Source organism: Phalacrocorax carbo, chromosome 3, assembly GCF_963921805.1.
Source record: "Phalacrocorax carbo chromosome 3, bPhaCar2.1, whole genome shotgun sequence".
Classification (NCBI taxonomy): domain Eukaryota; kingdom Metazoa; phylum Chordata; class Aves; order Suliformes; family Phalacrocoracidae; genus Phalacrocorax; species Phalacrocorax carbo.
In genome coordinates, this window is record NC_087515.1 from 39,203,347 (window position 1) to 39,441,288 (window position 237,942).

General features: G+C 42.1%; 4 protein-coding genes across 19 annotated transcripts; 1 reads left to right on the forward strand and 3 right to left on the reverse strand.

Moving 5' to 3' along the window:
• Nucleotides 1-1,494: 1,494 nt before the first annotated feature.
• Nucleotides 1,495-23,176, reverse strand: DHX57 (DExH-box helicase 57). 3 transcript variants are annotated; one of them, XM_064446607.1, is made up of 24 exons: nucleotides 23,150-23,176; nucleotides 21,653-21,860; nucleotides 20,826-20,978; nucleotides 20,382-20,552; nucleotides 18,806-19,617; nucleotides 17,155-17,348; nucleotides 16,895-17,016; nucleotides 16,442-16,637; nucleotides 15,564-15,688; nucleotides 14,306-14,439; nucleotides 13,576-13,630; nucleotides 12,696-12,898; nucleotides 11,540-11,656; nucleotides 11,086-11,182; nucleotides 9,638-9,811; nucleotides 9,166-9,366; nucleotides 8,053-8,329; nucleotides 6,818-6,913; nucleotides 6,638-6,721; nucleotides 6,366-6,503; nucleotides 5,482-5,556; nucleotides 4,917-5,051; nucleotides 3,462-3,662; nucleotides 1,495-3,358 (listed from the first exon to the last, which is right to left on the reverse strand). In XM_064446607.1, exons 2-24 carry the CDS (start codon nucleotides 21,850-21,852, stop codon nucleotides 3,215-3,217), a joined length of 4,104 nt encoding a protein of 1,367 aa, XP_064302677.1. In that variant the 5' UTR covers nucleotides 21,853-21,860; nucleotides 23,150-23,176; the 3' UTR covers nucleotides 1,495-3,214. The 3 variants fall into 3 exon arrangements, with proteins under 3 accessions (XP_064302677.1, XP_064302676.1, XP_064302678.1); XM_064446606.1 differs by having other exon boundaries at nucleotides 23,135-23,168; XM_064446608.1 differs by lacking the exon at nucleotides 23,150-23,176 and having other exon boundaries at nucleotides 21,665-22,917.
• Nucleotides 23,177-36,141: 12,965 nt separating this feature from the next.
• ARHGEF33 (Rho guanine nucleotide exchange factor 33) lies at nucleotides 36,142-61,763 on the forward strand. The gene is made up of 16 exons (XM_064446611.1): nucleotides 36,142-36,163; nucleotides 39,536-39,585; nucleotides 40,602-40,649; nucleotides 45,523-45,687; nucleotides 47,325-47,446; nucleotides 48,337-48,479; nucleotides 49,651-49,710; nucleotides 50,935-51,150; nucleotides 51,775-51,904; nucleotides 53,279-53,411; nucleotides 54,212-54,295; nucleotides 55,199-55,282; nucleotides 56,128-56,276; nucleotides 57,145-57,330; nucleotides 59,034-59,784; nucleotides 61,485-61,763. The coding sequence occupies exons 1-16, from the start codon at nucleotides 36,142-36,144 to the stop codon at nucleotides 61,620-61,622; spliced, it is 2,481 nt and encodes an 826-aa protein (XP_064302681.1). The 3' UTR covers nucleotides 61,623-61,763.
• An 8,798-nt stretch (nucleotides 61,764-70,561) lies between these two features.
• Nucleotides 70,562-124,576, reverse strand: SOS1 (SOS Ras/Rac guanine nucleotide exchange factor 1). 6 transcript variants are annotated; one of them, XM_064446614.1, is made up of 24 exons: nucleotides 124,152-124,576; nucleotides 122,710-123,098; nucleotides 121,103-121,252; nucleotides 114,995-115,120; nucleotides 112,545-112,676; nucleotides 111,813-111,977; nucleotides 108,170-108,379; nucleotides 107,523-107,666; nucleotides 103,548-103,658; nucleotides 103,340-103,438; nucleotides 90,656-90,783; nucleotides 89,029-89,684; nucleotides 83,924-84,005; nucleotides 83,385-83,507; nucleotides 82,743-82,846; nucleotides 81,431-81,653; nucleotides 80,637-80,756; nucleotides 77,994-78,156; nucleotides 77,517-77,634; nucleotides 76,244-76,416; nucleotides 75,199-75,315; nucleotides 74,768-75,032; nucleotides 73,564-73,682; nucleotides 70,562-72,184 (listed from the first exon to the last, which is right to left on the reverse strand). In XM_064446614.1, exons 2-24 carry the CDS (start codon nucleotides 122,728-122,730, stop codon nucleotides 71,690-71,692), a joined length of 4,044 nt encoding a protein of 1,347 aa, XP_064302684.1. In that variant the 5' UTR covers nucleotides 122,731-123,098; nucleotides 124,152-124,576; the 3' UTR covers nucleotides 70,562-71,689. The 6 variants fall into 6 exon arrangements, with proteins under 6 accessions (XP_064302684.1, XP_064302683.1, XP_064302682.1 ...); XM_064446613.1 differs by having other exon boundaries at nucleotides 122,710-123,272; XM_064446612.1 differs by lacking the exon at nucleotides 124,152-124,576 and having other exon boundaries at nucleotides 122,710-124,005.
• Nucleotides 124,577-129,758: 5,182 nt separating this feature from the next.
• Nucleotides 129,759-227,456, reverse strand: MAP4K3 (mitogen-activated protein kinase kinase kinase kinase 3). 9 transcript variants are annotated; one of them, XM_064446621.1, is made up of 34 exons: nucleotides 227,438-227,456; nucleotides 215,716-215,773; nucleotides 211,309-211,399; nucleotides 205,677-205,741; nucleotides 203,354-203,409; nucleotides 195,325-195,372; nucleotides 193,098-193,140; nucleotides 192,386-192,458; nucleotides 189,900-190,031; nucleotides 189,549-189,611; nucleotides 189,384-189,465; nucleotides 189,174-189,284; nucleotides 185,513-185,588; nucleotides 184,441-184,499; nucleotides 181,737-181,799; nucleotides 167,465-167,523; nucleotides 166,233-166,271; nucleotides 165,879-165,932; nucleotides 161,054-161,096; nucleotides 159,873-160,035; nucleotides 158,764-158,873; nucleotides 156,970-157,011; nucleotides 152,883-152,967; nucleotides 151,724-151,803; nucleotides 148,979-149,039; nucleotides 148,775-148,892; nucleotides 145,424-145,482; nucleotides 142,720-142,823; nucleotides 141,769-141,940; nucleotides 139,078-139,146; nucleotides 138,867-138,959; nucleotides 136,291-136,361; nucleotides 133,548-133,603; nucleotides 129,759-131,149 (listed from the first exon to the last, which is right to left on the reverse strand). In XM_064446621.1, exons 3-34 carry the CDS (start codon nucleotides 211,362-211,364, stop codon nucleotides 131,062-131,064), a joined length of 2,493 nt encoding a protein of 830 aa, XP_064302691.1. In that variant the 5' UTR covers nucleotides 211,365-211,399; nucleotides 215,716-215,773; nucleotides 227,438-227,456; the 3' UTR covers nucleotides 129,759-131,061. The 9 variants fall into 9 exon arrangements, 8 of the variants coding, with proteins under 8 accessions (XP_064302691.1, XP_064302690.1, XP_064302689.1 ...); XM_064446620.1 differs by lacking the exon at nucleotides 227,438-227,456 and adding an exon at nucleotides 226,404-226,658 and having other exon boundaries at nucleotides 148,775-148,886; XM_064446619.1 differs by lacking the exon at nucleotides 227,438-227,456 and adding an exon at nucleotides 226,404-226,658.
• Between the last annotated feature and the right edge of the window lie 10,486 nt (nucleotides 227,457-237,942).

A 237,942-nucleotide genomic window follows, 5' to 3' on the forward strand; every position in this document is an offset into this window, starting at 1 on the left:
ACAGGCCAGGGAGGAACTAATTCTCTTGGGCCTTCTAATGTGTCAGCAGTGGGCTGATACTCTACTGGTAAGGCAGAGCACTGCAGCCATGCAAGGGTACTTAGCCCCGGGTTTTCAGATGAACTATGGTCACTGTTGCTTTACAAGGTGTCCAGGTAGTCAAAGAACAATAATGAGCCCCTATATGTGACTTCACAAGGACTGTTCCTTTGTACTACAGCATGTTTGTCTTGTCCCTCCTCTCTCTTCCCTGTGTTTGTATGTTTTAGTGCCTTGGTGCTTAGTAGGATATGTGACTTTCCTTACTGATGATGCTGCAATTAACATTTTGTTATAGTCCATTATAAGCTGCAGAAGGAGGAGGTGGAAGTAACAGCATTAAATTAGGATGACCTAAAAGCCATTGCTAAACAGTGGTGGGGTGGTATTTAATGGGGTCCCTTCCCTCTGCCCCACTGCAGTTTTACAGCATAAATGGTGAAGTTACCCCATGCAACAGTGCTTTTTAGGGGGGGTGGTGGCTTTTTCTCACTTTTCTCACTCCCCTCTGTACTGCTGAAGCAAGCTGACGCCACAATAAATCTGTAGACTAAAACTCTTGTGCTACCTTTCTTTTCCAGACTTTTCACTCAATAGAGTATTACAAGAAAGGGGGGGGAGGTGGGATGGCAGCTGTGTGCTTAGAGGCAGGGGAAGCGGGGCTGGAAGGAGGGATATGATGGGTAAGCTTTGGTCAGCTCCCATGGAGGAGACTAGAGGCGGAATCACTCTTCAGCAGCTGCTGGAGGTGGCTCTTCTCATACTTTACAGGCAGGTCTATGGTCATTAGTAGTAGCACTGGCACTGTATTTGGTGCTTGTCATCTGTATCTTATGTGCTGTCTCAGAGGCAGGGCCAGCTCTACTGTGGAGGGCTCGCAGTGTGCAAGGCTAGGCTCCAGCTCTGCTGCAGCTGTTCACCTGGGGCTGTGTCTCAGCCATTTTTGTAGTATTTTATGCCTTTACTGTTGAGGGGAAATGGAGCTGTTGTGGGGCCTGGCACTGGTTTCAGGGGCTGAACATAGCTGCTGAAGGATGCAAGTAATAAAGACCAATAAATTGAAGCCAGGTTAGGGCATGTGTAGTTCAGGGAAGGGGGCCTGGTTTGGCAGTGGATGGGCACTATGCAATAGAAACCCTCCTACTGTGGCAGCTGACATTGCAGCCCAGGCAATGAGACATGAGGGATGTACCCGCTGTCATCTTGTAACTATTGATTTGGGCTTTGCTCCCTTCCCAGACTTGCCCATTCTGCCACCAAGGCAAGGCACTGGGACCTTTCACAAGTCCTCCCTCCAGCACTGTGGATGCTGCTAATTATCACCTGCTACATCATTGGCTGTCCTTGCCCTCATCTTCACTTTGACAGTGCTGGTGCAACTTAGCATGGCATGTGAGGGAAGAGTCACAGCGACATTGCGTGAGCAGTAGCTTCCAGCCAAACCACAGCACTTGGTGATGGTTGAGATGCCATTTATTCAAGGGGGTGCCACTTTGAAAGTGTATCGAAGCCTGAGGTGTAAAAAAAAAAAAGAAGGGAAGCTTCCCTTTTTACACCCCAGCCAACCTGAACAAAAACAGTATTTGCTTTCCCTTACTGGCAGGCACATGCAGAAGCAATGCCATATCTAACATTCCAGCTTGACACAGAGCTAATGGCTGACAACACGTGCCATATGCCTCTACAGTGCCTTCGTGCCCTGCCCCAAGATGTCTAGGCTGTCACAGGTCTTCATTAAACCTGGGGGAACCCCACACCAAAACAAAAAAGAAACCCCAACCCCCCCCAAGTGTCCAGTTACAAGAGTGTGGTGCTACTATTGGCCAACATTAAGCGATGGCAACAGTTTAGCCTTCTGCAGTTCACCATAACTGCAGAGGCCACTCTAGTGCCTGTCCTCTGCCTCATGCAAGGGTGTAGTGCTGTGAAACTGACTCTGGTGTGATTTGTTTTGGGGGTGGTTGGTGGTTTTAGTTCCTTTTTTCAAATTGAACTAGTCTTCAAATGCTGTGCCTCCCTCTGCTTATGAGTTCTCAGCCTGTTATTTCTAGGCAGGGCTGGTGGTAGAGTCAGTTTTTAAACCTGGTTTTACTATTCTAGATGATATCAAAGTTATTTTCACTTAAGGCACTTACTTACTATTATACTAGCAAGTGCTAGCATATGAAGCAGCTCAGCTGTGGCAATGCTCAGCACTGCAATTAAGCAATGTTGAAGGGGAAAGTAACAGTTCATTATTACTGCGCCATTTTACCACACTTCTGTAGCAGTCCGCACCCCAGAGCAGGACTTTGGCTAAGAGTTTCCAAAAGTGGGGCTTCCTTCCAGCTGTACAGGGTGGCAGGATGACTACCACCTACCAGTGAGCAACACCATCCACCCAAGGATCGCCTTTAATGCCCTGCATCAGTCCATCTCATCTGGTTTACTTTTTCACAGCCCAAGGCTGTGCAAGCTTGGCTTTTGGGAAAGCACGCACATGCTCCTGCAGTTTTACACTGTAACCAGCACAGGCTGCACTGAGCCAACACATTGCTCCAACTGATCAGTACAGCCTTGTTGCCAGCAGACACTCAACTCCATTTCAGAAGCCCCTGACAGGAATCAAAAGGAGCTCACCTTCTAAAGGGCCTTGGGTTGAACCATAAGCAAACTGATCCCTGGTCAGCCAAGTCTGACTATCTCAGTAAAGTCTTGGCCAAAATGCAGAAGTGAGTTTAAACCAATTTGGGAGCAGCTTGTGATGTCACATGCTGCCTCCACACACTACTAATACAAGAAGCAGCTAGGTGGCAGGTATTTCTGTGACCAGAAAACACTGGGCCAGTGTACAGCCTCATGTAAAAACACTTTGTTTCTTGGCATTTCTGTTCTTCCCGGGAGATTTGTCATTTTCGCATTTCCCAGAGTGTACTGTAAGCCACCTTACTTTCAACAAGCAAGTGCTCTGCAAACAAAGGGAAGAAAACAAAAAACCAAAACCAAAACAAAAATCACCCAAACCACCCCAAAAAACCCCCAAACACCAACCCAAAATCTGTCAATAGTGCAGTTGCCATCTTGGTCTTCCAGAGGGCAGTGCCATGTTTTGGGACACCAAATACACAAAACATTGATGTTACTTGCTCTGTTCTCAGACAGTAGCAAACAGTCTTTATAGAAAGCTGTTCTCAAGTTACTGGGTGGTCACAAGCTTTACAATCATCCCAATGATCCGAGATCCACGGGGGCACATGCATAAATCCATGCTGGGATTCTTGATTTTGTCCTGCAGCAGCTGGTCCAGTTCACAGCGCAGCTCCTTCACCAGCTCAGCGACCTAACACATATGGTAAAACACAGAGGTGAGCATAATGCATCTCCGGCATTCTAAACCCAAGCACAGCTCGGCAGTGCTCCCAGGATTATCTCCTTTTCCCTACCTGGTGAGAGGCGGCCACAAACCGTATCCATCCATCATCAAGAGAGATGACAAATTCGCCCTTCTGCAGCTGCATGTGAACCTGCCCACCTCCAAGCAGGACCAGCGGGTACACTGACACCATACTGCAGTCTCGAATGAACACACGGCTGGTCTTGATTTTCTCATGATACACCAGGTAGGGGCTCTCGAAGTGCCTCGTCTGGAACACGTACACAACCACTTCATTAAATCATAGAATCATTAAGGTTGGAAAAGACCGAGGATCATCAGGTCCAACCGTCAAACCAACACTACCATGTCTCCTAAACCAAGCCCTGAAGCACCATGTCTACACATTTTTTGAACACCTCCAAAGATGGTGACTCCACCACCTCTCTGGGCAGCCTGTTCCAGTGCCTGACCACTCTTTCAGCAAAGAAATTTTTCCTAATAGCCAATCTAAACCTCCCCTAAAGTGCTGCATCTTTTCCTACCTGTTCAAACACAGGTCCACCTGCCTCTGCCACACAGGCCTCCCCTGTCTCTTCTATGGCTGCAAAGAAGAACAGCAAATGTGCCTAAAATGCACCTGCATGGCTAACAGACCCTCTTGACCCGTAAAAGCTGTCAGTAACTGCCAGTTATCCCTTGTTCCTTCCTGCTCTGCAGAGAGAAATCAGCTAATTCATGAACATTGCCTCAAGGCCTTAAGAAGTTCTCTGTTTCATGCTAAGGACTTTTTCATGTGCATATTTGTTATGCTATTTCAAAGCAAAAGTAACGAACAGTTCAGAGTTTTTACAACCCAAATATGTGATTATTGATTTTAAAAAGCACACTTTTTTTAAAGCAAGTAGTTTATATCTTGGAAAAACAGTGACTCATCAAATATGGAGACAGACTTCATGAGACAAATACTACCATGTATCATGGCAGAGAGAGAAGAGCTCTTATCTAAGTATTAGCTATTAAGCTGGAAAGGAAATTAACTTCAAAGTTTGAGGACCCACAAAGAAACAAGCCAGAGACTATCCCTGAATTATTTACCAATGAATAGTGTTTCAGCTGAAGAGACAAAGCCTGGGGAGGGGTGGTGGGGAAAAGTCACCTACATGTATGAAGGAGCTACATACGTGCATGCAATCTCAGTCAATACAAAGGAGAAGCCAGGGGACCACTCAACTGCAACATTCCTGCATGCAGTTTGGCAGATGCAGCTTAAGAAAACATGAACTGGGGGGGGGTTTACTACATCTGCTAATTCCAATCCAGCAGCTGGAGTTTAACTGTGTGCCCAAGAGGACACTCCAAATTCAGGAATGCACCATCATTCACCATTCTAATGGGACTGTTCAATCATGAAGAGTTTTTTTCTTAAATATCAATAGGGACCCTCACTGTAACCTCAACTGCTCAAGCAAAGGTGATTTCTTTTATAAACAGAGCATGCTCTGCAGAAAAAGAGAATCCTGACCTGATAATTCACAGATGAAGGGTGAATGTGAACATAACCATCATTTTTGGTAATAAACTTCAGCTCTTCCGCTTTTGGTTGCATTTTGACTGCTCCGGTACTTGTTTTCTGGTATTTGCCCTCTGGCTTTTTCACCTGTATGGTAAGACAAAAAGTTATAAAAATCTGCTGTACCAGAAAACCTTTTAAACTTATGTTTTAATTTATCAAAACCAGAAATTCTCAAGTAGGAACATGTCAACTGACTAGAGACAGATATTACACTCCAGGTGCTGTATAACCCTGACTGTTCATTTGTAACCTCAGCCTTCTAAAAAGCTGTAATTTAAAGTAGCTTCCTAAGAACATTTGCTGCTTGCTTTTGTGTGACGCTAAAATCAGCCTGTAGGAAAGGCAGCAGTCTCAATTAATACAAACTGAAGCTCAACCACCTGGCTCTAACACTATAACCAGCAAGCTTTGGCAACCTAAGCCAGGCTCAAGGCTGCCACAATCAGCCCAGGCTGAAAGCAGGCCATGTGGATATCCTAGACAGCAGAAGGTAAAGTGAAAAAGCATTCTTTACCTGGACAACATTGGGATACAGTGCAGCACACAACATAGCTGAGATCAGCTTGATGTTCTCTGCATTCGAATTTGCCTGTGAAATTAATGCAAACATGGGTATTCTACAAGTAAGCCTATAAAGGAAAAGTTCTGCTTCTGGAATAACTGAATACCTGAACCTGGTTTACTTTTATAGGTGCAGTGCTGTGCTTTACAGGGGAGGCCTAGTTACTGCTCCTAAGGTCTCAGACTAGACCCTGCGTTCCCTCCACTATCAATGCTGCAAACTGGCCACTAACTATCTTGATGCTGTTCATGATGAACCTAATTGTTCCCTAATGTCTGGCTACAAAGTGGCTTGCCCCTGAGAGAAAGCAAGCACAAGTTTTGCCAATGCAGTGAGACTCTAACTAACAAAACCTTATCATCTCATCACGTAGCCCTAGCAGATCTCTGATTCCAGAGGTACTGCCTTCTGAAGATTGTCCACAACGCTGAAATATTTCACTGCCTGCTCTGTAATGTAATTCTGTTCCCGAAATAAGGTTGGCACTAATCCCAACATTCAGGCCAGATCATGAGTCAGACCCATGCCTTTCCACCACTTGCTGACCAACATGTCAAGTCACCAGTGTTTCACTGTCTCAGAAGAGCAGGTTTCAGCTCACTTCCACATCTGGACCTGTTCTTCCTGGTCACATAAGGCCTCATGCAGTCGAGGCTAGTATCAGCATGTACAAGGTACAGGGAGGAAGAACAGAGCAGGCAGGAGTTGACTGTTGCCAGTGTGAGATTACAAAACCAGGCTGTGGCAAGAAGCCCACCAGTCTCAAGCCCACGTGGCACCCAGGTCAAATGAAAAACTGCAGTATTGTTTTAGAGCACTGAAATGCTGTGAATTACCTCCTCTCCTGTGGCATCCAACACGCCATCGCCTCCTTGGGACCACTTCTTCTCAATATCCCTGGCTCTTAACCCCTCCTTCACAAACCCAATGTCAGAAAGCAGTTCTGTGAATTGCCGTTTCAAGCTGGCAATTTCCTACAAACAGACAAAGGGCTGTGATGGGTGCCACACAGAGCAAGGAAAGTCTTCACCAGTTGCTTATTTTTGTCACTAGGACTCTGCCAGTGTCTCGACCAGTCCCTGGGCAAGGCCACAAAAAACTGACTTACCTGAAGAACTCTTCCTGACAGAAAGTTCTCCTTGCAGTAGTTGTAGCTTGCCTGAGAGCCCTCTTTGATACTTAGACACCATCCCTAATTGAAAGGATGGGAGGAAACCTTTAATAAAATTTTTCAGCTTGAATTTCAAGCACATCACGAACATCAGAGAGGCTACTGATTTTAGCTCACCTTGTAGGCCTGGAGAAGAGCCAGGTAGTCACTGTTTCCTACTGCAAACTCCAACTTCTTTTTGTTTGCTTCTTCCCTTTTATCCCATGGTGACACCTAGACAAGCAGTAACAGATTAAGCGTGTTCTTCCCCTCACAACTTAGACAAACCATTGCAAGAGCTGCACGGCACATAATCTTTAGTATTTTCACAGCAGTTCACAGGTCAGAATGCAAATTTTCTCCATGGATAACAGAAAATATGAAGCATTCAAAAATGCCTAGTCAACAGCTGAGCACCTAAGTGCCTTGCCCTATCTAACCACAAGAGTTCCAAAGGTAAACATGTGATTGACCACCTTACAGAAATATTTCATTTTGGGCAGACCTCTCTGCAGCTGCAGAATACCACCATGAAAAACACCATCTCACAAATCTTAGCAAGTTAATGGAGCTGAAGCTTAAATGAGAATGCCTATAATAGAGAAGAGCACAGCAAGACTAAAATCCAGTTGGGTCTGGGGGAGACAGAAGGTAACTCAGAGCATTAAAAAAGCTGATTATAAGTTATTCTATATCAGCCTATAGACACTTAGAGCACTTGAGGTCAAAAGGCTGTAGGAAAGGCCCAATAAGAATATTGAAAACAATATGCAATTGAATAATTAGAACAATCTATTCCCAATTCTTTCACAGCTGTCCTCAATGCAAACTATTTGCACTACTAACAATAACATTCAAAACTTCAAGAAACGTCAAGGCTATTCATGCAAGTTTGTATATTGTAGAAGATTAACAACATTAAGAGCACCCATAAGTACAGCAGCTGATTCAGCAAACCAAAGTGAACATGCAAACTGAGATCCAAAACAAACTCTCTATTCACAGGTCAGACATGTCAACTGTGTAATTATCACTGTTTCATAATAATTTTGCTTCTTATATTACCATTAATTTTCAATTTTTACATCAAATTTGGAAAAAATGGACTGGCTGTACTACTTAGTTCAAATTAAAACTAATATCCACTCTGTTTCTACTGTTTGCTCATAATATAAATAACATTCTTGTTGCTGCTGCATGCTTTTGGTCTTCTGCTTATTACTGGACCTTTTTACTGAGCACTGCATTAATATATAAACAAGGTAGCCTAAAAAGAAGAATGGAAATAAAACATCTGCAAGTTACAACAGCGTCTTGCTGCTGCATGAAAGCATACTGCTTTTAAAGTGGGATACATGATTAAGAATACTTACAAAAGGCGACTTGAAGGCCAGACTGGCTGCTATAGTTAGTGCAGGATCCAGGCAGCGGAAGATGGTGCCAAACAGCATTAGCTTGCCAATCCTGACATCAACAGGCAGAGAAGCCAAGTGATAACCCAGAGGGGTGAGCTTTTCATCTGGGGTCAATGCTCCCAAGTCTTGTAGTCGCAGCTTTGACGCTCGCAAAGACTCAGTTCTAGGGGGCTCAATTAGTCGTGATAAGACAGAGTGAAGACTCTGTGCAGAAAACATCTCCAGAATCTTAATTCTTGAGGGGAAAATAAAATTTAAAAGGAAAAAAAAAAGCTTATTTCCATACACAGGACAAAAAAGCAAGCTTTTATAAAAACAAAACAAAGAACCCCAGAAAACATGCTTCCATGAACGTGCTCCCTAGAAGAAGACTGTAACATGTATTTCAAGTAAGGAAGCTGTATGAAATAACAGCTGGAGAGCAGTATACCTCATCCAACCTCTCATAGTCCGTAAGAACAGGTTCTTATTCTGCACACTAGGGTTTAAAATAAAGCTTTTACTGTAAAAAAAAAAAAAAAACAACCAACAAAAAAACAACTTGTGTTGTTTCGTTTCCTTTTTGTACAAAGGGGTGCACAGGGTGCAGAAGGGATAGGAGGGCCTCTTCATTTGGTATCTGCATGATGGTGGTGCTCAATCCAGGTTGCGGTTTTACTGCACTATGCTGCACAGAAACACCGCAAGAGAGCTTACAGCAGGAAGGGACAAACATCTACCATGGGTCTGGAGTACGGGAATACAACTGTCTTCTCCTGTGAATAGAGATCTGGGAGATGTATCTTTTCTATTTTCCTAGGATCATATGAGAGCTAAGGAATGTGAAGAAGGACAGAATTGGTGGAGGGTGCCATTACAGGGGGCTCTGGATGCAGAAGCAATGTGATAGTAAGATCAAAGCAACCAGCCAACAGAGCCTTAGATCTCCAGAGGAGGTTTCTTGGTCTGAAGACGTGAGAAAACACTGAGGAAACTAAACACCTTGGTAATGGCATTCCAGGTGCTCCCTGCAGTGGAAGAAGGACATTCTGCATGCTGGCTTCTTCAGGAAATACAGGCACAACAGCTCACCTTAGACAAAGCTGCTCCAAGGGCACTCTTTGTATTTCTGGTAACTGTTGTTTTATAAGCTGATGGTTATAGTGATGGCTACTGAAAAGATGAAAGCAGACGCCTGAGGCTACACGGCCTGCTCGCCCTTTCCTTTGCAGAGCGCTGGCCTTGGACACAAATGTGTCTTCCAGACTTTCCATTCCTTTGCTTGGGTCGTATCTACAGCAGAGCAAGAAACAGGCTTATATTCACGAGTGCAGAGTGAACAGGCAGGAGGTCAAGCAGGCAGTTGCTGCCGACTTCTGTACGGACACAATTCCCACCCCTGCAGCTGAATTTGAATCTAGGCTGGTTTCCTCCACCTTGCAGCAGCTTTCCACAGATCAAGTTCCTTCAAGTTTTTCCCAGCTCTTTGGAAAGCTGAAGTATGCAGCTCAAGGCATAGAGCAATTTCCCAGATCACAAAGCCCTGAGGAATGAATCCCAGTACCTTTTCTCTTTCATTTTTCCAGAATCAATCACATAGACCACATCATCAATGGTAACAGATGTTTCTGCAATGTTTGTAGAGATGATGATTTTGATAACTCCTGCAGGAGGCCTGAGGAACACAGACTGCTGTTCTTCACTAGACAGTGAAGAATGAAGTGGATAAACAACACACCTGGAAGGACAATATGACAGCATGGTCAGTGCATGTCCAGCCTTTTCCCTCTTGGGAACAATCTGCCTGCACACACTTTTGCCTCACTAGTACTAGGCACTGCCCACAGCCAGTACATTGCCCAAAGCAATACAAAAACTCTCTGCCATATCACCTTTTAAGACACAGAATGATAGAACCATTGAGGTTGGAAAAGACCCATAAGATCATCAACTCCAACCATAAGCATACCACTGCCAAGTCCACCACTAAACTGTGACTCAACCACTTCCCTGGGCAGCCTGTTCCAGTGCTTGATAACCCTTTCGGTGAAGAAATTTTTTCTAATATCTAATCTAAACCTCCCCTGGTACAACTTGAGGCCATTTCCTCTTGTTCTATCGCTTGTTACTTGGGAGAAGAAACCAACACGCACCTCGCTACAACCTCCTTTCAGGTAGTTGTAGAGAGTGTTAAGGTCTCCCCTTAGTCTCCTTTTCTCTGGGCTAAACAACCCCAGTTCCCTTAGCCACTCCTCATAAGACTTGTTCTCCAGACCCTTCCCCAGATTCATTGCTCTTCTCTGGACACGCTCCAGCAGCTCAATGTCTTTCTTGTAGTGAGGGGCCCAAAACTGAACTCAGTATTCGAGGTGTGGCCTCACCAGTGCCAAGTACAGGGGCACGATCACTTCCTTACTCCTGCTGGCCACACTATTCCTGATACCTGTTCTAATGGAAGGTGGAAAAGTTTACAGAAGGGACAGGTCTCAGAATAGAGTTGAGAAAAAATTCTGCCCCTTTTCTAGAGTCTAGAATCTGCCATTTATAATGCCAGACTGGAATAAATCACTCCAGCTAACCTTGTCATGGACATCTGTGTAAAGACTGTTTAGTCAGGGAGATCCAATTACATCTCCACGTAACAATCTAAGGCCAAATGCAACCACAACTGAATGTTTCTCAGCAAACATTCTGAAATGGAACAAGGGCTGAGCTGAAGTTTTCAACAGTCCACTGGGTCATGCAGAGCACAAAATGGCAAACACTCATCACTAGGGTCTCCAAGAACTTCAACAACTAACCGTCCTGAGTTGAGGAGAGAAAAACCACAAAACAGCAAACCAGTAAGATAGTAGAAAAGGAATTGCCCTGACTGGAGTCAAGACCTTCATATCACAAGCTGTCTCACACATTTAATAACCCTTATTTATCCCTGGATAAAGGCATGCTTTGTGCAGGAAGCTACTCTTTATATGGGTAAAGCCTGATAATTTTGGAGTTTTTCTGCCTTACCTCTTGCTGTGCCTGTTATTAAAAAGAGCATTAGACTGGAGCTGCTCATAAAGCATCTTGATTTCTGCTAGACCAGGCAAAAATATCAACACGGCACCTATATAAAGATAAAAAAAAAAACCCAAACCACTCAACAGAAAGCACAGCATGATATTTTATCAATGTGCAGAAGGCTCAAGTCAAAACTCCAGCTCTGTTTTGCAATTATTGTACAAAAAATACCACCTAAGCTCTAACAGTCCCTCATCAAAGACTTTCCAAAGTAGACAATTGTTTCACTTTCCCCATCCCATGTGTATCAGGGGCTCTGTTACTCACCTGGAACATTTTTTTCTTTCAAAAACAGGCAGTAACTACAGAAACTCTGAATGCAAAACATTAGCTTTGGGGTGCCTCTAAGCACAGAGCCTCCATGAATCTACCTTTGTTTATCTCTTGAGGTCAATGAAATTACCTGGGGGGTAGGAATGTTTGCCAGCAACTATCCACTCCAGCAAGGCTTCAATTAATTCCAGATTAACTTTGTCCAAGTCCATGACAGACATCGTTTTCAACACTGTCTTGTTAACCCCTGGGGAAAAAGAAATAAAACACATGGTAAGTCCACCTCTTGTAAAAATCATCTGCTGGATGCACTGAATCAGTGTGGCTGCACAACCCACCACACCTTGGTTTAAACAGCACTGGCTTAGACCAGACAGAGGTAGCGCCATAAGTGACTCGGTGCATCGCTTTCCCCCTTCCATGTTTTCCTCTATTTCAGCTCTTCCCTCCTTTTCTCATGCCTTACTGGGGCTCACACCTGCCCTGTGCTCAGCCTAGACCAGGATTCATCTACTAGCAGAATGACATGCACACACAGTAGTGGTAAGAGGAGCCAAAAGCTTCCATATGGCCACTTACAGACACCTCCACCTCTCAAGCTCTCTCTTCTCCCTTCCATTGTTTCTTACACCAACTCAAAAAGACACCCAGATTCCCTTACTCTTCTGAGATGGTAACTGTCTAGCAGGAATCTGAAGCTTTTAAACAATGGCTCTCACTCAGTACCACTGTGGAGCTCACTATAAGGGTGTGCAGGGAAGATCTCTTCAGGACTAAGCACGAGGAGGATTTTGATGATGACAGAGTGGGAAGTTCATGGAAAGATCTCTCTCTCTTATTAAACCATTCACAGAGTAACTGAATTTCTCAAGAAAGGTTTGTCATGCTGAAGTGACCTCGCTGAAGCGGGCAGATACATGATGTGTTTTAAGTAAAGCTGCTCCAGCAAGAACAGATACAAAATGGAATTAACAAAGCATCTGAAAAGGGATGGAAACAGATAATAGCTGAACACTGTCCCTTTTCAGATGCTAAGTACTGTTTTCAGCCCAGATGTTTGCTCTTGTTTAAAAGAACAATGGCTTGTGTTTTTATTGTTGTTTGTTTGTTTTTTTTTTTAAGCTGGCAGGTTTCTGATCTCATCTAGTAGTAGTGACCTGCTTAACTTCACAAGTACAAAACTCTGAGTTACATACATGCATTCAACATACAATATTATATGCTAACATAACACGTTGGCTGGCAAATGCTATATGCCAATTTATTAGATTTAATTTGGAGCTCACCTTTGTATCGTGTAAGAAGCTGCTTCAGGGTTAATTTTTGGTCTGGGTCTGAATCTCTGACAACTGTGTCAGTGCTTTCCAGAATGCCAGCACGTCTCAGGTCCTCCTCTACTTCTTCAAATGCAGTTCTTTTGTGTCTTCCATTCTGTTTGTTTTCTTGCTTTGTCTTACGCTTGTAGGGACTACTGTCCTCTAAAACATACCTGGACAGCAGAACAACATTGGCTGGTGTGGAAGGAAGCCTAACAGTCTCCTTCGAATAAATGGCTACAGAGATACGGTATCAAAAGTGTTTATACATAAATCTGAGAGGAACTTTGTATAAGTGGGTTGCAAAACCATAGACAGTATCAAGGTCAAGGTGTTCTTCCATACTGGGATTGTTAGTCTTTTAAAAGCTGTGATGCAAAAGACTAGGACTGCAAACTTGATCTTGACAGCTAAGCGGGCAGCTCAGAGCAGCAATCCGCAAGTAGTTTACAATAGCTGATCAATTTACTATCTGGAGTATCTGAGCTGCTGTGACTCCCCAGTAACTACAGATTGGTAACAGGAATCTGATACCTAAGCTGCAAAGTAGGGCTTACAAGAAAGGAACAAGTGAAGCACAAGCACTGACAAACTCTTCATGGCAAAGCTCACCTTTTCTTGAGTACTTATGTGGTATCTAATGCAGAAAGGCTTGTTTTGGCATGAGATCCTATACCCCATTGTAGTATAAGAAGTATGGTTAAAGTCAGTGGACTCCAAGACTAAAGGTGACGGGGGAGATTTGAGAGGATTTAGTTTTTAAATCTATACACAGAACTACTGCAGCCTCAAGGTCAATAGTGCAACCTCAAAGGCCAAATACATCTGAGAATGTTTGGCAATTTCATACCTTGTCATTGCAATCACATCTTCCAGAAAAAACTGATCCACAGGAAATGTTCGACCTAAAAGGAAACATGAGAATAAACCTACGTGCCATCCAACATGCAGAAAAAAAATAGAAGATGGCTATCATTTCACACAGGTTATTATGTCATACACTGGCTTCACAGCTCTCATCAATACTGCACTCTTCAATTCTATTTCTGTCTAGGACGAACAGTGGATATTTTTTAAGCATGGTTTGGTAACACGCACCTACGCAGTCAGAGAAGCACTGATATACTTACAGGAACACATCCATGAGGCTACGTGTTTCTGTCATGCTCCATGTAATAACTTAACAATTTAAAAGGCACATTTGGCTAAATGTGTACACATCCAGCTGGATCCTCTCACTGCTTCTTTTTCACAAGGACAGAGAAGAGTCTTCAGCTGTGGTGAAACTAGTTCAGGGACCCAGGTGTGCACATCAAGTCATTTTTGTCTTTTGGGGAAGGAAATTCTGCTGGTACAGAGACAGCACAAAAACCCACTTCATTTCCAAGCCTCCTCTCTCCTAAATCTCACTGGTCTTTCCTTTTAAGCCCTTGAAATCATAGTTCTTCTGCAAATCTTCATCTTGCCACTTTGCAGATTAGCCCCTTGCACTTTAATTGAGAAACACTTTGCAAGAAATAACGAAAACAAACTGCTAAAACAATGAATGTGACAAGATAATAAAAATGAGTGGTTTTTACCTGGTATGTTAATAATTGGACAGGAGTGAAAGTATTCAGAAAAAAGCTCTGCATTCAAGGTGGCACTCATTAGTATAATGCATAGGTCTGGCCTCTGAACCATTATGTCCTTCAAAACCAGCAGCAAGAAGTCACTGAAGAGAACAAGCAAAAAGACATTTGAATTTCTTCAGTGTTAATTTTCAGAGGCCCTTTTTCTCTCCCCATTCTGTCCACCTTCCAGGTGTTTTCAATAGCGATACCATCACAGAAGCATGAGCTTCTCAGAATGGCTGGAGGCTAATAATGCAGTAAATTAATGGAAGGCAATCTACTTACTTTTTGGTGTCCCTTACTAGAGTGTCTCAGGATTAGTTGGCAAATTCATTTAAGCAACAAAAAGCTCCAGCTACCTTATAAATTAATTACATTGATGACAACACAAGAACAAATTAACTCAAAGTAAAAGATGGGTCCCTTTTGCTCCTCTTCCTCACTAGAAGAGTTATTCAAACTTTCCCTTCCCTACGTATTTATAGCTTTTGTGGTATGCCTAGAAGACTGGCTCGAAGTGATTTTAGATGAGAAGAATAATCCTTCAGAGATACGAGCCATTTTTATAAGGCTAAAATATTATCTGAGCTGTGGTATAATGGATCACGGTCAAAGCATCCTGGAAACCCACTGCACTGTAGTGTTTTACAAGGAAAACATTTAAAAAAAGGATTCTTGCAACTTAGTTTACCGAGATACTGAAAGACACTATCTTTCTCCTGGCATCAGCAAGTAAGTGGGGTAAAACTGCAGGAGGCTGTAGCAGGATAGGATGAGACTGTCTAGAACTAGTAAAATCTATAGACTGGAAGAAAGCATGAGGACTTGTCCCTTGCAGGTGCTCTACTGAATCCTGCATCAGGAGAAGTAATTCCCTAAAAGGCATGTGAAGAATTAGGGTATTTGGCAAAAGCTGAAACATGGGAAGAATAAGAACAAGACAACTGTGGTTAAAAAGTTACTTAACCCTCCAGTCCCATCCAAAACCTCTTTTCAACACCACTGGATGTGATGGCAGATTGGAGGCACAGAAATTTAGAATTGCTTTCTTTGCAAGCTGCTGCAACACAACTTCCAACTGCCCAAAGACAGGAAGCTAAAACCAGACTCCTTCCACCATCCCATGTTACTGCCACATGATCAACATGTCTGACTTCAGTTACTTGCACCTTTATCCTTCTGACTATGTTTCTTCATTTTGCTTATGGCGTAAGAGATTCTTTACCTTTCTTCTGTTCTTTCGTGAACTTCATCAACAATAACATGTGTGACTCCCTGCAAAGTCAGATCTCCTTCCAGCCTTCTCAACAGCACACCTGTAGTGCAGTACAAGAGTCTGGTAGCTGAGGACTTAAAGAGTAAGACAAAGCATTCAGTTGATTTTGTGCAACTTTACATGTAAACTTAACTGTAAAGCATTCAGTTTCAGCTGAGCGCCAGGTTTTACAGAAAGGGAACAAGCAATCTCTGCTGGAGATCGGCTGAGTGATTTTTCTTTCTTGATTAAAACTTAAAGAGCATCTGTTTCTTACCAAGGGGCATTGCTAACTATAAGGAGTAAACAGAAAATCTGGACTGTTTTTCCTGTTAAAGTTGCTTTCTGATAAACAACTCAGACCTCTGTCCCTAGAAATATTTGGTGAGTCTCTTTTTTAACATAGTTCTTGGAAAAAGCAATCAGTTGCAACATAGACAAAATTTCACTTCCAAAACAGCCGTTTGAATTCAACCACCCCTGCTGGCTGACAGAGGCTGCACCCTTCAATCTCCACTTGAGAAACAAATGGAAATGGAGACAAGTGGAAATGAAGTCAGTAGCCTCCCAGAGGACAGAAGTATTACTCATACTCTCATACCCCTTCATCTGTCTCAACAGAAAACAAAATAATTCAAGACACAGTATTGCACTCTCATTCTATCAAGTGAACTGTGCAACTTGAGATTAAATAAAATACAGAATGTTTCATAATATAGTATAAAATACAGGTTATACAGACTTGCTTATCTCACTATATGGCAGATATAGGGGAAAGATTCTGTATGCTAGAGAAGCACCAAGCACATTTCAATAGAACTAAACCAAAACCAACAAAGCATATATACCTTTACACTTTCTAGACGGATCTGATATCCAACAGTGAGTCCAATCCTTTCTGTTCTTTCTTTGGCTACACGTTCAGCCACAGAAATAGCAGAGATTCTGCGAGGCTGAGTGCAGATGATGTTTGCAACTCTGCTTGGAGATCCTTGCAATGAAGCGTCCAAAATAAACTGAGGAATCTGAGTAGTTTTCCCACATCTGCACAACAAAACCAGGGATTAATTAAAAAGCCCCACAAACCCAACACCTTCTATCCATGTAAATTAAAATGACTACATTCCACCTGATATTTGCTTTGTTTCATTAGTGTCATCCTTCACATGAAGTTCACCTAGGACTGCTGTCACTAGTCACAGATGCATCACAACTGTAACCTTTTCAGGACATGGATACATATTTCACGTTCTTCTGTATATATTTTGATATATAGTCTGTACGTGCAATCATGCTCTTACCCCGTCATGCCGCTCACAACAAGAACTTGGTGCCTCTTCAGCAAATCAAGAATAGTTTCTCTCTCTTGCCATGCAGGGAGCTTCTGTCTTTCATACAACATGGACTGGAAATGCCTAGAAGACTGATGCACAAAACCAGACAGTATGGCAGTAAGAACACCACTGGAGTGGAACAGAACTGTTTGAAACAGCAGCCTGTGGCTTAAATAGTTATTTAACTAAAGTAAGCACGAAAACATATTCTGTTCTGTACATTATACCTTCTTCAGCCGAAATTGCCTGCAGATTTTAACATTTTCATTATACAGAGACTTTGCTTGCACATCATATTTTTTGGAAAGCTTTTTCTTGAGGTTCACATAACTCTCATTCTCCACAACAACTTGTTCAGGCTCATCATCTTCCTCCTCTTCTGCCACCTCTTCTTCTTCCTGAGGCTCCGACACTGTCGAGGCTTGAGACAGAGAACGTACAGTTAGGTATTCTTGTTACTAAGGAACAGGAACCCATCAGCACTGCAGAAAAGAGACACGTGCCAGGAGCATTCTCAACAAAGAGCCTTGTTAAGACTGGAGCCGAGGGTCTGCAGGGCTGTTTTTGACATGTATTTAGTTCAACACTACCAGCAAGCCTCCCCTCACCCCATCACACAAACCACAACTTCTCCAACTCCAACCCACTTGTCACTACCCCTGCACCAGCTGTGCTCTGCAACACCATGGTCTGGATGGCCACATGGTGAACCACACTGGTAAATGGTTTGCCTTCATGCACGTTTTCCATGTATCTCAGCTCCACTCTCCAATTCACCACATGACCACTATTATGGAGCACAAGGCTGTGATGGTAGCACTGGCTTCAATTAATTAAAACTACACTGTAATATTAAGTGTTAAGCCACCGAAGAGTACTTTTAAACTAAGGCTGAAACTGGACCAGGCACTTTGGTGCCTACTGCCTACCAAATGAAGTGGGATTTGCTCAGACAATAAGTCAGCCCTTGAAAGTTTTAAAGCTACATTTATCTAAACAAGGTATTTTATAACATAAGGAAGGTTTTATAACATAAAGGAAGATTATTTGGAATCTCTGATTTCAAGTTCTGTAACAAAGATGTCTTTCTGTGGAGCTGTTAAAAAAAGGAATAATTTGTTTTACTATAACAAAAAAAAAGATAGGCTGTAACTATTTAGGTGCTCTAAAATGTGATGCAGTTGTTCTTGAAAACTCTCTTGAAGAAAGTTTGTCCTAGATAAAAGTTTTGGAATTGAGAGCTTGAAGATCATCTATGCCACGAGTTGCTGCCACCCTGCTGTAAGTGACACAGTCCCAAATCTCCCCATGAAATCAACCTAGTTGCACTTGTGTGCAAAAAAAGGGATGACGCTTTGAACAACTTTCTAAAACCACTTGCAACATTTACTTACCCTTAAATCCACCTTTACAAAATTAATTTTGAGGAAGGGTTGGTAATTTTAAGTAATTTTTTTTAAAAAAGACTTTTCTGAATTGATGAGTAGCAGATGCACCAAAGCTTGCAAACAACCTTCCCTGCACCCTTCCAAGCACACGTCTCTGGTCAGTTTTAGTGAGCTCACACCACATCTCTCAATGGCATTTTATTGACTGTGTGGGAATAGGCATTGTTCACTCTGCCAGCCCAAACTCATTAGCTCTGTGCTCCTTTAACTCAGTTCTCACCAGCGGAAAACCTCTCTGCTGCAGCTTTATTATGGAAGGGACTTCCTGGGGCACAGATAGATTATGGATATGGCTCACCACGTGACCTTAATCTCCAGAAACAGATTTGGAACAGATGCTTGAATTGGGTTCTCTGCCTTTTTTTTTTTTTTTTTTTAAATCTTTTTGACTATTCTTAGCCCAGAAACCGTAGAGGGAAATTTGGTGTACCTTCAGACATTTGAGTTGAACCAGATGTACCCTCTGTCTGTAGCTTTACCGAAGGTGTTGCCAGCAGGGACACAGGAGGAACACTATACTTGTGGTGAGTATTTTTAAGTAATTCACTTATTTCAGATCCATCTTCTAAGCAAGCCACTAAGGTGTACACCACTGGCTCATTAGACTCTGCAGCTATCAAGGCCTTTCCATAGAGGAATTCAGCAATGTGTAAACGACAAGCAAGAGGTAGATTCTCATTGGTGGAATAAAATGCCACAAGAGGTGCCTGGAGTGGATACTTGTTTTCTTCAGGAAATCTTACTTCAAGTTCATATACGGGACCATCACTGTTAGGTCTGAGATGAGCATCATCTACAGAGTTCCTGGCTGGTTTCAGTGAGTGGTTTGGAGGGAATTCATGTCCAAACCTACATTTTGAACCAAACCTGCAGCCTCTTTGAAGATAAAATTTACATATTTCCTTTGAAGTCTGCTTTGCTGCATCCCTAGAACAACTACCCTTTTGTTTAGATTTGCTGAGCCTGTTTTCTAGGTACTCCAATTCCAAACTAAAAGTCCAAACACGGTTTTGAATTCTTTCTACAAATTTTTCTCCATAGATTGAGCGGAGGGCAAAAGCCTCTTCTTGTCTCTGTTCTAAACATTCTTCTTGACTGGCTTCAGCAGCTGTTGGAAAAACCTGCACCTTCTCTCCATATCTTTCGGTAAAGCACTGCAATAGCAAATACTCCAGTGATGCCCCAATATTACCATTGCAGGATCTCAGTATTCTCCTACAACGCTCACTGTCAAAACCATACCTGCAACAAAACAGAGACAACATGGCAACGAGTGACAGAGACTTGTATGAAAAAAAATAACCACAGATCTGCTTGATTAGGCTTACCATAAGGAACCATGTATGACATGAGATACTATTATTACTACTTGGGGGGGGGGGGGGGGGGGGGGCGGGAAACCCACACCAAAATATGCTATTTTAAATGACAGTGGCAGGCAGTCATTTGGTGTCTGTGAATGCTAGTCTGTTCGCTTTAAGGTAACAAATTAGTTAATATGGCAACTATCTCACACCCCTGACTGTAGCACATAATAGTCACAGGACTAAATTTCCCAGCTGAACTATAAAAATTAAACTCTTCAGAAAAAGCCGAGTCCTCTCACATATAAAACACTCTTAAACAAAGCAAAAATTATTAATAGATACTCATATCTGAGCAAAATAGATGAAGAACACTTAAAAACGTTTTGAAACATTACCTACCTGGAAGAAACATACATACAACTGCAATGCTGCCTGAGCTTTCCCAATATCTGTTTCATTGTCTTGCAGAAAGTACCGAAAATTTCACTAAAGAAAGGCTGGAGTGATTTATTTTCAGAAAAAACCACATTATTTTAAATTCATCTAGTTGAGGATTAAATTTGTAGGAGATACAAACTCATCAGTTCTGCACACAGAACTTCCCTGGAGTGAAGAGTAAGACCAAGCACTCGGGGCTTACAGCATAGAGGCTAGTGATTTACCTCTTCAGGACACATATTATTCACTGAAAAGCATCACCTGGAGAGTTTGTGCACAGCAAATGAAGACACTTCACTTTCCACAATTCTGTCCTCAGCTGGCTCAGCAGATGACCTTGGTATTATGTCAGAAACTTCCAGGTCTGTTGACCAGCACTGTTCATCATCAAGGTAATCAGGTTCATCATCATCTTCACCAGAACCAGCTACTCTGATAAAGAGTTATCAAATTAAAATGAAACAAAATTATACTGTTGAGTAGACACAAAACTCTGACTCTGCAGTTTTAAATCCTCCATTTAAATGGAGGATTCTGCTACCCCTTTCCCAGAGTTAATACAGTAGAAGAACAAAGCAAACTCAGAACCACAGGACTTGAGATCAAATTAAAAGCTAAGGGGAAAAGGAATACTGTTTTCATTTCTAACAGTGTGCGTGATAAAGCATACTCATCTAGAAGAGTAGTGCCCCCATTTAAACTAACTCTGATTCAGGAGCCAGCTCCTGCCCTTGAAGCTCTTGAAGAAGTTCCTTCACTCTTCTCTGATTCTCTGATGTCATATGTATGGTCTGCAGAGGCATTCTTGCTTCAGGTCTCTGTTGTTTTTGCCCTCCTCTTCTGGCAGAGGCATTTGATCTAAAAATTAAAATAGAACATAACAATGACTTATTTGTCTGGCGCAAATGATCTTAACTGCTTTGGGGTGTGTTAGGACCCAACCCTGTAAACCAAAACAGGAAAACCAAAATAAGACAAGTCCATCACTTAAGTTTTTAAAGACTATTCAGTTGGGTTCATTCTTACATGACCAGGACATGTGTGTCTATATCTGCGCACACGCATGCGTGCATAGATGCATTTTATCCTATGTAAAATCCAAAGTAATTCAATAAACACTTTGCTAGGTAAAGCTGTTCTCAGACTACAGTACAACCATGCATTTAAGCTAGATCATTCAGAATACATTCCAGATACTAAATTCATTCTCAATTGCTTATTTTCCATGACCCGGCTTCTGCTTTGTAACATACAAAAATTAATATCCTGTGTTTATTAGTGTTTTCTGATCAAAGATGTTCTGAAATTACTTTCTGACCAAAGAAGAAAATCAGAGGTTGTAATATTTTTTAAAAAAACAACTTTCCTAGCTGTAAAACATTAAAAAGGTTAATCAAAAAAGACATATAAAAACTGCTTCATACTGAAACAGCATCGTCAGTCCTTCACTGCTGTATATTCAAAGATGTCCAACAATCCCCAAAGTATCCCAAACATCTCCATGCCAAACCTCCCCAAATTAACAGAAAGACCTGGATTCTAGCCTTGGTTCCTCGAAGAGACAAAAGTCATCTCCATCATCCCAGATTTTGGTTGAACATTTCCTATTTCTACCAAGTTGAGACTTGTTTGAATGGCCACTGCTGCCACCTCCTCTTCCTCTTCCACTGCCTCCTCTCCCTCTTCCTCCTCCTCTGTTGGGCTTTCCTCTTCTCCTCCCTGCTGAACTCATGTTTATGGCTGAGGAAGGGAAAAAAATAGCCCTTAGTTATGAGGATGATTTGGCACATTGCCAATGTCTGGGCACATATCACGTTATTTGTTTTTCCATGTGACAAGAGAAGATACCCTCTCTAACCACAGTTAATCATCTGTACAATGGCGTATTCATACACACCTGAAGCAAAGCACATTCTTCTAGAACACCGTTAAACAAGTTCTGTGGTTTTAGAAACTAAAAGTAATATTCCTCACTGCTGTTCAGCCAAAAACTGTAGGATCTCTGGCAAAAGGATGAGCCTACCAGCAGTGCTGCCTAGCTTGGGAGCTCCAGCTCTGCCACTCTGATGAAATTTTCTTGGACACAGAAGCCCAAAGGACAAACCTTCTGGGGATCTTTCACAGCAGAACGCAGTCTGTGCCCTGCCACTTTTTGACCTGGGAGTTTGCAGGGCTGAGAGCAAAAGATCAAAGGGGAGCTGAAGCCAAAGATACAGTTTGTTTCCACATTAACCTCCTCCTGACCCATCCCCTTCTGCAAGCAGCCGTCTAGGTGGCAGAGCGCTCCATGGAGCCTGGGCAGGGGAGTGATTAGGGACCTGTCCTGAAAACAGAAGCCCTCTTCTCCTTTTCATAGCAAAATATTCACCAGCTCTGACACAACAAGGCCGTTGGTACCAAGCAGTTGTTGTCAGTGACAGAATGGCCCAGCACCGTGCTCCTGCGAATGGAAAGGTATTGCAGGGACAGGTGAGCAGCTGCGGACAGTCTAGCAGGAGCTTATTACCTGATCTTTGCACTGGCACCTCCAGAGCCACGACAAGAACTGATGTGGCAACGCATGAGTAATAGCCCAAACGAGGGCTTGGAGAGCGGCAACGGTTTGGGGCTCCGAAAGAAACAAACTTCCCTTTCTGTGGCAGTTCTCCCCACCGGAGCTCCACCAGGGCTGGGCAGGATTTAAGAGACAAGCTGACCCTGCTCACAGCAGCCTGGCGTAGGTGCGGGAGGCTAAAAGGGCGATCTCAGCCTCCTTCCTCCCGCACACAGCACGGAGCTCCCGGTACAGAACCACCCCGCTCCCCGGGCCGCCTCCCTGCGGCCCCTCCCGCACCTCCCCGCCTCAGGGTGTCCGCTCAGCCGCGCCCCACACCCGGGGGTCCCCAAACCGCCGCTCCCGCCCATGCTCCCGGAACTTCACCCAACCCCTGCCCGCCCACGTCCCCGCCGCCTCCTTCACGGGCCCCCGCACACCCCCTTCCTCCCCACCCCCGCTTCCCACGGCGCCATTATACCCCTCCGGGGCCTACCCCCCCCGCTGCGACGTCTCCACTCCGCACCGCCCAGCGCAGCCTCCCCGACCCGGAAGTGCCCGCCTTCCCCTTCCGGGCCGCCGGCCTCCCCAGCAACCGCGGACACTTCCGCCTGGCAACCACGGCTCCCCGCCCCCGCACCGCTCCCCTTGCACGGAGCCGTCCGAGCAGGGCTGAGGGCTCCCCTGGAAACAATCGCACACTCAAGCAGCACGCTGATAATTATGTGCGGTTTCAAACTGCTGTGTATCCGAATATATATTTTTGCATATATATTTGAATTTCAGTCAGCAGTTTTAACAGTGATACTGGTTGTTTCTTTCTCAACAGATGCCGCGGTTTTCAAAGTGTGTTTTATATTCCCAAATAAAGACAAGTATGGTAAGAAAATATTGGTAGGCACTAATTCCTTTTGCAAGACTGAGTGTATGGGATTAAAACAGAGGAAATCTGTACCGGTTTCAGGGTGAAGGTTACATACGTGACAAGCGACCCTGAAGCCGCACAGCTGAGGTGGGAAAGCCCCTCTAGAGATTCCTGGTACTGTGCACAGGAGGGTCACCCACAAGGGCTGCCCTGGACCGCATCCCATCAGGTCTTGAATATCTCCATGGACCAAGACTCCACAACCCCTCCAGGCAACCTGTGCTAGGTTGGAGTTTAAAGCAAAAATTTTTACCAGCAAAAAATGGGCTATTACCCAAGTAACATATTGCTTTAGTTGTGTAAGAAACCCCCCAGACACACAGAAGCTGCCGTGGGGGTGTTTCCTCAGGGTCCTCCTGCAGACAGCGGTAGCCACCACCTTGATGGTCCACGGGGCTCTTCTCTGCCCTCTGCCAGCTCCCCACTACCTCCACAGTGGGGCTCGGTGGTGGAAGGACAGGTAACAGGACTGCTGCTGCCTTGCACTCTGTGTGTGGCACCCAAAGGCGTCTGCTCTAGCGGGGCTCACGTGCTCCAAGCGCCCATCTCTGGGAGCAGTCTGTCCACAGGAGATGGAGTCAGCTCTGGGAAAAATGGCTCTGTGCGATGCAAGAAATGCATCTCATAGGGTTTTGCCCCAGATGCTCTATGTCTTGAAATGAAACTACCTGTCTTCCACCACTTTCATTTTCTAGAGGAGGAGTGCAAAGGGACACCTGACTTGGGCTCAAGAGAAATGGTTATGGAGTCCACACTGGCACCTACAGAACTACGTACATTGGCAGCTGGAAAAATTACAAGGTAATTTTAAGTATTCCTTCATTTTAAACTCCTCCGGCTTTGGAATGGAGCATGTCTCACTATATCGACCCTTAAAAAGACACAGAAAGGAAAGTCATAACTTGAGAAGTACCAGACCAACGCTGCAGGCTCTTCTTCCATCTGGCAATCTTGTCACAGCCCAGTCTGAAGACTTGAGACACTTGGGGTCTTCAGATGTCCTGCTGCATCCCGAGGCTCCTGCAAACTCGCCAGTCATTGCTGGCAGGCAGGCCCTGGAGAAACACCTGGGCAGCACAGTGCCTGTGGTGCCCCACACAGCACAGCCACCATGAAAGCCCTGCATGAATGGGCTGTGCACACACTGTGGGGTAGGCATGGCCCTCCTGCATGTGTATATACACCACACGCACAACCCACAATGAAACGGGAGCTCAGGCCATCAACAGATACACCATTGTTTGGCCGCCCTTTGTTACTGAGTTCCCCAGGAATGAATTAGGAAGTATAGGAAAATTGCTTATTTTGTTGATGCTGGAGAGGAGACAGTCATGAAATGAGGCAAATAAGGGCCTGCAATTAGGAGGTAGCATCTTGTGGCTTTATTAGATGTAGTCTGGCCTTTTTTTCAGCCTTTTACATAAATATTAGCGCAATGATAAGAATTAAGATTATGGCATAGAAGTGCTTTACAGCACAGATTTAAATCCCCAGGCATGGCTTAGTGGCCTAGGCCAAACAACTGAAAGACTTGCTCTGCCTTGATCCACAGAAATAAAGTCTGGAAAATTTAGTTAACCCCTCAGGCTGTCAGAGTAGATGAATTATTTGCAGAGCTGGGGACAACAGTTCCATGCTGAATAGATTGTTAAGATCCTATGAGACTACCAGTAGAGGAGGGGTTTATTGGATGCTGTGGTTGGCCAATAACCTCTAAGCTCTTACCTGAAATCCTTGTAGAAGCAAAAACCTGTCTAAATCTGAAATAATAATCACTTTCCTCTCTGTTATCATATCTGAATATGAAAGCAATCTGAAATTATATTGTAATGAAAGGAAATGATACTGTAAGCATAAACACTACCCATTTGCTTTATCCTTCATCTCTCATTAAATGCAGATGAATGATACTGGAAGGCTAGATCATCCTTCTGGGGCACTTTATGAAGGTGAGTTCAAAGACAACATGTTTCATGGGCTGGAACCTACACATTTCCAAGTGGAGGAAAGTACACTGAAACTCAATGAAGTTCAATGAAAACAAACAAAATGTGGAGGTTTATTTTAATCAATCAGAATAAAATATTTTAGTGCACTCATATAAACATCAGCTGAGTTAATTTCTTTTGAATAAGGGTGTGTGTTTTGAATACCATCTTTTCCTAAAACAAGAATCTGATACCCACTTCATAATCCCCAAAGCAAATTTAATGAGAAAATTAGCCATCAAAAATGACATGAGAACATTAATGTTTATTCTCCTTAAATTACTCCTGTCAAATTTGCTAGGTTTGATTTAGGTTTAATTTTTCTTTAAGTACCTCCCCAGACCAGTATGTGAAATAAATCCAAAATATATGTTAGTTAATATATGGTCTTTCATCAGAAAAAAAGTTCTGTCTTGTCCTGCCAACCAAAAATAATAGCAACAATAGTACTAGAATGATGACTAATTCTATTTTTAAATGATCAGACACCCAATGAAATACGTACTTGGATACAGTATGAGAACATGTATGACAAACTCACATGTTTATGGAAAAATTAAAGACAATTTTTTCAATTTTAGAACAGCTTGAGTTATGTTACACCTCTGTGACAGTGGCATATTAAAATCTACAGAGCTTCTGTCTTTTGCTGTCATATTAAATGACAAACGTGAATTTTGCATGGAGTCTAAACCTGTGAGCACTCATCACTTCTGTTAGGGCATTCAGCAGTAGATCATGTATGTAGCTTTCTAGGTATTTTCTCTCAAAAATTCTTAGGGTGATGCCTCTACTCCTTCATGAAAATATGGCCCATCGCAAAGGGGGCAGCACAGTGCTTGTCACTAGTAGCTGACCTGTAGCAAAAACCAGCTGGTTCTGATTTGAACTTGTGATTTCAACTAACTAAAATGCTGATGTAGATGCACCCTTGGCAGCAGAGATCCAATCTTGGCCAGCCACTGCCATTTTCACCAGGGAGTGAAGACTTCTCCTTTTTGATACTGGTTTGTGACTCTTAATACGTGCCACTCCTGGACAGCCCAATGCAGGCTATTTTGCCAAGTTTCAGGATTGCTAGTTTCCACCTACTCACATGAGGTAGGTGTCAGTTCACCAGATCACTGCAGCTTTCATGAGAGAACAAAAATAGGCAGCACCATAGTAACTTGTCACTGCTAGGTGGATTCATTTTTCAAGGGAAACAAATCTATAGTAATTGATTTAAAAAGTTATTTTTCCCTCATTTGCAAGGGATACTGATGCACAGACTTTATAGCAGTTTTCAGGTATAATGATGAGCTTGATCACAGCTTTCAAGGGTCAGCAGAAATACGTGGTTTATGAGGACTGAATTCACACGGCAGTTACTTTTTTTTCCCTGCAGGAGGCTGTAAATCCCTGCACTTTGTCATAACACCACATAACAGGATGGGGAAAGGGTAAGAGAGGATGGGTTTTTACAGCAAGAAGATCACGCAATAACTGGCTGCCTACATTTACGCATCTTTAAGATGCCCCTAATGATAGTCATAGGGCCTAATCCCTGGTAACTTCAAATCATGACAGGGACTGTGAAGTTCTTCCTGTAGAGGGTACATGCTAGGAGGATGTTGGTATAAATAGTTTTGCGAAGAAAGGAATATGTTCTTTGGCTGTCTAACCTGCATGCTTTGTAGGTCAAAACTTTTACAGGCTACAATATGGGAGAAAGTTAAGGCAGGCACTTGCGCTACACTGGGAAGGTTCTGATTCCTGGAAATTTGCTTACCTGGGTAGTGCCCACATCACCATGCTGCCACAAGCTGACTGCATTCTCAACAGGCTGTATTTATGTCGTTACAGGCTGGATGGTGAAGGAGACTTTATAGATGAAAATGGAGTGACACATTTCATAGCTCAGCAGCAGTGGGACTGAAGCAGAATTTGAAAATGTAGCTACTTGGTGCAGACAGCAGCACGGGTTAAAGGCAGCTCTCTGTGTCCTGGGCTCAACAGCTGGGACCAGTTTTCAACAGGCATTGATATCTTCAGGTATTCATTAAAAATAACCCCTGAGGATGCATGTCAATAGTAAATACAATTAAGTTATTTTTCTTTCAGACTGATCAGCTAAAGTCTCCTAAGTGAAAACCTTAAAGAAATGAAGTTGGATAGGGTGAATTTAAAAGTTTTAAATTTTAACTTCCCCTAGGAATGTCTTTCTCCCTGTTTCAGAAAAACCTGTCGTCAACAAATGACGCCTAATTTATGCCTAGCTTTTCTAACTTTCCCCAGAAAACAAACCTCACTACCCACAGAAGCTTTTGCATACACAGTACTCATATGATCACGTTTAACCTAAGCCAGGTGTTGTATAGTGGGGTCGGGGCAGAGAACAAGTGCATCTGTAACACAGCAGTTACTCCTCAGAGGTCAAGCCCATAAACCCCAGGCTTTGGTACCAGACTGCTCAAGGACAGACCTCTGCCGTGAACCAGAGCTGCTTTTCTCTGGGAAGGGAAGTAGACAGGAGGGCGCACAGGGGAGACTGATCGTTGCCACTGCTCCTTCAGAAAGTCTAATGCAATGAAAAATCTATTTCCATTTTTGTCTGTGTTTCATCATCAAAGGTCTCTGCACTATGAATCTAAATACTTTGCTTTACAAAGCAGAACTGCTTTCTAGTTTAAAAAAATACAACAACCACAAACAAACAAAAAACCCCAAACCAAAATCCAAACCACAACATAGTAGTGCTGTCAGGAAAAAATGTGTTGAGTCTTTGATTGCTAGATATTAAATAGAGTTTTAGTAAAAAACCGACCTTGACTCCATTTGCAGACACAATGTACAAATGCCATTCTTTCAGATGTGCCTTCCAAAACTCAGCTCATTTTGCTAGGTTTCGGGAAAATCTTGGGCCATGTGGTTTCTTGGCAAGATGAAAAACCAACACATTATCAGCAGACTGAAACATACTGGGTCATCTGAAACAAAGCAGCTCATGGATCATTTGGCAATATAACGCCTTTCAGTCCTTTTTCTTAAAACTGCCTGTAGGAAAATCTCTATTTGAAATGTTTTGTTCAGAGTAATGAAGCTAAATGTTTTTATTTATTAAAAAAAAAAATCTTTCCTAGCTTGAACTGTTTGTTGAATTCACAGGTATCTTTGACCCACCAAAAAATGCACTTTCCAGCAAACTCCTTCAGAATTATAATTTTATGTTGTTCACTTTTGATGTGTTTTGCTCCTGAAATAGCCAGCTCCAAAAAAAAAATAGTGTCTTCTGTCTCTTGTCCTTGACTTCAGAGGTAGCAGCATCTTCCACAGAGCTTGTTAATGTATGAGCCTGTCCTTTCAGCTTTCTTTGTGAGGATTCCACATCACCGCATTTATCTGTGCTGCTCAGCAATTATACTGATCTAGGCTGGGAGGTTTTACATTTCAGGTTTTCTGCCTGAAGGGCATCTTTGAAGCACATTTTTGTCTTTCAGGGAGAAATTAGTCTACCTTTTGTTACCATTCCTCCTTTTTTATGTCTCCTGGCTCTTACCTTTCAGAGTAACTTACTGGACTGGCTCAAACCTTCCTGACACCCCTGGCCCTGGGTTACCTGCAGGCAGGCAAAAAGCCCTGCAGGTCCTTAGTGAAGAAATGACGCAGGTGTGGAGGGCTGCTGCCTCCCACTCTCCCACCTCCCTCCATGTCCTTATTTATTTTTACTCAAAGGAAATTTTTCAAGATCTAACAAGCAACAGGAAATACACAAGTACTGGTGTTTTCTGCTCCCCTGCCTTGCTCTTGGCCCCTGAATGAAAGAAGGGGAGCCCTCTTGGCTGTGGCATCCCTAGTGAGGCCACGCACGGTAGGAGACAGAGGGTGTCTGAGAAAGCGGAGGGTGGGGCTGGTCCTGTCTCCCTGTCCCCAACCATGGGCTGCCTCGCTTGGGTGCCACAGGAGGTATTTAAGAGCCTCTGAGCTCCGCGAAGCAGCAGAGACCACATCAGCACCCGGCTCTCACCACACGGCGCCCTCTGCCTGTCACTACAAGGCTTCTCAGCCTCCCTTCGCAGCAGTGTGCAATTCTAATTAAAAAGGAAAAAAAGTCAGTATCATCTTCTTCCAACCGCACAGTCCTGGTTTTTGCATGGGGATGCAAGGATGTGACCCGAAGATTACATAATTAGAAGGCATTTGTTATGCCTGCGTTTCAAATCAGTGATTAGCATGTGACAGTTCCATCCTGGGAAACGTCAAGCTACCATTGCTCTCCTCTCTCTCTCCTTTCCTGCACAGCGCTAATTCCCAACTCTGGCAACTGCCAGTGCTCAAGGACCTTCAACTAGCCTGGGGTAAGTTTAAAACGTACTTGGCATGGGATGAAGAGTGGGATTAATAATACCATTTCTCATATTATTGGAAAAAGCTAGAGTTGTAGCTATTTAATGTTGCATGTGCAGCACATAAAATGGTATTTAAAGTATTTTTCATCTTCAGTGCGCACAGTTATTTCCAGCTGATTCCATCTAAGATTGTGCATGGAGATCTAGCTTCTTAGTGTAGAGAATCTTGTGAGGCTGCATTTTGTAGTAGTCTCTAAAATACCAGGTTAAAAAGACCTTTTTTGCTCCAACCATTTAAGAGCTAAATTGAGGTATCATGCTGAATTGAAGTATTTGAGTGACATCTGCATGAGAGTTAGCTGGAGACAAAGCGCAAGAGTAAATCACTGATTTTTTGCTCTCTTTAGAGGACTGGGAGTTGTTCTCCAAGTGGGATATTTAAAACAGCCAGCAATCTCAGCTGGCAGGATTGAAACAGTCACCAGGAAGATCCCAAGCATTTAGGAAAATTGTGGATGTTTAACAACTGAAGCAGCAAAAGTGCATGTGGATTCCTCTGCGCTGTTATCCATGTCATGATTTCAGAAGCAGAATGGGACAGAAAGCCAAACAAATAGTAACTGTTGTCCATCAAGGCTAGGCTGTAAATGCTTTACTGTTTCCATGCTGATGCTTGGGCTATTTGGTCGGTCTTTTTAACAAGTGGTCCTCTGCACAGTTGTGCCATTCCATGTGGGGGAGCACTGGAAGGGGGAGCATGGTCACACAAATGCAGCACAGGCTGTGGGACCTGCCTCCCCCCCCCGCCCATGCACAGCTTTATGCGGGAATCCCACCCCTGTGCTGACTCGGTGGCACCCGCTCCAGTCTTCAACCCTGGGCCTGGGGCACAGCTAAAGAAGGCAACCCACTGGGACCTCCCTGTCCACCCACGCCTTCTCCCTTGGTGATCTGGTGGGAAGTGGGTGCCGCCTCAGGCTCTGTTAACTTTCACATGCTGCCATTCTGCTTTGTGGGAGGCTGCAGCACCAGCTACTTGTGCAAGGCACCAGGGCAGTATTCTTTGCTAGACACCAGTGGCCAGAATAATGTACGCTCACTAATGGCAGAGGTGGCACTCAGCTTTGGTTCTTGGGCTTGGCAGATTTGGCTGCTGGAGAGAAGATAGAGACAAAAAGGGAAAATTCTTACTTTTGCCCTTAAACTATTCTCTGGGCTTTGCTCCGGAGATGTCATTCTGGCTTGATGAGAGCTGCAGGAGGGTTAATAATGCTCAGCTCTAAAGAAACAAGCACATCTTTGCTGTTTCTTGCCCCTAAAGTAGGGAGGACATGGGCTTGGGTTGCAGGCCAAGCCAGTCTGCTGATAGCTTCATCTGATGGGGTGTTGAGCCTGTCCAGTGGGGAGCTTGCAGAGGAACAATAACATCTCCTTGTTGATCATAGAATCACTAAGGTTGGAAAAGACCTCAAGGATCATCCAGTTCAACTGTCAACCCAACACTACCATGTCTCCTAAACCATGCCCTGATTATGAGGAAACTACCCCGTGGTGGGCTGGCATAATCAGGCAAACCTTGGATCTGCTGTGGTGGAGACCTGACAGTAGTTTAGGAAAGCAGCTTCATGGAAGGCTTGTTCTCGCAACTAATGTGCACATGCATTCACGTGCATATGGGAAGGGGTTAAGGGTGTGGTGCTTGCTCAGTACTGAGAAAAAAAGGTGAAGGGGGGGATCCTCTTGCAGCTTTTAACTGCCTCAGGGGGTCTATAAAACAGATGGAGTCCAGATTCGTCCCAGAGCTGCACAGTGAAAGGGAATGGCCACAAGATGCAGCAAAGGGAAAGCCCAACTGGACGTAAGGAAAAATATTCTTCCCCAGGTTACTGGAGGGCCCAGAGAGGCTGCAAAGACTCCACTGTGGAAAATATTCAGACTTGAGCTAGACACAGTCCTGAAGAACCTTATCTAGTTTGGAGTTAGCCTTGATCTGAGCAGGAAGTTGGACAGGAGACATACAAGGGTTCCTACTCACCTAGACTCTGCTGTGAGCTTATGACCAAGCAGACCACATCCAGGGTCTTAGGACCAAATGTCAGTCCTGTTTTCCAACCCCTTTTTGCACCCTTTAGGAACAAGCCAGACACTGTTCAGCCAACTCAGGCTGACTGAAACCCTAGTCCCTGCTGAGGACAGTGTTAACAGCTTCCCCACCTGGTAGTCAGGGGCAACAGAGGACCAGCATTTGCTCCAAACCATGGTGAGGTGCACGTTTTTGTTTGTTTTAGTGACAAGGAAGGACTGACTAGTTTTGCTCCATATATTTGGCAATTCAGAAGAACCAGAGACAGGCAGGCAATGTTATACATTCATGTTGTCTGGCAGTGAGCCTTAAATGCTGAAAAGTAGCCAATGTAATGCAATTATTTAATGTAACAAAGAACTGAGGGGTGACTCAGAGAACTTGCAGGCTGCAGCTAGAGGACACACAAAAGACAGTTACTCTGAAAAACAGGGAAGATTGTCTGGACCCACTTAACCAAGGTCGACCTACTTTGCAGTGCGGTCATTTAGCAGAGCTCCTGGTGGTGCCTGGAGCAGGAGGGGATGGCGGCATCCCTGGTGTCCCAGTTTCAAAGTCTCACTCCTGTGCTCTACAGAGGACAGAGACTGTGCTCAAACATTGTCCTTGTCTGCATAAGTATGATGTGGAAGCTCCTCAGCTAAATCTCCATGCTGTACAGGTATTGTTTTGAGTTCCCTCTATAAGGAAAAGTTACTTCGGATACCAGGAACCCACAGCATTTTTACAACCTGAGAGATAAGATACAATGCCAAAGAGCTCCCCTCCAGCCCTGTGTGGCCCTGAGTTGAAAGCGCATGAGAACAGAAGATAGGTAGTGGGGCCATGACATGTGCTCATATGAGCCCTTCTACAAGTATTACCCCTCTCTCATTAAAGCCTCTTGTAGGTTATTTTTCTCCAGATCAGACAAACCTCTTTCTTTGTACTAGACCCAAGACATTTCACGTCATCACCTGTAGCATAGCAGAGGCAGAAATGCCTTCCTGTGAGCTTCTCCTCTTAGGTGCATCACCCTTCATGACAACAGCAGGTTTCCATGTGTTAGCGGAGGGTAGCCACCGATGCTCTTTGTGTCGCATCCTTCACTCTGAATCACCATCTGTGAGACTGATGGCGTAGCCCTGGTGATGCACTGAGCAGGGGGACCCGCCAAAGTGGGACCTACACAGACACACAAGCATTTTGAGGTCCCAGATGCCTGGGAGAAGCTGGTCTAAGAGTGGAAGGAGAGAACATGGTGAAACTGAATTATGCTTTAATTCTGGCTTTTCCTCACCTTGGATGCCTGCCATTGCAACCTGTTTATACATTGTTTACTCATGCATTACATTTCCTTGACTCCCCATTTAAAGCTGGGCAGCAGTATGGGTTAGAGATTCTCATTTTTACGTGCTCCCACAATAAATGTTCTTGGTACTGGCAGGGTATGGTCACCCCCTCCTTGTGAAGGCCAGAGGTATGACTGTCACATCACTGGAGATTTAGGGATCCCCAGAATAATTTAGCAAGTGGATAGTAAAACTATAAAATCTTTAAGGTATGCTATGCAGTTAGTGTATTACATAGTATATTAATATAACTAATTCCATACTAATTAATGTTTGTTAATTATTATTAATAGTTAACAATGTTATACTGTTATATTGCTATAACTGGCATGCTAAAACATTAATAATATAAAAGCAAAATGGGTAAAAATATGTAGGTGTTTTCGTTAAAAAGAAAAAATATAATTAGTTTCCCGCAAAAAGCTGTTTTCATTGTTTTCAGTGAAAATGTTTATCACAGACGAGGTTTATGTTTCTTTCATATCTATTTTGCCTTTCCTATTTGTTCCTTTTCCCCCAATATTGCAAAAATGATTCTGAATTTTGAAATCAGTTCTCAGTGTTAAACAAACTGGTCCCAGTTCAATGGCTCAATAACAAAAGCCTCAGAAGCTTGCAATGGCGTTGACTAGTCTAAACTGGGAGAAAAGTTTAACAACTCTGCTATAAAAGAAGCTGCTACTGAAATTGAAGCTGAAAGTCTGTTTTGCTCAGAGACCCAAACTTAAGTACCTTCTCCTCAAAACTACTAGAGAGGAGATGTAGCTACTTTAAAAAGAACTGCATATTTATGTGTTTCTGAAGCAAATGGCATTCTTGCCATTCTTTGGAATACCTATCAGAAAAAGAAATGTTTGTTTTTTGTTTTTTTTTCCTGCTGAAGAGGGCTGGAGCACACAGCAGAAGGGTTGAGAAGTCTCTAGCCTGGGAGCTACTCAGACCTTGACTAGATGTGTCCCTGAGTAATCTGATCTAGCTTTGGGGTTAGCCCTGCTTTGAGTCAGATAACTCCAGAGGTCCCTGCCCATCTAAACTCCGCCATGACCTTAAGAGTCTTCAGAACAAAAAAAAAACTTTTACACTATCAGATGATAGAAAACAGATTTAATAAACTATTACATCTATCTCACTGTGGCCAGGTGTCCACCTAGAAGCTTTCCCAGCCTGTTTGTACAAAGCCCACATCCAAAGTCCTTTGATCAGGTTTTCCACATGGGCCTCCAAAGGATCCTCTGTCCTGAAAAGACAGTGGATCTTCTTAGGAAGAGATCTCACAAGCAGCTCTCTTACAAATAAATAGTTTATGCTTTCATTAATCCTCAATCTCAAGAAGATGCTACGCCCCAGGTCCCTCCCAGCACTGTGCTGGAAGCCTTTCAGTCCACACCACACCCTCAGCAAGAGGCCAGCTGGGTATGCTTATGGCTGTGCCGCTCGCAGCCTGACCACAAGAGGTATCCCCTGCCACAGCTCACAAATGCTCAGCATCGCCCCCATTTCGGGGATGGTGCCACCACCCTCCTCCCTTGGGAGTTCCACAGTGGAAAGCTGACAGGTCGAAAGTGTGTGGCCCCCAAGCTACACTGACTACACCAGAAGCGCCTGCTTCTGCAGCAATTTCCTTAAAGTCACCCAGAGTTCTTGCATCTTTTGCATCTCTCCCATCTATTTAATGCTATGGCCCTCTCTGTGCCTACTTCACTGAATACATCCCATGCTTCTCCAAACCACTACAGCCCTCCTGGCAGAGCTGCGTGAGCAGAGCTCTGTGCTGTAATTGCGCTGGCCCCTCCAAACCTCTACCAAAGCTAACAATAACTCACATCAGCTTTGGGCATATCTATGTCAAACAGGAATGGAGGTGGGAGGTTATTCTAGACTCCTAAATCACATCTAGTCTCCCAGTAAGACTGGACAAAAGCAGACTTGAATTAAACTCTGGGGAGAGGAAGTGTGGATGTGGGGCAGTGTCCATGCTGGTTAGAGAAGTATGAGCTGGTGCAATCCATTTTTCTGGGGCTCTGCATGCGTCATTAATCAGGCATTATCTTAAGACTGTTCCCAAGGTCCTAACCCCATTACCAGACTGATGAGATTTTTTACCAAGGGAGTGACTTGGGCATGGCATCATGCTCTGTTGGCCCTGGTTTCCAGAGAGGCTGAAGCTCTACACATCAAGGTGCCCTGCAGCAGTCCTGTGCCTCCAAAAGCCGGGGAGACAACTGACAGAGAAAGCAGGCATGGCAGCACAAGTGCATCCAAAAGTGCCAGCAGGATTATGCAGCAGCATTGTGAAGGCAATTATCTGTGTGGCCCAAACACAAGTTTGGAGGACATTGTGGATAATTAGTTGCACAGCAAAAAGCTGGTTCTTTGATGCAGAGCACCTGTGCAAGATGTTCAAGTGCCATTCAAAATACATCTCATTTTGTTTCTGTGTTCATACAAGAAGCATCTTGCTGAGCAAATAGTCTCTGTGGGGTTACACAAGTCTTTATCACCCATCCACGTAAAGCATAAATGGCCATGGGCTGGGAGGGAAGTGTTTGTACTGGTGCCCACTCTATTTGTGGAGGCACTGTGAACCCAAACAAACCTTTAGGATGCCTCATTCTCTCTCAAATCTCTCCTTCTCCCACTGTTTTCTGAACTTTGAGCATCTCTGCTCAATAAACCCTTTCTGCATCTTTCTGCACTCAGGGTTCAGACCAGCTGACCCATCACAGGGCTTACATGTGGGCAGCTCTAAGCCATGGGATGTTCCCAGTGACCAGCCAGAACCCTCCAGAGTGAGGACAGGAGTCCCTGCGAGGAAGTACACCCTATAGCAGCCATGGACTCAAACAAACAAGAAGGTAAAGCATCCTCTTATTTCACTTCTTGATAGTATGAAAGACAGCGAGGAATAAACCTGCTCTCACATGACCTGTCTGTTGGCAGCTGCCAGCCAGCCCCCTGAGAGCACCTCTTAGCCATGGCAGCTGTAGGCAAATGCTCCCTTCTTTTAGTTTAATAGAAATACCTGGGGTTTGAACTTTTTAAGTCTTGTTTTAGAAACACTTCCCTCTCCCATCTGGAAAATAATCCTGTGGCATATGTAATGTCCAACATAAGAAGTCATTCCCTTCTCTTGCCTCGGACCTACCTCTGCCTTGGGACATACAGAGACTTCTGTCAAAAGCTACGTCTTACACGAGGGCACTGGGATGAGGATCTGCTTACCTCCCCCACATGCTTTGTTGCAAGGCGTTCTTGTTCATGTCAGTGCCACAACCCAGACTTCTGCACCAGTCCCGATCTTGCAAGCACCAATATGTATCCAGGCCCCACTGCCTGCATGTAACCAGTCCTGCTACAGTCAGCAGCACTCCTAGAATGTTGGCAAAGCTCAGGGGTTTCAGGTCCAGGGTTTTAGTGGTTATCGGCTTTCAATGGTCTTCTTGCAGAGGAATGTGAGGCTGATGATACTTGCTTTCCACCCGAAACCCCTTGCAAGCACTGTGCTCTGCCCTGCCACTTCTGAGGTGACTATGTCCATATGCTGAGGAACTCTTGAAACTATGAAGAGCAGGGGGAGCATGTTTAGGAGTGCCCATAACTGTCAGCTGAGGAGAAAGCCTTGACCATCTCTTTTCCTCTTAAAAAATGCTTGGTAACATTCATTCATGGCATAGGTAATGGAAGAGTTAATTTCTCTATTATTATTATTCCAATTTGACTAAATTAGGTCTGCGCACCTAGGCCCCTGCACTACAGCAGGCTGAAAAGGAAATTAACTCAGGGATTTTTTCCAATTAATTGGTATGACCCCATGGGCTGTGGATGTTCACTGCAGAAATTGGGAGATAACCACAAAGCCCCTTGCTTCCCACAGTACAACCGTGAGGAGCCTCCTCTGCTCCAGCTCTTAGCAGTGACTTTATAGGAATGACCTGGGTTTTGACAGGATACATGCAGAGAGTGCTTATGCTCATGCTCATGGCAAAGGTGGGAAGTAAAATGACTGTAGCATGGATCCTCTGCAATCCTCTCCCCTCTTCTGGCCTTGCTCAGGAGCAGTTCCTCACTTTGAGTATGTCCAAGGACATTAGAGAGTGATCCATATGCAAATCCAAATGAAAGATCCCTACATACTTCTGTGGGGCTTGGGTTTCACCCTCTATGTTATATATCAGATTGAAAATACCCAAAGAAAATGTGAAGAGAGACCATGGCTCTTCCTTGCTGTGCCACTCTTCTACCTGACACTTCTAGCCCTTCACAAAGCTCACCATTCAATAGGTCCACCACTTTGCAAAAACAGCATCTTCCTGTCCTCCCAGCATCTGGTTTGTATTGTGCTATTAATTAAGAAACATGTCCTCTTGCTCTTTCCAGTCAGTCATTACCATCCCACAGTAAGACCCCAGCAGTAACATTTACATCAGAAGAGACATGTACCTCAGTTTTCTTGATTCAGGAGGATTGCAGTACACACCAGCTGGCTCCTCAAGCCTCTACTCCAGGCATCACGAGAAAGTTTCATCATTCACTTCAGGCCAAAAGTCAGTTTCTAGTTCGTGGGGTTGCAGAGAAAATCTGAAAAGAAGACCCACAAGTGCCAAAGCTGAAAATGAAAATAACCTGTCATTTAAAAGATGAAGCCTGGGACTTGGTGCAGGCTGGCTGCTGAGTTTTGACCCCAAACAGCTGGCAGTTTGTTCTTCCAAACTTCTCCCAGCCAGCCTGCTGCCCCTTGTTTTTCCCAGGAGGGACCTCAGAGGATATTCCCTGGAGCATCAATGTCTGACCCTGCTACCCAACTCCATGGCTGCAAGACCAGTGAGCACAGGAAGAAAGTGGCACATGGCAGAGAGGGGCACACAGTCTTTCCTCCTCTGCCTCTTACTTCTGTGAATCACTGGGGAATTTGTTCACATTCCTCTGAATCAGGACAAATCCTAGAGATCAGAACAGGGCCAACTCATAGGTGCCCTTGGTGGTAACCCATATTCCCCCTCAGGGGTAAAGAAATCAGAACATAGCTGTGCCTTGTAAAGTTCTGACTCCCAGGCTTCAGCTTTCTAATTCATGCGCTTACTGACTGCATAGAGTCCTCCATGCACCCTTTTCAAGTCTCTGCAGGACTGAATTTCTGTAGTCTTAAAGGCCCAGGTGGGTAAGTCACTGAGCAGCCAGCATGGAAAGAGGGAGCTTCTCTGCCCCTGGAACTGGGCATGGGGTCACCAGTCATGAAGATACAGACATTGGTGAAGCAAATTATTCGAGGAAAGAGAAAACCCACCTCGTGAAGTAACATTGCCAAGGGGTGGTAATCGAGATGAGGAACTGGGTGGCATGGTGTTTTCTGGGAGTGAAGGCCAGCCAGGGAGCCTGACATAGGGAATAACATGGGAACCAACAGCCATTAGGCTGCAATTCCCTCAAAGTGCAATGGTGGCACAACCAGCAATATTTTCTGTTGGATAATTGAAGGTTTCTGCACAAAGAGACCAATGTTAGAAGAGGAAATAATAAATACAGACTTTTTGCTTTCAATCAAGAACCCATTAATGTCTAGAGATAACATCTCTGCAGTGTACGAAACACTGCTGCAAAATAGATATAAGATCCTCCATGAGCTAAGTCTGTTCAGAAATATTAAGTCTAGTTCCATTGTACAAGATCAAGTGGGATCACAATGCCACAAAAACCTAGGAATGATGAAACTGATTAAAAGATTTTTTTTGTTGGTGTTACAAAAACATGATTACTGCTTGGAATGCATTGTGATAAAATATAACTTAGAGTTTAAAATATACAAATCAGATCTGCCTTTTTTGGAGATAACAGAAATAGGTACAAATACAGTAGAACATAAAATTCACACTTTCAGAAGAGAGATTAATCAGTAATGCTTTAGGGGAAAAACCTGTTACTTAAGGCTGGTACACAGAACTGAACTTCACAGGGAGCAATTTAGTCCTAATTGCACATACAAGGTTTCTCACCTCTGCATGGATCAGCTTTGGACAGAGGACAGCAAATGAGGTGAATTTAATGTCTGATTAAGGTGAGCCATTCCTGTTTTATTTTACAAATTATATGGTGTTCACAAGTTCTAAAGTGAGACTTGAGTCCTTTAAAACTGATTTGTACCTCAAGAGGGACTTCAAACCCTCTGTTCCAGTTATTTATAGCAACCATAATAAGTCATTTTAATTGACTGAAGTTCTTTATTCCCACAGGAGAGACTGAAAGTGTGCCTGTGAGTACCCCTGCAACACAGATTTCCCAGGTAAAGATGAGCAAAATGCTGTAACTCACTTCAAGAATTTAAAGAGTTAGTAATAGATAAGCCGTAGTTAAAAAGTTAAATTAAGCGGAAGGAAAAATGTAGATACTTACAAGGAACCTGGCCACTAAAATGTGCACACTGCATTAATAAATGTCATACATATCACATCTTGGGCCTCATCTTAAAAGACACTTCAGTTAAAGTTCTCTGCTCACAACCAGTTGTGTTTAGACAGTTGATTTGTGAGCTCAGCTAATTAACTAGATGGCATCATTAGCACCAATTAGAGAATATCAATTCACTGGGCTGGAGGGAGATTTCATGGCTGAGCTCTGATGAGCTTTCACCAAACCTGATGAACTGTCCCAGAAGCAAGGATGTGTTGATTGATGTGGGTTGGGAGTGTCTTACCCATCAGGGGGCCAAGTCTCCTGGGTCAGGGCTCTGGGTTATCCTGGCAGCCTCACACTTCCTTGGACCATGGGGTGCTCTTCTTGCCTGATAACCCAGAGCAGTTGGGCCGGCCACACTGTTGAATCTTGCCGCGTGTCTTTGGCTTCCCAGCCAGGAGCTTGGAAACCCTGTCTTTGAGCCCATGTTGGCAAAAGGCGATTAGGACTCCCAGAGGTCTGTGGTCACTCTTCAAGTTTATATTCTTGCCACAATTAGCCACCACGGATGCAACAACATTGTCTATACCATAACACAGGGAGCATTCTTCCTGTAAGATGCAGTTTCAGTGTTTCCACAGTGATGCTTCCTATGCATTTGCAGTCTGCAGGAAACTCAACAGAGTTTTCAGCACTTTAAACCTTGGTCTGGTTCAATATGGAACCGTAGTCTGAAAGAGAAACATAGCCCTGAACTGGAAACCCTAACTATTTGAGACCTCCCTTGTCACCTTTGCAACACTAATGCCCATAATTGCTTGTAAGTGCACCATAGCAAGCGGAGAAGATACTGCGTTCTAGTAACTAGTCAGTGCTTCTCTTGTCTCATACTCTTTTCCCATTCAGACAGCTCCAAGCAGGAGTTGCGACTGGCCTGCTGAAGGGCACAGCACAGTGGATCCAGCATGCACGGAAAGCTAGCACGCTGCTGGGACTGTGTGCTGTGAACACTACACACACACGTGCTGCTTTCCAGAAAAACCCAGCTGAGATGTGGATACCCTAATGCATTCTTTAAATGAAAGTTACCAGCTGGCTGTCCTCTTCTGCTTCAGCGAGAGCCCTATGGACACTGCACTTACTAAAAAAGCCTGCAGAGATGTGAAACAAGGGCTGATAAGAGCTTGCAGCCCCCTTTAAGTATCTCCATCATTCTCTTCTGTCCTTACCCTGCTTCTCTGCCTTTATTCCTACCATCCTTGCCTATGAATATAAATACTGGATATACTCCAGGGGCCAGGTTCTCTACCATTGTAAATCAGCTGCCTTCCCGCTATGAGGCATTGCAAGCCTTCCTAATGCTTGGCTGTAGAAGTGCTGTCCTTATGAGTTAGCAGCTGTACTAGAAATTAGTCGTTCCCTGGTAAAAGCATACATCATGCAGCTCAGAAAAATCAGATCCAGGCTTTGTGGCAAGTGTTGGACTTTATGCCAGATTAGGTTCAGGCCATGTCCTCAGGCAGCCCTCTTTTGGATGATGCAATGTTTACTTACTTCTTCAGATCAGCCACATAAGATGTGCAAAGTGATGGACAGTAGATAAGCTGGGGGAAGTAACACAGACAGTACTCCTTCATGGCCACAGAAGGTTTTGCTCTTTTCTATGATACAACAGCAGAATTATTCCTGTGCAGTATTTCTTTATCATGAGCCTGTTTTCTACTGATTTTTACAGGCTTCAGCTCAAGGTCCCTGAGAGCAGGCCCTGTTCTAGTATAAGGACCCTAGGCAGCTGCTGAGGCAGCAGATGCAAACAGCCATCCCTTTGGAAACACAGAGCCCTTGACAGCCTGGCTAGTACTGGGGGACATAGGTGGGGACACAGCTACTTGTGGAAGCAAAGGTGCCCTCTGATCCTCTCAGTGGCAGCCAGGGCAGTAAACCCAGCTCACCAAGGCTCTGCCCTCTACTTTCCATCCCAGCCCTTCCTTCCATAAGCCATCCCATCTCCTGGCTGTGACCATCTTCCCTGGGCTGCCTCAAAGTCTGAACAAAGCTTTAGGCTGCAGGGACGGTCACTATCTTTTGCAAATAGCTCAAATTGCTGGCACCCACTGAGGGAGGATGGGGAGGCTCTGCAGTTTTGCTGCCTCTGGTCCTGGAAGCAGCATTAGTCCTGTCCACCTAATACAGCAGGTGAGACAAGTAGAGACTCAGCAAAGGTGATTTCACAGCCATTATATACACATAAAAATATGTCCACTCTTGCAAAGTGAAGTCAAAACTAGGCTGAGAAATGCTCCTTGTATGTATGTCGGTCCCACCCTTCTCCTTCCCTCTAGCCACCATTACTTCCTCCGTGTCACGGTTCCCCCCTCCATATTGGGAATCACTCTCCAGGTGGACTTTGCCAGAGAGTTCATATTCTCATTGGGCTGGAAGATAAGTGAGAGTCACAGGTGACTGCTTCTCAGTGTCCTATTAATCAGAGTCATCCAAAGCGGGGAGGAGATTGCTTCCTTTCCCTGGGGGCAGCTACCCTCAGAGCACAGCACAGTTACTTGGTCTCACTGAAGATCTTACTTGCATAGTTTTTCCACACAGAGCTGAAAAACATCAGGGTAGCAAGTAAAATGGAAGTCATGGCCCCCAAGAAAGACAATCTGCTATAGATGCATGGTGCTGGATTCCTCACTGCATTGCTTTGTCAGGTTTGAGGGCCACACTCCAAAGGCCAGTGTAGTGTGTGTATCTTCTACTAAATTATTTAGATGCCTAAATGCTTTTTTTGAACAGTCCTTGGACAGGTTCTAGGGACTGTGACCATGCAGATTCATTTATCCTCTAAGCATTAGGTAGTTCAACATAAGTTGTTAAGGTATGTATTTATTCCCATGAATAGGTGAGCCAGGGCAACACACTACCATTAAACTGTTGCCAAGTTTCCATGGTAGTATAAAATTTGTCTTTTTTGGTATGTGTTGCACTTTAGAAACACTGAATTGGCTTGACTTTCCAGGGGGTCATAAACCTGTGAAATGTCTCTCCAGTCCTGTAGGCATAATCACTTGGGCAAGACAAGCATGAGCTGATGCTTCAATGGCTTCCATTTGTTTTAACAGCCCATGGGATTTAAAGGATGTTTTTTCTACAGCTTGTTAGAAATGAGCTCAAACTAAAATCCACAGCTCAAGCACTACACTGCACTTGGCAGCAGTTTAAAGATAATATGTTGTTCCTGTACCACTCCACTCAGTTTTGGATCAAACATGCATCCAGTGCCACAAGGCTGTTTGTGGTTCCTTTCTATGCTCTGAGGAGCAGAGGAGGGAGTTCTCAGGGTTTCAACACTTCATGTTCAGCCATACAAGCCCTAGCAGATGTGGCTGATTGGTGTTGCTGGCTGCTTTCATCCATCAAGCAGCAAAGGGAAATGCAAGTATAAGATGCATTTCAGTGTCTGAAATAGCCACTGCAAGCTGCACGGGGCTGAGGAAGGATGTACCAGGCAGGACAGATCCAGGCTGGGGTCTGGAGCACTGGGAACAATACACAAAGATACTAAGCTATTACTGTGTCTGCAAAAACAGAGATTGGGCACAGTGAACCCCAAAATAACAAGTGGCTGCTCTTAGATGCAGAGGATATTTTAGTCCAGCCTCTAGTCCTAATCTTTCTTTTGGCTGCCTGAACTCTGCTTTCACAGAGTGTTTCAGTGCAAATAGACAGTCTCTGCAGTGGTCCTTTTTTGCTGACTTTTGATGATGCCTAGTGGTTTTTTACTTTGAAACCTCTACATCTCCAATGACTCCCATTACTCTACCCTTCACAAAGGATCTGTCTAGTCTGCCCCCTTTCTGGAAGCATCCAAGGAGGATATGGCCAGGCTTCTGGGCAGAAACATTTCATTTTGGGCTTATTCTCCTCAGACATTGTTACGTCCAGGGCCAGCTTCCAGACTACTCCACTGCTAGCAAGACTTGAGGCTGTGACATCTCCAATCCTGAAGCAGATCTCTAAACCGGATAGCATAAGATAGCACAGGATAGAAGAGAATAGTATATTTCAGTTGGAAGGGATGGATCTGACAAATCACCCTTCTTCACTTAGAGGAAAGTGAGTGATGTCTAGCCCTGATGCAGGCTAGCAGGCAGACTCTGCCTTGGCAATGTCAGCTCAGAATGGAAGTGTGGAAGTGTGGCGACCACCTGTGAACAGGAATGTGAATATTAACATTTTGCACAGTTGCAGTACTTTATATCCCCCCACTTCTCCAGGCACGCATGTTACAATATCTGATGATGCTAAGACCATCTGGCCCTCCCCACTAGGCTGAGTTATCAGAACCAGTAAGGTCATTGCATCCCTAAGCAGCCATGGCCCCAAGCAGTCCCTCTAACCATTCAGGCTACAGCCACAGGGCACAGGGTGACAATTCCTGTGACACTTCTGTGTCACAGGAAGGTGTCCGCTGTGGTCAGGAAGGGTGGGTGAAGGGGTTGAACCAAGGGGTCTGGAGCTCCAGCTGGTTTGGGGAGTTAGGGTTGACTGCCTGAGAAGGGAAGATGTCCTCAGCCTCCTTCTCCCCTCTGCCCTACCCCAGCTCCTGTCAGTCCCACTCCTACCCAGGCAGCTCTGTGAACATGTGTCCAGCCAGACCAGACTGGGGACTGTGGGGTAAGCACTGGGTTAGGAGTGGGGATGGCAGGCAGACATCCTCTGTAAAGACGCTGCCAGTCTTGATCAGAGGAGGATGGTGCATGCCATTGCCCTGAGGTATCGGAAGCCATCTCTGCTCCATTTACAGGACTCAAGCGCCTGAGTTCCCCGGGGTGGCTGTCCTCTTACCATCAGTGCTCCAGTTTTGGACTCAGTTTATAACCAGATGTTAGGCCGAATTTCTGTTGTAAAGGTAAAAACCACTGGTACCGAAGCGCCTTGGGCCGCGACCTCGCTGTGGGCTTTGTACAGGCAGAATGAGCACCTTGCTCACTAAAGTGGGGCAGAGTCCAGGATCGCCACCCCGAGCTGCCCCTGAGGAGGGTGTCCCTGCTTAGCTCTCCACAAGCTGCCTACTGCCCCTCACTGCCCACCTGCCTTGTCTGCTCACTCTGCCAGCCTGGCTCACCCCAGTCTGTCTCCTGCTTCACCCAGCTATCAACCGGCTGCCTCCAGCTTAGGTTGTGTGCTCTTCCAGCAGCACTAGGGCCTCTAGGGACAGAAAACAGGGAGAGCGGGCACAGTGTTGCTGTATGCCAGGGGAAAACCTCCTGCTCCCTCCCCATCAGGAGTTAAAGAGCTTCCTCCTCCCTGGAGAGGGCCTGCTGACCAAGGACAGAGCTTCTCCAAAGCCCTTAGAGAGCGAGGAGGTGTTAGACCTGTCTGGGGAAAGCACCAGCCCCACAAGCATGTGGGGGAGGAGGACTTGCTCAAAAATGGACATGTTCTTGATTGCTCAGCTGCTTTGGGGATTGGATAATCTGGCTGCTGTTATTGCAAACCTTCTTGGCATGTTTCAGGCTGTCCTCTCCTTCTACAGACTGACAGGCTGCAAACTGCCAGGGAGCTCGGTAAAACTCCAAGTCTAAAAAGGGGCATATTGACTGCCCAAGACAAAAACCTCCTACTCTGTACTGAGGCTGCAGCAGGGGCTGAACCTCCCCCCATGTCTCCCAGCCATGACAGGAGGAGGAGAAAGAGGACAGCACCTTACAGGATGGGTTACACCCAGCCTTCATGCCACTCTGAACCATGGGTGACCCTCAGGGACACAGCCATCTGCATCTGGGAGGAGGGACTGAACCCACCATGTTTGTGGTTCCTCTAGTTGCAGGCATTAGCCTCTGAGTTGAAGGCGGGTTTCACAGAAGCAATGCAGGAGCTGTCGCGAATCCAGCATGGCGAGTACGCCCTCGAGGAGAAGGTCAAGAGCTGCCGCTGTGCCATGGAAGAGAAAGTGGCTGAGATGAAGAATTCCCTCAATACGTTTAAGGTAGGAGTGTGACCTGTGGGGGGTGGGGGGACGCTGCATACCTCCCACATTAGCTCGGGTGGCATGGGCCAGCATTCCCCTGCCTCCATCAATCCTTCCTGCTTGCAAAAACAAATGTGCTGGCAATTTTCAGATGTATCTGGTGCACTTCCTTTGGCTTTGTGTCTACCCCAACTATCCAACCCAAACATAACCTGTGCCCTGGCCTGTTTAGCTTTCTTGATGGGCCATGAGGCAGCGCTGCGAGCTACCCTGGGCACAAGTGACCATTGCTCTGGGCTGCCATGCAACATGCATATGGTCTGTTCACAGGCTGCCGCTGGGCCACTGTGCCATACCTCTCCCTAGGTCAGGTCTCCTGCATTTCCTGCAGGAACCAAAGCCACTGGGGAGCAGGGAATTAACACAAAACCCTAAGGTTTTTGAAGTTGCATTCCCACACAGCTGGGAGGAAGTGCTGCTTGGTTTGATCTGGCCCAAGAGGATAAAGACAAAGGACTGGAGAGAGAGCACAGCAAGAAGGCTTGATGTACACTTTAAACCAGCCAGCGCCTCCATGCAGAAACTGGATGACTGCCTGTGAGGAGGCAGGCAGAGGAATTGTTTTATTGTTTTTATGTTAAATTTTCCCCATGGGGCTTTGCTGAGTCAATAATACCTTGTGAAGTTCAAGAGGGCTGATTACTGGAAGAGCCCATTACTGACCCTGTGACAGGGAGACAAGGATGGCACCAGGCAAAAGGAGCCCTGTGGTCCCAGGTGAGCAAGGGGAGACAAAAAGAAGTGTAAAGGCACATGGCAGAGTTCTCAAAGCAACCAGAGGCAGGGTTATCCAGGACATTGTTACAGAGGAAAAAGGGGGTTTAAAGTCCAGGTACAAGGAATTATGCAAGCAACAGGAAGGGCAAAGGCTGCTCTCCCTCTGCCTCATGCCCATGTTGACCATCCAAATGCTGAGCTCCCAGTGAAGCCACCTTCTTGCTTGGGGAAAATCCCTCTCCTTTGTTTTACAAGAAATTTTTGAGTCTCCCTCCTCCATCCTGCCGCTTACATTGATGAAACCTGCAGGAACTTGATGCATCAGAGAGCTCTACATCTGAGTAAGGCTTGGTTGAAACTGCCTGAGGGAGGATGTGCTGACAAGGAGGTTACGGAGGGCCTCATTTCCTTAGGAAACCAGGCTAAAAAGGCAGCTCGAAGGCCTGACTGGCAAAAGCTTATATATGTGAGTGATCACACTGGGATCTGAATCAAGTGCAACATGTGAATTCACATGCTGGAGAACTGCAGAGGGAAACATGCTTCCTCAGGCCCACCTCCAAATGCCATTAAAGGTAGGAGTCCGCCCAGTGCTTTCAGCTGGTGGTGGATGAAGCCCTATGTCTCCATCTCCCACCAGTGCCTTAATCATGTGACATCAGGCCAGCTTGGGTGAGTTGCCCGTAGATGAATTAAGGATTGCCATGCTGTGCATGGCATGTATTACACACGGGACTTGCAAAGGAAGAGTGTCTCATCACAGAGCTGCTCTCTGCAGCACCCTGAAGCATCTCTAGCGCACACCAGCAGCATTCAAAGCTGTGCTATGTAAGGCTGATGGGCACCCTGGGAATGCTGTGCTTTTGCCTGTTTCTCAGGAGGAGCTCAGCGATGCAAAGTCAATGATTGAAGAAATCAGTGCCAAACAGGAGGAAATGCAACAGAAAATTGAGCAGCTGCAGCAAGAGAAGCGGCGGGAATCACGGAAAATGAAAGCTAAGTAAGGGCCCAAACCCCAGGGCTCTGGAAGCACTAATTAGCAGTGGTGTCCATTTTGTTCATTTCCTTATAGCTTAATTTCTTAATCTTTTCATGGCTGGACATGTGTATCAACCCTGATTACTACTGGAAGCGCTAGCCTTCAGTTCACCCCAGACTTTTAGACACACACCCCACAGAGCAAACACAGCAGAAAAAACATCAACACCTCACTGGGATTCCAATGGAAAAATAGTCCCAGCAGCTCTCAGGGAAACTGGGGCCTGTGTGAAACACACAGACCTGCTGGAGCCATGTTGGGGCAGGAATATTCTTGAAAGTCAGGAGCCTCCACCATTACAAACTATTGCTAAGCCACCCCCATCCAGACAATACCACTGGAGTTTCCCCTTCCATGTGTGCAGGACTCAGCAGGCTCCTGATGGTGCAGTCATGCTCTGCTTTCCTATCACCAGCCTTTTCTTCTCTGAGCAGAAGCATGTTTGCACTCTGCTAGGCCACACTGTTGCTGTGATGAAGCTTGGCCCTGATTAGCCTTCTTCAGAAAACAGAGTTTTGATGATGGGTATACAGTTGCCTTGATGCAAACACTGCAAATCTAGGCTAGCCCCTTAGCTAATTAAGCCATTTAATTAGATGAAATATGCTCTGCAAAAGAACAGATCTGAAATAACCTTATCCTGTAGCCAGTGGAAGTTACTTCCAGAACATTGTTCATGAACTGCATCAAAGCCAACTCCATCAAAGCCAACTCCTTTCCTGGTCTCTGCTGGAGTTGTCCTACTTCTGACCCTGCTTGTACTTATACTGGTATCTGCCACAACTGTAGTACAGGAGCTTCACCTGTAGCATTCATACTTTCCAACCGTCTCATTCTTTGTATTTGTACAGAAGAGCACAGAAGGATGATCATGGGTCACAGACGGTGCCTACCCCTCTCCAGGGCAGCCCATTTCGATCCATTAACCTCCCAGAACCTGTGCTGATCAACGAAGATTTTACAAGTCTTTTACACAACGTGACTTACGAAAAAGGTAGGAAATAGAGTAGGCAAATGCAGTGCCTTCCTCAGAAAAGAAAATCCAGAAAAAGGCCACTAGGGTAAGAGGACATCAAGTTTTCCTCAGGTACCAGCAGCACAAAAAGAGAACAGGGGTGCTCCCCTTGGCAACACTGCTCCTGGGTCTGTGCACACACCTCAGCATAGTGTCTCAGGATAGCAACCTTAGTGCTGGCCTGGATTCAGGAGATGCTGCTCTGTGAACACTGTCCCAAAAGCAATTGCTTGCCTCCTCCAAGGAAAGGGAAGCAGGCTGGATCTTCTTCCCTGTAATGCTAGTGGCACAGACCAGTGGTTGATCTGACAAGGGGACACAGGAGTTGGCACATAGATACACTGCGATACAGGTGCCACTGCTCCTTGCATATACACACTGCTAGGAGAATCACTGCCCCTTGTTAGCTGCAGAAGCTGCTACCCCATGGTGTTAGTGTTACACCTTGAGCAGGAAAACATTGTCAACTGCCAAACGCTTGTGCAGGTTGGAATCAAAGAAAAGGTGATGGACAAGAGCCTTTTTTCCTATAATCAACTTTGGGGGTCTAAACTGGTCTATCACTCTATTGCTCTTCAGATAGGAAGACGCTAAACACATATACATTTAAAATGTCAACAAGGGCAGATATTGGATGAAAACCATGTGCTGTTTTCTACTCTGTTCTGCTCAGAATCTGGCCAGTCATGCCCCCTCTACCCTCACAACCCTCTTGCACATCCATCTCTCTCACTGCCCATTTCTTTCCAGTTGTATCACACCTCCACTCCTCCATAAGATCCATTCCACCCAAAATAGCAGCCATGCCTCTGTGTCAGGCCTCCATTTTCTTGTTCTGCCTGCTGGGTGCCTTCTACCCAACATGCACTTACTGAGGAAGGACAAGCCAAGACTGCTCTGCAGTCCAAGCACATACAGCACCAAGCACAACAGGGACCCCCACATTAGCTTGCCTGCAGGTGCTACTGAAACAAAGACCGCAACAAGAGCCACAACAGTAAAGACCCTCCTTAGTGGAGGATCTAACAGGGGTGTTTCCATAGCAAAACGTGAAAGACTGGAGGATTTAACTATACTGACTGGGCTTGGCAGGAGGAAGTCTGCTCTACAGCTGTCTTCTCTTGTAAAGTTCTCCTTTGTACTTCAACAGTGTCTGACTCCAGGATCATGCCAATGGGAGAAGGAAGGGTGAAAGTTGTAGCAGGTCCAGGTAGGAAAATATTGAACTGTCAAAAAACAGTAGGATAATGATTCAATTAGAGTGCTTGCTTTACTGCACTGAAGAAATTATTTCAGGGAACACATTTCACAGGAATGTCTTTCACTTTGCTGTGTACCTCCATTTTCATACTTGCAGTTGAGATATGAGGGCAAACCTGAGTCCCTGAAGTGCCAAATATCTGAAAGACAATGCACAGGATTGATAATTTGGCAGGGAATACCTTTCTGCTGCTTTTGCAGGTTCTAAGTGCCTTTGCAGAAAGGAAGAACTGAGGCTTACTGATACAGCCATGAATAATGAGCATGCCATTTTGCCACTTGGGAAGAGATGGTCTTTGCAGTGACTACACACCAGTGGAACTGGTGAGCTGAGCTGTTTCTTCACCCACCAGCTTCCAGATTCCTTGTAGACATGTCTGAATAGTAACAGAGGAGTTTTTCTGGTAAAAATAAAATTTTTTCAGAAGAGAAGGGTATAGTAAGGGGACACTAAGGATCCTGGCCAGCAAAAGGACACATGAGAACAACCATTAGATGTTTGCACTGTTCACTAGAAGCACTCACTGTTCTGTACGGCTCTTTTGCTTGAATCCACTTGAAAAAAAAAAAGAGGACAAAAGCTACGGAAAATGGTCCACTGCAACCCAAATTCAAGTATTTGCATTAAAGCAATTCCACCCAATGGCTCTAATGCACCTGCACCCGCCCCTACCTTCTCTGTGATTCAATAGCCTCAGACTACCAGTCCTGCTGCTGCTGTGTAATCACACCACACTAATAAAAATTTTAAGAGCCATGACAGTATGCAACTACTGAGAATGGCATTTTAATCCAAATTATAACAATACTTTCTGCTACTACAATACCTGCCAATAAGTGTCATATTACCAAGTCCTGAAATGTCCCAAAACCCTGAAGTGAAACCATACTTGGAATATATGTTTTTTCTTTTCTAACAGGTGTCTAATTTTGGACCTTATTTGGCCTGAAAATAAATGCTGGAAGAGTGCAAACCTTGTCCTGCTGAAGTGCTCGCCAATTGCACTTCTGTTTGTAAACTAATGCTACAAGGCTACAGCCTTTGTGAAGCACAAAGAATGCTTCAAACTCTCCTTCCTGTACTTTAAATGGATGATAATGCAGGTTAGCTGCCTGCTGTAGCATAATCTGTCAGCTGAGATGTCAGGACCCATACAGCTGTTTGTCATTGCAGGAGCAACCATAGAGACAGATGACAGCCTCAAGCCCGCCTTGACAACAGAGGGGCAGTCGAAAGTGCATCTGCCGTCAACAGTGTGGAAGCAGCCCAAGGACACCAAGGACTGGGGAGATGAATATATTTCCAAAGAGCAACCAGAGAGAGGGAAAGACATGGGCCAAAGCAGATACAGCTCAGCAGACAACATTATATGTGAACCCTCTTTGGCTGGTAAGGATGGAGTTGAGAACTCTGGCTAGAGGGGCTCAAAGCTGCATTCACATCTGGTGTGAGCTGGTTGGTAATCAGCTTCTACAGAGACAAACACATGCCAGTTTCTCCTGCTAGGGGGAAATGTCTCAGGGCCTTGGTGTCCAAGCCTTCTGACCTTTGTATTTCCTGGCCTGTGCCACTGACAGAATTGATTTGCACCCAGGACACCCATTCTCTTTTCCAAGACCTGGCAGGTTCAGGGTACTGATGGGATTGTGACATAGTTGCTTAAGCAGATGAAAAATACAGCTCCTCATTCTGCAGGAAACTGAATGTGAATCCCTGGTAGTTGTTTGGTCTTTGCTTGTTTTGTGATTCTTAGTAAAAATAGCGTTCATAGGGGAGCGCACGTTTGCTTTGGAGCTTTCTTGGCAAACTGTAGCTCCAGTCATGTCTGGGGAATGCTGTAGAATCAGGCTAGCATTTTATATTTTGGGAAAGTAGACACACAAAGACAAGACATTAGTGTCACTTCGACAGTTTCTCCTTTCGTGATTTAATGTCAGACCACCAGTCTAGCATGAGGCTGTCACCGAGGTCAGCATTTCCTTATTTTTAAACTTAACCATTATCTTCTGGAAGCCAAAAGGCAGAACATCGCTTTGGAGCTTCTGGAGTCAGAAAGGAAATATGTCATCAACCTTTCCTTAATCCTGAAGATCAAGGCCACGTTGCAAGGGCCAGATGTGAAAAGAAGCACCAAAGAGAGAAGGTATTTGATTTAGTGTGCTCTCTCTTTTGGGGAATTGTCTTCAGTCAATAGTCTTTCTGCATCATCCTCTCTCCCACTTTTCCTTATCTGCACAGAAATCTTTGAACACTTAGACCTTATTTCTAGTTGCAAATTGGAGGCACTGGAAGGTTTTTGCAGTGATTAAAGACTTTCCTGCCTGTCCTTGCATCTTGTCCACCTTGCACCCCAAACCATTTCACTACTACTTCATTTCAGTCTCTGGAGTCCCATCAGTCTCCTATTCTTGTTTTGCATGCCTCCTGCCTGGGTGGGAACTTTGTGCATTCACTGCCTGCTTCTCCCAGTCCACAGCTCCAGCTCTAGAAGCTGCTGTGGGCTTAAGCTAGTGGCTGCCATCCATCAAGTAAATACATGTGTATGTCTGTATATATTGATACTTGATGCCATCCATCAAGTATCAATATATACAGACATACACATGTATTTAAACACACATACAAAAACAGTGGGACTGACCTAGCTTAGCAGTTAAACCCAGCTCTTTGCAAAGGCCATCCCTTGTGGCAGCTGTCTTAGTTCCCAAGATGGGATAGCTCTTACAGCTCTCCCCATTCACTCAGTTTTGGCCTGGGAGTTCCCAGCCCCTAAGCACATTTGGGGAGCCCAGTTCTTGCTAGCTCTCATTTTTTTTTTTTTTCCTCTTTCCACTGTCCATAGGAGTCCCACATCCAAGCAGTCATTTGACAGAAGTCCACTGTGGGACATGTGGTACCTGAGTTGATGAGGACTCAATTAAGCAGTTACATGACACACAGAGTTCAAACTGAAGCCTGATAGTCAGGTTTTATTTTTACACTTTTTCCCAGGGACCTTACCATCTGGCAAAATATTTAAGTATTTGACATCTTCATTCTAATTTTGGATGAAATCACTATGAAATGACAGAAAGGCAGTAGCACATTTTGACCAGCTCTGCATCAAAGAACTGGCTTGTTAAAGGGTCTGCCAAATGAAACAACATACAAAGCAGGGGAGCTTTCCTCCAAGCACCCTGTGGGATGGCTCAGGATCATGGTCCTTCTTAATTAGCCACAGCAGCATTGCCTTGGAATTTTTAGTTCTTCAAATTCTGGTCAGCTACACAATGCACTGGAGAGTCAGCCTAAGAAAACTTCATAACTTTGTAATAGTAGCCTACTGGAAAGCCTACCTGCACGTACACAGCAGACAAAACAGGGCCTCTGGTGCAGCCAGGACTCCAATAAAAGTGGTTAATAATACCTGTGTTTAATGCAAGCCTGTGCTGACCACCCACAAATGCACACTTCAGCAGTACATGCTTAGGACTGTGCTTCTGCTGTGTGTAACCAGTCTGATATCATCTCCCTTCAGTTTCTTCCCCAACTCTTTGCGGTACCTGGTCCAGCAGCATGTCGATTTACTTCACGCTCTACAGGAGCGAGTCCTGAGCTGGCCACGACAAGGGATCCTAGGAGACATCTTCCTAAAGTTAACAAATGATGAGGTAAGTTACAGACCTTTCTGGACTCTTTTGCTATGATTCATTATGTTGTACTGATGGCCCACAGGTGGCCAAGACACCTTGCAGCAGAGGGTCTGTGCTGTGAAACTGTGGCTAGGGTAAGACCTTTCAGCCAGCCTCCTTTGACCAGAGTCCCAGTGCATGGTAGCCCCTTTGTCATAGTACTTGGTTGGTCAGGGAGCCCACCCACCATGCCAGACCCACATGGGGGCATGCAGTCACATAGCACAGCCCTATAATAAATGCATGAGACCTAGACTTGGTTGCAAGAGCCACACACAAGCCTTGACAGATTGGATGTCTGTATTCACAGTGAGGGTGTGAAAAGAGCCTATTTCTTATGCTCCCCTTCCCCAATACAGTTTTCTCAGAGTTATGACAAGTGGGTGGGCAGGCCCCTTATCCCATATGGTTTGTAGTCCCAAGTTAAACAGCACCTCCTTCTCAGGGTGGTCTGCCTAACCCTGGGTGAGCAGTGGGACCTCTCCTGGAAGGATGTGTGAAAACCCATCTGATGCTTTATAAATTTTATGAGTCTTAAATAAGAAAAGCTTCCTTATCCCCAGCCTCTCTACCCCTCCCATCTGCTATAAAGCTTTATACACTGCTCAACAGCTTTTCTTGAGAAGTCCCAAGCCCTGAAGTTTCACACAGTTAGCAGCTCTGCTGCACTGATGAGCTCGCAGGAGTGATGGTGAGGAACCAACAGTTTTTCGTTCTGGCAGGCTCTATGACCAAAAATCTCTCTTAAGTTTGTTGTTTTCTTATTTTTCTTTTCTAAGAATAATTTTCTGGACTACTATGTTGCTTACCTGAGGGACCTGCCAGAATGCATCTCTCTGATCCACGTGGTGATCCTGAAGGAGGTAAACTTCCTGCCTGCTTCACAGATATGTAATGGCAACATGCAAGCTTGGATCTTTTCCTGTTATGCCTGCCCACGATAGGACTCTTCTGCCAATCCACTTTTTCTGTTACCAAATGCCAGTTTCTGTTACCAAATGCCAGTTTCCCAAATGCTGCCACAGCTGACATGCACCCACAAAAGGCACGTTCATCACTGTGTGCAACCAAAGCTATATTTCTGCTGTGACATGAAATAATGTCCCAGAACAAACCTCCCAGAAAACTTGCCTATGAACATGCTACCCAGACCTGTCCCAGGCAAATGGAAAATGGAGGACTCATCCAAACAGGGAGATCAAGAGTGAGGCTGTAAGTGCTTTAGAGAGAAAACAGTCTCTATGGCTCAGCTTCAGGTATTTGGTCTCACACCCCTGATTCTTGGTTTACACTAGGAAAAAGTTAAATAGAAAGTTAGTTTTAAAGTGCAATAACTAAACCACACTAGCTTGCTTCCAAGACATCTTAATTTAGAAGTCAGTCTCATTTTGTTTAACTCATTTGAGCCTAAACTAAAAACTTCATTCTCAACAACAGCTTCTACCTGGGGTTTCAGTGAAACTTAACTAGTGTACTTTAAACATAGACCCCTACTTAATTAGGCTGAGTGTCCCTCATTTATAATCCCAAACCTAAGGAATTCCATCCTTAGGACTAATACTGCTGGTGGAAGGAGTTGCAAGTATCCCTTCCAGAAGCGAGATGAAGACCAGTGTATTGTTATGTACAACTGCCACTTGACCGGTGTGCTTCTGTGAACTGTTGTAACTACTTACAGCATAACTACTTATTAAACCCCATAACCATTTGTAAGCAGGCATGTTTTGCAGGTGGGAGAGACTCTGAAGTGGCTTTCTCTGTTTCAGGTAGAAGAAGAAATCAAGTCTGATCTCTACATTCTGTTCTTCCATATAGTCCAGCGAATCCCTGAATACCTTATTCATCTACAGGTAGGGCGCCAGGTTGGAAACTGTTGAAATCTTATCACAATATGTGACTTTTAACTCAGAGCTGGTATTCATAGCTGGTTTACAGGGCTTCTGGCTAACCCAGTGGGCTCTCTGGAAAAAAACAAAACAAAACACACAAACCAAACCCAACTTTGAAAGGGAAAGCCAGCTGAGAATTACTTAGTTTTCATCATTTTTACCTGAAGCTTGCTTCTATTTGCAGTTTGTCCATTTGGCCTGCCAGAAATAACTTCTGTCCTCTGGGAAGCTGAAAGCTCTGCTGCCCACTGCTCTGGGAGAACACAAGGCCAGAGATAGGGCACACCTGCAATGAGCTCCGATCTAAGTCCTGTAACAGATCTGGCCTCTTCACTGAGTGGTCCACATGCCTGTTCGCTGACAGACTGAGAGGGCTAGAGGCTCCTAGGGCCCAACCACCTTTCCTACACAGACCTTGCTGATAAAAAGAGTTCTCGTTCACAGGAGGGTTATCTGAATTGTACTAAAACATTTCAGACGAGGCAGACACAGAAAGCAAGCCCTATAAAAACAAGAGATTAGTTTATTTATCCAATTCTAAACTCAGCCAGTGCATCACCCACGCATCCCATGATTACATTTACAGTGGTTACTTTTTACAGTGTGTCTGCACTGGGAGTAGTAGGAGGCAGGCCCTGTCCAAGTCCCTCAGAAACTGGTGCTGCCTAGAAGAGCTCCCACTGTGCTCCCACAGGGCAGTCAGTGCCATGGGCACTCCAGACCACTAATCCATGGTCCCAACAGCACCTCCTCCCCAGAAAGGGTAAGGACACCCTCCAAACAGCCTGCTCTCCTCTGTGCCCCAGAATGTCCTGAAGTTCACGGAGCAAGAGCATCCTGACTATTACCTGCTGCTGGTGTGTGTGCAACGCCTCCGGGTTTTCATCTCACACTATAGCCTTCTCTTCCAATGCAATGAAGACCTGCTTATACAGAAGAGGAAAAAGCTGAAGAAGTAAGCACAACATCAGCTCATTTTCTCTATCACTAGGGAAAGGGAGGTGTGGGAGAAGCCTGGAAAGATGGGTTGTAGGTCCAGGCAAGATCAACAGGCACATTGCTCTGTCGAAATAAAACAAAGCCCTCTGCATATGAATGCTGGAGAAGGCCCTCTACTGAGGGCCTTCTGAGGTCAGATTTGGGATGGGCCCTTCTGTCTAACTCAGAGAGTGAAAGGAAAATCAGTTTAATCCTTCTAAACACAGCAGCCACATGCTTCATGGGAACTTTTGATTCCTTAAGCTGATGGTAAAGTCACTCCCCAGTGGGAGAATACATGGGGACTTAGCTGCTTTGGGCAGCCTGGGGCCCTGGTAAATGCCAAGACTATTGCCTGAAGTCCTCATAAGCTAAGATTGAGAAAGAATAGTGTTAACTTTTTTTACTGGGGGAGTGGGGTGGGAGAAACAAAAGCCTCCCATCACCTGTTTGAGACGAACTATGATAGAAATGACCCTGAACATAGATTCTCAAGTTGTGGTTCAGAAGAGTTCCTTGAAATCAAGACTTTACTAAAATCAAAATCTAGTTGCCTTTGTTCCTTGTGATGATTCACTGGGGGAGTAGGAGAAGATCAAAGTTCAAGGGAAGCTTCCAAATATGGAGGGTGGTAAAGGGCTGGAGCAGACTGCTGGGGAGGGACTGCTATCAGGAGAGGCATTAAGAACAGGACAGAAAGTAGGACACCCTGCTGACTGGGACAGACTAGGTGGAACAGGTGCTTCCTTGGGGTGGGAAGAGGTGAACGGGAATATTAAGGTCCCTCCCAGCCCTGTTTTCTATGATTCTACAAGCTCGTGCTCATTCCCTGCCTTATTTCTTAGCACGACGATGGATTTCTCCTCCCTCAGGTCATCCCTGGTGAAGCTGTACAAAGGTCTCACCTCCCAGTGTACGAGCCAAGAGGTTTCTCCAACACCCAGTGCAACATCTATCCGAGACAGCGGGATCCACTCTGAAGAGACAATACAGTCGTTCCCACCAGCACCTTCCTCTGGCACGACAACCCCGTAAGCCTATTGTCCTAGTAGAAGGCTTTCAAAGTAGGCTGAAAACTCTCTCATCACCCATACTATGCCAGTTACACTATGAAGTTACAGTCATTTCCAAGACATTTCCCTGTGTATACATAGACAGATGAAGGGCTGCCTCTTTCCTGCTATCCACTACCATGTGGCTTACAGCAGGAAACATTTCAGAGCTCTACCAGGGCTGTCAATGCTTTTGCTAGCTGTCTTAACAGTGTCCCAGGGACGACATGCACTTGTGTAGGCCTGGCAGTGTGCTTAGTAATACTCAGCATTATTCACTGTCAGCATTACAAGAGTTAGGAAACACAACCAAGGTTTAGACTAGCAAAAAGAATACTTTGCCACACAGCATGTCATTGAATGATGGAACTCACTGTCACAAGGTGCAAGTACAAAAGGGTTCCAACACACATAAGACTAATTCAAGAAAGACAGGGCTACTGGTAGCACCTGACAATTTTTGGCCATTTCTAGCCTATGGATAGGTGCCAACTGAGAGGAACAGAGAAGCACACTAGACTTGCCTTTTTGCTTATGTCAGCAATTTATAGCTGTTGTCAAATGATGTAAGGAAGCACACTAACATGAAGAGTTTGGCTTCATCATTCCAAGTCCCCCCAGGTGGTAGTGTTATTAGATAAATCCACAGCCTCCTCCTCCTCAGACTACCCAAGCGAAACTTCAGCCCCTCACAGACACAATGCTCCAGGCTCCCATCTTAGCAGCCTCAGCTGGCACCTTCCCAGTTTCCCCACATTCATCCTGAACTGAGGACCCAACATGAGTCCAGGTGGGGCCTCATCAGCACTGAACAGAAGAGGGGAAAATAACTCCCCAGGCTCAGCTGGCCATGCAGCTCCTAATCCAGCTCAGGTCAGGGTTTGCCTTGTCTGCCATGAGAACATGCTGTCAGCTCATCTTTACCCTGGGATTGCCATAAACCCAAGTTCATACCAGGATTGCCACTCAACCCAAATCTCCCAGCCTGGTCTGATGCTTGGGGTTATTTTGCCCCAGATGGCGAGCTCTGCACATCTTGAACATCACAAGGTTTCTGTTCCCCCACTCAATTCATTATGTCCCCAGAAGATGGCAGTGGGAGTTTCCTAAGTAGTGTTCATTAAGGGCCATGGAGGCACCCACCCTGCACCTAATACCTGATCCAGTGCAGTACTCTGCTGATTTACCTGGAACACATGATGGTAGGAGCCTTCCAACTATTCCTGACACACTTCTGGAGACAGAGTCACCCTACCCAAAAGAGGAACCTTGTCCATCTGAAAAAACAATCAGTCAACAGGAAAGAAAGACACAGCCCCTACGCTAGAGAAAGAGAAGGAATGTAAAAATCCAAAATGCATATGAACAGGAGAGAGATTGAGCAGTTGGGTTCTCATCTCAATTTCTATTCATTTCATGGTGTAGAGTACAAAAATCAGCCATAGCTACTGGATAAGCAGTTCTACTCCTGCAAGTTTGCTCTTGCTAACCCAGCCAGACAATTTCTGTTAGTGCCAGCTCTGTTACTGTTCTCCAATATATGAAAATACCTTTTGGCCTTAAAAGGAAAAGAAAGGGGCTTGGGGAGTCACGGGGGAGGGGGGCTTGTCATGCTGTCTCTTGGTCATCCTTTAGTATTCCACTTCCTTCTGTTTTCTTTTGTTTTGTTTCTTATTTTTAAGGCATTTAATGCCCCAGATGAAGAAGCCCCAGCCAACCGTGATGGAGAACATTCAGGCTGTAAAGCCCCCTGACTGGGAAATGGAAAGTAGAAAACACGAGAGGCCAGAGAACATCCTTGCATCCTCTCAGCTCACAGAGCAGGAACTGAAGGCTTTGACTGCCCCCTTACAATCCATCCCTGAAATGGAGTACGAAGCACCACCAGCTGATGCGGTGGGAAACACTGAGAGAGCCATCAGGACCTCTGTGGAGCTGCTGCAGGATGCGAGGAACTTTGCACCAAGCTATGAAGAGTTCGACTACCCTGGGGAAGTTTTTACCCTGCCAGGCCCCTATGAAGATGATGCCTTCCAAAACCTCACTCTTTTTGAGAATTGCTCCCCAGCCTCTTCTGAGTCCAGCTTAGACATTTGCTTCCTTAGGCCTGTTAACTTCACATCAGAACCAGAGAGGACAGATCATGCCTTACAGCCATTGCCTAAGAGCTGCACTCCTGTAAGTAGCAGTACTTACAAGCGTGAGATGTTCCACAGCAAAGGCAAGCAGCTGAGCAGGTCTCTGAAGGAGCTGCCAAGGAGCGCTGAGGGCGTGAGCACAAGACTCTACAGCACACGGAGCAGCAGTGGGAGTCGGCTGCAGCAGAAGGAGAGGAATGTCCAACCTCACATGATCTCAGCCTCATCTCGAAGCTCCCAAAGGAGCTACTTCCCTCCACAGAGAGGAGCGGGTGAAAAACAGAGCTTTTTGGAAGTAAGGAGGCTTAAATAGGAGAAAAAAAAAAAAGCACATGGTGGTGCAGAAGCAGCAGCAGCAGGAGAAAGATCTGAGATACAGTTAGGGCAGAACATGCCAAGTCCACACATTCAAAGTCCTCATCTGCATGTACATGCCCAAGGGAGGGACAAGACAGCTCCTTTTCACATACATCTTCCCCGGGCACAAGCATGGGCTTGAGGCACACAGCTGACTGAGTGACAGCTAGAACACCCTTGAGACAAGATAGCCTCTCATGTGTCTCTAGCTGTCACTGAGCTTCCCCCACATGTAAATGTTGTATCTGATCAGGGTCACTGAATATGTGCAAAGCTGTTTGAAATTAGTGCTATAGGGTGGCACCCAGTTAAAAAGGTGCCTTTCCTGCTGTGAAGAGTGCTGGGTTAAGAAAACCAATGAATTTAGTATCAGATCCTCAGCTGGTGTAAACCAGCATGACTCAGCTGAACTCAGCCCATTAATACCAGCAAGGATCTGATCCATCAGTTTTGTTTCACCTGTGTTTGTTGCATGGATTATAGACCCATGCTAAAGTCTGTCTGAAAACAGAGCCCAACAACCACTGGCATGGCAGGCGGGACACTCTAGCCCTTCAGGGACACCAGGTCTTGTAGGAACAATGTTTCTGCATTCTTCAGTACCTGTTCAGAGTCAGCTTTGAGCTGTCACAGTGACGGGGGGAGATGCCCTTCACACTTCCTGAGGAGAAGCCAAGGGTGCTGTGAGGTGCTTAGCTAGTTCTCTCAGTGATGCCTGGAGAACCACCCTCCTGTTAAAATGAGGCAAGATGCAGATGATGCTGTAGATGCAGATGATGATGGGAGGAAGGTTCCAACAGCCTAACTGAAAAGGCAGCAAGGAAACCTCAAAAGGAAAGAGAGAAAAAAGCCTAGTGAGTGAAGGAGGTGGTAATGGCTGAGCAGGGGAGATGAAGCAGAGGGAGAAGAGCTACGGGGACACAGCCCCCACAGAAACAGGAGCCTGTGCGCTCTTTGGCACTCACCTGCACAGAGCTGGCTGCAGATGTGGAGCTAGTCCAGAACTGCAGGACATGTTCTCTCCCACAGAGCAAAGGAGACCACTGTGGCAGTGATGGGCAGAACTAAAGAAAAGGGACTTGTCCAGACCTTGCTGGGAAGAACTCAGCACTCCCCTGAAAGGAGGCAAGATAATTTAGTAGCACATTTACTGTAAGGTGTGTGTGCTAATAAAGCCTTCTGCCCCACAGATAAAACCAGGCAACAGCAGACCCAACAGAAGAGTCTTTCACACTGTATCAGCTCAAGAAGCCTGAAACCTTCCTGCCCTAGGATAAACAAAGCTCATGAGCAAGGAGAGAGTGGGAAGTTCCTTCAACTCCCCATGCTGGCCTGCTCCCTCATTGGCAAAAGGGGCTAGTAAGCTCCCCCTAGACAAAAGCTTATCAAGAAAGGCTCCAGTTCCCTCTAACAATGCTTATGCTTCCACTCCTCTGCCATGGCCTCAGCCTCAGAGCCAGCAACAAGCTTTCTGCAGAGGTACCAAGTGCTGCTGAGGCCAGAGTGACCTGTGTCTCCCAGCCTTGCCAGCCAGCACCTCCTCACCCACCAGTTCCCTCCTAGCACAGAGACAGAGAGAGAGAAGGGGACAAGGATGTGAGGTTGCAAATGCTGGTTAAATTGTCTTTTCCCTTTTAGGAGCTCCATGCAGAAGACAACACCAGGTTCTGCCAGAAGGATGACAATGAGCAAACATCCTTCAGCGACCACAACCCACGGCACGAGCCCAAGGGGGGTTTCCGGAGCTCCTTCCGCAAGCTCTTCAAAAAGAAATAAGCAGCCCCAAGAAAGGCAGGCCACAGCCTAAGTGCAACAGTGTTTCCCCAGGTCCCTGAGGGTGGAGACAGACAGCAAGGCCCCAAGATCCCCCCTGACTAACACAGTAGGTGGAGGGGTGGGGGAGAGGAGACTGTCACAACTGCCTTACAATTGCATCCTGCTCTTCCTAGCACAGGGCAGGGCCAGGCTATGGGTTGAAGTGGAGCTCAGCCAGCAGGTCCAATAAGCACAGGAAACTGCTAGCTTTCGCACCTGCCTGACTTAATTTTCCTTGGAGTTTTGGAAAACTTTGGCTGAATCCCACTATCTTCTCCCCCTCATCCCCCAGTGCTGCTTGATTTGCCATACACCTTTGCTCTTCCAAATTCAAGCCAGGTCTAATTTGGGCTCACCCACAACAGAGGGGTTGCCTTGGCATCCTGGCCGGAAGTCTGAAATTCCCCTCCTTCCTCTACTTCCCAAAGAAAAACCACCATCAAAGATGTCTTCCAGGAAGCCAGCTTGATTACCCTGCTGGTTTGAGAAGGCCTAATAAGCATCAGCTGAAGCACCTGGGCTTTGTACTGCTTAATCAGCAGCATCCTTTCTTTTGGACTTGCATCACTCCCCCAAATCCTCCTTCATCTTTTGTGTGGTGTGCCATCTCTTGACTTGCCTCCTGCTGTACGAATCTCTGCTCCTGCTCTCAGAATTGCCTGTGTCTCCAGGCAGGTGACGCAGGCTGAGCCGAGGGCCTGCTGCAAGAGACAAAGACTCTTCTCTACCTTATCCCCACTATGGATTGATGCAGACACTGACACAGTCACCCAGTGAACTGGCTCCTGATCTGTAATACACCTGTAACACTCTCTGCTAACTTTCTTTTGCCTGATACCACCTTACAAGCCCCGTCATGCGCAGCACCATGCTTTGGAGCAGTTCTAGCTAAAATCTAGGCACTAGGGCAGGAAAGTTGATGGTGCCCCATGTTCAAAGTCACAAGCCCTCCTTGTGCAAGGATACTCTTCCTCCACAACAAGGCCTCACACATGCCACGCTCCTTGCATCTTGACATGACAAACCCTCAGTAATGCTTCTCTCTGTGGAAGACTACAGCTTTTGTTAAAAAAAAGTATGGAAAGAAACACAGCCCTCTGGTGTGATATCCATGCCACATCCCAGCAGCAAGAGCACTGTTGGTACAGGGCTGTGGTGTTAGCTGAAGCTGGGGCATGCTGAGGGCAGTTTCAAAAGGAAATATGGTTTTATCACCTTATTTTGGCAGGGTTGGGACATTGGTCTGTCATAAAGAATAGCTTCACCTGAAGAGGTGTGAACTGTCTCTGTGGGGCCAACAGCAACATCTTGGGGGAAATATGCAAGGCTGCTTTAGGGGCTTGGGATGCCAACACCAGCAGAAGGGCGACTGACTCTAGTGCCAAGAGCAACCATCATGCTGCATGGCTCCCCTGGCAGGAGCAATGGTACGTGGAGGGCCCAGAGCAGGTGTCCTTGGCTGCGGTGGTTAACACCCACTGCAGATGCAGGGCCTATAGCTCTCCCATAGTCTCAACTGACCTGTACCTACCATCTGCTTTTCCTCCTCTGGTGGAGGTAAAGAGGTATGTGTGAAAAGGGTTAGCCACCTAAGACAGAAAAAATCCATCCTTTAACTCGATCCAGGTTTTCCCAACATTTCAAGAAACTGACCAAGCAAAACCCCAGATATTAAAATATTTTAGCTGATGCCTGTCTCATAGATTTTACTGGGCCCAAAATAGTTCCCCCAAATCCACTTCTCTTTACAAAGAGGAAAATAGTATCATCTTCCCTGCTAGCCCTCCAGTTTTTGGAAACCATTCTGGGAAGATTTTTTTTTTTTTAATGACAAAAAAACCCCCTTCCATTGCTTTCTCCCTTACACCCTCATTAAATTACAAATTCCCTGGCCCTTCCCAGTCAGGACTGCTCTGTGCTGACTGGCAACTGCATCACAAAGACACTTCCTAGGACTTTGCAGCTTTCAGTCAGACAGTGCAGGGCCAGGATAGAAATATGTAAGAAGAGCCAGATACTTGCAACTGAAGCATCAGCAAAGCCTGTTTGTTCTGCAAAGGAATTAGCCTTAGACAGACCTACTTGTTTGTCCACGGAACCAGAGTTATAATCAGTATGGATGAGTTTCCGCTGTAATGTACTAACGCTGTCAAGGGCTCTGATGCTTGAGTCTTTGGTCTCATATATAATGACATTTCTACCTTTCACAGAAGAAATTTTCTCCTCACACTTGTCAGGCAGATGCCAGGACAGGAACAGGACAAAGGGGAAAACTAACCTGCTAGTATCTTCTGGGTGAAGAAATCCTTCCAAAGGGGCAGACCCTTGCTTGTAAAATGCACGTGGATTTTAGCTTCTGTTTTAGTGATTTAAGGCATGGTCAGAATTGATGGTTATTTCTTTCTGATTCTGTAGACATTCTTACTTCCAGGCCTATACTTATCAACTGAGATGTCCTTTTACCTGTGCAGAATCTGGAAATGTAAATAAAATGAATGAATGATGCTCAGTACCACAAAAACACACAACTTCTTGCAGGATCTGATCCAACTTCACCTTTAGCGTACATGTGTGCTCTGGATTTTTTCTTCCTGTGCCAAATAAATGTTGCTTTTAAATAACGCTGTTGTCTCTTTTGCACTGAATCAACTGTAAGGTTGCATCTATTAAAAGAAGAAACATGTTTCTCGGGTCCCTTCCTGAGGCAACACTACTTACAAAATGCTGTTCCCCTTGCACACACAGACATGTGAGAAGACTGTTTCCATACACCTGGTTCCAAGACTCTTACCCAGCACTCAGCTGACTCACTCTCTAGGCTTCTGGTCAAGATCCTGTTGTTGGTGCAGTTCACCATGACATTTCTTCAGCTCCTTCCTCGATCTCCTTTACTCCTTCTGCTGCTTCTGTTAGACACATGAGCTTTCACAAAAAAATCCCCTGAGCCTCCTCCACTGACATACATACCACTGTAATTTCAACTACCCAACTCTATAAAAAATCTTAATATCTTCCTGTATATAACAAACATCCATCACATACCAAGTTTTTTTAAAATCTTAATTCCAGTTCTGACTATTAACACTATCTTACCTTTGCCACGTTCTCAGCAGGTCCAAAACAATGACACCACAAGTGGGGACAACTCATCCTGCAGTGCTCACACCTCCCCATGCCACGCAGCACCTGCAGGTGTGTGTAGCATTCCTCCTCCTCCTGCTCTCTAGCTCCCTGCAACATTGTGTCACTTGAGGACAGGGGTCTCAGACTGGAGTACGCCAGCAGAATTTTGAATCAACAGCCCAATACAGCTAGCTGCTGGGGAACTGCAAACCTGCAACAGGACATGCTCTCACCATGGCTGTGACTCTTCCAGATCACCTCTCCATGGCTACACTCCCTGTTTAAGTCAGCCACCCTCTACTGTCCTCAGATTATGGGTAAGTTTGACTTTCAGTGCTGGTCAAATGTATCCTCTCACCACTTCATTCCTCTAAGCCAGCATAACTGAGGCTACTTCTGTGTTTATGTAACTTAGACACTTTCTCCTATTTTTTTTTCCCCAGAGTTGCAACGTGTCCTGGCTTCCTGTACAAGTTCGTAGAGTATCTTCACCTCAGTACAAGTCATGTACATGTAGAAGTACAAATATTCCTCAGTAAGGGCAAAAAACCACTTCAACAGGTTCCAAGGAATCCAGTTGCTTTCTCCAAACTCTAGACAAAGTTGTTAGGCCCCTTGCTCATGCCTGGAGAGGAGAGGAGCTGGAGCATGCATAGTGCTATCTTTGGCTGCTGTTTAGTTTTGTGGGGTGCATTAGACAGAGGCGGCTACTGTGAATATTAAGCAGTTTCTACTTGCAAGTGGTTTTCATTTATTCACTCTGTTCTTTGGAAGCAGATGTTTTGCCTATTGCCAGATACAAGATATTAAACATAATGTCCCCTTATTTACTGTGATCCGATTCAACAAAGATATGAAATGTAGGCTTTTATATGAAATTATCTACCTAAAATATTCATACAGTAAAATTCAAGAGACAGTATTTACCCATAGACTGTGGATCGTTTGACACAGTAAGTTGTAAGAGAAAGGCAGAGAGGCTGGAGTAACACCTACAATGAATAACCCTGTGGCAGAGAACACCACAGTTCAAAGACGCTATTTTGTTTCCCTGACTCTACATACACCTTGCTTACTTGTCTGCTACTCCATCTAGTTCTTCTGCTCACAAGCTACTGGGCCTTTTAGTATTTTACTATCGTAAGCAAAACCTACATCTGTAGCAGACTCATGATTTTCCTTAATGCAAAGCACACTATTTAAGCTTAAGAAAGCCAGTCTCAGACTACAAGGATTTTCAGTGTATTTTACATATTCAAAAGCGTACACTTCTAGGATATGTAAGGCTTTTCTTTTTTTATTTTTAGAACATATCTTTTAATGCCAAAAGGTAACAGCCACTATTAAATTTTCACTTAATGCAATCTGAATACCACTGCAGAGACAGCATACAAAGATCACCTACAGACAGTTACGTACATACGTCATCAGATGTGTCAGCTAAAGTTTACCATGTCTCTTTTTTTCCCCCTCCTTCTTCTTACAACTGGACTGACATAGCTTTTAACATTTACTCATTTTGGCAAGTAATCATGCCATCAAAGGCAAACATACACACATACTGGAACAAACTTATTGGAACCTAAAATTTTTTTTCACAAAGGATTATTCTGAAGTAGATTTGAACAAATTTGTCCAAAGCAATTCCAGCAACACGCACTCCTGATTGTCTACCTTCAACTACCCTTCTTTTTAAAAATATTACAGATGTTCTTTGATAAAAGGCACATTTGGCAGCTACTAAAATTGTCATGCATCTGGCATATAATTTTTTATTTTTCCCTTTCAACTTTCCAGCCACCTGGTACAGGTTTTCACATTTGCTGGCTAGAAAGTATATATATATATAAAAAAAGTGGCTTAGCCTTTGTTTGCCTTATAATGCTGCAGTAGTTGGCTACTTAATGCACTATTTTCCACTGAAGGCAAAAGGGAGATTTTCTCACAGTTGACAGAAAAATGCACTTAAGGGTGTTTTTTAAAATGGAAAATAAGGCATGGAATTTACAAAGTAAGTTAAAAGCACTTTTGTTTTTACAACTATATTGGGCCACAAGATTCTCTCCTTAATGAATAACAGTTAAAAAGGCTTCAGCCCATGCCTCATCTAGGTTTTGAAATGACAATTCAACAACTAAAAAAGCGTGTTCTGAGGTGAGGGGACAACCCATAAGAATTTGAAAACTTTTTAATACAATATTAAAACAGTCTTTTTGAACAAGTCCCTCCTTGCTGGCTGGAAAAGGCAGCAAGGAGAAAGTCAAGGAGGGATTTAATATACTGCAGCTAATTGCACCGCTCAGAGCAGCAAAGCATAGAGAAACATTTTGTTTAACTTTCATATAATTTGTAAGACAAACATTAATGAATGATGGGCTCTTTTTAGTGGAGCTTAAATTGCAGCAATGCTAGAAATATCAGTAGTAGAGGCTGCCTCTGTAAAAAGCCACAAGAGGTTGAGACAACAGCCACAAAAAAGGGAACTGATGCTTATTAAAATGCACTGGTGTCACCACACAGCCTGCTGGGATGCAAATTTGTTCCAGCACCTCTTCAGGCTGAAAAGAAATTTCCTTGTATGTAACAAAATAAAACCTTCTCCCTGAAACACAATAATCTACTACCTGCAATAATGGTACCTCCAGTGAAATCACCAAGCTTGAATCAGACCTAATTCAGAGTGTCTAATTTAAGATACACACAAAAGAAAAATAAACACCCCATGATGTCAATCTAAATCTTGAAGGATCTAAATCCAGTGCATTAGCATAAACATACTCTTTCTGAGACAGACCTCTTCCTCCCTGATTTAAGAGAGGGTCATGTTAGAAAAAATGGTTAGTGCACACTGGAGACGACTTCTTGAGAATGGACCACTCAAATGCTTCCATGGCATCAATCCTGAAGCAGGATAATGTTCTCTGTTAGCAGACAGTTATAGAAAAACTTTGTCTGGGCTGCTGAATGTTATGGCAACAGTACGTACCTTGGGGTCAACCAGGCAGCACAACAGCTGACCTTCCATGCAGCACGCTGAACAAAAGTAAACGCATGGCACTTACATCATCATAGAATCATAGAATAGTTTGGGTTGGAAGGGACCTTTAAAGGCCATCTAGTCCAAACCCCCTGCAGTGAGCAGGGACATCTTCAACTAGATCAGGTTGCTCAGAGCCCCATCCAGCCTGACCTTGAATGTTTCTAGGGATAGGGCATCTACCACCTCTCCGGGCAACCAGTTCCAGTCTTTCACCACCCTCATTGTAAATATTTTTTCCTTATATCTAGTCTCAATCTACCCTCTTTTACTTTAAAACCTTACCCCTTGTCCCATCACAACAGGCCCTACTAAAAAGTCTGTTCCCATCCTTCCCAGAGTCCCCCTTTAAGTACTGAAAGGCTGCTATAAGGTCTCCCTAGACTCTTCTCCAGCCTAAACAACCCCAACTCTTTCAGTCTTTCTTTATAGGAGAGGTGCTCCAGCCCTCGGATCATTTTGTGGCCCTCCTCTGGACTCACTGCAACAGGTCCATGTCCTTCTTTTGCTGAGGGCTCCAGAGCTGGACGCAGCACTCCAGGTGGGGTCTCACCAGAGTAGAGTAGAGGGGCAGAATCACCTCCTTCAACCTGCTGGCCGTGCTTCTTTTGACACAGCCCAGGATACGGTTGGCTTTCTGGGCTGTAAGTGCACACTGCCAGCTCATGTCCAGCTTTTTGTCCACCAGCACCCCCAGGTCCTCCACAGGGCTACTCTCAAACCCTTCACCCCCCAGCCTGTATTGATATTAGGGGTTCCCCCAATCCAGGTGCAGGACCTTGCACTTAGAATCCTAGCACTTCCAAATTCCCAGAGGGCTTTTCTGAGTTAACACACAACCATGACACTCTGGAAGAAGATGAACAAGCCCAGGTTATGCTCCACTGCTGCACTAGACTATATATATATATATGTAAGTAGAAACCTTGAGGTGAAACAGCACAAATTGCTAAGTACCATATCTAGAAAATTCTGCTGACCTCTATAACCAGTAAACTACACCATCTGCAGTTGTTTAGACTGACTGTTAGCCATATGTCAGCATTCTAGAGTAATACAGCGACTCACCTAGCCTCCACACAAGCATGTTTCATTGTCCACACCACATCATCATCCCAGGACACGCCAGACGATCCAGGGTCATTTTACCAAGGAGACAGATAGCATCAATAAAATGATTTCATTTTCTGTGTGAAAAGTATTGTCATCGATGCAAACATGGTCCAAATAAGACAATCCAGATTAAATAATTACTAATGCAAATAAAGCTGTCATTAGACAAACCAGTGGCTTAGCAGTTGTACTCAAAACTCCTATTCTAAATGCAACAGGTTTGATTCTCACCCTGATCTTTCCTTTTTGCAGCTGAGTTAATACCATGATTTGTGCACTATATGACTGACCCATTCTGCTGGGCTCCAAAGCACATTTAAAGTTAGGTTCTTGCACGGTGACCATTATCAGCATTGTCCGAGTACCTTGCCAGTGAAGGACTTTTACCCTCAACCAGAAAGATGTGAAAAAGCATTCCCCATTTCAAAAGGGAAACAGAGACCTACTGACATTCAAGAAATCTGTTGATTAGCAGGATCCATGTAAGGTCTCTCCTCCTACTTCTAGCTGAGCGACCTAACCACTGGATCATTCCTTTTGCCTCGTCTGCCTTGGCTGCAAAACAGCACAGACAAAACTGTACAGAAAAAGAGATATAGAGCAGAAAGTCTAAATTTAAGGAGTTTTCCCTGGTAATCCATTGATAAGCTAATAATTTAGATGACATTGCCAACAGTATGCCCATCATGGTGTTTATATCCAAAGAACTGGTAAGTTAAACTACACCTCCTGTAGCTTGAAGGTTTTTACAAAGGTCCCATGTAATGTTCTCCCCTGAAGCCAAGGTTTAGAGATCTTCACTTTTTCTTTTTTTGCCAGCAAAACGTTTCAAAACAACATTGTTGAAGACATCAAATAAGGAATACAATAGACAAATTTCAAACATTTCACTATGATGAAAACTGCTATTCTTGTTGATGAAATCAGAACACTTTCTAAAATGTAATGACCACACTAAAAGATCAAGAGGCACTGATCAATGGCATTGCAAAAAACATTAAATAAGAGGTGATTACCATTGTAATTCGACTAACACCATCTTCATAATTCAACTAACACCATCTCTAATGACATAGCTTTCCAAGACGCTGAAATGTATTCTTCTTCCAAAACCAAAATGTGATAGAATTTTACTTTGACCCATGAGCTACATTAACTGAAGATGAGATACTTTACACTTCACCTACATACTGCAGTGGAGATTACAGAACTTGTTTTCTTCAATAACTGCCATGCATTACTGTCACAGTATTGTCTAGAGTTGAAGAGCAGTACACAGGTTTATGGATAATCCATGTCATGATACTTATACCAGTATGTGTTCCATCATGTGTATTTTTGGACATAGAAAGCTACTGTAAATATTAGTTTTTCTAACAAGCATCATACAGGTGGTGTGAGAAGTTTTATAACGTGTAATAATTCACTTTGGGAGTAACCCAGCTTCTCAAGTATTACTAAATTACTTTGTAACACATGCCAAAACTGACTTCTCTTTAGACTCCGATTACTAAAATACATACACTGACCTAGGAAAAATGTGTACCACAACATGTGCTTTTATCCCCTTCAGTGCTTAACTGAAAAACTGAGTTCTACATTTGTCCATGTAATAATTTAACGTATGTCAGCCAAACATATCTGTATCTTTATTTCAATTAAATTAAAAACAATCTGCAAGTATATTTATGCAACGTTCACTATATACACGATTTATGCAACTGCAAGGCAATTCTATGTATGCTGATTAATCTATTGTTAGTAAAACATGACAATAGCTATGGAGGTTGACCAGTGAGTGCTCCTTTTCACGAGTGACTGTTTTCATGGCATGACTGAAAAAGAATTGCTACTAGCCATGAAATGGATTATCAGTAAACCTTAAAAAGAATGTGACATAACCTAGCAGAGATTAACAGTCTTCTAAATGTAGTAGTATACTAGTTTATACTAGTATAAACCACTAGTTTACTTCAGATGATAGTGCTGCTTTTCAAAAAAAATACGCTGTCATCTTAGTGATGTAAGACTTTCATCTGCTCTATCTAAAGAAAGCAATAACTAGACATTATGCTTCCTGGCAAAAATTTATTTTTGAACTGGCACCATAATATTTCAGAAAATAATAATAAAGTACCTCTTTGGTGAAGCCTAGGTACCCCCTACTACTCATTGTAACAACTTGTAAACAGGACCGCAATACAGTGCTTTGCCTTAATTCTAGCTTGGTTAGGTACCACAGATCTTCCTCACAGTCCTCCTCATAATTTTAGGAAAGTATTTTAAAGCAGGGAGTAAAGCAAAGGAAAATTAAGAAGGATATAAAGTTCCCTGTTTGAGATTTAAAAAAAGTGCATAATGTTTTCATTCCAGAAACTGTGCCATTGTATGGAACTGATGGATACAAGACTGTTTTCCTTCCTGTACTGGACATTATTGATCATTACACAAACACAGTCTTTGCTCATTGGCCAAAGAAGTCTCTCAAGTCTGCTTTTTTTCTGATACAATCAGTTGTCCAATTACTTTAGAACAATGTCCTGCATACTAAAACAAGAACAGCAAGTTAAACGGTTTTTCCACTACAATGTCTGTTTTTGCAATTCCGTTTCTGTACACTGCATTTCCAATCTATTGGAGAGTTTTTAGTGTTTGCATACACATCCCAACTCCTTGGCACCACCAGGTTCAGTGCATCCATTGCCAGCAACAGACGTAGCACCAGGAAAATGCGACTCCCAGCGCAAGGGATAGTTCAGGAGGAGTGGGCATTCTCCAGCAACGGTGGCCCGTCTCGATGCATCGATGGGTGTGTGTGCTCCCTTTTGTAAGTTTTTGGAGGAAGCTTTGGGATATGTTGAGAAGTGCTTTGTCGTGGAGGAACAGGTGGTCCAGCAACAGAATGGAGGTCCACATCTTGCGGTATCAAAGGTGGTGATGGAAGATGCCTCCGTGCTACATGTGGAGAAGGTGTCTGAGGGGGAGGTGGAGTAAACGGAGATGGACTGTTTGGGAAAAAGGTGTTACCGAGTTCGCTTTTTCTCCCCAGTGGTGGAGGTTGGAGGTGTAGTGGTGAGCTAGAGAAAACATCTGGAGTTCGCACAGGTTCTCGTGGTGGTAATACAGGAGGGCTTTCAGGGGGGTCAGAGATGCAGGTCCGGTCAGGCACTGAGTACCTTGGTGAATACACTTTAGAGGTTGGTTGCCTAGGAGGGATTGCTGGTGGGCTGTCCAGGTGTGCAGAAGTAATCTGAGGTACACAAACACTTCATTCAATAAAATTTTAGAGTAGTAGTAAAGAACAGGACCCTGCTGTGAAATGGAAGCAGAGCTCCTCCCCTGCAGATTGCTCTTACCCAGTTAAAGAGGAGGCACAGCAAGCAGGTTCAGAAAGAACTTGGGGAATAAGGAAGCAAAAGGGAGTGGCAGTGCTTGAAAAACATATTTCTCAAGAGTGATGCAGACAGAAGAGACAAGAGACTGGATGTGCAGGGGGAGAGCAGGGATATATCAATACATGAGTTATCAGCCAAGGATGGAAGGAATGAAGATGTACAGAGAGGGACAAAGGCAAAGCAAAGAATGGTCAAAGCAACAATTTCCACAGTAGTTCAAGGTCTGCTTGCTGGGTAGGTGGTGGTTATCTTCTACCTCCTCCCCAGTAACATGCACTTGGGGTGGGCAATAATACCAGATATTTCTTCAAGAGAGTGAGGAAAAGGGAGAGGCAGATGATGCTGAACAGGGAAAAAAAATAAACTACACTCAGAAGACGGAATTAAGTAGTCAGAATTATGAAGTGAACAGTTCCCAAGCTGCAGACCACAGCAACAGGGTAATTGGTCTCCAACACCCTATCATATATACGATGTTTTTCAATTACATTTTGGTAGGAATGTCATGTGTTAAACTCTGTTGGCTGACAGCAGTCACCTGTAGACTGAAAACAACAACTTGCTAAAGAGCCATATAGAAGCCCTCTTCAAAGACATACACGCTCCAAAATAATTTTGAGTGGGATTTTCAAATCCACCCAATTCTCTGAAGTCACAAACTATCTCCCACTGAAATCAAGAGACATTCAACACTGTCTGCAACAAAGGCTGGATCAGATCCCAAATGCCAGACAAATGCAAAAGGAAAATGTGGCAATGGCTCGAGCAGGCATGCAGACAGGACAAGTAATCAAGAAGGGAAAGAAAGCACTGAGCACCACAGCATCAGGGTCAAATGTTCTAATGAACCTTTTCAGAGGACTGAGGTGTGTACACCACTTTCCACCACTACTATTCTTCAGTTTTTACACCCCAAAGTGATACTCTGGTACCATTATAGCAGACAGAAACATCTACCTAAAGTCTTGAGTTCTCACAGGCAATGTGAGGGCCTGAGCATATCAGCAGTAGACGAGACAACATTTCTAACCCTAAATTTAGGTCCCATCTCTTAATTTTCATCCGTTTGGGATCAGGACATAATGAGGGAGAGCTGTGAAGGCTTGAAATACATGGCTGCTTACTCTTTCACATAAAGTTCTTCAAAAATACATGTACTATCTTTAAGAGTTACTTTTCTATCATACCCTGCCCTCTGCTCTCAGAAAAAATGTCCTTTTTTGTCTTTACTTACTTTTGATGGGGAGGATTCAGCTGGGGCAGACTCTGGCCTTCGTCGTGGAGGAACTGGAGGGGGAACATGAGCTTCATCTGAATTTTTGGTGAAGTTTATGGATGACACAGAAGCAGATCCTAGCGGACATAAAAAAAATCCTGATAATGATGAACTTTTGTTCAACTCAGTATATTTCCTTTATTGCTGCTCATAAAGGTATCATAAATAATAAAGTAATTGCTCATAAAAAGCAGCATGAATCAAGGTGTTAAAGAAAGACAATGAAACAACCCTCTAACTTGCAGCTTCCAGACAAACTGCTTTTCTGAGCTGCAATCATCTCTATGGCCATCAGTTCCTCTACATTCTTAAGTAATCCTCTAGGTGAAAACCACACCACAAAGTTTTTCTTGTATTACAACAGAACTAAAACAATATCCTGAACCTGCAGCCAATGGGCCAACCCAACAATGAAGAAACGTCTTCTTCTGAAGAGGTATTCCAGAGACCTGGCTTGGACACTCAAGCAGTATCACTTCTCTGCTAAGCAACTTCTGCTTTCATCAAGTCATTTCACCTCCTTGTAGCCACCAGCTGAACACAGGACTAGCCTTGTACTTCCTTTGAAACCTCAAGGGAGGTCCACCATAAATTACTGAAAGCACTCTATAAAATATAAGCTTCCTTGTATATTGGTGAAGACAGAAGAAAAATAGGTGTGGATGGATCCTGGTGGATTTAAAGCAGGGGAATACTGATTTTAAGTTCTGCAGGAAAAGCATCCGTGTGCACTGAAACCAATTTGGAATGGCAGACAGCAGAATAAGGCACCCACAAAACATTAATTTTTATTCTTATTGTTCACCATCAAACAGATACTCACAGAATACATTCACCACAGGTATCTATGGCAGCAAATCCCACAAATGTTTGTTTGGGACATGTATGGGCACTAGGGATATATCTCTGCTTTCTGTTTTGACAGTTTATCCAAAACCAGGTAATACTCTCTATGTAACACATCAAATGCTGTTCAGTTTCTCCCTTTACAATAAAAACTTATTTAAAAAAAGGAATAACACACACTGAAAGTTTTTGCTGTCACAAGGAGACAAAAACAACTATTTCTGTAGTCACTTTATAAGACTAAGCATGATTTTACCTGTTTAACACCACAAAATCTAATATGCACATTCTTGGTAGACTATCTATTAGTACCTACTTGCATGAAAAGGACTTGAAGGATCTGAGTCAAACACACTGCAGGCATCTGTAGTACTTGAAGTAGCAGAAGCAGGAGGAGGGGTCAAAGGTGTTCGGGGAGAGTTTGGTGCAGATGCTGTGGTTTCAGTCTCGCTCTCTGGGATGCGGCTGTAACTAATTTTCCTTGGCTCCTGTTGCAGGGGTGTAGGATGTCTCATGGTACCTGGCCTTGGATTAGAGGGACGAACACCTGGGGACTTGAGAGAATAGCTGTATTTTTTGGGCTGAAATGACAAAAAAGATAACATCGAACAAAATCAGAAGGCCACAAGATCACCTAAAAGTAGCTTTGTATTTATGAAGTTAGAAATCTCAAATGACTTCTGCTATCTGTGAAAGACAAACATAAGCTTTTTTTAAAAAAATTAAAAAAACAGATTTAATACTAACAAATCTTGGTGGAGGCTTGACATTTCGTGGCTCTATCTCTAGTGACTTGTTGAACAGATAATCTGTAAATTCTGTCTCCATGCTGTTTCCCATTGGATTCAGGTTTTCAAAAAATCTCTGAAATATAAGAAGATAGAAAACTTGTCAGCTAACCTACATCTTAGTAGCTTAGTACTGTTTGTTTCTACTGCACAGATGATCCCAACTGTTCCAGAGAAGAGAGAAAATGCCAGAGTCAGAATTAATGATAGATTTTAAAGTTATTAAATCTGTTTGTTGCCAGCCCTTTGCTGGGCATTGCTACTGCTATGATTGGCCTGAAAATCAGCTCTGCAAGTACACTAAACTTCTGCAGTAAAAAAAAAAATCAGACCAGGTTAGCTCAAACACCTTCAGAAGAAGCTGTATGCAGTCTATCTTTACACTGACGCAAGGAAGACTGCTTTCACAATGCTTTCTGTCAAACCCTGAGGAGAACAAATAACAAAAGAAAATCTTGCAGAACCTCTTAACATAAACTGTCCTATGAGTCTCTGAAAGTATATACCAAAAGAGAAAACGCGAATGGAGAGAGGACTGCTTAGAGAGAACACCACAGACCAAAGAGAACAAATACCAGGAGAAAGAAAAATGTGAGCATCATCACCATCAACACATGCAGTGCTGTCAGGTAAACTTGGAAACATAACGGCAGTGTAACAAAGGAGGAAAAAGACAGCTGGGCTCACTGTACAAATAAACACAACTTGACTGAAGGACAGCGAGAATCTGGTAGTTTCTGTTCCTGTTTAATACTGGTCAGTAAGATCTATCTACCAACACACCAATAACTGAGGTAAAAAAAAACCCAAAACACACCAAACTGCAAGCATTGAGCTTTCTGCCCTTTCTTACAGTGAGATCTCACAGAGATCTTATGACAGGCCTCTGTTCATCTCCGATTCAGCCTGACTGAATCTATATGAATTCAGTCTATCCTTATGGTCTATCAGCTGACAGTCACCAGTAGCTCAGTGCATGGACTTAAGGAAACAAGGCCGCTTACCCTGATGTCAAATTCCACTCTTAAACAATATGGCTGGTTCTGGTACTGCTGTATCTCTCCTGTTATTTCAGCTACCTTTCTTCTCTTGCTGAAGTTTATAAGTTCTTTCCCATGCCGCTTTAGAAATTCAGGGTTGCCTTCTTCTGTTTTCAAAATGTTAGTTAAGTAAATCCCTAAAAAGTGCACAGAAGATGTTCTCAACATACAATACAAAAAAAGGAGGAAGTCACATGACTGCAATACAAAGAATTCTTAAAGAATTTAATTTGCACATTCTAATTATTTAGAAAAATTCTCTGTTAATGTCAATAAGAGAATCGCACCTAATTTTCCAATAAGGGCAACAATTTAAATATTTTAATATGCCTTTTCCAGAAAGCTACCTTTTTTGCAACAAAATCTCAAAAGTCTACGTATCTTTATTATTTAGGAAGCTCACACAACTGAGCACTACTAGCATTCTGGAAGATAGGAGTACACTGCACTTGAGTGCTTTCTCTCAGTTGTTCTCTCTCAATTCAGCTCAACTCCATTAGAGCAGGACAGAAGGTTTCTTAGCTGATCTTATCTTTCTTTGCAGAACTCTGGAGTATATCTTTCCCCACTCTGTAAAAGGCCAAAAAAGCCATCAACACTATTTTTTTCGGCCTGAAGCCTATGCCGGACAATTGTAATGTCCAGAGTTGGAACTCATCTGCAGCAAACATCCAAGTAGCTTGCTAAAGAACAGGAATGCCATGTGCTTAACTTCACAATTTGCTAAATGTCAGAAATTCCAAGCAATCTACTTGAAAGAAAACCTGTAAAGTCTGATGATAAAGAAGCAGCTTTCTTCCCTAACCCTGTTGTTATAGAAATAGGACTCTAGTTATAAGGGACTATAAAAAATAAAACTCTAGATTTATTGCTTGGAATTCTTGATGGGGAAGGGATCCTTCTTTCTCTACTAGTCAATGGCAATAGTATTTCTAATGTGACCCCCTTTCATTTAAGGCATTTATGGTCACAACACAGCTCAAACCACAAGTGAGTATATATGTAAATAAGATATCGCAGATATACTTATCTTTACTGCAAATAACATCTGCAATTAACAGTCACTTCCATTTTTCTTTCACATATATGCAATTAAAGTCTGGGCACCTGAAATTCAAACCCAACTGTCTTGTTAAAACTGACTTCTCACTATTGTTCATGCTCTCTTTAGTGCTCTAGCTCAATACTTTCCAAATGTTTATGCATGATACAGCGCATTTAAACCAAACACACTTACCAAAAAAAGGCACACAAGGAGGATTAATGGACCTGAGTTTTGCCAAGTATTTCTTATAATGATCCTCACTCAGCTCATAAGCTTCTTCTAAAATCTTCTTCTGGCGACTTGGAATTTGCTAAAAAGAGAGATGAAACAGGTTGTTTGGAAAGACAGGTTAAAGGGGTAGCCCAGCAACAATACTGAGAGTAACAGTTTCCCACTGATACTTAAGTCAGTGACCATGAGGGCAATGACCTACCATCTCAGGATCTTGCTACCTTTTTCTGCCTTTCTTAAGTGAGGATTGATTTCTTGCTTCTGAAACCAAAGAAAAAACCCTCTCTACTACACCCCGATTGATTCATTTGTTAGGGGATTTACCTTCCTTGCTCCTTCTTTGAAGGACTTGCTTTACTGAAAAGACAGGCTTTTAAGTGTAGCTAAGGTGCAGTGCATTACACTTCCATACCAAAAATGGAAAACATTTCACTGTACCTCAAATGTGTGATCCAACCTATACACTGCTGCGGAGTTCATAGCACTGACAATCTCAAGGACTCCATTAAAGTTGTTTAGCTCTTGAAACACTTGCAGGATCTCAATTATCCGGCTCACTACAATTACTCTTTCTTCTAGGTTTTCTGTTTCTACAATGCATCTAAATATACAAGAACATTTGATTTTGTATTACAGCATTGATGAGTTTTCCAAAATCAAATATTAAGAATTAACACAAATGAATACAAGTAGTATATCAAATTATTTGACACAGTTTTGAAAATGTTTAGAGAATAAACATTTGAAATTATTCTAAGAATAAAAAGCTGAGACCATTATGGTAAAATTTTTGCAGGGACCAGCTGTAGCATCTAAACATGATTTAAAACTCGAATTCCCCCAGAACAGAATTTTTCACAGTATACTTCTGAACGGACTGTAAATTGGATTACAACTGTGGACTTCAAGAGGGCCAACTTTGGCCTCTTCAAAGACCTGCTTAGAGAAATCACACGGGTTAGGGCTCTAGAAGGTAGAGGGGTCCAAGAGAGCTGGACAGTATTCAAGGACTACTTCCTCCAAGCTCAAGATCAGTGTATCCCTAGAAGGAAGAAGTCAAGCACAGTAGCCAGGAGACCTGCATGGATGACCAAAGAGCTTCTAGAGAAACTCAAATGGAAAAAGGAGGTTTACAGTATATGGAAAAAGCGACTGGCCACTTGGGAGGAATATAGGAATGTTGTCAGGGTAGGCAGAGATGCAATGAGGAAGGCCAAGGCCCACTTGGAATTAAATCTGGCAAGGGATGTCAAAGATAACAAGGAGGACTTCTTCAAATACATCAGTAGTAAAAGAAAGACTGGAGAAACTATACGAGGTGGGTGCCATGGTGACACAGGATGCAGAGAAGGCAGAGTTACTGAACACCTTCTTTGCTTCAGTCTTTACTGCTCAGGCTGGCCCTCAGGCATCTCAGCCACCAGAGGTGAGAAAGAAAATTTGGAGAAAGGAAGGCTTCCCCTTGATTGAGGAGGATTGGGTCAGAGATCACCTATGCAAACTGGATCCTTACAAATCCGTGGGCCCCAATGGGATGCACCCACGAGTGCTGAGGGAGCTAGCGGATGCTGTTGCTAAGCCACTCTCCATCATCTTCGAAGGGTCGTGGAGGACAGGAGAGGTGCCCAAGAACCGGAGGAAAGCCAATGTCACTCCAATCTTCAAAAAGGGCAAGGAGGAGGACCTGGGAAACTATAGACCAGTGAGCCTCACCTCCATCCCTGGAAAGATGGTTCATTCTGCAGATCATCTCCAGGCATGTAGAGGAAAAGAAGGTTATCAGAAGTAGTCAACATGGATTCACCAAGGGAAGATCATGCTTGACCAACCTGACAGCCTTCTATGATGGCATGACTGGCTGGGTAGATGAAGGGAGAGCAGCGGACATTGTTCAGCTCATCTTTCAGCAAGGCTTTTGACACTGTCTCCCATAACATCCTCACAGACAAGCTAAGGTAGTGGGGGTTAGATGAGAAAACAGTGAGGTGGATTGAGAACTGGCTCAACAACACAACTCAGAGGGTCATGATCAGTTGGGCAGTCTGGTTGGAGGCCTCTAACTAGTGGTGTTCCCCAGGGCTCTGTCCTGGGACCAGTCCTGTTTAATATATTCATCAATGACCCAGACCAAGGGACAGAGCGTACCCTCAGCAAGTTCGCTGATGATACCAAGATGGGAGTAGTGGCTGATATACTGGAAGGCTGTGCTGCCAGCCAACGAGACCTGGATAGGCTGGAGAGCTGGGCCGAGGGGAACCTGATGAAATTCAACAAAAGCAAGTGCAAGATTCTGCACCTGGGGAGCAACAACCCCATGCACTGGTATAGGTTGGGGGTTGACTGCTGGAAAGTGACTCTGCTGAGAAGGACCTTGGAGTGCTGGTGGACAGCAAGCTGACCATGAGCCAGCCATGTGCCCTTGTGGCCAAGAAGGCCAACAGTATCCTGGGGTGCATTCAAAGGAGTGTGGCCAGCAAGCTGAGAGAGGTTATCCTCCCCCTCTACTCTGCCCTAGTGAGACTGCACTTGGAGTACTGTGTCTAGCTTTGGGCCCCTGAGTTCAAGAAAGACAGGGAACTGCTTGAGCAAATCCAGCAGAGAGCCACCAAGATGATCGGGGGCTGGAGCATCTCCCTTATGAGGAAAGGCTGAGAGACTTGGGTTTGTTCAGCCTAGAGAAGAGAAGACTATGGGGGGATTTCATCAATACCTATAAATATCTAAAGAGTGAGTGTCAGGACCATGGGACTAGGCTCTTTTCAATAGTGCCCAATGACAGGACATGGGGCAATGGGCACAAGTTGGAACACAGGAAGTTCCATTTAAACATGAGAAAAGACGACTTTACTGTGAGGGTGACAGAGCAGTGGAACAGGCTGCCCAGGGAGGTTGTGGATTCTCCTTCCCTGGAGACGTTCAAAACTCGCCTGGACACGTTCCTGCCCCCTGCTCTAGGTGTGCCTGCTCAAGCAGGGGGGTTGGACAAGATGATCTCCAGAGGTCCCTTCTAACCCCTACCATTCTATGATTCTGTGAAATGTCCAGAAATGGAGTAGGTACAGATTCAGGAAAGTCACTTACTTTTCAAACCACAAGGTGAGGTTAGTTGTATGCCTTATCATTTTGAGAAGGTTGGGAGAATTAATTTCTTTATCTTCCTTTGTCCACACACTTCCAACTAGTTCAGATGGCTGCACAGCTCTAGAAAATTAGATGCATGTATCAAAAAATGTAATTAAAAGCAGGAAAGAAGCTATTTTCCCAAAACGTCTTTATTTCCAGTCAATTTGGAATTAATATTTGGAAATAAATTCTTAAGGTATCTCTTCTATAATGTTAGGGTCCCCACATGACTAAGTGACTGGTATTGCTATGCTTCTTTTTAGTATGTAAATATTTCTTAATTTGACTATTAACCACCTCTGTTCATCTGAATGAAGAATGAAGTCTACATCTCATTCACCATAATAAAATGTGAGTTTCCAATGCCTGAACAACCTCTCACAGACAGCTGGCAAGATCTGACATGGTCCATAATTCACTTCACAAACTAGGATATGAAGAAAACTGATTTAATTAATGTTCATACTTCTCAAAGGTTGATCTACTCAGAAAATGTCAAGAGAAACCTGCAGCACAATGATATTGGCAGCATGCATCAGTCACATGTACTGCATATTAACTCGGGGAGGATAAGAAAAATACCTTTTTTTTGAGAGAGAGAGTTTTTTTTCTGAGAAAATAGCAATTAATATACAGCATTGGTAAAGTCCCTTGACCTACCGTGGGGCTTCACAGCAGGGGCCCGCAGAAACAATTTCATGCTGGAGAATATTTTGGTTTGTGTCATGTGTTTTTCAATGGAGGAAAGTTACCTGTAAAAATCTGACTCAAGTAAAGTGAGCTGCCGAGCAATTTCTATTGGATGCAAAGTGAGCAAGTCAAAAGTCTCTGTGTGTCCTGGTTTGCTTATGTGCCATTCAATCGCTGGAGGTGGGCTCTCAAAAGTAATGTTGTGACTTGGCCCAATGGCTTGTGCCTGCTTTTTCCGGTTGATTATCTTTGTGATTGATTCAACCCATTTCTTCATCGCTTTGCCTGGCACACAGAGAGAAAATTACTATTGTAGTTACTCTTAATACTGTTTTTCTATAGAGGTCAGTATGATATAGAAATCTTCGGATTTAAACCCAAAACCCAAAATTGAAGAAACCATGTATTCTCAAAGCATTTGAATACATAAAGAATTCCTCAACAGCCAATACTGAGAACACCAAGTTTGTCCAAGCACAATTCAGAACACCCAAATTAGACTTCTGCTCCAAATCAGGTGTTTTCCTTTCTCTTTTGACTTTACAATTAGTTTGTGGGAACTTACCTTCTGCCCAAAATACACTTCCGTAAACACCCTGAACTTTATACTTTGGGTAAGAGTACCTGCTTACCTCAGATAACATAGAAGGGAAAAATAACAAACAGGGAGAAGCTTCTCCCTCTACTGCATTTAGCATTGAAGCTCAGAATAAAACCTAAAGGCCAAATGCCTGTTTAGCTCTACACCGTAAGAATTTCATGCATGAGGCGGCGAGTCCATTGAAAATTTAGCAGTAAGCCATATTAAACTAGCTGGCTCATTCTCCCCTCTTTTTAATTGTTAAATAACCATTAAATAGTATTCTAACATAATATTTTCCTACAAACTGCTCCTGTAGCTGTCTCAGTTTTTCTTACAAGGGAACAGGAAATATTTGTTCAGTCACAACTGGAAGGTGTCCTACATGTCTAACATGCACTGTGAGATAGCTTGAAAACCCGTGCTTCAGATAAATAGTGGTTTCCACCATCAAACTTTTACAAAAATTATCCCTGTGTATAGTTTAAAAGGACAATCAAAGCGATTATTCTCTCTTGATTATTACTTAGTTATTATTTTGCATTATTTCAGTCCCTTTGTGACAAAACCAATACTTATTTATCAGGATGCAAACAACATTCTTCTGAATGGGGCCAGACTTTGAATAATAGCGTTGTTTTTTTTTTAAATTAAGGTTTTCTTTAATGTTCTTTGTGAAATATTTAATAAGCAATCAGTCCTGTTTATCTGCTTAGTGAAAAAGTGATCCCATTCCATACCTTTGAAAAGGGATGCTTTATGATAAATGCCAGCACTTAAGAAACCATAAGTACCTCTTACTGTTCCAATGAATTCCTCCAAACGTTGCAGAAGATCAGCATCTCTTTCAAAGTCATAGAAGTGGTGTTCTACCCAGTGTCGACATACATTTAATACTCTGCAAAAGTAAAGGATAAGTAAGCATTCTACAAAACAGTCTATCTTCATGCCTAGCACTTCAAAGCTTTTAGCTGGCAAAGGCTCACAGGAATATCAGAATCAGCAGACCAAATGCAATTATTCTACTGTCTGCATTTCACCATCAGCTATAAGCGTTTTTCTACTTTAAATTTTAAGAATCCAGAGTAATGCTATTGTTCATAAAAAGAACATTATCTGAAGTGTTCTCTGCCTACATCTTTGTGGCACACTTATGCTGTATAGCCTTACAGAAACATGAATTAAAAAAAAGGGTGAGTGTAAGAAACTAATTTGCACACTCTAAAACTCAGCACAAGCCTTTCCCAAGCCATAAATTCAAATTCCCACCAGGTTTTCAAGTAGCAAGGGCAAAATGGCTGATTTCCCATGCATGATCTCTATCAAAGCATCTACAAGAAAGGCTGCTGCTATCACAAAGAGCTACTGCATCCAAAAGACGGTGCTTTAAAGGACTTAAAGGAAGTCAGTTTGGCTTTCATCGATGCAATACTCACCGTAGCTGCACAGGTTGAATGTACTCTTTCCTAAATCTTTTTAACTCTGCACTAAGAGGCTGGTCTCCATTCTCCATAGCAATACGATCAGCTTCTGTTGGCTCAGGCTCTGGAATTTCAAATCTAACACAGAAGATGGGTATAAGCACTAGGCTCCTATTACACTTACCTTGCTCACAGCATGCACAAATAAAACGTTGACTAAAGATAGCTCAAAATTCAGAACATTTCCACACGTCAGAATCTTACATCTTGGTAAGCATGTAGGAAGATTTGCTAAATTCAATAATAATACAGATTTCAAAGACAAAACTGTGGGATGCTGGAAGTTACTGGAGCTACCTAAACAATCCTAAAGCTTCTGGATATAACTTGCACATTTTACTTGCAATCTTGAATCTGACAACTTTTTAAAAAGTGTTTAGAGTGAATCAAAACCAAATGGAAAACAAGAATCTTACAAACTCTACTCCAAGTAAAAACGTAGAACAAAAAGAAATTTGCACTTCGTATGAACAATATTTTTAACAGCAGCATACCTTTCTATTAGCAGACTCAGCAACTCTTGAGGTTTACAGAAGGATCTATACGTTGTGAGAAAAGTCCGAACAAAGTTGGGATCTAAGACAAAGAATAATTTAATGCTTATGTAAGCAATTTTTTATATACTTCAAAATAACTTCAAGTATCCTTTAAAATTAAGGATGCCGGCCTATCAACTTACAGAGAAAATGATGTAAACCAAAATTGCTTTGGTAACAATTCATAACCTCTTAAAATAAGAATACAAAGCAGAATTTAAAACCAATTTTTATTCTGTTGAAAATTTAACACAGCGACTTTTTCTTGCCCCATAATTATTAAAAAACTGGATTTTTTCCCAACAACTTTGAAAATAATAAATAGATTATTTTATTTATGAGCCATCTGGTAACAACTTTGGTTTCACAATGATCAGGACAAGATAACTCGAAAGACAAAGCAAGTAACTCTGCATTGGATAGAAATGGCCTCTTCAAGAGGAGAAAGCTTTTCCCTAAACTGATACAACTGATAACCAGTTGTGGTTAAGGCAGGCTAGATATTTTTTTCAGCTATTAGACAGCTACACTTTGAGGTTATATTTATTTCACTTCAATAAAATAAACATATTTCATTTAAATTGTCTAATTACATATCAGGTCACTTAAAATATTCACGTATGTTTTAAAAACAAGCAAGTATTCAAAACAGAAAACCAAAGTGTCTCCCTTAATTACAAAAGCAAAACTATTTGTTTTCAAGTATGAGGAAATGCAGTGACAGCACACTGGCACTGCACAGAGCTGACTAGAAACAAGGTTAACATTGTTATCACTGAACAAAATTAATGAGCTGGTTGCAGTGGCTTTGCATATTAAATCCATATACAGATTTTAAAAACAAAGACCAATTGGTAATTTTTGTAACACAGAGTGGCTGAAGAGGAGCATGCAGGACTTGAAGCAGGAGTTCGTATAGGCTGTAGTGAAGAAAAAAAATCCTGCAGTATTTGACCTAACACTATATTAAGCTATTAGACTTGTTTCCTGGAATATGGGGCTTTAAGAGCTTTTTTAAGAAAACCTCCTTAACTGTTTACCAGCATTTTGTCCATTTGAATGAACATTCTACCTTTCTTAGATCTTCCTAAACTCTTCATTTGGGCAACAGTTTACTGCGATGTGTCTCACAGATTAACCATGTATAGGTCTCACAGATTAACCACGCATTTCCTTGCATTTCTGTTGTATGCTAATTTCCATTTCTTAAACAATTGGCTATTCTGCTTTACCATCTTTATGTCCTTCATTACTCCATTTTTCTTATCATAATGCCTCTCCCACCTCTCCTTGCAACTGTACATTTAAAATCATTTTCAAAGGCAAAACTCCAAATCCTTTTGCACAAAGAATGTGATCCCTGTCCATCATCCTCATCATGAAAATAAACAATTTTTGTCCTAAGTATAGAAGTAAACACAGTAACTCATGTTTTCACAGCTTCCATTCTGTACACAGCATCCACCCTAAATAGGTTTTGTCTACATGAAAAGGAAAGCCTCCCTAGCCATTAACATTTTCAGATCACTGCAAGCTCTGAGTCATAGCTATTGTTATTTACTGGTAGGGTCAGTGTTCAAATCCACAATACATATTGAATTTCAAATTAAGTAGATCAGAAAATCAAATCTAACCTTGTCATCTTACTAGCAAAATCTGTAACTCAAAATAGCGTACAATATATGAGCAAGCGTTAAAAAAAATACAGACAACACTAGTTAGTCAGGATGTCTGCTCATGTGATAATTCTCTCTTCAATACAGCCAATTTGAAAGCTAAAAAAGAACAATAACTTGTCCTACACGGATTTATAAATAATCACCCTTGAATTCCTTAAGAAAGGAAATGGACACTATGATGACGCACAAGCACTCAACATATCAAAGCTTTAAAAATAGAAGAGCACTGCCCTATAGATAAAAAAATTTGCCATGACTTCCAAATCTTGGTACCACCTAACCCAGCTGCTCTTAAAAATCTGGCAAAGGAGGAGATAATGAATGCAGGAACACGTTAAAACAAGTAAAACCCACCAATATATACAAATAAGGTCAGAATCTGAATTTCTAATCGAAGGGCAGTTTCTCTCATGCAAAAATATATGGAAAGCTGCTTTTGCAGATGAGATTTCTCCCTATTTTGCTGCTCCATGGCAGGATGGTTTGGACAGTCTGCTGCACCTTTGTGGCCAGGTGGCCGTCAGGGCTGTCTCCCTGTCCTAGCACTCATAGTGGCTGGATGCCTCCTGCAGCACTGCTTTGTTAGAGCTAGGCTACTGGGCTGTCCCTGTTCCACAGTGAAACAAAGAAATATTTCAGCTGACAAGCTGGTTTGTGCGTTGTCAGGGAGGTGAGGGAAGAAAAATAAAAGGTCCAACACCCATATCTATAGATGAGATGGACTGTGTGGATCTTCACAGGTGACAAAAAAGTTGAGACCTGATTTGACTACTGTCTGAACACAGCCCATATACTCCTCAATATGCAACTAACTAAACTGCTCTTCAGCTACTTGCAACAAATTGGTACCACCCCTGCAATTATATGTGAAATTATCCCCTATAGTATTTGACCTACAGAAGAGTCACAGCTATGGTAAATACTATCTTTAGACTGTCAGATCAAGGCTGCCATAACCAGTCACGCCATATTTGAGAAAAGCTGCCTCAGAAAAGTAAGGGCTTGGTATTCTAGCATATGAATATAAAGTCAATAAATTGTTTTAAGATTCCAATCACGTGCACAGGAGCTGTGTGACAGGAGTTGCACTCGATAATCCTTATGGGTCCCTTCCAACTCAGGACATTCTATGATTCACAATCCTACATGGGGCAAGGAAAGCATTTTTACAGTCTGTAGCTGTTCGGCTACATATTGCCAGAGTACTCATCTTCCCATGTCTCCAAGCAACACAGAAGCCTTGAACTCAGCTGATACGCATACAGAAGAAGGGCTAAAGGGTTACTATGGAAAGCTGTGGCCCTACTCACTGCATCTCATAAACTGCAACAAAACACTGAATGATTTACATAGTAAATGGACCTTGTTTCCTGTACAACAGAGCATTTTTGGCTGAGTCACTGTATCTCTGTTTCTTTGTTCCCCTGGAAAAGACAGCACAGAATGGTAAGAATGATGACATTTTACCTTCTAGAAAACCAATTATAAAACAGACAGAAGGTATAGAATGAAAGATAAGGGTGTTGAGAAGTGACGTGTAACCTAGCATCAGGCCCATGTATATTGCACTAACGTCTTTAAGGCTACAAAGACAGGCTAAATACATCACAGGACAACCATTTTTATTCTTCTGGTCAAAGTCTTTCAGCCTATCTCACAGTACATGTGTTCTCAGTTTTGTCATACAACAGCTAAGTCAATGTCACACATACCTACAATGTTAGGCTTTAAGCAACCTACTTAAAGCTTTATTAAATAGGGGCTGTTACAATCAGGGATTTAAATGACTGGACAAAGGTCCATCTATCAATCAATCTGAATTCTTCCTTTATGTGCTAGAAAGGCCAAAAGATATGCAGATACAAAAAAACCAATACAAGAGACACATTTCAACAGCCACAAGTTTCTTAAAACCAGGCCTTTATTTTATGGAAATGTAGTTTGTGGCTCCCTGGACAGAGATGACACATGGAAAACACAGCTAGCACCTGGAGCAATGCCAAGGCTACAGCACCAAAGTCCCACTGCATATGGAAAGGGCAATTTTCAATGGTGTGCAAGTTAGCCAAAGCAAATGTTCACAAGGGCAGTAACGAAGCACTATTTTTGCTAATTCTCTGCCAAATACAATGCTAGCTTAAAAAAAAAAAAAGCACGTCTTCTTTTTTCTAAGGCTGAATTGTTTTATTTTAACTTCCAAACCCATAAAATTATGTCATAAATCACACCCCTAAAATTCCAAGCCAAGAGCTACAAGTTTTTAAAGTTAAAAGAAAATGAACACAGGCACAAAATTGCTCTGGTAAAAACTGATGATATTGCATTTGGATTTCTAATAAATGTTAGGAAAGCTCAACTGAATGAAATGTGGAGAAGAACAATAAAAGGAATGGAGTAAACAAATGTATTTACAAGCATTTTAAAAACAAACAGAAGTACTAAACTATGCTAATTATATTCTGCTTACTCCCCACTTCTTCCAAACAAATATTCATGGTCTATGCAAAGTATCCAGGACTGAGCTGCAGAAGAACAACTTAGGATAATCAGAGTGTAAAGAGTAAAAAGAAAGAGAGAAAAAAAGAATCTATAGTTGAATATGAGAAGCACTAAGATACATGAAGTTTCAGAATAACTGACATACAGGTAGACTCACAAAAATAAGAAATCCTAACCCAAAACCCAAGCCCATGGTTTTCCACACAGCTTATGAAAATCCTGGGAAATTATCAAGAAAATCTCGACACACTGAGGTTGGACTGGATGATCACATAAATGCCTTCAATGTATCTTCAACACAAACAGGAACCTGAAGTGTAAAGTCCTTAAATCAAATCCCCTTGGAAATTCTCATTAAGGCAAATTACCGAGGCTAAATTACGCAAGTGACTGCTTCTAGCAAGCTAATATTTAGTCTTTTCATTACACATCAGCATGGACACAGGTAAGAGTTGACAGAATACGACCCTTAACTGAAAAAAACCAGGCCTATAATTCCTCCTGCAATGCTGGTGCTTCATGTGCCACCCAGCTTTGGAAGTCTCAAGGGAAGGCAATTCTTGTAGCCTGGGGCATACAGGAAAAAGTATTGTCCTGTGCTCAATTCCTGCAGGACCCTGCCTCCCATCCTTTACATGAGAATAACCTTATGCACACACATAACCCACTACATTCAGCCAAACAGGATTCATATTTTTAACTGCTACAGCTAGAGGTGCATATTTAGATCTCAAAACCTTAACTCAAAAAGCACGTTAGAATGCACTGCAAAGCACATTTGCTTTCTACACACTTTATATATTTTGCTGCATGTATTCATCACAGAAAGAGAAGGATAAACTAGTCTCTGCCTTGAGTTTTGGCTATATAAATGAAGTACCTCACCTGCATACATGTGGTAAGTCAGCCTCTCGATGAGCTTGACAACAGTTCCTGCCTTGATGATGGGGATTCCAGATTTGGGCTGCATGTTTTCTTCAAACACAATATTCTCTTCAGAGTCAGGTTCTGCAAATCTATAAAGCTCAGGATTTGGAAATCTCATCTGCTCCTCTTTTTCTTCCTGCAACATTGTTACATCCAACATCCTTTCCAGGGTGCTTCTATATTGCAAAGATATCAACGCTGCCATCCAGTTGTTTTTCTCTTCAGCTGATTTAGCAGCAAAAATAACACTGTTCTCATCTTTTAAGATGATTTCAAATGCATGTCTGTACTCATTAGTGTCGTCTTTGTCGTTGATTTGTACCTTTCGCATGAAGAACTTTTCTTTTAGACGATATTCTGCATTGCTAGCACCAGGAAGTCTTGGCTGGCCATGATTTGACTTACAGCAAATCATTAAGCCATCAAATAGAAATATGTGTCTCTCGTGCTTTGCTCCTACACGCGTGAGTGTTCCTTCCATGATGAACTCGTTACAACATTGTCCAATGTCCTTACCCTCCCAACCATCAATATTTTTCTGGATTTCATTCATTTTCTTAATTGCTAGCTGTTTCCCCTTCATCTGCTGCGTATAGAATCGGCATGCAGATTCACTTCAGTGAAGGATGGGAGAAAGGCAGCCTATTAGTATATGTGTATTTAAAAACAACAACTACCACTAACAGCAAAAACACAAGATCATCTTTCTGAGTGGTGAGAATTCCACTAAGAATGCAATTTTAGCACTATCAGCACCACTGCAAGCCTTGACTAATGTTTCTCAACTACCTCATTTGATAGATTTTCTACTAATTTTCTGTGCAATAAGTGTTTTTCCTAAACACAGGCAACCAGAAGTAGGCAAGTCATTAATGCTTCTTAGCCTAACAAACCCACTAATTTCCATAGCTGACAAACAATTTTAAGCTGCATTAATTTGAAAGAGCACGTTCAGAGAAAATAAGCTGTTAAATGCATTCATGTCTTAGTCTAAAGTTTACACTTTGCAGCACAGGACTTGTTTGACAAAGAAAATATTGAAACAATTTTAAGAGCAAAATCAAATTTTTAACATGTTTAAATAACTGCACAAATATTAGCATTAAATCAAACAGCTGATAGCACGATCCAAGAATTTTCTACAACAGGACAACTAAGTACTAGTTATCTATGCATCTATTTCTATTATCCAATGGCAATTTTAACTAGCCATTGCACAAGAAACTCTTCAGATTAAGTAGTTTCAAATTCCAGAACACACACTTCTAATCACACAGAAATGTACTTTTACAATATTTTTAGGTGCATATTTATTATCTGAGCATAATTAACCCACAAACACCATAACTTTCTACTTACCAGTGAATTCTCAAAATGTCTCAACTACCAGTATGCAAGGACACATAGAAATTAGAACGGTTTTAAAACAATAACAAATTATCTTGGCTTTGATGTCACTTCCTCTGAAAAAGCAGGCTTGTCACAAACTATTTTGTTCATTGTTTACTAAAAGAGGAAACTGGGAGCCCTGGATTTATAGCAAAGCGTTAAGAGCAGAAAGCAGGAAAAATGGAAACATGTTTACCTAAGCCTTCGTTTTGCAAGGCTTTTGGAGCATATCCGTTCCATGCTGCTTTGAAGATTTAGTAGGGCAGTTATTGCTTGCTTTAAGCACTCTTTATCCTCTTCATCCTCACTTTTTTCTTCCAATTGCTGTGAACATTTGAAGTCAAATACAAAAAAAGCGTTATGAGCATTTTGGTATGTGCAAATCCAGAAGTTTGACCTAGGAAGAAGAAATCCAACCATCTGCTGATTTTGCATGCTCTGCTTGTTATTGAAGTTAATGAAATAACCAGGTGCATTACTGACACAGGCAAGAGACACAACTGTCTGCTAAGAGTTTAATCTCAGTAAAACGAGACCAGCAGTCACTAGTGCCTGAGTGTGTCTGTATGTGGGAGGCACATTATTTACCTCAAAACAAGTTGATTTACTTCACATCTCCAAAAAAAGAACCCATCAGAGGTGTTAAATCTTAAGAAGAACAAGTAAGGAAGGCGATCCCCACACATACTATTCTACTGCACAAGATCTGTACATTTGTAAAATGTATAAATCCTCCTAGAATAGGCAGGCTGGACTGAAAGCTAAACAAAACTCCTTCACTGCATTTATAAACAGATTACAAGGGCTCTTACCTCACTAACAACAGTCTAATCAATAATTCAGGTTGGAAGGGACCTTGAAGATTATCTTATCCAACTTCCAGCTCAACTGCAGAGCCAACACAGATCAGGTTGCCTAGAGCCATATTGAGTTTTGAATTGCTCTCAGAACGGAGAGGCCACAACCTCTCTGGACAATCTGTTCCAACATCTGAAATTCTTCATGGTGAAAATTTTTTCCTAATAGCTTATCAGGATTTCCCTTATTGATTTTTCATAGCAGAATATGGGGAAGCACTATGTAGCTGTGAGAAGTATTTCTCTTGTCTTCCCCATCCCATCACACAAAGACAGCGGGAACATTTCCCCTGCTCAGCCTCCTTTTCTCCAGAATTAATAACCCCACTCCCCCAGCTTCTCCTTCATCACATGCTCCATTCCTCATGTCATCTTGACAAGCCCTTCCAGTGGGCTTGTTTCAGTACACCAAAGCCAACAGGAAGTCCAAGCTGGACGTGGTTCTCCCAGTGCAGTCTTGCCAGTACTGAACAGATAGGCACTGCCACTTCCCTCAACCTGATGGCTACACACTTGCTAATACAGCAATACAGACCTTTGTTGCTGTAAGGGTGTTCTGCTGGCTTGTATTCAGCTTATTATCCACCAGGACTGTGATTTTTTTTCATGCAAAGAAACAAAGGGGAAAACAACAACCAGAGGGACAGTGGAGAGAAGTAAATGTTCTTCTACCATAGGGGGGTTGTTCTGCTGTTCGTCAGAAAACATGGGGGCATCTAACCATGGCCAGCTTGTAAAACCAGGGTACTAAGTCCCTATGTGAGTACACAGCTACATTAATGCCTTCATATACTAACTCAACTTTTCTTAAAGGACAAATATATATATATATAACACAGTTATAAACTAAAACCAGATGGGAACTGTTAATACTAGTATTTTGTGCCTAGCTATCACTGTGACAGGTAAGTTTTATAAAACAAGACCTGCTACGTTTTTATCCTAAGATGTTTAAGATTTTTGTCTTAAATCTTCATTTAAGCATTAAAATGTTTCACATCATAGTTAGTGAAAAAATTATTGACTGCAGCTGTGGCTTAGACATAAAACTGAGATAATTATTTACAGGATTACTAAGAGACAAGCGTTTCAGACTATCACACACCAAGAACTGACTCTACACAATTGAAAGATTTATTTTGACAGAGGTGGTAAAAGTGAAGTGACAGGCTGGCGTGGACCAGAATAACAGACACCCTTGGAAACAGTACAATTGCGCTGTTTGCTTCCAGTGTGAAACCTAAGTATTGTCCTCCAAAATCCAACTGAATACAACATATTCTTGTTTGATATTTGAATGGGTCACAGAATAGCATTTTTTTCCCGAGTAGAGTTAAGCATTCAGTGCAATAGCTGTCAATGCAAAAGGCAACTTTATTTCTGTTTTCAGCCATAAGGATGGCCACAAGGTTTATTCTAGGCAGCTTTGGTTCATGTAGCATAACCTGTCATACCTAAGTGGCATTAGGCATGAGTACCTACCCATTTGACAACCACTGAAATAGGGTTTACAATGCACCACAACAGGCATTACTTCCCAAAAGGTCTCACGGAGAACAAATCACTCCCAAGAAGGAACAGACTACCCTTGTCATACTCCTGTGCTCTCTAGATTTAACACAGAGGTATCATCTTCCCTTTGCTTCAAGTTCTGCAGATGATATAGGCCTAGAAAGGACTTCAGATAAATGAGGCAGGTGCAGCACCATTGAAAGAAGTCCTGAAATAAAGCTGAGAAAAACATACAACTACCTCTAAGATTTTGCATCTTTCCTGCACAAGAGTTCAAAGGAAGCTCTTTGCCTTGCACACTGCCTCTTTGCCAACTTCCATCAAAAGAGTCTGGCTGGATTTCTTATCATCTCTGGGTAGCTATCCTTGAACAATGGACAAGACTGTTTTAGCCTAGGCTCTTTGAAAACAAGCCTTTTAGATCCTGCAATATTCTGCCATTTGCTTCTAAGGGTACCACAGGAGACAGGGTGAGGAGCAAAGGGCACATAAAACAGACAAAAATTGATGAAGATTAGGCTCAACATGCAACAAAACTTATGAAATTATTTCCTTATCTTTAATGATGTCTATATAACCTAAATACTGCAGTCAAAATAACAGACGCATGGTGCCTAGCATAAAGCAGAACAAAAACGTCCCATATCCCAAAAGAATCAAGTTTTTGAAATCTGGAAAAAATCCCAGAAGAAACCTGCGCAAATGTAGGCTAACGTGTATAAGGTGAGCACTAAACCAAACAAACAGAAAAAATCAACCCCTATAAAGCAATGCGGAATTTTCTCAATGTAGCACCTTATTAACTCAAATGCCTGGGAAAAAAATTACTCCTTGTACATTTTCTTCAGAAACGTACTGGTACAGATTAATATTTGTTATTGCAAAGCGTTCTGCTCCCATGTTGAGTTTCTAAAATGGTTTTTACAGCGATTTCTCTCTGGTTGCAAAAATTTTGGTATTCATTACAGGAAAGCCCATGTCCAAAAACAAAATACATGTAATACACCGTGCTAGAGAGAAAGCTATTGTTTAAGGCTAACACTTCCCCATCATGATCCACTGGAAGTAACCCATATTTCTAACTGTATATACAAACTAAACCAAAGTCCAGTGAGTGTAATTATGCTCCACATTTAACATTTAAAAAGTAGCATGTAGAAGTATGCATCGCCTTAAGTGTAAGACCAACACAAATGGTAAATGAGATAGTACTGTGAAATACAATGAAGACACATCTCTGTGCACAGAAAAGGGATTTGAAAGTTTATATTTGAGCATTGTATAATTACCATAAACTGCTATCAAAACCAGTTATAGTCAGAACTGAGCTTAAATTATGGTAATGGCTTTCATCTTACACTGCCCACAGACAATCTGGAAAAGGAGGTTATGGAAAGTGAAATGGCATCACTGGAAAAACAGCCAAGTTTCTCTGCAAATCTCACTGATTCTTTTCTACAGCTGTGCAGTGCCCCCTAATGAATGAATAGGGTAGATGCTAAATAAAAGCATGCTGCTTTTTTTTTTTTTCTTCTTTTCTTTAAGATAAAGTGTTCTGTGAAGAATACTAATATCATTATTATGGGAAGGAGGTGCTGATTTTTTATTTTCAGTAGTATTACAGTCACTGTGGTTTTTAATAATCTTATGAGAAAATATTGGTTTATAATGATTGTAACTGTATGTGCAGTACCCTAGACATTTAAAGAAAACAAACTTGGAAAACAGACTGCTAAGTGAAGTTTCTAATAAAGAAAAAGTACTCTGTAGTCCAGGCTGTGAGCTCGGAAGAGATATCAAGAAGTGGAAGACACGGTATTTCATTCTACCTGTTGCATAACACAAGGATTAGATATTTACAAAACCAGGAAATTCCGAACAGATAAAGAAGAAATCCTCCTCACGCAGTGCAAAATTAAGACTCTAGTAGCCCTTGTCTTATGCTGTCAGGGAAGCGTCTATCTAGAAAGACAATGACAGAAAAATGTATTTATACTTATGATGAGACTGCAGATATAACAATACTAGTAGGCGTCATGATGGATATAAGATCTCGCACTTCAGGGCTGACATCACAATCTAGACTTCTGTCTTCCCAGAAGATTATTCTAAATCTACCCACTACAATTTGTGAACTGCAAGTTCCCCAGTTCATCTGGGAGGGGAGATCACAGATCAGCTTCTATACACAAAAGACAAGAGCATATGGGAGGCAGGGAAATCACAACTGAATTTGCTTAACTTAAGCTTAACTGAAGATCACTTGACTGTAGGTGCTAATGATACTTACTGCCCCTCAAAACATTAATCCAAGAAGCTTAGTGCATAAGTGGTCCCACGTTACAAGTGGAAGCTGCACACCACGGTACTCAGAACGATGAGCTTGAACTAGTGCTGCTTCAGAGAAACCTCTTCAAAACCCACTGTGTCATTTCTTCAGACATCCTGAAGCCCACAGCAAGGCAACAAAACACTTGCATAGCTTGCAAAGGAAGCCTGACCTGTAGTGTGACCTAGCTATCTGCTCTGTAGGGAAATGCTACAAAAGTAAGCAATGTTCACAAGAACTTCAAGTACACTGACACCAGTTACTCCAGCTTCTGTTCTAACGCCTCACCGTTTTCTTCAACACATTTCTGAGAAGAGGGTACCTACCAAAAGGCAATCCTGGAACAGGCTATTTTATGATCAAGAATAAAAATGAACAGGGTTTTTCTCTGACAAATGCAGGCCTGCTGGCCCTTTGCCATAAAACAGTCCTGGAAGCTGGCTCCATAGCATTGAGCCACCCAAGAGCTCTTTCTGACTTTTTGCAATTCCTCCAAATAACAAACAACTCAGCCCAAAGCAGCAGTATACTGTGAAAAAAAGTGCTCTCGTATCCAGAAACTTCAATTTTTAGGAAGCATCAGGAAATCATCTGGAACAGCAAGTGGGGATGACTGCAGGAACACTATACACTTCTGGGAAATGCTAGCAAAGGCACTTCATACTTGAAACTTAAGGGAAACTATGTGTCATATTTTTCCTGGACATACATACCTTTAATGCATTGGAATTTCAAAAGTAATTTTGTTATCATGTAAACTGAAGGTTGAGCACAGTGCAGTAAAAATATGCATACATTTATATAATTGTTTATTTAGATTTACATTACAGCAGGAGTGTTGTTTGCATTAAGAGTGGAACATAAGTTAATATACTACTGAAGTAATGGTAGAAACTTTTTCCCCACTCAAAGTTTAACTATGCCTTCTCAGTTTAATTTTAGAGTTACATTAGAGCACATAATCTTACCTAAATACGTCAAATATCAAACCTCAGATATCAGAAAATGATTACAAAAAGCCTCCAGCATTCTCTGGGAAGTACATTTTAAAAGATAGAAGCTAAAAAGCCCTCATCTTTTATTTCACATTAAGTTTTAACTCACATAATATAAAATACAGTCAGCCCATTGGGAAGCACGCTGTAAAAATAAAGCATTAAAACAGAGGAAAATAAGCAGCACTACAAGTTTTAGTACAAGCTTCCCCGTTCTTTCACAGCTTGACTATGTAACCTAAAATAGATCTCAAAGGTATGTGGAGAAGTACATCAAACTTCACCTGAGCTCAAAAAAAATAAAGTCAATTTAAGTAGTCACTACTTCGATTACTTGATGTGGACGTTCTTATTTGGGGAGGGGGGAATGAAATTAAGTTGAATTTGCTTCAGAAATAAATTATGCTACTCTGAAGTAAGTGCTGTTTTTCACATCAGGATGGACACTGAAGAAGAGTCAGGAAGAGCTTTTCAGAAATACAAACTGCACATTAAGTCTGCCAGTTGACATTTCACCAATTCAACAGTTCAAAGTTTTCTGAAACAGGTGTCTTATATGGCCAATTTGCCACTAGCATTCCCATGAATGGGTAGAGCCTCTCAGGAGATCATATTTCAGATTTGGTCTGCTGAAGTGCTACTAGAGCCTGCTAGGTATTTTAACTGGTATCTCTGCTCAGCAGGAAAGAGTGTATTTTTGCTCTCAGTTTCTGCTGCTGGGAAGGGATTAATATATGTGAGCAATTCTAATTGAGCTTACACAATCAATATTTCCTTCATCAAGGAACAGATATAAAAACAAAGCCATGTTTTCAAACAAGCTCCCTGATGTTCCCATAAAACCATTTCCTAAACATTCAGACTTTTTTTGTAGGCTACTAGCTGCCATATATGTATTTTATACACCCAGATGCCATTACTAGGGAAACGGCTACTTTTTTTACAGGAAGCCTTGTCTTCTCAGAGTATGGAAAACCCATTTGCTCTGCATTCTTCAAAAATATGTTTGTTTGGGTTCTTTTTTGCATATGCTGATGTCTCTTCCACAGCAGACTCATTACCTTTCTGCAACAAAGGTACAAGTTCACACAGATCCTTCCAGAGCCTTCATGCTCTGAAATTCTCTTCTTTCTTACTGTCACTTTGGTTTGCCTCATCATTATTAGCAGACCTGCAGAATACATTAGAAATTTAAAATTCATAACTAAGTTGATAACAGTTAGTTAGATCAGTATTTGAAATATCACAAAATATTTACCTATGTGCTTCCACACTTGTAATTGAAGTCTTCCATTTTCTTCCCCCAAATTTTCCATCACAGTAAAGACAATTCAATTTGAAAACTTCTTCCCTTTCCCTTTTGTAATTCCAAAGTGGATTAAAAACCACTTTCACTGCTCTGACACAATTCAAGTCTGGTCTTTGCCAGCCAAGTTTGCAAGGCTGTAAACTCAACTGGATAGCACCTCTATATTTGGATAGAAACATATGAATTTTTGAACACTACTAAGATGAATTTGCAATGTCAGAGGTCATTCTGGGAAGCAAACCCTGTTGATTTTAAGAGGAACCCTGCTGATAAAGGAAAAAACAGTAGAGGAAATGAGGGATGACAAGCAGAATCTCCTCTGTAGACTTGGTCTAAAGAAACGATGAATGCAGCTTGTTATTTTATTTGTGTTTATTATTTTCCACATCTTTCCATTGGTTTCCACTGATGATATCAAAGTATTGACAGAAAACTTAGACCTCCACTGCTATAAGAGCAAACAGAGAAAGCATGCAGGTAGTGGGACCAAATCCAGAGCTCCACGTCCAGCAACATTTCCACTGAAGAAATCAAGTATATTGAAGTCTCAACCACAGCACTACTTCTTTATGAGGATCTCCCTTTTGTACAGCAGGTGACACGAACAGAGGCGGAACAAGAAGGACAGGGAAATGTCCTACTGTTATTAAAAGACTATACAGCAATACAGGCGTACCAGGGACTACATCATAACTGCCACAGTCACAAAAACTAACATCATCCTAAAGGGTTGAAAAATCTCAGCTACAATAAGCTGCTTAACATTCAATCCTTGATGGATTACTTGTGTCAGAACTTTTATTTAGAGGGAAAAAAACCCAATCAAAATTTGCCCAAGGTCCTATAACACCCATCTATTTTCATGAGAGCTTGGCCTTAGGTCTTCAGCATAAACTGCTGCCATGTACACTGAAGAGCTATCTACCATCATTAGCAGCAGTCATTGAAAACCAGGAACAGATCACCAGCCCCATATAACAGTCTGTCCCAGTACAGCGCTCCTAATTCCCACAGTACCAGGGAGAATTTGTCCTGCAGGTATTCCTAGAAAATGGATCAGAAAACAGGACCCTGGAACCCAACAGTTAAACACATAAGTGAAGTCAAAAGTCCGAGTTCGGTTAGTGCTTCATTTGACTATCCCAAAGAGGGCATCATCTAGATAAGATGAGTCTGGCCCTGTGCCATCCTACTCCCTTCTTTAAGGGATCAAAGTACAGTGTTTGTTGGTCTGGCAGCAGATTGACAATAACACAGCTCAAGTGTCACCTGAGGCCTGTCTGTAAGCAAAGTGGAAGAAGATTTTTTACTTTCACTTTTGTTAAATTTTATCCAGCTTTTGCAGAAAAGAAAAAAAAAGTTAGTGGGATAATTTAAAAAAATTCTCCAAGGTAATTACTTCTCATTAGAAAATTCCCTGGAAAGACATATCTGCTTCTCAAAAGCCCAGATAGACCCTGTGTAAAAAGAAAAAAAACCTATACAACAGAACATACAGCCTCATCTCAACTCCATGACAGATGACATAAGTCTGACAAATTAAGTGATGCACATGTGCATATATGTATCTCTGATACAAACACATAGTGAATCCATCGAGTACTACAGCTAGAAAGAAAAAATTAAATACATTCTGAATAACTTTTTCAGTTAACGAGTTACCTCAAAGAGCCTAATTAGATTAATAATCAAGTTTGTGGAAAAACTGCACGCACATACACGTGTGACAAATTTTTGTTTACCCCTATCATCTTCCCTTTGGCTGCCAAACACACAGCTGACAAAGCATAAACCCACTAGCATTTAAAGGAGAAAAGAAAGAGAAATATTGTCAATAAAACCACACAAACAAGAAAGAAATATGGAACCTAAGTTACGTGGCTGAATCACCTCCAGCTTCTACCATATGGAACAATTTCTATACCTTTACAACACTGCAGTTGTAATATAAGTCTTCATAGCTTAACCATATGAAGAAGTTGCTTAAATTTTCCACCTACTGTCACATTCTAGGCAATCTCTTAGACTTGAGACCAACTTTTACATCACTCCAGCTTCTTCTCCTACAAAACACTCAAACAGGCTTTGCAGTCCTTATCACACACTAGCAACAGTTTGGTCAAGCTACATTTCTTCCAGCAGATAGGCCTTCATCTGTCACAGAGACAGAAAATTGCACATTATCTCCAGGAGACGTAAAAAAGAAGTCATCCTCATCTGCAGTTACATATACAAATACATGTAAAACAGTAATACTTCTGCTTTTACTTTTATTTCAAAGCTGTATGGTACATACAAGTTACTGTGTTTGGAAAGAAGCACACCAGACTAAGTGATTTCAGAAGATAAAATCCTTTGCTTACATCAAGTAAATACCTTCTTAAAATAATTCATAGCTAGGCTGAATCTGTGATTTTCAGGTTTTAATATTAATTGAAGTAGACTAAGAATCAAGTAAAGCAATAGAACCTATTAATTACAGTGCCTGTACTAAATACAAGCAACACAGACAACGTTTTGAGACAACGATCAATAATTGCAGATATTGTAAACACTTTGCAGACTGCCAAAGTTCAACTAATTAAGACTCAGTGATTCTCCACCCTGGGCTGGGTTACACCAATTACAGATGGAATCGCAAACCAACCTCATTAGAATTTGTTACACTCTGGATCATGACCCTGGCTGAAACAAGGCTGAGAATCAAAGTGAAGTCAAAGCCCAAAATAGTTTGGGATGTGTTGCCTAACACAACACACAGCAAGATATTTACGTGATCAACCTGAAGATACTTTAGTCCTAAACTACTAACATTTCACCACCCTGTGCCTTCTTCAAGAACATGTAACAAATTTAATACCATCAGGTTGGTAAAAGGGTGGTTTCTTATCTTGGAACACCTTGTCAAACCAGATTTTTTTTTAAAGTTACATTAGCATAATGAAAGAGGAAGACAAAAAAGTTTAATTGAGGAGTATTTCTACTTGAGCTAAATTGCCAGTCAGTAAAGACTGCCAAGTTATTTATCATCTAAGAACAAAGGTTGAAAAAAGCTGTTATTAAATGACATGAGAATTTAAGATCATTCTATGTAGAATTCTAACTAAAAAAAAAATATCTGCAAAGAGACAAGAAGTTTCCATAAGTCATGAGAGCCAAGCCTGCACTTGATTTAAAAAACAAAAACAAACAAAAAAACAGCAAACAAAAAAACCTCAAACTGTCTTAGCTCTCCTGTTTCCCAGAACATATTATTTTATCTAAGCAAAGTTAATAACGCTTTGAGCCACTCCTACGTGGAAAAAAAAGTAATTTAAAAGTAATCTTCTATTTACCCAAAGAAAGGAATAAGTATCACACATGCACACAAATTTACAGCATCTGAAACAGTGCCCAATTCAATTTAGAAGTCTTGTAAATTTCTTTCTTCAATAACTCAAGACCATAAATAACTGCACTATTTGTACCATCCTACCTTTCACTTAAGATTCCACATTTAGAAAAGCACATTCATATTATCTGCAAATTTGCAGAAAAGCACAGTCTCATATGAAGCTTCTATTTTATATAGTTAGTTTGTTATATAAAAGCTTGGGGACTTTCACGTTGGTTGAAGGAAAACACAGCCCTTAGTCATATGCTAATTTTCCAACAAAGTTACAGCAAGGAGCTTCAGCTAAAAATAGAATATGTATTTGTGCATTCCTGGTGCCCTGCCAAAATTCAGGAAGGCTTTCATTTCTGAACAGGATAACCATTAGTGGATAGAAATTTACTTTTTTGTAATCTGCATATTTAGAAGGTAACTTTGAGATGCATTTTAAATTTATAACTTCTAAGTATTCAACATTATACAACATAGCAAAGAAAAATGCTAACCCCTTTATCCTTAAGTATATCTATATTCAAGAGAAATAAGATGGTTTCTCCACATACTACTTTGCCAACATTTTGTCTTTTCGTACCAAGATATCCATTTCCATAGCATTTTCAACTTGATTATTCATCGATAGGCCTGCAATCACTAAATCAGGACTCTTACCATACAAAAGAATTCAATACAGCCTTGTATTAGTGACATTGTCAGAATTATATGGCTAAATAATTCCACTAATACCCTTCCATAGCAAATGCCCTTCCATCAGGCCATTTTTAAGTATAACCAAGCTGGAATCTGTCTGAAGATTCTTTACGTAAGAAAGGAAATACTATTGCCAGCAGAGACTACTTGAGGGAGGGATTCATATGCTGTGTGCACATGTACATACTGACAGATGAAGCTACTGCCACAAGAGCTAGTATCTCTTTCTTCATATGCTATTATCCATCACTGCCTATTACACGTATCACGTCTGACAGACCACAGTGACGGGTATCTCACTAAAATGTGAGATGAGCAACACAGTGGAAAGAAAACCTGGAAGATTATCACATACAGAACAAAATCCCATACCAGATTTACGTAGGGTGGAGGGGGTGTGTGAGTAGAGCATGAATGAGAAAAGACAAGAATTTCACATAAAGCATAGGTCAGGAGTTGCAAAAAGACCGATAATCTTCTGGAGGTGGGCTTAGCTTAGACTCCAGTTTGCCCTGCAAAAGGTGAACAGGAGCTGCTCCCTATTTCTGCAAGCACACGTGCCCTCTTCCCCCCCCGCTAAAATTACCAACAGTAAGAAGCAACACAGGATGCCTGTGTCAGAACATGTTAATCCTTCATGCTTTGTCTATCTTATAAGTCAATAACATGTTCACATGGAAGTATGCAAAGCCACTAGGTACTGTGTGATAAAAGTATGAGCAGAGAAACTTTATGCCTGTGCAGGTCTCTATCATACGAAATGCACACAAGCTGTATCATACCTCCCTTCCAATGGACTGTCATGAAAGGAAATGCTTAATAAGTTAAAGATGTCTGAAAAGTCAGAACGAACCCATGAGCTAGACAAACAGATCAAGCATACGTTCCAAAATTGAAAAAAAGCATGTTACACAAAATGAGCTATGTGCCAAAGCTGTATGTGTAGATCTAAATCAGTAAAAAAGGTGTTAAAACCGTAGACACTTACGACTTAGAGATGACCTAACTACTTGGTTATCCCAAGACAACCAACCAAACATTAAAGAAAAACATACCCACATTTCTTTAAAAGAGCAGAGATTTTTTTTTTTACTTCTGATCAAAATTTCCCTATTTAAGTAAATTTGGAATAATGTATCCCCTATGAGTTGCCATTAAGTCCAAATGAAGATGCTACTTGAAAGTTTTCTTCAAAATGCTCTATACTCCTATTATTCAATGCTAACTCATAACTACCCAAGGGGAAAAAAAAAAAATTGTTGCTATTTTTTGTACATGTGTATGTTAGAGTCTTTACTGTTACCCCACCGATGTGAGGTCTCATTACAAAAAGCCCAAGAAGTGTATATATCAATCAAGCCTTTCCTCTGAGGGAAGGATGTCACCTTTACAACCACCATGGGATGTGCACTGCAAGAACACTGAAGCTTTTATGAGAAGAAAATGAAGTCTGAAGGGAAATCTTACTGTGATTTTAAATTTAGAAACAGCTTGAGAAAGCCTTTATCTCTTACCACTGTTGAAATAATCATTCACAGAATGAGTACCTAGATCTCTATTGCTTTCTAAATGAATAGTAACTTGATTATTTAACATAAATCATTAGCTGCTGTAAAACTTTCATGAAATTCAGTTAGTTATAGCACACACCAGAGCCTATAACCTGCTTTTCTTTTATCATAGCAGTTTTATTATTCACATTCTAGTAAAAGGTTTTACACCTGAGCACACAAAGCTCCGATATCCAACACTGACAATTATGAAAGAAAACACATCATATTGACACAACGTTCTTACTTTTAGCAGTTCAAAATAATGAAGACAGTGGTAAACAGGGGCAAGGAGCAGTCGGGGTAGAACATACTGAACAGCTTCTTTAAAGCCTTCACCTATTGACTAGAAACAAAATAAGTTTCAGTCTTAAAACAATAAGTGTATTGAAGCAACACTATAATGTAATTAAAATAGTAATATCAATGATATGGCTTACTTAAAAGAAAGTTACCTGTAAATAAAATGCTGCTCCTGGCTTTGATAACTGACTTAGAAAATGATCATGAAAACCAGGTCGCAAAATATCTTGCGCATATGATTCATAGGGATCAAATGCTAGTTCCTAAGAAGAAATACAGAATAACTTTATGAAACTGATTTAATAGCTAAACTTCATATTTCTTAAAGAAAATACATACACTACATAGGAGAGACTTTTCTGTATACTTTTTGCAAAACCTATAGAAAAAAAAATTAATGCTTTTACATGCACAGGCTAATGGAGTAATTCAGCCTGGAAGAGATCTCTGAAGGTCAACCAGTCCAATTCCCTGGAACTGGGATTGGGCAGGGTCTACCTCAGGGCCAAAGCCAGATCCAGTGTCAAATCTAGCTGAGGTTGCTCAGTTGAGTTCTGAGTACTTACAAGAAGGGAGGCATCAAACCCTCTCTGGGGAGCCTATTCCAATATTCAATTGTTCTTGTAGCAGATTTCCCGTCCCCCCCCACGCAATATCTAATCAGGATTACTCTTTTGACCATTCACATGCTCTCTTCCCTCTCATGTCACCTCGCAGTTCTCTACTGTAAGCCCCCAGTAAAAGCCTGTTTCAGTCTTTTCTACACTATCCCTTCAGGTAACTGAAGGCAGCAATAAGATCTCTTTCCTCAGACTTCTCTTTATAAAAGTAAATTAACCTGGCAGTCTTAACCCTCTTTGTACATCATGGGCCTCAACTCCTTAATCATGACAGCAACCCTCATGTATAAGCATGTCTTGTACTAGGAAGACAAAAACTGGACACGGTATGCCAGATGTGGTCTCAAGTGCTACACAGAAATGAACCCTCAACCTGCCGGCTACAATTTTCCTAATATAACTCAGTAGGCAGTTAGCCTTCACTGCCAATTCCTCAGAATCTCCAAGCCCTGTCAAGCCGTACTGCTCCTCAGCCACGCAGCTGGATCACTGCATGGCATTGTTTGGTCCCAGGTGCAGATCTTCATGTTTGCCTTTACTCTGCTCCATGAGGTTCCTGTAGGTCCATTTCTCCAGCCTGTCAGGTCCCCCAGGAAGTAGCCCTGTCCTCCTATGTGTTCCCCCACAATTTGGCATCACCTACCAACCTGACGAAGCAGACCTCCTCCCACAACACTAATGCAGACATTAAACAGTATTAGACCCAGTATCAAACACTGAGGAATGCCAGTAATCATTGACCAGCAGATGGACTTTGTATTGCTGATGACAGTCCTTCAATTCTAGCGAATTTTCTACCCATTCTATAATTCAACTGACTAGTCTATATCTCACCAAGCTAACTATAACAATACTATGAGAGGCTGTGCTGAAGGCCTCACTTAAGTTCAGATAAGGGATACTAACTGCTCTTCCCGTCATCTGCAGAGCCAGCCATCTCCTCTCAGAAAGTATTCAAGTTGGTCAGGTACGGTTTGTCCTTTGGAAATCTCTGCCTGCTGTTGCCAATCATCATCTAGTCTAGGATGTGAATTCCAGAAAGATTTGCTAATCTTCCCAGGGACTGAGGAGAGGCTGACCAGCTTCTAGTTTCCAGGAACCTCCTCATCAGCCTTTTTGAGATTGGGCATAACACTATCTCCAGTCACTGGAATCCCTCACAACTCCACTAAATTTCAAGAATTCTAGACAGTGGCCTTGCAATGACATTAGCCAGCTGCCTTAGTATCCTGTCCTACCCAGTAGACTTGCATATACCCACCTTAGATCAATAGCCCCTAACCTGATCTCTGATTTTTACCTCACTCCCTCAATCTTTGGCAGCAGGCCTAACTGGGAAACCTAGAAGCACATCTTGCCAGTAAAGACCAAGCAAAGGAGACCTCAGTACTTCAGTCCATTCCATGTTCTCCAGCACAGGGTCTCTCACCTCATGAGAAAGATACCATGTTTTCTACCATCTTCTTTTTCATGCCATTTCACCTATACAAGCCCTTCTCACTTTACTTAACATTCCTCACCAAGTTTAACTCCAGCTGAGCTGCAGCCCTCTTAATACCATTTCCACCTGCTTAGACAATGCTGCTACACTCCTCCTGGGAAGCCTGTGTTTCTTTTTTAATCATAGAATCATTCAGGTTGCAAAAGACCCTTAAGACCATCAAGTTCAGCCATAAACATAACACTACCAAGTCCACCACTGAACCACGTCCCCAAGCACCATGTCTACATCTCTTAAATACCTCCAGGGATGGTGACTCAACCACTTCCCTGGGCAGCCTGTTCCAGTGCTTAATAACCTTTTTGGTGAAAAAAAATTTCCTAATATCCAATTTAAACCTCCCATGGCACGACTTGAGGCCATCTCTTCTCATCCTATCACTTGTTACTTGGGAAAAAGAGACCAACACCAACCTCGTTACAACCTCCTTTCAGGTACTAGTAGAGAGGAATAAGGTCTCCCCCTCAGCCTCCTTTTCTCCAGACTAAACCACCCCAGTTCCCTCAGCTGCTCCTCACAGGACTTATTCTCTAGACCCTTCACCAGATTCATTGCTCTTTCAACAAGCTCCAGCACCTCAATGTCTTTCTTGTAGTGATGGGCTGAGTATGGTTAAACAGGAAACTCCAAGCTGCGCTTGTCCTTGCCTCCTGCTACACTTAACCTTTTCCTTAGGGACTGGGAATGCCTATTCCTTGTGCTTTGAACACACTGCCCCTGAAAATAAACCGCTCTCTTGAGCCCCTTCTACCCTCCACGCAGCTACCAATGTGATCCTGCCTCCCAGTTCCCTGAAAAGCAAAGTCTATTTTCCCAAAGTCCAGGGTCTTCAGTCTGCTTATCTCCTGCACTTTTGTCAGGACCTTAAACTCCACCATCTCTACCACCTGTGGCTAAGCCTGCCATTAGCTATGATGCTCCTGCCAGTTCTTCCTTGTTCATGACAAAGAGGTCAAGTGCAGCACCTTCCTTAGTTGGCCCATCAGCATGTGCCACAAAAAACTGTCCCCAGTGCCCTCCAAAAATCTTGTGGATTATTTGAACCACAGTAACTATCCACCCGGCAGATGTCAGGAAGGTTATTCTCCCAAGAGAACCAGGGCCTGTGATAAGGAGATGACTCCTACTTGTTTAGAGAATGTTTTGATCACTTGTCAATTGGGCAGTCTTTGCAGGAGAAGCTTGACTGCAACATGCTCTTTGGTGGCCTCCTCCTGTGATCCTGATCCTTAAGCATTCAACCAGCTCATCATTCATTCCATAACAGAGCTCCATGTATTTGAGCTGACCTTTTGTTAAGCATCCTGGCCTCATCTTCCCCACCTGTCCGTCCTTAGTTCCTGTATTCATTATTCATACAGCCCTCCATCATGCAACCCTTCCTGCCGTGTCGCTAATTCCAGTCACATTGACAGCTCTGTAACTGTGCACAGACTCTCAGATCATCTTATCTGTACATGAACACCCTGGTGAAACAAGACACTTCAGATGAGCCTTTGGTTGTCCAACCTTCTCAGCAGGGAGGTAGAAGAGCCTTTGCTGTCATGCTTTCCATTATGCATGTCGCCTTCTGTCAACTCTTCAAATCTGCAAGTTTTGATCCCCATCCATTAACAAGCCTAGTTCAAAAGCCTTCCTCACCAGTTTAGCAAGCCTGTTGGCAGAGAAGCCTGTGTTCCACTTTGTCTTTCCACAGCAATCCTGATCTACAGCCAATTTACAGGACACCTCCATTTCTGTTGAAGTCTAGTCACAGATGGGTTCCCATTCCCCCACCCCCCCCCACCCCGTGGTCTCTAAAGTTTAAACAGCTGTATAAAAATTCATGTTTAGAGACTAAAAAGGTAAAAGCACTCTCAAAAATGGGTAGTCTATTCATCATGGTGGGGTTGGAAGAAGAGATCTCAACCTAAACAAAGGCAGCTAGAACAGAGATGCACTTAGCATCTAAGTGCAAGTCATTAAAATACTATGAATAGCAAAAAAAATCCCAAGTGTTTTCTTACCTCCGCCATGTCTTCAAAACAGCTGCCTACTAGTGGATGAGGGCTACCTTCATCTGTCATTTCAACAGTGTCTTCTATATGACCCAATAACTTCACACTAAGTTCATGAATGTCTGATATACGACTAAATATATTTTCTACATCCTGTGAAAAGCAATAGAACCAGAAAATACATCAACAGTGAATTGGACACAATTTTTAAGAGGAAGAGGTTATGTGCAAAGCTACTCTGTTATATGAAAGTCAAGCACATCTCCTTAAATGGAACGAGATTTTAATATATTTTATTATATACTTTCTGTATAACTTAAAGGACCATAGAATTCATTGTAAAAATAATTACTATATATGTATAAATATATTAAAATTTACAATGATTCATCATGGAAAAGAACAGTGACAAATCTTAAGTCACATGCCTGCAAGTGAATACAGTAAATTGGGTGGTTTCTTCCACAGTTCTACAAAACCAGTGTTTCCCCACAAGTGCTCCTTGCCCCTTTACTATTTCCATTTCAGAACTCAAGACAAGTGATTCCTCTTCTATTGATATGTTAAACTGGACAACGGTTAATTTCTAAAAGTGTTCATCTAGATTTATAGATATTATAATGGGGGGGGTTGTTTGTGGTCTGTACAATACTTACATGAGATGAAAATAGTTTGGAGTTGGAGGCATATGGCTCTCTAAAAACTCTGATAATGAGATTTAGTTCCCTTATATATTGTCGAACTTCTGCCATAAATGACTTCACTAGGTCATAATAGGTTTGCTCCCCTGAGGTGGAGGGTTCCTCATCAGATAAAGTTAGTGCACTTAAGTCTTCTACATCTTGATGGAACATATCCATTAATACCTAGGCAGCAAAAAGGGGAAAATCCACAAATTGAGAAGTCAGACTTATCAGCAGTAAGATTTATGTATTATCATTCTGCAACTGGTTGAGCATTACAAAAGCAGTTTTCTTTGCTATGGATTTACAAGTTATTATTCCCAGTGGCAATCTCTGAAGAATTCCCCGTTGTTTATACCAATACAGGCATCTCTCCAAGAACGCAGTCCTAAAATCAATTACAATTTTAAGCAGTCTATGAAGTATACAGACACATTTAGCATTCAGCTGTATTCTATTACCCTGAATTAGCCATGCATAAATCTAAATTTCTGAAGATACTGTATTATTTGAAGTAAAAATTTGTGTGCATTTTGGCTTTTCAGCTTTAGCTTTAACAGGAAGTCACACATGATCATGTAATCTGTGATGAATACTGACATGCCCATACAATGTACACAGCCTGGTTTCTGTCCTTAATAACTTCTGAGTTCTCTTGTTAAAACAGACCCTCGATGAAGGGTACTAGCTTCAGAAAAGGTGGCATTCACATTGCAGAACTACATAGAGAACAGGACCTCTAAAAACTTTTGACTACTGGAGGTCTCAATTCACACCCGAGCAAGGCTTACCAAACACAAGTAATAATTTGAACTTCTCAAGAAGAGTGGATCACTGAACTCTTCTTCCAAACATGATACCTGAGCCAGGAATCATTACAATGATTTAGCAAGCGGCAAACAGAAATCACTTTGGGTTGTTTCCATGATACTCAAAGAACATCTTAAAGGTAAACTAAATAAGTTGACTGCAAATTAGTAAAAGGCATCCTAATTTGAAGTATCTTTAGCAGAAGAAAACTGTAAATAGGGTCCATGAACAATCTACAGCAATGTACCAAATCTTTACAACAAGCCAGCGTAAGACATAGTTCAACATACAAGAGGACTTTGTCCTGGGATAGACAGATGGGACAGTATTTATAAACAAATAATCTGCCCAGAGCTACACCCCTTCCAGGAAGCCACGAAGTGTATCAAACAATACATGTGAACTTCAAAATAAATGAGAACTTAAGTGCTGCTTGCCAGCCTCTCTTCCAAACAGATGGAGGTGAAGCCATGGCAACCTAGGCCTGTTACTGCAGAGACTCATATGACTGTCAATCACTGAAAAGACTGCAGGATCAAAGTTGTAAATACTTCTCTGAGAACCACAAGAGAGACGGCTAACACATTAAACATGAGCTAGAGTTTCTCAAGTAGCAGAAAACAGGATGAAAAAGTACTTTTCAAAATAATTATAAAACTGGAGATCAAGAATTAAACTTCTGAACAAGCCACAACAAACATGACATTTACCCTGGTATTTACAGTAAGCTTTCTTAAAAGCATGTTACTTCTCCAGAAGACATGTCAGTTAACCAAGCTGTTGACTACTAATATTAGACATATCAACTATTCTGCAAGAGAATATCTGGGGATCTCTAAGTTCAAGAGACAGTCTGGTAGGTTCATCAGACTTGAATACTGGAAGAAACACACCTACCTAGAGCACTCATTCTTCACCCAGGTCTTGTCCTAACACTCCCCATAAACATACAGGTCTAGTAAGCAGGGAAATGAGCACACAGCAGGTTCTTTCTCCTAGTGAGTCAAAGGTCCCTGCTACACACCCTGGTCTTAAGCTTCTCTGAAAGCAGAACAATGGACATTTTGCATTAAGACTGACTTCTGAAGCTCTAAGAACAGAAGGTGATTCATCTTTCAAAGCCAGTTGACGGTACATGGAACTCAGGTTATAAGGAGAATCCTTACTAGTTCTGGGGAATGGGACATTATAGGGTCACTACTGTAGGAAATTACATGGAATAATGCAGGTATTCAAGGAGGCCCAAACATTTGTAACTTTACTTCACAAATGCAGTTCTAGCACATACTTGAGCTAGAAGATTCCAGGCTGTATTCACAAGGTGCATATCTCACTACTACGAAATCTACAGAAACAAATTAAAGTAACTATACTACAGATGTTGAATTTGGAGCAATCAGAAGCACAAGCAGATAGTAGAAGAAAAACAGCTTGCATTTTAATGGAGTTTGGTTTTTGCAGACAAGGCAAAATTTTCCAGATGGATGGATGACACAAAAGCAAGTGTGAAAGTGCTTGAGAAAAAAAATGGCACACAGGGCCAAGAAACTGTTCTGGTTGTTTTGTTTCAAAAAATAAAAACAAGCAGAACACACATTATGGGTATGAACATAAAATATTATGAAGTTTTTTGATGCAGCTGGGAAGAAAACACCTTGGGAGCGCCTTTCAATGGCTTGTTCTGCTGAGGCAACAAGCCAACAGGCCTGCTTTAGAGCCTTTCAAAAGCTTCTTTTGTGTACACATCAATGAGTTCCTCCAATGTAATGTAATGGAAGTTCCTAAATCAATATCATGTCTCTTCTGCTCACCACCCCTCCTAGGATAGAAAGCACGCAGCACCAGAATTGTTATCGTTCTATGATAAATATTCAAACATACACCTTCAAACCCTGCCCTAATGACCAGGCATATATGGCCAAAAGCAAGAGTGACTGAGACTACTGTCCTGACTGAGAAGTACTTGACTCTTCAAGACCTCACAAGCTATCTTATGAGAGAGTAAACAAAGGTGAGAAAACTAGGATGAAAAAAAAAGTAAGCAGGAATGAGACAAAGGCATTCATTGAAACACAGAGACAATCCCAACCAGAGATATTAACATAGGCCAAGACAAAATACTGAAAGAGCTGAAAATCCCTAGATTTCAGCAAGATTAGAGATTCTTAAGTCCCATTACTTAAAGGATTAACTTCAAGCTTTTTTTTTTTAAAACAATGGAAAACTTGAGATGCTAATGAGATGGCCACAGAAGCTCTATCACTGCTGGAAAGAAAGGCGATTCCTCTCTGAACCTAATGAATCTTCTGAAGCTAAAACAAAGACTAACTGCAGATAAAAATACAGACCACTAAGGAGGATTAGGCTGAGATGCTAATGCAGGTGGGTTTTTTGTTTTAAAATTCTGGACCATTGAAACACTACTTTTTACATGCAGTAGAGTTATTTATTCTGGGAGAACACCCAAGCTTAATTTCAGCCTTCTTTTTACAAGCTACAAAATAAGGCTCCACTATAATAATTTAGTAACGTTTCTGTTTTAAGTTAGTGCTGCTTCACACATTGCTGAGATTAGGCAAGCAATATCAAAAGGAAGAGAGACTTAACTGTTAATAAGCACAAGCAACAGCTCTGTAAGCTCAGTTAGTTGTTTGGTAGCTTTGCTCTATTACTGTAACCATATTTTATGGCAGTAATTTCTTCTTTCAAAGGTACAACACTCCAGGTACTCAGTAAGGAATAGACATTGTCCTCTCAAAACTTAACTAAAACTTCTGTTAACATGAGAAACAAGAGTTAGGCTTACCTTATCAGCACACATTGCCACTTTAATATCTTGTTTTGTAATCTCATAATGTCTTATATTCCGTACATAATTCCCAACCAATTTTAAGATGTCTGCAGAAATGTATTCTAATACTGCCACTATGTAAACAGACACTTGGTGGTCAATTTTGTAGCCTAGAACTTCCTGAAAGGAGAAAAAAAAAACAAACCACAAAACAAAACAACCTTTCCACTGTTATTCTGTTGATGAAATACATGACACAGGTTACAACTAAAACCAGTAAGTTTAAGACCCTACTCAATAAACATTCACCCCACATCCACAGTCTATTTTAGTGATAGAAACACAGTAGTTTGTAGGCCTAGAGAAGAAACAGTATCACTGTAGATGCTGCTCTGTTAGCTGTGGAAGTAACAACGGCTCAATGACTGTCCCAAAAACCTCACTTAAACATTTAGGGCTATTTCCAGAAGTTTCTTGAGTGTTTTCTTAGTAATGCAAAAATGAAACGAACAATCAAATTCACAGCAAATGAGTTCTTGGCTTTGTTTGTCCAATAGAGAATGAACTAATTTTTATGTGAAAAATGAATGTGTGCAATTAACTAAACAGGAACACTTAAAACTATGCAACACACACACAGATATTCTTATTCCTTTTTGTTTGCATTTCAGGTAGCATACAGACATTACATGAAACAGATGACAACTTCTAATTGCATTCTACAAGCAAGATTACATCACTGCTTACCTTTAATAAGGGATGGATTTTTTCTACTGGGAGAGATAACGGATTTCTTCGTTTCCTCTTCTCAATAGCAGACTGGGCATCAGCTATTGCCCACTTATCAATAGGATGGGGAAAACTTTTTTGAACACGATCCTTAAAAAAAACCAGCACTATAGGGTAAATGCACAATCTGAATGAGCTTAGCAATATTACTACATTATCAAATCACTTTCTATTACTCAACAAAGCAACATTTGCTTACGTTAGTATTTCAACTACAAAAGCTTGCACAACACGCATAGATTTAATCATTTTGGTATATGCTGCTCATAACATTCATAAGGCTGTATCAGAATATCATTATCATAGAATAATATAGTACTCAGAATTTGAGAAATGCCAGAATTAAGTTGCCATTGCAGGCACAATTTGCCCCCATTGTGCACATGCCTGGTAATTCAACATTTAAATACATGACTACATTTTATCCTAGCACTTTATTCCCTGTACAGAATAGTCACTGAATAAGATGATACAAGTTTTCTGTTTCACCTTTACTGATCAGCACACAGTCCAGATTGTATACATGCAAACTGCTCTGAGGATGGCAATGAACATAATAGAACAAGAGAATGTCCAACAGCACCCACACATTTTAAAACTGTTTCATAGTCTACAGTTGGACCATATATGGCCCAGGTTATTTATTCCTTCCAACAGTAAGGGTGCCTGAGGAAACCTACACCCTCCCATGCATTGAACAACCCTCCTCCTGGAACTCACACAGGTCTCTGGAGGTTCAAAAGCTTCACTGTTTTCAATAGCCCTGCTGTTCAGAGATGCCAGAAATGTAATTTCTCAGATAACTTCACATTTTATTTTTTCAGACCAGTTCCCACTGACTGTTTCAGTTGCAAGTGCTCACTTACGTAAATATGACCGCTATTTGAGCAACCATGAAATGAGGAAGACGAAGTTAATGACCACTTACAGAGAGCTGGCACAGGACAAAGTACACAAACACTTTTTGACCAAAAACTGGGACAGAATATAATTCTATAAAGGTGGCACCCAACTTTTCAAAGTACAGGCTTTTCTTTTTCTCCCCTTAACGTAACACTTCTGCAAAAGGAAAGCAGATGGCCTACCAAAAAAACCCCACAACTCTCATTCACTATCTAATACCAGTTCACTCCCCTAACATAGTCCAGCCTACTGATTGAACAGTGAAGGTGCCCTGGGGGAAAAATAAATGTGTATGACCATATAATTAAAGACAGCATCATTATGCATCGACACAAAGGGGGGGTAAACTGAGGTTGCTTGATCATCACTAATTCTTGCATTTCTCATCCTGACTTCACAGCCATAAGACTCATAATACAACACTGTGCGTCAAGTTTTTTGTTAGCGTTGTTTAAAACACAGTATTAAATCTTCCACAAACCTCTTGTCTCTGAGCTGCCAGACCAGAATGATGTTGCAAAACAGGCCAGCCATTAAAGGGAACACTGGAACACCATTAGAGATGTCAGTGTTAAAAAGAGAAGAAGGATGAAATCCATTAATCTTGAACTCAGACAGCTACTTTTTTTTTTAAAGGGGTTTTAATTTTTTGTTGTTTGGTTTGTTTTGGGGTTTTTGTGGGTTTTGTTTTGGGTTGGTGGTTTTTTTTCAGTTACTTGTTTGGGCTTTTTTTCCCTCCTCCTCCATTAGTCCACTTTCTTCAGAACATGAGGAAGTTGCATCTTCTTTTGTTACCTAACCCAGCACAGGCACAGCCCCCAAGTACTGGAAACCAACAGGCACACTGCACAGACTCTGTAGCTTGGCACTGAAGTCTTCAAATCATGGTTAAGCACAAAGGGCTACCAACATATTCATGGGCTTAGAAGCTTAACTCATTTAGCTTAACTAATTTGTTTCTCATTTGTCAGATGGAGAAACTCTTCTCAAATCAAGCCCTCTTCTCAAACATTAAGCTGCTTTTCAGAGCAACAGTTTGTAGATTTTCGAAAAGGCAACTGTAAGAGAAGAGGTTTCTATATAGAGGAACGAAGTGTTCCTCAACTCATTCTGAGAAAGTTCAAATTTCTGGGGCAGTAGTGGGTATAACAGCCTAAATCACCATGCTGAGAAAGCAGCACAGAGCCTCAAACAAAGCAGCTATAATTTGCATGCAATATCAGTGGGGAAAAAAGGTATTTTGAAAGGAAACAGCTTTATATTCACAAGTTACACTCACCATCTATTATGCAGTAATACAGTTCAGAGATAGTTATACTGCACATTGAACAAATTCGATTGATAGGAAAATCAGCTATTAGGTAATTCAGCAGGCTTTATGAGGAAGGTTCTGCTACATAAAGATACATAGTTACTGTTTTCCTTTCAGTGTGAGACAGTTAATACATTAACTTTTCATGTAACAGTTCAAATTATTACAGATTTGTAATAATTATTCTCTATACCTCTACATCCAGAAAACTTCTTGGTTGGGCTTGACACAACATATTTAACAACTGGAGAATTAACTCCTCCACATACTGTAATGCATCTTCAGTGGAGGAAAGTTTAGGATGGACTTGCACCTGAACCTATAGGAGATAGAAGAATTCAAGCTTTTAGTTTTGCTATTCCCCAAAACACATGCTTTACTTGCAAAAAGAGATGACAGAAGAACGAGCCAAACAGCTAGGAAAAATCCAGCACAAAACATAACTCTGTTCAGGCACACCAGACAACCATGACACAACTTACCTACGCATGATAGAAATACAGATCTCAAATGTTAAATGTACATGTTAAATGCTGTGATGTTTAATGTCAAGAAAACAGCTAATGCATAACGGTGCTTAGCAATGCAATTAGGAAAACAGTTTAAAGTCCCTGCATCTATTTATCTTTCTCCCTCAGCTCTTAAATCACTGTTTGTACAATATAGACATGGGGCTTTCTCCCTTTTACGACTTATTGTTCTGCACTCAATCTATACTAATGAAATACAGAACTTTTCTCACAGAGAGCGCACTACAGAAACAGCAATGATTTCAGCAGTATTTAGCCTTCAATTATTTAATCCAGTCTCAATTAGCTCTCACTAAAATAAGACTGGCTTATAAGTTTGTTTCTATACTGATTTTTTAAAAAGATGTCAGCCTCTATAGTAAAAAACACTTTAAAAAAAAGGCCAGTGTTATCCTGGCATTAAGTGGCAGTTCAGAGGTTTTGAAAGTTTGGTCCCCATACTTGTATGTCATAAGTGTCTGTAAATTCTCACTGGTGTAAAATCCATGGAGGCACAATCCTCCTTGAGCCTCCCATTATGTTTTCCAGACAGTCATTTATCTTCTAAAAAAGCCTCCAGTATAGCTTTCCTTTGCACTTCTGTAATTCACAAAATAGCGCAGTTTTAGCCAGTTTACATTTCAGGTACGCACAGCTCAGTGCTTCAGAGCTTAAAACAACAGGCAGTTTAATCTCAATCCTACACCAATGGCAAATATTATGCCAAAGCAAGCTGACTGCTAACTTTCGCAACACATCTTTCAAGCCCCAATTTCATCATTTTACCATTCCACCACACACAACTCAAAATGCCTCCAGTTCTCTCAATCACTACCATGAGAGCTTAACCATCTTAAACCAAAACCCAACAATCTGTCTCATCCAAATATTAAATCCGTGTCTATATTCATATAATGGTGCCATAATTATTTAATTTCACACCTGAGTTTTCATTCCTGTTTGCAGTTACAGCAAGAATTAAATGTTATGAAGTTCAAGCACACAACAGCGTCAAACAGAAATCCGCTTGCCTGCTAAGGCACTCATTACTTTGAAAACTTCATGTCTGGGCATATTCCTGGTGCTCATTTAACCGCTGTTGAGATTTAAATACGCTAGATCATGAGTTTAGTTTCTTGTAGATCACATACCCTTATCCAGCAGAACTTAAACATCTCCAGAAGTTATTGCTTTTTTAACTTAAAAGCACTCTGGCAAAAATAGAACAGGAGAACTTCTCTCCATTTGACTAGCTAACGCAACTATTTTGATTATGGCAACAGTTTCATTTTTCCCAAGAACTTCACTGCGCACAGCTACAGAGTATATTTGTGGAGGTACCCGAGTAACAAGCCCAGCAGTCCCAACCATTATTTACAATTCAAACACTGACATCTGAAATACTGTACCAGCTTGGAACATCTTAACACCAGAAATTACAGACTTGCAGAATTATTCTCTTAAAGATCAGAGCTGATCTGAGCTGCCTGGAAGCTGTTGCCTTTCATGGGGTTTTTGTTTGTTTGTTTGTTTGTGGTTTTTGGTTGGGGGGGGTCGGTTTTGGTTTTGTTTTTTTTTAAAGCAGAACGGAACAAACTTAGATTACATTCTCCCTACAGTATACTCTAGTACTTTGTATTTCAAGAAGCATTAAATTACCAAGTCAATCCAACAGTAAAAATACAGAGCATGATAAACTGGAGTGATGAAGAACAGCTCTATTTTCTCCTTTGCTTAGAAAACATATTGTAGACTTAAATAGCCTCATCACAACTCTTTCAGTCTGTAACACAGAGTCTATAGGAATAAGAACAAACAAACAAAAATACCACATCAGGCCATGAACTGAAACATTATCCATTGTCAGCTGAAACAGGGTCAACAATAACCTACTCCTAGTTTGGGAGATAAAGTTCCAAACATTTTTCCTAAGCATTTATGTTTGGGGGACAATTACACTTCATTATTCTCAAAGGCACTATCAAGCTCTACTGAGTAGAATATCCATCTTGGCAGAGGAAAACACCGTGAGGTGCCATTGGCCTGCCTGTGTAGTTTATCTGTATTAGGTAGGTAGTAAATAAGCTTCATTGCTACTTAAACGAAATTTAATATCATTTAGCCTTCAAAGTCATACAAGCAAAAGCAAGAAAACTACTAGACTAACAAGGAAAATTACAGGATAGCTTGGTGTAGAATTATCATAGAAACGTGTAATTTTAGTATCTGCACTACTGTAGTACCTAAAGGCTCAGAATGAAAATGAAAGTGTTACTTGAGGGTACTCAAAGCGAGTCTCAAGATGTCCATTATCTAAGACATGACGCAAGACTGGGTAAGATGCAAGATTTAGTAAAAGACAAAAATGAGAACATCTGTTCATGTACACCATCACATGACCAGTTTCAGAAAAGAAGATCAAGTTACCGGGGGTTTCCATCTTTCTCATAAAGTCAGCTCAGATTTTAGATTAAAGAAACTGGGCCACCCTGCCTTATCACCCTTGAAAAGGAGGAGTATGGCTTCAATCCGGCCAGATTCACCACAGTCCTATGTTAGGAATACACGTGATAAAAACAGACTAACAACTTCTGAAGTGTAGTGATGCTTTAGATAAGATTCTTAATCAAACGTTTAACCCCTCCCTTAAATAATCACAGAACCCATCCCTTCCCTCCTACACACACACAAACACCAAATCATCTATCTTATGATAAGGGCAATTACTAAAAGAACAGTCTAGATCTTTTCACAAAAGCTTCAATTCTTTGAAATACCCCAACAAATTCTAACGGGCAAAGACAATCTACATCAGCTACAAATCCCTACCTCCATGGCTCCATTTTCATTCAACTCATCTGATCACTTTTTTGCATGTTCAATCTCCTCAATCTCTTTTTAATTCTCAGAAGGGAAACCACCAGGATTCTCTTTATTTGAAGATAAGCAGAGCCAGCATTTCTTGAAGAGCTTTTCATGCTCTGTTTAAGAACACAAGCAGAGACAAGCAGTGCCTGCTTAAGAAAATTCATAGCACTTTGGGAAAATCCTATGATATGACCACTTGCCTTTCTTATTCCTCCTTTTTTTCCTCCCCTTCCCTTAAAATCAACAAAAGCAAGGAATTTCTATCAGGAATGGTAACAGCTTAAAAATTAGGCAACCATAAATCTAAACTGCCAGGAAAAGTCAATGAAACCAACTTTAAAAAGTGCTTAATGAATAATACAAAGATAAATATATCTGATCTTACTTTATAACCTTTAGCAACTTATTTTATATAAAGCTTTCTCAAACCACTCCTTTCAAACTCTACATGATAAATTAGAATATAAACACTCCCACAAGCCTCACGGGAAGCAGTAGGGACCTAGACCAAACTCAGAAACAAGTTTCAGTTAAAGGACTGCAGCTCAAACAGCTTCAGCTTGTACAAAGGCTTGGTCTCCAACTGGTCCAACACAACAACTCCTAAGCTGGTCACAAGATGACCCAAACCTGTGTCTAGAGTGCCACTCAGCAGCTCATTCTGCACTAGAAAGAGGTGTTTGAGAAGATACAAGAAAGGACGACTTGCACAGTGAAGTTAATCTGATTGATACTAAACTACACTTCCTCAGGAACAGTTTTCGGTTACCTGTTCCTCACATGGCCATGATGAGAAGCCTAATTATGTCAATTGCAAAGCTGAAAAATTTCAACTTACGATGAAAAAACCTCTCCAAAGACATCTTAAAGCAACTTCACGTGTTACACAAAAACACCAGCGTAATGGTCCTAAATCATCATTAACAATCAATGCAGTCAGGCTCGTGGTTCCCAGCTGCTCTATTAAATAAAAAAAAATTAAAATTGCTATGTGTGAAAGGCCGCAGAGAGAACAATATGGAACTGAGTCCCATCAGAAGCAGTAGAAGCTCCAGCAGCTTCAGGAAAGTGCATAACAGAAGGAAATAATTCTAAAGCAACATAAACTAAAATAAAAACTAAGCAGCTACTGTTTGTTAATTTGTTTTCATATCTGGGCAAGACTACCCATCTACTAAGATTCTAGCAAGAAGTCACAATATGAATAAAAAACCAATGCCTGCTAAAGAGCAACTGCGCTTCATTGCTGCGTACAGGTACTGCCGCACCGCCAGTCGTCTTGGTGGCAGCTGAAGTGCTTGTAAAAAAGTGTCTAAAGAAAAAAACCCATCATTTTGATAATAAAATCGAAGATGCTGTAATGAGATAACAGGCCAAGCTGTCTTCCAAAGCACTATCAGAGAGGGTGAAACTTTACTGATTATAAGCATTTTTCTAAAGCTTTTCTAAACCTAGAATTTTCTAAACGTTTGCGGACACAGTTTATTAAACAGATTATTAGTACAAATGACTTGGCCACAGAGCAGGTTTTCCTGGGGGGAGAGAAAAATTTTCTTCACTTCAATAATTTTGAAAGTCTTCGCTAATGCTATAACCCTTATTTTTATTCAACAGATCTTTTGTTAATCTTCGCTCAGTGACTACAAAACTACTGACAAACAACTGCTTATCACTAAAACACTCCAGTGAAATATTTTATGTACAGCTTGCATGGATGAGTATTCTCATAGTGCAAGCACTCCATTAAAAAGTTTTTTACTCTGTTCTTCTATACTGTGGATATTTGGCAACCCTGCCCATGTTCTGTTATCATGGTCTATTAAAAATCCAGTAAATTAAACCAAATACAAATGTCTTGGATCCACACTTCAGCAACAATTCACTAAGGCCACAAGACTCATGATTTTTGCTACCATTTCTTTTGATGTATCAAGGCAGCAGTACTACACTGCAGCAGTAAGTACATGAAAAAACTTACAGTAAAAACTTGAACTGTATGATCTTAAGTTTATCTTCTATAGCCATCAGAAGAACAGAGAACCCAAATTAAGGATGTTCTACATCTGCGGTGAAGGATTACCAAAAATAGGAAGTGCCATTCTGAGTAGCAAGTGGCAACTAGACTCATCAATCTGAAGAACTAGGTAATTAAAAGTGAGGTAGAAATATCTTTGTCAGCCACAGCTTCCCAAGTACTTTGTAGTCACTGAAGCAGCTTTTCTAACCTCTTCTGCTCGATGAAAGGTACAGAAGACTGACTATACAACACATGGAGTACCTGGAAGCATGCTGTCTGGAACAGTTTTCTTAACTGAGGAAGCAAATCCCCCTCAGCTGTCAGGCCACATCAGTCCAATCATTTTGACCACAACAACTTCTGACAGCACCCCTTGAATCAACTGATCGGTTCACCTGATTCAAAACAAATTGAGGTACGCAAACAGCAGAACATCTGTACAGTAAAGAAGTTTTTCTGTTCTTCTCAATCACTGAATTGCTTAAGGTATCAATCAGTAAGGATGACATGCTCTCTACTGTAAAAACCAACTTATCAGGGAAGAAGCAAGTCATAGGCACACTGTCAAATTCTGACTGCATACACAAGAGTTATACAAGCAAGATGAAGCCACAAGGAGAGATATTAAGGAAAAACTATCCAAAAGGTTATGACCAGAACAACTTGTATAAATTCACTAGCAAAGGAACACCAATGTTGGAAGATGCATCACTTTGCAGGTGTCCCTTCTGAGTCCATTTTCCAAGGTGTATTAAAAGCCATGTATCTCCACCTCCAGCCACCCAAGAGCTCTGGTGTTTCATGTGTCTTGAATCCTCCATCTTCAGCCCCAGCATCTCACCTTCTGTCCATCTCTGCAACTACAATTTCAGACACCAGCTGTTATTCTTACTTCCTTTTCTTGTACCTCATCAAGATTACTGTCTTTCATCAGCAACCAAGGATCTCTGCAACACTCCTCTTTTGCTGCTTCAAAATAACAGCGACCAGGCAGAAAAGCATCTCTACACATCTTTTTCATCTTATTTGAGTGCGCTGGAATCTGTCTTGGCAGCATCTGAAGGAGAATAGGAAGAAAAGGAACTACATTATGATCTGAAAGGTACAAGAGCTGCTTTTTGCAAATGCAGCTGTTCAATGCAAATACAGTTCTATTGTTAAGATTCACATCTAATGAAATACAAGGCATGCCCTCCTAAGAATTTGTTGATGTAGGAAGAGATTTATTCTTACTACATATTCTTGGCTTTGTTGCTTGATATAAAAAAATACAGAATCAAAATAACTCATTGGGAACAAGAAAACTATTTGCAATGATTCAACAATACCTATTTTTCAATACAGCAATTCTGAGGCTGTAGTTTGAACTCCACATTACAAGCCAACTCACAGTTACAAAAGGACAATGGCATTTTAATGATTCAGTCCATGTGTGGCAGCTTTCCCCAATAGCTGTGAACACTCCATCCTGGTATATATACTTTAACAATGCTAAATTAAATGCCACTCCCCTCATTGGAGATATTAATTCAACATAGGTCTTCCTAAACTATTAAGTCTCATACCCAGCTATGCAAGAAACGATCACAATCCTGTTTGCGCATCTACCTGTTTCAAGTTGGAGTTCAGAAAACAGCTTGCTGTCACTACCTGAGAATAAGTGTCAGTATCTGGTCAGCTAACAGGAAACGAAGGAAAGGTTCTCCTCTACTAACGACAGGACGTACGTACATGAGCTTCAGATAATCTAACTCCTATTGAGATAGCACACTGTGGCAATTCAGCAAAGCCACAAGGCACTAGTTTTCCTCCAGGATAGTTCTGCCCTTTGACCTCACTGGCATATGCTGCCACATTCTCTACTTCACTAGTCCCACATGCTGGCCTCCAGGTACAGCTCAGGTCTTTGGCTAGCAGAGCAAGGGTTCAGTGTCTCAAACCCACCGGCTGCAAAGCTGTAGTACTGCACCTGTCTTGTGACTAATGACAGATGATTGTCAAAGCAAGTACATTGCAATGTTTGTGGTTTTACCTGCCACCTATGACAGGTTCATTACTTTATGGGGCCTTTATCAGGGCTAAACACCCTAGCCAACACTACTTGTACCTATATAAGTTAATAAAATAACCAATTTGGTTTCTCCATTAATGAAGAAGCCATTAAGATAATAATTTAATGTTTTCATCTGCCATTTAGTTTTCCTGTAACTCAAGTGTTCAGCTGTTCAGTAAAGCAGGTGACAATATGGACAGATTCTTCATTTCTACCTTTACAGAGACAGCAATAGTAAGCAGCAGAAGACTATGTTTCTGGAACACAGAGCACAATAGCCTAAGAGAAGATAAGAAACAGGCAGCAATCCCATGAAGAACTAAGGTTATAAGAGTTAACAACTGCCAGACAGTTGCAAATTTGAGTATGAAGCCTTCAGAACTAACTCCACCTCAGTCCTGCCACCCCTCTACCCACAGTAAGAAATAAAGCACAGCACAGCAAAACCAAGACAACTATACCTTGCAGGGCCAGTTTGTCATCCTTGGCAGCTTGTCATCATTGGCCTTCTCTGTTGACTTCAGACTCCAGAATTCCTTTTACCCCCAAGGAATTTATCCAACTCCTTCAACAAGCATCTTTAATGCAGGGTGACTCCACGAATGCCTTGTCCATTAGGAAGAAATCTTGTGCTTCAGATGTAGCAAGTAATTCCAAAGCTTTAGCCCATACTTGCCTCGAATCCTCACTCTATGTCCTCCAGTAGTTAGCACTGAGTCTCATTCCAAATTTGACAAACCTCTGCTACACCATGGAATAAACCATCATCCAAAGGAACGAGCTCTCGCTGGTTGAGACCTTGGGTAGCTTCAGTTTCCAAGCAGGCTTCAGTTGGATGGCTGTCCAAGTGCTTACAAGCACCATAAGAAGCAGCAAGTTGTATGGTTAGTGCAAAAGTATAGTTTCAAAGAAGTGACTACTGATCAGGGATAAGATATTAACAGTACATGCTACAGATGAGACAAGCAAGACTTCCAAGAACTGGATGAAACTGCACAGTGTTGGAGATCTCAAAGAGCACGCCCTGAAAAGCGAGGCAATACATTGCAAGAGGAAACTGGGAAGAAATACTGAACCAGTACAACTGCAACACTTGAGACTTCCAATCCATACTGGAGGATGCAATAGTTCAGCTAGCCCTAGGAGCAAGTCTTCTACTGAAATGTTGCAGTTAATCACTGTAACTAACAGACTCATAAAACATTGCTGTGTATGACTGAAAAGCATCAAGTTCTGCAATCTGAAGTCAGTTCAAGCAACAGTATCAGAAACCTCTTGTTTCTTAAGCCTTCTATATTTTGTCCACACCACAGGCACAAGCTTCACCATTCCAAGGGAGCAAGATTTGCTAGCTTGTCCTAATGAAGCCTTCTCAACAAAAAGGCATTTAAACTAAGAGAAGCCTAACTGAAAGTCATTAGACCCAAACACTAATTAACCAAAATTCTCCCAGTAGTTCCTCATAACGATTCCCCCCCCCAGCCGTGTCACTTCTGGGCGCTAAGGGAGCCTAGCAGGAACCCGCAGCAGCACTACTTGCTTCCTTTGCGGCGAAAGGGGGCCAGGACCTGCGTGCCCATTAACCGGTTTTTATCTACACGGCTCCGTCTGTCAAAGCATCGCCCCGGCGCGGCTCCCGCGGCCGCCGGGCCCTGCGCGGGGAGGCCGGGCCCCCCTGCGCAGCCCCCGCCGAAGCAGGCGCCCGCCTGGCAGGGCGGCAGCAACCGACCCCTGCCGAGCCCTAAAGCCGCTTCCGGAGCACCGGGCGGGCGGTCCCCTGCCCCAGCTCCGCCGAAGCGCCGCGCCGGCCGCGGCCCACTCCGCGCCGCCGTGCCGGGCCCCGGGCTGAGCCTCCGCTCCCGCGGCCCTGCCCGCCGGAGCGGAGGGCCCCGCTCCCCCTCACCTTCTTGAGGGCGGGCACCAGCAGCCCCCGCCATTTGGGCGCGTTCTCCTCACTGAAGAACTCGTAGAGCAGCGGCTGCGCCTGCATGGTGCCGCTGGGCCCGGGGCGGGCCGGGCAAGGCAGGGCCCGGCGCCGCGAGGAGGCCGCCGCGGGAGGGCTCAGCGCCCCTCAGCAGGAGGCCCGGCGGACCCCGCCGCCGGCGGCGGCAGGCCCGCAGCGGCGGGGGAAGGCGGCGGCTGCCGCATTCCCCGCCCCCAGCTCTCGGTGGTCGCCCTGGGGGGCGGCGGCGGGCGACGGGAGGGGGCGGCGGGAGCGGGGTCACGCGGCGCGCGGGCCGCGAGGGGCGGGGTCGGGCGCCCGGAGCGCGAGCGCCACCGCCTCCCCACTCTCCAGGCTCCCGTCCTCGCCCGCACGGTTGGCCGCAGCGCATGCGCCGTGCACCGGCGCCCCAGGCCGACCGCGCCTGCGCCCCAGCGACGCGTGGTCAGGGCCTTCCTCCCCCTCCTCCCCTCTCCGGCGGAAGTGACTCCATGGGGCGGCCGCGCCTTCTGCGGGACTCCTGCTGGCGGGCGGGGCCCCCGGCGCACCGTGATCAGGCCGGGACGCAGGGGGGAGCCGGCGTCAGTGCGGTGGGGGCCTGAGACTCCCCTTCCCCCGGGCACCGCCGTGCCGCCCCGCCGCAGCCGGCCCCGGCAGACGTGTGCGAACGGCCGCGGCCCGCCAGGCCCGCTGTGCAGCCCCGGCTCTGCCTGCCGTCGGCAGCTGCCGGCCGGCACCGGTTGAGGGGCCCAGCTGGGGCCTTTGGGTAGGGCCTGGGCAGGGGACAGGTCGCTGGGGAGCCATTGGGACCCCTCAGCCACGCAGGCCAGGCTATAGGCAGTGCCCACTGAGGGTCTGGCAGTGGAGATGTGGTGGGCCCACACAGCCCTGGAGAGGTCTGGGAAAGAGAGAAGGCTTTGGATCCATGGAGCTGTGCCGGGGTGGGCAAGGCCCCTTAACCAATAGAGCTGTGCTGGGGTTGGCAAGCCTCAACCCCTCTCCTGGCTAGTGCCTCTGCGGGCACGCTGATGGTAATGCCTACAAGGCTTTGCTCCCTGTAGACCACAGCTGATCTCCTCACTGCTGGCTTCTCACCAGCTTCCTTTGCCAGGGTGACCTGGAGCACAAGGAGGAGGCATCTGCCTGCGACAACCAACTGTCTGTTCAGAGCTGGAGGCAGTGAGGTGGTGTTACTCTTCCCTGGAGAGTTCTGTCACTCCCTGTTTGAAAGACGCCATCATCTCGCATGAGGACCAAGATCAGAGATAAATAAAAACCCCATTCAGGCATCACAAGAACAGCCTCCAGGGTGAAAGTAAGCTTGGGTCTTGGAAAAAAGGCCAGAAAAAGCAAAGACAGAATGCAGATAAAGCCCAGTGGTTTAAACAGAACGAAGTCCATGGTGGTCTGCGAGGCCTAGCAAGGCAGAGGGAAGATGATGATGCTGGAGATGAAAAGCAAATAATTGTGCTCTGCTTTGCAAGGCAAGGGGGCCAGAGAGAGGCTAAGCACCAGAAAAGGAAATGGTGAGCTGCTGATAGATTGCATAGGGAGGGAGATAAATGTATGAAAACCTTCACTGGTCACTGGAAGGAAGGTTTAGGGCCAGCTTCCTGGGAAGGGTTGGGAGGAGAGTGAAGTACCCACACAGGTTGTTTGGACAGAGACTGCCAAGTCTCCCTTTATCTCCAGAGCTGGTTGTGCAGACAGCCATCAGGAATGGTATGCGTGTTGGGAGGCTCACTTAACTAGTGTTTGTGAAGCGCTCTGAGGACAGATGTTTTTGAGACAATGAGCAGTACTTTAGCAAGTAATGGATGGGACCTCTTAAAAAGAGCAGTCTTCACCCCACAGCTCTCCCTCAGGCATTTTTCGTCCAGACAGATATTGCTGTCTGAAGGAGTCAGACTTCTGCTTTGAGCATGCTGGAATCAGGATAAAAGGTGGAAATATTCATGTCTCAGAGATATTTGCTTGGTCTAGCAGCCTGCCTGTGCATTCAAGGACACCATCACAGCGTCTGATAGATTGCAGAGCTGTTGCACTTGCTGCCGTATGATGGAAGATCAGTCTGTTGAAGTTTAAATCTTCAGCTGTTCCCAAGTATGTGCAACACTGGGTGTAAAACTGCACCAGTGCTCTGTTCTCCAACCCCTCCATTTGAAGATGAAGGTGCCAGGTTTCCTAAATACCCATGAATGGTCTACAACATCTCTTTCCTTTAAACCAAACAGCATTGGGTAACATGAGATTGCAGGCACTGCATTTGATCAGTTCAAACATTTGAGAAGGCCACAGGACAGTCCAGACCTGACATCACCCAGAGCTGCCAGGACCAGCTGATAGCCTTCCTCTCCTGGCTTTCAGTGCTTTTCCAGTGCCCCCTGCCTGGTGGCATCCTGGGGTTATTGGTGCTGATGAGCAGTCCAAATTCCTCACTGGCCTCTGCCTGATCATACTCACTCACTTTCTGTGCTGCATGGGAGGGTGCAGCTTTGCTTGGAAAGCAAATGCAGAAGATGTAACTATCTCCAGGGCTGTCAGAGGAGCTGTTGCTTTACTGCTCATGGCAGATAAACCAGCCTGGATGGCAGAATGGGAGAAGTCCCATGAGTCCACTGCAGGGTTGAGCAGGTACAACCGAGAGCAATAGGATGGTGTTTGCCCAGCAGTTAGTGTCCCAGGCTGCTGGCTTTGTGCCCAGTCATAGCAGAGAGCGCAGGCAGGTGAGGCAGTCAGGCACAGGTGCCGGTGGTTACCATGTATGGATGTGCACACTGTCAAGGTGAGGCAGAAGGCCTGCAGCCATCTGGGTGCTCATTACAGTGCAGGCTTGTTGCAGGGAAGAGCACAGATTTGAAAGCTAGGGGCTGCTTTCATAGGGACGTAGTGACAGAGGAGTTGAATCAGGGTACAGAGGAAGCTCAGTGGCACGGGGAGGTGCAGGGAGTCAGGCAGTGGATGGCCTGCCCTTATGTCAAGAAGTGAAGATAAGACTCACAGCCATTGCTGTCAAGAAGCAGAAACCAAAGGCCACAGCCAGCGCAGTGGTGGCTTTATGGAGTTGTACATCTGTGGGTGGCATGGAGACACTCAGGATCCCCCAGTGCTACTAGAGAAAGGAGAGGAGGACAAGGCAGAGGGTCATGGCAGCCCTTGGCCATTCTGTCCTGAGAGCTGGCTGACCAACAGGGGCTGAAAAAGAGTGACAGCGCCCCTTTACCCCCAGAAGCTGCTGTGGGGAATGTGAGGAGGTGCCACCAGGAGGGACTGCCAGGAGCTGATGACATACTCCTGTATTTAGCCTGCAAGACCCCACAAGGAGTAGCTGGCTGTCAGAGCAATCAAGAGAGGCCTGAATTTGAACATGTCAGATTTAAATTAGCTCTAAAGGGAAAATCTGCACCCAAGGAGGTGCTGCCCAAGGAGGGAAGACCACCTCTAGCAATAGTAATGCAACTGTATTGTAGAGGATGACGCTGAGCGGGCAGCGAACCCAGCATTGCTGCCCCCAATGAGGACCTGAGAGCCCACCAGGGTCCATGTCTCTCTCCCCAGACACATTCCCCCATCTCCTTCTTCATCCCTCAATAAATGACACAGGCCTGGAACATGACTCCCTGTAGCCCATATTTTAGATCACCTGGAGTGTTTCCTTTAAAAGAAGCAGAAGGTTTTGGCATGTTCGCTGGTTTTACCAGCTTTTTGCCCCACCTTTTAATGTAGATTCCTTCAAAAACCAGCAGTGATATTGCTAAAGCCAAACCCTGTGGCATGTAACCCCCCTGCCTGGGAGAATACATCCATCCCCATCACTGCTCATAGCATTCCTGGTTTTCCCCAGCCCCATTGCAAGGTCCCAGTGACAAAGCTACAAGGAACGGGCAGCCAGCAACGTGTGCTTTGTCTTGCACAGCTCTTGGTTTCAGCCAAGGGCAGTGGGATGCAGAACTTGTACCTGAAACCCTCTTTTTCAGGTCACCAGATCCTGTTTCTGATGGTACCACATGGAGACATGTGCAAGAACAGGATAAAAGCAGTGTTCATTCCCCTGTCCTCCCAGCTTCCAGCACTTCTGCAACAGACCCAAACAACCCCACTTCTTTGTTCTCTTTAGGAAAGCTCAGTTTGGACTGAGCCCCATGCTCAGCCCCCACACTGATCAAACTGCTGCCAGGTTGATGAATGCCCCATCATGTGGCCACATCACAACAAACTTCCCCGTTAGTGGCTAGAAGCCTGCAATAGCAGCCAGAGAAGGGGCTGTGAGGAGAGAAAAAGGAGAAGCAGCACAAGTTGTTAGAGAAGCCATGTCAACTAGCTGTAGGCTGAAGCCTTGCTCTAACTTCATTGTGCCTGTGATTTGGTGTCCTGGCTGTGACTGTGCCCCTGTCAGGCAGCCACATGCTGATCCCAATCTTACGTCAGGATGGGGAATGGTGGAAGCTCCCACTAAGTGTGGCTCAAGGAAACTTTCAGTTCATGGCAACTCCAGGTCTAGCAAAGGAGACCTTTTGCTCTACCAGACATCCTGGCTCCTGGGCTTAGCCAAGGGCAGCTGCCACCTAAGGATCCAAGCAGCTCAGAATAGGGGAGAGGCAGTTTTGCAGCACAGACCCCAAAGCCTGCAACAGGATACTTCTTCAGAAAGCAGGAACCCTTCACTTCTCCCTCATATTTTAGGCTGGAGAGCAGCATGTGGAAAAAAAGCTCTCCTGGCTATACCAATAGATTTAAGACAAGCCTGCCCTACCACAATGCTCCTCTTCTTCCCACAGGCCTTTACCCTGTCCTCTATTTTTAGCTCTTCCAGCTGCATCCACCCTTGTACCAGAAATGCTCAACCAGAATAAAACCCAATATCCCCTAGCTGCTGTTGCCTGTAATTCAGCAATGGCCCAACAGTCCCAAACAGCAAGACACTTGCCACATCTGCTGCAGAAACCCCACAGAAGGAAGCATGTTTATAGCACATCAGCTATACTGTACTTTGTTAAAATTTAGCTACTTCTTGCATGTCAAAGTGAGGAATAGTCTATGGGAGGCAGGATGGAAATCCCCCTTGGGCGGCAGCACAAACATGCTGTGAAACACACACAAGTTCTTGCCTTTTCTGAGAATTCAGCTTCTCAGCAGTGGGGCTTGCATTACCACCTCTCCCACAGGGCGGATCTGAGGTTCAGTGCAAGGGAACAGAAGAGATGGGGCCAGCAGAGGCAGCAAGCTTGAGTCCCATAGGCAGAAAAAAAGCCCTGCAGAAAAAAAAAAATCAGTTTTGCAATCAACCGAGTGGAAAAGCAGGTGATGGAGGAAAGAAATCAAGCAAGCTGGGATTTGGAAAGACTTACCAAAATCCATTGCCTAAAGCCCAAAAGGGTAGTAATGCCTACCCTCAAGTGCTTGCCCAAATCGAGTTGAGCTCCAGCAGCCCAACCATTCATACATTCAGAAAAGCCCAGCTTGTGTGTTTGGCACAAACATTTAATAGCAGAATTCAAAACTCTGTATGTTCCATTTTAGTCTTATGTGGAAAATTAGTGTGGGTGGTAATCTAATTGTACAACAACATGTTAAAAAAAGTTTATTTTACATTATATACATTAGGGAACATATTTCAAAGCATTACCAATCACAACAATAATGCAGGCCATAAATCACTTTAAATTTAGTTTGGTTTTAGTGTATATTATCACAATAAAATATAAAGAACATATACAAAAAAAGGAGTCAAATGTGTGCATTTTGATAAAACTTGGCATTTACATACTCCATTGGAAAATAGCAATCAAAAATACTTCTGATCAAAACTAAGTTCCTGTGATGCGTAGTAACCATTGTATTGTTTGAATGAGGTAGTAACTAAATTATTTTGGCCATGTGTTAACATCCTAAATCAAGAAAAGTGTGAAAAAGGTTATAAGGCCAAAAAAAGTCAAAATGGCAACATCTTCAAGCCATTTCCACAATGTGGAATGTTGCTCCTTTTCATTGTGACGTGAAACTATTTAGTAAGTCAAACAGTAAAACTAATTTTATCATTGTACACACTAATAATTCACACACCTACTGCAGTGTTACAGCCAGGTACCACTATTCCGGGACTGACACCCATCCAGAAATTATATTTTCAAGCATAGACAAGTAATCATAAGGAGAGTTTTAATTAAATACAAAAATACAGATGTTTAACTGGTTTGTTTCACAAAGAAAACTACCCAAGTAAACTAAAAAAAGGAACTTTGAAGCCCAAGTCATATTCACAAAGTCACAGCTTACCTTTGTGACTAAATACATCACATCTCAATACTTTGTGCAAACATGAACACCAGTGTGTTGCATCAAAACTAAAACAAGATTGTAATCTGATTACAGCCTTGGTTACAATTTCTAAAAGTTAAGATTTATTTGTATTAGTAAATTATATATCATAAAATACAATAGTGTTGTTAAATGTACTATATTTGTTGCTAGCATCCCATTTTATTATAAACACATAAGAAGTCCTGAAAATAGTACCCCAGTTTCATTTTTGCATCCTCAGTGACTTTTACATCTGTACAGGTAAGACACTTGTACTTAACAGGAGGACTGCTATCTACAGAAAGTCAGTGTATGTCTTCAGCAAGAAGTTTCACTGAAAAATACTGCATATGTACAAAGATTACATAACAGTAAATGAAGCACTTCTGTGGTATCATAATGCTTACGTGTCCATACCACAAACAATTCTCGCCTTCCTCTCATGCCACAATAAATTATAAAGTAACTGAAGTCGGGTTACTGCAGCTTTTGTGCAATTTCAGCCAGCCTTTAATGCTTCTGCAGCAGGAGTGTCCTCTTGTCACAGTGAGCTGCCTGCCATCTCCTGTTCTCAGTAACTGTTCTCATGCCCTGCCAGGATATATAAATTGCTGTTGGCTGTTGGGTTATCTGTTGGCCTACTCTCCAGCACCACGACCCTAAAATGAAAATAAGAAATCCACAACATCAAATAAGCCTTCATTTAAAAACGTCCCTGGATGTAACTGTAAGTATTGTTTCCCAGGATTCATCTGACCAGTGGTAGCAACTGGATGCCTGCAGTCCAAAAGCCACTGGCCAAAGCAAGGCCAACCTCAAATCTACCTCAGGGTCTTGCCCAGGCAAGGTCTCCAAGGATCTCCCACAGCCTCTCTGGACTCCTGCTGCAGTGTTCAACCACCCTCACCATGATATTTTCCCCTCTTTTATCCTGCTGGAATTTTCCTTGCTGCAGCATACACCTGTTGCCTCTTGTCCTTCCAGTGGGGGCTTCTGAAGAGGGTCCATCACCCTCCTACCGCCTGGGTTTGTGCTCCCCCAGCTTTGCAAAGCTAACCCATTAATCAGGTGCCAGTTCTGGAAGTCGTTAGTTAGCCCTTTGCCATTGGGCGTGACAGATGACCAAAGCTGACTCTTCTGTGAGCATTTCCAGTCTTTTCCTGAGCCCATATAACCTAAATCCACAGGAACTTCCCCCAGCTCTGGAAGTCCCAGATACAAACACTTGCAGGCTCTCAAGGGAAGGACTGCTATATGCAGAATCTTCTATTTTTCCTTGCCACCCACTTTTGGCCAGCACTGGAGACAGGAGTCTGGGTTAGCTGGGCCTACTCTACAACTGCAAAGACCATAAAGGATGTCCTACATCAGACCTTTCTCTTCAAAGGACAGAAATTAGCAATCACAATTCTTTTTAAAAAATCTCAAACAGTTTGTGAATCAGGTAAGAACTGCTAAAACTGCTGAATGGACCAGGATGTTAATTGATTTGAATTCTTCACCACAAACACCCTGAAGTGAAGGTAGACTGTAGGAGATTCAAATCCATCTATTGTGCATTCACCCAGGGAGAAGTTGCTTGCTTCAAATCTATCACTCAGAAAACCTACCCTCTGCTCAATGTGCTCCACAAAGGGAATGACACCTCATGCCATGATGCATTCCCTGCTCACCAGGAGAAAGCTACACGCAAGCTCTTAACAGACTGATGTTAGTTTTTTGGCTATTCAGAAGCCCAGTTACTATGAACTGCCTAGGAAATCATGTGTTCCTGGAAAAAGGTTTCACAGATCAAGCACAAAATTTGATAGAACTGCAAGCAAAATGGTATCTGAAGAAAGCGGAATTAACTTTTATTGCAGCGCAAAGTCTTTAAACATTGTCTCAGAACTGGGAGACTATTACTGCAAGCCAGAAATAGATGGAACTGTATTTGGGGAAGAAGACATTATCTCTCCATGCAATGATTTACAATATCATGCTCCTTTGTGAAATCAGACTTGTTTTTAAATTGAAGTGTGCTATCTCTGAACAACTAAGAGAATAATAAACATGAGCTCCATGCACACCTCACTGGAACAGAAAGAGTAAAACCCTCAGGTCACAGATGAGTATTACAGCTAGCCAATAAAGCCACAGCATCATTCACTGCTGTTGATGTTATGGCTAATTACAGGGCTGTGCATCAAGCTTGGAGAAGCAGAATATGGGGAAAGCCTTTGGTTGATGTGAAGCTTTTTTGGTAGTTCTAAGATGCCACAAGAGAGTGAGTTTACTGCACGTGGCTTAAGACAGAGGCAATTCTTAAAAGAAAAATTCAACCTGTCTTTGCACTTCATATGAATACATTACTGGTTGAAACCATCACATCAGCATGCACTCCCCAGAAGACAAAACATCTGCTGTTTTTGTGGCTGTTAGAGAAGTACAAAGTTCGATACCAGGGCAGAGAAAGTTGAGGAAGTCAGTTACACTCCTAAAATAGCAGTTACTGACTCGGCAAGCTGGTAGCTGATGGGTCAGACAGACACGGTGTTAGTGTCCTGCGAAGCAGACACCAAAGACCAGCTACGCTGGGAATTATCAAGAGCTTTTGCAAGACCTGAGCTGTCATGTTGGGAAGAAAACCAGTAGAGTTCCTTTCTGGGGGTGAAAGTGAGATATCTAAACTTTTAAGTATTTTTTCCATCTGTCTCAAGGAGTAGATCTTGATGAGCTACTGAAGCAGAGCATCTGAACATAAAGATTTCACCAAGTTAAACAAAAGAATTAGATGCTCCTGGAGACTGTGACTGCAGCCAAACAGGAGCTTGCTAGCATGGCTGAGTACTTCTGGAAGCCCACAGACACTTTCAGAAGAATTTTTTCTTTTTTTTTTTTTTTTTTTTTTGAGAAAGAGAAGTAAACTTGAAGGGCTGAAAGGTACACATGTACACAAAGGAATAAGTAAAACGGCTAAAAAAAGGCAACACAAGAAACAAGCAAAAAGAACTTTTACAAGGTAGGAGGAACACACATTATTCTTCTATTTTAGCATACTATCACTTCTCTTCATACCTGTCAGATCCCAGAAGCCTGAATATCCTTGTATTATCAGAAATTTCTTGTGTGATCTAGACAATAAAAATAAGACAAGTATTTACATGTTAGGTGCACAAGTGCTTTTATTTTGTTTTTAAAATAGCCTAGAGAAAAGAATTGACTATGGCTGATGTTACCAATTTACCACTGATTTAAATCAGCTAGAGAATTTAATGCAACTGTTACTTTTAAATGAGATCTAAGAGTTTTCTGTAATTCCTGCCACATAATGTGAATTCCTCTGGTAGCAACTGCAAGCACAACAACAGGGCTCAGCACTGCACAGCATCCAAGCTACCAGTACAATTCTCTTTACAGCCATGACTGAAATAGGTAGCTGTAGGGTGCAATTTGTCTCACTCTAGAGTAGACATCCAAAATGGGTCAGGTGAATCACATATAAAATGCATTTTGTTGAAATTCTGAACCATAGTTAATAATGCAGTAAGTTCATAGTCTGAAAACCTTAACAGAGAAACAATCTATTTTGTTGTACTTATGCCCACTGTGAAAAGAAAACATAGCATTTTGACATTCCAGACTAGTGCAATAGACCTTTGTTTACCAAGGGTGAATTGTGCTTGTGTGATACATCTTTACTATCACATGAATACCAAAGCACCAAAGAAAACATCATGTTAATCAATAAAGTCAAACAAAGCCCAGTACATGCTCCAAAGGATATCAAGTCACACCATGAATGGGCAGCACTGTTTACAAAGCTCCTTTTCTACATAGCCACATTTCACGTTCTTGAGGAAAGAAGAGATTCTTCTCTCTTTCCCAGATCCTAGTAGCGTTAGCTGACTTTGTGAATTCACTTCTGGCACAGAGAACTTGCAAGAGTATTTTAATTCACAACAATGAAGTTCCCCACTTTGTTAAGAAAATTACTTCCTGCTTGTTGTGGGGCTGAGTCTGCACAATCTTGGCCCAAGTTTTGAGTGTCTTGTCTCAGAATTCAGAGAGTTCCCTGTTTCATTCTTCCCACTCAAACCAACCACTGTGGCAGGTCACGGTTGTAGAAGAAAATAACTTTGCAAGCAGCTCAAATCATCCCCAGTTACATCAACTGATATTAGATTAAGGAATCTGAACTAATAATGCCTTCAAAGACAAATGTGCTGCAAAGTTAGGTTGGTCAGGTTTTGGTCCCGTGTAACTGCTTCCTACATATTACATAGTATAAAATTCCCCAAAAGTAACAAATATAGTCAAGATCTGAGCCTGGTAATGTAGGCTTTTCATATTACATGTGAAAATGAGTTTGGTTTTTTTCTTAGTAGTTATGGCGAGTAGGGCAGCCAGGACAGATAAGGAATTTTAAAAGGCCTGAGAGCTTACCCTAGATATGTTCTACAGAGAAAAAGTTTTGGGTGGTTTGCTTTCTGACAACAGCTCAGTTCTGCCTTCTGTTCTTCATTTAGGTGCCAGCTTTGGCTTGACAATAGCAAAGCAAGAAGGCAGCGTTTCTAATGCTTTACATGAACAATATAAACCATCCACTTGTGCTGCAGCACTCTGGAGCATGCCCTCTAACAACTGGATCCGAGCTACTGAGGCCAGTGAGTGGAGTAATCCACTGAGCCTTGCAGAATGCTGCTAGGAGTCTGGAGAAGTCCCTAGCGGCATCACCTCCTTCCTCCTCATGGTCTATGCTAACAGCAGGGTGCTGCAATTCACCACTATGAGTTCTTTGGAGAAGGACAATCATGCCTGAGGATTAAACATGCACAAATGCCACAAGAACCATTTGCAGACTTGAAAATAAGAAGTAGTCTGACTCTAGTCTTCAGTCCAACTTCCCACAAAGAGCAGGTTTACTGTCAGAACAGATAAGCCCAGCTGTGGCTTTGTGCAAATAATTGTAGTTGTGTAACAATGTGGAGTATCTAAGCTTGGCACGGTGTGACTGTATGTGTACCTTAAAATACAATTAGTCGTAATGAGCTCAATTTCTCAGAAATGTGACACTGATGAAACAACTGGTGAAGTTTGTAAACGTTCTTTAATAACCAAATTAAAAGACTCATTAAAATCCTACAAAGCACAGCATTTCCACTAACATATACACGCACAAGGTTTGCAGCAAGAAAAACGGAGTTGGGAAGGTACTTCAAATGGTTTAACAAGGTCTAAAAATCACATCAAACTGGCTGAAAAAAAGGACTACACAGAAATTTTAGAGAAAATGTTTAGGTGAATCTGACATTTTTCTCCTGAGAATGGAAAATGCTACTTGTGAAAGCTGGGCACTAAAATCTTCCAAGTACTTGTAAGCCAAGGGAACATGGAAGAGAATAAAAAACAACGGGCAACTCATTCAACATTGTGACAAAAAGCTAAAACTCAGCAGTGGAGCCTTCAACCACTGGCAAAGTCCACGTTTTGGTATCCATGTGTGAGAGGCTAAGGGACTGACACTGGTCTTCAAAGCAATTTAAGGTGAAGAAGATTAATGTTACTAAGAGTTAGGCTTGGATATTTTCTGCGGTGTCATGGCCCGGTCTCTTGTTGCTTTCTGCGTTGTATGTTAGACTTGGCAGGGGCTCTTATATAGCTTCACTAATTAGTTTGTATCTTACGAAACATGCTTGGAATAAGACTCCAGCTTCCAGGTATAACCTAGGAAGTTATTGAAATTTTTTACTCTTTTTCAGACCACGGCATACTTGGCTTATATTAGAAGCTAGAATTTTAAGCAAAATGCAGTACTCACCTCATTTGATCTAAAACTCCTTCCTTGCATGCCGTGTTTCCAGAATGCTAACACACTGTCTTGTAGACAAACTGGTAACAAAGAACACTGGAATCAGTTTTGAGGCATAATGTCAACTTGTGCTTTTAAGGCCAAACATGTATGACTGCAATTCTGAAATTTGTGCACGTATGTTTTATTGTATCACATTCACCCACAGAGACTGCAAAATGTCTCACAGGAATTGCTGGACCTGCCTCAAAAGTAGCTGCAATTATGTATTTATTTGTTTGTTTAATGAGTGAGGTTTAAAAATATTCCCACCTACCCAACTAGAAAAAGGTCTAAAACTCGCCTTCTGTCTAGCCCTAAGCATGTCCCTTCCTTTGACCAGGAAACCCCTCTGCATTCTAATATTAGCAGAAAAGAGATATTGAATTTTAGCAGAAAATTCAGTATAGGGATACAATTACAGGGATACCACAATGACATTTTTCACTTGTCCAGCAACTGTTGCCTAGTATGGTCCTTCTGCAATAGCAACACAGAGCCTTCTACTTACCAGTCCTTCCCCTTCACAAACATGGTGACAGATACCTGCATTTGAACACTGTGAAAGGAAATGGGTCTAGGGCCTTCCTCAAAGAGAGGGCAAGTGTGTAGGACCCCAGGAAGAATTTATCCCACCTGCATCCAGTATCCTGCCTCTGGACAGGTATGCAGGAAAGACAGCAGAGCTCTTTGGAGACACTATCAAGCTGGAACAGGACACTGGTAGCTAATTTTTGACAAGCAGAAAGAGGACTACAGCATGTGCAGAGGTCTCATAGCGAGCAGCTTCAAGCACATGTACTCCTTCCTTTGCTCCCGTTCTTAACTAACAGAAGCCATAAAAGTAATGCTTCCCATGGCAATGTTTTTTTGTCCTCTTCTCTGTGGTACATGATGTTTGAAGTACCTGAAACTTTAAAGCTTCTCCTTGGAAGTAAGTTCCCTCCAACTCCTCCCACTGTTCCCCCTCTTCTGGTGCTACCCTCCATCTGCGCACACATCCTTCCTCATCCCTCTTTCAAAAGCATGTGATGCAATCCAGGTATGTAACCAGCAGAGAATTGTCAAAATAAATGTATTCTGTCTTTCTGTTTTACAGATCTAATTCATTCAAATTCTTCACAAGAAAACGGAATTTACCTAAAGTGTGACATACTGTATAGTCTTTGAATTGCTTTATACAAATGGACTGTGTGAACACACATGCAGAATGAGTTAGCCATGAGTGATTCACAGAGTTTATGTAGATTGTGTTAAGGTATTCCTTTAGAGGTTGAATATCTCCATCATATTCCCAAGACATTTAGCCTAATCAGGGAAGACTCCAGGGTTATTACCCCATTCCAATTGCTCCTAGGGAAGCACGTTACATAGGGTGCTGAACCTTTCACTGAGCCTTCTCACACAAAATGAAACACAAGAGATAGTGTTTCAAATGCCAAAGACTTGACAGTTAGCATCTCTAATTCTGTACTGTAACAGTAAACAAGTTAATCATAGAGTATCTTGAAATGGAAGGGGCACATAAGGATCATCAAGTCCAACTCCCTGCTCCTCACAGGATTACCTAAAACTGAACCACATGACTAAGAGCATTGTCCAGATGCTCCTTGAACTCTGACAGGCTTGGTGCTATGACCACTTCTGTGGGTAGCCTGTTCCAGTGACTGAGCACCTTCTGAGTGAAGAGCCTTTTTCTAATGTCCAGTCTGAACTTTGCCTGACGCAGCTTCATACCGTTTCCACGTGTCCTATCGCTGGTCACCAGAGAGAGATCAGCACCTCCCCATCTGTTGCCTCCCTTAAGGAAGTTGTAGGCTGCAACGAGATCACCCCTCAGCCTTCTCTTCTCCAAGCTGAACAAACCAAGTGACCTCAGCTGCTTCTCGTAAGTCTTGCCCTCGAGACCTTTCACCACCTTGGTCACCTGACTCTGGATACACTCTAATATTTGTTCTAATAAATCACAGAATGGTAGGGGTTGGAAGGGACCTCTGGAGATCATCTTGTCCAAGCCCCCTGCTTGAGCAGGTACACCTAGAGCAGGGGGTACAGGAACGTGTCCAGGCAGGTTTTGAATGTCTCCAGGGAAGGAGACTCCACAACCTCCCTGGGCAGCCTGTTCCACTGCTCTGTCACCCTCAAATCTATTATCTAAAGTTTGATATCCTTCTTATATTGAGGCACCCAAAACTGCACACAGTACTCAAGGTGAGGCCACGCCAGTGCAGTGAAGGATGGGACAGTCACCTCCCTTGACTGGCTAGCTATGCTGTGCTTGATGCACCCCAGGACATGGCTGGCCCCTTTGGTTGCCATGGAACACTGTTGACTCACCTTCATCTTGCCATCAACCCAAACCCCAAGATCTCTTTCCGATGGGCTGCTCTCCAGCCTGTTGTTCCCCAATTTGCATGTATAACCAGGATTACTTTGTCCCAGGTGCAGAATCTGTCACTTGCTCTTGTTAAATTTCATACAGTTGGTGATTGCCCAGCTCCCTAGTCTATCCAGATATTCAGTATTAATAATGAAATCCAACTTACCTATTGATTCAATCTGAAAGTCAAACGTGAGCTCTGATGACAGTTTGCGGCTGGATTTTAACCTGCCTTGCAGATTCACTATTTTTATGCAGCCTAGACAACAAATAGGATACGTCAACCAAGAATTACTCTTCAATATATGACCTAATTTGAAGACAGACAGTATGCATATACATGCATACATATATATTCAGTTGATACTAAAACTTACAATCCAAACACACCAAAATGGTATCTCTCTCCAGCTGTGTTACATGTACAACACTTGTCTCTGTAGTGTCTATAAAAAAATGACAGTGTTAGTTCATAACATAAATTACCATGAAATTTGAAATGGAATTTCTAGAGATTGAGACAATTTAATGGGTTAGTGTGTTTTTATCTACTTAAAATAATCATCTTACCAGTGACATTTCTCTTCTCTTAGAGAGGCGTGTCCACTTATCCAACATGTTGACTGTGACAGGAAAACTGAAGCTGTAATATTGCAGTATGTACTTAATCCAGCCTTTTCTGAGCCATGTCACAAAAGCAAACTCAGGTGTACATTGCTCTCCCTTTATTCTCTGTTGGTGTCATTTAATATTGCTGTTGCAAAAAAAGGCAGATATGAGACTGTCCACACTAAACCTGAACGCCATTTCATTCCATTTTTCTTCTGCCTTTATTTCTAAATCTTGGTAGGGACTTTTATATTAGTACTTAATTCTTGCTGCTATTTTCAGACTTTCCATCCCCAGATCTTCCAAAAATAGGGGATTATTTCCTTCTCCAAACTGTTAAAAGAAGGGTTACCTTCCTCTCTTTTGGGTTACAGCTGCAGCAGTCACCATCACAGCAAACAGGGAATCTGACCCAGAAGTGATTAGTGGACACGTCAACTCAAGAGAGAAGTGTAGTTTTGGTCCATTTGTTTGTTAACATTAAAATTACACAAAAAGCAGCTCTTATTAACTCAGTATTACTGACAGCGATTCTGTAAGCATTCTTTCATACAGAAGAGAAACTTATTAAATCTGTTAGAGATGAAATTCATTAAATCTGTTAGACATGAGAAGTTAGAGCATGTTACCTAAAATACAAAAGCAGCTTTCAATCAAATAATAAAATCCATGGTCCTGTTGAGAAGCAAAAAAACTCCTCAAGGATGATGGCAGAAGGGTACTACTTGAGATGGTCCCTCCATCTCTTTTTGCTGTTTGTCTTGGAAGGTATACATTTATGATCTTAACCAATGGCTAATGCATGATCTTAAACAATGGTGGATATAGCCATGATGAAAGCATGCAACAGAAGGACTGGAAGATATACATTTGTGCAACCACATTATGGGATGTGGAAATATGCACTGCACTTGCTGAAGCTAACAGGAGAAGAATGACAAGGGGAGAACCCTCTGCAGTAAGTCTCTGTCAGTTAATTTTTTAAAAATGTCTTTATCAGGCATTTACACAAAAACATCAAATGTCAAACAAAAACTACTGTTTGATGAAAGCTATTTGTGACCATATGGTACACACTTTCCTAATTTAAAACACACTGAAAAATCTGTTTCTTTGCATTATTGCTCTCCTGCCAGCAGGGGACAGGAATAAACCAACACGAGGGTTTAATTTAGAGTCAAACAAATAGGAGAAAATAACAACAAAGACACAACACGAGAACACAAAAATGATTCAAGGAAGCTAAAGAAATGTTTTTGGAAGGCACAATGCAATGTTAAATTCCACACATTAAAAAAAAAAGGAACAAGGAAGGGATTACTGTTCTTGTATTTACACACTGATGCAGACAATACTGAGAGAGAAATGACAACAGGACATCATGGGTCAAAGAATTTCTCTCAGCATGCTACTTTTACGGACTCTACTGAACTCACACAGTTACATAAATAGATGTATGAGTTTGAAAATAAAAGGTACTAACTCTGAAGTAGTTAAGTGCATTAACTGGCCATCCACTGATCACTTTGTTTTTTGTAACTATGCTTTAAACTGTGTCAAAATCTGATGTAATTTTCAGCAAGAAAGTCAGCAGGCATCTTCCTAGTGGAAACTGTACTACTTAGTGAATTCCCCCATACACAATCAGGGAGACTCATACACGTGTATATGCCAGTACAGGACTTTGTATAAATTAATCATGGATCAACAAGGGCTCTATGCCTGGTAGCAACAAAGCTATTTACTGCTTCTAAACCTGCAAGCTATGACTGGGGTCAGCTCACTCCTGTATGTAGCTTTAGGAGGGAATCTTGCAACTCTAGAAAAGCAATTCTTAGCACACTTCCTTCTTAATAGAATTTTGACTGTTGCTCAGATGGTGGCATCCTCACTCACTGCACCCAGATCAATGACGGACAGGTATTTGCTTTCCTGCCACCAGTGGTCCTAATCCCTTTCGCTTTCCATAAACATCAGAAGAATAGAAATATGCTTTCTCTCAGCAGGAGACTGATAACACCATTTCTAATCACACTGGCTTATTGCAGGAGAGCCAAACCATGCCTACAGTGATGCTGAAAGAAATTGCTCAGAGTGCTATCCTATTAAAATCTTTTAAATAAACAGAAGTGGTGCCAAGGTAGAGCGCAGAACAGCACAGTGGGTAACAGTCAAGTACAGCCTGATTTATGGAAATGCAAGAAACCACAACTGCATCCTCTGCTTATACTCAAAATCTCAATAAATCCAATCAGTTCAACAAGTAGAAACATCCCCCCAAAAAAGTGCACATGCAAGCAGGTACAACCACATACCCCTTTAAATGGAGAACTTAGAATGATCATTTAGCCGTAATGATTTAACCATTGGTTTCCTCAGAGGAAACTACTTTTCTAGTGCTTCAGCTATAGCAGAAGAGCAAGGAACATTTCTGAATGCAATAACAACAGCACACAAACCTGTTTCTGTAAACCACGAAGAGGTAGAATTTGGGTTGACAGTCTCAAACTTCACCACCTGATTGAAGTCTCTTCCTCTACTGACACCGACACATACTAAAGGGAATTCCTGCTCAGGGACTACCAGCATTTCAAACAATCTCAGCGGACAAGGTACAGGAAAATCTATGTGCTAGATTAAGAAACAAAAATATATATTAGACGCGAAACAAGTTTAGTCTGAGTTGCTGTTAGCTATTTAAACTGTATGGTAAGTTTTATGCCATATATTTTGTAACATTTTTTACTTCTTCAGGTAACAGTAATTGATAGATACAAAAAGCCTGGGTTAAGAAGCTTACACAGTCTTCATGCTGATTCAGTTAAAATAAGATAGGATGTCTTTCATCATGTGTATCATGTGCTACTGCCTACAGATGACAACGACCCATCATTGCTCTCCCCAGCTATGGAGTCTCTAAGCCTTGTTTCCCAGGCTGGTCAAGTTATATCAGCTCTCTACAATCGTAAGTACACCCTGGCTCCATCTCTTCAGGTGGTGTCAGATGGGGAGATAACTGGGCACCTCCAGTGTCAAAAGGCATGGAATAAGTGGCCACCTTCTGTCTAGTATTGGAGCAAGCCTGCTGTTAACCCATGTTTTTACTCCACTCCACCATGTCTCAGCCTGTCAGCCAAAGTTTTTTTACTAGGGAACTAAAAGGCAGTGTTCATGGAGAGAAGGGCCTTGTTCTTTAAATGAAGTGCACCACAAAAATGAGAACATTCCTATAAATATTTTCAGTCAGTTAATACATATTACACATTTAACTAGCTATTTTCAATGTAATTTAACAGAAGCCAAGAGGAAAGTCTAATACCTCAAGAAATGGCTAATACTTATTTCTTAACAAGTCATTACAAGATAAATAGAACTGAACATGAGAGTATTTCACTTTATTGTAATATTACCTTGATTAACATAAACTTTTGCATTTGTTCAACCCATTCTAGCAAAACAATGCTAGACTGTAGTGCTCCACAAAGGTACTTGTGGCCCGTGTAGGGATTCCTCACTGCCAAAAAAGGAGAAGTAGAGTACATCAGTGTACTAAGCAAATACAAATTATAAACGATTTCCAACTAGCTAGCATCCACAATCTTTTGGAAAATAACCGCTCTAATCTTTTACATAAGGAAGCTGCTGAAAAGTCAAAATCCACACTATGAAAATGGTGACTGTAAGCATGCTGGAGCAGGGGCTGCCCTTCCATCAGGCATGAACAGCTAGTAGCTGGTGCCAAATAAGCCATAATAAATACAACTCTCGTAAGAGTGCTGTGGTATGTTTCACCTCTCCAACTGAAAATAAAGGTTTTTGTTGGTTGGGTTTTTTTTTTTTTTGGGCTGGTAGGTGGGATTTACTGTTTTAGATAGTCTTAAAAAAAAAAAAGTTGACTGCATACACATTTGAAGTATCTTGCTCCACCATGTTTGTTTGCCTGAACTATCTCCAAATCATCACCAGAAGCTGTTAAAGAATGGCTTTTTCTATAACACACAGACAGTTATCCAGCAGGCACTGAACAATCACTGTCACTTGAAAACTGCTCAGCTGCCTTCCAAGCACTGCCACAGTGAGTCTGAAATCCAGGAGCTCTATGTTTCTGATGAACACATCTAGATCAGCAGGAAATTCGGGGGGGGGGGGGGTTTGGGTTTTTTTTGTTTTTGTTTTTTTTTTTTTTTTTAAAGTGACAACATCTATTTCCATTCAACTCCTCCTCTTCTAAGGATTTCAGAACTCAGTTAAAAATTGGAAGAGAACAATAAAGTTGCAAAATCGGGCATTATGAAATCTGAAGTTTCACAACTTTAATTCTACAGTATTGAAAAAATTTTACTCCTTATGCACTGCTAGCATATCCATTAAGATGAACAAGTGTTACTTCGCACTTTGTACAAGTACATCTAAAGACAAGATTTTAAAGTGCAGTAAAGTGACTGTGGGCCATCAGGCAATGAACAACACAGTTCAGATAACGAGCTTCTATAATCCAGTACTGTCTACATAGGTGAAATATGATCATGCTACCTTACTGCCAAGGAAGTCCACTAGCAATCCCTTGGCACCTTAAACTTCAAAACTTAATTTCATTAATCCAAGTTCTCACTCAACATCAGTCAAACTGACTGCAAACTGCAGCAAATAACACTTGGCACGACCCTTAGTAAGGCTGAACTCAGCAGCAGAAACCACAAAACGTGCAATTACCAATACCTGTAAGGTGGAGAAACTAGACCAGAAGTTCTCGTCTTTTTCTGCCTCCTGTGGCACTGCTGCTTCCCCCAGGCCAAAGGGATACTTATGCTGCTAGCAGGAATGGAGGCTCACGCTGCATGTAATAAGTAGGCTGCACGTAATAAGTAGGGCAGGAGAGGGGAATCTATCATTTCTCCCCTTGGACCTGCCTTTTGCAGCTGCCCTTGTTGCCATCACAAATTATCACGCCTATCATGCAAGAAGGACTCCAGGGTTGTTAGGCTAAGCTATCTCTGAATGCCAGGACAGCAGACTCCCCCCCATAATGCCAAGTCCCACAGCACTCTTGTTAAATTCTGTCTGTTAGTACAGAAACTGTAAGATTACAGAGGAGCACACCGCCAGGTTTCTCATTTCATAAACAGAGACCTGAAAACATATGGACTTCCAAATCAATTTTCAAGTCAGAAAGCTCGCATTCACACCTACTCTGATCCCTGTCACTCCACCCCTTCGGGTGTTCCCTCCAGCATCCATTCACATACACAGCTTGACCAGATGCCTCAATTAGGGCAAGGCCTGGACACACAGAGTACATATCGTTAACACCCTACCACACCCTAACTGATTTGTATCCCAGAAAAAGTCAAGTTTTAACAGGTGAACCAGACAAAGAAGTGATAACAAACATCAGATGTTTTAGCAATATCACGGAGATTTTTGTCAGGGTGAATGGCAGATGCTCTCTTACCACTGAATCTCTGAAAATCTCCTGTGTAATACAACTCCTCACACCAAACACTTAATTATGGAACACCAGGTGAAACATTTGCAGGGACAAGAGCTCAACCCCAAGAGATAATCCATAGTTATCTTTCCTGTTTTGTTTTTGGGGTGTATTTTTAAAAAATCTATCTGCCCCCACCCCCCCTTTAAAACATGTCTTAACACAGTGCAGCCTTGACACTTCAGTAGCTGGCACTTTGAACACACTATAAAGGCTTCAGAGAAAACACTGTCCTCAAAAAACTGAAAATACTCCTTTCTTTTTATCATCCAACATTGATAACTGGAAATTTTGCTAGGAAGTCAGGCTACTTAAGCCTGATGGTAAGGTCAAGTCACTTCCATCTATGGAGAGACGAGGTTGTTCCTGAGGACTGGTTTAAATTTGACATGCATTCTGCTTCTCTGCCTTTCTTAAGAATTGTCTTTAACCATAAAAAGCAAAATGGGAAAGTTTTCACTGCTTAAATGCAAGAACTAAGCTGAACGAGCTCACTGTCTGCAAATGCATAGTTTCATAATGACAAAAGTCTCTTCTCCCTTTACCTCTTAAACCTGACTCAGTAATCTTAATACTGCCACCATTTGTACTGCTTCTTGGCATTTATTCTGCAGATCTTTACTTACCAACACAACACTTCTGACACCATTTAGTGTCAGGAATTTTTGTAGACACTGCAAACTTCCTACAAGATATAAATACAGAATTATTGATCAACTAAAACAATTGAATGAATCTGATTTTTTAGAGAGTTGTTGGTGGGAAAATTATATTTGTCCCCCAGTAAAAACCCTATATTTATTTGTATATTTCTTCGCAAAATGATATGCCTAGAACATACATGGTGATCCCTCTGTTAGCACTGAGATGCTGCTCAGTTATGCAGCCTTATGAATGCAGTTAAAAGTCAGGAATGGAGAGGAATAGGTACCTCAGTACCTTTGAGCATCATTTACCACCATCTCTTGCTATTAAATCATATTTATTTATATACATGCCTGGATAGTCTACCAGTACTGCTATGATCATTCTTCTTTGTAATTCTGTAACTTATTGCATCTTGTGCTGGATACTACACAGGCAACGTAAAGTCCACTCTTGTCCCAAGGACATTATAGTTCAAAGACAAGACACGTGGACCCAAGGGGTGTAGAAAATGATGCTGTACTGGATAGATTGCTGGGCCACAGTCCTTGCAAACTAACAGCTTAAATTTTGCAAAACTTTTCATAGGAGGCATAGCATGCATTTCAAGAGGACATCTAAAGGAGGACTGGAAGGCAGCTTTGCAAGATCTTTTCTCATGTGCAGGGGACACTCTCTGAGAAATCATGAAAACAATTACTTGAAAATTTCTCAGAGAAGCCAGGGAAGATTATGTTATTTGCTGGTAGCGGGAATCAGTGTTTCTATACAGACTAGAAGACATATGACAGACAGTGTGGAGATTGGCCACGGTAGCCTTGACAGTAAAAATAACTAATTTGATGCTGTAGAAAAGATAGGAATAAGTGGAGTGATTGACAGATAGATAGATGCTGCAGTCAAAGCTATAAATTGGGAAAATACTTGCATAGCATTTCAAATGGAGCTGTCCAGAAGCGACTGATAATGCAGCAGGACTGAGCAGCATGAAAACTAAGAAATGGCCAGAAATTTTGGTTGGAAGAAGTCATAGAAGGTTTGAAAGGAACTGCTGAAGGATGCTGTTGTGGTTTAACCCTAGCCATCAACTAAGCACCACACAGCTGCTCGCTCACTCCCCAACCCCAGTAGGATGGGGGAGAGAATAGGAATGGCAAAAGTAAGAAAACTCATGGGTTGAGATAAGAACAGTTTAATAATAATAATGTTAATAATTATAACAACATTAACAATAGTAATGTTAATAACAATAATAACAGCAACAGTGAAAACAACAATGGTGATAATAATAATGATGATGATATGAAAAGGAAAACAACAAGAGAGTGAGAGAAGTGAAACCCGGGGGGGGAAAAAGTGATGCAACCGCTCACCAACCAACGCCCCACCAGTTCCTGAGCCATGATTGCTGCCCCCCCTTGGCCAGCTCCCCACAGTTAATATACTGAGCATGACATCATATGGTATAGAATATCTCTTTGGCCAGTTTGGACCAGCTGTCTTGGCTGTGCCCCTTCCCCTCCCGGCTTCTTGTCCACCTGACAGACCATGGGAAGCTGGAAAAGTCCTTGACTATTATAAGCACTACTTCGCAACAACTAAAACATCAGTGTGTTATCAACATTATTCTCATACTAAATCCGAAACACAGCACTATGCCAGCTAGTAAGAAGAAAATTAACTATCTCAGCCAAAAGCAGCAGACACACTCAAGGGAAAGAAGCTGGAAGGGAGACTTATCAGAGACGTATTTTCTGCTACTAAATGTTTGCCTACCAAGTATCATAAATTGAGCTTAGACCATTTTTTGCAGATGAATATAGGAAAGTCACAAATTACTTGGAATTCTATTTAGCTCTGCATTTTCTCTACCAAAAACTTTGCTTTTAACATATCTACATTTTTCATGTAGCACTCATCATCGTGGTATCCAGGAACTTGCTGAAGAATACACTTTGTGGTCTGGTAGGAAAAAAAAATTATGCTCTTCTACATACTTCAAATGTACTACTTCTGCCTGGCTAAATGTTACTGCTTTGATGCTTTACAGCAAGGGATAAAACAGCAAAATGGATTATCTAAATTAATCTCTCTGGCCTTTGAATGACTGGCTTGGGACTTGCACATTCAGGTTGTGCTGCATTTTTCTTGGGAAGAGACATGACTGGAAAACAAATTTTCTAAGCCCTCTGCAACTTAGTTAAGGTGTCATTCCAGGCTGAATGTAGTCTGAAGGTTTTCCCCACATGATCCTTATGATAATTATGGTTATTAGTCCACTGCTGATGCAGTCCTCAAGCCAAAGTCACCCAGCCAAAGTTAGTTTGGAAGAGAAAGGAATAGAACAGTGGTGCAGGCACACAGAAGACAATTCAAAGCACAAATTATCTTTTAGGTAATGAGAATTTAGCCTCTGGGAAGAACACAGTTTTCAGACATTATGTTTGCAGATGACTGAACAAGAATCATTTCCTGAATCCAAGAATTAAGTGTTAATAGGCTGTTAACAGAACCAAAGGTAGCAGAGAATCAGGTCTTCTATAATACAATTTCCTATCAGAAAGCCTATTATACTAGAAGAACCAGTGATTCACTATGCACTTTAAGAATCAAAGGTTTCTCTGCAAACTATATTAGTGCTACTACCTCCTCCTCTCAGATTTGAATGAGGTCCTAAGGCTTGTTTGGCAGCCGCCACTGTACCAGTCTCTGGGATTTTGTATGTGCTTGTTAGTAAAGTTGGAGGGACTCCATGCACAATGTGCTGTAGGCATCTCAGCACAAGAGTACTTTCTACAATAGCCTGCAAAAAATGACTAGCCAATAATGAATACCAAATCTATAATCCAGTTCTGCTCTTCCCAGCTTTTAAAATAACCCATGAATCCACGCTCTCTGCAGTAAGAGATTACACATCTCCACTTTTTTTTTTTTTGTTAATAGAATGCAAAGATAGCGTCCAGAGTAACTAATGTAAGACCACGATTTCTACTTGCCTTATATATCACAGGTACAATACCTAGATTTTGTTTAGCATGAAGTACAACTAGGATTTACCATACTAGACCATACCTGAAAAGAGCTATGCTCATAAACGGGAGGCTTCATGACAAGAAGGTTAGATGTACCAAAACCCATTTCTCTAATAAGAGTACATTCACATCTTGATTCATGTAAATTTAGGGGTCTACCCTCTAATTAATGCCCGTATGAGATATTTGTGGCAATCTGAGAACAGAGCTCCACATTGTCTGGTATTCCCAGAATTTCACAAGCATATCCTGGATTCCCAGAATTAAGATATTCTGAGATATCTGATGATGTGTGTTTACCTGGGAAGTATTCGGTCAGGGAGCTTATGAGCTGGAATAGCAACAGGTAACTTTTGCATTTGCCTTGCATAATCAAAAAGTCCTGGCAGATTATGGGAATAAAGCTGAGAAGCTTTACCTGGAAATTAGAAAACAAAACCACACTTCAAATATGAAACCAAATGTTTACCAGCACTACCACTTACAGATAGCACAGTAACTTACCAGATATTGATAACAAGCAATTGTTCATGACATATAACCACGTACACCTTCGAGGAAATAGCTGATAATGGGAAGGAAAAACAAAGAAAGAAAAGCATTCAATTTGATATACACAAAATGTGAGCACATTAAGCTGATCAATTAATATCTGCATAGACAACAGGACAAAATTAATATTGACTTGTTTTTTTGTAGCAGAAATTAGCTTAAGCCAAGTAGTGTTTACCCAGATTCCAGAGTTAATTCAAAGTAAATCTTAGGCACACACACTATATTTAACATACACATTAACATTTAGACAATTAGCACATTTTATATGAATGTATTCAAGTACACTATAATTAGCCCACAAGACGTCATTATAGAGATCAATCCCTCCTTTTTCAAAAATTTTAGAAACCACCAAACTTTCTCCTTCAAAGGAGAAAAGCTTAGCAACATAAACTTCAGTAAACAAAGCATGGTCAACAAGCCATAGCCATTCTAAAGCCTATCATAGTCCAAATCTCTTGAAACAATTAAAACTGGCACTTGAAGGGACTCTCCATCTGCATGTGATTATACATTTCACTTAAGTGATCAAGGGATGCAACAAATGGTCAAGGCAGAATTGTTATTTGTCAAATCCCACAATTACTAGACAGATGAGGCTGAAACCAAAAAGACATCCTTTAAAAAAACAGAAAGAACACTTGAAAGAAAAAGATGGTACTTTTTTTCTCTCACATAATTTCTGGAGTTTGTCATGGAGGTGGAGGTGGAAAGTATCAACAGCATAAATGAGAGATTAGACATACTCATGTCCAACAGGTCCATAAATGGATATAAAAACCAAATAAGCAGGGATCCTCCAACAACCCCAATTCAATGACTGCAGTGGAGGCTGAGAACGGACAGCAGACAGTGGCCAAGCTTATGGGCGTTTCCTACTGCCATTTAGGAAATAGATTATTGGGCTAGACAGACCACGCAGGAGGACATTTCCTTTGCTCTTAAAAAAAAAAAACAAACCAAACCAAAACACAGAACCCAAACACAAAACCCAAACAGCCCCCACCCCAAACAACAACAACCAATCCCCGGGATGGTTTATTAGAAAGATTTGATGAAAATTAATTGAAAGATTTTTCTGCCAAAGAGCAAGAGATTCATCTTGAAGCTGTGCTAACTCCTGGAAATGTATGTTAATTTCTGCTTTGTCCATTAGTGAAGTGGAATGTAGTGAAAAATAACCAAGGATACTTCCTTTGCTTTTACAGTGAATTGTATCAGACCTAGAGGGTAAACAATGAAGTGAAACACAGAACTTGAAAATGATATTAAAGCCCTATTGCCTGTTATCATAAGAAATGATGTAATAAATGGTTAGCACAGAGGGTGTGCTTCTATTCCTGAAGTCTTCTAATAACCTAAACACGCTGTAAGAAAAACCTATGGTAATAATCTACCAGCCTGTCTGTATCCAAATTTAATGTGCAGGTCTGATCTTCTGTAGCTGCATACGTGTATTGTGCGGTAGATTTGGATCTGAGGATTAGAGAAGAATAGCAATGCTTCAAATTTGCAGGTTGATTGACCTGTCACTCATTCCTCCTGTTCCACACAACTGGCTGTTTTAACAAGCATTTCTTCTCATCTCTGAGTGCTTATTAAAACATTTCCTTAAAAGCTCACTAGGCAATGCACTACAGAACATGGTGCTTAGAGAAAACAAGGATGGATATGAAAGCATGAGTTTCGTTACACTTATTCTCCCTGCCAATTTAAAAAACAACAACAATATCAAAACCTCAAAAGAAAAAAAAACTAAACAAAACTTTCCTTGGCCTACAGGAATTATTCTATTAGTGATATTTCTCAGGGTAGGTTTTACAACTGCAGAGTAGCAGCAGAAAAGTACCTGAGCTAAGCTGAAACTAGCTAACTCAAGCACCAGTATCATTATGGGCTACATGGAGCTCAGTGCAAGCTAGCTAGGCCTTTTTCTCAATACAACAGACATATCTACAACGTCTGGACCCTGGAAAATGAACAAACACCAGTGCCTCCAGCTTACAGTGTGAAGGCTGTCCTTGCAAATTCCTCCATCTTGATGGCAGATGCATAGCTCCCTAAGTTAGGGAGAAGGCAGGAAAGAAAACAAGTCTCTTAGAGATTAACAAAAGAGCTGGAGAAGACACCATACAGAAAAGCCTGCAATTGGCATTTCCCCCTCCCCATAATCCCCTCAAAAAAAAGACTGTTTATAAGATTCTGCAAAGACAGAGTTTCAGTTGGGATTCAGTAAGCTGAGTCTCATCACCAAAGCTGCTTTTAAGACCAAAGGAATGGAATCTAGTGTATAAAGGATCTTCTTCCTTCCCTGTAGCTGAAACACATTGTTGCTAATATTCTATCTTTTAACAAAGTTTTAAAGAAAATAGAAACTTTAATCCAAAATACATTAGGGAAATTCCATACTGTTTAACAAATCATTTATCTGCAGGACAATGCACTACAATGAAGCTCCACATATTCATATATGCAGATCTGCTACTTAAACATGGTTCAGCCTACAAAAAAAAGCTTAAACTTGACTGAATGGTACCCTCAGTAGTAAACATTTAAGGTAATTCTCAATGTAGGTAGTGCCTATGTAACTGTAGTAAAGACAATTTTTACAAGGATTATATAACGTTAATCTGAGTGGCTAAAATGTGACAAAGACCTTTTTTTTTTTTTTCCAAAATATCACGAGAAATATACCTGCTCCATTGATGTTTCATGAAGTTCATTGAGGTTCAGTGTGTAAATACCTTCTTCTGCACCAAATATCAAATACTGATCTGCAAACACAAACAACAACCAACCAAAAAAAATCTAGAAATCCTGATTTAAATAAAGACTTAACGCAATTACACACCTTGAAACAAACCAACCTACAATAGTTATGATGTTTGAAAGCACGTAAAATTAATCTTGCTAAGGAAGCTTAAATTTGTGGATGGGGCTGTTTTCAGGCATTAGGAGCGATCAGTCTTTTGGGGTTTTTTATGACTGCCAATTGGAATAAAATCCAGCAGTGATACAACCATAAGCAAGAATTCATGTGAATAATTTCCTCATATATAGATTATCCTACTTAGACATTTTCAAATATTTTGTGATTTTTGCCTTCTTTTGGAGTATTTCAACAACAGAATTGACGCGAATGTTTTCTCAGTACTTTGGGAGTGCCTCACTTCCTGAACTTAATTAATAGCCTGGATTGTATTTAGGCATGCAAACAAGACAGACATCTCATATTGAGAAGTAAACCGCAACAGATTGACTTCTGTAATGTCAGCTTCTAAAAAACCTAAGTGTTTTCTTGCTTACTGGCTCAACAGCATGTCTATACAGCCTATAATCAAATGGTGAAATTGCAGGCAACGCAAGAACAATGTTACGAATTATCCTTTTCATCAGGCTATTTAATAAATAACTAAAATGTATGCAAAAATAGAGTGAGTTGCAGAAACCTGTATGATGAGAAAGATTTAGGAAAAAAACAATCAAGTGAATGATAAAGAAATCATTCTCAACTAGGACCTCCAGAAGTCAGATTTTTAAAAAAATAAATCAGAATTGGTATCTTTTGGACTAAAGTGTTGAGAAGAGTCTCAAAACAAAACAAAAAATTACTTTTTACCTTTGATATGTAATTTATTCTTTTTAATCAAAGCTGAAAACTGTGCCCCATATATCTTAACATAATTAAAAACCAGCACTGAACTTGAGACAACAGTGGCATAATTAAAGAACTGCTTAAACAAACAAACCTATTTTACAACATGTCTATTTTAAAAGGAATAGTCTTGCTTATCTAAGCACTCTTGAAGTCCAGGGAGAGGACAAAATGGGTAAAATATATGTAATATACTACCTCTTGTATCTGGATTTATCCATGATGTTGCACAATGGATTTTTAACGGACAGCCATTGAAAACTTTTGAAAAGCAAGCACCCATCTGTAGAAGTAAAAACAATTAAAAATATACATATGAAAAATGAAAGTGTGACATTTTCAATAGATTATTTTCACATAAAGTAGTAACAAAAGGTTAAGAGCTGTTTCATTTGCTATGTGGAAAATAACCTCATCCAGACAAGTTGAGAAAGAGATTTTTTTTAAGTGATTTTCCTTTGTGTGCAAAACCTTTCTGAACAAACACACCAGAATTAGAATTTTGGAATTAGCAATTAAATTAATAGTCTAAGTAGATACTTACTACAAGGGTAACAAACCTGAAAACGTTCCTGGGTTTTGTGGCTTTAGAAAGTCTCAACAGAGAAACTTTATTCTTGCCGTATTTCACACATCTCAAATAAAACTCCAGGTTACGCAACAATCAAAATTTTAAGTCTCAGATTCTCTATTAGTTGTTTTGAATTAACTTATTTTCAATATTGATTGCTTCCCAAAGGGAAACCTCTGGTAGAAGATCCCACTCCTTGTTCAGTATAACCCTAATAAACTCAGTTTGCCTTTTAAGTAAGTGTCTTGCACGGAATAATATAATCAATCTCTCCACCTTCCCCCTAGTGAAGTACAAGCATTTGTAGGCTTTTATAAGAATACTTAAATTTGCTTCAAGATGACAGAAAAGCAGAAGCCAGGGCTTTCTCCTTTCCCCTCAAACATCAACATAACAATTAACCATCCTATTTTGTTAAGAAACAGAGCTGATCAATAGTACTGTAGATGAAAAGAAATAACGCAGTAGTAAACAACAATTAGTAAAGTGAAATGTTATCATTTATCAAATGATGGTAAAACATAAGAACCAGTCATAGGTTAGGGTTGCCATCCTGAATATAAGCAGGTATCACCTCTACACAAAGCTACATACTCTGTAACACAGCTACAGAATAGCAATGTTTTAACTTCATATTAATACTTCGTGAATTATTATCGATCTATAAACTGAATTAACCAAATAGCTCTCATATTAACATTTGGACAATTTTTTTTGTTAACCTGTTGCTGAACAATAAAGTCTGCACACATTTCAGTCATGTCTGAACAAAATTTAGTTTAACAAGAAAAGAAAAAACACTTCATAATTAACCCTTTAAAATGAAAAGCAGCAGAAATGAGACGCTTTGTGCTTCAGACATATCTCAGATATTCTAGCACCACTATAATGAAATCTGTGAGTCTGTCCATTTATATTTATGTGAGGGAAGAATTAAATTCATTAAGGTCATCAGCAAAACATGAAATAATCCCATTGCACAAAGACAAGGGGAAAGACTTCAGTACTGCCAGTATTACTGCAGAAGGAGCTGACTGCTTGCTAGACAATGAGACAATCCTTCTGCAGGCATAAGAATTGAAGTAAGAGAAAGGATATAAGTGAGGCAGTAATATGAGAAGATACTGACACAAACCGACCTCAAGGTACTGACGCAGCTTCAATGTTGTCAAATCCCTTGGCATCAAGGAGTTTGAAGGAGGAATGATAGCAAGAAAAACAATGACTTTTTTTTTTTTTTTTTGGCTGTTTTATAGACACCTCTTCCCAAGTGCCCAGGGCACTGAAAGGCACTCAACAGAAAATATACCAGATGACACTGAAAGCACTGATCTCCTAGAACACTCGTAAGTGCTTCTGCTGCTCCTGGAACCAGCTATGCAATTCTCCTTGACCCTTTCCAAGCACTGAAGGGAGATGCTGCACAGTGGAGGGAAGCTGTGCTTACTGCTAAGACCTAGCTGACCTCCGCAGTGCTAAGTGGATAAGAAACAAAGAGGAGATGGAAGTCAGAAGAGACTAATCTTTTTCCTCTAGCCATTCTTAGTCCTGATCTCCAGGAAGCCTGCAGAGCCAAAACGCGTCTGCAAATGTCTCAGAAGGGTAAATGGAGCATCAGCATATCACCTCTAAATACCAAACAAATCTGAAGGAAACAGCTGAGAATCAGACAAATTATTAAATTGAGTTGCTAGTGGGGAAGAAACCCCACAAACATGAAATGTTGAAGCAAGGCTGCTTGATCTGACTGCTGTCATGGAGGCATTTAAGTCTCAGGGGTAATTCATCAGGCACGGTATTCCCTCCGTGGTAGAATCTAACAGGTCTCCCTGTGCTGCAAGCCACCTAAACCACCAGGGAAAAACATACTACCAGAGTAGATTATTAAGTTGAGCAAAACCTCTAGACTCACAGGCAACCATGCACAGATACCATTTTAACATAGCCCTAGAACATCTAACTATTTTAGAGGACAGTGCGAATGCAAAACATCTTTTACCACCCAGCAACATACTTCAGAATGATAAATCAAAAAAAAAACCCCAGACAAACAAGAATCAGAACAATGATGTACCACAGAAAAAGAACAGAAGAGACTGAAATATTGTTAGAGTTTTACTTGCAGTAGCAGGCTATATGTTAAATAAGACTCCCATGTGATGTTAGGATGCAAAAGATGCTCCATAACAGAGAAAGTAAAATGTCCAGTAATGCCAGTAACCTGGGAGAAAACCCCCATCCTTACCCACATTTTTATTATTTGGCAACTGATGGAGACAGCAGGCAGAGATGAACATGTAAGTGCCAAATCAGACTTGAACACTTAACAGGAAGGTTAGAAAGTTTGTTATGCATAAAGGTCAGCTATGATGAGGGAAGAGGAAGAGAGGGGAAAGAGTTTCTAACCGGAGGACCAACAGAACCAAAGAATTAGTGCACTACAAAGACGCATGAATATGCAGAGAGCAGTCCAATACCCAAAGACTCATTTGGTCACCTTCAGAAGTTTTCCTGTTTTAGTCAGTCTCTTTCTACAGCTTCATTATATTAGCAACTCAGCCATTCTCTGATGGCCTGTCCCTGAAGTTTGTGGCAAAAGTTCAACATATACAACTTCATTTTGAGCTATTCTACTTTCTACTCTTTTTCTCATGCCAGTCACTGAATCTATCTTATTTCCCCCTCCCCATGATGATTTGGTTCTTTTCAGTGCTAGGAGTGCTCCCAAATTTCTGTCATCCACTAGTTTAAAGTACACAGTCCTAGGCCATATATTTAGTTTAATATTTAGTTTATTAAAACAGGGCTGACCTCAATAAATGATGGTGAACATATCAAGAATTCAGAGCTCTGGAACTATCCTGTGCATTTATTCAAGAGATTACAGTCCTAAGGAACAAAAGCATGACATCTACCTTAACCTGTCCTGCTTCTCTAAATTGGGTAGGAAGCAAAAAATAATGTCAGTTGCACTTATATGTCCTTGTAGCAATTTTATTTCCTTACCTAAGATGAGAAACTTATCTGGCTTAGAAGTAATGTAGCAAAAAGGTTAGTTTAAAATCAGATGATTCCCCCACTTAGTGCACACCACAACTACATGAATGTACGCTCCAGCACACAAGGAGAAGAGTGGTGAGGGCAGAAAGAAATGGTCAAGAAGAAAAGTCTGGCTCTCTGATCACAGCACTGGCTAAAAGAACAGTGACAAGCCCACGCAGATATTACAATGAAATTCCAGTTTGTTTAATGTTATGGAAGCACACATAGATGTCTGTAACAGTTATTTTCAGCCCTAAGGCATCTGTGAATCCTATCTTCAGAAGTTTTGCAACCTAGATCTGCATAGTATAAACTCTGAGCTATTTGCAATTCTTGAGAGGCATCAGCTCCTCAGATCAGTAAGTACCTTAAAGGCACTGAAAGTACTTCTGTGACATTAGCCACAGAACTCTCATTCACTTTCTTAATGAGCATGAAAAAAAAAAACCCTTTCAAAATTTACTTCAAGCATACAAAATCAAGGGTGATTTCTGAAATACCATACCTGTGGCTTAACATTTCTAAAAGATACTGGCTTTTATAATTAAAAAAACAAAAACAAAAAAAAAAACACCCAAAAAACCCCTACATTCAAAAAATGTACTCTCTCAGCTTTAGTAAGAAAATGTGTCCTGCTTCCAACATGCATTTGTATGACTCAGTAATACTCACATGCACTTTAGGTGTGGGAGGAAGGCCATTACTAATTGGTTTCTAGAAAATAAAAGTAAAAAAGTATGTTTACACTCACATGCGCACATATGCATGAACGTGCATATTCTCTCCCCACACTACAGCATGACCAAAATGCAAGCCTAAAAATTTTTCTTCAGAATGTTGTTAAAAGCACTTGATAAATAATTGAGCATAATTATGTTAGGAGAAAATAAAAAGCCAATACTTATATCTACATAAGAAATAAAAATAAACCCTCCCTGCAGATTTTTAAAGACAATAAATAGAGTTGTGTTGTATATTTCTACACTACGCTAAATGGAAGGCACTAGGCACCTACTGGGACACCCCAATGTGTCCAGTGCCACATGTACTAGATCTGAAAGCCACAGCTGAGATTTGGCTACAGTCCCGTTTTTAAGCATGAGGTTAGGCTAGAGACCTCCCTTCCAGCTGACACTTCCATAATTCTGTATGAGTTTGCTAACCACATGGCCACACACCACAAACTACCAGTATCATTTTATTTAATTAAAACCTCTATGATTCCCTAATACCTCCTTATTGAATGTCTGCATAGTCTATTGTGCAACATTTTCACATTACAATGATGCCTGAAAGAATGCCATATCCAGCAATACAAAGTTTAACCAATATTGCAGCAATTGTTTAATTTTTCAATATATCACGCAGCATTAAACTCTATCAATCAGTATTAGACCCACCTTCCCTTTATCAGTATCAATTTCTCCTAGTTAAAAGATGCTTCTGAAGAAATGTATTTTACAGGTAACACAGGAAACTTCAAACACACAATTTCAAATGCCAAGTTCAAAGCAGTTACTGGCACTTCCTTAAAACAAAACAAAAACGCACATGTTTCTGCTCTATTTCCTCTTCACTTCTCTTAAAAGAGTGACATTTCCAACCTCATCCTTAGAAGAAGCCCCCAAAAAGTGCAGTTTCATGTTACATTTAATCTGATCTAACTGCAGATGGCCCACTTTCTCCTATTTCATATTCCCACTTTGCTTTTGCATCATAATAATAGTGACCACTCTGGAAGCCATTTGCCGCTTAGATGGAAAAACTCACTTGGAAGAGGAGAAAGGGATGCAGGAATCCTCCCATTCCTCAGCTCACAGCTGGTTCAGATGACACATGGTATAAAACTGCATTCTCTCCACTTTACTTAAGTATATGTAGCTCAAGTCTGACACTAAACCCCAGCTGCTAAACCCTGAAATCTGGAGCTCCAGAGGCAAACAGCTTGCATATCTGGACACTCAATCTACATTTCTCCATCTTTTTTCCCCTGAACACCAAAAAGCCTGCATACCTACACCTGGGATAGGGGGAGGACTCATTTGGCAACAGCCCTGATTCAGCTCCTTTCCCAGGGCTAGCCAAATCCTTCAGCAAACCATCAGGTGGCAGCATATTCCTTAATCTCCTCATTTGCTTAAATAGTCTTTGCTCACTACAACACATAACATCTCTCTTGCAGGATCTTGCTCTCACTACACATCTCTCAGGTACATGAATACAAGCAAGTAAATCTTGTAAATCCATGATTATGTTAGTTTCTAACAAAAATTAAATACAAACTCAAACTTCAGCTTAAGACTGTATCACAACTAGACAATCTAGCAAAACTGTGCTTTGATTCAAAGTAAACAAGATGTCATCCAACATAATTTCTGTACTAAAGAGTGTGCCTAATCCTTTTCATTGTGCATGTAAAACAGTTGAGACAACTTTAAAATAACACCTAGAAACTTAAATACGTACCAGTACTTCCTTCTTTTCTTTCCTTGAAAAATTACTGTCTCTAGCTTCGTTCTGTTGATGTGGTGATCCCTCTCTCTCACCATTTATTTGTGCAGAAGTGACTCCATTTCCTAGAAAGATTCATATTTAAAAATGTATTCTTCTACCTTCAACTCAGAGTAGTCTAAGCTAAAATCAATTTTGAAGGGCCAAAATTTCCACTTACGTCAGAACATGTTCCAATACCCTAATTTGTTTCTAAAGCATACATGTTCCTACATGTGCACATATAACCAGCTACAGAGCCACATTCAATCTCAGTCCACGGCTTTTGATAATTAATATAACAAATCTATTGTGTGCATAGAAAGGAATGCAGTCATAGTTATGAGGAAGAAATGTATTTACATAGCTAAAGAAAAACTAGGCTATAGCTAATGCTTCAGTTACTGATTCTTTATAAATAGCCTGGAGGCATTTCTTAGAACTGGATGCTTAAGTAATACAGTCAAATCTGTAACATATCAACTGCAGTACTAAATATGTAGCAAGGAAGAGCTAGCAAGATATCAATGAAGAGTCAGATGTTAAGCTTGCTTAAAACAAGCCAGTCCAGGACAACTCTCAAAGCATAAGACTTTAACAAAAGCATAAAAGGAACAGCTTGAGCAAACAGTAAACACATACAACTACCTGCTATACTACCCACCCCAGCTCATTACAAATAAAAGCAAACTTTGAAAGCAAAACTCTATTCCTGACAGGTCAAATGACAACAGTTGACACAGAGGGCCACAATCTGAAACCTACACACATAAACACATCTTTTTCTCCGTGACAACCCTGATATACTACATTATAAGCCTGTTGCTTAGAAAAGCAATTGTGTCACCAAAGGCATCAGCAGGAATCATGTCAGAGACTTTACTAGAAAGTACATTTGACCCTCTTAAGAGTTTAAACATGCTTTCTTCGTGCATTTTGGCTTTCATGCACTTACTGTTACTTGCCTACCACAGAAAAGTTGCCACAGTATGTTTTAGTGTGTGCACAGGTGAGGATGTAGAAATAAAAATCACAGTAGATTATTAAAGAAATATTTGTATACTTCTTGGTGTCACTCTTATTACCTAAAGCATTAGATTTCTGTGGAGGTAACCGAGGAGGTGGTGGTCTGGGTGGAACCTGAGATGCAGATTTTGCTGGACTCTCTGATGTTGGGCATCTCTTGATTGTCCCTTGATTATCATTTTCAGAAGAATTAGTTTCTTGGGGGATAAAGATGGATTTAGGCTGAAAAAGACATAGTAATAATAAAAACATAATGAAAAAAAGATTCAAAATATCCATGTTGCTTCTCAACGAAAAAAGAAACCATGTACAATATTTGGATCCTGGAATTTTCACACATAAATTGATAATGCACATGCCATGCAAATTTCTCTCAAAGAAACAAACTAGAAGGAGATGCATAGCAATAAGGAAAACCTTGTTATCAACAAAGGATGAATTAAAAATCATTATATTCAAGTCATGCATAAACAATTATTGGGCATGTGGAAGTGTCACTGTTTATGACTACAGATAACCAAACCGGATATTTAAGTAGCAACCAGGGAACATTCAATGATATGGCCAGAATTTTGTGTGAAGAATCCCAAGTATGGGCTATTACCACAAAGGGCAATGTTGTTTAGACACTGGCTTCACTAATGCTGCTTGGAAAATCCTTCTCAGTTATGCAAACATAGTGCAGGATGGTAAGTAATCAAACGTACAGTTTTTTCCTGGGGAACTGACAGCCAGACAAAAAAAAAAGTTTTTTTTTTTTTAATTTTTATTTTTGCTTATATTAAGATAACTTCAGTGTGAAAAGATTCATTTACTCTTCAAGTGGCAGCATGCAAAATTGAATCTGATCCAGGCATGCCTGTGAAGGTCACCATTCAGACACCAAAAGTTAGGAAGCAGATGCTTTATTTGGCAGCTCTTTATTAAAAATTACTTGTGGCACTAAATTTTTTGACTTCCCAATTTATTCCTTCCTAAGTGTCAGAAGTGCAATTAATCAGAAACAGCACTTTCACACTGACAAATACCCTACAGTGCAAAACTTCATGCAGATTTGCAGCTGAAGGCTATGAACATAGAGGTCACTCTGTGGATATACCCTTGACTTAAAACTTAATTCAAGTCTTCAAGTTATGGCTCAAGTTAGAGAACCATCAGTAATGCCAATTAGACATTTCAGCATTTATTTATTTATTTTAAATGCCCTTTTATTCTGGGCAACAAAGTCACCCTTGCTTACCTTTGGCGGTAAAGGAGGTGGCACTTTAGGTTTCATAGTAGCACTACAAAGAAAAGAAACAAAAGATTGTTATGCACTGTAGCTCTTTGAACCTCATATTTCAGTGTTCAAGAGGATACAGGATTTTAGAAAAGCCATACAAATAAACATCATTAACTTGTCAACAGCACTATTATATCCAAATAACTGCATCATGAATACTTTCAAACATTTTGTTATTGCTGTGCCTACCACAGATACTATTCAAGAACTCAAGTTTCATAGACTGTCCATAGAGAGCACAAAGTGACACGAACTGATTTGTTGAAGATGCACATACTTGTGCAGAAAAAAGTAGGAAGATGCAGAGCAGGCCTGATATTTACTCCGTTGAGAGGAGAAAGATTTAGGATATCAGCTTTTCTAAAGGGCCATCTGTAGGTATATTGGGCAAAGGGGAGTTCCACGAAAATTAATGAATACCATTCCTTGAAAAATTTACCACTAACTTCTTCAGAACAGCCTTACACATGAAAGCAAAATCCTACAATGGACAGCTAGCCTACTGTCTGGGTTGTTTGGAGTTTTTCTTTCTTCCATGAGCTTCTTTTTTCACAGAAATCTAGGGAAAGACAACCTCTTAATGCATGAACAATTCAACAGCTTGGCTCAACAGTACAAGATATCAGCAGGAAACAAGAAAGCTGAAGCATCAGGAACATTCTTCCTCTGCTGGTTCCATGTTTTAAAGAAGATGCTGCATTTTTTTAAAAAAACCCTAAATTCCTAAATTTTTTATGCTTTTAAAAGCTCTTACACTGTCCTGTTTCCTAATCTTTTGGAACAGAAAAATATTTCCATTAAATAAATTTGGAATACAGCTGTAAAAACTTGACATTCTTGCAAAATATATTCCTTATTTTTAAATTATGATCCAATGTTCTGGGAAAATAACCAAGTAGTAAGATATCTGTTTGCTTGTTTACAGATCAACAACTTGTCTGCTTTGCTTCATGCTTTTCAGAGTTTCTGTGCTGGCATCTTATCAGACGCTTTTATTTCAGAGAAGCTGGAAGGGGACTTCTGAGAATGGGTTATCCTGTATTATGCACTTCAGCTGCTATGGTGGTAGAAATTATCTTCTCTTCATTACACAGGACCAAGCTTAAGTCCTCAGTCACGGGTGTCCAAGCTCCACTTGTATTTTCTTTCATATTCTTCCCTGCATCTCAGAGAGCCACCACAGTGTTACTGGGCAACCAAATGTAAAAATGAAAAAAGCCAATGATTTGGCATAAATGTGACAGATGTTTGTACAAAGGACTGTGTGCCCTCGTTTCATCAGCAAGGTTTATGTGCAGTTTGTCACCACTGATCATGCAGGGTGGTGCACCAATAATTTCTGCTCTCCCAGCCTCCCTAACCAGGAATTTCAAGCATCATCAGCTTTGCTGCACATGAGAGAAAAAGAAATATAAAAACCAATCAAAATTATTAAATGAAGAGAAATAATTTTGTATTGTTCCCTGAAGTGTGTCGATTCTTTGCTGCTATGAATCACCCAGCTTCAGAGTCATAGACAGCTGCTTCATTATTCTTGTTCTGGATCTGATGGGAGAAGTGACCAATGTCACATATGCTCTTCAGTTACAGAATATAAATCAAACAAAAGCCTTGAATCTTCAGTGGCCTCCAGAGAAAGATATCCAAGACCAAGCTGATGTACCAACATACTGCAGCAGAGCTCTGGGCTCAAGCAGATACCAAGAGGAAAGGCAAAGATGCATAATCTGTCTGATCCAAGGTAGAAGCATTCAAGGCTTACCCCTGTGCTTATAGGAAATTATCAGGCTCTTTCTGTAGGACAAGGCTATGTAGAATGAAATATGGGAAGAAGCAAAAAAGACCAGGTCTTTTTTGGAGGGCCACCAGTGACTATCCTTCAGGCCAGACAAATTGGAACCTCTCTGGAAGCTATCGGGTTCTTCCTTGCTTAACCCAAAAAAAAATCCACAGAAACACAACAGCAACAGAAGCAGCTAAAGCCAATGCTGTTCGCAAGTTCTGATGGAGCTTGTGCAAGGATAAGGATCTCAAAGGACTGGACAAAGATATCAGTGCAAGTACTTAAAGACATCAGGGATCAAGAGGTTCTAGGCCCTAGAACATCACTGAAGTTGATGATACTGGCTGCAAACAGAGCAAGAAGAGGGCTGGGGAAGAAACATCAAGCAAATGTGAACAGACAAACACAGAGCAGTACACAAAAGCATCCAGAGATTAGTACAGATGGAGGAACCAAGCTGATCTGGCTTGCAGCAGTGTAGATATCCAAAGCATCTTCACTGAAGTCCATCAGAGTGGAGCTGTAAGTAAGGAGCTATAGGGGACCATTACATCCTACAGTGCAGAAAGCCTGAGTTATCATTACCAATGTCTATCCAGCTACGAGCAAACTGGGTTCTCAGCTTGGTCCAAATGCAAGGAGTAGCTATATCAACCTCTTTCTCTCAAAGACATGACACAGGAGCTTCATATTATTGATGAACTCCATAATGAATCATGCCTTTAAACAACTCCTTAATAATGAAATTATTAGCTTATAAATGAAATATAGCTGGTAGCTCAAGGCTTAGACAGGTGTACTCTTCACTAGGCAAAAAACTGACTGGATGGCCGAACCCAGAGAGTTGTGGTAAATGGAGCTAAACCCAGTTGGTGGCCAGTCACGAGCGGTGTTCACCAGGGCTCAGTTTTGGGGCCAGTCTTGTTTAATATCTTTATCAATGATATGGATGAGGGGATTGAGTGCACCCTCAGTAAGTCTGCAGACAGCACCAAGTTGGGCAGGAGCATCGATCTGCTCAAGGATGGGAAGGCTCTGCAGAGGGATCTGGACAGGTTGGATTGTTCCGCCAAGGTCAATTGTATGACGTTCAACAAGGCCAAGTGCTAGGTCTTGCACTTGGGTCACAACAACCCCACGCAACTCTACAGGCTTATGGAAGAGTGGCTGGAGGGCTGCCTGGCAGAGAAGGACGTGGGAGTGTTGGTTGACAGCTAGTTGAATATGAGCCAGCAGTGTGCCCAGGTGGCCAGGAAGTCCAACAGCAACCTGGCTTGTATCAGGAATAGCGTGGCCAGCAGGACTAAGGAAGTGATTGTGCCCCCGTACTCGGCACTGGGGAGGCCGCACCTTGAATACTGTGTTCAGTTTTGGGCCTCTTGCTACAAGAAGGACATTGAGTTGCTGGAGGGTGTCCAGAGAAGGGCAACAAAGCTGATGAAGGGTCTGGAGAACAAGTCTTATGAGGAGTGACTGAGGCAGCTGGGGTTCTTTAGTCTGGAGAAGAGGAGGCTGAGGGGAGACCGTATTGCTCTCTACAGGTGCCTGAAAGGAGGTTGTAGTGAGGTGGGTGTTGGTCTCGTCTCCCAAGTTACTATTGATAGGATGAGAGGAAATGGCCTCAAGTTGCGTCAGGGGAGGTTTAGATTGGATATTAGGAAAAATGTCTTTACTGAAAGAGTGGTCAGGCATTGGAACAGGCTGCCCAGAGAGGTGGTGGAGTCACCATCCCTGGAGGTATTTAAAAGATGTGTAGATGTGTCACTTCAGGGCATGGTTTAAGGAGGCCTGGGGGTGTTGGTTTGATGGTTGGACGTGATGATCCTAGAGGTCTTTTCCAACCTTAATGATTCTATGAAATATGAAGAATTTCTTAAGGAATTAGCAAGGGAATAAAACCTGCTAAAAACAAACTAAAATATTTTTTTCCTCTAAATATCACTTCTGCCAAACAGCAAATATACCTGTGTTTTGAGAAAGGGATTATTAAACAATGCAGGTTTAATGTACTTGTCACTTAGCTGACAGACACTATCAGTAGCTTTACCCTTCTTGAAGGGGCTGTCTGTCATGCTCAGCAGTGATAAAAACCACTGCCTTTGTTATAGAACAACGGCAGTATAATAACTCGAGCAGGAGGAGGGGGTGGGGGTGGGGGGGAGGGGAAGAGAGAGAGATTTGGTTCTCTGTAAAAGACAGATGCCAGCAATAGATAGTGCATGTTTTACAGGTTTCTGGTATGAAGCAACAGCTTTCAAAATGATTCATTAACAGAAAGTAAACAAGAATTCTGAGTCAATGGCATCTTTCTTTTTGGTCTTTACATCAGATTTTTTTAAGGAATGTAAATTTCCACATACTAGCTGTGTATCTTAAACTGTTTCAGCTCCCATATGTCAATCAAAAAGAGCCCAAATACTTATACCAGTGGAATTTAATATGAGCATAACTAATTTAGTACATGCCTATTGATACTGCCTTTGCAGTCACATAACCTTGCTCTCTCTGTCTTAAGGGAGCCAGCTGTATTCCAAAATCAAGTACCTTACAAGCATCCTCTTACCTGAGAATGTGGACAGAATAAACTCAACCATCTAGAGGAGACAGCTATGTATATTTTAGGTATTGTTAGTGAGCGTTATTTTAACATACAGTCATTATTTCTAAAGAAAACACCAGGACTGGGGTCAGACGAATTACTGGCTCAATGTAACTACATCAAGATTTTGTTCAATAATAGAAGATAAAAGGACAACTGTACCAAGCAAGGAACAAGATTTCTCCCCCCTAATTTGTCTCAGGTTTATCAGCAGAATAAGAAAACTTATGGTGATGTAATCTAGGAACAACATTAAGTGCCTATCTTTAAAAATGCTATAAAAGAAAATGAATCCTCAGCTATGAGGGATATAACAGGATTCAATTTATTTTTTGTTTTCATCTATTCAAGAATCAGCTTTTAAATATATTTATTTATTTTTATAAGAAGAAAGGACTTACTGTTTAGCATCATCATCTGCATCATCATCATCTTCTAAATGTGCCACATGTCCCCTAAGAAAATGAACAAGTTACTATGGCTGAGTGAGTTGTACTAAAATAACCTTGGCTACTGTGAAAAATTCTGAGCTCAAGGGCTACTCCGCTTTTACAGAATTTTACTGTCTTAACTTTTATCATTATTTTTATTCTTTAAAACACAGCTGCAATACAGACACAGCTGCAAGCCTCTCCCATAACGTCTCAGCAAGTGCAGGGACAAAAAAGAACTGGTTGTGACAGGCATAAGAAACCAACACACAAATGACTTTGAAACACAGAAGAGGGAGGGGGGGAAAAAAAGAATAGAATTACCGCTGATGCAGTTCTTCTTCAACTGATTTTAAGAGACTCCTTCAGCATTAAATAAGAATAAGAACACAGTTTAATTGTGGCACACAAACTTAACTATCAAAAGCCAGGGCAAATGCTCCTATGACTTTATCAGTAAATAATCCAAAGCATGTTATTTCAGCTGGCTTTCAGAACATATATCGAACATCCACATACAAATGAACATAGCTGCATTTTTAAAAATTTATTTTTTACACAACACATTTTCATATGCGTTTATTAACGTATTGCTATTAAGTGTAGTGGTCCTTGTTCCTTGTACTGTAAAACAAGGAGTGTCTTAGCTTGATGTAATTTAAAACAAATCCACGCTATCCAAGAAAATTGTAATAATAAAAAAAAAATAAATCAGACTGACAAGAGGATTGAACTACTATGACTACAAATTCATTCTTCCCTGGTTAATTTTTGTAACACTCTGAACTTCATTTTTGTGTCTTTGTCTGAAAACACAGACAGGGAGGAATAGCAGGCAAAATACAGGGTTGAGAAATAACAGGATTTCAGAAGATATCAGTATTTCTATTTTCCCCAACTAAAAGATTGTGTGAAAATACCGTGTTCTATGCTTAGGGGTTTTTTTTTTTAGATATTTTTAAATATCATTCAATTTAGCAAAGCAAAACTAGGCCTCCTAATTCTGGCATGCATAAATGTAAATTAAGAAATTGGTGGAAAGGAAGAATTATATGGAAAACTATTTCATATTATTAATACAACAAAATTATTAAATATATGAACATGAGGCTAAAGGATTTTGCTGAGACAGGTAAATTTTATTTTTTAAAGCCTTGAATGTTCCTAGGGCCCTACAATATGAGGAAGGGCATAAAGCAACGTAAAAGGGCAGCACAGGTAGTTCCTAGATGGGTGAAATGGTGCTCTGTGGGACCTACCATGCAGAACACTTTGTGAACAAGCAGACTAAAATAACAGCTCTTACAAGGAAGCTTACAGTACCGTAGAGACAATGTGGTTAACACAGCCTCAAATACTGGAAAGTGCTGTGATTCTGTGTCATTGGAATGACTATTATTTTTTAAATAGTGGTTTTGAAACTGTAGCTGATAAAAACAAGCTTGACATATTTTACTACATCCATTTCAGCTAATACATTTTAACACACACTTGTGATTTTATATTAAAAAAGTTTTAAATGAATTAAAGACAGAAAAATACTGTAGCTTACTCACTTATTTGCACCCAAGAAGTAGCCACACTGAGGACCATGACCATATTCTAGCTGTAGATCCTATAAATACAAGATAACAAATCTTTAAGATGAACAGGTGAGCATCAAACACACCCTGAGTCATGCTGCTGTTATCCCCTCTGCCACACCTGAGCTACCAAATGAGCTCATTCCTCTGGCTTTCCTGGGACCTAACACAACTCTTAGGCCCACTGTACCCAAAAACCTCTTCTCTGCCAGTTTGCTGCATCTCTATTTCCTTTTAAAACTCTGACCATAGCCCCTTCCTTGGACACACAGATCCTTTGCTCAAATAAAGTTGACTGCAGAAAAGGAAACAAAACAACAACAAAAATAATATAATAATTTAAAAAAAAGAAGGGAGGGAAAAAAAGGGACTTTCTGATCTGTCACACCCCATAGAGAACTCCGCCATCCCTCACTGGCACGTTATAGTATTAGTTTCAGATGGGAGTAGTTCTGGCATGCCTTCAGCACATGGTGACATTATGGAAATAAGCAGAGAGGACAGTAAAAGTGTTTTTATAGCTCTTGTTATAGGAATACATATTTTAATAAGTTCTCTTTTATACTTTAAGATCACCTTTTGTATTAAAAAGAAAAATGAAACAATTCAAGCACTCAAACAATCATGGAGCATGGGCTACTTTAGAAAAAGAAGTGACAATAGGCCTCCAACACTATTATTCAGTTGATGCTATATGGCATCCAAATTTAATGCATTAATGGGAATACAGGGACCATACTGAAACACCATCAAGACTGCATCTGCCAGGAGAAAACTGCTATAATTAGAGGGTATTTTTTTTCTTCAGGTGGATCACAACAGGAAAAATCTGAGCATAAATTTGCTCCCAAAATACTGAGTGTATTCACCAGGAAAAAGGAGTTATGGATCAGTGTCATGGTTTAACCCCAGTCAGCAACAAAGTACCACACAGCTCACCCCCCCGTCTCCCCACCCAGTGGGTTGGGGGAGAAAACTGGAAGCGGAAAAGTAAGAGAACTTATGGGTTGAGATAACAGTTTAATAACTGAAATAATAATGATACTAATAATAACAACAACAGAAAACAACAAAAAAAAGAGATAAGAGAAACAAACCTCAGGAAAAAAAGTGATGCAACTGCTCACCACCTGCTGACCAACACCCAGCCAGTCCCCAAGAAGTGATCGCTGCTCCCTGGCCAACTCCCCCCAGGTTATATAAAGTGAGCATGACATCATATGGTATGAAATATCGCTTTGGCCAGTTTCGGTCAGCTGTCCCAGCTACGCTCCCTCCCAGCTTCTTGTGCATCTCCACACTGGCAGACCTTGGGAAGCTGAAAAGACCTTGACTGCTTAGCAACAACAAAAACATCAGTGTGTTATCACAGAATCACAGGTTGGAAGAGACCTCAGGGATCATCTAGTCCAACCTTTCTAGGAAGAGCCCAGTCTAGAGAAGATGGCCCAGCACCCTGTCCAGACAACTCTTGAAAGTGTCCGATGTGGCCGAGTCAGCCACTTCCCTGGGGAGATTATTCCAACAGTTGACTGTTCTCACTGTGAAAGATTCTCCTCTCGTATCCAGTCGGAATCTCCCCAAGAGCAACTTGTGTCCATTCCCCCTTGCCCTCTCCATGTGACTCCTTGTAAAAAGGGAGTCTCCATCTTCTTCGCAGCTACCCCTTAAGTACTGGTACATGGTGATGAGATCCCCTCTGAGCCTCCTTTTCTCAAGGCTGAACAAACCCAGTTCTCCCAGCCTATCCTCATATGCCAGGCTTCCCAATCCTTTGATCGTCTTGGTGGCCTTTCTCTGGACCCCTTCCAGCCTGTCCACATCTTTTTTGTAGAGCGAGGACCAGAACTGTACACAGTGCTCCAGGAGTGGCCTGACAAGTGCTGAGTAGAGTGGGATAATGACTTCTTTATCTCCGCTGGCGATGCCCTTTTTGATGCAACCCAGCATCCTGTTGGCCTTCTTGGCCACAGCAGCACACTGTTCTTTCATGTTGAGCTTTCTGTCCACCAGGACCCACAGGTCCCTCTCCACAGAGCTGCTCTCCAGCCAGGTGGATCCCAGTCTGTGCTGCACTCCCGGATTATGTCTTCCCAGGTGCATGACCTTACACTTCTCCTTGTTGAACTTCAGAAGGTTCTTGCTGGCCCACTCTTCCAGACTATCCAGATCTTCCTGCAGAGCAGCTCTCAACATTGTTCTCATCCTAAATCCAAAACACAGCACTATGCCAGCTACTAGGAAGAAAATTAACTTCATCCCAGCCAAAACTGGGACAATCACCTAAAGTTAGCGATAAATGGAGCTACATCGCTCCTTTCCAGGAAACATTTTAAAGGTCTCCCAACATCAGCTGTCGAACAGGCCTCTTTCAGCTGCAGCCTGTATCAAAAGCACAACATCCTTCAGAAATATGCCCAGATAACCAAGCTGTAAGAGCAATAAGCTTGGATTAGATGATGAAAACCCATGGAGCTGATCTCTGAAAAGGGCGTTTTTGAAAATCAGAGGAAAAGTCTCACACTAGGTTTGCCAGTGCTCCAAGCTGATAAAGCAGAAGCCACAGTTTTCAGCTCCAGACTGAAGGGCAATCACTTTAATACAAAGCTATGCGTATTGTTTTAAGCTCAGCAAGGAGTTCCAGGTAGTTTACTGTACCCTCAACTCTTTCTGTAAAGCTTAATACTTTCCCCACAGGTGTTTCTGTTTCTACCACAGCTGTCTGTAGTACTTGATTGCTTCAGTGGCTTTCCATATTTTCCAAAGACAAGTGAGATATTGTGGAAAAAACAATATGTAACTGATAATTACTTGATATAAAAGAATGCATAGATCAGAGGGTTGAACAAAATTTGCAAAGGCAAGCCTGATGGTGGCATTTCCTGAACCATGGAGAGACTGACTTTTCAATCTTCATACCAACTGTATTAAACTTTTTTTTTTTTTTTTTTTTTTTAAGAATTAAACAAAGAAACCTCAAAACCACCAAACTCCATCCACTTCTATGGACCTAACTCACAAGGACCACCCAGCTTTCCCCCTAGACTAGCTAGAAAGTGGAGCTAGAAAGTTAGGTGACAGCGAAGAAGGGCTCACAAGTGGCTGTGCCAGTGGGGAGGAAAGGCTTGCTCCTCTCCAGGAGCTTGTCCTGGGGTCTGCAGGTGGAAGGGGTCAGGCCTCAGTTGTAGGTATCTTTGATCCATATCTTCTTTTGATCCTTATCTTCCTTCTTCACAGTTTAATTCTCCTCCTATGCCCCAATCTCGACTCCTCCTGCTCCTTGCTCCAAACAAGTTCAGCAAGTATCCTTTCCCTCAAAGAAGGCCATCCTAAGCCCTCTGCAATTTCAGTCTCTTCATCACTCCCAATCTGTCACCTTATCCAGGCAGTTCCTTTTGGATGGTCCTCACCACCAGTTGATGTATTCCAATCCACCACAAAGAAACACAGGTTCAACTTTCATGACTCTGAGTACTTATATTACTTCTATGCAATCTCAAAAACTTCCACATGTAAGCTCAGGTATTTTGAGGATTCAGGCTCTAGAGCAGAAAATAACAAGACTGGAAACATAAGATGGCACCAGACTCACAAACAAGGAGATTAAACAGGTCGTGTGAGTCTATGTAAGAGGATGCTAGAACAAAGACTAGGAGGCTGTTGAGAAAAATAACCACAGATCAGTATAATGAAATCTGAGATTTTCACCTTGAACTGACAAGCATGTTGTCTGTGTGTTGCAAAATCATATTAATCAAAAGCAGGAAACTTCAGGGAAGATCTTATGGTGGGCAGAACCGAAAAGTCTGTTGATTTTAGTTTATACACTGTGCAATGTACAACTATATGTATTGTACAGCAATGACAGGAAAATTAATATGAGAAAATTAGCAAACCCCCATAAAACATAAGGAGCCTTCCTCTCGGTGGCAAACATAGCAGTGGCAACAGTAAGTCCTGGGGCAGACAGGTAGGTTCCCAGAGCCAGGGAAAACCAAGGAAGAGCAGAGAGGCCCACCAGGTCCTGGCAGCTCTTGTGAGCAAGGCTGGCACAGCTTGGGCATTGCCAGGAATAACCACGGGAAATATAAACAGCCCAAGTGAGTGCAAGTGACCAGGAGGGCTGTGAACAGGGTGTGGCACAGCAGTTTGTACAGAAGGGCGTTGCACCCTGCTCATAGGCCCACAGACCAGGGAAGTGCTCTAGGTCACTGCCAAAACAGTGGGCACTTGCCTCAGAGCTAAGAACAGTCTTGCTACAGAGAAAGCCCCAGAGATGTCTGATGCATCCTCCCAGACAGAACTGGTAAGGAATGAGGCTTCAGTACAGATAGTAAGTTGCAGCGAGTGTCCAAACCCTTCTCCTCATGAAAAGGTAAGTACCTGCACAAAGTGTGCATGGGTTGATGATCTGTTGTGTCACGTGGCTGAGTTGCAGGAAACAGTTAAACGGCTGCACAGTATTAGCGGGATCAATGTGGAGATACATAGGTGGTTTCAGAACCGTGTTCCTGTAGTGGACACCACTGAGAATGTGGCGCCTTGGACCCTGGTGACCTACAAAAGCAGGGCTCTGCTTCAGTCTCCACCCTCCAGCATCTCTACCAACAGCACATATGAAGCTTTAACAGCTGTAGGCGCTCACAAGCAAGGTCTGCAAGGTGCGACTGTACCAGCAGCACAGAGTGGATACTGTAAAAAGAAGAGACAAGTGCTTCTAGTGGGTGACTCTGTAAAAAGACACTGAGGAACCCACCTGCCAACCTGTCTGGGAATCACGAAAGGTTTGCTCCCCTAGAGTTAAGATCCAGGACATCGCTGGGAACGTGCCACAACTTGTCAAGAGCACAGATTACTATCTGCTGTCACTCTTCCATATGGGCACAAATGATGCTATAAGCCAGAGCCTGGGCAGAACTGAGGGAAGACTAAAAAACCCTGGGGGAGCAAGTGGTATTATTGCCCAAGACATCATCTTCTCTCTTTTACCAGTTGGAGAAAAATGGGCAGACAATAACAGACGAATAATGCAAATAAAATCTTGGCTATGTGACTGGTGCTGTCACTAGGGTTTTGGTACATTCCCCAGGAACCATAGCTTGTTAGGGAGGGATGGAATCCACCTGTCTAGAAGGGCAAGGGAATCTTTGGCAGCAGGCTGGCCAACCTGGTGAGGCAAGCTTTAAACTGAAGGACTCGGGGGGCGGGGTCCAAAGTGATAATACTGATGCCATTGCATCCAACCAGATAAGCAGAATAAGCCAGGCCAACCAGAGCAGCAACAAAGGTGCCGTAACTGCTTCATGAGATGACAATCAGAAGACCACCCACCTCAAGGGTGTGCCTGGCTATAGTGGATCCTCATGCACACCTCCAGGGGAATCTCCATGCTCAGTTACCTCTCTGAAATGCCTGTACACCAACACACACAGCATGGGAAAAAAACCAGGAGGAACTAGAGTTCTGTGTGCAGTTGCAAGTCCACAATCTCATTGCAATTACAGAGACATGGTGGGATAGCTCACATAACTGGAATGCTGTCATGGATGGCTACTTACTTTTTAGGAAAGACAGGCCAGCAAGGTGAGGTGGGGGAGTTGCTCTTTATGTGAAGGAGCAACTGGAATGTATCAAGCTCTGCCTAGGGGTGGAGGAAGAAAGAATCAAGAGCTTATGAGTAAAACTTAAGGGGCAGGCAAATATGGGTGACGCTACTGTAAGCATCTGCTACAGGCCACCTGATCAGGCAGAGGAAGTCGACAAGGCCTTCTACAGACAGCTGGAAGTAGCCTGGTAATCGCAGGTCCTGGTTCTCATGGAGGACTTCAACCACCCTGATATTTGCTGGAAAAGCAACACAGTGAGGCATGCACAATCCAGGAGGTTCCTGCAGAGCATCGAGGATAACTTTTTGATGCAGGTGGTGGAGGAGCCAACGAGGTGAGATGTGCTGCTGGACCTTATACCAACAAGCAAAGAAGGTCTGGTTGAAGATGTAAGGGTTGGGAGTAGCCTTGGCTGCAGTGACCATGAGATGGCGGGGTTCAGGACTGGGCATGGCAGGAGGGCAACAAACAGGGTGGGTGTCAAGAGGATGGGGCCAGACTCTTCTCAGTGGTGCCCAATGACAGGACAAGGGCAATGGGCACAAGTTGGAACACAGGAAGTTCCACCTCAATATGAGGAAAATATTCTTTACTTTGAGGGTGACAGAGCACCGGAACAGGCTGCCCAGAGAGGCTGTGGAGTCTCCTTCTCTGGATATAATCAAAAGCCGCCTGGACACGGTTCTGTGCAACCTGCTCTAGGCATACCTGCTCAAGCAGGAGGGTTGGACAGGATGATCTCCAGGGGTCCCTTCTAACGCCTACCATTCTGTGATTCTGTGATCTGTCATCAGACTTTTTAAGCCCTACAGGAATTTCCTTTATGAAAAAAATTACATCTGCCAGAATTGTTTAGGTTTAATCGCTTTAAAAGGACAACAGCTTTGTTTTGATTCAGTTTACTATTGTGCTGCCTATTAACATTTATTTGACTATGACTCTAACCGGATATGTAGATTTTTTGCCTTAACTAGCTTGTTGGTGTTCTTCTAAGCCCTTTAAATATTGCTAGTTTTCACTCCAAATGTGGGGTGAAGTAATTATTTTCTAGGGAAATGCCTTCTTTTGTATTCTTGAGAAATAAATACTGAGAGCTAGAGAGCTTTTAAGAACTGCAACACACTTTTTCTTGTACCCTCTATTCCAAATATATCCAGATGTTATCATTTTATAAACACTTTAGGTACATATTTGATACAAAAACATTGGTAAATACTGCAAGTATCCTTCAAAGCCTCCAGTGAGCTGTTATAATTTGAGAACATTTTTCAACAAAACAAAAATATTAACAGGTATGGATTCCCACTGGGAAGAACAGATTAGCATTAATTACTAAGTGATACAACAATTAGCTCAATAAAAGCTGTTACCTCTCCTGCTTCCCTAAAGTAATCCGACAACTTTATAAATCCACATTAGTATTTTCACTTAACATACTTGCAATGCAGATTAGTTAATTAGAATTCTTTTTTGATCAGACAACATTCACACAGAATAAATCTGAATGACTAGACATATTTTCCAAGAAAGTCTCAAGATCTACAGCCAGTAGGAATGACAGGAGGTCAATAACCTTGGTGTTACATCAGAGATGCAACCCCAGATTATTCTGCATTCAGCCTCAGGTTACCAGTGACCCATTCCTGAACCAACACAACTGTGTACAAGACAGAGTGCCATTTGCTGGCAATGATTGCTTTGATAGAAAGGCAATACAGAGAATAATTACCAGTTCTTCTCAACAGCCTGGGTAATATTAAATTAAGAAGTCACACAGGAAGGCAAATCACACCTTCAGATAAACCACATGGGGAAAGTAAATCTTTAAATGACTAAAAACAGTATAAAGATTTCCTCAAAGCAAAGACAAATTTGGTGGTAAGGCCATGCTGTGAAACAAATTCCCCAGGAATGATCAAATCTACAATACCTTCTGCAGTTTAAATTTCAAAACCTGCTGTTTATTTTCTGCAGACTTTCATGATGAATTAATTGTTCCTGTAACTTTGACAGTCTTACGCTCGTAATTTGTTCTGTAGGACTGCGCTGTACTGGAAATCTATTTTTAGGTGTTCAGTCCTTCAAAAAACAAAACTGAATGTATACAGTGAACCGGCAATTCACAGTTACTTCCTACATTTGCTGTTCCTGAAATCTAGTGAGAAACAAGAGCATTTGAAGTGACAAATTTAAGACTAAATCCACAAAGTAACTCTGAAGTAACTCTGAATTTCAAAGAATACAGATCAGTTTTGGACTACTAACATATCAAACAAGAAGGCACATAGACATCTCTACTTCTCAGTAAAATGATTAAGCGATTCCTATCACACTGCTTCACAAAAGAGAATATTAATTTTTTAAAGTGCCCAATATTACCTAATGCATATGCTATATTTTTTAATGCCTTTATTTCATTAGAAAGTGCATTCTCAATTTTCTTTGGATAGCTTAACACATCAGAAATAGCATAGCAAGTTAATGTATTTTTTTTAGACATGCTAAATATAATTCTTCCATGGTGACTGACTAAGGTTTTACTGTGCATTACTGCTACACAACCACTGTTGCCCTCTTCCCTTGTATTTCAGTTCTCTATTCATTTTGCCTATGAATGCCCACTTAGCACAAACAGCACTATTTCATACCCATAAGAAATAATGAAACATCACTACCCTAACTAGCTACAGTAAGGCCTCAATGCAACAGGCAATCGTACACAGCATTTTTAAACTGCCTCCTAGCAATAAAATTGAACGTCTTATTTTCCCAATTACTTTTACCAAGGCAGAAAATACCCAAACATACAGGGAAGGAAAAGAGCGAGCAAAAACCACATCCCAAACCCTTAGACACTTTCCCCCCATTTCCTACTACACAGCAGCAGCACAGACTTGGGGTATAGGTGGGTAACCCTAGTGTAGCTGAAGGGGTTTAACCCCCTCTGTTTGGCACTTGGAGACCACATCTGCATGTGGCATCCAGTTCCACGCTTCCCAGGACAAAGACGTTGACAGATTAGAGGGAAGCCAGAAGAAGGCCACTAGAATTGTTTAAGTGATAGAGCAAATGGCACAATAGGAAGGGCTCAAAGAACAAAGTTTTTGTAGCCTGGATAAAGTAACTGCTGTCTTCAGCTATCCCACAGGGCATTATAGAGAAGACAGAACTAGACTCTTAGATGCACAGTGAAAGGACAAGAGGCAACAGGCACAAGTGCCAGCAATGCAAATTTTGGCCATAAGGGACAAACTCATCCCCGTGGGAGCAGTGCAGACCTGGGACAGGGCCTAGAGATGCTCACTTGTCTCCATCCTGAGATGGATTAAAACTTCCAACTGGAGAAGCCCAAAGTAATCTCTGGATCTACCTTGGAGGTTGCTCCTGTTTAAAACAGGAGTAGGCTAGAGATCTCCAGGGGTTCCTTCCCACCTCATCTTTTTGGGGATTCTCTGATGGTATTTATAACTTAACAAGTTATGCAGTTCAGTCTACTGTATATGAACTGGAATTACTTTACAGCTCACTATGAAAGGGAAGAAAGATTTATATTTTTTTTTGCCACTATCATTACAGATCAGGATAACCTGAACAAAAATATTTTTATTTTCTCAACATGACCTTTTGTTTTGAATCAGAACAACAGTAAGCTCTGCTTCTCAGAAACGAGACTTCTGGGACTAGAAGCCAAATTCTCATACAGACTCCCCTTGACAGATCCCACCACTCATAAGTACAACACATCTCCTCTGAGAGGTGGACACAGTTACAGATACAGCAACAGCTCTACAGAAGCTGGGTTTAACAGCTTTTACTCTCACCTTCTCTCTGCCCCATGCACCCCCTTCCACCACACTGACACAGCCATTCCTCACAAGGAACCTGAAAGGGGAACTGATCTGGTACAAAAAATAGTCTGAAAAAAGTTGCACATTTTTCTTAGGGTGTCATATACTTGAGACTACTTCTGAAAAATGCTTAATTACAGCAAAATATTCTAACTAACAGAAATCTGGTCCTACTATGCCAACTCATGTAGATTCCCAAGACCATCATTGGGGTGTCTGCCGCAATACAGGATGAACAATCAAACGTTTAGTTAGCCATTGGATTTTCAGGTGCTTCTCCAAGGATCAATAGCATAAAACTTAAAAATTGTTGTAGAGCAAATGTGTACATACTTTTAGAAAAATTACTTTGATTTAGACCATTTACTGAGCTCACTACAAATGCAATGCTCAGCTCTCCCACTTATTTGAGTCTGTATCCAAACAACTGCTTTTAAAGCACACAAAGACAGTGAAAAATTTGGGAGAAGTGTTTGTTTGAGGTCTACCCTAGGTAAAGTCTAACGTGCAGGTAAGATAAGACCTTTTTAAGAGTCCAGCATACCTCTGCTGCTTCTAAGGCACAGGAGATCATCAGAAAACAGCTGCCAAAACACAGCGCAATGACCAGAATAGGAACATGAGGAACTCTAAATGACAGGAACGAACATGTGCAAGAAAATCTCAAATGATGGAAGGTACCCAACTAGATTCCTGAGAAACTTACTTAGTTGCAGAAAAAGTAGAAAAGATGTAGAAAAGATGTGCTGAAAAAGAGAAGAGCCCTGTACCTAGAGCAAAACATTGTTATTTATTTAGATATGAATCAAAGGAGTATACTTGTAGAAGATTAAAGAAGTACTATCTTGTCATTGTCTTTTTGCCATTTGCATGAAGGGATACTGCTGTTTGGACACTGAATTTTCCCTGCAAACAAGACCTGTACTGAATTTGTCCATTCTTCTGACAGATCCAGGTAACTGTTTCAGGAGCACAGAGGTGGAGGGATGGGGAAGAAGAAAAGGAGAGGAATGATTTTTAAGGGTAACCACATCACGGGGGTCAAATTTTTAAAAGGCAATGCGCATGGTGACTGCATAAACTGCCATATGATTCATCTAGCTGTGCAAAATTCTAGGTGATAGGTAAAAATACTCTCACCCCCCAAATTTACTTTCAACCTCGACTGTATACCTTTTATTACTCACGCTGCCCAAAATTTTCTTATAATCTTTTTTTTTGGTAGGACCTTAGAGACACACAGCTCTGCAAAAAGAGTTGTTGCTCATAAGGTATTTTATAAAACCAGTAGAACAGCATGGGAAAGAGCCCAACAACAATAGGTAATATATTATGCTTGTGAAAAAGTATAATCTTTTCCTCTTGCTGACATCTGAAAAATAAACATACAGACTCACAGAATGGTTTGGGTTGGAAGGGACCTTAAAGATCATCTGGTTGCAGTCCCCCTGCCATGGGCAGAGACACCTTCCACTAGACCAGGTTGCTCAAAGCCCCATCTAACCTGGCCTTGAACACTGCCAGGGATGGGGCATCCACCAACTCTGTAACTTCTCTGGGCAACCTGTTCCAGTGCCTCCCCACCCTCATAGCGAAGAACGTCTTCCTTATATCAAATCTAAACCTACCCTCTTTCAGATTAAAGCCATTACCCCTTGTCCTATCACTACATGCACTTGTAAAAAGTCCCTCTCCAGCTTTCCTGTAGGCCCCCTTCACATACTGGAAGGCTGCTATAAGGTCTCCCTGGAGCCTTCTCTTCTCCAGGCTGAACAACCCCAACTCTCTCAGCCTGCCTTCACAGGAGAGGTGCTCCAGCCCTCTGATCATCTTCATGGCCCTCCAACAGGTCCATGTCATTCTTAAGTTCAGGGCCCCAGAGCTGAATGCAGTACTGCAGGTGGGGTCTCAACAGAGTGGAATAGAGGGGCAGAGTCACCTCCCCTGACCTGCTGGCCACCCTTCTTTTGATGCAGACCAGGATATGGCTGGCTTTCTGGACTGCACATCACTGGGTCATACTGAGCTTCTCATCAACTAACATCCCCAAGTCCTTCTCCTCAGGGCTGCTCTCAATCCATTCTCCATGTGCAGGATCTTGTACTTGGCCTTGTTGAATTTAATGAGGTTTACACAGGCCCACCTCTCAAGCCTGTCAAGATCTCTCTGTATTGCTTCCCTTCCCTCCAGTGTGTCGACTGCACCACAGAGCTTGGTGACATCAGCAAACTTGTTGAGGGTGCACTCAATCCCACTGCCCATGTCACTGACAAAGATGTTAAACAGCCCCAGTCCCAGTGCCAACCCCTGAGGAACACCACTTGTCACTCATCTCCACTTGTACATCAAGCTGTTGACTGCAACTCTTTCAGCATGACTATCCAGCCAACTCCTTATCCACCAAGTTGTCCATCCACCAAATCCATGTTTCTCCAATTTAGAGACAAGGATGCCGTGCGGGACAGTCTCAAATGCTTTGCACAAGTCCAGGTGGATGACGTCACTCATCCCTTATCCACCAATGCTGTAACCCCATCGTAGAAGGCCACCAAATTTGCCAGGCGCAATTTGTCCTTAGTGGAGCCATGTTGGCTGTCACCAATCACCTTCTTATCTTCCATGTACCTTAGCATAGTTTCCAGGAGGATCTGGTCCACAATCTCGCCTGGCACAGATGTGAGAGTGACTGGCCTGTAGCTCTCCAGGTCTTCCTTTTTTCCCCGTTTTAAAAATGGGGGTTGTGCTTCCCATTTTCCAGTCAGTGGGAACTTCACCAGACTGCCATGACTTCTCAAATATGATGGATAGTGGCTTAGCAACTTCACCCACCTGTTCCCTCAGGACCCAGGGCCTTGTGCACCTTCAGGTTCCTTAGATGGTCTTGAACTTGATCTTCTCCTACAGTGGGCAGTTCTTCATTGTCCCTGCCATTGCCTTCTGGAACTTGGGCGGTGAAGACTGAGGCAAAAAAGTCATTGAGTACCTCAGCCTCCCCCATATCCCAGGTAACCAGGTCTCCTGTTTCCTTCCAGAGAAGGTCCGCATTTTCCCTAGTCTTCCTTTTATCACCAATGTACATATAGAAGTTTTTCTTATTGCCCTTCACATCCCTGGCAAGATGTAATTCTATCAGGGCTTTAGCTTTCCTAACCCAATCCCTGGCTACTCAGACAATTTCTCTATATTCCTCCGAGGCAACCTGTCCTTGTCTCCACCCTCTATAGGCTTCCTTTTTGTGTTTGAGTTTGTCCTGGAGCACCTTGTTCATCCATGCAGGCCTCCTGGTGTTGTTGCCTGACTTCCTCTTCATTGGGATACATTGCTCCTGAGCTTGCAGGAAGTGATCCCTGAATATTAACCAGCTTTCTTGGGCCCCTCTTCCCTCCAAGGCTTTACCCCATGCTACTCTACCAAGCAGATCCCTGAAGAAGCCCAAGTCTGCTCCCCTGAAGTCCAGGGTAGTGAGCTTGCTCTGTGCCCTCCTTGGTGCCCTAAGAATCTTGAACACCATTTCACAGCCACTGCAGCCAAGGCTGCCTTTGAGCTTCACATTCCCTTCACATTCACACACCAGCCCCTCCTTGTTGGTGAGAACAAGGTCCAGCATAGCACCTCTTCTCATCGGCTCCTCTATCTATGCAACAACACTGAAAGTAACCCGAAAAAGACATATTTTAAAAAGTGTTAAACAGACAAAACCAAAAGCAAACCAAACTGAACAACCAAAATCACACTCCCAAAACCACAGCAGTTGCACAGGATGGTGGTGTTCCCACCACATACACAGAAATCTAAGCTACTGGTCTCAAAACAATTTGTGAAACATTTTTCTAATCAAGCCATAGAGGAAATTCCTTCCAAGAATGGGGAAGAGCCTAAGCTCTCAGTAACTATGGCATTGGCAGATTCAAGTCACACCAAGCCAACTGATGCCAGAACAAACAAAATACAAAAGAAAAAAAAACATAAAAAACATAACAACACATTCCCAAACACCCCAGTTTTCTATTTTACCCTCAGTGCACTTATAGTAAACATCTCACAAATCAAAGAAAGTTAGCAGAATAATGCTCTTCATTCTTCAGAATGTTTCTTCATTTTTTTCAACAGTATGTGAAGATGGCCAGAATTTAAAGGCATTACTTTTCTAACTACAGAGTGCCTAAAGAGCAGAGAAATAAGAAAAGTCACTTTCTGTAGAGTAATTTCTACACTGAAATACTAATGACCAAATTTTTTTAGCAGTGCAGTAAGAGAAAATTTGGAAAATGTATCAGGCTATAAACAACGCCAAATGCCATTGAAAACACTTATGACCCCACTTCCTGTTATTTGTATTAAGTGTACATTCATTCTGTAACATAATTACCATCTGGAGAATTCAGAGGTTTACATTTATATAATTTTATAGTCTTTTATAGGAATATTTAAAGGAACTACCGACAAAAATACAAAGAGAATGCCTCTTCTATTTTTAATCACCCTCCAAAAAACTAACAAGTTATGCATTGTAAGGCAGTTAAATAAAGAAATTAGAACAAGTGCATAATTACTGAGCCCCTTCTACAAGTGATTCAACTAAACACAAATACGGGCTAAATACTTTCAACACTGCACATACTAAGAATTCCTTCCTACATTACAGGAATACACATATAGACTAATCCTTATATTGAATGGCTTTTACACAGATGAAAACACCAGTACAACAATAGGACAAAACATGACCTTTGGAAAAGGAAAACCAAGACAAAACTAACACTGACAAAGAAAGGCATAAGATGAAAATACCAGGTTAGATCTCGCAGTGTAGTACATTTCTTCTGAATTGTCCAAAAAATCGCTACTGTCAGGCTGTTCATTAGATAGAGATCAAGAAATTCAAGTTATTTACATAGTAACTGAAAGCCAAGTATACATAAAGGGAAATTCTCTTGCTAAAAAAAAGTAGTTTTTAGTTAAAACTCAAACCATGTTCAGACAGTTTGGGGATGGGGGTAAAACACAGCTAAGGGTATCGCCACATTACCAAACACGACCAGATCACACCAAAACAATTTTTGTTCATCACCTGAGCTGCGGTAATGAGCGACAAACTGCCTCAGCAAGAGGCAAGTATGTACCAGTTCAACATCTCAGCACACCATCAACAACCCATCATGATACAGTGGTCCAGTCCTTTGGATTGTGCACTCATACCCATAAGTAAATAAGCACAAAGTTTAAGCATGCTTTAGTGAGACAGAAGCAAAAGGGTCAGAAGAACTGCTTTAATGAAAAGGGATCTACACTGTTATTGCTAGAGGAAGCGACAGGCATCTCTTGCTCCTGCTTCCATTCTCTCCCAGAGTGTGTAGACTGTTACAAACTTCTCCCTCAGTCTACTCTCTCTTTGCTAAAGCATCCATTCTTTGAAATAGACATCTTGTTTGCATTTGATATGCCAATTTAAATCATCCATTGGTTCTATGTCTGACAACAAAATATGTTTTTTCTTTGGTTCCTAGACCCGACATAATAATTTTTAAAATCATAGTTCTGTTTTATCTGGAAAGGACACATCAGGTCTGCATGCCTCATTCTGATATGAGCAGTGAAGCAGTTAATCTCCCTCTTCAGAAAGGTCCAAACAAGCAGTTATAGATCTTCCTTACACACAGGGAGATGAGGCAAGGTCTTTGGATGGGTTTCAAATATGCAAACTCTGACAGAAATAGACAATACTAAGATATTTCCTTATCAGCAGAATTAATATGGATCATTCAAGTCCCTTCTTGGGGCAGCAAGAGCTTCTGAGATTCCAAAGTGCAAAGGTCCTGATTACTAATGCACAAGGTAGGAAAAGGCTCGATTCCTCCCTTCTGAGAACACCTGCCAAAGAAGTGGTCTCAAAAGTTGTGCTTTAATCCCTGCAGAAAATCTCTCTCCCCCGTTTAGTAACTCAGGTCCTAAGGTGCAATGAAAACAACTTTCTGCTCCATTAAGTTGTCCACTAACTGGTTTGTATAGCCAGTGACTGATAAAACAAAAACTAAATGGAAAAAGTACTAAAACTTCAGCTTCTCCATTAACATCTTTTTGCAGTTATGATTCTGTGTGTGTAAATGAAGTTCCTAAGGACCAAAAGCATTGTAAGTTGAACTATATGATGCTACCAGTTGTATTTTCTTTATAATCCAAACAATGCAACAAGGAAGCAAAGCCAGGATAACTTGGAATCAGTTAAAAAAATCATTCTGAGTTAACTGATGAGTTTATAGTAGAAACACTGACTTCATTACCATACTTAATAAACACTTGTATAAACAGAACTCCTAAATGATGTTGTTATGCAGTTATGTCAAGGTTTAAATAACATATCTGAAATAATTGCCTAAGTCTTACGTGTGCTTTGGTAAGCTATTCTCCTCTATCTTTAGCAGGCACCAGAAACTGCAGACTACCTGTGCAGCCAGTCGCTGAGGAAGAGCAAAATTATATACAGCCTCATAGACCCAGAGCCTGCTGACACACTACCAAAGGCCAAGGCACCAGGGAGGAGATTTTAGTACAACTACAAAGCAGTACAAGGAAATCTGTGTCAGAAATCCCACTCATGTGGTTTGTAGACTATAGAAGAGGAAGTACATTGCTAGGTATGCACCCTTCCCAAAACCAGCTCAGAGCAAAGCCAATGTCCCTCCCATCTATGCACTAAGCCAACTTTTTCACCTTAACACCTGCCTTAGAAAAACAAACAGAACACAGAAGTCTGCAGTAATGAAGCAAAGGAGTGTCTTTTTTATCCAGAAAAGTGAAGGAACTGTCCAAATGCACAAATGTGGAAAGCAACAGTCTCCATAAAAAGAAGGAAGCTACTGCAATCATGTGTGTTAGACAGCACAGATGCCTTTTCCCTCACTGCTTCAGTTCTCATACCCCTTGTACTGATGGGTCCATAGGAAGAAAACATTGGCAATACACCTTTAACAGAATACATCAACTGCCACTTTCAGTGTGGCTCAGGTGTGATGCAGGGCCACAGAAAGATTGTTTGCCTGGGAAAATAACAAACCCACAAATATCCATTTTTTTTTAAAATGCATCTTACCTCTTTCCCAGGCTCTCAATTTTATTTCCATTATCAATCATTGTCAATACAAGCACAAGAGAAACATTTGAGTATGCACAGTAATACTACGATTAAAAAAATAACTCTATAAATAAGGGGAATTATATACTTGGCAATGAGGTATAAAGAATAGAGGAAACCCACAAGACGAAGGGCTGTTGCTTAGCACATACATCACACCTGGCAGAGCCGACAAATAAGGAGTCTTGGTGCATATAGTGTAACGGCACCAAAAAATTTAGAACTAATATGTCACGACTTGTCAGAAAAATTGCTGCAAGTTTGGTAGCACTAAAGAAGTATGCTACACATCTTGGATTTCTTCTCCACAGATATTTGCAGGGAATAATGTGCAAAGCATAACCCATGCTGCTTGTTACTCACAAATTCATGATGTGGCTCTGTCTCTTTCCTCAAGGGTGGATCAAATTTTACTTGACCAACTAAAGAGGAGAAAAAGAAAACAAGAATTTAACTTATACTGTAATTAGGCAAAATTTAGCTCCAAAGGCTAACAAAAAAGAAAAATCCAGTTTAATGAGTGCATCATATCCCCACTGATGGAAACTTCTGAGACATGCATAGAGGGAACTTGTGCCTGCTAGAAACTAATGGGCACAGAGAGTATTCTTCTATCACAAAGGCAGCACAATCACAATTTCCCCCATGTACTCATCAAAAGGACCAGGAAAACCATTCAGCAAATAGGGCAGTGAAGTCCCCTCTTTAGAGGAGCAATACAGCTATCATTTATAGAAAAAAACACATCCATTGTGTGAATTCACTTTTGGATCTATTCTGATAGATTCACTAGCACTAAAGGGCCTTAAATGAAGTTTGGAGAGAGCTAATCATATCTTCTAGGACAGCTCTTTGGCAGATACTCTTTAACACTCCTCCCCTCAATTTTAGCTTAGGAAAAGACAACTAAAGCTCCAAGCATTGCTCTAATTTAATTCAAGCAAAAGAATGACTACAATTTGGGGGATGGAGTCTGCTTTTAATGTCCAGTGATCAACCTCCTCCTTTCCTGATTTCTATATGACTGTTTCAATTTGAAAGCAAAAACTACACAAAGATACTAAATTAAGAGAGAAAAATCTTCCTCTGCCTTCTTGTCACCCAGCAGAATCTGGCATCACTCTAAATATCCTTGCTGGAGTGGCACATGAAGCAACACCAGTCAGCTCTCAGAAGAGCTCAGGTTGTGTCCTGTCCAATTAAGATGAAGCAATAGTGAGATTTGCTGAAGTGCTAACATAGGGTGTATTCAAATATTTTATACTAATATTTCTTTTGCATAGTCATCTAGAACTTCTATCCCTAAGTCAAACACTGTAAGTTTTTATTTTCCTATAGATCACTAAAAATGTTTCTACATATGTCAGATGCCCGGTTGAAATAAGCAAACACAATATTTAAGAATATCTCATGTTGTCATATTACACATGCTTACAGTTTATTTCAGAGCGTGTCTTTTCTTCTCTCACATTTCTACTTGTTGAATGAATTCTGTGAGGCACTACGAGAGGCTAGAAGAGAAAAATAAAATACTTCAGCACCAAAATATACTCACTTGAAACCCAATATTGTGTACCTAGTTTTCAGAAGGTTTCTTTAGCATAATATGAAAAAAAAAGAAATAAATCAAGCAGAAGCTAAAAATAAAGATTGGATGTACGTTTTTGTACATTAACACTAGAATTATCTGGAGACTTTTTCATCTGTAGAGTGCCCTGAATTTCAATATAAGGGTTTTTAAAACACTGGATTTGAGCAAATAAAGACAATGCTAGCCAGCATTTGTCTTTGCTCAGATAACATTTCCTTTTTGTGCCTATCAGTTTAAGGTTATTGGTAGTTTCCAAAACAAGCAGTAAGACTAAGTCCGACTTACTGACAGCATTTCCTTCGTTTAGATAACCCAATCATCTTCCCAGCTTCTAACCTAAACTGATTCCTAAAAAGTCATCAGTTAAATTTCTTTAAGTAGATGAGAATTTAGTCTGAGGTTTTCAGAGCTGAACAGAAGGGAGTATTCCTGGTACTCCTGTATTGTGTGGCAAGAGCAATGCCATAATTTCTACAAATTGACCTTCATATTTATTTTCCATTTTTATCTTTTCCCTAGATTTCCATTTAGTTGTCTACAGGATGAAATGACATGAACCATAAGACTTAGCTTTCTTTTCATTGTCCCTGTTGGATTTTTTGTCTTCTTTCTACATCCACTACTGCATCCACTACTGCAGGTTCTCTTAGAAATTATAACTTAAGGTTATAACTTGAGGGTACAAGACGAGCTGACAATATACAATCAGGCCCTAAAATTAGCAACATAAACCCTAACATTGTGCTCTCAGTATGTTATCTGCAATGAAATCTTACTTTTTAGGAAAAAAAAGTTCATTCTCCATGATGTTAGCCCAAATAATCTCTGAAAAGCACATGTTCACTACATTTCTGTTTTGAATATGTGGCAGCAAAACAACTTTTAATTAAAGTAATCTGACACAATAGTGTCAGAAGTTTGATGTGCTGGTATGTTAACTTTGCTTTTATTTATACTAATATAATCTTCATTTGGCAACTTTTGACTAATGAAGTGATGACAGAGTTAGAGAACTTTAACTGCTGTACTATCAGAGTCATGAATAGCTCAGCAACTCATCCCTGTAATATTATCTGAAAGCATTGTTTCCTTCTCCCATCCTCATCGCACACTACTTCCTTGCTTTATGTTAGGATCCAACACATATGTACGTTGTGTTTCACCTCCCATTTATGCTCACTTTGGTCTTTTCTGAAACTGGAGAGACTTAACAGATTATGGGTGTGTAAATACATACCATGTATCTCACAGGCAGTTTTTCATTTCTCGTAATTTATGCCAAACCTCCCCCCTTCCTCAGTCCTGCTTTGTTTATTGTCTGTTATTTTGAGCTTTAAAAACAGTTTACTGTAGCTCAGGATGTGTTTCAAAGTTTGATCTGATTTTCTACTTCAGTATTTCAAACTCTCTAAATACTAAAAGGTCGCTTTATTTTTAATTTAATATTTATTTATTAAATTAAATATTGCTTATCTTTATTATTTATTAATTTAATAGGAATTTATTATATTTATTATATATTATATTATACATTATTCATTATATATTATTATGGTTTATTATTTTATTATAATAATTATTAAAATAAATATTATTTATAAATATTTAATATTTATTTAATAATCTTTTATTAAGAGGCATTGCCCACTTGCACATGATGTGTGCGCACCTGTAATGCCAGCAGCAGAAGCCTGACTGTAGTGGGGGTGGGAGGTATTTTTGCCTTTGCAGCAATATTGTGCTAGTTCCTTGCATCCTGCCACAGATGTTTCTACTGCTCAACAGGCAGAGCCTGCCCTCACACCTCCTTCTCCATGACCACAGAATTACTGGAAGGAGTCAAATCCTCATCTCTCTGTCATGCCGACAAAGTCCTCAAGTCACCTTGAAAGACCTACGCTGACAACAGATACAAACAGCTGACACCTGAGCTGTGCAAGAGGACAAAGGAAGGTGGGTTAGCTTCCCAACACTAACGCCATTTGGGCATGATTTTAATCACAGTACAGATCTCAAGATCAATCTTATTCACAAAACTTACAATGTGCTAAGGAAAAAACATCAGCACTTTCCTCTCAGCAACCTTTCCAGCTAATATCACATCTATCATGAGAGTCACTGTCACAAAAACGTGGTAAGCAGGCAGTCACCAACAACTCCAAAGGTTTATGCTTAGGGGAGTGAAAGCAGAATCCCAAATGGGACAGGATTTCCAAATTTCCCAAGTCCCAAAGACAAGGTTTCTGTTTTGACTGAATGGGAAACCAAATGAGGTCCTTCATGAGTTTTGTGGAGAAAAATACTCAAAAAGTCAGTTACAGATATTGCTGCCAAATGAATAATGGCTGTATCAAGGGGAGACCTTTCTGATTACACCCAAATAACTTGAATGCATGTTTTTAGTTTTGGTTTTACATATTAACCATTTCACCAGGGATTGACCACTCCTGTACTTGTGATAATCACCAGAATGCATCCATCAAAAATTGAAAGAAGCAACATAACATGGTACAAAAAATAACTGGTGAGAATCTTGAACTTCTAAGAAAGACACACTTGATGCATGTGTGTCTTTGTTGTTCCAGACGGTAAAAGCTCATTTAATTTGTAAAATCTGAAAATCAGTATCTTAAAGTAGCTGCTTCTTTTAAGCTTATTTTCCTTTGAAGGCATTTTTAGACTAGTTTATCCATTAAAAAAAAGTAAAACACAAGTATGCAACTAACGAATCAATGGCATTTGGGTTGAAAGGATTAATTCCTACCCCCCCCCAAGAGATCAGCAGTTAGGGAACTGTAAACATTTGGAAGACTTTCACTAACATACAGATAAGTACGAAGACAGGATGCAATAACAGAATATCTGTTTTCTCTTTTTTATTAAACACTGCAGTCTTGTGCTGTTTATCATCTTACATAAGCATGCTATTTTTTTTCCCCAGCTATTAAAGCAGAAAAATCAGAAACTTTGCCTTTGGCAAAACCTTAAGTGAAATTAAGTTTCACAGTATTCCAAAATAGAAAATATAATCTTCAAGAAACACATAGCAAACCATTTGACAAAAACAACTACAGGATCATTCTCTTCTTCTCATAAGAAAGTAAAATAGGAACAAAAGAACAAGTTCTACAAAGGTATAAAACGATTTTTATGAATGCTTTCTTTGCATATGAATGGAAACATAATTCCCCAAAGAAACAGAAAGCAGAATGCATGACAGAACTCAGGACTGGAGAAGTAGGCCACATTTACTGTTGCAAAATTGTTGAAGGATAACAATAAACAAAATTAAAGTGTTTACATCTCTTTTTCAGCTTTTCTCCCCCAGATACAATGATTTTGTTAAGTGCCTGTATGTGTGACAGAGCAGCACAACCAAAAGTAAAAGCAACCCTTGAGACTACTCCCAGATCACAAAGTATCCTGTGGCTCAATAAATCATAATAATTTAGTTTGTTGGCAAATGAAAACTTAATCTGATTCTATGATTAGAACATATTCCTACCTCAGGATCATCATCATCAAAATCATGGTAAGTGGAATGATCAGGATTATTCATTTTATCCAGAAGTTCAATAGCAAGACTTCGATTTAATGGTTGGGTAACAAAAGGATGCTGAAATACAGAAAGAAAAACATATATTAAAATTCCAACACTCATATTAAGCATATTTTAATATTATAACTTTTAAAAATCCCATACATAAATTTATACCTGTAGTAACTTTTCAGCTGTAGGTCTTTTTTTAGGATTTTTTGTAAGTGCCATTTTCACAAAATGATGGAAACTATTGGACCTATAAAATGAAGTGATAAATATTAGCATCAATTGCCCAGAGAAATACATGATCACTATCTACTGAAACAGGAAAGTACTTACCATTTCATTTTGTCCTTTAATTTAGGAGGCTGGAAGTTGCTTTTCGTCATTAGAAAAAGTGCTCTGAAAAAAACCAACAGTATTTCTGTGGTTTACGTTGCAATACATATATGAGATGAATTATTAAATACATTATTTAGTTGGCAGAAAGAAGTCCATCGTTTTAAGAGATGCTGCCAGAACAGCATGATGCATTTATGCACCAAAAAGAATTGTTACAATTTCTGTCAAAACCGTACAACCCAATACCCTTGCAGTACCCCCCAAACACCACAAGCACACACAGCCACTACTCCAAACCGATAATTTACAAAGCTGTATTTGCCCACGAAGCTTTAACTGCTTACTAACCTCATTGGATGTAGGTCAAACATTGGAGGCTGAAGTTCAGCAAGCTCTATAGCAGTTATTCCAACTGCCCACAGATCACAGAGCTGGTTATAGCCACCTTTTCTTTCTACTGCAGCAACCTCTGGTGCCATCCTAAAGGGTAAAAGCCATTTTTAGATAAACTTCTCACCACAAATCAAACATTCCTTTGTATGCAGCAGTTTATTACTCTTTTCCCTAAAGCTATCAGTCTATAAGCTCATAGCATATACATTTATACATGTGGATACATATACACGTGTGTGTGTGTGTGTGTATGTAAAGTTATGTAACGTATACATGAAGTTTTTCTCAATCACCTTCAAGTTACTAATAGACAGTTCCCAAAACAGCTGTTTAGCAGTAAGCAGATGAAACCAATCTGTCTCAGACTTTTTTGCAGGCACACAACAAACTACCACTCAACAACCAAAGAGCCTAAGCTATAATTCTTCAACTACAATAAAATCCAAATAATACCTAAATCCACACATTGCCCCAGCAAGCGATCAACTGACTTCTAAGAGAATTCTAACCAAAAAAGGTAACAAAATATCAGGTTTCTTGTATCTTAAAAGCATGAGACCAGAAGACTCATTGTCACCTCTGCACAGAGCACTCATTTGTAAAGTCTGCCTTGCTGTAATGTCAGAAGACCTCATTTAAGTTAACAAAGTAGTTTCACATCCTCAGGTGGCAAAAATTAACAAACATAACTGACACATAAATAGGAATACCTAAATAAAATTATTCACTAGGCATTGTCACATGTTTTGAAAGGCCAAAGCGAATTACGGATTTGATGGTTCCACATAGTTTTAACAGATGGCGAATGTTAATATTTTTTAGCTCTGAACTTTATTAGTTCAGATCACTTGAAAAGTAGCAGTGGAACTGGAAATGTAACTCAATATAGGTAAGACAGATGAGTGTCAATGAGCACTCCAGTAAAGCAGCGGGCAGCATCTCAAACGATGCATTATTTAAATACAGACATCCTTAACTGTAGATCTGAAAACATCATCAGGTTTGGTGGTACAATTTATTTTCAAGTTTGCATAGTTAAACTGTATTTACATAAAATTCTTCGAGAGTTCATCAAAAACCCCAATCTCTCTGAATCAAAAATGAAGGAGTTAACCAAGATAGAGGGAGAGCCTGGGTTAACTTTAGAAAGACATGGAGGAGGAGCACAAGGGTAAACAGTAGGGCTATTAGAACTAAAGACACTGTATAACAATTTTGCTCTTAATTTCTCTCCCATCCAAGCACCATAGTCCTACCTGCCCAGACACCTCTAATGATCACTAAAACCTTCACGCTGCTTCTTTCCAACTAATTTTCTTCTCTACAATCTCAGCAATTTCACTTCCTTGCTTCTCCTCTCAAATCTGAGAGGCTTTGCAGAGAAATACTGATGCTTTTCATCAGCATGTAACCTATGTAATGATTTCAAAGTTATTGTTTAGGGCTATGACATGTCATTTGAGAAGCCCGGCACAATTTGAAAGTTACACAGTCATACAGGCCAGGACTAAAGCCACCCAGACATCTTAGGAAAGAGAAACAGAAACCAATTATACAATCATGACTGATGGGTATTTGTGTTATATTGAAAGGGAAGTGAATCCATACCTTGGCATGACTTACACTGCAGAAGAATGCTAAAAATGCTGTGCTTGACTATTTCAAGACTGAATACTTGAATGTAGGGCTTTTTCATTACGCACATTTTTATCTTGTACCTACTATGCTGTCAGACAACAGAATTTTGAATATCTTTCTGGGAAACATACAACAAAAGTGCTATTTTACTGTGATGAATGTGTGTCATTTAATTTCAAGGCGAAAGGGAACAACCACTTCCAGTACAATGAGGAGAAAATAAAATGCTGAACTTTTTAAATGATAAATTGTGCAAACTAGTTCACTGAGGGAATAACAAAGATGCAGTACAGACAGAATGGAAATGTACATTTGAATTCAATCAGTTTATGCAAGGAGGGTGGGGGGAAGAAAATGGCTTAGAGGAAACATATCACAAGTGGCAGAAGAAACTGTGGAGACAAACAAATGAAACTTCATCAGCTGAGGAATTGCCAAAAAGATGTATCTAGGGCGGAGGGGAAGAAACATAAAGCACCAAAAGGAAAATCAGGGAAAACAACAACAACAAAAAAGAGATCAGACTCAAAAATAACCAAATTGTTGATAGTTTTTAAGTTTGACTAAATTAAGATACGTTAGTCAACAATGATAGCAGCACACAGACAGCCTTTCAATTTTTCAGAGCCTTAGCGTGCTTTCTGGTACTCAGCCAATGCAGGATTTAGATGATCACTAGAAAGTCTGACACAGCCTTTATTGATTAAGGGACCCAGAAAGTGAGGTAGCATGCTTTTATCACCATTTTTCAACACTATTATATATGTTACTATTATATTAATGGCCAAATAAAACACAGTTACCAATATGGGGTGCCAATGAATGACTTCCTTTTGGCAATTGTAGCTGTTATTTGTGCAGATACTCCAAAATCAGCTATTAAAAAAAGCAAAAACAAAACAACAGTTAATAACTGATTTTATGTAATTAATTGTTAATGAACACAAGTTTGGTTTCCCCACTGTAAGTGTTTCTTAAATATACTGGAAATATTTAACAGAAAAATAAATAACAAAAGCAAATATGGAAACTTGGTGTATATCTCAGATACCATCGGTCAGCTCCTCCCAGTTGCCTGACAGATATGCAGGCTGCACACAAACATGCCCCTCATGAGCACAAGAGCAGTCCTAACAGTTACATGTAGTGTTTTAATGTGATAAAGTACATAATTTAGTATTATCCAAGAGGTTCTTTCAGATAACATTTCAAGGTACATTTCACACATAAGCATTCTGGAAGTAGACTTTACTAAAAATTTATAAAACCCTGTGACTTGATTTTTACCTTGCCCATACAACATTAGAAAGTCTTTTAACTCAGTGTTCCAAAACTACTCCAATTACTCCTCAGACACTAAGTGGATTGTGCAGTTAGATATTGCCAGCAAGAGAAAAAGAATTCTGATATTCACTAATTCCTTACATGAACCATTACATCATTAAATAAAATACAGAAGACTGCTTCTTAGAGCACATAAAAATCTGTTAATAACACCAAATTGTATTAACTCACCTAATTTTACATGTCCATTATCCGTTAAAAGAATGTTTGCTCCCTTAAAAAAAAGTAGGCATACTTGAATTAAAACATGCAGATTCTTCCGACACCATATTAAAAAAAATTATGTGATATTTTATGGCAAACTAGGGGCCAAAGACAAACCAAGGACTGTGCATTCAAGAAATCTGCAGCCTTACCAAGGAAATGTTTGTGAAATTAGCAAGTTGCCATTCTGTTATATAAAGAAACTCTGATATACAGGGTTTCTCATTCATTTTTAGTTTAGTACTCTTTAGCCTATGGTACTACAGAGTTTCCATTGTACAGAAAACCCTCTCAAAAAGCAGAATATGATGATTTGCCTGTGCTTGTGGACTCTTACTTTTTATCTATTTACACTGACTGAAAGGAAACAGGAACTCTAAAGGTCAAAGCAGAAGTAATTTTATTTTCTTTTCATATGTAGGAGCTGGTTTTGTCTTATTTGAGAGCCATAATAATTATAATTATAGCCTTAAGCACCTGCCTTGATATTCAAGTGTTTAGCAAAACTGTTTCTGACCTTATGCAACAAAGATTCTGTTAGTGCTACATTTGAACAGTTTGCTGTTCTGTGGCTATATGTACCACTCACTTCAGTTCAATAATCAAAACTAACCTGAAGCAGTAGTTGGTACCATAAAATTACAACATAAAAGGACTGAGAACAAACCTGGTCTGAGGACTGAAACCAGGTACAGGCCGAGTTGAGCAAAGGCTAGAGCTAGCTAAACACAGCTTCAAATGTCAGCACTGCCCATAAACTAGATGGAAAGGCAGCACAGATGGGCCTCCAGAAAACTATGTTTTTACAGATTATGGCTTTTCACAGAAAAGGAAAAGTCAGGCCTGCAGTAAAATGCAGCTTGCTTTGGCAAATACCACACAAGTATAGTTAATGAACCTTATAAATGGAGCCTGGGAAATAGTGTGACAGTCCAGTTAACATGCTCTTGACCTTGTTCACCTTTCAAGACAAACAGGGCAGATACTTTAAATACATAATTTAGCTACTGAGGGAAGCAAACACAATTCAGGAGATCTGCACATGAAGACAGTATTTTTCCATGCTCACAAGAACAGCTTTTTTTAAAAAAAATTCTCAATGTAAGCACTGTAAGCATTTTTTATCTGCACAGTTCTCTTTATAAACAAGTATCTATGCACTGTATCCTTACAAGTATAATTTGGCATTCGATAACGTATAATGAAAAATGTTTAATTTTTGTGCCCAAAGTAACCTTTCATTCAGAATTTTTCTTTATGATTGCTTAAAACCCAAATATCCTGCAGTCAGTGAGAACAACTTGGAATCAGGGTGCATTAAGGCATCTACAGTTGAAGCTGCTATTATACACACTGGCATCCCTAGTCTGAAAAAAACCCCACCCAACCAAAACCAACCCACCACACAACACAAAGGAATATGATAATTTACTGACAGATTTCTGGGAGGAAGCCTGCCAAGTTTAAGCTGCAGTCTGAGCAAGGAAGAGCTTGGAAAGGCAAGAAGTGGGTAAAACTCCAGGGATAAAAAGTCAATAGGAAGCACCAGAAGGAAATTATAACAAAGAGTGTAAGAGTCTGAACAAGCCACCTTTGACACAGCTTTGTTGAGATGAAGGTTTAACTAAATCAGTGTTAAGAGCCTGATTTGTGGTACACTCTAATTTTAGCATGCGAGGGAGGGGACAGAAGTAGTTTCCAAGAATCACGCAGAACTGCAGTCACTGCCCTGCAATCTGCTCAGCAAGAAATGAAGCAAGAAGCCAGAGCAACAGCTCTGCTTACAAGATGGTTCAAAAAGAAGGGTACGTTGAGCTTCATGGTAAGTTGTGGGAAAGACCAAACCTCTCCTTTTGCACAGAGCACACACTTACAGCTATCTGAACAGATGTTGCTCTGAAGACTAGCTGATGCCTAAATTTCACAGCACTGGTCTAAATAAATAGTATGTTTGGCTCCAATTAAGAGACTTCTAATTTTAAATTCAATTTTAATTTTAAATGGAAACAAACCTTTTCCATACATGCATTTTAAAGAAAGACTTTTTTCTTCCATTGGGCAGAAAATTTTATTTTATTCTCATAGATAGAAAAACCCTACATATTTAAAAATATCCCCCAACTTGATAAATAGCAGTAAAGAGGTGATGTAGCTTATTTTAGAAACACGAAAATCCCCTTCAGGTTTTACTTACCTTTATATCTCTGTGCATTTTTCCTTTACTGTGAAGATAATATAGTCCCTGCATAAAATATTTAGATAATAATTTAGTCCAATATTTTCATTTACATAAATTTCTTATTTAATTACCAGATATATTTAGGATCCAATTCAATCATCTAAAAGACCCACTGACTGAAAAACATTCTTATATTTCAGTGTATTCAAACTGCATTTGCAAATTCAATGTATGTAGTAGCATAATATCTAAAACACGGGATAGATGGAAAGAATACCAGTCACCATGCCTATTGTAAGAAAAGCATTCCCAACCATTTCTCATTACCTCTGGACATGGTAACTGTCACCTTTTCGACCAAGTTAATTATTTTTAAATCACCTCACAGTCTTCTATTCAGCAGTTAGATCACTGGATACCTACTGCATTTATCTCCTATATAATTACACACTTCAATTAAGTTTAGAAGCATGCTACCAGGAAGCGCTTCAGGTCTAACACAGGAGTTCATCTCTAATTCATGGATTTCTGCAGAAGCATTAGATTGTTTTTCTTCATCTCCATGACAGTACCAAAGCATTTTAGGACTCGACACAAGTCAGAAATTTTAAGTTTAAATTCTGGAATTATAATATGAAACTGAATCCCTGCATGGTAAATCACAGAGCACATCACTTTTAACACTTCAGGCTTATCTCTAAAATTCTCTTCTAGGGGTAAAACAACATGTAAACATCTTCCCTGCTCTGCAGTCACAAACCTCCATAAAGGCTACATTTTCATGGGACATACCCATGTCAACACAGAATTCTTTTTTTGCCAGCTTATGGAAGACATCGTGGAGTTGACTGCAAAAATATATTAGGATTGTTTTCAATTATCAGCATATTCATGGATGATCCTAAGCATACCAAGAGGGAAAATAAGGAAACACTTACATGACTTCGTACTTGAGATTTTCAAGTGAACAACATGGTACACATAGGCAATAATACCAACAGTTTTGGGGTACTTTTTGTCAGTTCATGAAAACCTGATTGCAATGCAGCTGAAATACTAATCAGTTATTGAATTCCACTCCTTAAATAAACTAAAAAAAAAAAAGAAGAAAAAAACTCACTCAGAGATAATTTAACCTGTTTCTCGGGGGGGAAATGACTAACAACACCCAGTTGGTCCAATGATTTTTCAGAGTCCTCACTGCAGGCATGCATGCAGACCCCAAAAATTAGACTCTATTTGCTTTTGGTACAAAGTGTAATTAATCAAAGCACCTACCTGACCACTGCAACAACTGGCATTAGCTAGAAGAGTCCCATGTACGCTCCTCACATTTTAATCTCTGGGTGCTACTAGCACAGAAAGCCTAACAAGTCACTCATTTTTACCACTGCCCTGGAAGAATTTGAGGTCACCATTTTCAAAACTGAATGTCTGGAGGCAGGTACTTTAAAGCCTGTATTTAAAGGGCCTATATTTTCAAAATCAGTCTCACTGATTCCAACCAGAACTGATAGCAAGCGTTTTTTTGAAAATAGACCATTTAATGGGCTTCTAAATACAGAGATCAAACGCTAACTTTAGGCATTCAAGTGAAACTCTGGGTTCATGGAAACTAATGGCAAAAGCAACGTTGGACAAATTACTTCTATGGATGAAGAGATGGCCTCAAGTCTCAGACTTTTTACTAGGAAAATTGACTGCTGCATTATAAGCTACAACAAGATATAATATACTGTATATATTATATTTTGTCAGAGTGTTATAAGCATGTATTTACAGACAACTTTAAAATACACAAAAATAGGTCCATGGATGACACTTAGAAAATACATACAAAGTAGCAAGTTCCCTTCTCACAGGCAATTTACACATATTAACCAATAAATGTCTGAGGGATGCAGTGGCAGTAACAGTAAGTGCTGCGGATGAGTACACATTGACAAGGAAAAGGAGGGTTCCTGGAGCCAGGAGAACCTGGGGACATGCAGAGACCCCACGGGAGCTGGCAGACCCCACGGGTGGGGCCTGGCCAGAAGCAACCACAGGGAATTTAAATGGCCCCTAGGGAGCCTGACAAACAGGATGGGCAAACAGGGTGTGGCATGGCAGCCAGGGTGTGGTGCAGCAGTTTGTGCAAGGAGGGCCCTGCCACTTCAAGAGGAAGCTATGACCCACTTGCTAGGAACACCAGGAGCCATGGTATCCACCTGGCAAAGAGCTGTGTCCTCAGCATCCCTCACAGCCCCTCCAGCTGCAAGAATTGATGCAGCCACCCAGACAGAGCCTTCGAGGCAACATGCTATCCAGGTCCCAGGCTGCACGGTGTGCCCAAGTTTCAGGTCAGTATCTGATGGCAGCAGTAAGCTCACCCGTGGGAGATGCACTCAGGTAAAAAAAGCTGCTCAGCCTGGTGACAGAGCTTCAGAAGGAGGTGTCCAGGCTGAGAAGTATCAGGGAGCCAGAGAAGGAGATCAACTGATGGAATAGCGCTCTACCATCCCTCTCTCAGAGGGACCTCCAGCAGTCAACCACAGCACAAGTAACCCCCTCACCACCCAACATAAGGAGGTAACTGCAGAGGACGGGGGAGAATGGAAGCAGGTTACAACTCAGGGTGGCAGGCGAATCTACTCTCAGCCTGTCTCGCCTTCATGGTGCCCATACACAATAGGTATGAGGCCCTGGAAGGGCAGACAACTGATGATGTGGATGAAGGTCCTTCTGGGATGGAGCAGTCATCTAGGCAGCCTACCCCCCACATCATAACCACTCATGTTAAGAAAAAAAAGAAGGGTAGTTACCATAGGTGCCTCCCTTTTGAGGGGAACGGGGGGTCTGATATGCTGACTGGACCCAACCCACAGGGATGTCTGCTGCCTCCATGGGGCCAGAGTAAGGGATGTCACTAGGAAACTCCCTAGTCTGGTTAGCTCCTCAGACTATTACCTGCTACTGTCAGCAGAGAAGAGGTAGCAAGAAGTCCAAAGGCTATCAAAAGGGATTTCAAAGGATCAGGTGCTCAGGTAGTATTTTCCTCAATTCTCTCAGTGTCAGGGAATATTGAACGGAACAGGCAGGTCCAGCTGATCAACACGTGGCTCTGAGGCTGGTGCCATCAGTGGAATTTTGGCCTTTTTGGTCACAGGATGGTCTGTTCAACACCAGGTCTGCTGACACCCGATGCGATGCAACTTTCTCAGAAGGGGAAAAGAGTTTTTGCTCAGGAGCTAGCAGGGCTGACTGACAGAGCTTTAAACTGGAGCAGAAGGGGGAAAGGGGCAGTATCAAGCTAGTCAGTGACAGGGAATGGGTATGCACGCCAAAGTTTGAAGAGCTGCGTGCTAGTGAGGGTCTTGAGACTGCTATATGTGGCGATGGGCACAATGAGCCACACTTGAAGAGTTTCTACACAAATGCACACAGCATGAGGAACAAGCAAGAGAAGCTGGAAGCCTTGGCCCAGTCCCAGAGGTATGACACCATTGGCATAAGTGAAATCTGGTGGGATGAGTCCTGTGACTGATGTGCCATGGTGGATGGTTACATGCAGCTGGGTTGAAACAGGTCCAGAAGGTTCCTAAACTATCTGGTCGACAACTTCTTGGTACAGGTACTAAAGGAACCAACCAGGAAAGGTGCCTTCCTTGACTTGCTGCTTATTAGCAGCGAGGGCCTCGTGGGTGAAGTCGAGATCAGTGGCTGCCTTGGCCACAGCAACCATGAAGCAGTCAAGTTTATGGTTACAGGAGGAAAACTGCCAGCAAGACCTCAAGTCTGGATATGAGGAGAACAGACTTCAGGTTGCTTAAGGAAGTGCTTAGTAAGGTCCCCTGGGAAAAAGCTTTTGAAGGTGATGGGGTCCACCAGTGCTGGTCACTTTTTAAGCACCACTTCCAAAGAGCACAGGAACAGGCAATTCTAAAGTGTAGGAAGTCAAGCAGGTGAGGCAAAAGGCCAGCTTGGCTAAGCAGGGATATTCTTCTAGAAATAAGGCAAAAAAGAAAGTATATCATCAGTGGAAGCAAGGTCAGGTGACATTGGAGGACTATAGGGATGGTGTTCACCACTGTAGGGAGGAAATCTGTGTGGCCAAAGCTCAATTAGAGTTGATGCTGGCCAGTACCGTGAGGGACAATAAGAAGGGCTTTTTAAAATACATTAATGGCAAAAGGCCAGAAATAATATCGGCCCATTGCTTGATGAGAATGGTCACCTCACAAACATGGACATAGACAATGCAGAGAGAGATATTTAATGCTTTCTTCAGCTCGGTCTTCAACACCGATAGTGGGCTCTGGGACCCCCAGAGCCCTGGGCTAGAGAACAATGACTACGGGAATAATAAACTCCTAATAAACCCTGATATTGCACAGGACTTGCTGCTCCAGCTAGATCCCTGTAGGTCGATGGGGCCTGATGGGATCCATCCAAGGGTACTTAAAAGAGCTGGGTGATGTCATAGCAAGACCTCTCTCAATGATTTTTTTTCAATGCTCTTGGGAATCTGGAGAGGTCCCAGCTGACTGGAAACTGGAAAATGTTGTCTCAGTCTTCAAAAAGCACAACAGGGATGACCCTGGTAACTACAGGCTCATCAGTCTCACTTCTGTGCCTGGAAAAATTATGAAGATTATTCTGTGAGTTATTGAAAAACACACGAAAGACAATGCAGTCATTCACCTAGCCAGCACAGGTTCATGAGGGGAAAGTCCCACCTAACAAACTTGATTTCCTTGTATGACAAGGTTTCCCACCTAGTTGATCAAGGGAAGCCAGTCGATTTACGGCCTCAAGCTGCACCAGGGGAAGTTTAGGTTGGATATTAAGAAAAACTTCTTCATCGAGAGGGTTGTCAAATATTGGAACAGGCTGCCCAGGGAGGTAGTTGAGTCTCCATCCCTGGAGGTATTTAAAAGAAGGGTAGACGTGGTGCTTGAGGATGTGGTTTAGTGGTGGACCTGGCAGTGATAGGTTGGCAGTTGGACCCGATCTTAAGGGTCTTTTCCAACCTTAACAATTCTATGATTCTATGATGCAATCTTTTTGGATTTCAGTAAAGCTTTCAATACTGTCTCTCACAGTATCCTCCTGGACAAAATGTCCAGCAGACAGCTGGATAAACACATAATGCAATGGGTGAGCAATGGCTGATGGGTGGGCTCAAAGGGTCATAGTAAATGGGGTTACATCAGGCTGGCAGCCAGTCACTAGTGGGGTTCTGCAGGGATCCATCTTAGAGCCAATACTCTTTAATGTCTTCGTAAATGACTTTGAGGCAGGACTGGAAGGAATACTAATTCAGTTTGCTGATGACAGAAAATTGGGAGGAGCTGTTGACATTCTCAAGGGTAGAGAGGCCCTGCAGAGAGATCTGGACAGAGTGGAGAGCTGGACAACCACCAACTGTATGAAGTTTAACAAGGGCAAGTGCTGGGTTTTGCACCTGAGGGATGGCAACTCTGGATGTACATACAGGCTGGGAAACGAGAGGCTGGAGAGCAGCTCTGCAGAGAGGGACCTGGGGGTTCTGGTCAACAGCAAGTTGAACATGAGAGAAGAGCCAAGAGGACCAAATACATCCTGGGGTGCATCAAGTACTGCATTGCTAGCTGGCGAAGGGATGTGACTGTCCCACTCTGCTCTGTGCTGGTATGGCCTCACCTCAAGTACTGTGTACAGTTTTGGGCACCACAATATATTAAGGATATAAAGTTACTAGACAGTGTCCAAAGGAGGGGCACAAAGTTGGTGAAGGGTTTAGAGGAGAAACCATATGAGAAGCAGCCAAAGTCACTTGGTTTGCTCAGCCTGGAGAAGAGGAGACTGAGGGGAGACCTCATTGCAGTCTACAGCTTCCTCACAAGTTGAAAAGGAGGGGCAGGTGCTGATCTCTTCTCTCTGGTGACCAATGATAGGACCCAACAGAATGGCAGGAAGATGTGCCAGGGAGGTTTAGGTTGGGTATGAGGAAAAGGTTCTTCACCCAGAGGGTGGTGGAGCACTGGAACAGGCTCCCCAGGGAGGTAGTCATGGTGCCAAGCCTGATAATATTCAAGCAGCATTTGGAAAACGCCGTCAGACACATGGTGTGAATTTTGGGGTTGTCCTGTGCAGGGACAGAAGTTGAACTCTATAATCCTTGTGGGTCCCTTCCAAGTGAGGATATTCTATGAAATCTTCCCACATGATAAATGATGATTTCATAAATTCCATTCCAGACTACTGAAACACTCCTCCATACTCCTAGAAGGTTATGGATTTGATGGAGGCACTATTCAGTGGATAAAGAATTGGGTGGGTGGTTGTATCCAGAGAGTAGTGGTCAAAGGATGGAGATCAGTGACAAGTGCTGTCCCTCAGGGGTCCGTATTGGGACCAGTACTATTTAATGTCTTCATCAATGACAGAGAAAGTGGGATCAAGTACACCCTCGGCAAATTTGCAGATGACACCAAGCTAAGTGGTGTGGCTGACACACCTAAGCGATGGTGTACCATCCAGAGGGACTTGGACAAGCTCAAGAAGTGAGCCTGCATGAACCTCATGAAGATCAGGGTAACCCCCAGTATCAATACAGGCTACAGGATGAAGGGATTGAGAGTAGCTCTGTGGAGAAGGACCCGGTGGTGCTGGTGGATGAAAAGCTGGGCATGAGCTGGCAATGTGCACTTACAGCCCAGAAAGCCCACCATATCCTGGGCTGCATCAAAAGCAGCATGGCCAGCAGTCGAGGGAGGTGATTCTGCCCCTCTGCTCTACTCTGGTGAGACCCCACCTGGAGTACTGCGTCCGGCTCTGGAGCCCTCAGCACAGGAAAGACATGGACCTGTTGGAGCAGGTCCAGAGGAGGGCCACAAAAATGGCCAAAGGGCTGAAGCACCTCTCCTATAGAGAAAGACTGAAAGAGTTGGGGTTGTTTAGCCTGAAGAAGAAAAGGCTGTGGGGAGTCCTTATTGCAGCCTTTCAGTACTTAAAGCGGACTTAGAAGAAAGATGGGGACAGATTTTAGTAGGGCCTGTTGTGATAGGACAAGGGGTAAGGTTTTAAAGTAAAAAAGGGTAGATTGAGACTAGATTGTAAGGGAGAAATTTTTTACAATGAGGGTGGTGAAAGACTGGAACTGATTACCCAGAGAGGTGGTAGATGCCCCATCGCTGGAAACATTCAAGGTCAGGCTGAATAGGGCTCTGAGCAACCTGATCTAGTTGAAGATGTCCCTGCTCATTGCAGGGGGGTTGGACTAGATGACCTTTAAAGGTCCCTTGCAACCCAAATCATTCTATGATTCTGTAAGAACAAAAGGGTTTAAAGATTCAAAACACAAAACACTCCCAGATGTCACATAAGACTTCACCATAAGGGAAAAAAAAAGCCATGTCCTGTAAGTCAGAAGTCAGCAATATCTGTGGCATAGCATAGGAAGATGGTAAGTGGCATGCAAGGGACCTGGCTCAGTGACAGAGCTATCTTGAGAGAGGTAGCAGCTCTCAACTGATGGCATTCAACAGATCTGCATTCACTGGAAGCCAAGAACTACTGCTCTCACATGAAACCAAGACATCCACCAAAAAGCTGGTTCTGATTAAGTTTTACTGGCAAATTGAACCTTTAATTTAGGAAAGAAAAATTAAAGCTAGCATACCCATGAGGAGGGGCTGGCAACCTTAATTTGAACATCTCAAGTACACAGATAAGGAAAAAAAAATTTATTGGCACAGATGAAATACCAGATATTGAAGACTCAGTTTTGCATAGGTACAACAAATATGTTTTGTTTTTTTTTTTTTTTTTTTTAAAGGGGGAAAGCAAAAGGCAGAAAGATGATGACAGTTTTCTTCAAATGATCCAGGTTAATTTGAGGTTATGAAACTATACAAATCAGTTCTAGGCTATAATACAGGACCACCTCAAAAGTCTGAGAAAAATGTCAAGCCATCCAAACACTGTACTTCCATGGCATCACATATTTTTGTCACTTTTATTTTTAGCTCTTAATACTTTTATCTGAAAAGTAAACCACAAGAACATGAGAACACACTACCTGTAGTGTTTCTCTGCTAACATAGGCAATCTGCTGTTCTGAAAGTGGTCCAGTCACTGAAATGGAAGGGAAAAAAATTAATTCTCAAAATCAGGTAAGGTATTGACATTCCAAACCCATACCTTAAACACTTCCATTCACACAGATAGGATCTTACACTAGAAGTCTCAAAGTAAATGTGCTTAGACTTCCCCCCAGATGGAGCAACCCAAGGACTACTAAACATTCTTTTTTTTTTTTTCCCATTGGAACAGAAACTACTAACTCCCTCCATATATAATTCTCAAAGTAATTAAGAGGAAAAAGAAAGAGCAGCAGCGATTTAAGCACAACTCTCCCCTGCACAAATCCACTGAATCCTTCTATGCAGGGCTGGACTTCCAACCCAAGGACTCAGAGCTGCAGCAAACTCCGCTCAGTCCCCTTTGAGCCCTAGAAAGTTCCTTCTACCCTTTGCAACCTGCTCTCTCCTTCCGTCCTTCCCACCGCCATGCAAACTGCTCTCTCTTCCCTGCAGCCATGCGACCTGCTCTCTGCAGCTTCTCAACCCTTTTCTGCATGAGCTACTAGCAGGGTTGCTCCTGGGCCTGCCACACCATGCACCTTCTCAAACTCTCCTGAGCAGGCTCAGCAGCTTCACAAGGGAAGAAGTAGTCTTCCTCTCCCTCCAAGGTCCCACTTCACTCAAGTCTTTTAAAGGAAAACAATTAAATTCTAAACAAATATGTAAAACAAACACTGAATAGCAAGCAAGGCATAGCCTGTGACTTGTCCCCCCAGTCACTGGACTTTGACCCTGAAATTAAAGGGTTTTAAGACCAGGAAATGCAGTCCTCACTGCAAGCTTCTCAGGTTTTGCAGAGAAAACAAACAGAAAATTTGGATGGGGTTTCTCAAAGAAAACTGAAGGAGTGGGGAGTTAAAAATGAAAAAAAGATTTAAGCACTGAAGTGCCTAACTTCTACAAAACCCACAACCATAAATATTGCATGATACTAATTTATGTTATCTTCAAAACAGGTCTAGATTCATCTTCCCTTTTCTGAAAGAAAAGCTCCAAACCCACAAAGCAAACATATTAGCACCTAGAGTACATATTTCTAGGCATCTATGTTTGAGAAATTTAGATCTGATTAATTCATATTACTTAAGATTACAGAGACCTACAGTTCAATTGGAATAAGACCCTTTAGAACGTAATTAAGATCAGACAAGAACCTTCCACTCTAACTATGAGCCGAGAAGCCAAAAATCAGCTGCAGCAGGAAACTGCTCCTATACGACATCTGTGCAGGCATTTATGTGGCATGAGCTCATTTCCTACTCCACAGGTGTTCCACATAAAAGCATTGTGTCTAATAGGCTTTGTTATCAACCCTAGCAAAGATGTGAAGGATCAACAAGGCCATGCTCAAATGACTACACCGTGAGCATGGTGCAAACTTGTGAATTGATGCCTTGTTTTAATTGCACCCAAGTTAAATATAAAAGATGCAAACATAAAAATACAAGCTGTTTACACACAAAAGGATATGAAGATTCTAATGTGTAATATCTTCACAATTCAGTATATAGATGGGTTTCCTGTCTGAAAAAATCACCTGAGAACCACAGAGCCGTTACTCACTCACAGGATACTCCTTTCCTAACTCTTAATTCCAGGACAATAAAATCCATCAAAACTGATTTTGTCTCTTGAAAACTAGCAAGCAATTGACTGAACTGATCTTCTCTTTATGCAATAGATTCACACATGCCCCTTGTTTCTTTGGCCACTCATTTCACCCGAGTCTAAAGTAAATATAGAGGTCACCTTTTCTCATGTCATACATCCAGCAATAAAAAAAAAAATAAATTACCCTTGTGACACTACTGCTATACAAACATGTAAAAGATCCCTGATTACAAAGGACAACAGCATTCATGCTAATCAATCCACTTATCTAGGTAGCTGTAGGCAGTGGTATAGATTATATGAGAGAAAAAAATCAGAAGCTGAGAAACAAGATGGCTGTGAAGTAAGACAGCACATCACAACAGAGATTTTTTTAATTTTACAATACGATATTATCTAGTTTTACGGCCTTTGAGAAGTAGCGATAGGCATACAAGCTACTGAAGGAAGGAAAACCCACTGCAGCTAATTTTGTTTAAAAAACCCCAAACCCAATTATAGAAATACATAAGCTAAAATTGACCTTCAATGGTATATTAGGGATACTAAATTTAGGATTCCTCCTCTCTGATTCCAAAACACTGTAATCACTTCCATTTTTGAGAATAAGCTTCACTTAGATTTTAAGGAATTACAGTCTTGACATACCATGATAAATATCCTGTAGAGAGCCACCTCCACAAAACTCCATGCAAATCCATAGTTTGTCTCGTCTAAAAAGTGAATAAAACCATTCATTAGCTGTCAGATTTGAAAACAGCACCTATAAAAGATGTCAGAGGACTCAAACATTACAAAGCACATATAACAAGGTCTATACTATGAAAAGTACAAGTCAAATAACGGATATGGTTTAACTTTATGTGATACTTCACTGTCAAAATAGTAACTAATGAAATACCCAAAATATTCCAGGGCTTACTGGAGTACAGAAACAGTATCAGTGAAATGTCCACACTGATTTTTGTTCAAGACCTACTATGAAAATGAAATATATTTTTACTGAGAGTAGAGACAAAACAGATGTGGGTTCTTATTTCTTTCTCATCTTCACTTTTCCTCCACTTTTTTCAGAGCAGAGGAATTAACATAAACAAAGAAATAAATCCAAAACAAAAAGCCCTAGGGATATATCTCAATTTCTTTCACAACAAATGGAGTGAAACTCTAGTGCTTTAGTCAAAGTTAGGCAGAGTGGGGGCCATGCTGTAGGTAAGTGCCTTCCCAGATGAAGTCTTTTCCCTCAAAAATACCTATGGATATTTTTGGTGGCATGGGTCAGAGGGAAGTTCTTTAAATTCCTCTTACTAAGGGAATCAATTTAGTTTGACTCACTATACCTCCATAAAAAAAAGAGCTTTCCAGGAGTAGACAACAGGCTGAAGGATTTGAAGGTGTCTTGTATTATGGACAGTAAATTCTATTTTCACCTAGTAATTTTCACTGGTAAGACAGATGTACCATGTGTGGCCACAGAAAGGTATTTTGGAGAGCAGAAAATCTGGGACTTGCCTAGTCATACCTGGCCATCAAAACATGCAGGAGAGAAAAATCACATACAACCTTAGGGCAGACTGGGACACAGGACAACCAACAGAAAGACCGATGATTGTTCTGCAGCTTGCCCATGACCCCTGGTCTTGGGTTTCTTGCATTCATAAGGCTCTGTCAGAATAGCTGAGACACTCCTGTGGGCAATGCCAACATTTGTGGAAGCATTTTGCAAGGCAATGCTATAAGCTTAGCCCCTGAGCTGCAAATTGCAAGTATTTCTCACCAGCAGGTAACAGCTAGAATAGCTGCTGTTCCAAGGAAGAACTCTCATTCTTAGATCTCCTTCCCTTTTATGTCCATAGTCTACATGGTCCTCAAAGTTACACCCCGGTTGCTTCCTCTAGCGGTGGGAAAGGTGTTGTTCAGGCATTACAGAGGTTTTAAGCCATGGAAATCCCTGGCTGTTAACTCCATACATTTCTACGGTTGATTAAAGCATCACTTGAAATAATATGAAGGCTTTCTACGGAAATAACTGATCAAAGTCAGACACAGAAGCAGTGTGACTACCTGCAAAAGAAAACTGAATCAGCAGTGGCAGCAAAAGAATGAGTGAGAAAGAAGCACTGAAGAGAGAGGCATCTTCAAATCCCTTTATTTCCCACAGTAATGCAGGACTTGGACAGGGACGCTTTTGGGGGCACTGGACTCGTGAAAGCCACCCTCTCCCATGTGGCTGCATCCCATCTGATGCCAACAGCAGCAGCAGCACAGAAGTGGGAAAAAGCCAGGACAACCCCAGCAGCGTTGGGACAGCAGCAGAGTAACCATAAAGTAAGAGACATGAAGTAGGTAAGTGCTGTAAAGTCACACCTTCGCTTAATGGGTATTAATGTTCCAGTGTGGAAAATCCCTACAGAAAATGGAAAAAAACATAAGAGGATCAAATGAGGAGATTGCACTTCTAATTTCCTATCTAGTCTATTACTGTGCCTATGTGCTTTGAGACAGGTGAAGATCCATGTAATCAACAGTAACCGTGTACATAGTTGTCTGTCTGCAGACCATAGGTCAAGTGCAGCAAACAAAACAGAGACAGGATCAACAGTGCTATTTAGTGTCTGCAACTTAACACCTAGGCCTATAACAAGGCAGAAATTTGACTGTCTGAAAAATCCATACGTAAACAGAAGAAAAGCGTAGGGAACAATATGCTGATATGTGCCAAGTACAGGATGATGGTATTTTTCTTATTGTTCTTAGCACTGAAAGATACTTGGAAAACAAAAGGTCAGACAATGAAAGGATTCAAAGACAGCCATTTGATTGCCCAGACAAGAGAAGCACTGCACTGCACCAAAGAAAGGAGAGAGGACCAAGCAAGAGCACAAGAAAATGCCACCACAGATACTATATTTGCCAACATTTAATTCTGGGTCTACAAAAATATATTTTGATACCCTGAGACAAGAGGAAAATTGCTTTTTAAAGAAAAAAAGGAAGCCCAGCCTGAATACAGCATCATGAGAAGAGGCACCATTTCAATCTAAAAATTTTAAAGAAAGCTGAATGCAACAATATTTGTTCACAGTCTGTTTTCACAAGAAATCTTAAAATGCTGTTTCTGATGACTTTTTATTAGTTATACTAAGCAATCTGTTCCCACTATGACTGGTTAAAAAAGCAGCTGGTAAGGCAACTGGATACATTTATCAGTGCTTCTACAATGCAAATAATCTCACCTCCAGAAACAAACACAAGTGGAACTGTCACATTCTGCTCTGAAGTTCATATGTTAGAAAAACAGCTTGGGATAACTTCAACAGCACTGCAAAGCCCCAGACCTCCCCTCTGCCATCCCTCCCTTACCTCTTCTAAACTTGTTATAAACCTTTTCAGAAGACAATGACTTTCATGTTTGTGGAGCACACCAGGTTTAATATCACACATCAAGAAAAGTGTTGACATAACTTCCTTCCCAGTCTGGGAAACAGGTACAAATAAAAGTAATCACAGCAGTGGAGGACATCTTAACCTACAAAAATGTGCTCTCTTCCCAAAGGCAGGCTTTTAGGTTGGGAGGAAGATTAATACGGTGCGACGGGAGGGTGGGACACCACGTGGTCCTAGCCACACAACATCCATTTAAGAAGCTTAGTCAATATAACACGGAGCAGCTTTCAAATACTGCCTTTAGGAGATCACAAGATCCCTTGCCAACTTTACCACCCAACAATCTGTAAGCTGCTTTCAAACAGACTAGTAGCTCCATTAATTCTCAAAAAAAATTTTAGCATGACTTTAAGGTATGTAGCAGCATTAGGAATTGACTGTGCACAAGAAAAAGCCTGTGAGTACTGCACAGAATGGAATTAACACACAACTTAGGTAAACCCTCAAATTACCACAAACATTCAAAACTGATGTGCAGACACTCCTAGTTTGGGATACCAAGTCCCTACATGTACACACACTCGCACAAACTTGTGCATAATGCAGCTCACAGATCAGCCTGGCATTAAAAAAAGCATTCAGGCTGCCAAGACAAGCACCCTTCAAGATATGGTATGCCAGAACAGCATTGCTTGTTGATTTTATCTTCAGACTTTGATCCCTTCCTGCACATGTATACACGATAATGCAAGCAGTACAAAAATCACACACTCCTGGCCACACTCAATGTAGTGTGCAGATGGTGCTCATCTAATGGGCGAGTCAACAGTTTGCTTTCCTCTTCACTCTTATACTTACATACTTACACTTGAATCTGTCAGCATGCAATACTTTCACTCATCAGACAAAAGCTAACAAGACATTCATACTGAGAAAGATGCAATGAATTCCACCACTGACAGAACAGTTTCAGTGGGTGTCCAGGGCTATTGTAGACACTGAATACAAGAGGTGGGGAGCAGGAACTCCTCAGGACAGCATTAGTCAGCTAAGCTGCTGCATGAGACCTCTCCTTCTCCTCTGGGATTTAGTGCCAGGACTCACTCTCTTCCCAAGTGACGAGTGACTTCCCAATTTCTGGCACACTCAACTTGTCCAATTTCAGTTTACTCCAACTACACAGACATGCAGCATCAAGGTCACTAAGAGCACCACAAAATGCTCCACACCTGCCATTTCAACACCCTGTCCCAGCTCACCCCAAAGCAAAACAAGAAACACTCAACAACAGCCAAGCAAGTCAGGGAGCATGTGTTAGCTCTTCTGTAGCACTGCAAACATGCAGGAAACCAGACACTGCTGGCTAGAAAAGAAACAGTAACTGGCACTTCCCAGGCTCTAGCTGATCTAGAATTAAAGTAAAAAAAAATGTAGTATTTAAGAAGATAACTTGATCAAATTTGAAATTATTTTTAAAAGGAAAAGATGCACTCCAAATACAAAAGCCAAATTCTGTCAAATATTCCTGCTTCAAAGATAGTACTTTTTTGTTGAAAGGCTTTCACGTACCAAGATTTTTAATGTGAAAATACCACCTGTATCTTCCCACCCCCAATTCAAAAGCACTTTGCCAAAGTGCTGAAAAGGTTTTGGCTGCACCAGATAGCCATCATGGAGAATTTCAGCCAGAGTTGCTGAAGTCTAGTACATGAGTAACTGAGCTTGGTATCTTCCCATTATGAACAGGGCCTAGCAGCCTTCACAACACACAGAGCTACCATGTCCCACCTCTATTGTCCCCATGCAGACGGAAGGTATGTGTATACCTGAAAGGACCAAGAAGCCTCTGCTGTAAAGGGCATCATGACTTTTCAGAGCCTTATAAATGTTTTTTATTACATGGCATGATATGCCTAAGATTATGACAACATTAGGTTCACAAAATCCAGCATAAAAAGGTCTAGTCCTTCAATATCAAGCAATTGCTATATCTAGGATAAAACACTTGTCTGGATGCATTAAAAAGAATTATAATAGCAAAGGTTATTAGGAGCCAGTCATCAATCTTCTCAATACTGTGACTTTGTATGCAGTATGAGTTTACTGTACTTGTAACAAGCAAGCATAATATCTTACAAAAGGAATTAAAAAAAATAATGACACAGAACAATTTACATATACTACATTAAATGTCCTACACAATTCTGCAGCTCAAGAGAGAAAAGCAAAGATGGAAGACTAAAATATTAATAACTCTGAGATTTCAAAACAAATCCGAAACACAGATCACCAGTGGGCTTTTTAAAAGCTGCACAGTTAACACACTCTTAGGCACTTGAGTATGAAATTGTCCTTAAAACTTAACACAGCACTACTACACTTAAGCAAGCAAAAAACACCAACAATTCTTTTCCTCATTTCCCCATAACATTCAATTTTGAGTTCAAACAACTGGTGTTGGCATGTAAAATTAAGTCAGAACATTTCTAAGAACTCTATTTGTATTATGCAATATTCATACTTCCCAAAGTTTTGCAAATTTTAAGACGTTTTACTGAACCAGATTTAAAAGGATACTACATACACAAACACTATCTTCATACTTGTCATACTTCTGCTTAATTTTCCATTGATGCATTAAATTCAAAGCTTTTAAACAACAACTCACTTCCAAGGAAATGTGACTACATAGTCACTGAAAGATTTTGCTACATGAAACGTTATTTAGAGAGACACTGTAGTAAACAGAACAGATTAAGGTAAGTGAAAAAGTAATATACAAGTGGGTAACACTTATTTGGTAAATTATGGTTTGCCTAAGTCACCTTATAGACCTGTCCTTTACAAGGAGATAGAGAGGCATTTTTAAGCGAGCAAAAGAAACAAACTGTACCTGAGATAGCTGCCAAAATAAGCAACAATGTTTGGATGTTTACAGTCTTTCATCATAATGATTTCCTGCTGCACAACAGCAAAATCTTCTCCTGAAAAGCAGAAGAATGAATATTCATTCTCACATCTCAACTAGACTTTCAGTACGTTTATAAATTAAAACATTTTGAATAATTATCTGCCAGTTTCATAGATATATAAAGCAGCTGTAAATCAGTATTTATTACTAAAGGCTTAGCAATAAGTAACTATATTCCTAAGAAGTTTGATTCTGGGCCAGATGGACCTCACATCTGCTATCTGATACCTCTTACAGTATTCACCATAGCTCTTTCTGAAGTATTTCCCCAAGACCCCGCTGTGTCCATCTGCATATGCTCTGTCAATAGCCTAGGTTCTTAAAAACATGACACAACTTTGTTCTTTTTGGCCACATATCCAACACCCATTAGATCATCTTCCTGAGGAAAAAAAAATAAAAAATCCATGGTATGCTGTTGCTGCAACTTTTCAGTAAACTCTGTAAACACATGGACTGGGCCTAACTTATGTCCAGATAAAACTGACAGAGATGTGGCATTTATGTGAGTCTTACTATTTTGTACCTCGGTTGCCCCTGTCTTTCTAGAAAAGGTTCATACCAGATGTGTACACTGAGAAAATCATATATGACATTGAAAACCCAACATGTTTCCCAGAGATGTTTTTGTTTTGGGGATGTTGTGCAGGGGTTTTGTAGGTGAATTAAAGAGAGAAGGCAAGAAGGATGTGAAAATGTAAGAGAATGATGGTAACAGATACTTGACAGCTTTTTTGTTGTTGTTGTTGTTGTTGTTAAAGAAATACATGTCAAATGCTCTTTAGCAGTTCAGTGTCTTACACTGGGGCACCTCTGAAATTTCTTAAGTCATAAGGTCAAATCATAGCTAGTCTGATATGCTATTTCCAAAGAAGTTCTCCTGAAATTTGTTTAGTTACTAGACATACAAAAAACCAACTCATTCTTACTAACTTCAAGGACTTCAGAAGTAAAAGAAGCTGAAGGCCTAAAATAACCATTTAACTTCATTAATATCTTAAAAGACTCTACAAGCAAGTTGAAAAAAAACAAGAAAATTCAATGTCAAAATTCTCCTTTTAGTGTACCACGGTAGCACACATCAGCATAACTCAAACGAGCTTTTAAAGCAGAAGCCAAAGCTATTGTCTAAAAAGTTGAATACAGACACTAAGTTCGTATTTACCAATTGTTGCAACCCAAAATCACTTCTCAAATACAACTGCTAATAAACTTCAAATGTAACACAACAAATTCCAAGAGAACTGGCCAAGCTATTACCTAAGAAAATCTGTTTTAAATATTTCCCAAAAGATCAACATACTGGTGACCCATCCATTTGGAACTTTTTAACCAGAAATCCGATATTCACCTGTATTTTATCCATCTGATAGCAAATTTCAAACCAGAAGCTACAAGTTAACATCACATCAGACTGTCTACTAACCATGGTATATTGCTGATGCCTTGCTGTATCCTGGACAGACCTTTAAACATGCAAATGCTGAAGAGCAATTATTTTCACATACAGACAGGTGTCTCTGTGAAAGGGCACAATTCCTCCAGGACTAAACCAGTGTTTTCATTGCATCCAAAATATTAACATAGCCTACGTTCTAAGTGCCTATACGTTATTAACTCTTAGTCTTCACACTCTCCCTTAATCTCCAAAACTTGCAAAGAGAGCCAGAGCCATGGTTCTGGAATGTGGATTGTAGAATCACTAAGGTTGGAAAAAGACCTCTAGGATCATAAAGTCCAACCGTCAACCCAACACCCCCAGGCCTCCTTAAACCATGCCCTGAAGTGACACATCTACACATCTTTTAAATACCTCCAGGGATGGTGACTCCACCACCTCTCTGGGCAGCCTGTTCCAATGCCTGACCACTCTTTCAGTAAAGACATTTTTCCTAATATCCAATCTAAACCTCCCCTGACGCAACTTGAGGCCATTTCCTCTCATCCTATCAATAGTAACTTGGGAGACGAGACCAACACCCACCTCACTACAACCTCCTTTCAGGCACCTGTAGAGAGCAATACGGTCTCCCCTCAGCCTCCTCTTCTCCAGACTAAAGAATCCCAGCTGCCTCAGTCGCTCCTCATAAGACTTGTTCTCCAGACCCTTCATCAGCTTTGTTGCCCTTCTCTGGACACCCTCCAGCAACTCAATGTCCTTCTTGTAGCAAGAGGCCCAAAACTGAACACAGTATTCAAGGTGCGGCCTCCCCAGTGCCGAGTACGGGGGCACAATCACTTCCTTAGTCCTGCTGGCCACGCTATTCCTGATACAAGCCAGGTTGCTGTTGGACTTCTTGGCCACCTGGGCACACTGCTGGCTCATATTCAACTAGCTGTCAACCAACACTCCCACGTCCTTCTCTGCCAGGCAGCCCTCCAGCCACTCTTCCACAAGCCTGTAGAGTTGCGTGGGGTTGTTGTGACCCAAGTGCAAGACCTAGCACTTGGCCTTGTTGAACGTCATACAATTGACCTTGGCGGAACAATCCAACCTGTCCAGATCCCTCTGCAGAGCCTTCCTACCCTTGAGCAGATCGATGCTCCTGCCCAACTTGGTGCTGTCTGCAAACTTACTGAGGGTGCACTCAATCCCCTCATCCATATCATTGATAAAGATATTAAACAAGACTGGCCCCAAAACTGAGCCCTGGAGAACACCGCTCATGACTGGCCACCAACTGGGTTTAGCTCTGTTCACCACAACTCTCTGGGCTTGGCCATCCAGCCAGTTTTTTACCCAGCAAAGAGTACACCCATCCAAGCCATGAGCCGCCAGCTTCTCTAGGAGGATGGTGTGGGAGACAGTGTCAAAGTCTAGGTAGATAACATCCACAGCCTTTCTCTCATCCACTAGGCAGGTCACCCTGCCCATTGGAAGCTGTGAGTCAAGCCTCTACCACAACTGGAAGCAACAGCAACAGAGGGAAACTTAGCTCGCTGAGCAAATAGAGGGTAGCTAAAGCGCATTCTCTGCGTGCCACTCAGGTATCCAAAGGCTCCCAGAAATACCTGAATCAGCTGCAAGGTGCCAGCTATTATCACCATCAGCATCAGGGCAAGTTACTGCAGCTGTGGCACATCCCCAATCTCTGTCCACAGCTGAAATAATGCACACACTGCAATTCTCTGAATCCTACATGTATACAACATACTTTTCAACCAAGTCACTTTATACTTTTGAGAGTGGAAGTAGTCAGCTAAATAAGAAGTTGCATTATTTTAAAAGTTTACATCATCTGAGTGTGGTGAATCCTATCATTCTTTCCCCACTATACAAGTCTCCTTCCCTATTTTATCTTTACAGTTCCACAGGGAGACACAGCACTGCTGTTCATCTTAGCTGGAACGAAAACAGACATCATGCACAGCCAAGCACTCCAGCAATGTGAACTGACATATAAAGCCAAAGGAGCAAAACCAGGCAAGATAATCTGACACCACAACTTCCATATGAATAGAAGTATGATGAATATACACTTTTAGAACTACATAGTAACATACCATCCTGTCTTGAATTTTTAGGTGTACATACGTCATATAAACACATTTCTAATCACTTCCAGAATTTTAAGAGAAAAAAATGGAAGAAAGTAGTAACTTCTTTCCCTTCTTACCTGCATAAACCTTAAGGATCAAAACAGGCAGTAGTTAAAACATTTTCTTCCCCAATGTTAAATCTTGAAACAGAACACCAACAGTCACAAGTTAAACAGAGTCTAGTCATTTTACTTCCCAGATTACTGTAACTGTACTCTTGTTCAACAAGTCTAGACATATTAATAGGACAGAATTTGCAGGCTGATAACTGGTCTGTAGGGCATACGTACTTTGTGAAATCACAACATAAGCACACTTCAAGCGTAAATCTAGCACACAATGAAGTCATCATCAGAGCCTCCAAGAAAATTTCAGGAAATGTACTCAACTCCCAGGTACTAATGTTCACCTATTATTTCACCTTCCTTCTTTTTATTTCTCTCTTTACGCTGCCTCCAGCTGAGTTCTTTTCTGCCTTGCTGGCTTCCTCATTTCCTTTGTTCTATACAGGTTTTTGTATCACATAGGTTGAAAACACAGTACTTAAGACAAAATACCCAACTCTCACTGAAATTTTAATCAGTTTTCCTTTAACTGTTCTCCAGTTACATTTTCTCCTCTCCCACCTTGCTCGTCATACTTGTTATTTTTTAGAACAGTATATTTTGTCCTACACTAAAAGGCCACAACTATCCTTTCAATAAGTGAACTCAATTGATTTTGTAGAATTGTATCTTAAGCATGAAAATATTTTGTTTCCATGGCCTATTTCAGTTAAGAAACACTTACCTGGTTCTAGTTTTATTACTTTAATCGCTGCTAGCTCACCAGTGTTGACATTTCGAGCCTACAAAAAGAGAAAAAAATTTAGAGAGCAGAACACAGCAATCAGCTCTGCATTCTCAACTCGACAGTCTCTGACAATATGGAATCCAAGAGCAACTGGGATACGCAAGGGTCTAAAGCAGTGAAAGCCCTTGTTGGGTTTTTGGTGTGTTTCGTTTGTTTGTTTGTGTTAAATAAAAAAACACCTCAGGAGGAACCAATAAATTAAAACACCTGTGTATTTATGTTTCATGCAAGGTTAGAATTTTTTTTTTCCAAATACACCATGCCTTTACTTTTTATTGGGCTTACAGCAGATATTTTCATTTAATAAGCATAATTATTGACTTCTGTTGTATCCAAAACACTTATTTAAAATAATCCATGTCTATGCTTAATGACAGTGAACCAAACAGTAAGAATTCTGTAGCTAGCATGCTCTCCTCCAGCACACATTTGTAGGAAGCACTCTTCCAGCAAAACTTCTCATCCTGGATTTATTTTCTAACAACAAAGACAGCTATCTCAAAAAAAATAAAAACCACTAGACAGCTAATTTGTACTGAGATCTGAAGCTTTAAGCATGCTCAGGAAACTCTACACTGCTACACAACAGTCCTAAATTATGCAAGTCCTCAACCATGCTGTACTTCTGTATTAAAATCCATAAACAAACCAACCACTGAGATACTAACTGCAAAGCAGTTGTCTCATACACAGATTTCACAGCAGACAAGCAGGGTGCAGGGAGCATCGAGTGCTGCACCCTGCAGCATATGTGACTGCTTCCAGGACTCCCATGAGAGCAATGCAACGCTTCCTGCTCATTTCACTACATGCCCCTTGGTCCTTACTCTCTGCCAGTAACAGAATCCTCCCCTTTCCGCAAGTGTGCAAAGAAAAACTAACAAACAAAGGAGTTTGAAAGCATTCTCCTTGTATACGCAGCAGCTCTGTGGCCAACTTCAGCATATTGTATGGGGCTCTATCATGCTAAAGCTTATGTTCCACTGAGCAACCAAGGAAGTTAAGTTTTTAAAGAGCCATTAAGAAGCAACATAAATTATGATAATAATGATGTCTCTTCTAGAATTGTTGCATTTGACTACCAACTGAAAACTGAGGTGCCATTTCCCCCATGCTTTCAGGATACTTCCATGCCACTGCACCCAACCGTGGGAAGAGGGCATCAAAGCTGCACCCGAGCACCAAAGCAGCAGCTCCTGAAGGATACTCAGCTACAGCCTCTCCTCTCCCCACAGTAGTCTTGGTACCTGAAGCTGCACTGTGCTGGACCACCACTGCACTGGACGCTGTGCCTGCTCTATCCTCTACACAGGGCACAGAAGGTGAGACCAGTCCTTTTGCTTTTTCCCTCAACCACTTTTGAATTAAAAAAGGCCAGAATTACAGAACTTAAAGATGTAGATGGTGCCCACCTTTACAGTGGCTAATGGTCTTAAATTTAAGTCACTTTAGGAGCTCAAGGGCTCACACCTTTTGTTGACTGGCCATGAGACTCACCAAATACTGTAAGGTATTGATTCTTACAACATGGCAGCTTGAAGACCTGGTTGTGGAACCAGAAGTGGAGGGGAAAAAAACCCAAAAAACCTAAGACTATAAAAAATAGCTAGGAATGGGGTCTGAAAACAAATGCAGTATGTATTCCTGTGTCTAGAGATCCACCCAGGTTGTTCCTAGCACAGCTGATCTCAAAATTCTCACTGTTCCTTGGTGTCGCAATGTTCTTCTGCAATGCTGGGAATATTGGCATTTGCAAATAATTTGCAGGCAGATGATTATGGATAGATCCAGAGGTGGGAATCCTATAAAAGTCAAAGAGTCCAAACTTGATAGACTGTGGGGAACAATAGTTAAAAAAAAAATTTCTCTGGCAGAGTTCCCTCTAAGTCATTATTTGCTCATCCCACTGATGGAAGCAGGGTCTCCACTCATTGCTATATGGTGGAACAAAGACGCTAAAATCATTAACAGCAAAAATAGGAGTTCCTTTTATCTGTACCAGAGAATGAAGGCAACACACAAGAAAGTGGCACCAATGAAGCATGACCTAGGATTTTTATTCCTTATTTCTTCTCCCAACCCATTCTTTCCATAGTGAGAAACAAACACAGAGGCAAGATGTTAATGAATCAAAGGTCAGTATTTTTTAACCTCCAAGATTAACAAGAAAACTTTAACAAAGACCTGAGATCATCAGGGAGTCTTGTCAATACTTAAAGACCTGTTTTGGGGAAACTTTTACTAGTAGGTACAACTGTAGAAGATACAAGTGAGGAGATCCTGAAGTTATGCATCCTGCACGCAGCTGGGATGTGTAAGCCAAGCTGGAAAAATGTCACAGGCTTCAGAGACATCGCCAGGCTACCAAAAAATGTTTGGTAATATTTTTGTTTTATTTATTTTTAACAATACTATGTCCAGCTGTCAGGAATTTGTTTCTCTGGCTATGGCTCCATAGGTCACTATGCTCTGCAGAGTGCCTAAAAAGGCACATCTAAATCCAAGAGAGGAGGTGGGTAGGAGCTAGTGACAATTGCTAAAAAAATCTGATTAAAACATATGAGGATACTGGTCACAAAGTCCTATGTGGTGGTGATGCCAAAAAACTTTCAATAGTAGACAGACAAATCTATAGATACATCTGGAGCAGGAAATGCAAAATCTCAGCCAAAGGAACAGAGTCAGCAGCCTTGCCAAACCTGTGCTCTCCAAACCTCATGGCTGATTTGGCCCTCTCCCATTGCAAAGAGATTTATTCTTTTGAGAACAGGACATTGAAGAACTGTTGAAAATCATGGGCAGAAAAGAGCAAACACTGTGTCTCTTCAGCTTAGGCATTGCTTCCTTTCTTCAACACCAGCAGTTTTGGAACTCTTTGGCCAGCTGGCCATTCTCTGGACCAGTATCTGCCCAGGTTCATGAAAGCCAGAAAGGAGGAATAAAATCTGATTTAATGCAGATCACCAATGCCTTCAGGAACATCAGACTACCAACTCCTTAAGGGCATAAATTGTTCCTTAAGAAAACATGTCTTGAAGTTGACAATCTGAATAAGTTTCACTTTGCATCCTATTTCATTTGAGTTATTAGCATTGAAGGTGGTATCACAAGTAAGAATATGAATTGCCTTTGTTAATCTGAGTATATAAAAGATTATTCTGATTGTAGAGACACAAGGATTCCTTGTAAAGGGATCAGTTACCCCTGATGGGTTTTACTAGATCCCATCAAATACCTTTGAAATCATCAGTTATGAAACAATTCCTTGCCTAAGCTCACATGAATGAGAGATCAAGTTAAGACCAAAGTACCGTATGCTTTTCAAGAGGGGTTGGAGCTGGCCCTGACTCTTACTTTGAGGGCTCTTGCATATGTACCATACAGTAGCTCAGTATGTTGAGGACACTGCCTTACACTTTTATTTAGCATAATCACACTAAATTTGCTAATTACTTATGGGTTTTGAGACTGGAGCATCAATAAGGAGTAGGTAGCTGAAGAAAAATTTCAAACAAGTATTTCTGAGTTGGCAAATGCAACCAAAAATTTCAAAGAGACTCATGTAAGAAAGCACACAGTCATCTTTTGTTTCCGCTTGCACCTTAAGTGCTCTAACTCCCAACTTTTCTGATTATGAGATTAGCATCGATAACCAAGAGTTTTTCCTCCCATCCCTGTTTCCATGAGCAGGAGCCTGCAACTAATTCCTTCAAATGTAGATTTCACCATGTCAATGGGAATGCATTACACAGGTTTTCCAGAAGCAAAGATTGGCCTACAATGCCTGCAACTACCCCCAGTCACCTTACTAAATGTGTACAGCATTTATAAAATATCTGCTCAGGAAAACCATAAGGATCCTCATTCTACCAGCAGCTAAAGGAGCGATACTATTCCAGAGATCTAGATTGCCATGTGTAGGAGGAGTTTAAAAAAATTGACCAATCGCTAAGTCAAGCTGGCAAAGCGCTACCTACTTAAACAGGAAATAACTGCTACTGTCTCTGTGAAGACTAGTAGGATATCAGATCAAAGTGCTATATAAAAAACTTCCACCCACTAGGAATAAAAGCTAGAAAAATCCAGGGTTTGTAGTTATTGCATTATATGAAAATTCATTAACCAAAATGCCTCACAACTGGAACGACCTTATTACTCTTAAATAGAGAAGGAAAGAGCAATGTAGTGGGGCAGTACTCAGATAGGTTCTATTTGGGAAACATCAGCCAAGCAAAAGATGTGCATGGTGTGTGTGTGTGAAAAGAAAATGAGGTAAAAGAAGAAAAAGGAGGAGGAAGGCTAGTGTTTAGCACTGCCCCCTCATATATGCCACAACTGCAGATTCATCAGGAGAGGTCTGTGCAGCTGAGTCAGAATAGACATAAAATCCAAGGTCCAAGGAGGTAAATCTTTTGTCAAGTTTATATTTGTCCTTCAAATGGAAGCTGGTACTATGAAGTGTATAATGCTAGAACAAAAAATGGCTAAAAAACAAAGTCTAAGACAGTAACAACAGGGTGCTTCTGTTTTTTACTACTTGCTATGTGAATTGTTGAACAAAATGCAGACAAGCAATTTCTAGACAAGTTGCTACTTCATGGGATAACTGGTCCCAGGGCACAGACTGGCTTCCTGACCCAGATTAGCTCCGCTCTTCAGGAAAACGCATCCAAACAGGTTCCCAACCCCCTCGCTTCCAGCCTTACAGTCCTGTCCTTCGTCCTCTCTCAAATGCACACAGTTCCCCCAGGACCTGATTCAACTCTCCAAGCCAGCAGAAACCCACCTGCCTCCCTTTTTTTGGTTAGTTTTCTGCCAGGTTAGCTAATTGCGCTGGCCCAGACACCATGATAATGCAAGGTAAGCAGCAAGGCAGCCAAGAGCAGCATAGGGAACTGGCCCTCTTGGGCATCAGTGAGCTGTTACATCAGTTCAGCCCATCCTATGAAGTCACAGCTGTAATCAACAGGAATTGAACTACTAAGAATCATACTAAAAATAATTAGGTTCCACATGCCAGCAGGAGGTGTGATACCAAAACGTGACAGCTACAACTTTAGAAAGCAATGCTTTGATAAAGGGGATGTTAAACCAACATATCTGAAACTAAGGCAAAACAAAAATCCCTATGCAAGGCATGGATTATTGGATAAGGAAACTACAGGCACAGAAACTAAGCCCTGTAGTACTTACTTAGTGCAGTAAAAACAGGATTGCAAAACATCCACCCTCTCTGCCTGACAAGCTTCAAAGGACAATTAAAAGCTGAAAGAGAGCCTTCAAAACATAGATATTTATTCCTAGCAAAGTCAAAAGGAGCTTCAAAAGCTGTAAGGTCAATCAAGAAGAACGGAAGACTAAAATGCCTAACAAAAAGCACACAACTAGCAGGCACACTTCAATGTTTCAGAAGCAGGAAAGCTGTAGGGCATCAATTCTTCTACTGGATCACACCAGGAAAGAGGAGTAAGGGCAAAGACATGGAGAAGAGATATTTGTACATACAACTCTGCAAAATGGGAGTTCATAAAAATTCAGTTTCATCTGTTCTGGACACATTCTCTCCCAGAAACACACAGCAGCACTATCAGAAGCTAGACACTCCAAAACACAACTGACAGCAGAAAGCAGTAACAGTCACCAGGTGTTCCCCAGAGATACCCACAGAATCTGAGAGTTTCAGCATGAAGCAGTTGAGCTGTTAGATACATGAATTCCCTCACCAAAACCAAGTCCCATGACAAAGGGCTGGCAAGCAGAAAAACAGGCTTTTTCTTTTTTAAAATGAGACATCAAGCAAAGTGCACCCCACTGAGTACTGTGTCTTCATTTGTTAACTGGCTGAAGCCACAAATCACAAAAAGAACTGAAATAAGGCAGACATGGTATAACAGATACCTTTGCAGGAACAATAATCTCACTACGTTATCACAACTATTTGAATTTCAGTAAAGGGGAAAGTAAAAGAAGTGCCTTTCTTTCAGTAAGATGCTGAAGATCTTTGAAGGGTCCACCCACTAGATGAATGACCTGTGAGACAGCAAATAAAGTTCAACCGTTATTAAACCAATGATTTTTTTCAAAGTTATGCTGCAATACAAATTAATCATATGAACAAAAGAAATGGACCTACAACCACCCTCAGAATATACTTCAAATCTATGTGCAGTGACTACCAAAACCAAAGGTATTAGGATAAGGGCAAACAGAAAAATTTTAGCATTATTACTGATATAGTCTCTGTCAGAATACCCTGTGCAGCACTTACAACCCAAACCCTAAAAGAATGGCATAAATTGCAGAGGTCCTGGGACCAGGGACAATTAGAATGGCAATTTCATACTCAGAGACTAGTAAAGTCTTTCTAAATGAGACATGGATTAAACACAGAGCAAACTAAATTAAGCACCACGTCACTTAACTCTAGGAATATTTCCTGAAACCGAGCAGGACAGGACAGTGTGTCTTTTTCATAACCAAAAACCACATAACTCCTCTTTTGCACTTTGCTGACCACCCTACACAATTAAATTTTTTGCAACAGTGAAATACAGAAACACAAAAGACAGAAATTACTTGTACAACAGCATAACTAATTTTTACTCCTTCCAGTGGATGTCATTTTGGATTACAACATTTGACAGAAACAGAAGGTGAAATTCAAGAATTTTCCTGACATGTAACTGCAATCAGAAAAGCAATTTTGTTATCAGTCTCTAAACTAGACTTTAGATGAAGCTGAATTACTTGACAAGTGACTTTACTAAGACATAGAAAACAAATTCATACAAATGAAAATGTGATATGGACACTCAAGAATATTCAACTAAAAAAAAAAACAACCCCAAACAAACCAAAAATCACAAAACACACCAAACACTATTAGCAGATGGTCTGTCTATATTTTGTTACAGGTACATCAACCCTCCAACAGAGTAGTAACACAATTTCACTATTAACTTTAGCAGACTTGAGAGGAGACATCTCTGGACAAAGAAACAGATTTACTTAAACTTCTAATGAGAAGTTTGTAATATTAACATTTTAGCTAACTATGGTGGCAACATAGCTTCACTGTAACAAGTTTTAAAAACCCAAACACCATCTGTCTTTCAGACCCTCACTGAAAACAGTGTTACAATCCAGTGCTTATGTCCCTGGGATACGCAAGTCAAAGCTTCAACTCCTGCAACAAACTTGCACTGGTGCTAGTCAGAAGACACATATTATTGTTGACTGTGCATATTTGATAAAGAGCTAATGGCATGAACACGTTTACCCATTACCCCATTACCTTTCTTGTGATTAATTCATTATTGTCTTCTCCAAGGCCTCTTTGAAAGCCGAACTTGGGTGAGAGAACAGATAATTATAAAATATTGGTTCAAGCAAAAAATCCATAGTTGCAGTGCACTAGCACCTTTCTAGGTACCGGTTAACAGCAGGACTCATAGCAGCAGGATCATATCAACCTGACCCATATCCTGATTCCTTTCAAGTCTCCATAGCTCACTCCACACCACAGTCTTACTTCAAATTCAAAAATCTTCAGAGTAGAGACTCTGCCTCTTTTTTTTTTTATATATAGATTTTATTTTTTAAATTAATCAAATGTTTAACCCAGGCCCTGCTCTAGCTTAGTTCAACTAAAATGGAGCAAGGAAGTATATGCCAGTCTGCTCTGCTTTCAGCTCCTCAACACTTTGCCAGGAAAGCAGGTTACAGAAAGGTCAGCATTTAGCAAGAATGTCAACATAACAAGATTGTCATCTTATTAAGGCAATAATCCCTACCTACTAAGAGCAGAAACAGCTCCCTACATGGCTCTCCCTGCTAAGAGGGGAAAAAACACAATTTACACAGAATAGTTTGAAGCTGCCCAAGTACATCCAGTGCTTGCATCCACTCTGTTGAAATCCCACCACTGATGAGCACCACCATCACACAGCTAATCTCAACTTCACATAATTATTTCACCAACCACGAAGTTCACCTACAGATCACAGAATCACAGAATGGTAGGGGTTGGAAGGGACCTCTGGAGATTATCTTGTCCAAGCCCCCTGCTTGAGCAGGGACATCTAGAGCAGGGGCACAGGAACACGTCCGGGCGGGTTTTGAATATCTCCAGGGAAGGAGACTCCACAGCCTCCCTGGGCAGCCTGTTCCACTGCTCTGCCACCCTCACAGGAAAGAAGTTTCTCCTCATATTGAGGTGGAACTTCCTGTGTTCCAATTTGTGCCTGTTGCCCCTTGTTCTGTCATTGGGCACTATTGAAAAGAGCCTAGGCCCATAGTCCTGACACTCACCCTTTAGATATTTATAGGTATTGATGAAATCCCCCCTCAGCCTTTTCTTCTCCAGGCTAAACAAACCCAAGTCTCTCAGCCTTTCCAATGATGATAGGATGACAGATGACAGGATGAAGCAAATGAAAGAGGCTTTATGAAACCCCTCACAAATTTAAGAAAAAGCCCTAGTAAGGTCACGTGTGGATGACACACAGGACTATATTACTTCCTCTTTGTCACATTAAAAGTAACCAGCTTTCATTATTATTTTTGGGCTGCTTTCATGCTCCACTTTGAAGGTGCCTTGGGCAAGACTTTGCCTCAAAATGAAACAAGCAATAATCCATCCTAGAGAAAAGCCCATCTCATTTTCCCTACACTGTTCACAACATAATCATAAAGCACTTACCTCTCTCTCTCATCTAGAAAAAAAATGACTGATACCAGCCTAGTATATCCTGGTCCCAACATATCACCTTCTATCTCAGCTGTCACAGGCAGATTGTAAACACAAACAAATCCACTCTGAGGGAGGAGAGAAATTCTGTGCCTCAAACAAAAAAAAGTCACAAGCAGTGCCAAACAGTGGCCACTCACAGAACACTGAACTGAAGGCTACTGCAATGGAAGTACAATAACCATCAAGAAAACCTTGACAAATCCAGTGAAACTTAGGTTTCAGATGCACAGTGATATCGCAAATGTAAACATTCATTCTATGGTTGGAGATAACATCCTTAAAATTAACCATAAACATGGATGACTTGGCTAATTCATATCCATCAAAATCGTACAGAGCACTGAAAAAATCTGACCGACAAGCTGTCACAGAGTCAATATGCCAGTTAAAATATGCAACAGAAATAGAGCTGAGCACATCAAGATAACAATTTGCAGAAAACAAAAAAAACCCCCACAGAGCATAAGGCAAGTTAATTTTGATAATTAAAACACTGGCATAGTACACAAATTCTCAAAGAAGATGGCCATGTGGGGAAAACAACACAAAAACCCCCTTCAATGAAACTATTAATAAAGCAGGGAGTTAGCAACTAAGAGCAGGTTTAACAAGAAGATTTATGTCCTGAAACTTTCATAACATTTAAGCAAGATGAGATTAAACCAAAATCGCCTCAACCCAAACAAGACTTCATTCTAGGCACATTCACTTAGAGTCAAATGCGGCATCAGTGCCAGTTCTGTGAACCTCAAATTGTGAAACAGCTCTAAGTGTTTCCCTACAGTCCTGCTTACCAATACAAGTTTTCTTAAACACGCACACCCCCCCTGTAATGACAAAAACGGGCCAGAATAAACTTGGAAAGTACACAGTTAAAGTGATGCTCCCAACGGGCTGCACATCACAGACTTCGCTCCTCCCTTCTGCTCCACCACCAAACAGGAGCAGGTAACAACCAGTGTCATCATACCTGAGGGACAGGCTGCCGCATCCCATCAGGCAAGAGTTCAGCTGGATACACAAATAACAACATATGCTGCAGAGCACAGAAAAATGTCAAAGTATGCTATAGAGTTCAAAAAGCCAAACTTAGGCTGGGCTGCTGTTGCATTTGCTTTGTTTTTCCTTCGTTTCTGAAGTTAGGACAGGACGATGAGACACTCATCCTAACGACACCTTTCCTAACAGTTTGCCCTCCGACTAGTCAGACCCACGTTTTACAGAGACTCAAGCACAAAACACTGGTATTTCCACTCAAGACAGCGATGGGAGCAGTAACCAGGATGAACAGCCGGGGTCGCCTTCAGGCACATGATGTAAAGTGACATCCGGGCTGGAAACGAGCGAGCACTCCCACAGCCCCGGCTCGGCCTGGTGGGGAGCCCACCCCCAGGCCCCGGCCGGGAAAGAGACGCAGGAAGCCGGGAGAGCGCCGTGGTCCCACGCCGGTAGCAGGGCCCGGCCACCCCCAAGCGCCTAGGCGGCTCCAGGGGGTCGCCCCATCGCACAGGCCAGCCAAGCCACAGACGCGGCCAGGCCGTGGGCACTGAGAGGAGCGGGGGACAGGGCCGCTCCGGAGTGGAGCCGGGAGAGGCCAGGCCGGGCAGGGCCGGACGCCCACCCACCCCCACAAGGACTGGGGACGGTGCGTCGGAGCAGAACCCGCTAGAGGCGGGGACGGGGGACAACCTCGCTACCCATAAAGGGGGGAGACTCCTCAGGGCCGGCGGGGCGGAAGGGAGGGGGTCGTCGCTTGGCAGTTGAGGCCCCCCTCAGATTTTGGAAGGGGGGCCGACCTGGTTGCTTGGCAACGGAACCCACCACTCGGGGAGGGGGAAGAGACGACACCCCCGGACCGCGGTGCTGGATCTACCTTGTAGACGTCGCCGTACGTGCCGCTGCCGATGCGCTGGATGAGCTCGAAGTCTTCCTGGGGGTTACGCCGGGACAGATCGCACACCCGCCCACCACCTCCGCCGCTGCTCATGGTGCCGAAAGAGGCCCCGCTCGGCCGCGGCCCCCCGGACCGGGGGAGGGGAAGGGGAGGGAACCCGACACCGGAGCGATCACCACCTCCCCCTATCCCGCTCCGGCAACATGGCGCCGCGTCTCCGCTCCGCGCAGGCGCGAATGGCACCGCCCCTTCCCGCTCCTCCGCCGCGCCCCATGCGCCTGCGCAGGCCAGCACCAGGCGCGGCGAGACGTCCTGCGCATGCGCCCTCCGCGCTGCACCACCCTGCTCCGCTACACGCGAGGTCCGGCGGGGGCGAACTGGGGGTGGGTTCCGACCCATTCCCCCGCCCCCCCGGTACGCTGCCCCGCCCCGGAGCTCCCGGACCAGCCGCCGGGCTCCCCGCGACCGGTTCCGGGAGGGCGTGTGAGTGCGCTTCTCTCGGCACCTCCCTCCGCCATGCCGAGCGGCGCCGGACGGCCTACGGTGCCCGGCGCTGTGCCCGAACCTGTGCGCGCTGGGGCTGGTGGCGGCCGCGTCCGGCACCGACTGCTGCTACGAGACTGACCCGCGGCAGCACCGGCAGAGCTTGCGAGGGCGCCCGGCGGCCGCCCCTGCCGCTGCCCCCCTTCACCCCTACCGCCGCCGCCGCCTCCGGGCTGTGCCCGGCCGGTCCTCGCCATGCACGCCGGGCTGTGGCGGACCTGTTGCTGCCCGTCTCGACAGCCTCGTCCGCAGAGATGAGTGGCGCTGCCGTCTCGGGGCTCCCCCCGCGTTTAGCCCCTGTGCGTGCAGCCGGGGACCCAAAAAGCCAGCGCCGTGCACGTCCACCGGAATTCCCCCCCAAAAGACAGCACCCGAGCATGCAGCCGGCACCCCCCAGAGCCAGCCCCTTGGCACGGGAACGGCGATCCAGCCCTGGAGCCCACGTACGTGGCTGAGGACCCGCAACCTACCAGCTCCTGTGCACGCAGCTGGGGACACCTTCTCAGAGGCAGCCCCTCGGTGCATGCAGCTGGGGGCCCCTGCAGCCCCCGGAACCCAAGGACCCCGCCCCCCATGCTGTCCCCGTGCACCGGGGAACATCCTCCCCTCTCCCCTGGTGCCCCGCCCTTCGTCTCTAGCTTGGGACAGGCACTTCCCCACACCTTGGTGCACGAGAACCCGGCCCTCCCTGCCCCAGTGCACAAAACTAGGAACCCGCTGAGATCCCAGCATGGCCCAGTTGCCCACAGCCTCCGGTGCCAGTTCCCACAGGAGCTCCTGGGGCCCTTGCTGGCTCCTGTGGAGTATCTGTCCTTCCCCAGCAGGGCATGGGAGCCACATGTTATGGATGTCCCCACATCTGCACCATGCTGTGCACCTGCCGGTCTCCTGCACCACTGAGGCAGCATCTGTGCACACCTATCCAGTGCACCCTCGCTGGGCAACGTTGGTCTTCCCTCATCTGCAGGGCTGCTTTCCCTTATTTTGTGACTTCTGGAGTGTGTGCGTGCCCCTGTGCCCCTGTGGGATAAATTGTGCACCTCCTCTCCTGGACCAGCACTGCCAGTCCCACTTCTGCTCCCATCTTGCACATGTGTTTTCAGCGTGGAGGAGGCATGTGGGTGTTTGCCTCCATTCTCGGCTGTATCCCCCACCCTCCCTGTGGGGGGAACAAATGCCAAACAGCTGTGGGAACCCTTCTCCCCAGATGTGCAACCCCTGGAACATGGCTCTGCAGTGTGTGGTCCTAGGGCACCTCTTGAGCTCTGTGCCAGTGAATTGGGCATGGCTTATCCCAGCACGCTCCTGCTGCCAGTGACTGATGGGTGAAATAAAAAGACTGGGACAAGGAGGGACTTTGGGCACAAAGGTGCACCATCTGCTTTTTGCCCCCCTGCCTGCCTTGCCAAGGACATTGGCATGGGGGATCCTTCTCTCTGCTGGGAAGGTGCATGGGGATGGGGAGCTGGGCATGGCCCCATTTCAATGTGTGATTATCAAAGCAGAGAAGTTGAGGGGGCTGAGCTCTGGCAGGTGTAGCAGTGATGGCTGTGAAACTGCATAGTGTCTGTTGGTGTATTGGTCCCTTCAGCCACCCTGGGCTGCGCATCCCTGTTCTTGGCTTCATTTTATGACTTTCGCTCTCACAAGTAAAACAGTCTCAAACCTGCCAGAATCGGATTTAGGCTGCTGTGATTTTTCCAGGCACATGACTGAGGTTTCTGGGGCGTGCTGTGATGCTTTCTGCTGTGGAAGAGCCGGGACAGGTGTCAGGCATAGATTAGCTGGATGGGGCTGCCACAGATGCTCTGAGAGCCAATCCAAGGGAACTGGGCTCTGTGACAAATTCAGGAGTAGCAGCAGCCCTGAACAAGTTACTGAAGGAAATGCTAGGGAGTTTGAGCTCTGTCCGGAAAGGGTAATGGACATCCTGCTGGGGAACACTGATAAAATTATCACCTGCCTGCTTTTGCCTCTCGGTCTTCATTTTTATCTCGTCAGAGGGGAAGTAGGTTAGACTTGTTCCCATGTTATGTCCTTGCCAAGTTCTGCTTGGGTAGAAATGACTATGAATGAAGCAAGCAGGGTTATTTTTCCCCTTAAATCCTGCTTTCTATCCACAGCAGCTGCCTGTTCTTCCTCTCTCCTTGTAAAAACACCCACAGGTTCCTACAGGAGTGTCTGTGTCCCTTCTCCTTGGTAAGAGAGGTAGATGGAGCTGAGATATGTGCCCTCCACTGCCCTCAGAAACAGGTCATATCAAATGGGTATTGGGGATCATTTGCTTCCCCAAGCTTTGGAGCAACTTCTGCTTTCTCTTTTTTCCTCTTATTCCTTAGACGTGGATATGGTCGGACAGTCAAGCCATATGCTTCTGGGAGGCAGGCTGGGCTCCTCTTCAGCACTGCTCAGAATGGTGAAATGAATTCAATAAAACTGCATTTGGGTCTTAAACATTTCTGTGGGAGTTCAGCCAATGCTCTTGCTTTAAGAGTTCTTCTGGTGATGGTGGGGGATTTGCTGTGACATTTGACTGCTGTGCCTCCAGGGACCATGAGCTCCATCTGGTCAGTGGCACCCCACAGCCACAGAAAATACCTTGCTGAGGCTGGATGCCTTGTTATTTCCAGCTGAGCTCACAATCCATATGCACAGGTAATTAAGATGCAAGTATTATAATTCGTTCCAAGAAATAGAATGAATATAGATAATTATTCCAGGAAATCTAATGCATATGTATATAACTGAGCAATATAAGCTCTATCTATCGCAACTTGTGGTATGCATGTTAGGAGGAATTATCCCCCATCCATCCGGTGCCATAATAAAGAAGGCCTGCTTCTTAATACTAAATTGGTGTTAAGGAGTTTTATGCCTGATTTTGGTGACACGAGGACAAATGGCATCTGCTCCATAAGCATTCAGCATGGCCCACTCCTCCCTGGCAAGGCCCACGGCTCGTGCTCTCCCTGTCACATGACACAAGTAGCAGCAAGACACTAGTTTGCAGAGGAGGGGGCCAAGGAGACAGGATCCCACCGGGGTCCAGACATCAGCAATTTTCACCCTCATCTTTATTTGCAGGCCACTACAGTTGGTCCAGAAAAGTGTGAACACCACACACCAGGGTTTTTAAGCTTGTTGAATGTAACCTGCTTTTAGCCACCTTTCATAGAAAGATCACCTCTCCCGCACCTCTCCAGGGGTCTATAGACACAAGCTTGAAAACCTGCATTCTGGTGTCACTGGAAAAGCTCGAGCAGGAGACATGTCAGAGGCTGACAACAGAAGCCATGTGCTAAACAATTATGGCAGAACCTTGTCTGCATGGAAGCTCTGGCATTTAGAAACCAGAGCATTTCTGTCCATCCAAGTTACTTTAAATTTAATCTCTAGAAGAAAATAGAGAACAAAGAGTGTATCATGCTATGTCTGCATAAAACCATGCTGCACCCACATCCTGAAGGTCATATGGCTGAAGCCCAATGATTATGCGGTTCATATGATAGTGGGAAGTTTATAGCACTAGTACAAAACTGCTAGGTTTGTATTTGTCTCTGCACTTCCTCCTGCAGTGGAAGGCTTATCTATGGTAACACCCACTCTTGATTTCTTGGGTTTGGTGAAATAGACTTGAGAAGGATCACGGCCAAATTCCTGGGCATGGCTGCAGCTGTTTTTCTCTGCAGATGCATCGTGGCAGCAGCCATCTTCTTTCAGGAAGAAAGCCTCACCCAGCACACTACAGGTCTGATGACAGGTAATATGTCATTCTAGCATGCTAATTACGGATGAGGGCTTCACCACGTTTCCGTTGGATAGGCAGCATGTGCTGCTAGTAAGTGGAGCACGCCTTTCCTTCTGATCTCCAGTTGCCAGTTATTGTGCCTTGCATGAAAAGAGTTGCTTACTCATACAAGTGGAATAACCAATAATTAGAAATAAAAAAAACTGTGAAAAATGCTCTAGGCCTCATGCAGCAGCAGGAAAGAACCATGGGGCTAAACCAACCGCTCCCTCCTCTTTATGTATGAAGTGCTCGCTCTCTTCTCCAGAACGGAATGGTCCCTGGCTGCAGTTTGCAGTCCTTGACAGTGAACTAAATATTTCTTTTAACATTGAAGTAGGAAAGGGGAATACCTTTTTTTTTTTTAAAAAAAAAAAGTCTTAGTCATAAAATTAGAGGTTGTTCAGAGGGGGAGGAAAGGTAAAATCTGCAAACACAAAGCCAGCATGAGTTTGAATCATCCAAACTCATAAGGCTAAGCACAACTCCTTCTCTTGTGCCAGAGGAAATATTTTGATTCGAGCAGCTGTAATGCACAGTACAGCTATATTTTTTAAATACACTTGGAAAACAGAGGCCTGAGGAAAGGTTCATTGTGCATGGCTAATTTAGCTGCTTAATGAATACCATAGCCTAATGGAAAACACTTAAGGAAAAGTGACCCAACAGAAACCCCAGGCTGGGAGAAGAGTGTTGGCAAAGAGCTGGGGAGCGATTTAGCCTGAACAGTTCCTCTGCAGAGGTATGTGGAGGGCTGCCTGTGGAGGTAGATTACCTGCTCGGTAACCTCTAGATCAGATTACATGCAGTACACAGAAAACAATTTCCCCTGTCTGCTCTGAAACATGCAGCAGGCGCTGCTCTGACAGAGGGGATTTGCAATCACAAGGCCAGCTTGTGCAATGTGATTGCATCCTGTGGTTCAGATCTGATCACAGATGGAGGCTTTGGCTACCTTGCTCTGTTTGAAGGGCAGGCATAACTGAAGTTACAGAGGAGACTCGTATTCTTAAAGGTAGCAACCACGAATCATAGAATCATGGAATCATAGAATCATTAAGATTGGAAAAGATCATCAAGTCCAACCATCAAACCAACACCCCCAGGCCTCCTTAAACCATGCCCTGAAGTGACACATCTACACATCTTTTAAATACCTCCAGGGATGGTGACTCCACCACCTCTCTGGGCAGCCTGTTCCAATGCCTGACCACTCTTTCAGTAAAGACATTTTTCCTAATATCCAATCTAAACCTCCCCTGACGCAACTTGAGGCCATTTCCTCTCATCCTATCAATAGTAACTTGGGAGACGAGACCAACACCCACCTCACTACAACCTCCTTTCAGGCACCTGTAGAGAGCAATACAGTCTCCCCTCAGCCTCCTCTTCTCCAGACTAAAGAATCCCAGCTGCCTCAGTCGCTCCTCATAAGACTTGTTCTCCAGACCCTTCATCAGCTTTGTTGTCCCAAGAAGTTTGCTGGATACAATTTACAACCACAGAGCTAAGGCCTAGCCTTGCATAATTGGGTAATACATGAAAACTTTATGAACGATGGTGATTATCACCTGTGTGCTACCCAAGATAACTTATACCAACAAAGCTGGGTGCAAGTTATTTGATTAGCACAGCCTAACATTTATTTTGTGTGCTGGTTTTGGCTGAGAAGGGGTTAATTCTCCTCACTGTGGGGGTCGGCTACCTTGCCAGCTTCCCGCGCTCTGCCGCGTGGCGGGGGGGGGGGGGGGGGGGGGGGGGCTGGGAGGGGCAGGGCCATGGTGGGGGCGGCTGACCCCGACTGGCCAATGGCAGGTTCATTCCATACCATGTGACACCATGACCAGTATATTGAGGGGGGGCAGTTTGCGGCTCGGGAGCGGCGCGTGCGGTTTGTTCCCCCTCTCCCCTCCCTTCCCCCTCCCCCGGGGCTTTGCGCCTCTCGTTGTTCTCCTTTACATTCCATTTCTGTTGTTGTTTCTTTTAATTTTAATTATTAAACTGTTCTTATCCCCACCCACGAGCGTTACCCTTCTGATTCTCTCCCCCATCTACCGGTGGGGAAGTGAGCGAGCGACTGTGTGGGGCTGAGCTGCCGGCTAAACCACGACATTTTGTTATTCACACTATGCTAAATCTCAAAATATCACAATTATTTAATTTACAGGAATATTTTGCACTATATCACTGTGCCCTTATACAGCCAGCATGACCTAAACCACCTCTCCACAGTCTGAGATTTACAGTAGCAGCTGGGTGTCTTTGCACAGCTCACCTGTTTGTTAGCAGGGGCAACATTATGCAGCTGAAGTACACCAGAGACTCCTCTGTATGACTGCCCACCTGCCACCAACACCCTTCAGGAGTGGCTAAATGGTATTTTTCATGACGTACTCAAAGAAGCAGAAGTGAAGGGAAAACTAAACTTAGGCTTCCAAGCACAAAAGCCTGATTCTTCAAAATCTGACTGTTGTGTTTTACTGGTTCAGCAAGCTGTTCTCCCATGCTGCCCAGCAGAGAGATTTCAAAAGGAGTCAGCTCTCAGAGGAAGGAGATGGCCCAGGGTTAGATGCTTCAGGCCCCTGGAAGGTCCCCCAGGCTGCCTTGCAGAGGGCACAGGCTCTGTCAGGAATGGAGCAGACACTGCTGATGGAGCAGAGTGATCAGAGAAGCCAATTCTGCCGTAAGGGCGGACAGAACAAGATGAACGCAAAAGGGAATGGTGGTAGGGAAGTGATCAGAGACAGAGTACTGTGAGCATAGGGCTGGGAAGAGAAGGAAGGAGATGCAAGAGAAAGATTGGTTGAAGGGCAAAGGGGTGGGGCAAGGAGGGTGGAACAGAGAAGTATTGTCTTAATGAAATAACCACCAATTAAATGACAGCAGAAAAAGTCACTGCCAAATTACGCTAAGAAACCATCATACAAAGTATACTAAAACCCAACAGATCAATTAATTCATCTGGAAGCAACCAAGATGCCAGGAAGCAATGGCAGGAGAAACCAGCAACAGCACTAAGCATAGGTTTGGGGCCAGCCTTCCCTGCATTTCTGTGCTTGGCTTCATCACCGAGAACAGAGCCGTGTTTCTCAGCAAACAGCTAGGTCCTGTTGGAGTCAGCTTATACATAAACTGGAGTCAGTTTATGTGGTTGTCTTGTCAATACACAGATCAAGGCAGAAATACTCTATCCAGATGGTTTACACATCTAATATAACACCAAGAAGGTTTAACTTGCTTCCACCAAGGTAAATTGGTGAAGAGCATAAATAGCCATGGACGACACTAAACTGGGGGCGGGGGGAGGGGGGCACTACCATAATGGCAGAACTCCTGCCCAGAGGGATCTCAGTCAACTTGAGAAGCAGCACCTTGTGGCATTCAAGGAGGAGATGAGTAGAGCTCTGCATGTGGAGTGACACAGCCCTGGGCATTCAGCCAGGCTAGGAGATTCAAGCTGGGTGGAAGCCCTACTGAGAAGGGCTTGGAGTTAAAGCAGACAAAGGGCTGACCATTAGCCAGAAGTATGCTCCAACTGCAGGTAAAACAAACAGGCTACTCCAGGAGCCACATGGCTAGCAGAGCCAGAAGAACAGTTTTTCCCCCCTCTGTTCAGGGCTGGTGAGGCCTCACTAGGATTCATGTCCAGTGTTATGTCCTCTGGTTCAGGAGGGATGTGGGGAAAAGGAGAAGGGCCAGCAGAGACTGCAAAAATGGCTAGGGGCCTGGAGCACAGTGCCTGTGAGGGGAAGGAGCTGGGCTTGGGTAGTCTGGTGAAAAGGAGGCAGAGGGGGCATCTACCAGGTGCCTGTGAGTGCTTGAAAGGCAGTTATAGACATTACAGTGCCTGCAGCATCAATGCAGTGAGGGACAACAGCCACAGATTGCAGCTTGGGAGGCTCCCATGTAAGGAAAGCTTCTTCCCCAGAAGGGTGGTGTCCCCTGGGATATGTACCCAGAGAGGCAGGGATCTCCATCCTTGGAGGTTTAAGACTTGGCTAGATAAAGCCCCAGCTAACATGATCTAGCATTGGCAACAGGCTGCTCCAACAGGGATGCTGGAGGCCACCAGAGGCCCCTTCCCATAGGCACTACAACTGTATTGAAAAGATACCACAGCATTACCTAAAACTGGGGGGGCTCCACAATCAGTTTTCAACAACAGTAAGTTTTAGTCTCTTGAAATACAATTAGCCTTAAGATTAAAATCTCTTCGCCATCCCAGCCAAAACACTGTGTCAGAATAAAGAAAAAGAACCAAAAGAAAGCAAAAAAAAAAAAAAAGAAAACACAAACAACCTACCACCAAACCCCAGACACACTAATCTTATCTCCATACTAATCACAGCAGAGGAACACAATGCACAAGTCTATCCCAGCTTGCCAAGTTGCACATGCTTGTCCAAAATAGCATCTGAAAGCAATCTGAAGTAATTATCTTTAAAAATACTTCACTGTCAGCTCAGCGGTCATGGGAAAGCCTTGAATTAGACTATCCTCCCCCTCCAAATACCTTTTGCATAGAGTAAAAGAACTGCTATGCTCTTTGTCTTTTCAGAATTTTTCCGTGTGCTCTTTGCAGGTAGAAGCCACTTTTAATTGTTCATCTACTTGGCAAGTTTTTCTATCTTCCACATTGTGCCCTTGGAGTAATGTTATCAAGTGAGGAAAAGCATTATTTTTGATAGAAATAAGTCTCTCTACCCTAAAAAGCTAAAGCATACCCATTAGATACATGCAAATGCTGCAAAGAATTAATAGTTTATTAAATATTTAAATATTTTATTTTCTACTCCAAGAGATCTTAACAGCAACATTTCAAACTCATCAGAAACAAGCTTCAAATACTGAAGGCAAATGGTAAAGCATACATCCAGCCCTTGAAAAGAGCTAGAGGCTTCTTCAGACAAGATGTACTTCCTAAAAATATTGCTGAAGTGAAAATCCGTTTACATTTATTACCACATTTATTTTTGCAGTTCTGCAAACAAAGAATTTCTCTCCCAAAGAAACTCCTCCTGATACTGAGAGGCTTTACTTAAACAAGGATTTAAAGACTCTTGTCTCATCACACTATTTTACAGTAACAACATCTGAAAAACTAGTAGGCACTTTCCACCTCTCCTAAAAGCTGAAGAGAGAAAAAGCAACTCCTTAGGACATCCAAAGAAAGTGAGGTGAGCTAATAAATGGCACAGGGTTTGTTTGCATCAGCAGGGTTCCACCGGATCACTGCCATGCTGCTTTTCAGGTGTATCAGGATTCAAGTTCACTTAGGCACAATGCAAGAAAACTATTGATTCCCAGCAGTCGAGGCCTTCCTGTATTTGTATATGAAAGTATACATCTCTCCAAGACTAACTCTATAGATGCCATTTGGCACCAGAGACCCAAAAAGCATCTGTCTGCTGCTGAGAAAGGATTCTTCAACACCATTTACCAAGGAGGAAGAATTCCCATCAATATTCAGGGCTTTTGTACTGGTGGTTTCACTTGTGCCACCAGAAATGGCATTAGGAGACTCATTTTAAGTGCACTTGGTAATGCCATTGTCCTGGTTTTGGCTGTGATAGAGTTAATTTTCTGCAGAGTAGCTAGTATGGGGCTATGTTTTGGATTTGTGCTAAAAACAGTCTTGATAATGTGGACACGTTTTAGTTGTTGCTAAGTAGTGCTTACATTAGACAAGGACTTTTTCAGCTTCCTATGCTCTGCTGGGTGCACAAGAAGCTGAGAGCCAGGACAGCTGACTCCAACTGACCAAAGGGATATTCTATACCATATGATGCCATGCATAGTATATAAAGCTGGGGGAAGAAGGAGGAAAGGGTGGACATTTGGAGTGATGGCATTTGTCTTCCCAGTAACTTTTACACGTGATGGAGCCCTGCTTTCCTGGAGATGGCTGAACACCTGCCTGCCCATGGGAAGTAGTGAATAAATTCCTTGTTTTGCTTTACTTGCGTGCACGGCTTTTGCTTTACCTATTGAACTGTCTTCATCTCAACCCACGAGTTTTCTCACTTTTACTCTCTTGATTCTCTCCTCCACCCTGCTGGGGGGGGGGGGGGGGAGGGGAAATGAGCAAGCAGCTGTGTGGTACTTGGTTGATGGCTGGGGCTAAACCACACACTTGCAGAGATCTTGGCTCAGCAGCAATACAATAGTGCCTCCAACACAAAATACTCTGGCAATTGCAGGAAAAATAAAGGTTAGGTGTTCATCCTGTCTGGCATTTTTTGTCTGTGCAGAACTCAACACTGCTGAGACTTCAGACGCCAGCTGCCTTCGATAAAACACATAAGCATGTTAAAGGTCATGGCTCAACTTGGTAAGCGATGTCTCCAAATGGAATTTAAATTCCTTATCTTTATAACTTTTTCCTAAATGGGACAACTGGACCCTATCCTGACTCCCAAACATTTCTGACCTTGGGAGTTCTTTCCATTTGATTAGCAAGGCATATGGACCCATTTTTTTCACTCTTAGTATTCTTCCAAGGATTGAGGGCAGTACCACCTTCAAACCCTGTTTTTGGGTTGCGTGAGCCCCCCATCAGTCTACAAAGGAACAGCTTGCCAGGGCAGCAAGAGCTTCTCAGGTTGGTAAGGCAATTCTGAAGCTGGCCTTTCCCTTTGGAAACTTTAAGAGGTCTGTCCTTACAATGTTCCATTGATCCTTAATGGCTTTCAAACTCAGGAAACAGAGGAAAATTAACCACTGTTTGCAATCCATTTTTTCTTAGTACATGAGCAAATATTACACTTGGCCTTAGGACTATCCTGGCCCAGTTTGCCACAAGTGGACTGAACAGTATTACTGGTGGAACTCTCATGGTAATAGTCCCTTCGTCACCTCCACCTTCCCAAGGAAATATTTTGCTTAGGATGGCACAACAGAGCAAATGAGACCAGAAGACAAGCACAGACAGAGGGCAGGATGATCAGTGTAAGCTGATACAAGATTTCCCTGCCATTCTGTGGAGCTACCTCACCTTCCTCACCATCCTTCCATCACATTCCTGCATTGAGTAAGCAAGAGGAACACCCATTAAAGACCAATCATACAGATAGGGCTTGTTTTCAGCCAAGAAATTAAATAAAGGGGCAGATGGTTTGAACTGCCTGTTAGAAGCAGACCACTATTAGCTTGGCTCAACTCTGCCACAAAATGACAGGGTGAGAGATG

Bases quoted from the DNA above. Each gene is read 5' to 3' on its own strand.
- SOS1 (XM_064446614.1), bottom strand. From the start codon at position 122,730: ATGACAAACTGGCCCTGCAAG. The intron at 112,677-114,994 runs GTATAGAGAATA...GTTTTTTTTAAG, and splicing joins GAAGTTTTCTGGATGTAGAG to GATCGTGTTCAAAAAAGTTT. The intron at 84,006-89,028 runs GTGAGGTACTTC...TCTTTGTCTTAG, and splicing joins GACTTACCACATGTATGCAG to ATCCCAACTTTGTTCGGACT.
- MAP4K3 (XM_064446619.1), bottom strand. From the start codon at position 226,517: ATGAGCAGCGGCGGAGGTGGTGGGCGGGTGTGCGATCTGTCCCGGCGT. The intron at 193,141-195,324 runs GTAAGTAAAACC...CTTTTTTTTAAG, and splicing joins AAATGCACAGAGATATAAAG to GGAGCAAACATTCTTTTAAC. The intron at 145,483-148,774 runs GTAAACACACAT...TATATCTTGTAG, and splicing joins CCTGACCGAATACTTCCCAG to GAAGTTTGCAGTGTCTACAA.
- DHX57 (XM_064446607.1), bottom strand. From the start codon at position 21,852: ATGAGTTCAGCAGGGAGGAGAAGAGGAAAGCCCAACAGAGGAGGAGGA. The intron at 17,017-17,154 runs GTATAATGTACA...TTTGTGCATCAG, and splicing joins GGCAATTTCGGCTGAAGAAG to TCTTCTAGGCATTTCCAGTC. The intron at 8,330-9,165 runs GTGAGCTGTTGT...TTTCCCCTCAAG, and splicing joins TTGGAGCAGCTTTGTCTAAG to AATTAAGATTCTGGAGATGT.
- ARHGEF33 (XM_064446611.1), top strand. From the start codon at position 36,142: ATGGACTCAAACAAACAAGAAG. The intron at 51,151-51,774 runs GTAAGGATGGAG...ATCTTCTGGAAG, and splicing joins ATGTGAACCCTCTTTGGCTG to CCAAAAGGCAGAACATCGCT. The intron at 54,296-55,198 runs GTAAACTTCCTG...TCTCTGTTTCAG, and splicing joins ACGTGGTGATCCTGAAGGAG to GTAGAAGAAGAAATCAAGTC.